This window comes from Jaculus jaculus, chromosome 5 (assembly GCF_020740685.1).
Source record: "Jaculus jaculus isolate mJacJac1 chromosome 5, mJacJac1.mat.Y.cur, whole genome shotgun sequence".
Taxonomy (NCBI): Eukaryota; Metazoa; Chordata; class Mammalia; order Rodentia; family Dipodidae; genus Jaculus; species Jaculus jaculus.
Window position 1 is genome coordinate 9,215,078 of NC_059106.1, and position 263,153 is coordinate 9,478,230.

Below are 263,153 nucleotides of genomic sequence, written 5' to 3' on the forward strand. Positions count from 1 at the left end.
TGACACTGAGCTCAGTTCTGTCCCACGAACATAGAGATCAAGTGCTTCCCATAGAGGGGGACTCGCTGTCCCTTCCATGAAGCACCATCTTTCGTACCTGGGCTGAAAGGTCTCCCTGGAGATATCTCCAGGATTTCCATCAGTGTCTCCATCCACCAACACTCCTCGACCCTCTGCACCACCTCGCTTCAATACGACCATGATCATCACCGGAAACGATTGCTAATGCCAGTAGGAAGCCTTGGTTATGGCCCTTGGCTATGAGACAGATTTTCTTACTCAGCAATAGAGTTGCACCCCAAAAGCTGCTCATTTGCCACAGTTCAATAGAGCACACCAAAATGCCATCCTTGTTGAGTAGTTATAAGGGACCCTCTCTGGAGAACTTGGCCATTAAATTCAGATAGAGTAGAGTTGTACAAGTGTGTCTTCCTTCCTCTCTCTTTTGTTTTTTGCTTTATTTAGAGGGAGAGACACACACACACAGAATTGCTGTGTCAGGGCCCCAGCTACTGCAATCAAAGCCCAGATGCTTGCACTACCTAGTGGGCATGTGAAACCTTGCATTTGCCCTCACCTTTGTGCGACTGGCTAATGAGGGATCTGGAGAGTGAAATCTGGGTCCTTAGGCTTTGCAGGAAAGCGCCTAACCACTAAGCCATCTTTCCAGCCCCAAAAGAGAAAACGAGAATGGGCACACCAGGGCCTCTAGCCATTGCAAATGAACTCCAGATGCATGCGCCATCATGTGCATCTGGCTTATATGGGACCTGGAGAATCGAACCTGGGTCCTTAGGCTATGCAGGCATGCGCCTTAACCACTAATCCATCTCTCTAGCCCCCTTCCTCCTTCTTTTCTTCCTCCATCTCTTGCTACGTCCACGGCGACCTCGCCTGTGTAGCAAGCAGAAATGCTTCTGCACTGGAAGAGAGCTGAGGACAGAGGGCCAGCACTCCTCGGAGGGATGCCCCCGGTGACCCCTTGGCAGTCAGTTACTGTAAAGGTTCCTGCTGCCCATGAAGTCACGACGACCTAATTGCTGGCGCCAATGCTGTTTCTTTCCTGCTTTCTTCTAGCTGTTTGTCTAAGAACAGCTAATTCAACACTTATTAGTAATCATGCACGCAATCAGAGTACAAGAAACAATCTAAGTATTGAATGTGCCCCTCCTATGATTAGGGCAATGGAGAGAATGTATAACTCTACTAGGAATAAAAAATTAACTCTAGAACAGTTTTTAGATGGTGTAAAGTAAAAACAGCTTATGATGTTTGAGAACGATACTGAGCCTGAGAATATGAAAGTAGAAATGTTGATCGGTAGTGTTCATAAGAAACATGACAGTTCTGCAGAAAAGGAGTTACAAAACTTAGACATTCCCACCAGGAAACTTCCTGGAGGATATGTTCAGTACTTGATCAAGGGCAGATGGTGGACTCCTAGAGCTGGAATCTACTTAGTTCCACTCCCCTATGAGGGAGGATATGATGAATTCGGTAATAGATGGGTGAATGATGAAGTAAAAAGGAGGCTATGGCATTCTCTTCCATTTATGAAATGCTTAGCAAGGACATGTAAGCCTTGGTGTTTATACAGTCCTTGGGGTATAAGAAATAAGTAACCTGTTATTCACCTTACACCTAGTTTCTGTTTGTATAATGTTGTGGTCAATGATACAAGACGCCCTTCTTAAAAAATGGGTACAGTTCCTGCCTGATCAACATTACATGTATGCTTACAATAGAACAATACTCAAGATTGTTTAGATTAATGATTTCTGAGATCACTTGTTGGCTTGCTAAGTTTCTCTGTTCAATCTGTATAAAATCTTCATGAAACCTTCAGTAAATTGCAGCAGCATATTCAACTTGAGTGTGTCTGTCTGTCATTTCCTCGCCGAATCCCGAGTTCTCCCTGAGCCTTCGCCCTTGTTCTCCCTCGGTCCTGATCTCCCCGAGAGTCAGTCCGCGGCAATCTCTTCCGTCCTTTCTTCTTTCCTTCATTCTCTTCTTCTTTTACAGGGTCTCTGGCCCAGGATACATAGCCAAGCATGACCTTGAACTTGACAGATCCTCCTGTCTCCAACCCTCAAGCATTGAGACCATAGGTGTGTGCAACCACTCCTGGTTTGTGCAGGGCTAGGGATTGGCCCAGGCTTGGTGTATACTGGGCAGACTCTCCACCAACGGAGCTACATTCCCAGCCCTGTTTCTTCAAATCAGTTTGATGGGACTCCTTGAGAGCGCTGTGAGGGCTAAGCTCACCTCAGCCAGCTGTCAAGCACTTCCTTGTGTCTCCTCTGTGCCTAGAGACCCTATTATAGGTCAAAGACTCCTTCTGCCAGCCACTCAAGGACCACCACCCTGGTTCCAAGAAGAGAGGCCAGATCAGACAATGCCTGAGATGCCCAGAAGTCACTAGATCCTACAAGATTCTGGTGGAGGGTTTGCTGTGATAAGAAACCGTCCGAGGGTGAGGTCTGGAGGCGAGATGCAGCTACTGTCCTCAGAACTCACCTGCCTGAGGGGCATGCAGGGCCAGACTGGAGTCCCTGCTCTTATAAGGACACAGCTTTGTCCTTGGGTCCGTATGGCTGCTTTGGCTGTGAGGCAAACTGTCTGTGACACAGACGGTGCCCCCCACAGAGCCCAGTGCCCTTGGCAGATGAAGTTGCCAAGCCCTGTTGTAAGTCAGGATAGGGCTGCGCATGTGAGAGGGGTGGTCGCTGGCAATGTCACCATGTCTCACCAAGCTCACTCCAGCCCCGAAGCCTGCCACCATTCTGTCCTCGGAGGCCACAGCTCCAGACCTCACAGCCATCTCCTGAACCAGTGTGGCTTCTTGCTCCCTTCTCCATGAAACTGCCCTTCCTGTCTCTCTGAGGCTCCCCAACGGGTCAAGCAGGGGCACTTATGCTCGCAGAGCTGCCTCTGGCTCTCCAAGGCCCTGAGCAGGGTGAGGGTTCGCCCTGTGTTTGCCATGCGGGCGGGCCCCATCTTGCCTCAAGGGAGGCACCAGCAAGCAGGCGGTGGCCAGGACCTCTGGGTTACACCTCGCTGACCAGCCCACATAGCTTACCTCTTCCCTTCCTCTCCCACCACAACCCGTCCTGGTCTGACAAGGAACAGCCATGCCTTACCTGCACAGAGCCCTGGGGCCCCAGCCGCACCCGGTCCCCAGGGATGCTCGGACCGTCCACTCCTCAGGCCATAGCTTTGAGCAGCTGAGGCAAAACTGCCTGCAGAGAGGCACCCTGTTTGAGGACACAGACTTCCCTGCCTGCAACACTTCCCTGTTCTACAGCGAGAGGCCTCACGTCCCCTTTGTGTGGAAACGGCCAGGGGTGAGTGATGTGAGGATGGGGACACAGGGTGCTTCAGTGGCCCTCAAGAGGGCAGTGAGAGAGCTCTGGAGAGCAGTGAAGGGAGAGCCAGTTGCATACAAGCCCACTGTGGCACACTTTCCTGTCACTCTACCGTAGGAGGCTCTATAGTATAGCTGCAGAGGTAGCTGGGACACCCTCAGGCTCTCTCTTGCCTCCATCTTCCTGCGCCCCATTGAGGCTGGGCAGTAATGGAGAGAGGGTCTTGTCTACAGGCTGTGAGCAGATCAGAGCTTTAGCCTAGAGACAAATCCCTAGTGATAAGTTGCATCAGAACCCAAGGGCAGGGGCTGGAGAGATGGCTTAGCAGTTAAGGTGTTTGCCTGCAAAAGCCAAAGGACCTTGGTTTGATTCCCCAGGGCCCATGTAAGCCAGATGCACAAGGGGTCACATGCATCTGGAGCTCATTTGCAGTGGCTGGGGCCCTGGTGTACCCATTCTCTCTCTCTCTGTCTCTCTCTCGCTCTCTCAAATAAATAAATTAAATGGAAAATTTTTAGAAACAGCCCAAGAGGGGCTGGAGAGATGGCTTAGCGGTAAGCGCTTGCCTGTGAAGCCTAAGGACCCCGGTTTGAGACTTGACTCCCCAGGTCCCACATTAGCCAGATGCACAAGGGGGCGCACGCATCTGGAGTTCCTTTGCAGTGGCTGGAGGCCCTGGCGCGCCCATTCTCTGTTTCTCTGTTTCTTTCTCTGTCTGTTGCTCCCAAATAAATAAATAAAAATAAAAAATATATTTTTAAAAAAAGAACCCAAGAGCAAACCAGCCAGCATGGCAGGGTACTTGAGATCTGTGTGTGACCTGATGAGGTTGGCTGGCTTCTGGCCCACAGCCAAGGAGTGGCTGTGCACATGGATGTTTGAGCAAGTCCTCATTAAGTGTGTGGTGGCTCTTCCAGAGCCACGCGCCACACTCCCAAGGGGGACCAGGCTGGTGCCACCCCACCCCCAACAGGCTGCAGGCGGTGTCCTCAGGAGGTCCCAGCTTGTACCTGGAACACAAGGTCAATATTTGCAGCGCCTGGTTAGTCAGGGTCCTCCCTTGATCTGGAGCCTTGGGGCTCCACCCTCTGGGTGGGAACCCACTTAGGAGTAGCTCTCACAGGGACAGGTGGTGTGTGTGCAAGGAGTGGCCGTGCACAGGGTGGGGGTGGGGGCAAGGAAAGCCCTCAGTCTCCTCACCTGGGAATGACTGAGGCAGATCTCAGCGCCCAGCACACAGGCACATTCAGTAAATGACACTTTGTCACTGTTGCTACCAGCATCTTCGTCATCTGTAGTTTTGAATCTCACCTGACAAGTAGCAGAGGGCTCACTGTTGCCTGTCATTGAAGTGATGTAACAAATCTCTTCAGATCATTTATGTCATTTATGAAGCAGTGAGGTCCTTACTGCTGTTTCCTATCCTGGACACTGTACAGTTCATGAGTGTGTGGACACACACATGTGTATGCATTAGATTGTGCATGTGCACATACACACAGAGATATCTGCATGTCTGTGTGGGCACGTATACACATATATGTGGGTATTCACATGTGTGAATGTGTGGGTCTATGCGCATATGTGTGTTTGTGAGTGTTGTGCATACACGGGTTGCTTTTTTAAATTTTTTTTTTCCACATTTCTTTTTTTTTTTTTTTAATTTAATTTATTAGTTTTCTTTTCAGTAAATACAGGCAGTTTGGTACCATTATTTAGGCTCATCTGTGATCTACCCCCTCCCATTAGACCCTCCTTATTATTGAAAATGGGTCGTGCATTGTGGAGTTAGCCCCCAGTTATTAGTATGATAAATGTCTCTGAAAATCATAACCCAACATGTAACTCTGACATTCTTTCCGCCCCCTCTTCCGCAAGATTTCCCTGAGCCATGTTGGGTTCATTTTTGGTCTGCTTCAGTGCTGAGGTGTTGGGGGCCTCTGAGGCTCTGGCTCTCTGATTTGGTAGGAGTTGATTTTTCTCTGCATTGATCTCCTTCCCCTTTGTGCTGGTATCCAGTTCACAGGAAAACATCACCCTTGCTTATTTCGCCAGTTGTCCTTAGTTTCAGTTGGGCCCCTTCTGAGGTATGTTGGGGCAGCTCTCTTCTTAGGATCTGCATCTATCTGGAAAAGAGAAGCAGATTCTCCAACGGAGAGTAAGTTAGCACCCAGAAAATTGAGATAACACTTACTTTTTTGATAGACAGTTTGATAGGTGTAGGCCCTCTTATACCCCGTGATTGATGGTAGCTTGATATTGTAGAGTGGGCTTGTGTTTGGGTATGGTTCTGACTTGTTTCCCAGCTCCAGCTAAGGGTCTAGTACCACTGAGTGGATCAGTTAGCCAAATCAAGAGCAATTGATTCCTCACCATGGCTGTGTACCACTATTGCACTTGTGTGGGTATCACATCCGGTTAATTGTTGCTACTTAGGTTAAACAATGTGTTGCTTGGACAGATCTTGGTCACTTCCCCCAGTCGCCTATGTAGTGCCTTCTGGCACTAGACACGCTGACTGTCTGGGGACTGACTCTCTCCTGGCTTCCAGCCATGTCATTCCATTTTACGTGTCAGCTGCATATGGAGTCTTCAGCAATAGGGTCTTACCACTGGCCTTTGGTGGGTCATCAATTACTCTGACAGAAGTCTGTCATTGTTTTGGGAAACCTTGTAGGTTTCTCTGATCAAAAGCTCATTGTGGATTGTAGGCCCAAGCTGGAAGTGGGGGTTACAGGTCAGTGTCCACTAAGAAATTGAGGAAAAAGATAACTAATATACAAGAGTTAGAGAGGAGAGAGATAGAGGGGAGAGGGGGAGAGGGAGGGAAGGAAGATGTAGGAGATTTAGGTCAGTCTTGATCCTACCCTCTCCAGTGTCTTGTGGTTCAGGTGTTTCCTGTAAGGGACTATTGAAGGTTCAGTCATTTGGTCTGTCTTTTAGGAAGTAGAATTTTATGGTACCATTGCCGTTTGGGTCCGGATTACTATTTTCCACCCTTTGATTCCCTCCCCGCCCACCCATCCATCTTATTGTCTAGTCCATGAGGTACTTGCTGGGTATGTAAGGCATCTTGGGCAAATTCAGGTTAGGTGTTGCAGATGAGTGAGACTATGTGTCGATTTTTTTTCTGTGATTGGGTAAGTTCGCTGAGAATGATCTGTTCCAGGTTCAACCATTTTTCCTCAAATTTCTTTATGTCGTTTTTTCTTACTGCTGTATAGAATTCCATTGTGTAGATATACCACATCTTTGTTATTCATTCTTCTAATGATGGACATCTGGGTTGATTCCAGCTTTTAGCTATTACGAATTGAGCTGCTACAAACATGGTTGAGCAAATCTCTCTGGCTTTTGGTTTGAAGGTTTTAGGGTACATGCCCAGTAATGGTATAACTGGGTCTGTTGGTATTTCTATAGTCAGCTTTTTCAGGAGTCTCCATATTGCTTTCCAAAGTGGTTGTACCATCCTGCATTCCCACCAACAGTGAATGAGTGTCCCTGCTTCTCCGCATCCTCGCCAGCATTTATTTTCATTTGACCTTTTGATGTTGGCTATCCTTATTGGGGTAAGGTGGAATCTCATAGTTGTTTTAATTTGCATTTCTCTGATGATTAGGGATGATGAACATTTTCTTAGGTGTGTGTTTGCCATTTGTATCTCTTCCTCTGTGAATTGCCTGTTTAACTCTGTGCCCCATTTTGTGAGTGGGGTATTTGTCTTCTTATTGTTTAGACTTTTGAGTTCTTTGTAAATTCTAGAGATAAGGCCTCTATCAGTTGGATAACCTACAAATATTTTCTCCCACTCTGTGGGTATTCTATTGGCTTTGTTTATTATATGCTTATCTGTAAAGAAACTCTTCAGCTTCATATGATCCCAATGGTTGAGTGACTGTTTAAGAACTTGAGCCACTGGGGTTTTATTCAGGAAGTCTTTTTCCATTCCTATATCATGGAAAGTACTTCCTAAATTTTCTTCCAGTAGTTTTCGAGTTTCTGGTCTTATGTTGAGGTCTTTGATCCATTTGGATTTGAGTGTTGTGCATGGTGAAATGTGTGGATCAAGTTTTAGTTTCCTGCATGTGGTTATCCAGTTTGTCCAGCACCATTTGTTGAAGATGCTATCTTTTTTCCAGTCTATATTGTTTGGGCCTTTGTCGAATATCAAGTAGCTATAGTTGCTTGGCCCAAAATCCGGGTCCTCAAGTCTATTCCATTGGTCTATACTCCTGTTTTTATGCCAGTACCATGCTGTTTTTATTACTATGGCTTTGTAGTATAACTTTATATCGGGTATGGTGATGCCACCAGAGGTATTTCTTTTGCTGAGGATATGTTTGGATATGCGAGGCCTTCTGCCTTTCCATATGAAATTTGAGATCATTTTTTCTATGTCTGTGAAGAACATTGTAGGGATTTTAATTGGAATTGCGTTAAATCTATATATTGCCTTTGGTAGGATTGTCATCTTCACAATGTTAATTCTGCCTATCCAGGAGCATGGGAGGTCTTTCCATCATTTCAAGTCCTCCTCAATTTCTTTTTTGAGAGATTTTATATTTTCGTTGTATAGATCTTTTACTTCCTTGGTTAACGTTATTCCAAGGTATTTTATTTTATTTTTTGCTATTGAAAATGGGACTATGTCCTTTATTTCTTTTTCTGTGTCTTTGTCATTTGCATATAGAAATGCTTCCGATTTTTGTGCGTTGATTTTGTATCCTGCTACTTTGCTATAGGAGTTAATCACCTTCAGGAGTTTTGGGATGGAGTCTCTCGGGTCTCTTACATATACAATCATGTCATCAGCGAATAGAGCTAACTTAACTTCTTCCTTTCCAAATTGTATCCCTTTTATTTCCTTCTCCTGCCTTATTGCTTGGGCTAGGACTTCCAGAACTATATTGAAAAGCAGAGGTGAGAGAGGACATCCCTGTCTTGTTCCTGATCTCAATGGGAATTCCTCCAGTCTCTCTCCATTAAGAATTATTTGGGCCTTTGGAGCTTTGTATATTGCCTTTATTATATTAAGATGTGAACCGGCCATGCCGATTCTCTCCAATGTTTTGATCATGAAGTGATGTTGTATCTTGTCAAAGGCCTTCTCTGCATCTATTGAAATGATCATGTGATTTTTATGTTTAAGCTTGTTTATGTGGTGTATTACATTGACAGATTTTCGTATGTTGAACCACCCTTGTGTTCCTGGGATAAATCCCACTTGGTCAAGGTGGATAATGCTTTTGATGTGTTGTTGGATTCGGTTTGCGAGAATTTTGTTGAGGATCTTTGCGTCTATGTTCATTAGGGAAATAGGCCAATAGTTTTCTTTTCTTGTGGCGTCTCTGCCTGGTTTTGGGATTAGGGTGATACTAGCTTCATAGAAGGAGTTGGGTAGTTTTCCCTGTTCTTCAATTGTGTGGCACAGTTTTAGGAAGATTGGTTTGAGTTCTTCCATGAAGGTTTGATAAAATTCGGCTGGGAATCCATCTGGTCCTGGACTCTTCTTTTTTGGGAGGTTTTTTATTACTTTTTCAATCTCCATGAGCATGATGGGTTCATTGAGGTGGTTGATCTGCTCTGAGTTTAGCTTTGGTAGATGATATGCATCCAGGAATTTATCCATCTCCTCCACATTTTCCAGTTTTGTGGAGTAGAGGTTTTTGAAATAAGTCCTGATGATTCTGCCGATTTCACTGATGTCTGTTGTAATCTCTCCTTTTTCATTTTGAATTTTGTTAATTTGGAGTCGCTCCTTTTTTTGCTTGATTAAATTGGCCAGAGGTTTGTCAATCTTGTTTATTTTTTCAAAGAACCAGCTCTTTGTTTTGTCAATTGCCTTAATTGTTTCCTTGGTTTCCAATTCATTAATTTCTGCTCTGATTTTAATTATTTCCTTCCTTCTGGAGCTCTTTGGGTTGGATTTTTCTTGTTTTTCCAATGCCTTTAGGTGGATGGTTAAGCTATTGATTTGGGATTTTTCTGTCTTTTTTATGAAGGCATTGAGTGCTATGAATTTTCCCCTGAGGACTGCCTTCATTGTGTCCCACAAGTTTTGGTATGATGTGTTCTCATTGTCATTCAATTCCAGGAATTTTGCAATTTCATTTTTTATTTCATCCACTATCCATTTATTGTTTAAGAGTGTGCTATTCAGTTTCCAGTTGCCGTTGGGGCTCTTGTTGGTTTTTTTCTTGTTGATTTCTAGGAATATAGCATTATGATCTGATATCATGCAGGGAATTATGTCGATTTTCCTAAATATGTGGAGGCTATCTATGTGACCCAGTATATGGTCTATTTTAGAGAATGTTCCATGGGCTGCTGAGAAGAATGTGTAGTCTGTGGATTTGGGGTGGAAAGTTCTGTAGATGTCTGTTAGGTCTAAGTGCTCTATGGTTTTGTTGAGCTCTCTTACTTCCCTGTTGAGCTTCTGTTTGGATGATCTGTCTATTACTGATAATGGTGTGTTAAAGTCCCCAGCTATGATGGTGTTGGTGGTTATTTCTGTTTTATTGTCAAGTAGGTTTTGTTTTATGAACTGCGGTGCCCCTGTGTTTGGTGCATACAGATTTATGATTGTAATATCCTCTTGATGGATTGTTCCCTTTACAAGTAGGAAGTAGCCTTCTTTGTCTTTTTTGATTGTTTTTGGTTTGAAGTCAACTTTATCTGATATTAATATAGCTACACCTGCTTGTTTCTTATTCCCATTTGCTTGGAATATTGTTTTCCACCCTTTCACCCTGAGGAGGTTTCTGTCTTTAGTGGTAAGGTGGGTTTCTTGAAGGCAGCAGATTGAGGGGTCTAATTTTTTGATCCACCCTGTTAGCCTGTGTCTCTTGATGGGTGAATTAAGGCCATTAATGTTTAGGGTGATGACTGTGAGATTTGATTTGATCCCTGTCATTTTGTGGTGGTAGAGGTGTGTTGGCATTTCCATGGAATTTTTTTTTTTTTTTGTATCTACTCTGGGTTTGATTGCTGTGATCTTCTTCTTGTAGGCATTTGTGTTTGGTTATTTGTTTCTTCTCTGTGGAGAATTTCCTGGAGTACTTTCTGTAGGTTTGGTTTTGTGTTCATATAATTGTAAAGCTGAGTTTTATCATGGAAAGTTTTCCTTTCACCATCTATTATAAGGGAGACTTTTGCTGGGTAGAGTAGTTTAGGTTGAAAGCCATAGTTTCTTAGCGTTTGGAGAGTATCATTCCAGGCCCTTCTAGCTTTCAGGGTTTCCATTGAGAAGTCTGAAGTAATTCTGATGGGGTTTCCTTTGAAAGTGGTGTGCTGTTTTTCCCTAGCTGCTTTTAGGATTTTTTCCTTGGTGTCAATGTTTAGAGTCTTAATGATAATATGCCTTGGGGAGTTTCTCCTTTGGTCTAGTCGGTTAGGAGTTCTGTTTGCTTCTTGAATCTTGATGGGCCTTTCTTTTAAGAGACGGGGGAAGTTTTCTTCAATTATTTTGTTAAATAAGTTCTCCATGCCTTTGGTCTGAAATTCTTCTCCTTCTGGTATTCCAATGATTCTGATATTAGGACGTTTAAGTGTATCCCACAATTCTCTCATGTTCTGTTCACAGGAACTTTTGAACTTACTGAAATTTTTGGACTCTCGAACTGTTTCTTCCATCCTGTCTTCCAGATCAGAATTTCTATCTTCCACTTCGCTGACTCTATTCTTGAGAGCCTCTAGTGAGTTTTGGACTTGTTCAATTAAGTTTGCATTTTCTACTACTTTCCTATGTATCACTTCCATCGCTTTGTCCAGCTCCCTTTTTGTCTCATTTTCTGATTTTCTTGCTGATTCTTGGAAATCATCCTTGCATTTCTTTATGTTTTCATTTAGTGTGGCCAGCTGATTTTTAAGGTCCTCTTTTTTTTCATTCTCCCTCAACTCTCTTAGCTCTCTTTGAATTCCTTCCAGTGTCTTATCATATTGCTCTAGCTTAGTGATGGTAGCATCCATACGATTATCTATCCTTTGTAGCTTTCCTGTCAGATCTAGCAGTAGTTTGGTCAGGGTTGCATTGTTCATTGCTTCCACTTGATGTTCTGATCCTAAACACTCTTCTATGTTTTGGTTTGTTGTGATCCTTGTTGGACTGGGTGATCTGTCTGGATTTTCTTCCATTTTATTTTTCGTGTTATTTCTTTTGCACTGTGGTCTACCCATGTCAGTGTATGGGCGGGTAGGTGGGTGGAGCAGCCTGGGATCTAGCTTAATGCAAATCCAAGGCAGCCTGGGGCAGTTGTAAGCAGCCTGGGTTTTTGCTCACTCTTGCCAAAGCTGCCTACCTATAGCCTGACAGGGGCACCAAAGTTGCCTGAATTCTCACCCAGTAATGCACCTAAGCTGCCTGCCTTTGAGCTTGTAAAGGGACTGAGGTAGCAAGCCTTGAAGGTGCCTAGATTCTGGCTGGGTACACTGGGATCTATAAACAGTCTGTGCTCTTCCGCCTCAGGGGAGTGGGGGATGGGTGGCAATGTACAGGTAGGGGATGCCACCTGCGCTGGCGCTAGTGACTCAGTGTGGACTTATGTGGCTCTTGCTGTGGGACTGGGCCCACTGCACGTGCAATTGTGGTGCAGAGGCAGATGATGTGGGTACGGAATCAGGACACAGCAGAAACTGACCGGTGGCAAGTGATGTGAGAACAGCAGGGCGTGAGGGGAGGGGGGGCAGCTAGGAGCGTGGGGCGCTGTGGGATACCGTGGGGTGCTCTGGACTCGCAGGGGGGAGGGGGCGGATCGCGTGGGGGAGGGGGGTGAGGGGGTCCAGGGGGTCGCGGGTAGCGCAGGGGGCGTGGAGCACGCTGAGGTAAGATGGAGTGCTGGTTGCTGTGGGACGCTGGGGGACAGTCTGGATGCGCGGCGGGGGTGGGGTGCACGGGGGGGGGCTCGAGGAGCGCGGGGGTGGGGCGCGGGGAGTCTCGGGGCACGCGGGGGGATCGGGGCACACCTGGGCGCCCGGGGCGCGGGGCGCTTGGGGCGTGCCTGCTGTGTGTGGATAGAGAGCACGGAACGCGCGGGGGGTGGGGCGCGCGGGAGGGTGGGGCGCGCGTGGTGTGGTCTCGAGGCACGCGGGGGTGGGGCGCAGGGGTCTTGGGCGCGTGGGGGCGCGGGGCAGGCCTGGGTGCCCGGGGCGCGGGAAGCCTTGGTTCGCTTGGGCCGCGTCTGCCGTGTGTGGATAGGGAGCGTGGGGCGCGCTGGGGGGGAAGGGCGTGCTGGGGGGGTGCGGGGGGTGCGGCGGGTGTGGGGCACGGGGGTTGTGGGGTGCGCTGGGCCGCCGGGGCGCGTGGGGCTTGGTGTGCACCGGGCGCCGGGCCGCTGGGCGTGGGGCCGCGCCCGATGCAGTTATTCGCGGCGGGCGGGGTGGCGGGGCGTGGGTCGCGGGGGTGTGTGCTTCCCTCTTTTACCCCGATCTGTGCCCTCCCTCTTCAGAAAGTTCCTAATTTCCCTTGAATACTTGCCTTTTTTTCCCTCGTTGTTTGTAGTGCAGCTAGGCGGTCGCCATCTTGACCGGCAAGCTTTTCCACTAAATTTTTTTTTTGTTATTTTTGTTTATTTATTTGAGAGAGACAGAAAGGGACAGAAAAAGGCAGAGAGAGAGAGAGAGAGAGAGAGAGAGAGAGAGAGAGAATGGGCGTGCCAGGGCCTCCAGCCACTGCAAACAAACTCCAGATGCGTGCGCCCCCTTGTGCATCTGGTTAACATGGGTCCTGGGGAATCGAGCCTTGAACCGGGTCCTTAGGCTTCACAGGCAAGCGCTTAACGGCTAAGCCATCTCTCCAGCCCACGGGTTGCTTTTTATGTGTCTCTGTGAATGTTTGTATGTGTGCACAGATGTGTATTTGTGTGTATGTGTGCATGTGTACTTCTGTATAAATGTTTCTATATGTGTGTGGTGCACATAGGTGGCTCTGTGTACATACATGCGTAGGTTCAGTGAGCCACTCACCAAGACTCTGGGATATTCCCAGCCATCTCCTCTCAGTGTGTGATTCCTCTTCCACAGCCTCCTGTAGGAAGGTTACCTTATTTCTCTGGGAGTTGCTTATGCCTTATCCCAACCCAAAGAGGTGCTCAACCTGCCTCTAAGACAATAGCTGAGCACAGGCCAACAAAGCTTTGTCTCAAATATTCTACTGTGACAGCCACCACCTCCTGCCTTGCTTGCCTCACTCTGAAGCCCAGGCTCCCGTCTATACTCAGTCCTGTTTCTACAGAGCTTATAGGCACTCTGGAAGAAAGACCACTGGGTAACTTTGGGTCATGGCCCTCAGCCCTGGAAGCTATTCACCCAGAGCCGCTCAACACTGGGGAAGCATTGATCCATAGTCCAGGGTCCTGATGCATGACCCCTCCATAGTGCTTGCCTCATGCCCCTTGCAAAGGTGCCCCTCCACACTGGCCTTCCCAGCTGGGGCTGAACCATCCTTGCATTCCTTACATTCCATCTCCTGGTGTTCTGTGTTCTGGTCTGTTAGGGACTTTGTTCTAGACCAAGCCTGCCTTCACCTGCATGTGAGCAAGATTGACCCTCTGTCTGCATTTAGTTCCTAGAAAAATCCATCTGCTTCCTAGCAAGAGACCCCTGAATGCTGAAAAATGAAAGTGTTTGGTGGTGCAGGGCCATTTGTTCACTTTGTGGTGAGGAAACCAAGGCCCCAAAGTAGCGACCTTCATGTTGGGGACCTGTGTACATCCTGTCTGTACCTTGCTGGGCGTGGGAGAGTCAGGGGGCTCAGTGCATGGCTGACAGTCACTTCATGGCCAGGCTTGGTGTGAGTGTGGCATAGGATACTGTTGGGGCCTAGCTGTGTCCTGGAGTAGGATGCGGATGGACCAGGTGGAGCCTGGGCAGGTCAGAGCATGTTGCCTAGCAGCCTTTCCCCTCCTCATCCTGGCACTCAGTGAGGAATCATCAGAGGCATGAGAGAGCCCTTCTCTCTAACATGGGGTGTCTTGCTCTGCTCCCTTACATGACGACTATGCTGTGGACCTTGGCCTGACAATGATTATTCCTCCAGGAAATCGTGGAAAATCCGGAATTCATTCTTGGAGGAGCCACCAGGACTGACATCTGCCAAGGGGAGCTAGGTAAGTGGAGACGGGGTGGGGCTGCCAAGGCCCACAGGACACTCTGTGTGCCAGCACAGCAAGAACAGCACAGACCACCCCACCCCCAGAGTCAGGGCACAGGGCTGAGGACAAGGCCATCACCCCATCTGTTCCTTACCCAGCCTGCAACTGCCCTCCATGACCCCCCTCGCCCTGCTCCTGCTTCCCTGGGGACAATGTGTCTGGGCCCTGGATCAGTCTGGGGGTTCCTGGAGAGTGGGGGCTCGCTTCCAAGTAGCTCTGACTCAGTGGCTCCTGACCCTATGGCCCACTGACCCCTGCACTGAGAACCTGTCCACCTGCCAGGTACCCCCCCTAAGGACGCCCCTCAGTTCCTCTTCCCACCTTCCCAGTGTTGTAGTTGAGGAAACTGAGGGAAAAAAAGAACTAAGCAATGGTTTAATGTCATGAGTGACAGGCAGAGTTCAAGGTCGGTGGTCTAGCTATAGAGACCCTGCTCCTAAACAACACACCACACTGCCCCTCTGTCTCCCCCTGTGAGGGACCCAGGTGTACCCCACAGTAGTTCAACCAGTCCTGTACTTCAGGACTTAGTACAAAACTTATTGCTTTGGTAAAAAGAGAGAAAGAAACTGGGTGTGGTGGCAGATACCTTTAATCCCAGCACTCTGGAGGCTAATGTAGGAAGATCACCAAGTGTTCAAGGCTAGCCTGTGCTACAGAGTAAATTTCAGGTCAGCCTGGGCTATTATGAGACAGACAGACAGACAGATAGACAGACAGACAGACAGAGACCCTTCTTGAAATGTACCAGTAGAATTAGCTGAAGAAAGAAACATGGGCAGCTTGTGTAGGCCTGACCTCGGAGCCCAGGTGCCACATTGTCTCCTGGGCAGAGAAAGGCATCCGGAATGTCACAATGAGAACCGGGGCTGCCCTCACGCTGAGTCGCCAGGCCAGCGAGCTGCCCAGACTGAAAACATCACTGAGAGGAGACAGAGAGAGAATAGTCAGATAATAAGGGGTGAAGGGATGATGGATGGATAGATGGGAAAAGATGATGGGTAGATGGATGATGAATAGGCAGATAGTAGGTGAGTGATAGACTTAGGGTTATCTGAGCCATCCCCTCCCTTTCTGTCTATCTATCGTTCATCTCAACTCTATCTAGATGGTAGATGTAGACAGAGTTACACAGCATAGATATAACTTAGACTTATCAAAAGTTGTATCCAGAGCTGGGCGTGGTGGCGCATGCCTTTAATCCCAGTACATCGGAGGCAGAGGTAGGAGGATCACCATGAGTTCGAGGCCACCCTGAGACTACATAGTGAATTCCAGGTCAGTATGGGCTACAGTGAGACCCTACCTCGAAAAACAATGACAAAAAAATTGCATCCAGATGGCCTTCCTTTCCTGAACTCAGACTCGGGGTGGGGGGGAACCCCACTGCCACTGCAGCCCCCCCACCCCCTTCTTGGCCCCTTTCCAGCCCTGCATTGCACTGGCCCTTTGTTTTCAGCTCGGATTTCCCCCTGCCATGAACATGTGTTGGAATTGCAACCTTATATTGACTTTGGGGGATGGCTGGTCCTATGTATTATTTTGTCACGTTTTTATCATACCCAAATGTACATGGCCAATGTATAAGTAAGGACAAAATGAAGAAAATGTTGACACCTCACAATAGGACCTGCTGATACGCAACAGACTGACCTTCAGAGGTCACCTCTTCAGGTCCAGCCATCAAGGCCCAACAGGGACAGCATCAATTTGTTCTGTTGTTGAGTGACAGGATCTGCAGCCACTGCAATCGAACTCCAGACATGAGCACCACCTTGTGTCCATGCGTGACCTTGCGCATGCATCACCTTGTGTCTGGCTTATGTGGGATCTGGGGAGTTGAACATGGGTCCTTAGGTTTTTCAGGCAAGTGCCTTAATTACTAAACCATCTCTCCATTCTAAGACCCTGTCTTAAAAAGAGGAGAAAGGGCTGGAGAGATCGCTCAGCGGTTAAAGGCTCTTGCTTGCGAAGTCTGAAGGCCTGGGTTTGATTCACCAGTTCCCACGTAAAGCCAAATATACAAAATGGTGCATGTGTCTGGAGTTTGTTTGCAGCGACAAGAGGCCCTGGTGTTCCTTTTTATCCCCTCCCCCATCTGCTTGCTAATAAATAAATAAAAAAATATTTTTTGGGGGGGTTCTGGTTTTTCGAGGTAGGGTCTCACTCTGGTACTGGCTGACGTGGAATTAACTCTGTCATCTCAGGGTGGCCTTGAACTCATGGCGATCCTCCTACCTCTGCCTCCCGAGTGCTGGGATTAAAGGCATGTGCCACCACACCTGGCAAATAAAATATTTTTTAAGGGAAGTATGTTAGAAAGGGTGGGGAGGAAGGAAGATGAAAGAAAAGAAGAGAGGGAGGGGAAAAGGAGAAAGAAAGAGGGAGGGAGGGAAAAAGAAAGTCAGGAAAGAAGGAAGGAAGGAAAGAAGGAGGGAAGGAAGGAAAGGGCTGCCACAGAACTCACTCACTTTTAGCTGACCCAAGCCTAGGCTAGAAGAGGCAGTGGCTGGGGAATGTGCTAGGCACCACTGTTCCCTTCCTGAGGTCCTGCTCCAGTCAGTGTAGCAGGGCTGGCTCACGTGATCCCATCACGACCCATGTGGATATACACACATCCACAGCCTTGATCCCCTGACGGGGAGAAGGCATGATGGAACTGGTGTCTCAAGCTCAAGTTGGGAAATCCTGCAACAGCCCCCAGGATAGGGCAGAGAGGATGGAGATACTTGTCGAGACAGAAAAGATGTGGCCAGTCTGGAGCCCCTCACACCCCTCTCACACGGCCTTTTCCTGGTATCTGAGGGTCCGTGATGAAAAGCGCTTCGTGTTTGCTCTTCATTTGGCAGGGGACTGCTGGCTGCTGGCAGCCATCGCCTCCCTCACGCTCAATGAGAAAGCTCTGGCCAGGGTGGTCCCCCAGAACCAAGGCTTCGGCCCCGGCTATGCGGGGATATTCCACTTCCAGGTAAGAGGAGACTCTGCACCAGGGCCCCATGAGATGCCATGGGCGCCTTTGTGCTGTCATAGCCCTGGAAGATGTATAATGGTGTGAGTGAGCACGGTGCCAAGCCACACAGATAGCACTCTTGTCCTGGGTGGACACCCAGGCACAGGGCAGAAGAGGCCTGATGCGGACGGTCCTCGGAGGCCACGTGTCAAGGGCTTCTTGTTTGGAGTCTCCTGACTTTGGCAAAAATGGCCTGAAATGAGTATTCCTCTTGGGGCCAGATATCAGAGTGCTCTGTGTACTGAGGAAGTGCAATTGTTGGAGAGACCCTGAGAAAATTTAAAATATGAAACAGAAGTGCTGAGAGAGATGTCTCATTGGTCAAGGTGCTTGCCTGCAAAACCTACTGACCCAGGTTTGATTCCCCATACCCACATAAAGCCAGATGCACAAGAGGGCACACGTGTCTGAAGTTCATTTGCAGTGGCTGGAGGCCCTGGCACGCCCATTCTCTCTCTCTCTCTCCTTCCCTCCCTTTCTCTCAAATAAATATATTTTTTTTATTTTTGTTTTTGTTTTTCAAGATAGGGTCTCACTCTAGCCCAGGCTGACCTGGAATTCACTATGGAGTCTCAGGGTGGCCTTGAACTCATGACAATCCTCCTACCTCTGCCTCCCAAGTGCTGGGATTAAAGGCATGTGCCACCACGCCCGATTCTCAAATAAATAATTTTTAAAAAAGAAAAAGAAAACAAATATAGACACCAGCAAGAGCCCATGTGGTCAATGGCTGGGCTGAGGGGCAAAGCTTGTCCTGGGGTCTGTTTCCAGGCCTCTCACATCCCCCACCCACCTCTCCTCCACCCAAGTAAACACACACTTGCACACATGCAGTATGCAAGTGAGCACAATGCACATGCATGCACATGCTCACACACATGTGCATTCATCTACACTTGAATGCATAATACTCTAACATGTGTGCACAGATACATGTATGCATCTCTACTGACATGTCCACCCTCATATGTAGCCACACATGTATGCACTCATGTATACATACACATTCACATGTGAACACACCCCCCCACAGGCACACAGACATGTACTCACCCATACATACACACACATGTGCACGTGCATGCACTCATACACACATGAGCATATCCCCACATAGGTGAACATACATGTGCTCAACCATCCATACACACACGTGTGCATAGGCATGCATTCACATGCACACACTTATACATTCATATGCTCACATGTGCACACACCCAAACCCATGTAGTTGCCACCCTCTCTTCACACCTCGCCCACAGGAAAACCAAGCCGATGCATTAATCTTGTGGCTCCACTTACAGGTGTGAGAACTAAAGCTGAGGAACTTGGGACACAGTGAGATGCTAAAACTGGGAAGAGAGTGTGAAGTCTGGGCTGAGTACCAACTGACCCACGTCCGCACCCAGTGTCCCCTCCCCACCTAAGCTGACTTCTTGGGCAGAAGACGCATGGGCTCAGAGCCCAGGAAAGCCCATGTGTGACTGCTCCCCCAACTCCATTTCCATGGTGACAGCGAATCTTGGAGCTGATGTCTGTGGTGGGTGAGGGCCCAACACATGGCTGAGTGGACAATGCCAGGAAGCTCCACTACGGCACCCAGGCAGCCCAACAATGGTACCTAGGTGGCCCATGATGGCACCCAGGTAGCCTTGCCATGGTACCCAGGAGGGGTTTTCCTTAGGAGGACAGTTTGCTCAGAGGGAAAAGCAACAGGGAGCATGTTTGCTAACAGGCCCACCCCTCTGTGTGACTCATTACCCATCTTCCCTGTCACACCCTGGGCTCTAGTTCTGGCAGCACAGTGAATGGCTCGATGTGGTGATCGATGACCGCCTGCCCACCTTCAGGGACCGTCTGGTCTTCCTCCACTCAGCCGACCACAATGAGTTCTGGAGCGCCTTGCTGGAGAAAGCCTATGCCAAGTGAGTGTGGGTCCCCCCCTCTTTGTCTGGATCCTGGCCTCGATCCCCTCACACAGCTGTCAGGGGGGCATGGTGGCCACCTTCCAGGTACCAACTCAATAGGCTTGGTTGTGGAGATGAGCCACCAGCTCCATTTTCCTGCTGTGACCTCAGCATGCCCAGCCTGGCGTATGGCGGCTACATGTCTCCTTTGTCTTCATGACAAAGATCTGTCTCTGGGAAGGAGGGGAGCTGGAAGGAGACATCCTGGATTTGTCTCCATCAGTCACTCCTGCATACACCTAGCAGACATGAGCATGGCGAACTAAGAGGGTGGAGAGATCTCAGAAATCCCCCACAGGGCACTCCTTTCCTGTCCCTTTTTTCCATTGGTTGTTTTTGTTTGTTTGTGTGTGTGCATATATATATATATATATATATATATATATATATATATATATATATATATATATATATATATATATTGAGGTAGGGTTTCGCTCTAGCCCAGGCTGACCTGGAATCCGCTATGTAGTCTCAGGGTGGCCCTGAACTCAGCAATCCTCCTCCCTCTGCCTCCCGAGTGCTGGGATTAAAGGCGTGCTTCCCACTGCTTCTTTCCTTTTCTTTTCAAAATTATTGTTTGATGTATACAACATAAAATGGACCATTTTAACCATTCTGAGTGCACATTTATGTGGCACTAATACATTCACATGTCATGGAACAATCACGGCACCTATCTTCAGTACTGCTCAACTTGGGGCTGGAGAGATGGCTTAGCGGTTAAGGCGTTTGCCTGCAAAGCCAAAGGATACCGGTTCAATTCTCCAGGACCCATGTAAGCCAGATGCACAAGGGGCACATGCATCTGGAGTTTGTTTGCAGTGACTGGAGGCCCTACCATACCCATTCTTTCTGTTTTTGTCTCTGTCTCTAAAATAAATAAATAAAAATTAAAGTTTTAGAAAAAAAATCGAACTGCTCAACTTGCAAACCTGAAACTCCATTCCCATCAGACATTGGCGCCCCTTTCCCTCCACAACCCCTCTCTCTATAGCCTCTCAAGGCACCATCCACACACAGTGACTTCTGGGGGAGATGTGACTTTCCAGTGGAGAATCTGCCCATCACAAGCCTCCACCAGTGACCATTGTCACCATCAAAAATGGCAAATCGACCTGGGAGTGGTGGCGCACACCTTTAATCCCAGCACTGGGGAGGCAGAGGTAGGAGGATCGCTGTGAGTTCAAGGCCACCCTGAGACTACAGAGTGAATTCCAGGTCAGCTTGGGCTAGAGTGAGACCCTACCTTGCAAAACCAAAAAAAAAAAAAAAAAAAAGGCGTGTTATATCAGGAGCATGTTCCCTGGACACCCTGTGATGAGAAAGGTATTTTGCCTCTTGTGGTCTCCTCCCCAAACCTACAACCCGATTCATGCACGAGAACAGCTTTGGACGGCAATGGAGGGCATGCACTGCACACCTGTCCTAAGAGCTGTCCTGGTCACCAAAGAGATGGAAAGAGAACATTTATCACAACTGGGAGGAGCCTAAGGCAACGCATGCTATGGGGCCTGGAGGGGGCCTGGAGCAGACAGGACTTAGTGGTTAAGGCACTTGCCTGTGAAGTCTAAGGATCCAGGTTCGATGCCCCCGGATCCATGGAAGCCAGATGTACAAGATGGCAAATGCATCTGAAGTTTGTTTGCAGTGGCTAGAGGCCTCAGCATGCCCATTCTCTCTCTCTCTCTCTCTTTCTCAAATAAATAAAGAAATAAAATAAAAATTCAAGTAGGAGGGACTGGAGAGATGGCTTATCAATTAAGACACTTGCCTGCAAAGTCTAACAACCTGTGTTCAATTCCCGGAACCCTTGTAAAGCCAGATGCACCAAGTGGCACATGCATCTGGAGTTTATTTGCAGTAGCTAGAGGCCCTGGCACACCCATTCTCTTTCTTTCTTTCCCTCTCTCTCTCCCACCCCTTGCAAATAAATAAATGAATTTTTAAAAATTCAAATTCAGCCAGGCATGGTGGTGCACACCTTTAATCCCAGCACTTGGGAGGCAGAGGTAGGAGGATTGCTGAGTTCGAGGCCACCTTGAGACTCCATAGTGAATTCCAGGTCAGCCTGGGACAGAGTGAGACCCTACCTCGAAAAACAAAAAAATAAAAATTCAAATTCAAGTAGAGCCAGGCATGGTGGCACACACCTGTAATTCAAACATTTGGGACACTGAGGCAGAGGGGTCACTGTGAATTCAAGGCCATCCTGGGCTACAGGGGGGAGAGGAAGAGAAATAAGGAGGATGAGGGAGAAGAAAAGAAAAATTTCAAGCTGAAAAACATATAGAAAATGGATGCGAGAGAAGGAGGTGTCTGAGAAGGGTGGCGGGAGCATCCAGGCCTCAGTCGCTTAGCTTGTCAGAACCCAGCACCCCGCTGCCGCCGTCCACCGCCCCCCTTCCCCTCAGAGCCCGGGCTGCTGCTCTCTAGACTGAGAAGCCCTGTGCTGCTTCTGTCCCTCGAACCCCCCAGAGCCCCACTTTTCTGTTGCTACAGGCTGAATGGGAGCTACGAGGCTTTGAAGGGGGGCAGTGCCATCGAGGCCATGGAGGACTTCACTGGAGGTGTGGCCGAGAACTTCCAAACCAGAGATGTCCCAGAGGACTTCTATGAGATCCTGGGGAAGGCCTTAAGGCGCGGCTCCCTGCTGGGCTGTTCCATAGATGTAAGTGGCTGCTCAGCCCCCTCCAAGCTACAGAGGGCTGGGGTCCTTGCTGGGGGCCCTGGCTAGACACTAGAAGAGGCATGAGCAAGTGGGGTTTATTTATTTTTTTGCCTATGTATGTGTGTGTGTGCATGGTGTAACATGTGCGTATGTGTGTTTGCATGTGTATGGGTGCTCATGTGTGTTCACAAGTGAGTGTGTGTGTGTGTGTATACATGTGGAGGTCGGAGGTCAACATTGGGTGTCCTCCTCAGTAGCGCTCTACCTTACTTTTTAAAATATTTTGTTTATTTATTTGAGGGAGAGAGAGAGAATAGGCACGCCAGGGCCTCTAGCCACTGCAAGCCAACTCCAGACTCATGCACCCCCTTGTGCATCTGGCTTACGTGGGTCCTGGAGAATTGAACTGGGATCCTTTGGCTTTACAGGCAAATGCCTTAACCACTAAGCCATCTCTCCAGCCCTCTACCTTATTTTTTTTTAATATATTTTATTTATTTATTTATTTGAGAGAGAGAGAGAGAATGGGAGCGCCAGGGCCTCCAGCCACTGCAAACAAATTCCAGACACATGCCCCTCCTTGCGCATCTGGCTTACATGGGTCCTGAAGAGTCGAACTGGGATCCTTCGGCTTTGCAGGCAAACGCCTTAACCACTAAGCCATTTCTCCAACCCTCTACCTTATTTTTTGAGACACAGTCTCACACTGAACCTTGTGCTCACCCATCTGGTTAGTCTAGCTGGCCAGCAAGCCCCAGGGATCCTTCTGTCTCCACCTCCCCAGCACACAGTTTCACGCCTAGCTTTTTACATGGGTGCTGGGGATCCGAACTCGGGTCCTCAAAGCTGTATGGCAAGCACTCTTCCCACTGAGCCATCTCTCACCCAAGTTTTAGTTCAAGACTTTTGGGATTGCAATGGTCAGACGCACCTGCTGCCAGACAGAACAGTCCCAAGAAGCCTAGAGGCCGCTTGTTGGTCCCTTTCACCACGTCCCACAATCCCTCCTCAGCCCCATTCCGGCCAGAGACCCAGCTGCCATCACCACCACGGTTTGCACACACATCTGCACACCAACAAGGGGAGGCCTACTTGATTTCGCTGATGCAGAACCTGCTGATCGCTTCCTGAAACTTGCCCTTGTCACCGTCTATACCATAAAACATACTATCACGAGGCTGGAGAGATGGTCAGATGGTCAGTGGTTAAGGCGCTTGCCCGCAAAGTCAAAGGACCCAGGTTTGATTCCCCAGGACCCATGTAAACCAGATGCACAATGCGGTGCATGCATGTGTCTGGTGTTCACTTGCAGCGGCTGAAGGCCTGACATGCCCATTCTCTCTCTCTCTCTCTCTCTCTCTCACACACACACACATGAAATAAATAAAATCTTTAAAAACTATCATGTCAGTAGATAGAAGTCTATCAGCGTTCTCCTAATTTCTTTGACATATGAACACACACATACAGGTATAATTTTATCTCATCTAATTTTTGAAATCTATTCAAGTTTTCCCTCTCTCTCTCTCTCTCTCTCTCTCTCTCTCTCTCTCTGTGTGTGTGTTTGTTTTTCGAGGTAGGGTCTCACTCTAGCTCAGGCTGATCTGGAATTCACTGTGTAGCCTCAGGGTGGCCTCGAACTCACAGTGATCCTCCTACCTCTGCCTCCTGAGTGCTGGGATTAAAGGTGTGCACCACCACACCAGCTAGGTTTTCTTCTTGAATTAACCTTGGGGATCTATTTTTTGTGACTGAAATATTCCCCACCCCTGCAGGTTCATGTTTGCACCCAAGCCACACGTCACTGTGGCAGGGGCCTCTCGGCATCTTTCCTGTGTGTGTGACTGGGTCTGCCTCATAATGAGGGTGGTAGAATTCTGTTCAAGGGCAAAAAAGTGAACTCACTGCTGGAAATGGGGGTCCCCGCTTTGGGAAGAGGCTGGTTTTTCTGTGTGTCTGATAAGTATCTGGGGGGGGAAGTCCTGAATCCCTAGTTTCTATGATCCATACAAATACATGTTGGGTAGCAGAGGGAAGGGGCAGATCTGGAGGGGAAGGGTTGGACAAGAAGCCTGACTCTACTTTTCTCTACTCTAGATCCAAAATGCTGCCGAGTCTGAAGCCCGGACGCCTTCGGGTCTTATTAAAGGTCATGCCTACACCGTGACAGGGCTCAGCCAGGTAGGGACAAGGCTCCTCTGTGGACACAGGTTCCAGGACAACACTGGTCCTTAGATACTTAGTGCGCTGAAGTTTAAGCCTCCTTTCAGACAGTTTAGAAGTCACTGCAGCTGAAGCAGTTAGGCTAGGGTGGGGACAGCAAAACAGAGTTGGTGGCGGCGCCCATGCTCCAAGCTCCCCTAGCAAGAAGAGACCTGGTCTTCCTGAACTATCTATGTATGTGAGAGACAGAGGGAGAGAGTTGGCACACCAGGGCCTCCAGCCACCACAATTGAACTCCAGATGCGTGTGCCACCTTGTGCGCATGGGCGACCTATACTTGCGTCACCTTGTGCATCTGGCTTTCGTGGGATCTGGAAAGTTGAACATGGGTCTTTAGGCTCCGCCTTAACTGCTAAGCCAGCTCTCCAGCCCTATATTGTTTTTAAATTCTACTCTTCCTTAATTCCATAGTAGCCATGAATAGCCAGGGTTTCACAGAGAAACAGAGCCACTAGAGAAATAGCTACATACACACCTATCTTTATAGTCATTCTACATATATATATGTGTATGTATACATAATATATATTCATTATATAAATGTATATCTATATATTCATTTCATAAACACACGTTTGCTCATTATACACACATGAGTATTCATTATGCATGTACATATGCACACTCATTTATATATACTGTGTACATTCATTTTATATGTCTGCATTTATATATTCACTTCATATACATATATGTATACTCATCATATATATTTATTATATATACATATATACTCTATAAATACACACATCTATTTATTATATACATACACATACCCATATGTACATTAATTACATACATATACATTCATGTATATTCACTATGTTATGTACTTCATTATGTATACATGTACATATGCATATTTATTTACATAAATTCATATGCATATGCATATATTAATTATGTATGTATATATACATGCATATTACATATGTTCATTGTATAACATATAAATAAGATTTATTACAAAGAATTGGATGATAACAATTATGAAGACCATTGAAGTCGCCAGTGAGCCACCTGCATCCTAGAGACATAGGAACACCTCTGGCCTCGTTGCAGGTCAAGTCTGAGGGAAGGTCTGTGGCCAAGAAAGCTAGTGACTTAAGTGCCAGAGCAAGAGACCCATGTCCCAGGCCAAACAGGCTTCCTTTGGTTATAGTGCTCGGGTGTTCAGCAGAAGGGACAAGACCCCCACACTGGGGGGCAAGCTCCTTTGTCGTCCGCCAGTTCAAATTTAATCTCACACACAAATGTCCTCAGAGACACAGCCAGAAAGACCTTGAAATAAAGATCTGGCTAGCCCATGGCCCGGTCAAGTTGACACATCAAATTGTCCTCCCCGAGTCCCATCCCCTGCAGCTGTGGTCCAGTGTGGGACTGGTTTCATGCCACCCAGACCCACACAGCATTTCGGGTCAGCTCGGAGCACAGGTCCTCAAGGGGACATGGAGAAGAAAGAAAATAACAGGTTAGGTAGGAAGATAAGAAGGCACTACTCAGCCCCAGGGCCTGCCTTGCCCCAGTGCCCCTGCAGAGGACACAGGCCCCTCTGGCCTCCTCTCATCACCATTTGTTTTGAGAGGCATATCTGAGATGTTCAAGAAGCAGAGAGTGTGGCAGGGGGGCCTTCAATCTCCCCACCACAGCCCAGATGGGAGATGAAGCTAGACACTAGGGTTCTTTAGAACTTCGGCCACTGGCATTGGTTTCTGCATCCTTCCTGTCAAACATGCTGGGTTGTCTGCTCACCTGAGTAGTTTTTTCTTCTCCTTTCTTTTTTCAAGGTAGGGTCTCACTCTAGCCCAGGATCACCTAGAATATACCATGTAGTCTCAAGGTGGCCTCAAACTCATGGCGATCCTCCTACTTCTGCCTCCCAAGTACTGGGATTAAAGGTGTGTGCCACCACACCTAGTAACATGTGGGTTTTAAGTGAGATATTCCAACCGTTCCCAGAACAGTGATCTCCCATCATCCTGACCCATTTGCTTCTGCTTTCACTCTCTGTCTCCCTCCAAGGAGCTTGCCAATCCCTGAACATGAGATTTATTGTAAGGAATTGGCTTGTACGCTTACGGAACTGTGAGCTCCTACATGCTAAACGGACATTACTTGAACTGTTTTCACATGCCAATGCAACTTAGGAGGTTGGGGAGCTGATTTTGTTGGTAAAGTACTTAAGGACTTTAAGCATGAGGACCTGAGTTTAGATCCCCAGCACACATGTAAATGGAGAATGGGTGAGGGGCCTCACCAGCAATCCCAGTACTGGGGACAGGAGCTCCCTGAAGAAAGCTGGATAGCTAGGCTATCCGAACAAGTGATGCTTGGGTCCAAGCTGGATACCCTGTCTCAATGAATAAGGCAGGCCAGACGTGCGGGTGCACGCCTTTAATCTCAGCACTCAGGAGGTTCAGGTAGAGGATCACTGGGAGTCAGGGCCACCCTGAGACTACACACTGAATTCCAGGTCAGCCTGGGCTAGAGTGAAACTCTACCTCGAAAAACCAAAGAACAAATAAATAAGATGGAAAGTGACTGAGGAAGGAACCCAATGACAATTCCTGGCTTCCATATTGTGCACACACATTGCATGCACATACGCGCACACCTACACAGACATGTACCCACACACAAGAATCAATGGGTTAGCTGCAGCTGTCGTCCATAATTTCAGCACTTGGGAAGCGGAGGCAGAAGAATTGGGAGACTAAGGCCAGCCTGGGCTACACAGTCAGGGAGACTAAGGCCAGACTGGGCTACACTGCAAAGACAAGGTGACTAAGGCCAGCCTGGGCTACATTGCAAGGACAAGGTGACTAAGGCTATCCCGGGCTACACTGCAAGGACAAGGTGACTAAGGCCAGCCTGGGCTATACTGCAAGGTCAAGGTGAGCCTCAGCTACACAGAGAGATCCTATTTCTAAGAAAATGATTCCCCACCAGGCCGGGTGGTGCCAGTCTGTAATCCCAATATTCTGGAGGCTGGGGTAAGAGGGTGGCAAATCTGAAGTGAGGACATAGCCAGGCCTCAGCCCAGAAAAGCAAGGGTGGTGGGCCCGGAGTTCCTGCCCATCTCCAGTGAGTCTTAGACAAGAGCTTTGACGAAGCCAGATCTGTGTGGAGGTGCACTCCCTGCTGTGCGCATGGCCAAAGCCAATCTCCAGCTCTACCTTCACGTTCCCTGGACGCTTTTCTCTCCCAGGTAAACTCCAGAGGCCGGAAAATCGAGCTCATTCGCGTCCGGAACCCTTGGGGCCAAGTGGAGTGGAATGGGCCATGGAGCGACAGGTCAGCCTTCTCTGTGGCTGGCTCCGGGCATGGCTCCCGGGAGGTGACCTCACACCCAGGCTGACCTGCGTGTCTATTGCAGCTCTCCAGAGTGGCACTCCGTGAGCCAAGAGGAGCAGACGCGCCTGGGGCACACAGCTCTCGATGACGGGGAGTTCTGGTACTGTGTCCTCTGTGCTCTGTGCCGAGGGGTACCCTGCCCTCCCCGGTGCCTCCTTCCTTCCCTCTGCTGCCTTCTCTTCTCTCCTTCCCTCCTTCTTTCCATCCTGCTTTTCCCCCCTTCCCTTTGCTCTTTCCTTCCTTTCTTTTTCTTCTCCCTTCCCACCTTCTTTTCTTTCTCCCTCTCTCCTCATTTCCCCTCCCTCCTGTCCTTCCCCTCCCCGAAGGATTCCCGGGGATACCCCATACCCACCTGTCAACAGCAGGGTCCAGGGCACACACGGCTAGCACCACCACAGTCACTCCCCAGCTTGCCATCCTCCATTCTCTCGCAGGATGGCCTTCGAGGACTTCAAGACCCATTTTGATAAGGTGGAGATCTGCAACCTCACCCCCGATGCCCTGGAGGAGGACGCCCTCCACAGGTGGGAGGTGACCGTGCACCAAGGCAGCTGGGTTCGCGGCTCCACGGCTGGCGGCTGTCGCAACTTCCTGGGTAGGAGGTCTTCCTGTCCCCCTCTGTGCTGTCCCCACGGCCATTCCCATTCCGTCTGGGGACATGGAAGGGCTGTCTCACATGTGGAGCTGGCAGAGAGTGGCAGGGAGCGTGGCAGCTGAGGCTGGGTCTGAAGCTAGGAGGAGGCACTCAGAGAAATCCCGCTTAAATGTCAAGAACAGAATCTGCACCCAATCAGCAGTACGGAGGATCTACTGTCCCGGGCCCTGAGCAGCTTGGGGGAAAGTTATCAGCCCAGACTCAGGAAAATAGTGCATGTGTGTGTGCATGCATGCATATTCATATGTGCGTGGGCACATGGGGGAGGTGTGTTCATGTGTGTACCTGCACCAGTAGAGGCCAGAGATCAACCATTCTCACCTTGTTTGTTTTTTTTTTTCTTTTCTCAGTAGGGTCTCACTCTAGTCCAGGCTGACCTGGAATTCACTACATAGTCTCAGGATGGCCTTGAATTTACAGCGATCCTCCTACCTCTGCCTCCCGAGTGCTGGGATTAAAGGCGTGCACCACCATGCCCCGCCCTTACCTTATTATTTGAGACAGACTCTCTCATTGCACGAAGAGCTCATGGATTTGGCCAGACTAGCCAGCCAGTGAACCCCAAGGATCCCCTATTCTGTCCTCCCTTGGGCTGGGATTATAAAACCCCATCACCATGCCCTGTATTTGCCTGGGTACTAGAGACTTAAACTCAGTTCCTTATGCTTGAGTGGGAAGCTCTTTACACAGTGAGCCACTTCTTTAGCCTTTGGGATATTTTGTTTGGTTGATTTTGGTTTTCTGAGGTAGGATCTTGCTCTAGCACAGGCTGGCCTCGGACTCACAGCAATCCTCTTACCTCTCTCTGCCTTTTGAATGATGGGATTAAAAATGTGGGACGCGTTGGGCTGGAGAGATGGCTTAGCGGTTAAACGCTTGCCTGTGAAGCCTAAGGACCCCGGTTCGAGGCTCGGTTCCCCAGGTCCCACGTTAGCCAGATGCACAAGGGGGCGCACGCGTCTGGAGTTCGTTTGCAGAGGCTGGAGGCCCTGGCGCGCCCATTCTCTCTCTCTCCCTCTATCTGTCTTTCTCTCTATGTCTGTCGCTCTCAAATAAATAAAAAAAATGAACAAAAAAATTAAAAAAAATAAAATTAAATTAAAAAAAAATGTGGGACGCCATTAGGAAGGGAAAATAATCTCCCCCTTTTTAATGGCAGACACCTTCTGGACCAACCCCCAGATCAAGCTGTCCCTGACGGAGAGGGATGAGGGCCAGGAAGGCTGCACCTTCCTCGCAGCCTTGATGCAGAAGGACCGCCGGAAGCTCAGGAGGTTTGGTGCCAACATGCTGACCATTGGCTATGCAATTTACCAGGTAGGCCCAGAGCTCTCATCGTCCTTCCCCAGGCTCTGAGACCCCTGGTGCTTCCGGGGCCCATGTCCAGAACCAACAGCCAGTCTCCAATCCGAATCTAAAGAGCCAGGGTGGCGGCGTCCCTGGAGAGCCCGTGCTTTCCCTTGCAGTGCCCAGACGGGGATGGTCACCTGAACAGAGACTTCTTCAGGTATCATGCCTCCCTGGCTAGAAGCAAGACGTTCATCAACCTGAGAGAAGTCTCCGGGCGCTTCCAGCTACCCCCGGGGGACTACATCCTGATTCCCAGCACCTTTGAGCCCCACCAGGAGGCTGACTTCTGTCTGAGGATCTTCTCAGAGAAGAAAGCCATCACCCGGTGAGGAGCAGGGGCAGGGGCAGAGCCTCCCTCCTTGGTGTGCTATGTTCACGGGAGCCACCAGTGTGTGGCAGAGCCAGGACGCCATCCCCCTCTTCCCATCACCTGCCGGAGAAACAAGGTGCCCGTGAGAGCACCTGCATTTCCCGTAGCTCTGTGTACACGTGAAAACTCACGGCGTCCCACTCCCTGAACCTGTAGTGCTCAGCCTTCCTTTTCTCAGACTGTATTACCAAGAAGCTTCTAGAATGGGAGGCTCATATAGAGATGTCAGACTTATTTATGCACGTGATGTCAGGGTAGCTATTGGAAGTCTCCAGAAGAGCATGTTCTTTCTGCTTCAATTTACACAAACACTGCTGAGTCCAAACCGTTTCACATTGTCACCTCCTGATCCCAGGCATCCTTGTTGCACTTTTTTAAAAAAAATTTTTTTTTCAGGGAGGGTGAGGAAGAGCAAGGGAGAGACAGAGAGAGAATTGGCACACCAGGCCTCAGCCACTGCAATCAAACTCCAGATGCTTGTGTCACCTAGTGGGCATGTGTGACCTTGCACTTGCCTTACCTTTGTGCGTCTGGCTTATGTGGAACCTGGAGAGGCTTTGCAGGCAAACATCTTAACTGCTGAGCATCTCTCCAGCCCTGTGCTGTTGGTTTTTGTTTTTATCAGCTCCTGATAGGGCTAATATTTCCCACCACTGTCATTCATGACTAGTAGCTGTGTGGCAGGGAGGAAATGGTTCAAGACATAAAAACCTACTCTTGTCCCCTGGGAAGATAATCTAGAGGTGGCAGAGATAGATACCCTGTGTGATTCTGTACTTCAGCCAAATGAAGCCCAAGAAGGGACTAACAGGACCAGGGAGACACCTTACATGGCAGAGTGCTTGCCTCACAAGCATGAGGACCTGAGTTCAGATCCCCTGCACCCCTACAAAGCAGCGTATGGTGGTGCGCTCCTGTAATCCCAGCACCAGGAAGGTGATAAGGCAGGTGACTCTCTGGAGCTCTCTGACCTGCCATTCTAGCCTACTTAGTTAGCTCCTGGCCAGTGAGAGACCTTGTCTCAAAAGAGAGGTGGATAGCATTTTTGAGGATATCTGAGGTTGTCTTCTGACCTACACACACACACACACACACACAACCTCTCACACACACACACACACACACACACACACACACACACAACCTCACATACACACAAGCACAAGAAGGTCCCAATGTTCAGAGTTAACAAGAGAGAGCTGGGGGTGCCCCACTCAGGTTTTCCTTCCGCATGGTGAGGGAGAACTGGTAGCAATGAGAAGCCCCCAGTCCAATGACTCTACAGAAGCTGAATATCGCAGGCTGAGGACAAAAGGCTGCTTCTTTCTCTTGGCCATATAGAAGCAGTGAGGTCTTTTTCCTCTGTCTTCTCTCAGATACTGATGCAAGTTAAGGATGGGTTTACTAAGCTCTGTTCCCACAATGCATCCATATGAGGTCCACACAGGCTGCCACGTCCTCCAGGGGTTCATAACAATAAGAGAAAGCCAGCCAGCATCAGTCTTAAGTTTCCTGTTTTCTCTCCCATTAAAAGGTTGGGGTCAGAGTTCTTGGCGTTTTCAGGCGACTTGACCAAGCAAAATGATTCCAGAGTAGAGCCTTAAAGGACACCCATGTGCCCGCCATGAAACGGGACCCCTGTCAGCTCTGAGCTCTCCCTGGTGACCATACTGTATAAGCTCTGTGGCCTTGATGTGGCTCTTGAGGAGGTTCCTAATTATCGGCCAGGGTTTCAGAGGGGATCATGTCATCTGTGTCCAGGGCCTTTGAACTCTTGATCCTCCTGCCTTGGCCTCCTGAGTAGCTGGATTATAGGCTTGAGCTATGAGAACAGGCTTGTTTCCTGATTGTTGAGGCAGAGTCTTGCTATGTGGCCCAGGGTAGCCTCAAACAGAAAATCCTCCTGCCTCAGCCACCAGAGTACTGGGGGCGCAGGTGCCCACCATCCTCGGCTCAACGGTGGCTTCCTGGCTCCGCTTGGCTGACTCTGTCTGAAGATCCTCCACCCCGTTATGTTCGCGTCTCCACGGGCTGAGCAGCTGGTCTCCTCGGGAGACGCGGGGTTTGTGGGTGGTCAGCGCACAGCAGAACTGCTCTCTCACAGGTTCCTGGGGGCCTTACTGTTCCAGCCATCCCCTTGAGAGCCCTTGAGAGAGCGTGTCAGGGGCACAGGGAACACTGCTGGCTCCAACGTCTTTCTCTTTCACACGCTAGGGGCTGGCAAGCTGTCCTCCAGTGAGGGCTGCCTCTCTCTTGCTGGAACAATGAGCAAGGCTGGGGGTGGCGGGAGGTCATGAGTCTGTGCAGGGAGTCTGCCAGCTCCGTGACATGTACATATCAGCAAACATCAACCAAGAGGTTTCTGCACCAACAGTCCAACCTGCCCGCAGCTTCAGCACCGCAGGCTGCAAATCCACCACTGAGGGGGGTCTGCCTTCTGTCTCTGCAGGGACCTGGATGAGAAGGTAGACATCAGCCTTCCTGAGGTGAGTCCTCTGACATGGCTAGGGAGGACAAAGTTCAGATGAAGGTTCTAGAACCCTTACTTCTAACTAGAGTGCCACTTTGAAAAAAAAAAATCAAGTTCGGGCTTAGTGGTTAAGAGTACTTCCTGTGCAAACCAAGGACCTGAGAGACCACTCAAGTTTGATCCCTAGGACTGCGCACGCACACACACACACACACACACACACACACACACACACACACACACACACAGCTGCAATCCCATTTCCTTGGGGAGCAGAGACCAGAGAGTCACTAGGGCTCACAGGTAAAACCACAAGCTCCAGGATCAGCAAGAGACCGTGGCTCAGGTAAGAACAAGTCCAAAGGGAGCTTCCCACCCCTGCCTGCAAGCACGGGGGCACGGCAGGAGTGCACACACGCGCCCACACCACACCCACATACGAAATGAACCAAGTTGAGGGCCTGGCTGCTTGTTCTCAGGCAGGTAACTGTGGCCGAGGCCAAGCCCGGAGGCCGAGTGCGGTGCCTTCCAGGGCCTCGCAGGCCTTCAAGATGGGCAGAGATGAGGCGGATGTTTGAGAGAAAGCTCTGTTGGAAGCTTCCCCAGGCTCCCTTCTCCACCTGAGAAGTACTTGCTGCTAGTGAGGGGGATGGAGTATCTTTAAAGTTATTTTATTTAAGAAAGTAATCGTGGGCTGGAGAGATGGCTTAGCGGTTAAGCGCTTGCCTGTGAAGACTAAGGACCCCGGTTCGAGGCTCAATTCCCCAGGACCCATGTTAGCCAGGTGCACAAGGGGGCGCACGCATCTGGAGTTCGTTTGCAGTAGCTGGAAGCCCTGGTGTGCCCATTCTTTCTCTCTCTCTTTCTCTCTCTCTGTCTCTGTCACTCTCAAATAAATAAAAATGAACAAAAAATATTTTAAAAAAGAAAGTAGTCGTGGTGGGATACACTTGTAATTCTAGCATTCAAGAGGCTGAGGCAGGAGGAGTACCAGCCTGGGCTACATACCAAGTGCCAGGCCAACCAGGGCTACATAGTAAGACCCAATCTCAAAATAAGAGAAAAAGCCAGGCATGGTGGCACACGTCTTTAATCCCAGCACTCAGGAGGCAGAGGTAGAAGGATCACTGAGTTCGAGGCTACCCTGAGACTACATAGTGAATTCCAGGTCAGCCTGGACTAGAATGAGACCTTACCTCGGGAAAAAAAAAAAAAAAAAGGGAGGGGAGTAGAAAAGAAAGGAAGGAAAATTTAAAAAATGAGTGAGACAATACTCTACGCTGTGAGGTGGGTTGTGGACCTTTAAAGTGTGTGTGCCCCTTTATAAATGTACGCCATGCATAGGACACGAGAGTAGAAGGAGACCATTGGGAAGAGGAGGGGGCAAGAGAGGCTAATGAGATCTAAGTATGGCCAAAGGACATGATATACGTGAATAAGAATGCCACCGTGAAGTTCATCACTATGTACAACGAATGTGTTAAATTTAAAAAGCAAAAGTACTTGAAGATTCACCCAGTCCTGTAGAGGCAGCAGAGACCTGCTTTGGGAGGGCGCCTGCTGCCCTGCACTGCCCCCTAGGGGTTCAGATTATAAATGGTCCAAACCCCACAGGAAAACCAAACAAAAACCACTTAATCGTGAACTGAAGTCCTTACAAACTCATGGCCCTGGGAGCCCTCGTGGGTGACCCTCCATCAAGACAAGATGTTGAGCCCGGCATGGTGGCGCACGCCTTTAATCCCAGCACTCAGGAGGCAGAGGTAGGAGGATTGCCGTGTGTTCAAGGCCACCCTGAGACTACATAAAGTGAATTCCAGGTCAGCCTGGAAAAAACAAAAGTTAAAATAATAATAAAAAGAGAGATGTGGGGTCCAGGGGTAAGGACAAGCTGTGCCAGCTGTGGCCTTCTTAGCCCCTCATGAGGACACAGCTCCTGCTCTGACCAACCATAAGGTTCATGTCCGCAAGCGGAAGCCAAGTTGCGCATCTACCTTTGCAGAACTGAGGACAGGACAGCTGGGCCCCAGACAGTCCTTGTTGCTTTAACCCCTGTGGGAAAGTCCCCTGATGACGTGTCCTTTCCTTCTTTCCTTTTGTGTTGCTGGGGATCGAACGTAGAGCCTCACACATGCTAGACAAGCGCTCTACCACTGAACTAACTCCTCAGCCCTGTTTTTGATTTTTTTATTTTTTTTATTTTTTGAGGTAAGGTTTCATTGTAGCCCAGGCTGACCTGGAATTCACTATGTAGTCTCAGGGTGGCGTTGAACTCACGGTGCTCCTCCTGTCTCTGCCTCCCATGCTGGGATTAAAGGTGTGCGCCACCACAACTGGCTTACTCTTGATCTTAAGATAGATTTTTACTGTATAGCTTAGGCTGACCTCAAACTTGTAACTCTCCAGCCCCTGCCTCTTGAGTAGCTGGGCGATAAGCAGACCAGCAGACCTAGTGCGTATCCCATTTACTTATTTATTTATTTATTTTAATTTTAAAGAGAGAGAGAGAGAGACAGAGAAAGAAAATTGGTGCTCCAGACGCTTGTGTCACCTAGTAGGCTTGTGCAACCTTAGGCTTGTCTCCCCTTTGTGCATCTGGCTAATGTGGGATCTGGAGAGAGATCAAACATGGGCCCTTGGTCTTTGCAGGCAAGCACCTTAACCACGAAGCCATCACTTCAGCCCTGTATTCCTATTTTTGCTCATGCTAATTTGTAAACCCATCTACTCTGCATAGCTCAGCAGGGTGACTGCTTCTCATAGAGGAGATGCAGCCAGTACATGAGCCACTATGGAAGCCAGCTCGCTCTTCAGACCGTGTGTAGATGTCTAGTCTCTGGATACCTGGGAGGCATGGTGCGCCGTGAGTCTGCCTGGCAAAGTCCTAGGCTCGTCTGCAGAGCCTCCCTGAGGCCTCACAGGCTGCAGCGTCTGTAACCGCATTTGGAAGTTACGCCTGCCCCATCGGTGGCTGAGCAAGAGAGGTCCCAGTTTGTCTGGCTTTTGGCTTTGGGGACAGCATTGTGTCCAGTCTAGGGACTCTTGTTTTCCACTGTGGGAGAGCCAATACCAGATTGCTTTCTTGAGGATCTTTGTCCACGCAAGCTTCTTTGGTTCCTTTAGCCCCAGAAGCCCACTCCTCAGGAACAGGAGACAGAAGAGGAGCGCCAGTTCCGGGCATTGTTCCAGAGAATTGCCGGTGAGGTAGGATGCAGCCACCTTGCCCACCCCCACCCCCACCGTGCCCCCTCTACTGTTAGGGATAAGGATCTGGAGTTGCTCCCCAGCAGAGAACTGTGGTCATGAGGGACTGTCAGCAGCACCCTTCCATTGCCTGGGGGGTTTGTTGAAAGGGAGGCCAGCTCTGGTCAAATGCTGGAGGCCAGCTTGTCTCTCTGTTGATGGGCATCAATGCTCAGAGGAGCTCAGAACTGGCCCCAGAGCCTCTTGTGGCAGGTCAGAAATCCTAAAGGAGCAATGACTTTGAACTCTGCACCAAAAGTGCAGCTATTAAAAATGTCTATTGCCAGACATGGTGGCGCACGCCTTTAATCCCAGCACTCAGGAGGCAGAGGTAGGAGGATCCTCATGAGTTCCAGGCCACCCTGTGACTACATAGTGAATTCCAGGTCAGCCTGGGCTACAGTGAGACCCTACCTCGAGAAAACAACAACAACAACAAAAGTCTATAATCTCTCTCTCTCTCTTCCTCTAATTAACTAATTAATTAAGTCTGGGGAGATGGTTCAGCAATTAAAGGTGCTTGCTTGCAAGCCTGCTGGCCCAAATTCAACTCCCTAGTGCCCACGTAAAGCCATATGCTCAAAGTGGCACATGCATCTGGAGTTTGTTTTCAGTGGCAAAATAGTGTGCTTTTATTCTCTCTCTCTCTCTTTTTCTCTTTCCTTCTATCTCCTAACAAATATGTAAATAAATTCCCCTGTGGTCCCTGCTGCTTGGGAAGGTACCATGACATCAAAACTCGGAGCTGGGCTGGAGAGATGGCTTAGCAGTTAAGGCACTTGTCTGCAAAGCCAAAGGACCCAGATTCGATTCCCCAGTACCCACATAAGCCAGATGCACAATGTGGCACATGTGTCTGGAGTTCATTGCAGCTGGAGGCCCTGGAGTGCCTATTCTCCTTCTCTCCACCCCCCTCATAGATGAAAATAAAATATTTGTAATTAAAAAATTTTTTTAGATTTTGTTTTTTTGTCACTTACTCTGAGAATACACCCAAAGTCAGCAGCAACCTGAGAGAATAGCATGTGAAGTCAGAAAATTTATGTGGTTCAAAGAATTCTCATAAAATCTGAATTCTGCTTCAAAATATTTCAACATGATTTTTAAAAGATTTTTATTTATTTATTTATTTGAGCCAGAGAGAGAGAGAGAGAGAGCGCACATCAGGGGCTTTAGCCACTGCAAACAAACTCCAGACACATGCACCACCTTGTGTGTCTGGTTTATGTGGGTCTAGGGGAATTGAACTGAGGTCCTTTGTCTTTGCAGACAAACACCTTAACCACTAAGCCATCTCTCCAGCCCAAAAGGTGACTTTTAAAGGAATATGTTAGGCTGGAGGGATGGCTTAACACTTAAGGTATTTGTCTGCAAAGCCAAAGGATCCAGGTTTGATTCCCCAGGACCCATGTTAGCCAGATGCACAAGGGGGCACACACGTCTGGAGTTTGTTTGCAGTGGCTGGAGCCCTGGCATGCCCATTTTTTCTCTCTCTCCCCCTCTCTTTATCCTTCTTTCTCTCTGTCAAATAAATAAATGAAAATAATTTTTTTTTTTTTTTTTGCTTTTTTTGAGGTAGGGTCTCACTCTGGCCCAGGCTGACCTGGAATTCACTATGGAGTCAGAGTGGCCTCGAACTCACGGCGATCCTCCTACCTCTGCCTCCCGAGTGCTGGGATTAAAGGCGCCACCACACCCGGCAAAAGATTTTTTTTTTTTTTTTTTTGAGGCAAGCCCAACAGACTGGCCTTTTTTTAAAAAAAAATTAAAAATTTATTTGAGAGAGAAAAAAGAGAAGCAGATAGAAAGAATTGACATGCACAGGGCCTTTGGCTGCTGCAAATGAACTCCAGATGCATGTGCCACCTTGTACCTCTAGCTACGTGGGACCTGGAGAATCGAACCTGGGTCCTTAGGTTTTGCAGGCATACACCTTAACAGCTAAACCATCCCTCCAGCCCCAACATGATTTTTTTAATTTATAGCCCTATATGTCGCATCTTATATTTGCTGAGGATTGAAAGTCACTGAGTTATATCAAAACAGAAAATTAGGACTCTATTTTCTCTATGATATCTCTGACATTATTGCTGTTATCTATTTCATTTATACAATGCAGCTGTCTGCATATTTAAATAATTTTTAAAAGATGACTAATTTCTAGCAGATATATAGAAACCAAATGCAAATGGAGAAGTCTGAAGCATTGGTTTATCTATATTTTTCCTTTATATAGTATTAAGCTTATTTTAAAATTTGATTTAGGGAATTACCATGGGATTTTTTTTATAATCATGGAAAATGCTAATAAAAAATTTTTTTAATTTGAGTTAATTATTTTATTTCAGAGAGATATATTTATATGAGTGTATGTATATATATGCATATATATATATATATACGCACACATATATATATATATAGAGAGAGAGAGAGAGAGAAAATGGATATGCTAGAGTCTTTAGTCACTGCAAATAAACTCCAGACCCATGTGCCACTATGTGCATCTGGCTTACATGGTCACTGAGGAATCGAACTTGGTTCCTTAGACTTCTCAGGCAAGCACCTTAACTACTAAGCTATCTTCACAGCCTTAAATTTCCTTTTTTATTGTTGTTGGTCTTTTTTATTTGTTTGCTTGCTTTTTTAAAATTTATTTGTTTGAGAGCAACAGACAGAAAAAGAAGCAGAGAGAGAGAGAGAGAGAGAGAGAATGGGCGTGCCAGGGCCACCAGCCACTGCAAACTAATTCCAGAAATGTGCACCCCCTTGTGCAGCTGGCTAACGTGGGTCCTGGGGAATCAAGCCTCGAACCGGGGTCCTTAGACTTCACAGGCAAGCGCTTAACCACTAAGCCATCTCTCCAGTCCCCTGTTTGCTTACTTTTGTATTGACAGCTTCTATACTTACAGACAATAAACTATGATAATTCCCTCCCCTCCTCCACCCTCCACACTCAAAAAAATAATTTAAAAAAAAAGCTCAAAGCCAGGCATGGCAGTGCACACCTTTAATCCCCGCAACTGGGAGGCTGAGGCAGGAGGATTTCCATGAGATCAAGGGCAGTCTGAGTTACAGAGGGAGACTCTGTCTCAAAACGAAAACAATAAATCAGACCTCCAGGCTCCCTAGCCTCTAGGTTCTTCTGTAGCTGTGGGTAAGACCTGAGACATGTCTCTGGGAGGCTTCTGCCATGGTACACGGGAGGTAGAGGGCCACTTACATTGGTGCTTCTGAGGTTCACCAGTTCAGTGGTGTTTTCGATATTTTTATTTATTTGCAAGCAGAGAGCCAGAGAGAAAGAGAGAGAGGGTGCACCAGGGCCTCCAACAGCTGCAAACAAACTCCAGCGGCATGCGCCACTTTATGCATCTGGCTTTACGTGGGTACTGGGGAATCAAACTTGGGTCCTTAGGCTTTGCAGGCAACTGCCTTGATTGCTAAGCCATCTCTCCAGCCCTCTAGTGGTTTTTATTATGTAATTATTTATTTATTTAAGAGAGAAAGAGGCAGAAAGAGAGACAGAGAATGGGCATGCCAGGGCCTCTAGCCACTGCAAATGAACTCCAGCCACCTTGTGCATCTGACTTACGTCAGTACTGGGAAATCGAACCTGGGTCCTTAAACTTTTCAAGCAAGCACCTTAACCACTAAGCCATCTCTCCAGCCCCCCGGTGGTTTTTTAAGTAGTGATCTATTTTCTGGCTTGGATAACATCTGGAGTGAACCCCAAAATGTGAAGTGGTTCCTTCTTTCCAGGGGCAGGGAGGGCTTGGGGATAGTCACCTGGTCTGCAAACACCCTCGGGTACTTTGAAGATTCTCAGAGAGCTTTGGGAAGCATTCCTGACCCTCTCCTGGTTGGCGTCTCTCCAGAAGGCTGAGCCTCCTCGGAGAAGCTAGTGGGTTGTCACAGAGATGGGTGTAGGTAGTAGCACAGGGTCCCCAGGGCCCCTCTGTTCTGGGAGCCAAGGCCAGCGGAGAACTGACAAGGGCCCTAAAGAATGCTGTGTCACTCTGCAGGACATGGAGGTGACCGCAGAGGAACTTGAACACATTTTAAATGCTGTGCTGCAAAAGAGTAAGTGCCACGCCCTCCGGGGACCCAGGGAGCCCATGGGAGGGGACGAATGACGCACGCACATTTCTTGGACCTGAAACTCCTCCAGACTCTCTGTTCTTTGCTTTCAGACCTGCTTTCCAGGGCTAGTTTGTACACAGACTTTAGAAATTCCTTTTCTTGTCTACTTGCTGATTGCAAAACTGAAGCAAGCTTATGATCCAATGTCCTACAAACTGGGAAAAAAAAAAATCCTAGTGACAAAGATGAAAATGATCAGACTTCATCACCCCTGTTGCAGTCCGGTTCGCATTGCTGTTAGAAATCACCCAACCAAGAGCAGTTTCTGGGAAAAAGAGATTTATTTTGGCTTACAGGCTCGAGGGGAAGCTCCACAATGGCAGGGGAAAACGATGGCATGAGCAGAGGGTGGACATCACTCCCTGGCCAACATTAGGTGGACCACAGCAACAGGAGGGCGTGCCCAAACACTGGCATGGGGAAACTGGCTATAAAGCCCATAAGCCCGCCCCCAACAATACACTCCCTCCAGGAGGCATTAATTCCCAAATATCCATCAGCTGGGGAGCTAGCATTCACAACACCTAAGTTTATGGGGGACACCTGAATCAAACCACCACAACCCCTAAATAACTACTGTTACTATATGTGTGCCTTGTCTGTGTCAAATACCTGTGTGTGTGTGTGTGTGTGTGTGTGTGTGTGAAACCCATTTCAGAGCATTCGTATCACTGTTTTTTGGTTGTTGTTTTTTTTTTTTTTTTTGGTTATTCAAGGTAGGGTCTCTGGCCCAGGCTGACCAGGACTTCACTATGTAGTCTCAGGGTGGCCTTGAGCTCATAACAATCCTCCTACGTCTACCTCCCAATGAGACATGGGTCCTGGGGAGTTGAACCTGGGTCCTTTGGCTTTGCAGGCAAACACCTTAACCACTAAGCCATCCATCCCACCAGCCCCTTTGTATCACTTTTAAAACCCTTTAGCCGTCACTCCCTGTTTCTACTATTCTCCCCCAGACCCTGGCAGCCACTCCTGTACTTCATGTTTCTGTAATTGATTTCATAGGAAAGGAATCACACACCACGCAGTGTTTTCTCCCTGTCCTCTTCTCTTAGCAGCGATTTTGCTGGCTCAGGGTCCTGCTAAGAAGCCCAGGCTGGCCTCCAATTCACAACCCTTTGCCTCAGCCTTCTGCGTGCTGGGGTTACAGGTTTGTGCAGCCATGCCCCGCTCCTTGATGATCTTGCATCCTGCCTTAAATTTAACTTTTATGAGCGGGTCATTAAAACACACTTCAAGAGGGCTGGGGAGGTGGCTCAGCTGGCAGGTGGGGGCCCTGCATACTCCCTTGCTGCTCAGCTGAGTATCTGAGTTCTGATCCCCAGCTCCCACATAAAAAGCTGGGAGCGATGATGGGCTTCTGTAATTCCAATGAACATATGGTGAGAAGGGAGGTGGAGACAGAAGGATTTTCCAGAAGCTCAAGCCTAATCAGTGAACAATTAGAAACCCTGCCTCAAAAAGCGTAGAAAGGGGCTGGAAAGATGGCTCAGCAGTTAAGGCGCTTTGCCTTAACCACCTAACAACCTGGATTTGATTCCCCAGCATCCACATGAAGCCAGATGCACAAGGTGGTGCATGCACCTGGAGGTCATTCACAATGGCTAGAGGCCCTGGCATGCCCATTCTCTTCCTCTTTTCTCCCTCTCCCTTTCTCCCTCCCTCTCTTTACAAATAAATAAATATTTTTTAAAAGGTAGAGGTGAGGACTGACCCAAAAGTTGTCCTCCGACCCCCCTGTGACACACATATGCCCATACTCATATACAGGAACAGGCACACACAGAAACATAGATGCATGCCAAATAAATAAATAAAATATAAAATTACATTTCGAAAACATTCCTGAGTGACATATTATGTGCTGTATTTCTCCACTGGCTTTTACATCATTTCTTCTTGTGGGGGGTTACATGCATGCACCTATGTGCTCACTGTTTGCCGAGGTCAGAGGACAGCCCTAAAGTACCATTTGTTGAGACAAGCTTCTTCTTGGCCTGGAGTTCACCAATTAGGCCCAACTGGCTGCATAGACCCTCTGCCTCCATCTCCCCTGGCCCACGCTGGGATTCACCAGTATGCCTGCATATTTCTTCTTTTGTTTACATCTGGGGATCAAACTCAGGTCCTCACGCTATTTCCCCAGTCTCATTTATATCATTTCTAAATATTTGCAATTACAAGTAACCTGATAACACGCTTTCTTTATAAAATATTTATTTATTTGAGAGAGAAAGAGGCAGAGGGAATGAGGATGCCAGGGCCTCTAGCCACTGCAAATAAACTACAGATGCATGCACCACCTTGTGCATCTGGCTTCATGTGGATGCTGGGGAATCAAATCCAGGTTGTTAGGTGGTTAAGGCAAAGCGCCTTAACTGGAGTCGGCTTACATGGGTACTGGGGAATTGAACCTGGGTCCTTAGGCTTTGTAGCCAAGCACACCTTAATGGCTAAGCTATTTCTCCAATCCTAATAGCACGCAATTTTCTTTCTTTCTTTCTTTTTTTTTTTTTTTTTTTTTTTTTTGGTTTTTCGAGGTAGGGTCTCACTCTAGCCCAGGCTGACCTGGAATTCACTATGGAGTCTCGGGGTGGCCTCGAACTCATGGCAATCCTCCTACCTCTGCCTCCCGAGTGCTGGGATTAAAGGCGTGTGCCACCATGCCCAGCTGTTGCACGCAAATTTCTGTGTAATTCTTTTCTCAGGATTCTTAGAGCTAAGGTAAATGTGTAGAAGGATGCTCCCATCACTTGGGCTTTTCTCACATGTGACAAGTTTTCCCTACGGACTATTTCTGTTCTCAGCATCCTAAGACAGTGCCCACATCCCTTCCCTGGTGACCTCAGATCTGTCCACACCCCTGAGCTCTGGGCGGAAGGGGATATAGCTTTGCCTCGTGGGGGTGCTGACCACACAGCTTTCTGTGTGGTTGCAGAGATGGCGCTGAAGTTCAAGAGGCTGAGCCTGCTTTCCTGCAGGAACATCGTCTCTCTGATGGACGTATCCTTCCCGGAGCCCAAGGTCCAAGCAGCGGTTTCCTGCAGCGCATGCTTTCCACAGGCAGGCCCCTTAGGAGATACTCCAGAACTGAGGGCCCCTGGTTCTGGAGTCGGGTCAGCATCAAGAGGCAGGGGACCCCTCACTGGAGGGAGAGATTCTGGAATGATCTGGCGGTCTTCTGAGCTTTGAACTCCCTGAAAGAAAAGAAACAGTGGCGTCCACTTTCATGTTTTACAAACCTTCAGCCTTTCACGCCCATCTCCTCCTGCCATTTCTCTTCTTCAGAGGTTTGTGTTTTGGTCATTAAAGCCACCTCCCCAAGGCCCCAAGCCTGTGAGTCAGGCCACCAGGTCAGCCACCGCTTTCCTTACGGTCCCACAAGAAGCCTGGGCTCACAGGTCCCACACAGCTCCCTTAACTGGCACGACCAGACCAGTGGCAACGGAAAACTGGATTTTGATGAGTTCCGGGTGTTCTGGGAGAAGCTGAAGCAGTGGATGGTGTGTGAAACGACGTAGGCCCTGGGGCCCAGAGCAGGGTGGGGAGGAGGCCGAGGACCCAGGCGAGACTGCGGCTGGCAGGGAAGGAAGGGAAGAGGGCCCTGGCGCCCGTAGAGCCTGCAGTTCAAGGCCTGGATCCGACCTCAGCGCTGCAGTCTAGAAGACGGCCTATGGGCTGGGGAAGTAGCTCGCTTGCCCAGCATGCACAGAGCTCTGGATTCAATCCCCAGCACTGCATAAACCAGAATACACCTATAAGCCCAACACTTGGGAGGTGGAGGCAGGAGGATCAGAAGTTCAAGGTCCGCTTGGGCTACATAAGACCCTATCTCAAAATTTAAAAAAAAGGGCCGGGCCTGACTTGCCAATGTAGGGTCCCCCGGTGGCTGTTAGTGGTCACTGCCACCCACACCCCCCCCCACTCTGGGAGCTGACTTCTCAGTGCATTTCTTCTGCCTGCAGAACCTTTTCCTCCAGTTCGATGTGGACAAGTCGGGCACCATGTCTTCCTATGAGCTTCGGACCACACTGAGCGCGGCAGGTAAAGAAAGGCCTGGACGCGGGGCCGTCTGTGGCCCGTCAGTCATGCTGCTGCTGATGGTCACTCACCGCGTGGCGCTGGCAGGTGGGGGGCCCTGGCAAATCTTCTGCCACCGCTTGGGAGGTGGTCCCCTAAGCTAAGCGGACACTTCTTAAGGCCACAGACCTGAGTGTCGTGTCATGCCAGGCCTTCCTTGGTCCCCAAGCCTCACTTCCTTAGCCCAGGATTCTTGTGTTAAAAACATCTGTGAAAAGGGAAAAGGGGCTTTAAGATGTAGCCTCTGGGGGCTAAGGATGTAGCTCAGTTGGTAGAGCGCTTGTCGCGTATGCAGGAAGCCCTGGGTTCAAAGTCCAGCCCCGCCCAAACTGGGCATGGTGGTGCGCACCTGGTCTCCCAGGCAGGAGACTCAAAAGTCCAATGTCGTCCTCAATTATGTAGTGAGTTCAAGGTTACATAGAATGATCGGGGCTGTCCCACCCTAGCCCCTCAACCTCTGGCAATATATTCCTGCCAGCAGAGCAAGAGTGACTATATTGGTAGCCCTCTAACTTGTGCCTTGGGATGGCAGTGATTACAGAGGAAATAGAGCATGCCCCGCCTAGGGTTTGGGGAGCCAGCGTGTCCTCCTGTGGCCCCATCTTTGGCTTTGTCAGGAGGAGACTGTGTCTCATCCAGATGATTCCATTTATACCATGCCCCACTTCACAAAGGATAGGCTCCTGGTGGTGTATTCTTGTCGCTGAGGCTTGGTGACCTGCATTCCCAGCCACAGCCTTCAGTGCCCTGCACAGCCTGAGCCCAGCCCAGGCAGCAGTTGGTCCAGGGGTCCCCTCCCGGGGAACCAAGCATCCAGAACATTCCCAGCTTTGTGGTCTGATAAGGACATGGAATGTTACAAGCCAGACCTACTTTCTCTGGTCCTTTGTGAGAAAGCAGAACATTAGATGTTAGAAATGGAGGGAGTTGCCCGGTTTTCTTTCTTTCTTTCTTTCTTTTTTTTTTTTTGTTTGTTTTTTTTAAAGGTAGGGTCTCACTCTGACCTGGAACTCACTATGTAGTCTCAGGGTGGCCTCAGGCAATCCCCCTACCTCTGCCTCCTGAGTGCTGGGATTAAAGGTGTGCGCCACCATGCCCGGCTTTAGCCTGGTTTTCTTAGGGACTGAAGACCATGTCCAGAGCAGGAGGGATGGAGCAGGGGACCAGGGGACACAACCAATCTCAATTTGGTATGGGAGAGCGGCTGCCCTCTCTCGCCCCTACAGTCCCTTGGAGACAAACGTAGAGTCCAGGGGCTGAGGAAATGGCTTAGCAGTTAAGGCATGTGCCTGTGAAGCCTAAGGACCCCAGTTCAATTTCCTAGGACCCATGTAAGCCAGCTGCACAATGGGCACCTGCATCTAGAGTTCGTTTGTGTTTTGGGATGGCAGTGATTACAGAGGAAATAGAACATGCCCCGTCTGGAGCCCTGGTGTGCCTATTCTCCCTCTCTCTCTCTCTCTCTCTCTCTCTCTCTCTTTCCCCATCTTCCTCTCAAATAAATAAGTTAAATAAAATATTTTTTAAAAACGTAGAGTCCAGGCAGGGCCCTAGCCAGTTCCAGCACAGTAGCTCCGCAGACTTTGCTCTGAGCCTGACTGGCCTCTGCCTGTGGGAAGAAAGAGGCAAAAGACCCCAGATTCCCTTCCGAAAGCTCCTGTGAACACGCGAATGGAGCGCATGCTCTCAGCCAGTAAGAGCGTGGACTGGGAGCCCAAGCACTGAAAGCCAGACCGAGAAGGACCTTCACCCAAAACCTTTATTTGATGAGAGAAGAAACTGAAGCCCAAAGAAGAGAAGCCACACGCCTGTGGCCAGAGAAAACAACAGGGTGCCCCTGGCCTGACACTGTTGTGTGGCACTGCCCTCCAGGGTGATGCAAGGGGCGAGCTCCGTCCAGCTCCCCTCACTGTGGATGGCAGCACTTCTGGGAGACATCTCTAGGACTCTTGGTTTAAAATGTGAGAAACACCCACTGACTCCAAATGCCAGCCCTGCCCGCCATCCCCCAGGCCCCTGCAGGTGGAAGTGAGCTCAGATGGACCTGAAGGAAACCCCACGGAGCTCATAGCACCCAGGACTTAAAACCTAGGTGTGATACTGGCATCAAAACCATCACTGTGGGGCTGGAGAGATGGCTTAGTGGTTAAGCACTTGCCTGTGAAGCCTAAGGACCCCGATTCGAGGCTCGATTCCCCAGGACCCACGTTAGCCAGATGCACAAGGGGACGCACACATCTGGAGTTAGTTTGCAGCGGCTGACGCTCCCATTCTCCCTCTCTCTCTCTCTCTCTCTCTCTCTGCCTCTTTCTCGGTCTGTTGCTCTTAAATAAATAAATAAAAATAAACAAAAATTTTTAAAAAACAGCACTGTGACATGGTGGCACATGTTTTTAATCCCAGCACTCAGGAGGCAGAGGTAGGAGGATTGCTATAAGTTCAAGGCCACCCTGAGACCACCCAGGTAAAACCCTATCTAGAAAACAAAACAAAATAAAAAAACGGGCCCTGTGAACCCACTAAGCCTAGATGCCTTATACCCAAACGGCTCCCCTGGGAGCTTACATCACCCTACACAGCACATCCTCATCAAGTCCCCGAGGACGGGGGTCACAAGCTTGGTGCGACAACCACTCACTGCTGTGACCTAGAAGCCCAGAGCTGTGCGTTTGCTGAGGGCTGCTGTCTCTGCGCAGGCTTCCAGCTGAGCGGCCACCTCCTGCAGCTCCTCGTGCTCAGGTACGCGGACGAGAGCTTCCAGCTGGACTTCGAGGACTACCTCAACTGCCTGGTGCGGCTGGAGAACGCGAGCCGTGAGTGGCCTTGGGCCCCCTGAGTGTCTCCAATCCCTCCCCATGAGTATATAAGAAACAAGCTGGCGGACCTTGGGGATAGCTCAGTTGGTAAAGTGCTTGATTGCACAGGCATGAGGACCTAAGTACTATTCCCAGAGCCCACGGGAAAAAATACCAGGAATTCTTATAATACCAATGCTGGGGAGGTAGAGACAAGTGGATTCCTGAGGCCCACTGGGCAGCCCTCTAGCCTTCTTGAGATCCACACCAGTGAGAAAGCCTGTCTCAAAAAAAATAAAATAAAAAAAAAAATAGCCAGGCATGGTGGCGCATGCCTTTAATCCCAGCCTGGACCAGTGAGACCCTACCTCGTAAAAAAAAAAAAAAAAATAGTGGGGAAGATGGTGTCTGGGAAGAACACCCAAGGCTGTCCTCTGGCCTCCACCTGCCTGTGTACACATGCACACATACCAGAGTACACAACACACACGGAAACCCCTTTCACTCAGGGATCTTTACGTTAGATCGGCTGGGTACTTCTGAAACCATCAAGATTTGGCCCAGCGTTATTTCAACTTCTTTTTTTTGGTGGGAGGGTTTCGAGGTAGGGTCTCACTCTAGCCCAGGCTGACCTGGAATTCACTATGTAGTCTCAGGGTGGCCTTGAACTCACAGAAAGAAATCCTCCTTCCGCTGCCTCCCAAGGGCTAGGATTAAAGACATGAGCCACCACCCCCAGATTTATGAGGGGAACTTTTAAAAGTTGTTGGGATAGAGAGGTGTGGGTATAGATAAGAGGTTGAGCACTTGCTTGCTTGCATGAGACCCGTGGTTCTAGCAACATCAAGAGTGACAGAGAGAGTTGTGAGGACCAGGTCTCAGGTAGGACAGTAAAGTTAGAATCCCAAGGGTGGTACACAGTGCCAGGGTTTATAGACTCTCCAGGAACTTCTAGCACTTGACAGCTCATGATTCTTCTATGAACAAATCTTGAGGCTCTATTCTTCCCTGCAGTGGATAGACTTGGTTTTAGCACAATCGCCTTGCTGTTTGTCCTTCTAGCAAAATTCTCTACTAATTCTTATCATTATTGGTTGCCTAGTCCCCGCTGAAATGTTCAGGTTGGTGACAGTACACTGTCATTGCTTGATTCCCTGAGCATCCACACAGGCCCCACGGCTGCATTCGGTTGTGGTGGCTTCCATCGCCTCTGCTCTGGGACAGTCCCCTGCTCCCTTCTTAAAGAAAAAAAATTTTTTTTACTTTAGTTTTATTTATTTATTTGAGAGAGATAGAGGAAAAAAAGAGGCAGAGAGAGAGGGAGAAAGAGAGTGGGTGTGCCAGGGCCTCCAGCCACTGCAAACTCCAGATGCATGTGCCCCCTTGTGCATCTGGCTTGCACGGGTCCTGGGAAATTGAACCGAGGTCCTTTGGCTTTACAGGCAAATGCCTTAACTGTCAAGCCGTCTCTCCAAGCCCCCTGCCCCCTTCTTTACTCAGATTGGCCGAATCTCCTCTAGAGGGGAAGACTGCAGCCCGGAGAAGATGGTGCCCTTCTCGGACCACACAATGTGGTAGACAGCAGCTGGCTGGCCCGGCTCTCCTTCCCACACCTCACATCTCCTGCGTGTGGCAGCGCCCACAGTCCTTCCCTGAAGGACATGTGTAGAGAGAGAGAAAAAAAAAAAAAACAGCTGAAAGATCCATGCTGTACATATTGTGGGATCTGTAACTCTCCTAAAAGGTTAAAACAGAAATGCTATAGATCTGGGAGCTGGCCAGCCAGACTCTGGCGGCTCTTCTAAGGCGGCTACTTTAAGGCAGGAATTGGAGCCTCTTTGGTGGCAGAGGCCCGCCTGCTGCGCAGGGACGCTGACCCCCACCAGAGGGAGTAGCTCCCCACAGTCTTTTTTTTATTGACAACTTCCATAATTGTAAACAATATCCCATGGTACCCCCACAGTCTTCACCCAGGCTCTGGGGACTCCTTAAGTCTGCTAAGGAGACGGTTTCCTCCCTTCACGGTGCCTTGCTGTCTCTCCCAGCAGGGGTGTTCCAGGCTCTCCGTGTGAAGAACAAGGACTTCATCCATCTCAATATAAACGAGGTACAGCCACCCGACCTCCTGCTCAGGGTCCCAGCCAGGCCTGGCAGAGGGCGCATGCTCCACCGTCGTTGCTGGGTGGGCCACACCCAAGGGCTCATGCCCGCAGCAGCGATCCCAGCAGGGCCGCAGCTCATGTTTCCGAGGCGCTGTTCACTTGGCAGTTGATGCCATCCGCAATAGTCTTACCAGTTGAGCGCCAGGAGTGGTCCCATTTTGCTGAGTTGGAAACTGAGGAATTGATCAGTGAATCGCCCTGAAGGATGTGCGCGAGCAAGCCAAGCCTGCGTCACCTTGTCTCCTGCCTGCCGTTGAGCTTTTCCTGCCTCTGCCTTCCAGTGTGTGACCCATCGTCTCCTTGCCCTGGACTGTCTGTGGCTCCCGTGGTGCCATGTGTATACACACACACACACACACACACACACATGCACGCACACACACACACCCCTCCAAACTGAGAAGAGTGCTAAGCAAGGTGGCACAAGCCTATAATGTCAGCACATGGGAGGCTGATGTAGGAAGTTCTAGAGTTCCAGGCCAACCTGGGCTCCATCTAGAAAAACCATGTCACAAAAGAAAGGACAGAAGGAAAGCAGGGAGCAAGGGAGGGAGGGAGGGAGGGAGGGAAGGAGGAAAAAGAAGGGAAAGGAAAGAAGCAGGAAACTGAACTTACACCTTTTACATGTAGGACACACTTAGTAACTGTAACTCTGGCTGCGTGAAATGCCTCAGGATCCCAGAGAAAGGTGCCTGCCCTCAGGACGCTCCCTCAGGAAGCAGGAGGGACCAGAGGCCCATCTGGGTTTCCGACTTCTTGCAAGGCTTTCCTCACTTTGACATGGGGAGAGAAAGTGTGAGGGACAGAGGGAAGGACGGTGCCTTTGACCAAAGTCTCTAGAGAAACAGAAGTGTGAAGGAAGCGGCCATCACCGTGGGTTCAGGGTACCCCAGCCACCCGCAGCATCCTTCAGTATGGGGTGGAAAGGTGACCCTGCCCTGCCGCCAGCTTCACTCCGCAGGGCCAGCGAAACCTTCCACATCTAGCTTTACCCTTGCTGTCCATCAGCCCCACCAGGGAGATTGAAAATCCAGATGTCCCAGCTGGGTCCACATCAATAAAATATGAATCTCTAGAGGCAGGACCCCAGCACACGTCTAAAATTCCTCCAGTGAGCCCAGATGTAACCACATGGGAGCTCAAGTCTCTTTCTCCCTGTGGGGACAATGGGAGCTGCTGCAGGCTGAGCTACCTAGCCATCTCTCTCAGCTACAAGAGCCAGGGTTCTGCTCATGCACGCCTGGGGAGAAGGGCAGGGAAAGGAGGGAGAGACCTTCCTACGCGATCACATTCTGAAGCTGCCTGATGGGAAGGAGAGGACGAGTTCGGACACGTAGGGAACCCATGCTGCTTCCTGCTGGCTCACTTGTAAATAGCCTGAACCTGTTTCCCCCTTCTGCAGCCCCACCACAGCAGAGCCACTTTTCCCCCCAGGGTGTTTGGGGGCCGAGGGGGCCATCTCCTTCAACAGGGAGTGTCATAGTTAACTTTCTGTTGCCAGGACAAAACACCTGACCAAGAGCAGTTACTGGGAGAAAGTGTGTATTTTGGCTTACAGTCTCCAAGGCAAGCTTTATCACAGCAGGGAGAGGATGGCAGAGGAGGGCCATCCCTTCTGCCATAGCAGCTGCCAGAAAGCACCAAGAGGGTGAAGCCAGCTCTGGCAATGGAGAGCTGGGTTTAACACTCATAAGTCTGCCCCCAGCCACACAGCTCCTCCAGCAAGGCTCCACTTCCCAAACCGCCACCAGCTGGGGACCTAGCATTCAAAACACACGAGTCTATGGGGGATGTCCATGCAAACCACCACAGGGAGAAAACATAGTTTCCTTCTCTAAAGGCTTCAGAGCTTTGGCCCTTTGGAGGTCTTGAAGTGCTGAGAATTCATTTAGTTGGTTTTTTTTGTTTGTTTGTTTTAATGGTTTCATGTTGAGGCAGAGTCCAAATTTGCCTGCAAAATGATCAGACAGCAGAGCTGAGGAGATAAGTAAGTTGATAAAGTGCTTGCCATGTAAGCACGAGCACCTGAGTTTGATTTCTTGGAAAAAATATCAGGTGTAGGGCTGGAGAGATGGCATAGTGGTTAAGGCGCTTGCCTGTGAAGCCCAAGGACCCATGTTCAACTCTCCAGATCCCATGTAAACCAGATGCACAAAGGTGAGGCAAGCGCAAGGTTGCACCTTCCCATGAGGTGGCAAAAGCATCTGGGGTTTGATTTCTGTGGCTGAGGCCCTGGTGCACCAATTCTGTCTCCCTCCCTCCCTCTCTCCCTCTCTCCCTCTCTCCCTCCCTCCCTCTCTCCCTCTCTCCCTCCCTCCCTCTCTCCCTCTCTCCCTCTCTCCCTCCCTCCCTCTCTCCCTCTCTCCCTCCCTCCCTCTCTCCCTCCCTCCCTCTCTCCCTCTCTCCCTCTCTCCCTCTCTCCCTCTCTCCCTCTCTCCCTCCCTCCCTTTCTCCCTCTCTCCCTCTCTCCCTCTCTCCCTCCCTCCCTCTCTCCCCCCGCACCTGTAAAAAAAATACCAGGTATAGTGGTGTGTGCCTGTAGTCCCAACACTGGAAAGGTAGAGACAGGTAGGTTTCTGGAACTTGCTGGCCAGCTTGGCCAGCCTAATTGGATAGTCCCAGGCCAATGAGTGGACCTGTCTCAAAGGAGGTGCATGGTGTTCCTGAGGTTGACACCCAAGGTTGTCCTCTAGCCTCCACATGCATGTACACGCACACACATGTGCACATACATGCACACATACATATACAGTGCCATGCATACACACACGCAGTTAGAAATCAGACAGCACAGCTCCCGTGACATAAGCAAACTGGAGTCACACCTGTAGCTGCGTGGAAGGCGCCTAGCAGGACAAACCATCATCTCTTTCTCTTCATTTCTAGTTTATCAGCCTGACCATGAACATCTGAGGCTGCCTTGGCGGGGCGCCACCATCCGGCTGAGTCTCAGCTGTGGGACATTGGACCTCAAAGCTTCTGTTGCTGGAGCACGGTCAAGCCCACAGCTCTCTCCTTGCTTTGTGTTGTCCTCTTCCCCATCTGGATCTGCAAGAACCAAGTGATTCTTGAGTACTTCGTTATCAAATTTCTGCCTCACGAGGACCAAAGGCCCCACCCGCACCTGTGCCCAGGACTGGGCTAAACACCCCTCCTTCCGCTGTCCCCTCCACCTATTAAACGCTCCATGTTCCAGTACCCTGAGTCCTGGCTTCCATGTGCTTCAGCCATCAGGGTGCCCTCATGGTTCCAGCCCACTCATATACTTATTTATTTTTGCGGTTTTTCAAGGTAGGGTCTCACTCTAGCCCAGGCTGACCTGGAATCCACTATGTAGTCTCAGGGTGGTCTCAAACTCACGGTGATCCTCCTACCTCTGCCTCCCGATTGCTGGGACTAAAGTGTGCACCACCACGCCCGATTCCATCCTATTCAAACAGCCAAAATGTCTGTTATGCTTCGTGTGTGCGTGTTCACATGTGTGTGCATGTATGTGCATGTGTGTGCTTATGGAGGCCAGACGATAACCTCAGTTGTCCTTCCTCAGATATGCTGCCCACCTCTTTTTTTAATTTTGCTTAAAACCCATTGATTTATTTTATTTTATTTGAGAGAGAGAGGGTTGGAGAGAGGGCATAACAGTTAAGGCATTTGCCCATGAAGCCTAAGGACCCAGGTTCAATTCCCTAGGACCCACGTAAGGCACATGCACAAGGTGGCACATACATCCAGTTTGTCTGCAGCGGCTGAAGGCCCTGGTATGCCCATTCTCTCTCTCTCTCTCTAAAATAAATACATAAAATATAAAAAACTTAAAAATATCTTTTAAAAAGAGAGAGAGAGAACAGACATGCCAGGACCTTCAGTAGCTGCAATCAAACTCCAGACACATGTGCCACCCTGTGCATCTGGCTTACATGGGTCCTTTGACTTTGCAGGCAAGCACCTTAACCACTATGCCATCTCTCCAGACTTCCACCTCTTATTTTTATTTTAATTTTTAAATTTTTTAAATTTATTTGACAGAGAACAAGAAGGAGAGAGAGAAAGAGAATGGGCATGCCAGAGCCTGCAGCTGCAAACACATGTGCCACCTTGTGCATCTGACTTACATGGGTCCTGGGGAAATGAACTGAGGTCCTTTGGCTTAACCGCCAGCCAGCCCTCCAGCCCAGACCACTCTTTTTATGGCAGGGTTTCTCACTGGCCTGGAGCTCACAGATAACATTAGACTGGCTGGCTGGGAAGCCCCAGGGATTCTCCTGTCTTTGTCTCTCAACCCTGGGATTATATTCAATCCCACCTCTCCCAGCATTTTAGGTGGATTCTGGGAATTAAGCTCAGGTCCTCAAGGTTTCAAGGCAAACACTTTACCAACTAAGCTACCTCCCCAGCTCATAAGACTAGTTTTCAAAAACTGGATTTGAGACCAGGAAACATGTGAACCTGCCGCCACCTGACCCATTCAAGCAGACACTCAGGAAGTGCTCAGCTCCTGTGCAGCAAATCGGCCCTCCCGACCCTGAGGTTCCGGGTGCTATGCAGCACCCTGGAAATTACTCTGGAAGTAGTACGGGTGATGCATAGCATTGCGTTTTGTTTTATTTTATTTTATTTTCCATTTTTTAGTGTTTCAGAGGTAGGGTCTCACACTAGCACAGGCAGACTTGGAATTCACTACATAGTCTCAGACTGGCCTTGAACACGTAGTGATCCTCCTAACTCTGCCTCTCAAATGCTGGGATTAAAGGCGTGGGCCACCATGCCTGGCTTTGTTTTTATTTTTTCAACATTTTTTTCAGGAGTTTAAAAATTTTTATTTATTTGAGAGAGAGGCAGATATAGATAGCAAAAGAGAGAGAATAGGTATGCCAGGGCCTCTGACCCTCTGCAAACAGACTCCAGACACATGGGCCCCCTTGTACATCTGGCTTACGTGGGTTCTGGGAAGTAGAACCTGGGTCTGCTGGCTTTGCAGGCAGGCGCCTTAACCACAAAGCCGTCTCTCCAGCCCTAAATATTTTATTTTTATTTATTTGAGAGACAGGAAGATGGGGAGGGAGAGAGAATGGGCATGCCAGAGCCTCTAGACACTACCAACTCCAGACACATATGCCACCTTACGCATCTGACTTACATGGGTACTAGGCAATTGAACGTGGGTCCTCAGGCTTCACAGGCAAGTGCCTTAACTGCTAAGCCATCTCTCCAGGCCTTTATTTATTTATTTAGGTTTTTAGAGGTAGGGTCTCACTCTAGCTCAGTCTGACCTGGAATTTACTATGTAGTCTCAGGCTGGCCTTGAACTCAAAACAAGTGCCTTTAACTACTGAGCCATTTCCCCAGCCTGGGACTTCAGACTTAAAAATAAAAAAATCCTGATAGGAGATGAATGGCCCACCAAGATAATAAGTGCTTTCCAAAAGGCATCTTTTCAAGGACAATATTGAAGCCAGAGGTTCCATTCCTAGAGACATCTTAAGCAAGGGTGGCGTGGACGTAATTAGTCTGTGCTTAGGTAGGGCCAAAATGCTGTGCACTCATGAGTCAGTAGCACTTCTTTTACTCACTCATAAATCCGCCTTACAACTTTGTTTACTAAAAACATTTCCTTAACTTTTAGTCTTGTTACAAATTACACTTTTTGGGAAAAGACAAGGCAAAGGGCAAGTGGCTTCTTAACAACTTCTAGAGACATGGCTTGAAATCCACCAAACCCTCTGTGCACTCAGCACCCTGTGACTGTCCCTGAGAAGGCAACCCTGGGACGCCTTTCTGTCAAACTTGACTCCTCTGGAAGTTCATTTCACCGCTGATACCACGAATCCTGGCAATGCCCAGGCAGCCTGGGCAGAGGTCTCTGAGAAGGGAACTCGCTGGGCTGCATGGAGGGGGGCAGAGTGGAGCTCCGTCTCTGTCTCCATCACAGGTGACAAAATTTCTTGAAGGACAATTGACATTAATATGCAACCACACAGCATAACTCTTCAAGAAAATGTAACATAAAGGGCAGTTGGGGTGGAATTCCCTGGTCCCTCCAGCCCTATTGTGAGGCCAGAGACAGCCCACATGTCCCAACATCTCTTTCTCAGGGAGATCCAGAGGCCTGATCCCCATTGCAGCCCTGTGGTCCAGCCCAGAGGCAGTAGAAATCTGTCCCTACAGGCCCTTGGACCCAATCCCCTGGCTCCTTCCTCTAGAGAGCCACAGAACCAGCTCCTATTATCTGAATTTTGGAGTTAGCTGCAGTCCCCACCCCCACCCTTTCCAGAACAGCTTGGTCCACTGAAGGGCCAGGACTCCAGAAAGACAGAGCATATGACCTGGTTGGCAAGGGTACCAAGGGTGCTGGTGCCATCCCAATCCAGGGCCCTGGATCCTTAGTGGAGACAAAGCACCATTCTACTGGGAGCCAAGATCGCCTGCCAAGTACCAACGAGGGCTGCTCCCACCACAGCTGTGAATCAGTAGGAGGCTGTGTTGGCTGCCAGTGACGTGGCCTGGGCACTTTCCCAGCCCCTGGGGCCTTTCTGAAGGGAAGAAAAGTCACAAAGAGAGGAAAGCCCAAAAGACTTGCTGAGTTACCTGAATAGCAATGTGGCCTTCCTGAGTTCAAAGCCCGCGTTCGTTGTCTGCCTGTGGGCATGGTGGGCAGGGGGGCATCTTTATTTCTTCTACCAGAAAGCGAATGGTCAAGCAGGCACTCACTGAGCCTGTATCCGAGATGGTATAATGGGCGTGGGTTTGGTTTTAAAGCCTGGAGCCATGTCCCAGTGTAGAACTCTCATGCCCTATGTCACCCAGAAGTCTGCCACGATCTTCCCAGTCTAGAGGCATGAGGACTTAGCCAGGGGAGGCTCTCTCTGGTCTAACTGAGCCATGGAGACACTGGGAGGAGGGGCCAGAGGGGTGCTATGGCTGGCTGTGTGGAGGACCAACTCTGGGCCACACAGAGTCCTCTGAACTCCCCATTACAACCAAGGTTGGGTGCCACCATCTTTGAAACTTGCCAAAACCCACCCGCTCTACAGACTTATCCTGCTCTCTTGTCCCTGGTTCTTTAAGCAAGGCCTCAGGTAGCTGAGGCTTGTCTAATTTGTGATATATCTGAAGATAATCTTGAACTCTTTTTCTAAAAATTATTTATTTATTTATTTATTTGGGAGAAAGAGAGAGAATGGGCATGCCAGGGCCACCAGCCACTGCAAACGAAGTCCAGATACATGCGCCCCTTGTGCATCTGGCTAACGTGCGTCCTGGAGAATTGAACCAGGATCCTTTGGCTTTGGAGGCAAACGCCTTAACCACTAAGCCATCTCTCCAGCCCCCATAATCGTGAACCCTTGATGTTCTTGCCTTACCCCTGCCTAGTGCTTGGGAGCATAGGTGTGTGCCACCAGACTTTATTACTATTATTATTAGTGTTTGTATGTTTGGGGTGTGTGTTGTGTGCATATATGTATTTGGTTTTTTAAAAATATTTTATTTATTGATTTATTTGAGAGATAGAGAGAGACAGAGGAAGAGATGGAGAGAAAGGGAGGATGGATACACCAGGGCCTCCAGCCACTGCAAACAAACTCTAGACACATGCACCTCCTTGTGCATCTGCCTTACATGGGTCCTGGGGAATCAAACCAGGGTCCTTAGGCTTCACAGGAAAATGCCTTAACTGCCAAGCCATTTCCCCAACCCCATATGTGTATTTATAAGTGTGTGGGTGTCTATTTGTGTATGAACATCTGTGCACATGCATGTAGAGGTCAGAGGTCAACACAGGGTGTCTTCTTAAATAGCTCTCCTCTTTATTCCTTGAGACAGGGTCTCCCATTAACCTGGAGCTCATTGAATCAGCCAGGCTAGCTAAGCAGTTAGTCCCAAGGATCTTCCTGTTTGTGCCTCCCCAGGGCTGAGATTACAGACATGCACCATACCATTCCAGGCCTTTATATGGGTACTGAGGATTCAAACTCAGCTCCTCCTGCTTGGGTAGCAAGCACTTTACTGACTGGGCCATCTCCCCAGCTCCCAGTCTTCTTCTTTAAAAATTTATTTATTGGGCTGGAGAGATGGTTTAGCTGTTAAGGCATTTGCCTGCAAAGCCAAAGGATTCCAGTCTGATTCTCCAGGACCCATGTAAGCCAGATGCACAAGGAGGCACATGTGTCAAGTTCGTTTGCAGGGGCTGGAGGCCCTGGCATCCCCATTCCCTCTCTCTCTCTCTCTCTCCCTATCCCTCTTTCACTCTCTCTCTCAAATAAATAAATAAAATATTAAAAATTATTTATTTGCAAAAGAGAGAGAAAGAAGTTGGGCATGCCAGGGCCTCTTACCACTCTACATTGAAATTGCAGATGCATGTACCACCTTGTGCACCTGGCTCTACATGGGTACTGGGGAATCTAACTCAGGCTTACAGACTTTGAAATCAGTGTCTTTCCTGATGAGCCCTCTCCTCAGCTTTCAGTCTTTTTTTTTTCTCTATGTTTCACTATATAGTTTCTTTTTTTTTCAATCTTTTTTTAAAAATATTTTATTTTATTTTTACCTTTTTGGTTTTTTTTTAATATTTTTTGTTCATTTTTTATTTACTTATTTGAGAGCAACAGACAACAGAGAGAAAGATAGATAGAGGGAGAGAGAGAGAATGGGCGCGCCAGGGCTTCCAGCCTCTGCAAACGAACTCCAGACGCGTGCGCCCCCTTGTGCATCTGGCTAACGTGGGACCTGGGGAACCGAGCCTCAAACCGGGGTCCTTAGGCTTCACAGGCAAGCGCTTAACCGCTAAGCCATCTCTCCAGCCCTTTTTTCAATCTTTTATTGACAACTTTCATACATATAGACACATATGCCATGATCACAACCCCCTTCCACAGCCCTCCCTTTTCCCTCCTCCTCTTCCCTTCACTGAATCCCTTCTTTCTAGCCTCTCTCTCTTTGTTTTTTTGTTTTGTTTTGTTTTGTTTTTCTGAGGTAGGGTCTTGCTGTAGCCCAGGCTGACCTGGAATACACTATGGAGTCTCAGGGTGGCCTCGAACTCACACCACCACACCCAGTTTGAGTTAGTTTCTTTTAAAAAACTTTAACGCACAAAAGTCTCTGTATTTGCACAGAGACAGGGGGAAGGAGAGAGAGAGAGAGAATGGGCACCCCAGGGCCTTCTTGATGCTGCAAGTAAAATCCAGATGCATGTACTGTTTTGCATGTCTGGCTTTATGTGGGTACTGGGGAACAGAGCCTGTGCCAGTGGGCTTTGCAAGCAAACAACTTTAACTGATGAACCATGTCTTCAGCCCTGGATTTGTTTCAGACAATTGATTTTTCCCTCATTGTGGACTCTCTTTCCTGCTTTGTTTGCATGATTAGACATTTCTATTGATTATGAATTTAGCTTGGTTGCTAAATATTTTGGTAATCCTATAAATAATCTAGTGTTCAGGAGCTCAGGTTACATAAAATCAGTTTGATTACTATGAGGCTTGCTTAGGTGGGACCACAATAGTGTGCGGGTGTGGGCGTGTACACACGTGGCGGGGTGGGAGGTGTGCAGACGTGTGTGTGTGCATAGAGAGGCCAGGGGTCAACGGCAGAGGTCTTCCTCGATCACTCTCCACCTGACTTTGAGGCAGGAGCTCTCAATGAAATGGAAGTTCATCAATTCAGCTAGATGAGCTAGCTAGTAAGCCCCAGGGATCCGCCTGCCGCTGCCTCCCAGCACCGGGGTCCCAGGCACACAGCACTCTGCTCAGCTCAAAATCTCTTCAGGCAACATAGCGTTCCGAGTTTTCTGGGATTTGGATCTGATCGTCCTCAGGGAGTATTACTGAGCCTAACACAGTTTGCTCTCTGGTCACCCCAAATTCATGCCTGTCCCCCACACAAGGAAGATTATTGCCCATGAAGCCACACTTCCTGCTGTAGCACAAAGAATGGGCACATCAGGGGCTGGAGAGATGGCTTAGTGGTTAAGTCACTTGCCTGCAAAGCCAAAGGACCTCAGTTCACTTCCCCAGTACCCACGTAAGCCAGATGCACAAGGTGGCGCATGTGTCTGGAGTTCATTTGTGGTGGCTGGAGGCCCTGCTGTGCCCATTCTCTCTCTTTCTCTCAGTCTGCTTCTTTCCCTCTCTCAAATAAATAAATCAATTAATTAAAATAAAATAAAGTTGGTGCCAAAATCTTTTTTTTAAAAAAAAGAATAGGCACATCAAACACACTCTGTCTGGCTAGAGAGATGGCTTAGCCATTAAGGCACTTGCCTGCAAAGCCAAAGGACCTCAGTTCAATTCCCTAGGACCCATGTAAGCCAGATGCACAAGGTGGCACATGTGTCTGGAGTTTGTTTACAGTGGCTAGAGACCTGGCACACCTATTCTCTCTCTCTTTTTCTATCTGCCTCTCTCTCTCTCAGATAAATAAATAAATAAATAAAATGAAAAGCAAAAAAGGAAAGGTGAATCTGGCTGCAGTCACCTCTCCTGCCCTCGGAAGCAATGGGATCAATGCACAAAGGGCTATAGCCAAATGGTGTGCAGACGGCGAGCTGTGCTCAGCACTGGGCAAATGCCCAGAAGACCACTCAGAATGTGGCACCTTTCAGAGCTGCATGAGTCTCACACTGCCAGGGCTGGGAAAGCCACACGCCCACGGTGAGGGAGAAGCATTCAGTGGTGCTCGCAGGAGCTGCACGTGGACAGAAGGACAGACAGGATGGACCGAGCCCCCTCCCTCCCCGGCCTCTCAATCTCCTTCCAGCCGTGATTGGTGAGCCTCACGCGGAGTAACTTGCAAAGCAGGAATGGGGTTTGCAGGGAGCACGTGGGGCGTGTGGAGCGGCGCCATCGGGCCTGAGACCCTGGTCATGTCCTCACCATCCAAACTTAGCAGAAACTGCTTTGTCAGTTTGGTAGAAACCCTCCACCCCTGGTGCCTGGTCCCTCCACATGCCAGATCAAATCCCGCATCCTGCAGCACCCCTCCACCATGACATTTTCCACCCCAGCCCACCTCCGGCAAGAGCTTTACTGGCTTAGCTGAGCCAGAACAACCCCCTTCTGATACTTCTCAGTAACTTTCCAGTTACTGACCAGCCACCCCCGCTCTACTCCTTGGCTAGAAATTCTCATTACCCCTGCCTTGCTGTGCCCAGAGTGGAGCCTAATCCCTCTCCCCAGAACAAAGCTCCCTGGCCATGGTTCCTACAACTACAGTCATGGGCCTGAATAAAGCCTGCCAGACTGTCCTAAAAGTTGTTGAGAGCTGGGCGTGGTGGCACACGCCTTTAATCCCAGTGCTCAGGAGGCAGAAGTAGGAGGATCACCGTGGATCCGAGGCCAGCCTAAGACTATAGAGTGAATTCCAGGTCAACCTGAGCTAGAGTGAGACCCTACCTCAAAAAACCAAAACCAAACCAACAAAAAAAGCTATCGGACAATAATAACAAAAAAATAAATAAATAAAATTTGAAAAGCTATTGTAACTCTCTCATTGTTTCTTTTTGCACGTGTTATGTGGTATGTACGTGTGTGTTCACATTCATGTGTGTGTGGGCACAGGTGTGTGTGGGGGGGTGCATGTTCATGTGTACAGAGGCCAGAGACTAATGTTTGGCGTCTTCCTCAATCACTCTCCATCTGACTTGTTAGACAGGATTTCTTGTGGAATGTGCAGCTCACCAGCTGGGCTATATTAGTGTCGAGCTTTCTTCTCGTTGCTGGGACAAAACACCTGACCCAAAGCAGCTGATGGGAGGAGAGGGTGTACGTTGGCTCACAGTCTTAGGGGAAACTTCATGGTGGCAGGGAAAGCATGGCATGAGCAGAGACAGGACGTCACCTCTGCCACAGCAGGTGGAAAAACAGCAGCGGGAGAGTGAGCTGAGCTCTAGACAGGGGGAGCTGTCTGTAACACCCCTAAGCTTCACCCCGAGGAACACATCTTCTCCAGCAAGGCTCCACCTCCCAGGCTGTCAATAGGTGGGGACCAAGCTTTCCAAACACACGAGTTTATGGGGAACATCTGGCTCAAACCATCACAGCTGGCTAGCCGGAAAGCCCACCTCCCACTCCTCAGCGCTCAGGCTCCAGGCGTGCCTGCCATGCCTTCCATCTCCTCAGCCCCATGAGCAACTTTTCCTCAACATTGCCCCACTTCAGCTCGGCCCGTGCCATGCACATACTTGAACCCTGGTGTCACCAGTGCCAGACTCTCCTGGGAGGGAGGCACAGAGCTGTCCCCACATGGCCTCCCTCCAAGACCTCGCCCTCACTTATAAAGTTGTTGTTTTGTTTTTCCCCAAAACTCAGACTTTCCCTAAACGCAACCAAGCACAGACCGTGTGTTTTATTACATGCTGCTGAGAGCAGTGTGTAGACTTGCTTGGAGCGCAAGGAGGAATCGGAATGGCCCACGGCATCCCCAGCATGAGGTCAGTCAGAAGGAAGCAAGGACAGCACGTGTCCATTAAGTAATAGAAAATGAAGCGTGCACTTTGAGGATAAGCCTCCATGTTGTAGGAAAAGCACTGGAGCAGGGGTGGAAGGGGCCCTGCTTCCGCCTTCATCTCTGCCACATGGAGGCTCCACGTCTCTTCACCAGGGATGTGGAGTTAGCACAACCTCTTGGAGGAGGAGAGGACGGAGCATTTGTCTCTTGGTCCGTCTTGCTCCCCCTGCTCAGATCTGAAATATCCAAACACTGCCCATAGCTGTGCTGGTGAGCAGGTCACCCCGGCAAAAACTGATCAGTAGCTGGGCATGGTGGTGCATGCCTTTAATCCCAGCACAGAGGTAGGAGGATCACCATAAGTTCGAGGCCATCCTGAGACTACATAGTGAATTCTAGGTCAGCCTGAGCTAGAGTGAGACCCTACCTTGAAAAAGAAAACAAACAAACAAACAAATAAAAAAGCAGATTGGTGTCTCACTTCCTCACTCCATGAATCCAGAACATCTCATGCTGTTCTTGAGAGAGGGTGGGGACGACACCAGACTGATGACCACTCCACACTGATCACCACTCCACACTGATCACCACTCACCGCTTGAAACCAAAGCATGTGAGCTGAGAGATGTGATACAGAATTGGGTTGATTCAAAGGCCTGCGTCCTGGGAAGGTGGAAAGGTTATGGACCCATGACTCTGTCTGGGGAGGATTTGGGGGTGCAAATGGCTTTTATAGGAGGCAAAATGAGGCACACGGAGACTATGAGCAGGAAAGCTGTGTGCTCAGCAAGGTCTTGGTCACTCGGCGCACATCGTCCACCCCTGTTGGTTGGTACCTTGAAGCCCACCATGATGTTCTGGGATTAGTTCCTGAATTTTTAAAAATCAGAAACATTACTTTTTTTTTTCAGTTTTTTTTTTTTTTTAGTTTTTTAGTCTCACTCTAGCCATTTCTGGCATGAAATTCACTATGTAATCTCAGGGTGGCCTTGAACTCATGGTGATCCTCCTGTCTCTGCCTCCCAACTGCTGGGATTAAAGGCATGTGCCACCACGCCCAGCTCAGACACTTTATTTTGCTATAAATTATACCTCACAGCAATTTATAAGCTTTTCATTAACTGATACACAGATCTAAAGAAGAGGGGGTGTTGCAAAGGTCACCAGATGTTCAGGGTTCTATAACTCTGAAATTAAAAAAAAAAAGTATTTGGAACTGGGCATGGTGGTGCATGCCTTTAATCTCAGCACTAAGGAGGTAGAGGTAGGAGGATCGCTGTGAGTTCAAGTCTAGCCTGGGGCTACAGAGTGAATTCCAGGTCAGTCTGGGCTGGTGAGACCCTATGTGTGGGAGTGAGGAATGAAAGTTGATTAAGCACTTAACCTTTCGCCATTTAGGTAGAAGCAGTCTTTATAATTTAGGGTGCCTGACAAAAGGGAGGAGACAGCTGGCAAGGGTACACACTGGTAGAAGAGCAGAGCCTAGGGAAATGGAAGCAAGTCTGCTCTGACAAGCTCCCCCAGAGTGGCCTTGTTTCAGAAAAGCCACAGAGGGGGTGTTTGCTTGTGTCTCCAGCACCTTCTGAGCTGCTCTCAGCTGAGGGAGAAAGGAGACCACAGTGGGAGCCTGGATAAGAACGGCTGACCCATGACCACTGGCCACCGAGCGAAACCAGCACCGAGGAGATGGGTAAAGAGGACAGTGTGAGGTTCTGAGGTCATTATGGGACACTAGTGCAAAAACTTCAGACAGGTCGTGAGGTTCAAACGGTGATCTGAATGCCATTCTGGTAAGCCGTCTGTGCTAAGCTTTCATAAGAGAATGAGTGTGAAGTGGACGCACTTCAGGGACATGGAGTCCCAGCTTCAGCTCCCTAAAGGAGTTTCATTAAGACTCCAGACTACCATCATAGACATGTCACTCATATTCTCGCTGACTAGGATTAATCTCTGCAAACATTTTCCTTCCTTCTTTAGCATGCTTTCTTCCTCCTTTATCTTTATTTTCTTAATATTTTATTTGATTTTTATTATTTGAGAGAGATGCCGAGAGAGACAGATAGAGAGAGAATGGGCACACCAGAAACTCCAGCCACTGCAAACAAACTCCAGACACATGTGCCAGCTTGTGCATCTGGCTTAGGTGGGTCCTGGGGAATCGAACCTAGGACCTTTGGCTTCATAGGCATGTGCCTTAGCTGCTGAGCCATCTCCTAACCCTCTTCTTTCTTTCTTTTTTTTTTTTTAAATTATTTATTTATTTATTTGAGAGCGACAGACACAGAGAGAAAGATAGATAGAGGGAGAGAGAGAGAGAATGGGCGCGCCAGGGCTTCCAGCCTCTGCAAACGAACTCCAGACGTGTGCGCCCCCTTGTGCATCTGGCTAACGTGGGACCTGGGGAACCGAGCCTCGAACCGGGGTCCTTAGGCTTCACAGGCAAGCGCTTAACCACTAAGCCATCTCTCCAGCCCATCTTCTTTCTTTTTTTGATAGAGGTAGGGATCAAATCCAACATCTGATGCATACCAGGCAAGTACTACTGCTGAGTTATATCCTTAGCCCTTGTTTTACTTTCCATTTTGATACTGGGTCACACTAAGTTACCCACGATGGCCTTTAATTCACTCTATAGCTCAAGCTGGCCTCGAACGTGCAATCCTTCTGCTTCAGCTTCCTGAGTAGCTAGGGTGGCCCGTCTGAGCCACCAGGCTCAGCAGAATGAAAACATGAAATGAGGGCAGGGTGGGGAGAGCTCAGTCAGTCAAATGCTGGCCTCACAAGTATGAAGACCAGCCTGAATTCAATTGCCAGAACCCACTTAAATAAGGCCAGCATGGTGGCACACACTTGTAACCCCGGTGCTGGGGAGGCAGATGGGCAGGCCTGCCCCGGGTATCCCACAAAAGAAATGGAGGGATCCTTGCCTGGTGATGTAGCCTAGCTCGATACTTGAGAAGCTTAGACAGGAGGATCATGAGTTCAAGACTCGACTGGGCTAAAGAGTGAGTTCAAGGTTAGCCTGGGCAAGCAGTAAGCGTTCTGTTCATGGAGGTGGTTGTCCATGAGCCCAATATGGGAAGGTGAATTTCCTGGCCTTGAACTGTCTCTCCCTGGGTGTCTTCCCTAAACAGAAGACAAGGTTTTGTGGGGAAAGCCAACAAACCCATCTGTGAGTACACGGGAGCCAGACAACGTCACAGACGATGAAAAACCATAGGTGTCACTTTTCTCACCCAGCAAAAGGCCCAAGGGCTCTGGCAACAACCACTGCTTGGTGGTGCCAAACCTGGGCCGGGTCCATCCAGAAACAGGATGCTAGAAATCCTGCGCCAGCCGGCTCTCTGCCCAGGAAATGCCTGCAGCCAAAGTGATGGTTCTAACAGAGCCAGGCCATCTGGTCCTGTGACTCAGAGAGAACCCAGCGCTTCTCCGAGACACGTGGGAGGCAGCGGATCCTCTGGGGCCTGGTTCCCTCCTCGATGGACTGCAGGCCAGGCAGCATGGAGACCCAGTTCTGCCCCCCCGCAATGTCAGAAGCCCACATAGAGACTGACAGGCCTGCAGCTTGATGGGGCTTGTGGTGGCCAGACTCCAAGTATCACTCACAGGATGGGCGCCTCCGAGAACTGGGTTCCGTCCTCTGGGAATAACTGACAGACAAGCACGCTCACACGCCTTTGAAGAGCTCAGCCTCTCTGGCCCCCTGGGGACTGCATGGGAGCCCGTCCCTGTCCCCTGAGCTGCAGGGAAACTTGCTGCACTGTCTGCTGGCCAGGGCTGTGCTTCGGTCCCCTGATCTTCTTGCCTTAGTGCGCCGCCACCATTGGCCTAACACCTTCACAGCCTTCTGGGCCTGGCGACGCTGCCATGGAGGATGGGCACGGCTGTGTCTGTGCCACACCGGTCCCCACCCACCCTAACAGACTGGCTGGGCCTGTGTTCCTCACACCCTCCTCACACTCATCATGACACGGTGGCCTGAGACCCTGGAACATAACTCAGGACCAGCCAAGGCCTGACTCCAGGGCCAAGCCCCTACGGCCTCTGCCTCAGTGCTAGGTGTGGAGGGGGCATAGCATGTCGTGCTTGGGATCAAAGTCACGTCTCAGCCACACCACAGGGTGCCAAGGAAGTCACAAAGTAGACAGGGGAGCCTTTTCTAGCCTGAACTGCAGCAGCAGACCTAGGTCACCAGGCCAGCTGAATTCACCGGGGACCAGAGTAGAAATGGCATTTTTCATGCTGGGGATGTTTCTCAGTTGAGAGGTTGCTTGCCTAACATGCAGGAAACCTAGGTTTCACCCCCAGCACTGCATAAAACTGAGGATGGTGGTACCTGCCTGTAATTGCACACCTCGGAGGAAGAGGCAGGATGAGCAAAAGCTCTAGGTCATTCTCAGCTACTTAGAGATTTCAAGACCAGATCCAGAGCCTGCATTTTAAAAAAGGGGGATTTTTCTCCCTATTGACTCCAACCACAATGCACCCCTGGTTCCTAAAGCCTTTTTAAAAAATTTCTGTATGGAGCTGGAGAGAATGCTTAGTGGTTAAGGCACTTGCCTGCAAAGTCAAAGGACCCAGGTTTGATTCCCTAGGACCCACGTAAGCCAGATGCACAAGGGGGCGCATGCATCCAGAGGTCTTTTGCAATGGCTGGAGGCCTGGTGAGTCCATCCTCTCTTTCCCAAATAAATAAATAAATAAATAAATAAATAAATAAATAAATAAATAAATAATTGTAGAAACTTTGTGTACGTATGTTGTATGCATGTGTATATATGTGTGTTGATGTATGGACAGGTGCACACTCAACGTGCTCCTGCCTGTGGAGGCCAGAGATCCATATTACATGCCTTCCTCAATCACTCCTCATCTCATTCTTTGAGACAGGGCCCCTCATCGATCGGGGGCTAATGGGGGCACGGTCCCCAGGAGCTCACATTCCCATGGACAAGCAGGCCAGGGGGGTTTTCACCACAGCTAGCACGCATTGTAATACAATGTGATCGTCATGACACTAAAGCAGAGATCATTGCCCACGTCTGGTTTCATTTAAGTTGAGTCCAGAAAATTCAAGAATAGTTACATGAGTCACCCTTCATGTTTGGGGACAGAAAGCAGTTTGCTGAGAGAACACTCAAGCTACTGGTGGCAGGGATTGGGAAGGGGTCTGACAAACGTTGACACTGTCATGTTCTAGACACCTGTCTGTGTTTCTGACTTGCACTTGCTGAGAAAGGCAGGGTTTTGTGCAGTAATACCACCAGCCACTCCCAAGCGCCCACCGTGGAAGTCACGGGCTTCGGGACTCGGACTCCAGGCCGCTTCAACACCAGGTCACTCAAGGTGATGTGTGCGTGAGTCCTGCCATGCTGCAGGGCCACTGCCCCACCAGACTGCAGGAGGAGCCCGGGGACCAAGAGCTGAGTGACATTCGGAAGCCTAGGGAACACGAGGTGAGTGACATCCCAGTTGATTTACCAGGAAACACCTCAGGGGTCGATCACTTTTGAGTAATTTCTCACTTGCGCCCTCGACAAGGACAGGAGACTTCAGTGGGTGGTGAGATTCCGGGAAGCAGGGTGTATGCGGGACAGTGAGTTCTCCTGAGTGGCCAGAGTCCTTGGGGAACCTGGGCCATAGACAGCCTGGGGAAGAAGAGGGAGAGATGATCCTGGACAAAGACTTATTGAGTCCATCAATCACAGAACACTCGATTGGCCCAGGCTGAGGGGCACAAGATGCCAGGGAGTGGCTCCTGCAGAGACTGACTGTTTGGCCTGGCTCCTGGTCACACTGGAGCCTTGCTGTCTGACAAGTATGTGACAAGCAAGAGAGCCGAGCCCCCAGGCAGAGCAGAACTGGGGTGCCAAGGCCATAACACAAAGACCAGAGTCCTTTAGGGCCTACACCAGCAGTCGAAACCAGCCAGGGCTCATCCGCACTGACCACCCACTCCTCTGCTCTGGTGCTGTAAGGCACCCAACATTCGAGAGGAGAAGCGTCAGGCTGGAGGGACGTGAACGTGGCACCGGACACCTCTATGTAGGGTCAGCCCCTGAGTAGTCAGAGGAGCAGAAGTGAAGGGCAGGTGGGCACATTGGTGCCAAGGCTTGCGAGCTCAGCTGTAAGGATCAGGTTGCCTCGTCCACCTGCACAGCGAGTCCCCAGTGAGGGGCTGTTGTCAGCACTGCACATGGTTACCTGCTTCCTGGATGGCTCCACGGCGCTGGGCAGCAGCACACACAACTGTCCATCACTCTCCAGCAAGGCCAAGTGGTCCTCTGTGGGTCCCTGGATCCTCCGGGCCGCTGTCCACCAAAGGCATCCAGGCAACCATGGAGATCAGGGTCTTGAGAGGCCATGAGCATGAGGAAAAAACCCCTTTCGGGAGGCAGTCTCAGTGAACAGCTCGTGTATTTGTCAGAGAAATGGGTGCATAAACAGTAGAGAGCGGGAAGAGGGTCCTAAGGGGATTGGTGAGTTCACAGGTTGCTGGCCGATGCCTAGGGATGGTCATTCCAGCACGTAGGGAGAGCATCAGAGTCAGGTGATCTACGTAGTGGCAGGAAGAGGGTCACGGGGGAGGGGCTGTGTGAAGGCTGATAAGGAGTTTCCTAGGCAACTGGCCAAAGGTCACAGGGCTATGGGCAAAGGCTAAGTTCAGGTGTGCTGGGCTTGGAGGAGTGGCCTCCTGTACCCCGGGCGAAGGCGGGTCCTTAGCCATGCCAGGCAGCTCAGCCCCGTCTCCTGAAGGCTCCAGCCTGTGCCTTGCAGTGCCCGACAGTCCTCCAGCACTGACCCGGACATGAGCTGGACCAGCAGCAGGTGTGAGAAAGGGAAGCCATCTTGCCCAGGATTAGGACCCCTGACTCTTCCCCCAAGACAGAGAATGGATCCGTTCCTTACAACTGAAAAGATACCCATACGTTTGTTAGCGAAGTCACCCCACTCTTCCACGTCCTTGGTCTCTGAAGACGCCCTGGGTCTGACAGAAGTTCTGCCCACCCTGCCTCAGCGTGCCCTTGGCCTGTACTTCCCGCATCATCCTCTTCCCTCAAATGCTGCTCTTGGCCTGGCCTAGCGCCGTGCAGGTGATGCCTTCGGATGGAATAGCCCATCTCTGTGCGCTTTCCTTCCTGGCTACAAAGTGCTGAATGTACCCAAATGTATTTGATTTTATTATATATATATATATATAATATTACATAATATATATTATATTATATATGATATATATTATTATTATTTTATTTTATTAAAGTCCCTTCCCGCTTAGAAACCCTCCCCCATTTTTATTTATTTATTTTGTTTTTTCTTTCTCTTTTTGTTTTGTCTTTTTCTTTCTTTTTTTCTGAGGTTGGGTTTTGCTGACCTGGAATTCACTATGTAATTTCAGGGTGACCTCAAACTCATGGTGATCCTCTTACGTCTGCCTCCCAAGTGCTGGGATTAAAGGCGTGAGCCACTCACTGGGATCCTCCTGCCTCAGTCTCCTGAGTGCTGAAATTAAAGGCATGGGCCACTGTTGCAGTCCAGTTCGCCTTGCTGGTAGAAATCACCCAACCAAGAGCAGTTTCTGGGAAAAAGAGACTTATTTTGGCTTACAGGCTTGAGGGGAAGCTCCACGATGGCAGGGGAAAACGATGGCATGAGCAGAGGGTGGACATCACCCCCTGGCCAACATAAGGTGGACCACAGCAACAGGAGGGTGTGCCCAACACTGGCATGGGGAAACTGGCTATAAAGCCCACAAACCCGCCCCCAACAATACACTCCCTCCAGGAGGCATTAATTCCCAAATCTCCATCAGCTGGGAACCTAGCATTCAGAACACCTGAGTTTATGGGGGACACCTGAATCAAACCTCCACAGCCACCATGTCCACCTCTCCCCTGTTTTTAATGTGCTAGTATCAAGCACTAAATTACCATTAAAGTTGCCAGGCTATAGCTTGGTGTGGTGGTGCACACCTTTAATCCCAGCACTTGGGAGGCAGAGGGAGGAGGATCACTGTGAGTTCAAGACCACCCTGAGACTACATAGTGAATTCTAGGTCAGCCTGAGCTAGAGTGAGACCCTACCTCAAAAAAAGGCAAATGCTTCCAGACCTTGCAGCCTGGAACCTAGTCTGTCAGTCTGTCTCCTCCCATAGGCACAGTTATAATAATCCAGCACTTACAGCCCATGAAAGACTAAGCTCTGTGGATCAGGAGGCCAGCAAGCAGTGACCGCTGACACCGCCACTCCAAGGCAGCAAAGTCCCCACGGGGGTCAAGAATTCACGGCCAGTCTCCACCCCAGAGCAAGTTGAAGGTTGAGTGGCCACTCTTGGTGTTTTCAGTAAGCTTTTTAAAAAAGAATTTTGTTTCCAAGCAGTAACTGCAATGTTTGCTGAAATTATTAAACTGGCTATTAACATGTTTTAAAATTAAACTAATATGAGGGAAAAAAATAAAAAGGATTCACGGGCAGCCCATCAACCTGACGACATTCAAACCCACTGTGTAGTCAAGGGTGACTCCTGATCCTCCTCCCTTGGCTTCCCTAGCGCTGGGGCGGCAGGCACCACCATGCTCTGCTCAAAAAGTGCAAACTTAAGTTCCCAGAAAAAAGGCACATCCATGTTGAATGCTAGAACTTCATTATTGTGGGGAGAAGGCAGGTTCCGCAGAATTACCTCGGGCTGTCTTTAGTCCCCTTGATAGCCACTCATTGCCCACTGCTGTGTCTGATCTAGCATCCTTTCAATTTTCAGGTAGAACCTTTGGAATGTAGTAACTTAGACCACCAGCATCCTCCAACTCAGAAGCTAAGAATGTCATCAAATAGCATCTGAGCTGGGCATGATGGCACACGCCTTGAATCCCAGCACTCGGGAGGCAGAGGTAGGAGGATCACCATGAGTTTGAAGCCACCCTGAGACTATATGGTGAATTCCAGGTCAGCCTGAGCTAGAGTGAGACCCTACCTCGAAACCACCCCCCCAAAAAGCATCTGAGACCTGTGTTCAAAATTTCTCCACTCTGCTGTAACCCAGCTTCCTGATGTTCTCACCAGTGTATTTGGTAAATTCACTGATTTATGACCTCTCTTTTGTTCTATGACTTTAAATGTTTATATAACTGTTCCGCATTGGAATGTGTCATTCAGGGTAACCTAAATCTGACCAGGCTCAGAATGAGCCATCTTAGTCCACTTGAGGTGAGAGTTGTTTGTGTCAAGTTGAATTGGTATGAAAAAATTGACTTCTAACATTTCTCCATCTCTACTTGAAAATGTATCACCATGGTTCAACCAACAGAATGGGATTGATCAGCCAGACTGGACTTTGAATTTCTTCCACCACAAAACAATGAGTCACTCTAGACTGGACGTAGCAGGAGAGCATTGAGGGACTCAGCACTTGCTGTCACCAACAATCTCATGTTTGGGGGATGTCTCACTGTAGTCCCATGTCTCTAAGGGCTATATGATCCCTTTGATAAGGGACAGGAGAGACAGATAGGGGCACTTTTATATTCTGTATCATAAAGACACACTTGTACTGCATAACAGAAAGGAATCTGCATGGGCTCATAGGTATAGTCCTAGTTAATAGTTAATAGCTCAGCACGGACAGGAGCTATTTGTTTATTTGTTCCCAGTTAACACCTAGCCCAAATGACAATGCAGAAGGACTGGAAGGCAGACCCTGCTGCGAGGGGAGAGCCGAGGGAAATGTTCAGAAGATAGCAAGGAGAGACACCAACACCATGAACCTCACAGACAGGCTGGCTGCCTCCACAGAGGAGTATGAACAAGCTTTAGGATAACTGCCTTTATTTCTACTCGCTTCCATGGGATGGAAGATTTTAGGGTGCTAACTCGCTGTCTTCTCAGCTCCATGAATAAAGAGCGGCTTAAAGGTTCAATTCCTAACTCTGTTCACTGGCCTTTGTGGTGGTAGGCAGTCTGCCTCTTCTACTGGATTTGTATCTCTAGAACAGTCACGCGTTGGCTGGGCAGGCGCACCAGGGTTCTTACCTTCACTAGTTGGAGAAGGGGTTGTGTGGTGGGCTTTGAACTGACTCCAGGCCAGCTTCCAGCCTGGCCTCTTTTTATGCAAGAGAATGAGAGCAAGAAAGAGAGAGAGAGAGAGAATTGGCACACCAGGGCCTTCAGCCACTGCAATTGAACTCCAGACGCATGCACCACCTTGTGCACATGTGCACGCTCGCGTCACTTTGTGCGTCTGGCTTACATGGGACCTGGAGAGTCGAACATGGATCCTTAAACTGCACAGGCAAGCGCTTTGACCACTAAGCCATCTCTCCAGCCCCAACCTGCATTCTTCATTACTGTATGTAGCTATTTCCTCCAGGCATGGCATGACTTCACCGTCGTAAAACAAGGCTGCTATGGTGCCTACAGAAAACCTTGGCCTGCAGTCCATGCAAGGGAATGAGCAAAACAGACCAGCAGTAGCCAGGGCTATGGTGATGGTGATGGGGCTATTCACAGTTTCATAGAAGGAACGGGGAGGACCACTAGACTCACCTGAGACTCCAGACGCCACTCCCTGGTTTGGTGGGGGGTCCTAGAGTACATGGGAGAGGCAAGGCTGGTTGGGGTGGGGACTCTAGCAATGCAGCCTTCCTGAGTTGTCTCTGCTAGGTGGGACTTGACAATGGTATAGATGCTTGTAGATCACTCATGCTCCTGCAAGTAACCCCAGTCGACTCTCTGAGTCACCACCAAGCTAGACATGGATGGAGTCCCTTCTTATGTCTCTCAGCACCCTGCTGGGGTGGACAGACATGTTCTTGAGTCTCCCTGGGAACAGTCATGCCACATCACACTAAACCCCACCGCCCTGACTGGCTTCTTAAACCCAACAGAAGGCAAAGCAGGCACCTTGCTTCTTAAAAGAGCTTTATTAAAGGCTAGTAGTATAAAATATGACCAAGTTACACATTGTCAGTAAGAATTCATCATTTTTGAAAATAGGTATCAAAGAAAGAGGCATTAAGAACGGAAGGCTACCCCTGACACTGGCACAAGGGGTGAACCTGGCTGGGCACCGGGCTGGGGGGAGGGCAGGATGTAGGGTGTAGTCACCAAGAGCAAGACAAGGAGCCTGGAGCTGCCTCCCAGGTGCTGAGCCTGGGGTGTGGTGGGCTCCCAAATCACACTCAGGCTTCGCCGCCGAGGAGTGTGTGCATTTTCCAAAATGATCAGAAACTTCTGGCTTCAGAAACTCCACCGTGACGCAGATCCCCAAGTCAGCCTGGAGCGTAGTTTCTTCTCCTTGTTCACGGACGTGCGTTCCTTGGGAGAAGGCTGAGTGTGGACTCTTCCTGAGAGTGAAGGTGACCCCAGCTCTGGTGGGACCCTCCAGGTCTCCCCATCAGGGACGCCTCCCCTGCTGTGGGAAGAGTGCTGTGGGGGGCCCCAGGGTTCGGCCCCTCTCTGACCTCTCACTCCCCATGGAGGGGATGTGGAGGTTGTGAGGAAGAGGGGAAGAATGAGAACTGCTGCCCTGAGCAGCCGGGTCACCCTGGCCAAATGCCATGAGGCAACCCTCTCCTCCAGGCTACACCAATACCACAGAGCACAAACTCACAAGAAAGAAAAGTTGTTACAAGGGCTTGAAATCAGCTCGGGGCGGCCAGGTGGCAGTTGTGCTGGATTCCTGTGTCAGAGCTGTTAGCCCTGGGGGGAGGTACCAGCTCGATTATGCCCACCAAGATTTCTAACACCCTTTCCCACCCTTGCCAAAAACAATGTTTTTCACTTACAAATACCAACTGCTCTAAAATGGTACAGAAAGACCTGCTATGTGTCAACATGTGGGAACTAGAGGAACAGGCCATGCCCAAGCCCCAAGGGAGGAGCCAGGGAAGGGTTAGGATATAAATTAATTGGTAGACAAAACTCCACTGTTGGCTAACTTATACCTTTGGCATATGTTTTCCTGGGGTAGGAGTGGGAGACTTGTCATGTGCTTTACCTTGGGGTCAAATAGAATATTCCAGAAGCAACTTCAGAAAGTTCTATAACACAAGCATTAAGGAGACGTTGTGGTACTGAAGCGGGTGCTCACAGAGGGCTCCTGGGGGTTAAGGCTTCAGGTGAGGATTACACAGGAACAATGGCTCTGCTTGGCACCTCCTGAGGCGCATAGGATCCAAGGGCCATGGGCAGGGCAGCGGTGAGAACAGCCATCCCTGGTGAGGTGCACTCTTCTAGGCACCTGCTTCCAGGGCAACTGCTGCAGTGAACCCCTGGGGCCGTGAGGGGATGCTGCTGGTGCCCTCAGGACAGCCTCTTGCACTTGGGAAATCAGGGCCAGCCAGGAGAGGTTCTTCATGATGGAGGTTGACCACTTCTTGGAGCGAAGGGTGGCCAATGCTGGAGGTTTCCAACACAGTGAATCAGAAAAGCCCTGTTCTCCAGCAACACGGCCACCACCTTGACTCCTGTAGGGGCCAGTACTGAGACACAGAGAAGGTCAGATAAAAACAAGGCTTCCAAAGGGAAACTCGTATAAAAGCAAGAGAGGTGGAAGCGCCGGGCTGCTAAGTCTACATATAAAATACTGAGAACTTGATACAAAAGTTTGAAACATGCAACTGTTTTTAAACAATGATCAATACTTTGAGTAGGTATCTGATGCCCGCCACCTGCCAACTGTCGGTTCCCTGGAAGTGACATCATGGCAGGTGTGGCTTCAGCAAGACAGCCTCCAGTGTCGGGGCGAGTGCTTCTTAAGGGCAGGTGTCCTATAGTTCCTGGCAGCAGCTGACGATGTCATGACTGAGGAGGCTGCCAGCGGTCAGTCACCTGTCCCGGGAGCCCCAGAATGGAGGGGGCGGGGCGGGAGTACAGAGGAAAGAGAATTGCCGTTCAGACTTTAGGACTTAGTGAGAACACATCCTTTGAGGGGAAACTGGGTGGGTCTGGGAACAGATGTGTTGAATTCTTTTTTTTTTGGTTTTTGGAGGTACAGTCTCACTCTAGCCCAGGCTGACCTGGAATTCACTATGGAGTCTCAGGGTGGCCTCGAACTCACAGAGATCCTCCTACCTCTGCCTCCCGAGTGCTGGGATTAAAGGCGTGCACCACCACGCCTGGCAAGATGTATTGAATTCTTAATAGTCCTTATAAACTCCAAGTGTAAAACTTCTGTTATCAAATCTTTGAAAATACCATATAGATCTGATTTTACCAAAAAGAAAAAGAAAAAAAAAAAAAAAAAAAGGAAACACCCTTGCAGTATTTCCCAGTTCCGAAGGACTAAGAGAAAAGTAGAGAGCGCAGGAAACTTCACCAGGTGGCGTAACCTACTCATTCTGTTGGCATGTCGTGGCGGAGAACGTGTGGAGCTTCTGGCTGCATCTCTCTGCAATGCAGTTTACCAGTTGTCCAGAAAATCAAACCCTGTCTTCAAGACGACATTACTTGAGCTGACCTGGAGAAGGACAATGGTGCTCAAGTGAGACGTGAGTCTTTCTCAGCTGTGCACAAATCTAAAAACAACACCTCATTTAAAATGACCCAAATAAATATAGTCAGCTTCCATCTCAGGGGGCCCTGACCTCAATTTACCTCAGCAGTGAGGACCAGAAAACTGCGCAAAATTCAATGCAAACCACACTCTGTTGCATCCAGCAGCAGCGCCTCAGGCCCTAGGCACGTCTGTGCGCAGCTTGCAGATGTGCAGCAGAGCAAAGGGAAGTGACAGGAATCTTTCTGATTCTGCATGATATGACCAAGTGAGGGAACAGGTAGGAAACCTTCTTTTTAAAAAAAAAAAATTTTGTATTTATTTGAGAAAGGGAGAGAAAGAGGCAGATACAGAGAGAAAGAAAGAATGGGTGTGCTAGGGCCTCCAACCACTGCAAACGAACTCCAGATGCATATGCCACCTTGTACATCTAGCTTTACATGGGTACTGGGGAATCAAACCTAGGTCCTTTGGCTTTGCTGTAAAGTGCCTTAGCCACTAAGCCATGACTCCAGACCCCCCCCCCCTTTCTTTTGTTTGAAATAGGGTCTCACTATGAAGTATAGGCTGGCTTCAAACTCTCAGCAATCCTCCCTCCTTGAGATCAGGAATTCTAGGCACCCATCACCATGCCCAGCTTTAAAAATGTTCTTTCTTTGTTTCCTTCTTTTTTGAGACAAGATCTCACTGTGTAACCCAGGCCAGCCTAAAACTCACTCGCAGGCCACGTTGGCACCCCACGTGCAAGGATTAACAGGCACGCCGGTAGCACTCAACTAACTCTAGGGTAATAAGGACGATCTACACACGAGCCACCAGGCCCAGTTTTGAAAAGTTTTTTTTTTTTAATATATTTTTTTAAAATATATTTTATGTATTTGAGAAAGAGAGAGAATGGGCGCACCAGCGCCTCTAGCCACTGCAAACGAACTCCAGATGCATGTGCCACCTTGTGCATCTGGCTTACGTGGGTCCTGGAGAACCGAACCAGGATCCTTTGGCTTTGCAGGCCCTTTCTCCCTCTTTCTCTCTCAAATAAATAAATAAAACATATTAAAAGAAAAAAAAAAGACACCCCTGTCCTGTAGCCTAACAGAAGCGGGTCCAAGTCTGCCCCGGTCTTCCCTGGCAGAGTGACCACCAACTCTGCTCTCCACACAGCATCAAGCAGGGCCTGGTGAGCTGAGGCAGGCAGCGGCTCGGTGGCTTACGTGAGCGTGAGCTCTACCTGAGGTAACAGGGAGGGAGCCAGGTCACCAGACAGGAGGCAGGCCCTGCACTCCTCTGCCAGCTTCCACTCGGTCTCTCAAGCATGAGGAACCCCATTCTGCGCTTTGGTCCCTGACAGACTCACTTTAAAAAACATGTTTTATTTATTTATTTATTTGAGAGAGAGAGAGAGAGAGGAAGAGGAAGAGAAAAAGAGTATGGGCACACCAGGGCCTCCAGCTGCTGCAAACGAACTCCAGACATACGCGCTCCCTTGTGCATCTGGCTTACATGGGTCCTGGGGAATCGAACTGGGATCCTTAGGCTTCACTGGTAAACACCTTAACAGCTAAGCCATTTTCCCAGGCCCCGAACTCACTTTCTTGCCTTCCTGCTTGCTATCCCCTGCCACCTTCCGCTGCCCGTACACACACACACACACACACACACACACACACACACACACACGCACGCACGTTCCTGCTTTTCTTTTTGTGTTTGTTCTTTGAGGCAGGATCTCTCCATGTAGCCCAGGCTGGCCTGGAATTTGCCATCTAACTACCTCAGCCTAGGCTTTCTCCTCCTGAAGGGGAGACCCTCGTGTGTTCGGTTTTAATGTGTCTTTCCCTAACGGTGGCCTCGGAGACAGCTGCCCTTATCAATGGGGAGGAAACAGGGGGAAGGCAGAAGATGAGACTCAGAAAATAGGAAGGGTCCCAAAGGACAGGCCCCTAAAAGGCCCTGAAGATAGGGTAAGGGGGAAGCAGAGACAAGGGTGTGGGGCTGAGGGAAGGTTCTAAAAGACTGGCTCTCCTTCTTTGGAAGGACAGTAGACAAGACTAACTGCTTAGGCAGGTGTATAAGACCAGGAACCCCTTCCAGAGACACGAGAGCCACTAGGAAGTGACCATGAACCAACAACCAAATGCAAAAGTGAACAAGGGATGGAACAGAGACACTTCTCAAAAGAAGATGTGGGGGGCTGGAGAGATGGCTTGGTGGTTAAGCGCTTGCCTGTGAAGCCTAAGGACCCCGGTTCGAGGCTCGGTTCCCTAGGTCCCATGTTAGCCAGATGCACAAGGGGGCGCACGCGTCTGGAGTTCGTTTGCAGAGGCTGGAAGCCCTGGCGTGCCCATTCTCTCTCTCTCCCTCTATCTGTCTTTCTCTCTGTGTCTGTCGCTCTCAAATAAATAAATTAAAAAATTAAAAAAAAAAAAAGAAGATGTGGGGCTGGAGAGATGGCTTAGTGGTTAAGGTGCTTGCCTGCAAACTCAAAGAACCAGGTTTGATTCCCAGGACCCACGTAAGCCAGATGCATAAGGTGGTGCATACATCTGGAGTTTGTGATGGCTGGAAGTTCTGGCATACACATTCTCTCTATCTGCCCCTCTCTCTTTCTCTCTCTCTCTCAAATAAATATAAAAATAAGTAATTTTTATTTATTTATTTCTTTTTTTTTGGTTTTTCAAGGTAGGGTTTTGATCTAGCCCAGGCTGACCTGGAATTCACTATGGAGTCTCAGGGTGGCCTCAAACTCACGGCGATCCTCCTACCTCTGCCTCCCGAGTGCTGGGATTAAAGGCATGTGCCACCACGCCCAGCTAAAAAAATTTTAAAAAAAAACTTTTTTTTGTTGTTTATTTTTATTTATTTATTTGAGAGCAACAGACAGAGAGAGAAAGAGGCAGAGAGAGAGAGAAAGAATGGGCGCTCCAGGGTTTCCAGCCACTGCAAACGAACTCCAGGTGCATGCGCCCTCTTGTGCATCTGGCTAACATGGGTCCTGGGGAATCCAGCCTCGAACCGGGGTTCTTAGGCTTCACATGCAAGCGCTTAACCACTAAACCATCTCTTCAGCCCTAAAAAAATATTGTTAAGAAGAAGATATGAGGTGGCCAAGGAGCTGGTGGAAAGACATTTGCTATCACTAAGGATCAGAGCAATGCAATCAAACCACGAGATAGAGTATAGCCAGCACTGGTCAGGAAGCAGGACATTTGAACCCGGTTCACAGCCTGTGAGAAGGTAAAACAAGGTAGCCACTGTGGAAGACAGCATGGCAGTTTCTGAAAAAAAGTCAAAACAAACGACCCAGCAGCTCTATGCCAGGGAGTCCACCCAGAAGAACTGAAGGCAGCCTCTCAGAGGTCTGCATACCCAAAATCCAGCACAACAATGCCAGGGTGGAAGCCAGGACCCACTGAGGAATCGGTGGAGTAGCAAACTGAGGCATATCCAGGCCACTGGCTATGATTCAGGTTTAAAAGGGACTTCTGGGCTGGAGAGATGGCTTAGCAGTTAAGAGCTTGCCTGTGAAGCCTAAGGATCCCAGTTCAAGGCTCGATCCCCCAGGACCCACGTAAGCCAGATGCACAAGGTGGTGCATGCATCTGGTGTTCATTTGCAGTGGCTGGAGGCGCTGATGCGCCCATTCTCTCTCTTTGCCTCTTTCTCTCTGTCTGTTGCTCTCAAATAAATAAATAAAAATAAGCAAAAGAAAATTTAAAAGGGACTTTTAGCAGCTAATATGCTTGCCTGTGAAGCCTGAGGACACATGTTCGACTCTCCAGATCCCACATAAACCAGATGCAGAAAGGTGAGGCAAGTACAAGGTGGCACATGCCCACTAAGTGGCACAAGCGTCTGGAATTTGATTGTAGTGGCTGAGGCCCTGGCATGCCAATTCTCTCATCTCTCTCTAACATTAAATAAAAGGGGGGGACTTCTGACTTATGCTGCAACACAGATGATCTTTGGGGACAATTATGGTAAATGCAATGAGCCAGTCACAAAGGAACACTGATTATGAGATGCCACCATCGTGTGGTCAAATCACAGACAGAAAACGGAAGGTGGCCCCAGGGCAGAGGAGGGTGTGAGTCAGTGTGAGATGCTGCTGTTTCTAAAGCCAGTCCTCCTTCCAAAGACAGCGGCAGGCCTGCTTTTAGTTTTGTGTCACCCCTTTAACACTCCTGCTTAGTCACAAACTTTCTATCTTCCCTTTGCTATCTTAACTTCCTAAAAGAACCAGCCTCACACTGAGGACAATGCTTACCGCTCCCACTGGGCACCTAGAGTGTTCAAAAGCCACAGGCCTCTCGTCCTCTACATGACTCAACCATCTTCCTGGAGGATCCAATCTTTTTTCTGCTTCTCCTCCATCCCCCGGAAGAACTCCTTTCTCTGACCCTCTCTCTGGACACCTAACCCTGTCCTGCTAGAAAGTAGAGGCCATGGGCTGGAAAGATGGCTTAGCGGTTAAGGGAACTGGGGAAAGCCAAAGGACCCCAGTTCGATTCCCCAGGACCCACATAAGCCAGATACACAAAGGGGTGCATGTATCTGGAGTTCATTTGCAGTGGCTGGAGACCTGGAGACCCTGGTATGCCCATTCTCTCTCTCTCTGTGTCTCTCCCTCTCTTTCTCTGTCTCAATAAATAAATAAGCTATACTGCAGAATTATATTTGAAAAAAAAACAAAAACAGGAAAGAAAGAAAGAAAGAAAGCAGAGGCCAATATCTCCCAGGAGCAAAACTCCTAGCTAGTGCTCTGGGGCCATGCCTGGAGCTGTTTCCCCACATTGTTTGGGACATGCATGGCTTCCTTTCTTATTGACACATCATAGCCTAACTTCGCAGGCCTCCCAGATAGAGCAGGATGTCCCGTCCTCCCAAACACACCACCTTCTCCCATTAGGTTCCCCTGTGAACCTTCCTCCCCTGCCCTACGTGGGGGACAGCAAGGGCCACATAACCAGCAAACAAGTCGAGACATCATGCTGGAGGCAGGGCTGCTAACGGCCCTGCATCCTCGGAGAAGAATGCAGGCAAAGACTGAAGGAGGGAGGGGAACCAGTGGCTGTCCCATTCCATGGGGTTTCCTCTGAAATAATGTCATAACCCCCCCCCAGCCCCGACCCCTGTCTGAGGTGCCCTGGCCTTGGCCACGCACCTGTGAGAGTGTGGGCTCTGAGAAGAGACTGTCCTCCTCGTCATCCTGCTGCACACTGAGAGATGATGGCTTCCCTGGGGACTCAGAAGGGGTGGCCTTGGGCAGCGAGCTGGCAGGGGCCAGGGCAGGCTGGGGCCTCTGGGGCTCCACACTCACACTGGGGAGGGCTCGCTGCTCTGGAAGGGCGGCCTTGGCCTCCCTGTCCTTCAGGGAGGGCTCCTGTCGGTAGCAAGGTGGTAAGACTTTCTCCCCCTTCTCCATGGACTTGATCTGGCTGGGCGTCAGGGACTGGAACTCAGCCTCAGGCCCCTCTCGAGAGCGCTCTGCGTTGATCTTCCAGAAGGATGCCTCCTCCTCTTTCCGGACAGGACCCAGGGCGTCCAGGCTGGAAGACCTGCTGCCCTGGGAGGGCTTGAGGGCCTGGGGGCCCTGGGGAGCCTTGGCTAGTGGTCTGGACTCGCTGGCCGTGGTGGCCGTGCTGGGCTCTTGGATGGACAAGGAGGAGATGCTGAACTCCATCTGACTCTGTGGGGGGGGGGGGGACAGGGCAGAAGGGAAAAACAAATCAACTGTCAGCGCCCACTGTAACAGGTGACCAGGTCACACGCACACTCTCCCCGCATATGCACACGGACACAAGTTGATGTCTGTTTGCTGGAACTTTCTGCTGGTCCTGAGTGGCTGTTTTCGGGGTAGCCCCTGCACCCCTGAAACCCACCAGAAGCTATGAGGCCAAGCTCTGTCACACTCATGCCATGAGCAGCTCGGAGACTAGCCGCACCAGGGATGAGGGCTCCCACTTGTCAATCAGGGGGTTTTCCTGTGCCCAGCATGGGCCTAGCCCTGCCCGGGTCACTGCCTGCAGGTGGGGCCCTCCCTCGTGGGCAGGAAGGGTGGGAGGACTCCGCAGGGGTCAGAGCCCAGACTCCCATAGCAAACACCCAGAGGACGCACGTGGCCATGCCCAGCAAAACGTGTGCCCGTATCACAGTGCACAGACTGCTTTCCTGACCCACCTCTTCCCTCCCCACCATGATGGATCTCTAAAAATGTGGCCGCTGAACTGTTCTGACCAAGAAATCTTGCAAGAAAGCAGAGCCAGAAATAAGCACATCTTCCCAGCTGCAGAACAGGCCAGCCCTTGATCCTAATCGTGTCCAAGTCCTGAAATTTTTCTCTTCCTCGCCACTTCCTCTCCCTCATTCCACAAGCTTTTTTTTTTTTTTTAAATTTTGGGTTATTAATTTATTTATTTATTTTTAGTTTTCCAAGATAGGGTCTCACTCTAGTCCAGGCTGACCTGGAATTCACTATGTAGTCTCAGGGTGGCCTCAAACTCATGGTGGTCTACATACCTCTGCCTCCCGAGTGCTGGGATTAAAGGCATGCACCACCACACCCAGTTCCCCCCCCTTTTTTTTGTATTTATTTATTTATTTAACTGAGAAAGAGAGAGGTAGATGGAGTATGGGCACACCAGGGCCTCCAGACACATCTGCCACCTTGTGCATCTGGCTTACATGGCTACTGAGGAATTGAACCTGGGTCCTCAGGCTTCACAGGCAAGCACCTTAACTGCTCCCTCCATTCACCTTCTTATAAAAATAAAATGACCTGGGCTAGAGGGCTGGCTTAGAGGTTAAGGCATTTGCCTGCAAAGCCAAAGGACCCAGGTTCGATTCCGCAGGACCCACGTAAGCCAGATACACAAGGGGCACATGCGTCTGGAGTTTGTTTGCAGTGGCTGGAGGCCCTGGCACGCCCATTCTCTCTCTCTCTTTCTCTGTCAAATAAATAAATAAACATTAAAAAAAAATAAAATGACCTTCTAGAAAACTGGAAAAAAAGAAAAACTAAGAAGCAAACTCCAGATGCAAGTGCTACTCTATGCAATTGGCTTTTATGTGGGTACTGGGGAGCTGAATCAGGGTTGTTAGGCTTTGCAGGCAAGCGCCTTAACCACAGAGCCATCTCTCCAGCTCCATGCTCCCCTCACTTTTTTTTTTTTTTTTTGAGGCAGTATGTCTCACTTGACTGAAACTCAGCCTCAGGCTAGAATGGCTGACAGTGAGCCCAGGGATCCTCCTGCCTCTGCCTCAGTTGCCCCAGAGCCGAGATGACAAGAGTGAGCCATCACACCAGGCACCTTTACCTGGTTTCTGGAGATGGACCCCGGTCCTCACGCTTGCGAGGCAAGCACTTACCCACTGAGGCACCTCCCCAGCCCTACAATCACCTTTTTGTTTGTTTGAGGTGGGGTCACTGTGTCCTCTCCGGGTGGCCTTGAACTCACAGGGATCCTCCTACCTCTGCCTCCAGAGTGCTGGGATTAAAGGTGTGCGCCACCGCGCCCAGTTTACAAACACTATTTTTAATGCCTGCAAAGGCATCATTGAGCAGATGTCCCACCACCTACTTTTCCTTTCTTTTTTTTTTTTTTTTTTTAAATTTTATTTATTTGAGAGCGTCAGACACAGAGAGAAAGACAGATAGAGGGAGAGAGAGAGAGAATGGGCGTGCCAGGGCTTCCAGCCTCTGCAAACGAACTCCAGACGCATGCGCCCCCTTGTGCATCTGGCTAACGTGGGACCTGGGGAACCGAGCCTCGAACCGGGGTCCTTAGGCTTCACAGGCAAGCGCTTAACCGCTAAGCCATCTCTCCAGCCCTACTTTTCCTTTCTTAAGCATTTCATTCCTGCTGTCCTTTGTTGCTGCAATTGGGGTCACCAGGATGAAGAGCTGAGATTACACACATGTGCTACCACGGGGGTTTCAAAGATCACTTCTGAGTGAAGCATTCTGAATGCTTTGCATATTTCCGATTCCACGGCAGCAAGGGGGAGGGGTGCTGGGCCAAAAATAGCCCGGAAGTAGCTCCAGACTCACAGATGGGGCTGACTTTGATCTGGAAATTGTAGTGTAAGGAAGGCACTTAAACCTACACGCTGTCACACCCAGGTTTTTTTTTAGGACCCACCATTTCTCTGGCAGGATCTTTGCTTAGAAGTCTGTAGGGTATGAGGCTGGCCATCCTGACATGTGGCAGCCAGATGCCAGGGACGCCAGACATGGGATCCTAAACCAGACGCTGCTGGAGTGACAGCTGTTCCAGTCCCCGTATGCATAACTGGGCGTCTCTGGACAGCCCCTAGAGGAAGGTGACGTGGAGGTAGAGGGAATATGTACCAGGAGTAGCTACCTGCTTCTGGGATGAATATGGGAAAATAAGAGCCTAATGGAGGAAGAAGGAGCCAGACATGGAGGCTCAGTCCTATGGCATTCAGGAGGCTGGGACAGATCTGCAGTGAGTTAGAGAACAGCCTGGGCTACATAAGTAGTACCAAGCCAGCCATACAGCAAGACCCTGTCTCAGGCCAACCTCTCAAGCTCACAGCGAACCTCTTACCTCAACTTCCCAAGTGCTGGGATTAAAGGCGTGCAGCACCACGCCCAGCAAAACCCTGTCTTTAAAGCAAAAGCTGGAGGAAGACAATGAGGGACTTTTTTTTCCCCTGGCGATAGTAGGATTAACCCACAAGCACTCTACCCCTGAGCTATATACCCCCGACCCTGCCAGTCTCATTTCACAAGACGACTTCTTCATTTGCCTTGACCAAGAGGTCTCCACCTCCCTCCCCACCCCACAGAAGTACAGGCGGGACGCTGCCATGAGCGTCATTTCTCCTTCTGCCAGGATTTTCAAGCATAACTTTACGGACTCAGAGGGGAGGAGGGGAAGGGCTTTTATCCCTTGTCTAGCCCTAGGTCAGATCAGCAGAAAACTCCAGGACCTAACACATAACAGGAGCTTGGGGGCTGAAGGGATGGCTTAACACTTAAGGTATTTTCCTGCAAAGCCAAAGGGCCCAGGTTTGATCCCCCATGACCCACATAAGCCAGATGCACAAAGTGTCGCATGCATCTGGAGTTCATTGTAGTGGCTGAGGGCCCTGGTGCATCCATTCTCTTTCTCTCTCTTTTTTTTCACAGCTCAGGTTCCAAGGTGCCAGCCCTGGGCACCAGCAGCGGGCACACTAGCACAGCCTCAACAGCTCTACTCTTCCAGGCTTAGATGCTACCCATGGCCCTCACTAAGGACAATGACCACCATACCTCCAGGGCCCAGGGCAAGGCAAGAGAGGGACCAGAGCCTGTGGGAGCTGGCAGGGACCCTGTGGCTCCCACACACCATGATCCTGGAGGCAGACCTCAGAACGCACACATTCGGGAAGAACTGCCAAGTGGCTTCAGTAGGCGGAGCATATACTAGGAGCCAAGCACCCCAGAAACCTTCAGATGCTGTGTCACCCGCTTTTCCCCGAGGCACAACGAGGGGGGTGGGTTCCCCACCTCTTTTCAGTAAGGAAGGGCTGGGAGTCTGCAGAGACGGAAAAGCACTCACGAGCATGGGGACCTGAGGTTAACCCCCAGAACATGCTGGGCACGGCGGTACACACTTGTAACCCCAGCAACGGGGAGACGGGGTCACAGGATTCCCAGCACTCACTGGCCAGTAGTCTAGCCTAGTTGGTGAGCTCCAGGCCAGTGAGAGACCTGGTCTCAAAATAAGATGGACACACACAAAAATAAATAAATAAGACAGATAGAGTTCCTAAAGGAGATGCCCAAGGTTGTCCTCTAGCCTCCACATACACACATACATGAACATGTACATATATGAGCATAAATAAATAAATAAATGAAAAAATGACCAGCACGGCAGGTCCATGCCACTATTCTGAAAGGCACACTGATGTTGGAGGCCACACCATGCCACCTCTATTTAGGGGATGGAGAGGGGAGGTGGGAAGCCAAGGGAAACCTTTCTCCGGTATGGAAGGGGTCATGCAGACCTCTCCTCACACCCAGGCCTGCAGGATGACAGTTCATGGAAGACGACAGAAGCCAATGGGACAATGGCTGCCGATCCATCATCCTGTCACTGGCAGAAAGTCACAGTTAGAGCTCAACCCAGTGCCTTCTGTGACCCTGGACATAGAGACACACAGACCCACCTGTCCTCCATGACCCAGGGCTCCTGGACCCTGAGGTCAGCATAGGGGACCCGGCCAGTCAGTGGGGCTCGGTGGCAGTCAGCCCACGTGGGGACCAGATCTAAACTGGCCATGTCCGTTCTAAAAACAGCAAGACCACAACAGGGCCCAGGATCTATTTTTATGCCCCACTCACTGGAGAGGAATGTGTGAGATTCGGCAAAGCAGGGGGGTGCATGCTGCCAGAATGGCCTGCTTAGCTTGGCAGCCGCCAGCAAATGCAAACTGTCAAGACAGAGGCTGCACAGGCTTTGGTCAGTTACTGAAGCAAATCCCAATCAATTTGCCAAATGCTGAGCATATATTCTTCCCTCCTCCCCTCCAAAGAGGGAAGGGAAGAAGGGAGGAGACCTGAGAAACTCTCAGGGGCACACAAACATAGGAGGCTGGTGTTGCTTGTCCAGCGTGCATGAAGTCCGGGTCTGACACTCAGCACACAGAAGCCAGGCATGGTTGTGCATGCCTGAGATCCCAGCACTCAGAGGGGTACAAGCAGGACCATCAGGAGTTCAAGGTCATCCTTGGATATACAGTGAGTCAGAGTCTAGCCAGTGATACATGAGACCCTATCTCAAAAAAACAAAACAAACAAATAAAAAAACAACCGGACATGGTATTGCACGCCTTTAAAATGAGCACTTGAGAGGCTGAGGTAGGAGGATCGCTGTGAGTTTGAGCCCAGCCTGTGACTACACAGTGAATTTCAGGTCAGCCTGGGCCAGAGCAATAGAGCAAGACCCTACTTTGAAAACCCAAAACTTAAAAAAAAAAATTAAAAAGACGGGCTGGAGACATGACTTCTGGTTAAGGTGCATGCCTGTGAAGCCTAAGGACCCAGGTTCGATTCTCCAGGTCCCACATAAGCCAGATGCACATAGTGACACATGCATCTGGAGTTCGTCTGCAGTGGCCAGAGGCCCTGGCGCGCCCATTCTCACTTTCTCTCTCCCCCTCTCTGCCTCAAATAAATAAATAAATAGGTAAGTAATAGAATCTAAAAAAAAATTAAAAGACAAAATTAGCAAGGTGGCAGTTGGACAGGGACATGATCTGGATGGCTGCATACACACGCCTTCACTGTCCTCATATCCCAAGGTGCTGTGCAGACTAAGAGCTGATTTTCACACACCTCATGGTCACCACGCAAAACTCTGCAGGCAGGACCCCTGGCATGAAGATGGCAGCTAAACTGGAAACATGTGTCCATGAGTGTGACTCCGAGGCAATGAAAGCCCTATAGCCAGGTATTATCTTCAAAGACCCAGGCGGGTTAGGGGGAAGGGGGGTGTGGCCACACTCCGAGGGATTAAGGATTAAGATGTAAACAGCCCTGCCTCCCAGGATAACAAGGAGACAGTGCTGGGTTGGGAGCACAGCTTAGATGGAGCAATTTCTCGTTCGCACCCCTTTCCTCCTGTCTCAGTTTCCTCCTTGGCAGAAAGGGCTGACAGGAGAATCAAGGCTGCGGTGGTTTGAACAAGGTGTCCCTCACAAACTTGCGTTTTCAATGCTTGGGCCCAAGCTGGCGGCAGTTTGGGAGGTGGAGCCTTGGTGGAGGAGGTGCGCTGCTTGGGGCAGGCTTTGGGGTGTGCTTTCCCCCTTTCCAGAGCCGGGCTCACTCTTGGTACTTTCCCGTAGCTGCTGAGGCGAGCAGGGACGCCTGGCCTCCTCTCTCCTGTTATTTCCCTGCCAAGATGAGGCTTCTGGAAATTGTTAGCCAAGATAAACCCTTTTCTTCCATCAGCTGCTTTTAGCTGGGTGTTTTGTCCCAGCAGCAAGATGGTAACCACAACGAGGGCTATGCAGGGGTTCTGCACAGATCCCTGCGGGGCAAGCCCCCTGCCCACGCCCCTTGGCTGTGGCTGTAAGAGGACCACCAGCCACTGGATTTAGATAGCAGCTGGAGAGCACAGATCTTCGCTGAGGGACCGAGTGGGGCTGGAACAAAGGCACTGTGCAGAGGCAGTGCTGATGGAGGAATGACAACGTGGATCGGAGGGTTGCGGTGGACAGACACTGGGCCAGGGCGGCGGGGCTGAGGGTCTACGAACTGGAAGAAGCTGGAAGCATCTGAGTAGGGGCCAGAGGGCTCAGCTCCGGGTCTCCGGAAGGGTGTTAGGCCAGACCAGACAGAAGGAGGGAGGGAGAGAGATAACTGGGCAGAGAGGGAAACTCAGTGAGGAAGACTCAGGAGCCCCCCTGGTCCCCGAGCTGCACAGCAACGGGGAGGGGTGCAGCTTATGGGACTGTGCTCCCCAGAAACCGGGGTGGGCAGTGCAGAGGAAGTCGTGCAAAGCCACAGCCTGGAACAAAGGAATGACCCTCCCACCCTCCAAAGGGCAGCAAAACTTAAAAGAGCCACAGGCAGCTGGAGTGCTGGCTCTCCAGCACAGTGGGTCTGTGACCACCCGGAACCGCAGACACAGAAGCAGAGGCCCAGAGGGGCGAACCCTCCACTCTGAGGCAGGTCACAGCGCAGGAGATGTGAGGCGGTGCGTGTGCATGTGTGCGCGCGCATGCGTGCGAGCGTGTGTGTGTGTGTGTGTGTGTGTGTGTGTGTGTGTGTGTGTGTGCTCGCTAACAAGGCTGCTTTCTCTGCCACAGGAAGATCCTGACCACACCCCTACTCTGAATGACGCCCATGGACCAAAGTCAACGACCTGAGCCCCCTCCTCACCCAGATACCTCACTACCCCAAATGGGCAGCGGAACATCAGTAAAGACAGGCAGGCACACAGCTTAAGGGGAAGCACTCTCCCCCATGGCCTCAACCCAGGCAGCCTGAGAACTACCACAGGACCCTCTCCATCCTGCGCCTCACCACCTCCACCCCAGACACTCAGAGTGCTGGCGTTCTCTCCTAGAAACACCAGGAGCATGAAAGAGAACCGTGGCGCCCCCACCCTCTGCACGCCTGCCCAGCTGGGGGACGAGTGGAAAAGATGGCAACCCTGCCCACCCCTGCTAGAGGGCCCACTGTTGGGCCGGAGGTTAATGTCGGAGAGGCTGTGTCTAACAAGATGGAAAATTCTGGGTATGTTAATTAGCTTGATCTAATCATTTCACAATGTATGCAAAGAGCAAAACAGCTAGTGCTCCACGAATTCACGCAATTTTGTAATAAAAGGAGAGTTCTGGAGACGGATGGTAATGTTGGCACAACATGAATGTCACTGCGCCACACACCTGAGAGTGGCTAATGGCTGGGGACCGATGCAGTTCAGTGGCGAAGCGTGTGCTCAGCATGCATGAAGCTTCTGGGTTTCATGCCCAGCACCTCCCAAACTAAGCTAAAAGCTGGGTGTGGTGGCACACGCATTTGATCACTCGGAAGGCAGAGGTAGGAGGATCACTATGAGTTCAAGGCCACCCTGAGACTACATAGTGAATTCCAGGTCAGCCAGGGCTAGAGTGAAACCCTATCTCATAAAAACAAACAAACAAAGAACAAATAAAGCTAAGAAAATAAATTTTATGTTGTGTACATTTTATCACAAGTAATAAAAAGTTCGTGGGCTGAGGAGATGGTTCAGTTGGTAAAGTGCTTATTGTATAAGCAAGAGGATCCCTGGACCTTGCTGCTAGCTCACCTAACTGAAGCTATAAATTCTAGGTTCAGTGAGAGACCCTGTCTTAAAAAGTAAGGACCAGCACTCGGAAGGCAGAGGTCGGAGAATCACTGAGAGTTCAAGGCCACCCTGAGATTACATAGTGAATTCCAGGTCAGTCTGGACTAGAGTGTGACTGTATCTCGAAAAACCAAAACAAAAAAATAATAATAGTAATAATAATAATAATGTGGAGGGCTAGAGAGATGGCTCAGCAGTTAAGCGCTTTCCTGCAAAACCTAACAACACAGACTGGATTCCCCAGTACCCACGTAAAGCGAGATGCACAAAGTGGCAAATGCATCTGGAGTTGGTTTGTAGTGGCAAGAGGCCCTGGCACACTCTTTCCCTGTCTCTCTTTCTCTCTCTCTCTCTCTCTTTTTTTTTTTTTGTTGTTGTTTTTTAAGGTAAGGTCTCACTCTAGCTCAGGCTGACCTGGAATTCACTATGTAGTCTCAGGGTGGCCTTGAACTCATGGTGATCATCCTACCTGACTCCCAAGGGCTAGGATTAAAGGTGTATGTTACCACGCCCGGCCCTGTCTCTTTCTTAAATAAATAAACGGAAATATTTTTTAAAATGAGCTCATAGTATCTAAGCCCAGTACTTGAGAGGCTGTGGTGGAAGGATCATTGGGAGTTAGAGCACAGCCTGGGCTATGCAGTGAGTTTCAGGTCAGCCTAGGCTATATAGAAACCCCATCTCAAGAAAAGAAAACAAGGGGGGGGCTGGAGAGATGGTTTAGCAGTTAAGGCATTTGCCTGCAAAGCCAAAGGATCCTGGCTCAATTCTCCAGGACCCATATGAGCTAGATGCACAAGGAGGCACATGCATCTGGAGTTCGTTTGCAGTGGCTAGAGGCCCTGGCGTGCCCATTCTCTCTCTCTCTCTCTCTCAGATAAATAAAATATATTGAATTTAAAAGAAGTGAAGATCAATGGATGACGGAATAAATGTAGGAAGAAATGAGAGACTTAACAACGGAGTGAAGGACAGCTCTAAGTGCCTAATCCAGCATGAAACATGGCTAGCAACAGCGTACCTGCTCCCACAAGGGCGGCTTCTCCCCGCACACCTGGGCTCAGCAATGATCAGGCCAGCAGAACCACGCAGGCGCAATGCTGGGCTTTTTCCAGTGTATGCAGAAGCCCAGACTAGCTCGCCGACAGCCAGCACCCTGGGGAACGTGATCACACAAGGATCTCCGGCTGTGCTCGGCAGCAGGGAGCAATCCCAGTAGGGCCGCCAAGCACAGCGCAGCTGAGCCCAGCCCAGGCTGCTAACCCACGGACTCACAGGCTGACCAATGCTGCCCCGGGCCACTAACCCAGGGGGACGCATAGGGGAGGTCGACATCTAGGGACAGCAGGGACAGACAGGGGTCCGATCCAGTACCCTACACTTGGAGACCAGGACCCTGTTCTCACTAAAGCCACCTCCTGCGTGTGCTCTCCATCAAGGTTCCTGGTGACCTTTCAGTACTAAGCAGAGCACGGCCCGTTCCTGGGGGCAGAGGTTGTCAGGGACCCTCGGGACTCCCTCAGTGCTCCCCCTACCCTGACCCCCTCTTCCCACAGGTCCCCTGGGTGTCAGTGTTGGCTGGGCACATGGGGAAAGTTCTAGAATTAGAACATCCTGGCCTTTCGCCTCCTCCGTGAGAGCCATCTTGCTGCTTGCTCGGGGCAGCAGGGAAGATGAGGCAATGCCCTGAAGCCAGACCTAAAGTTCTCAGCTGCTCTGCAATGGCAGAGTGACAGGGAGATACGGTAGCCATTTCCTCCCAACTGAAACATCCCCTCCTGGAGGGAAGCTCCTTAAACCCCAGGAAGTGAGCTGGGCGTGGTGACGCCTTTAGTCCCAGCACTTGGGAGGCAGAGGGAGGAGGGATCACCATGAGTTCGAGGCCACTCTGTGACTACAGAGTGAATTCCAGGTCAGCCTTAGCAAGAGTGAGACCCTACCTCAAAAGACCAAAGGAAAAAAAAAAAAAAAAAAGCCGGGCGTGGTGGCATAGGCGCACACCTTTAATCCCAGCACTCAGGAGGCAGAGGTAGGAGGATCGCCATGAGTTCAAGGCCATCCTGAGAATACAGAGTGAATTCCAGGTCAGCCTAGACTAGAGTGAGACCCTACCTCGAAAATCCAAAAACAAACAAACAAACAAACAACAACAACAAAAAAAACAACCAGGAAGTAAATCAAACTTCCAAGGCTCAGGAAATGAAACTTCATATGTTTCAGAAAGATTCACAAGGCTATATAAGCAGTAACAATTACTGGGACAGGAGACTCTGACCAGCTGAGCTGTCTGCAAGTCCCGCAGGGAGTTCCAAGGATGCAGCTTTCACGAGCTGTCACCCACGCTGGGGTGGGCTTTTCAGCAAGGCAGCTGCCTCGGAGTCATCCACACGGTCTGTAAGCAAACGCACTGGCTCACTAAGCTAGCCTCAGGGTGGAATCAGTTCTTTGATTTGTCATTGGTACCCTGCCTGGAGAAAACAGACATTTGTTCATGTCTCCTTGGGAAAAGTCACTCATCAGTGGTCCAAGCTGGTTCCGTCAGCCCCATGCCCATCCATATCCAAGGCTCTAACGCTGCCTCGCAGGGCACCTCCCATCACGGTGCTGAGTCCTGGCAGGCAAAAGTACAAGAAGACAGAGGTCCCCCAAGAGGGTTGCCCCAGCCATGCCAGGGACCTCGTGGGCCTCAGGGACATTATGGGCCCTGGTTGACAGGACCCATAATAACTTTGACTTTCACCACCAAACCTCATAGGTTAAACTTCCCACAGTCCCCTCCTGTCCCACCGACATAGGCTATCTTCTGCAACCCAGCAGAAGTGGGGACCACACACACGGCCTTTTGCACCCACTAAATGCTGAAAGAAAATATACAAGGACTTGATTATTTTTCAAACGGGACAACTATGTCAACATTTAACTCAACTTACCCTTGTTTCCCAGGAGAACGGGGCAGAGTGTTCATCTTGCCAAGTTATGTCCTGAAATAAAAAATTCAAGAATAAGTCTGAGAATGAAACTCGGGCAATCCAAATCAGGTCTCCACGCAGGGCCACAAGGGAGCCACATGTAAGGAAGATTCCAGTTCTGCACAAGCTTGGCCCAGACAGCACTGATCCCTTCCCCTCACCTCTCAGCAGAGGCTTCTAGCTGCCCCCCACCCCGCCCCACGCCACGACTGCCCAACAGGCTCCTCTCGGCGAATGCCAGGGGGCCCCCAGCAGACCCAACCCAAACCAGAAGGTTGGGGAAATGAAGGGACCTGGCGGTCGCAGCGAGGCTCAAGTGGATAAAGCATGTGCTCGTGGGGCAAGGACGTGGCCTTGCTGAGCGAGTGTCCTCACCTGTGCGAGGGGCCTCGAACTACCCAGGAGGCTTGTTGTGAGGGTGAAGCCCGGTAACTGAAGGACAGGATGCCGTCCTTGCCAACACACGTCACCTCCCTGCTCCCGCTAACATCACTTCCAACTCAGCAGGCTCACAGTGGCCAGAAGAGCCTCGTCAGAGCAACGGTTGGGCTCTGAGCCTGGGGTCATCTCTGCAGACCTCAACAAGGGGCTTCATATGGGCTGGAGAGATGGCCTAGCAGTTAAGGCGCATGCCTGCAAAGCCTAAGGACCCAAATTTGATTCTCCAGGTCCCACATAAGCCAAATGCACATGGTGGCGCATGTGTCTGTCTGAAGTTTGTTTGCAGTGGCTAGAGGCCCTGGTGCACCCATACTCTCTCTGTCTCTCTCTCCCTCTCTATGTCTCTAACAAATAAATAAATAAATCTTTAAGAAAAAAAAAAGAAAGGGCTTCATTAGGAAACTGTCTCTTGCCACCCCCACCCCACCCCCCAACACACACAACTCCAGCAGGGTCCCTGTGCTTGGCTACTATGGGGACCACAGATTCTGGACCAAAAATTTGAATATACTGGGTGACACAGGCTGAAACTAGCATAAAATGTTTTGAGTAATATTGATATTATTATAGCCATATCTTATCCTTCCCACCCCCCATGCAAACAACTTTGGATGATTCATGCTCTTCTATGCAATACCTAGTAAATTCTGTCTTTTCAGCTGGCCAACCTGGCTCAGGAGCCAGCGGCTCCTTCTTCAGTCACTGACAGAGCTCACCCAGCCCCAGCCTGGCACTACAGATGGCAGACGCCCTGGGAAAGTGCCTTACAAACACATTAACTGCCCAGCCCACGAGCCAGCCTTTCTGGGCTTGACGCCTGCTGAGGACCGAGTGGAGGTAGACTCGGTGGCTCTAGGAAGCTGGTGGGTGCAGGAGAGAACCAAGCCGCCACAGGTGGCCAACCATGCATCTTATTCTTCCTCCGTCCCCAACACTTCAGAGCTGACTCCACACCCCAGACACTGCCCAAGCCAGGCCCTGGTGGACTCCACACTCCCAAGGCTCCTGCATATGGGAAGCAGAACCCCAACTCTTCCCTGCTTTGGGCCCCAAGAATACAGCCACTGTTTACAAGTACATTATCCCTTGCACTAGGGGACCACTTAAGGGACGTCCCTCTATGGCTCCCGGGAACAGGAGCTAAGTACAGCAGGAAGGGCTGTTAGAAAGCCAGGCCTTGGGCCTTTAAATGCAGTGGGTGAGCAGGAGACTCAAGGACGGCACACACGCACGGGGAAGCCCACTCACACGAACAAGGTGATGGTGGACGCCAAAATCATAGGCATTTGGAGAACCACAGGGCATGTAGGCTGTGCAGCTACTGTGTAAGGGCACCGTGAGAGGCCCCATCAATATGTGCCAACAGTCAGGGATGCTGTGCCGCGGTAATGCATACCCAGCAGCATTTGGTAATGACCTTGGCTTCAGAACTGGTTTGCACTGCTTTCTGTTCCTCAAGGCTGGCAGACAAAACTTAAAAAAAAAAAAAGCCAGGAGGAACAGGGTCACTGCTTTCCCCTCTGGAATTTCAGCTAAATCCAAGTTACTTCCAATGTTCAAATCCTGCTCCAAAAATGGCCATGGCTGTCTGGAGGAATGCGAGTTAATGAGCCCGGGAGACAGCTGCGGCTGGGGCCTGTTCTGGTCTGCGTGCCTGACAGGAAGGGGCGGCGAGCTACGTGACCCCAAAGTCTCTGAAATTCCAGGTTCTTGGTTACCCTGTGCATTCCTCTTAGAATTGATGAAGGAAAGGTTTTGCTTTCAGATGGGGAGCAGAGGCTGATGGAACAAAGTGTCATGTATTCTTAATGTGACCCATGAGAGAGGTGACATGGATTAACTGCCCTTGGCTTTTACGCCAAAGTCACCAACCCCATCTGTCACAATAGACAGAGGAAGGACGTTCCCACAGAGTGGGTAGCAGTGGGAGCTGGACCCACCTACGATGTCACCTGACCTATCGTCTAAACATCAATTATGAGAGTCCCTTTGAATCTGCAAAGACATATGAGAAGGCTTTGAGCTGAGAGGTGACCTGAGCAAGGTTCCACGAAGCAGAGGGTGGACCCAGGGCTCGATGGTCACCACTGATACTTGCTGGAATTCCATGGCAGTCACAGTTAGAGAGGTCACACTGAGATTTATCCTGAACTTGGTGTCAACAGTTTTTTGTTCGTTCCATCAAGAAACTAAGTCAAGAGGCAGATTCCTTGAATTTTTGCAATTCTGAACACATAAAAAAATAATGATGCTCTTTTTAAAAATATTTATTGTTCATTTTTATTTATTTATTTGAGAGCGACAGAGAAAGAGGCAGAGAGAGAGACAGAGACAGAATGGGCGCGCCAGGGCCTCCAGCCACTGCAAACGAATTCCAGACGCGCGCGCCCCCTTGTGCATCTGGCTAACATGGGTCCTGGGGAATCGAGCCTCGAACCGGGGTCCTTAGGCTTCACAGGCAAGCGCTTAACCGCTAAGCCATCTCTCCGGCCCAATAATGACGCCCTTAACAAAGAGAAATCTGCTAAACAAAAATATGATGGGAGCTGTGACACCAGCTATAACGGCCGCCCCTTCAGCAACAGCATGTGACGGAGCAGGAGGAGGCTCCCAAGCTGCCAAGCACAAATGGCACCAGAATCTCAAAGTGGCAGTGCCCACCTCCACATACAGACACACACACAGAGACAGCTACACAGACACACGCGCACACACACATACTAGCACACAACACACACACACACTCGAATACACACACAGGCACTCATGTGCACAGGTACACTCACACAGAGACACGCTCAGGCATGCACTCAGACACTCTTATTTCAGCACATGTTCACATAGACACGGATTCACAAGCATATACACACACAAACACATTCATACATACATAGGCACACACAATATTTATCCCACGAAGCCAGGAAGCAACCAAAATGTGACTGAGTGCGGTCCAGTGACACCACCGCTCACGTCCCCTCTGGGGCTGGGGACGTAGCTCACTTGGTAGAATGCTTGCCTGGCATGCACAAAGCCTTCGGTTTCATCTCATGCACTGCATAAACCGGGTGGCACGTGCCTGTGATCCCAGAATTAGGAGGGCATTCCCCACGAAGAGTTTGAGGCTAGTGTGGGTTTCATGAACACTGTCTCAAAAGAAAAAAAAAAAAAAAAAAGATGGGGTTGGGAAGATAGCTTGGCAGTTAAAGGCACTTGCTTGCAAAGCCCGCTGGCTTATGTTGGCCCATATGTTTGATTCCCCAGTACCCATGTAAAGCCAGATGCAAAACGTGGCACATGCATCTGGAGTTCATTTACAGCAGCAAGAGTCCCTGGCATGTTCATGCTCTGTGCCCCCCCCCACCAGCTCTCTCATAGTAAATAAATAGAAATATATTTTTTAAAGCATAAACTAAGATTGTGGCTCACACACACCCTCAGCCCAGCACCTTGGAGGAGGCAAGAGGATCAGAAGTTCAAGAATATCTTCAGCTCCATAGCCAGTTTGAAGCCATCCTGGGATACACATGACAGAAATGGCTAAAATGGTAAATTTTGTGTTATGTATGTTGCAGCGCAATAAAAAAGACAGGAAAAGCCATGGAGGGACCACCAATGTGAGTTACTAACGACGAGGCTGACCCGCAGGCCCTGAGATCCCAACTCCTTGGAAAAGGCCACACCATGGAGCCAGCAGAAAGATCAAGGTGATGTGGCAGCGTGCACAAAAGCCCTCAAACACCGCCTGGGCTCCCGACAGCCTCGCCCTGCAGGCCTCAGACTCAAGTTGCTCTCTGGAGCAAGTTTTCCTGGCCAGGTCTTGCCCCATCCCCACACCCAGGCAGGGCAACTCACAGCTTGGTATCAGAATAAAACCCAGGGCAAATGAGTAGCCTCCTAGCATTGCAAGGGCTCCTTTGTTCTTGGTGGCGTTTGAATGCCACACACTCTCAACTGCAAAGTACGTTTAATAACAATGTTTCTAAATTGCAGTCTCTACTTCCTGCCAACAGTACACACCTACCCCACAGAGGCAGAATCCAGTTATAGTTTGCTAACTATCCCCTACTGCTAGGAGTGCCCAGTTTCCAAAAGTTGGAACCCCAGCTATTAAAATCCCAGGAAGAGGGTCAATTTTCTTTAAAAATATATAGGTAGATGATAGATAGATAGATAGATAGACAGACAGATAGTTGATAGCCAGATGTGGTGGTGCACACCTTTAATCCCAGCACTTGGGAGGGAGGCAGAAGTAGGAGGATCGCCACGAGTTTGAGGACACACTAAGACTACATAGTGAATTCCAGGCCAGCCTGGGCTAGAGAGACCCTACCTTGAAAAAACAAAGACAGAGACAGAGAGAGGGAGGGAGAGAAGGGGGGCGCCAAGGCCTCTTCCTGCTGCAAACGACGTCGAGATGCACTCACTGCTCTATTCATCTGGTTTTACATGGGCACTGGGGACCTGAACCCCAGCTTAAGGCATCTCTCAACTCTAATAGGGTCGGTTTTCTTGGCAACTCAGTAGTGTCTGGAGTCATAAGATGCCCACTGAGGCTGTGAATTGTCACTGTGCTCCAGTGAAAGGGGATAGAAATGCCCCCTCCACCCATGATGACACTCATCTGTGTGGTAATGCCAAGTAACCTAGGCTTCTTTTTTTATTTTTATTTTTTGGGTTTTTGAGGTAGGGTCTCACTCTAGCTGAGGCTAACCTGGAATTCACTGTGTAGTCTCAGGGTGGCCTTGTACCCACAGCAATCCACCGACCTCTGCCTCCCGAGGGCTGGGATTAAAGGCGTGCGCCACCACGCCCGGCTTAGCGTAGGCTTCTTGGCACATCCAGATGTGCACAGCACTACTGTGAGCTGTCTGCACTCACCGACGCCAAAGCCCGTCCTATGACGCAACATACATACAGCACCCGGGTCAATGAACTGACTAGGCTCACCCACAGCTCCCTGGTGTGCGAAGATCAAGTGGAAAACCATGTCTAGCGAGGGCTGAAGGAGCAGGCCTGTCACTCCAGCTACTAGGGAGACTGAGGCAGGAGGGTCGTAAGTTCAAGACCTGCCTAGGCTGCAGACATTGAGCTCAAGGTCAACTTGGAAGCCTGGCATGCCCATTCTCTCTCTCAAATAAATAAATAAAATATTTTTCTAAATATGTCTTAAAAAAAAATCAACAGCACCAGGCGTGGTGGCGCACGCCTTTAATCGCAGCACTCAGGAGGCAGAGGTAGGGGCATCGCTGAGAGTTCAAGGCCACCCTGAGACTACGTAGTAAATTCCAGGTCAGCCTGGGCTTCAGTGAGACCCTACCTCAAAAAAAAAAAAAAAAAAAAAAAAAAAGAAAAGAAAAGAATCAACTGCTTGTTCATAGCAGCTATACAATACTTACAGAACCAGGTCTGAAAACTACTTACCTCTACTGAGATAAGGGTCCCATAGCTGGAAGGACATACCCTCAGTGCCAAGGACATAAAAAAATCCCAATGCCTTGCCTGGTGGCACCATCCAGTGCAATTGGAAACTCTGCTACCCGGGCCTCTGCAGACCCAGAAGCACAGCCTAGGGCAACTCTCCACAGCGAAGGAACAGAACGGAAGGAGGGAGCTCAAAGGCACATTGGGGAGCAGTGATACACCGCATGCAGGGCCACATGAAGGCTGGAAAGACAACCTTAGGTGTTTGTACACCTCCAGTGCCATCTATCTATCTTTTTTTTTTCTTTGGTTTTGCGCGGTAGGGTCTTGCTTTAGCCCAGGCTGACCAAGAAATCACTATGTAGTCTCAGGGTGGCCTTGAACTCGTGGCGATCCTCCTACCTGTGCCTCCCCAGTGCTGGGATTAATCCACCACTCACAGGTCATATGTTTTTTTATGAGAGAAAGAATTGGTGCACCAGGGCCTCCAGCCACAGCAATCTCGTGCTACCTTGTGCACATGTGTGACCTTGTGTGCTTGCGTCAGCTTGTGTGTCTGGCTTAGGTGGGACCTGGAAAGTGGAACATGGATCCTTAGGCTTCATAGGCAAGCACCTTAACCGCTGAACCATCTCTCCAATCCTCACTTTTTTTTTTTTTTTTTGGTTTTCTATGGAGTCTCAGGGTGGCCTCGAACTCATGGCAATCCTCCTACCTCTGCCTCCCAAGTGCTGGGATTAAAGGCATGCGCCATCATGCCCTGCTCTCATTATTATTATTTTTTTTTAATATAGTGTCTCTCATTGGCCTGGAGCTCACCAATTAGTGTGACTGGATGGCCAGTAAGTTCCAAGGATCCATATGTCTCTGCCACCCCCTGGGGTTACAGGTGCACACTACTAAGCTGGACACTTTCTTTTTAAACTTTTTTTTGTTTATTTTTATTTATTTATTTATTTGAGAGTGACAGAGAGAGAAAGAGGCAGAGAGAGAATGGGCGCGCCAGGGCCTCCAGCCACTGCAAACAAATTCCAGATGCGTGCGCCCCCTTGTGCATCTGGCTAATGTGAAACCTGGGGAACCGAGCCTCGATCCGAGGTCCTTAGGCTTCACAGGCAAGCGCTTAACCGCTAAGCCATCTCTCCAGCCCATGCTGGACACTTCTTAATGTGGGTTACTGAACTCAGGTCGTCTTGAGGCAAGCACTTTGCTAACTGAGCTATCTCCTCCGCCCCTTTGTTACTTCCTTATTTTACATACACCACATTTTTCTGGTCTTAGGAGAACCTCTTGTGTAAGGTGTGAGTGATTCCTGTCAGTCAAAGGAGGGCTGCCAAGCCTGCCAACGAGCTTCCTGCCCTCCATGCATGGCACAAACTAGTCATTTCAGCCATGCAAAACCAGTTTCCAGGCTGGCACTAGGTCACCTCCCATGGAAGCCAGCAGGGAGGTGTCTGGATGCGGAGGCCACGTCTGCAGCCTCAGCGGCGGGCAGCAGGCCAGGTGCTATCAGGGCAGGGAGCTATCAATCTCCCAGGGGAAGCGGAGGGACGGGCCCGAGGCCTCCCCTTGCAGCCTGCGCAATAGCATCTGGCCGCTTCTCAGCACTGGCTTGACAGCCAAGCACAGCGTGCCGGGAGAGGGATAAAAAAAGCCACATTTGCCTGGTTTCTAAAACATAGGAGGATATGCCAGGCAGGAGAGCATGGGGATTCCTACATGCCACCTTACTTAAAATCAAGTCCAAAGATGCTGAGACATCCACCTTCAAATTTCCTCCTCCGGTCAAAAGTCCAGCTGAGCTGCTGAAAAGAGAGTGCGTCCCAGGTCCCACGTCTGGAAGCCAAGCAGCCACCAAACTCAAACTCAAGTCAAACAAGAAGAATTCTGGGACTGGAGAGATGTCTCAGTGGTTAAAGGCAGTTGCTTGAAAAGCCTGATGGCCCAGGTTTGATTTCCCAGTAACCAAGTAAAGCCAGATAAACAAAATGGTGCATGCATCTGAAGTTTGTCTGCAGTGGCAAGAAGCCCTGGAACACACCTTCTCATTCTCTCTCTCTCCCCTCCCTAGTATGTCAATTTAAAAAAAAAAAGGAATTCTAAGCCAGGTATGTGGTGCACATCTTTAATCCCAGCACTTGGGAGGCAGAGGTAGGAGGATCTCTGTGAGTTCGAAGCCAGCCTGGGACTACAGGGTGAATTCCTGGCCCAGTGTGAGACCCTACTTCGAAAAGCCATTAAAAATAAATAAAATAAAAAATAAAAATAATAAAAGCCCATGGCAGAGCAGCAGGTATCCGGGAGTCTAAGAGGGTTCAAGCTGGTCTCAGCTAAAGAGGTTCAAGCTAGAGGAATAAGCGCAGTGGCGGGAAGAGGCGAGCGGGAGGCAACCGGGCAGCTCAACTGCAGACAGGGCCAGAGCTGCCTGGGCCGGGGTCTTAAGACGCCACAGTCTACAACTCATATGATCCAGTCAGGGAGCTGAGGGCTAGGCGATGGGCACCAGCGCTGATGTCTGGCTCCACCTAGCCACGAGAGGTGGCAGAAGGCAACCAGGCCAGTACCAACGAGAGGCACCAGCTATACCAGCTTCCCAGCACCTGCGTAAGGCCCCTGCTGGAGCCAAGAACACAACCCAGGACGTGGCACCCGGAACTCACCAATGTACTCAGATCCTGCAGGGGTAATGTTCCTGACCATTCAGGGCTGTGGTTTTATTTTGTTTTTCTAATAAGAGGAAATAGCAAAAGTAGCCAGGGTATCCTTTCTCAAGCAAAAAAACTAACCAGGGATGACCCAAAAGGCACCATAGTGCTGAGAAGACGTGACGGAGGCGTGTTCAGCACTGAAACATCACCATCACACCTTCCAAGGCTCAGGGTCCATCGCGGAAGAGGTGGCGGAAAGGATGTAAGAGCTGAAGGAAGGGTAGGACTGCTTACAATGCAATCGTCCAGACAGAAACTGGCCTTGATATCCATGACCTCCAAGTGCCTAGCAATACCTTCACAAGACCCTCCTAATAGGAGGGAAAGATGATGACATTAGAATAAAAGACAGACTAGTGGAGAGAGGAAGGGGATATGATGGAGAGTGGATTTTTTTTTATTTTTTTTTTATTTTATTATTTATTTGAGATCGACAGACACAGAGAGAAAGACAGATAGAGGGAGAGAATGGGCGCGCCAGGGCCTCCAGCCTCTGCAAACGAACTCCAGATGCGTGCGCCCCCTTGTGCATCTGGCTAACGTGGGACCTGGGGAACCGAGCCTCGAACCGGGGTCCTTAGGCTTCACAGGAAAGCGCTTAACCGCTAAGCCATCTCTCCAGCCGGGAGAGTGGATTTGTGAAGGGGAAAGTGGGGGAGGGAATTATCATGGTTTATTGTCTGTAATTATGGAAGTTATCAATAAAAAATAAGCCTTTATCTGTTAAATAAATAAATGCTAAAAAAAAAAAAAAACTCTTCCCACGGATGGCAATGTAGGTCAGTGGACAGATCCCTCGCCCAGCAAGCATCAACTGACAAGCTGGAGCACAGTGACCCACACCCACAACCCCGGCACCGGGACGAGGGAGAAGCAGTTCAGCTTCACACCGGATGAGGAACTAGAATAAAAACTTGGCCACATCTCTCCTGGACAGTGACTCTGGCTCCAGTGTGGCCTGGCTTTTTGATGATGTGCAGGGCCAGTGAGAGTCCCTCCCCAGCATTTCTAAGTTACTTGTAAGTGTTTGTAAGTAACAGGGTTGCTGCTTCTCAGATTTATCCATCAGTGACTCTTCCAGGGAGAAACTGCTTTTTCATCACCCTAATCCAAACACTGAACACGCGTCTTTGTGGAGAAGCAGATTCTCCCAATGAAATGTTTCAGCTCCAGGAATATATTTTAAGACCTATATTTTCATCTCCTACCACACCCTTGTTTTTCCTGGCAAAACCTTCAGTGCTTAAAGTCCAGGGCTGAATTTCCCTTTAATTCCATCAGAATAAGGCCATGGTAGGCAGCTCATGCTGCGTCCTCACTTCCCTTCCCCTGACCTTCAAGTGGGCTTGTGACCACCACCATTCTGTAGCAAGGAGCATGTGTGCATATCCAGCCTGAAGATCCGATTCAAATCTCATTCTTCCAAGGAATTCTTTCCACTACGCACAACTTCCTCAGACACTCTTCCCCAGCCCCTCCTCTTGGCCACCTAGGAAACCACCCCAGCGGGGGGGGGGGGGGGGGGGGGGGGGGGAGTGGACGTGCCTCTCAAACTCCGCCGCTCCTCCTGACTGTGCCGCAAGGCAAAGTTGGATCTGAAAGGCCCAAGAACCGCACAGAACAGACTTTAATGTACAAAGGTTTCCCAGAAGCCTTTCCAAGGAGATTGGGGGGGGGTGGTGGTAAGAACAGCTCTGCCCTGGAGGTCTTTGTGTCTTAAACCACCCCCCCTCCCAGGTCCTGGGTCGGCTCTTGCAGCTTCTGTTTCTTCCCCAGCATGTAACACCTGTGTGTAGGTTCAGACAAGGGCTCGCCACCCTGTCATTCTCAAACAGCAGGGCACAATACCCTCCTGGGACACATCCCTGGGTGGCAAGTGCCTGGCACTCCCACTTGGACCACTGAAGAAGTCATTTAATAAATCACACCACCACATTCTGGCCTTTGAGTGTCTTGGGAGCAGGCGGAGTGGGCATCCATCACGTTTCACACAGGGGAAACTGAGGCTGTAAGTCATTAAACCCAATGCCACAACTACTGGTAAGGGGCAGAACGGACCAGCGTCCCGGTGGGCCCGCGCCCCACCCGGGATGCGAGGAGGTGTCCGTACCGGGCCCCCATCCCGGGGTTTTGGAACTCCCCCTCGCCCACTTCGCCCACGCAAGGCCCGTCCCGCCGCACCCACCTCGTCGCCGAAGCGCACCAGCTTCTGGCCCGTGGGCCCGCGCAGGCCGGGGAAGCGCGCGCCGCCGGGGTCCCCCGCGTCCCCCGCGCGCCCCGCGCTGCCGGCCGGCGGCCCGAGCAGGCAGCGGTCGATGATCTCGTCCTGCTGCGCGGGCGGTAACCGCGCCCACTCGGGCCCGTACTTCTCGCGGATCTTCTCCTTGTCCTGCATGATCTTCCTGGCCATGGGGCTCAGCGACGAGAAGTAGGTGAAGCGCTTTCGCTCCCGGTCGTCCAGCGGCCGGTTCCCGCTCATGACCACCGAGCGCGAGGCCGCGATCGCCGCCGCCATCGACGCCATGCCCGGCCGCCCGCCCCGGCCCCGAGCGCCGCCTCCCGGCCGCTGGCGCCCCGCCCCGGGACCCGCTCCCACCCGGACGCCTGCGCCCCGCCCTCCGCCCCGCCTCCGCCGCCACCCAGAGCTGAGCCGGCCTCCTCCAGACCCGGGGACCGGTCCCGGAGCACAGCCCGGAGTCCAGGCTGCGCGTGTCTCGCCTCCACTCAGCCAGCGCCCCCGGGTCCCTCCCCGGAGCCCCTCTTACGCCCCGATCCCTCCCCAGAGCCCCTCCTGCGCTCCCGATCCCTCCCCGGAGCCCCTCCTGCGCCCCGATCCCTCTCCAGAGCCCCTCCTGCGCACCCCAGTCCCTCCCCAAAGCCCCGCCCCCCGGAGGGCCGACTCTCCCTGCCCTTTCCCTGTGACCCCTCGCTGCCCTTGCAGTGCGGGCACTTTTCGAGGCTCCGTCTGGTCACTGGTGGGGCTGGCGGGTCCACATTCACGCCCGGCTGTCCAGGAGAGGCCTGTTTGGCTAACTCCCGGAGTGGACCGCCATGGTGCCACGTGGTCATTGCTGACAAAGGAAACTTACTCCTCCACGTGCCCAGCATAGCTAGCGTTTGGTCCAGCTATTCAGCTCTCCGGCCCATTTTCTAGTTTGCGCTCTCCCTCAGCGGTCCGGTCCTGTCCAGTCTCGGGTACAGACTCATCGGTACCCTCCTAGGAAGCGGGGCGGGGAGGGCTGCCCAGGAAAGCTGAACTCCTGTACCACAGTCTTAAAAAAACCTGCTAACCCGGGCATCATGGTCACTTACGTTTGTAATCCTGACACTGTAATCCCGACACCTGGAGGTTTAGGCAGGAGGATCTCAGCCAACCTAGGCTCCACAGTGAGCCTCTTTGCCACGCCCTCTCAAAGAAAAAGAAAAGGTCCTGGTGAAAGTGATGGAGACACCAGGAACCCTACAGTGATAGGAATTAAGAATTAGTCCCCATGGGCTGGAGAGATGGCTAAAGACCCCGGTTCGAGGCTCGATTCCCCAGTTCGTTTGCAGTGGCTGGAGACCCTGGCGCCCCCATTCTCTCAATCTATCTGCCTTTCTCTCTGTGTCTGTTGCTCTCAATTAAATAAATTTTTAAAAATGAACAGAAAAAAAAGGAAAGAATTAGCCCCCATTTTGTAGGTAATTAGGTCAAGTAACAGGCCTCAAAAGAATATCCACAGCTGGGAATGGTGGAGCACGCCTTTAGTCCCAGCACTCGGGAGGCAGAGGTAGGAGGATCGCTGTGAGTTTGAAGCCAGCCTAAACTACATAGTGAATTCCAGGTCAGCCTGGCCTAAGGGAGACCCTACCTCATAAAAACAAAAAAAGAAAAAAAGAATATCACTCATGACAAGTCCAAGGGACTGACTGAATTCCAAAAAGCCCTGACTCACTAAGAAATGGACTGAACCACCCCCCCCACCCCTCCACCCCTCAGCCTCCCCACCCCCTTACCCCCCTCCCACCCCAGCTCCTTTTTTCATCAAGTGCCTCCATATCTGTTCAAAGTAACCAGTCCAGTCCCGGGAAACTGAACCCTTTTTGGCCCCTGTGAGGATACAGGAACCCCTGGTCCTGGTCACTAGGTGGGTTACCGGCGGTCCCCCTCAACTTTCTGCTTTGCTTTCTTTCTTTCTTTTAATTTTGGTTTTTCGAGGTAGGGTTTCACTCTAGTCTAGGCTGACCTGGAGCTCACTCTGTATTCTCAGAGTGGCCTTGAATTTACGGCGATCCTCCTACCTCTGCCTCCCAAGTGCTGGGATTAAAGGCGTGTGCCACCATGCCCAGCTTTGCTTCGCTTTCTAGGAATAAAGCTTTGCTTCACCAGCCAGTCTGCTTTGTCTGTGCCTGTCCGCTCCTTCCTGCGGGTTGTAAGAGGGGGACTCACTGGCTCTGGGAGGTCCACCCAACCAACGCTGTGAAAACCCTGCTGCGTGGGACAGAGACCTTTCCCCTGGAGGGCAGCTCCTAAGTGCCCCATCTCCCCTGTGATGCCTTCCCTGGGCAGCAAGCCCCCTGGGTGCTAATTAGACATCGCTCCCTTTCCTAAATGGGGATCAGAGAAGTCAGTGAGGGGGGTCAGTGTACTGGACCTATATTGCATCAACCTAAGTGGGGAATAAACTTCCAAAAATGGTAAGGCTGATTCTGTCTGGAATGTCAGAAATCACAAGAACTCTGCGCGGCTAGCTGTTTGCAAACAAACTGAAGAGCGTGGAAAGGTTCCACAGAGAGGCATAGGAGACCCTTCCCTACAGAAGTCTGAAGGGGAGCAGGCTTGTCACTTTTGAAGCATCTTTCTCTGCAAACCACAAAATTAAAATTATCCAGGGCCATTCACCCACCCACCCCATCACCTAGTTGACACCTGGTTGATTTTCATGGGACTGTAGCAAGTCCCGGGGAAGGACTATTTCCACTGCTGCTGGACAGAGCTACCCCATCAGCTACTAGGGTCTTTGTCCTAAGCAGCACTTGGCTAATTCTGTCTGAGATTCTGAGGAGAAACACAGAAATAACGAAACACAGAAATAGCCTTGATCTAAATGTGACCTGGCCCTACCAACCTCCCTCCCAGAGTCCTGGGAATGTTTTTGGAATGTCATGAATGTGGCAGGCTTTGTCATAGAAGACCCCGCCATCAAGATGTCACGGGGCAGGAGGGACTGCAGAAACAGCTCTGCTGGGAGAGTGCTTGCCCAGCGCGAAGCCCCAGGCTTGATCCTCAGCAAAGCAGAAACCAGATGCTGGGATTCACGTCTGTAGTCTCAGCACTGAAGATGGAGGTTGGGGGTCAGAAGTTCAATTTAGGCAAGCCAGGGCTACATGCAGCCCTGCAGAAAGAAGGAGGGAAGGAAGGAAAAAGAGAGAGAGAGAGAGAAAGAGGGAGGGAAGGAGGGAGAAAGGGAGAAAGGAAGAAAGGGAAGGAAGAAAAAAAGGGAGAGAGATGGAGGGAGGAAGGGAGAAAGGAAGAAAGAAAGGAAGAAAGAAAGAAAGGGAGGAAGGAAAAGAGGGATGGAAGGAGAGAGGGAAGGAAGGAAGGGAGAAGGAAAGAAAAAGAAAGCTGGGCATGATGGCGCACGCCTTTAATCCCAGCACTCAGGAGGCAGAGGTAGGAGGATCACTGTGAGTTCAAGGCCACCTGAGAGTACATAGTGAATTCCAGGTCAGCCTAGACTACAGTGAGACCCTATTTAAAAAAAAAAAAAGAGAGAAAGAAAATAAATAAATATGGGACTGGAGAAACAGTTGCACTGCTGAAGGTGCTTGCTTGCAAAGCCTGATGGCCTGGGTTTGATTCCCCAGTACCCACGTAAAGCCAGATGCACAAAATGGCACATGTATCTGGACTTCCTTTGCAGCAGGAGGCCTTGGCTTACTAATATTTATTCACTTACCTCCCTCTCTCAAATATTTTTTAATATTTTATTTTTATTTATTTATTAGAGAGAGAGAGAGAGAGAGAGAGAATGGGTGTGCCAGGGCTTCCAGCCATTGCAAATGAACTCTAGATGTATGCGCCACCTTGTGCATTTGGCTTACCTGGGTCCTGGGGAATCGAACTGAGGTCCTTTGGCTTCACAGGCAAGCCCCTTAACCACTAAGCCATCTCTCCAGCACTCTCAAATATTTTTTAAAAATGTTATCAGCATCTGCAATTGTACCATTCAGGAGGCTGTGGCAGGAGAACTGCCACAAATGTGAGAGCAGCCTGGGTTGAAGGCTTATACAGTAAGTTGCGGACAGCCCTAGGCTACAAATGTAAGATCTGTCTCGAAAAAAAAAAAAAAATCCAAGTGTAGGCAGAAGAAAAAGAAAGATAAAAGGATGTTATAGCTAATATTGGAGCGTGGCTGAAGAGGTTGTTCAGTGGTTAGTGCACCCTTGCTGGGGTGGGGGTGGTGTTGAGATTGCCAGAGTTCAAATCTCCAGATACTACATAAACAGGCATGGTAATGCACATTTTAACTCCAGTCTGTTAGTGAAGCAGAGACCTGCAAGCTCCGGGGCCAGTAAGACTCCAGCGGAAGAGCGATGGAGCAGGACACCCTGTGTCCCTCAGGCCACTACAGGCCAGCGCCCCATACCTTACTGTAGGCACCCATATGGAGGGGGCACCGCTACGCACCACACCACATTACAACACTGAAGCAATGGGAAAAGCAAAGCCATTCAATAGCAGCTTGACTCCTTTAGCATTTATGAAGCTTCTTTTTTATATATTTTTAAAAAATTTTTGTTTATTTATTTGAGAGAGAAAAAGAGGGCAAGAGAGAGAGAATGGACACACCAGGGCCTTCAGCCATTGCAAACAAACTCCACACACATGTGCTCCTTTGTGCATCTGGCTAATGTGGGTCCTGGGGAGTCGAACCTGGGTCCTTTGGCTTTGCAGACAAGTGCCTTACATGCTAAGCCATCTCTCCAACCCATATGAAGCTTTTTTTTTTTTTTTTTTTTGAAGTAGGGTCTCACTCTAGCTCAGGCTGACCTAGAATTCACTACGTAGTCTCAAGGTGGCCTCGAACTCATGGCAATCCTCCTACCTCTGCCTCCTGAGTGCTGGGATTAAAGGCGTGCACTACCACGCCCGGCCTGAAGTTTGTTTTTTTTTTTTTTTTTTTTAATGCAGCCACAAGCCTGGGAGTTTACTTCTTGTTACTGTCAGTATTCCCTATTCATGTGAATGCAAGGAAGGCCCAGCACATTGACCTGAATGTCCAGGTTTCTCTCCACTAATCCTAATAACAAGGGTGATTGGCATGTTTGCTTTGAAGCTACAGGAAGGGTTCTTTGGCAATGTGCTGTTGGCCTCATGCTGATTCCAAAGCAAATATTGCTTCCTTATAATAATAATAAGTGTTTTGTATCAAATATACTGTCAGAGAATTTTTAAAATATTTTATTTATTATTATTTATTTGCAAGCAGAGTGATGAATAGAGAGAAAGAAGGAGAGAGAAAGCCAGCATGGGCATGCCAGGGCCTCTAATCACTGCAAATGAACTCCAAATGCATGCAACACTTTGTGCATCTTGCTTTATGTGGGTCTTGGGCAATCTAACCCACGTCCTTAGGCTTTGCAGGCAAGTGCCACTCATTAGTGGTATATACAAACCTTTACGATTATTTGGCTCCTAATATAATTACTTGTGTGCCTTTCTTCAGTTCTTTGAGTAAGAAAACATTATGTAGCCTAGGCTGGCCTCAAACTGGTGATCCTTTTCTCTCTTTTTTTGGAGGAAGGGTCTTGCTTTAGCCCAGGCTGACCTGGAATTCACTATGTAGTCTCAGGGTGGTCTCAAACTAACGGCGATCCTCCTACCTCTGCCTCCCAAGTGTTGGGGTTAAAGGTGTGTGCCGCCATACCTGGCACAAACGGGTGATACTCAGCCTCCCAAATGCTGGGATAATAGTCATGGGCTACCATGCCTTCCTTTGAGACACAGGGACATGTCATGTAGCTTAAGGTGGCTCAGAACTGATGATCCTTCGGCCCCAGCCTTCCAAGTTCTGGGACTACACACATGTCCCACCACCCTTAACTCCCCAAGTGTATCGTCACATAGACCTTGGCCATCAAAGAACTTTTTCTTTTTCGAGGTAGGGTCTCGCTCTGAGCCTGACCTGGAATTCACCATGTAGTCTCAGGGTGGCCTTGAACTCACAGAGCCTCCCAAGTGCTGGTATTATAGGCATGTGTCACACTCCCGGCTCTTCAAAGAACTTTCTGACTTCTCTCTCCTCGCAGCTTGGTTGGAGGAAGCTAGGAGGACTAGAGGTATAGACAACGGTTAACATGTGGCAGCAGACACGACATGTTTACATCCCAGAGCGCCATGCTTCCCATGATTGATTGCTCACGACAGAATCTCATTGTATAAACCAAGGTCTGGAGCCACCCAGGAATCTCTCTCATCGGGTAGATCGCCAGTAGTGACTCAAAACTTATGTCCTCAGCAAGGCCCTGACGCTGCCGGCCCTCTGGTCCAGGGCTACTCTTTGAAAACCACTGTCTTGAATGCCCAGTCACCTAATCCAAACCTCCAGCAGTTGGGGAGCACACGCAAGACACCTAAGAATAGAGCATTTGTGTCCATGTTCTGGGTGCCCTCCACTGACCTGGGGATACTGTATGTCCACACGAGAAAGCACACTCAGCTGTTATCATCGCATTTAAGTGGTGGTTGAATCCAGTCTCTGCTTTGAACCACAAAATTGTATCAGGGACACTATTGGTATCAGGTGACCTCATGGCCCAGGAGCTGGAGCTGAACTGACTGGGAAGAACAGAGCACGTTCTCTCAGCTGTCACCACCGCTCACCTCTGCCGTGGAGATTAAGCTGTCCTACCACTTAAGGCCAATGAGGGAGCTGGCATGCCAGTGGCATCTCCTACTTTCCTTATGGCTGGGAAGATCCCTCTAGAGAGCCAGACCACACAGGCCATGGGCATTTTCAGTTTCCTTTTTTTTTTTTTAATTTAATTTATTTTTTTTTTTTTTAATTTGAGAGTGACAGACACAGAAAGACAGATAAAGGGAGAGAGAGAGAATGGGCGCGCCAGGGCTTCCAGCCTCTGCAAACGAACTCCAGACGTGTGCGCCCCCTTGTGCATCTGGCTAACGTGGGACCTGGGGAACCAAGCCTCGAACCGGGGTCCTTAGGCTTCACAGGCAAGCGCTTAACCGCTAAGCCATCTCTCCAGCCCATTTCCTTTTTTTATTTTTAAGTAACTTTTTATTAACAACCTCCATACATATACACAATGTGCTATGATCATAATCCCCTCTCATCACTCTCCCTTTTCCCTCTCCCAAATCCCCCCTCCACTGAATTCCTTCTTTCCAACTAGTCTCTCTTCCATTTTAATGTCATTATTCCCCCTCTTATTATGCAGACCTTTTGTTGTTTTTATTTTTCTTTCAAGGTAGGGTCTCACTCTAGCCCAGGCTGACCTGGAACTCACTATGTAGTCTCAGAGTGGCCTTGAACTCACAGCAATCCTACCTCTGCCTCCCAAGTGCTGGGATTAAGGCGTGCACCACCATGCCCGGCCCTATTATGCAGATCTTGTGGAGATAGTGTTGGCCATTGTGAAGTCATGAGTGCTATGACCACTCTGTGTCTAGAAGATGGTATTGCAAAACACTCCTCCCCTTCTTTTGGTCCTTCCTTCCTTCCTTCCTTCCTTCCTTCCTTCCTTCCTTCCTTCCTTCCTTCTTCTCTCCCTCCCTCCCTCCCCTTTTTTGTTAGAACAAAATAAAACTTGTTAGAAGCAAAATAAAATTTCAGTTTATTGCTGGACATTGTTTCATACATATATCAAACAAGCCAAAAAAAGCCAGGCCTGGTGGTGCATACCTTTAATCTTAGCAGAGGCAGAGGTAGGAGGATTGCCATGAGTTTGAGGCCATGCTGAGACTACATAGTGAATTCCAGATCAGCCTGGGCTAGAGTGAGACCCTACCTCAAAAAAAACAAACAATCAAAAAGCCCAAACCATAAATAGACAGCAATTTCATAGACAACAAAAGAAAAAGAAACCTTTTGCCTTTGGCCTTTTAAACTATCTCATACAGATCCACTACTTCTTTTTTTTATTTACTCCAGAGGATGAACTTTATTCTAAAGGTCATAGAGTTTCACAATCAGTTTACAACAGTATCATTTTCTTCATTTCACAAACATACTGTAGGGTGAGATAGAACTTTAAGTTTTGTGTTGCTACTAACACATTTCACAGACCCACTACTTACAGCGCAGCTACGTACACAAAAAGAGTTAACTACTGGAAAGCTCAGAATAAGATTATTTTTTGTTGTTGGTTTTGCTTTTTTTTTTTTACAAGGCATTTTTTTTCTCCTTTGAAATTATAAGTAACATGGTCACACCACAAGTAAAGTCAGAAGAAAGACAGAGAACCCTGGGAAGGCCAGTCTGGTCATCCATTATCATTAAAAATGGCTGACCCCTAACAATATGTACAAAAATATAAAATGGAAACAAAAATACAAATTTTCCTTTTTAAAAACATATTTTATTTATTTATTTGAGAGAGAGAGAGAGAGAGAATGGGCACACCAGGGCCTGCAGCCACTGCGAACGAACTCCAGATGCATGCGCCTCCTTGTTCATCTGGCTTACGAGGATCCTGGAGAATCAAATGAAGATCCTTTGACTTTGCAGGCAAACGTCTTAACCTCTAAACCATCTTTCCAGCCTCTCTCCTCGAGGGTGACCATGTTTAGATTATGAGAGGGAAGTGCAGGGTGCAGAGGTCACTGTGGCCTGTTTTCAGTAACTTTTCCTTTTTCGCTAAATATTCATCCTCAACAGTCTTCTTGGTATGGACATCATCATCTACAAGCCTCAGCCTCATCTTCATCTCCATCCTCTTCCTCACCATCACCTTCCTCCTCCTCCCCACCGTCAACATCATCCACCTTATGGCAGCTTCCTGCTCCCCGGTTGCTTTCCTCATTAGCATTTGCAGGGGCTTTGCTTCCATTCTCTGCTTCCTGCACAACTTCCTTCTTTTCCTTCACACCTGTGGCGGTGGTCTTGGAGCTGGTGTCCACAGCCGACATGGTGGGCGATGCATCCGGTGAAAGGGAAAGTGGGAGTCCAGCGGCCTAACGTGGCTGCAGCGAAGGCGACTGTGGCAAGCAGATGGATGACTTGGGTACAAGGCGAAGACGGCTTTCTCGACTAGCCTATGGGCTGGCTCCTACATCCTTTCTGCCACCTCTTTGCCAGTGGTTCCTGAGCCTCAGAGCGTGTGACAGAGATGCCTTACTTAGTGCTCAACACTCCACTGTCACTTCTTGTCACTGTGATGGGTTTTGAGTCTCCCCAGTGGTCATTGCCATGTGAAAAGAGAAGCTTCTCTAACCAAACGTGAGAGCAGCACTAATACATGGGCATAAACTGAAGTATTTAGAGGGCACTTTGATGGGCATAATATACCCATTTAGCCAGACAACAGTAGCAGTTTTCCCCCTAGGGCTTATACTTTCCCCAGTCACAGATGTTGGACTAGGCTGTCAGTACTAGGCATGAATTCCCTCCCATGGAGCAGGCCTCACATTTAACCCTCATAACAGACATGTCACCATTGCACCAGTTGGCACATTTGGCTTGGCCGGCCAGCCATGAGGTTTGCCAGGCCCACTGCTGGTTAAGACTGTTGATGACTTTTCTCCCCCAACAGGCTGCATAGCTCTTTCCAGCATCCTAACAGCTAGTCAACAGGGAACAGGCTTCCAGCTCAGCTCCAGCGTGATTTCTCAGTGTTCTGCAGCCCAAGCACGTGGTGTCTTACACAACAGGGTCTTACAGTCTCGTGCTTGGTGGGCAACCAAGTATGTTGGCAATAACCTGTAATGTTTTGGGGACGTTAAGGGACCCCCGACCCACAACTCCCTGGAAGAAATCACATTCCTGGCACTGAAAGAAAGAAAACCTTGCCACCCAAACGGAGGAGCCATTTCAAAGGATGTACTCCCATGGTGAAGCCATCTCCTGGGAAGGCCTGTCCACGCTGGATTCCTCAGAGTCGACATGGCCCGTCTGTAGGGGATGTGGCTCTTGGTGGAGGAGTGTCAAGTGTTTAACACCGCGTACTCAAACTAACAAGAGGAAGACACAGCTACCCGCTTGTAAGGACTTAATGAATAGAACTTGCCTTTGTTCTGGCGGGGGCGGTGATGGTTCATGCTGCTACCAGTGGTGTATGTGGGCGCAGGACTAAGGACATGCGTCATTTTCTTTCAGAGTCTGAGGCCTGGGTAATTTTCTTGGCTAATGTAGGACAGAGCTGTCCTGTGAAACTGCAGACATCCAAGCCAGCTCACAAGGAGGTGGACCTGTGGCTATGGACTCGGGCTACAGAGGACTTCTGGAGACTCGTGTCACCACCACTGATCCCTCAGTGGTTACCTGGAAATGAGGACAAGGACCACGTCTCTGGGGTCCAGTTCCCAGGACAGCATGTCCAAAAGCCCCCCATGGACAGGGTGGCTCAAATGTGCTGTCCTGCAGTGAGCACTGACTCACTCTAAATCATCATGGCCCAGGTTCTCACCAGAAGGTCAAAACAGAAACTAGATACTTGCCAGGCCCAGGGGTGCATGCCTTCAATCCCAGCACTCGGGAGGCAGAGGTAGGAGATCGCTGTGAGTTCGAGGCCACCCTGAGACTACATAGTGAATTCCAGGTCAGCCTGGACCACAGCGAGATCCTACCTCAAAACAAACAAACAAAAAAAAAACTACTTAAGTGGGGGAGTAGCTCAGCGAATGCTGCTTGCCTCATATGTGCAAGCCCAACCCCATTCCTGGTTGCAGGAGCAGTGGAGAAACAGGGAATAGCCTACCCACCCGGAACACTTCTCGACTTGAGCAGTAAACTGCAGGGAACCTGGGTCCCACACTTGTGTGGAGCCGTATGTACAACCCACTCCAAGCAATCAGTTTCCTCCTCCCTTAGCAACCATTATTTGTGATTAGTACCTATTCAAATATGTCCTGAGATCTAGGATTGGAATAGTAAGAGACCATTCAGCCTGAACTGGTGTTGAGTGCATGTACAGTAAGGCAAACTGTGCCTTCGAAGTGAGCTTTTAAGGAGAAACCATTATTTACCATTTTGTGCCTATGTATAACTGGGCTGCATGATTAAACTCAGATGCATCATAGGAAGGAACATGCACAGTAGAAAACATGTTATGTAACCCAAATCTGTCAACTAAACCAGAGAAACACTCAAACTGTGCCCCTAGCTACTGTCTACCCTCCCCTAAAATTCTTATAGAGTCTCAGAACCACCTCCTGTCCTTGAGTTCTCTCCCCGTGAGTGGCCACTGTCTCTTTGGCAGTGTATTCAACCCTTTACTATCACTTTGCTCTTAATAAAGTTTTTCGCTACATAACTGCTTGTATGTGGCTTTCTCTAGTTCTTTAAGATGCCAATACCCTGGAAACACACAGAAAGGGGGAGAGAAAGGAAAACAGAAGAGATATGACTGACTCCCAGATGATGGAGTTGTAGAGCAAAAACAAAAACAAACCCCCCAAAAGAGCCGGGCATGGTGGTACACACCTTTAAATCCCAGCACTTGGGAGGCAGAGGTAGGAGGATCTCTGAGAGTTCAAGGCCACCCTCTGTGACTACATAGTGAATTTCAGGTAAGCCTGGGATACAGTGAGACCCTACCTCAAAAAAACAAAACAAACAAACAAACAAAAAACCCAGTGACGACAGCAAGAAAAGGAAAAGTGAACATGATTTGAAACTGCAACACTTTAATGAACCTTCTCACTCCCATCATTCACCATGTCTGATAAAAAGACAAGCAACCTTTTTAAAGTTCTTATAAGCAAAACTAGCTCACAAAATCAAAACATACATAATCCAGTGCCAAAAAACTGTGATTTATACAAATCACCTTGGTTTATTATTCTTTTTCCAATGACGAAAAGAAAGACATGGTTGAGTCACTCGGAGTTGGGACATCGGCAAATACTGTCTGCGTCGTTCAGTCAGTGCTCCTGGCTGTGAGCCATGGTGCCACGGATACCTGTGAGCACCCCATGTGTGAGGTCCACCAGGCGACCCCACAAAGGGTACACAGGAAGAAGTCTGGGGGTGCCTGCGCCTCTGAAGGGTACAGACATTCCCGCTTGTTCTTGGCTTTGTAATCATAATCATTAATTTTTGGCTTTTTGAAGCAAACGTTTTTGCTTGAAGGGAGGCGCCATACAACTTTATACACGGAAGCCAACAGGTTACTGCTGGTACATAGACTTCCCTTCCAGTCAAGTAGCTTTTCCCCAAAAACCAATTTTCATGATTTCCATTACAGTTCAGAAAAAGTAAAGGAAACGATTTCAAGTATTCAATCCCTATCAAAAATTGGTATCAAAAGTAATAAAGGACCTAATTCCTTAATAATTCCATGTTTTAAAAAATAACTTAAGGAGCAAGAGGCCTGGCCCTTCACACATACAAATCTGGCAGCGTAACTAGAGTTTCTTGAGACACCGTGGGCTCGAGTCCGTGTTGAGCACCTCGATCATGGACCTTAGTGTCGGGAACGTCTCTGATACGGAGGGCAGGGTCTTGTATGAAGGGGAGATGCTGGAAGAGAAGCACAGGGGAGGTGTGACTATGACGGTCACCTTACAAGAACGGGCCCCAGTGTGTATTACATTCAGCCCTGTGATGAACTTCCCAGCATCTCCTGAGTCATCCTGAGGGACATCAGATAGGCAGAGTGGCAGACGGACACTTCCACAACCGAGGCCACATGCCCTGAGCTGCTCAGAGGCTCAGCCAGGGCTTTGGGGCAGGAAATAGTGCTCTGATGTACACAGGACCAAGAGCCACATGTTCTGCTGCAGTGTGCTGGCCTGGACTCCAGAGATACGGCCTGGAGGCCCAGCTGTCACTTCTCTAGGCTCTGCCTCACTCATCTGCAACAGCAGGGAACAGAACCCTCAGTTCAGAGGTGCCATGATCACCGAGAGGCAGCACATAGTCAGTTTCACTGGGAACTGACTGGACATGGGGGCTATATGGTTCTTTCCTCCTGGGGCGATGGCTCCGTAGGTAAGGTACTGCCATGCAATCATGACAGCTTGGGTTTCATCTCCAGCACTCTGATAAAAGCCGTGTGGGGGCTCATGTCTGTAATCCCAGCACTGGGAAGTAGAAACAGGAGGAACATCAGGGCTCACTGGCTGACTTGTCTATGTAATATGTAAGCTCTAGTTCAATGTGAGAGCCCAGTGTCAAAAAATGAGGCGGATGCCTGGAGAGATGGCTTAGCGGTTTAGGCACTTGCCTGTGAAGCCTCTCTAGGTCCCACGTAAGACGTAAGCCAGACCACAAGGTGATGTAAGCACGCAAGGTCGCACATGCGCACAAAGTGGTGCTTGCCTCTGGAGTTTGAGTACAGTGGCTGCAGGCCCTAGTGGACCAATTCTGTCTCTCACTGGTGGTTTGATTCAGGTGTCGCTCATAAATTTATGTGCTCTGATGCTAGGTTCCCAGCTCACAGAGATTTGGGAATTAATGCCTCCTGGAGGGAGTGTATTGTTGGGGGCAGGCTTATGGGTGTTACAGCCAGTTTCCCCATGCCAGTGTTTGGCACACTTTCTTGTTGCTATGGTCCACCTTATATAGGCCAGGAGGTGATGTCCACCCTCTGCTCATGCCATTGTTTTCCCCTGCCATTGTAGAGCCTCCCCTCGGGTCTGTAAGCCAAAATAAGCCTCTTTTTTTTCCCCACAAGCTGCTCTTGGTCAGGTGATTTCTACCAGCAATAAGAACCTGACTGCAACATTTTCTCACTCTTTATTTCTATCATAAAAAAACATGGTGGACTGAAGAGCTGGCTTAGTGGTTAAGGTGCTTGTCAGAGAAGCCCAAGGACACAGGTTCAATTCTCCAGATCCCACATAAGGCAGATGCACATGGTGGCACATACATCTGGAGTTCCTTTGCAGCAGCTAGAGGTTCTGTTATGCCCATTCTCTCTATCACTCTCCCTCTAATAAATAAATAAAAATAAAATATTTTTTAAAAAGACAGAGAACAACTAAGGAACACGTGACATTAGCCTTACATCTATGAGCCCTCATATGAACACGCACATACAAAGCATGCATGCCAGCTGTATGTATAAAATAGAACTGGAGAGAGTCATTATAAAATTATGTAAGGAATGAAGGCAGGCTCTTTGACCTCATGATATTATCAGAACAGGCAAAAACTAGTAATTCCCCCCCACCCCCAAAGCCTATAGGGACAAGCTAAGCAATGTTGAACAACACTCATACTTCAGTTTTTAATACTTGATATTTTTATTTATTTTACAGAGAAACAGGGAGGGAAGGAGGGAGAGAATGGGTGCACCAGAGCCTTCAGCTGCTGCAAATGAACTACACACACGTGTGCCCTCTGGTACATCTGGCTAATATGAATCCTGGGGAATCAAACCTGGGTTCTTTGGCCTTGTGGGCAAATGCCTTAACTGCTAAGCCATCCCTTCAGCCCCCTCACACTTCAGTTTTAAACAGAGCCCAAACTACCCAGCCGGCAACAAAGTGACTCTGGTTAGGCAAGGAGGAAGGTGTGGAAACAAGAAGGATCAGGAGGAAAGGGAGACAGTGGGGCATGTCATATCTATGGCTTGAGCTTTATTTTTCCTTTTTTTAAAAAAATTATTTTATTTATTTATTTGAAAGTGACAGACAGAGAGGGAAAGAGGCATATATGTATATAGAGAGAATGGGCGCGCCAGGGCCTCCAGCCACTGCAAAGGAACTCCAGATGCGTGTGCCCCCTTGTGCATCTGGCTAACGTGGGTCTTGGGGAATTGAACCTCGAACCGGGGTCCTTAGGCTGCACAGTCAAGCACTTAACCGCTAAGCCATCTCTCCAGCCCTGGCTTGAGCTTTTCTGCAGACAAGGGCTATGAGGGTCAAGTGTGTTTGCCTCTAGCCAACAGTGGGTCACAGACGCCCTGCCTAGGCTACAATGAAGTTCCATTTGGTGTGCCTCCCAAAGTGCAAGTAGTGGGGGCTACACAGGTTCACAGGAAATGAGCTCTGCCCAGCGGCTCACGGATCCTGGGCTGAGGCTGCGATAATGGACCGGGATGGGAGTATCTGGCTACATAAACAAGACATTTGTAAGTTCTCTTTCTGTGTTTCTCCTAGCACTCATTTTATCCGTAACTCACCATTAAAGGCTCTTCAACCAACAAAGTGATTTTTCCTTAAAACAGACTGAGCACTGTCTGATGAACTGAGCCCAGCACCCCCCCGTGGACGAGGCTGGCACCCACTCCATCTGCACTTACCTTTTCAAGTTCATCCAGCTTTTCGCTATTTTGCTAAAGGCCTCTGAGCCAGGGGCTGTCATGGCTTCAAAGTCAACGAGCTGAGAAAGGAGATTGGGGATGTGATTAACAGGGAGGAGGAAGGGGGGTGTGGGCAAAACCACGCACAGCCATACCCCCTCCGCCAACCCAGCGCACCTTCCCTTTGGGGATCTTCCCAGCCACTTCTTTGCCACTGGCCATCAGCGCCCCCACAATGACAGAGTAGGCGATGACACTGTGAACAGAATGGTGTTTAGTCACTCCCGGTCCACATACAACTTCCATGCTAAACCTCACTATAGGTTTCCCATGATTCCTTTTTTAAAAACATAGGTTTGGGCTGGAGAGATGGCTTAGCGGTTAAGCGCTTGCCTGTGAAGCCTAAGGACCCTGGTTTGAGGCTCGGTTCCCCAAGTCCCACATTAGCCAGATGCACAAGGGGGCGCATGCGTCTGGAGTTCATTTGCAGAGGCTGGAAGCCCTGGCGCGCCCATTCCCTCTCTCTCCCTCTATCTGTCTTTCTGTGTCTGTCGCTCTCAAATAAATAAATAAATAATTAAAAAAATTTAAAAACATAGGCTAACTTTCTGCAAAGCCCATGATCTTTTTTTCTCCTTCTAAAATATATATATATATATTTTAAATTTATTTGCAAGGAGGGATAGAGAGAGAGAGAGAGAGAAAATAAATGGGCACCAGGGCTTCTAGCTGCTGCAAATGAACCCCAGATGCATGAGCCACTTTGTGCACCTGGCTTTATGTGGGTCCCGGGAATCAAACGTTTTGTTAGGTTTTGTACACAAGCCTCTTACCACTGAGCCATCTCTCCAGCCCACATTTTTGTTTTGTTTTGAGGTAGGGTCACTCTAGCCCAGGCTGACCTAAAACTGTAGCTCAGGAAGGCCTTGAACTCAGTGATCCTCCTACCTCTGCTTCTTGAGTGCTGAGATTAAAGGCATGTGCCACCATACCTGGCATGGATTTTCCATCATGAAAACGCAAACCTCATGTAAGAATTCTTTTAACTGGGGACAGAGATGGCTCAGCAGCTAAGGTTTTGCCTGCAAAGCCTAAGGACCCAGGTTCAATTCCCTAGGACCCACATAAAGCCATATGCACAAGGCGGTGCTTGTGTCTGGAGTTTGTTTGCAGTGGCTGGAGGCCCTGACACACCCATTCTCTCTCTCTGCCTCTTTCTCATACTCTTTATAAATGAAAAAAATTTTAAAAATAATTCCTTTACATAAAACACTAAATGTTTCATTACACATAAGAATACTTTTTCAGATTTAGAGGGTTTATTAGACTGAAAGAAAAGGGAAAAATTATGGAGAGCTCCTCCCATGTGGAAGGCAGGAGGAGGTACAGACGGACCCCATGTGGGATTAAGGGTCCTCCCATCTCAGCCAAGGAGGAGAGGTGAGGGGGCTTTACCAGATCAGGAAACTGGAAGTTCAAGAGAGATGAAAAGCCAAAAATACACTTGCTTGAAGGATTTTTTTTTTTTTTTTTGAGGTAGGGTCCCACTCTAGCCCAGGCTGACCTGAAACTCAATTGGTTGTCCCAGGCTGGCCTCAAACTCACAGAGATCCTTCTTTCTCTGCCTCTGGAGTACTGAGATTAAAGGTGTGTGCCATTATGCCTGGTTTTACACAGAAGAATTCTGTTTGGCTTGTTTTAAAAATATTTTCTAGGGCTGGAGAGATGGCTTAGCAGTTAAACGCTTGCCTGGGAAGCCTAAGGGCGCCGGTTCGAGGCTCCATTCCCCAGAACCCACGTTAGCCAGATGCACAAGGGGGCGCACATATCTGGAGTTTGTTTGCAGTGGCTGGAGGCCCTGGCGTGCCCATTCTCTCTCTCTCTCTCTATCTGCCTCTTTTTCTCTCTGTTGCTCTCAAATAAACAAATAAAAATAAAAATAATTTAAAAAAATAAATAAAAATATTTTCTACTTTACTACTTAACAGGTTTATATGTTAGGGGCTAGATGTCAGAGTCTTTCTGAGGAAAAAATGTATGTTTATTCATGTTCTTTCTTCATTTTTCCTATTTTTCTGAAATAATATGCTTAAAAATGTGCCCATTTATGCTTCAACACTTCTACAAAGTTTAGCCTTAAAATGTATGTATATAACGAAGATTGTACTTAAAAAATACATTAATCACATTTTTTAGGCACTAAGAACAGAATACAGCTGTACTCACGACGGGGGTCGGGCCGGGAGGAGCGAGCTGCCAGAGCTCACAGGCAGCGGCCGGTGGCCACCACAGGGCTCGGGGGCTTTGTCTGCTTAGGTGGGACTCCTGGGTGGCATGTGCCGCCTAGGAACTCCAGACCAAGGATGGGGCAGCCAGGACAGGGGCTGAGGAGAGGCTCTGGGAACAGCCAGCCTCTCGCTCTTGGTGACCGGCTGGTACAGAGCGTGGGGGCGGCAGGCTGCAGGACCTGCCGTGGAAGCCGCAGTGGACCCCCTCCTCCCGCAGCCTGACACACTCCGGACATGTCCTGTTCTCACACTCGCACAGCAGAGAGAATCCACCAGAACATAACAACAATTGAGGAGGCACTTATGACCCACAGTGCAAAACTTTCAGTCAAAGACTATCTAAGGGGGAAAAAAAGGACTGGGAGAAGGGGACAGGAGTCGGCTAGTCAATACCAAAGCTACAGAGGCCGAGGCAAGGCACACTGTGACCCTCGCTGAGTAAATCCCTCTCCTGTTGAATTTCATTAAGACTCTTAAGTTTCTTTGGAGATGTGGCTGGTTGGGAAGTGATATTTCTATGTGTGGATTTTAAGGGGAAAAAATAGGGGAATCTTAGCCAGGCATGGTGGCGCATGCCCTTAATCCAGCACTACAGACAGAGGTAGGAAGATCTCTGTGAGTTCAGGGCCAGCCTGGGCTAGAATGAGACCGTACCTTGGAAGGAAAAAAAAAAAAAGTAGGAGGCTTCTTATGATTTTGTTGTACACTCTTGAGCCTGTATCTGTAACAGGAAGCATAAGCAGTAAGAACACATTATTCAATTAAAACAATCTTATACACTTACCTAGATCCTCGAGAGAGGGGCATTAAGTTATAAAAGTAATAAACTAAGGATAAGATTAAGTTGCAGACAGCATCCGCCTCCTAGGGAAAAGGACAGAGGTTCATGAACATATATCCCAGGTCACGAGCCAACTCTGTTAGGTGGCAAAACACATGCCATTTATGTTAGGAAAGGACCAGTCCACACTGAGAGCCCACCCGCACACACTGCTCTCTGGCACTGTGCTCTAGTACAAGGGAATCGACACCCGTTGGCTTAAAGAGTAATGTTTCCCCAGCTGAGGTTAAACCACAACTTTTTGATACCCAGATCTACCTCCTACACTGTAACCTGCAGTACCAAAATATACTTAAAAGTTGAGATTTCAGCCAGCGTGGTAGCGCACACCTTTAATCTCAGCACTAGGGAGGCTGAGGGAGGAGAAGCCCTGTGAGTTCGAGGCCACCCTGAGACTACATAGTGAATTCCAGGTCAGCCTGGGCTAGAGTGAGACCCTACCTCAAAAAAACCAAAAACAAACAAAAAAACCTGAGATTTTAAGAAGCACAAAGCAAGCAATACCTACGTGTTTACTCATATGCTTCTTTAGCCTAAAAAGCTCTGACAAACTGCCTCTGTCCCTTCCCACTGAGATCGAGGCCAATGTGCCACAAGCGAGAACAGGCTAAAAGGCTGGGGAGAAGGCTCAGCAGTTAAGACACATGCCTGCAAAGCCTAAGGACCCAGGTTCGATTCTCCAGGTCTCATGTAAACCAGAGGTGCATGGTGGCGCATGCATCTAAAGTTTGTTTGCAGTGGCTAGAGGCCCTGGCATGCCCATTCTCACTCTCTCTTTCTCTCTAATAAATAAATAAATAAAAATAATTCTTTTTTAAAAAAGCATGAAAGAATAGACTAAATATCCATGAATGAATGAATGAATGGTAGAAAGAGAGGAAAAATGGGGATACAGAAACCTACCCCAAACTCAGACGAGAGAATCAATACTTTTCCTTTTGCCGTCAGGTCTTTATAAAGTGCGTCTATTTCAGCATGATACAACTGGGTCCTGTCCTCTGTGGTTTGAGTTTCCACAGAAAACAGGACATTGCCAACTCTGAAAACACAAGCAGGAGAATCAAAGCATGCATCACAGTCTAAAGAGCCAAAAAAAGGAAACCAGACAGGGGCGGAGCAGGAGCTAAACACACCTCCCAAGACTCCTCTCTTCCCGGCCACAGCCAGGCATACTCCCTGGCCCCGCCACCCCAGGTAGGGTCCTCGCTCTAATTCAGGCTGACCTAGAGAACTCACTTTGTAGTTCCAGGCTGGTCTTGAACTCAGTGATCCTCCTACCTCCTGCCTCCCGAGTGCTGGAATTAAAGGCATGTACCACCATGCCTGGCTTCAGGCATTTTTTTTTCTTCCCCAAGGTAGGGTCTCACTCTAGCCCAGGCTGACCTGGAATTCACTATGTAGTCTCAGGGTGGCCTTGAATTCACAGCAATCCTTCTACCTCAGCCTCCCTAGTACTGGGGTTAAAGATGTGTGCCACCATGCCTGGCTCAGACATGTTTTTGCTTACTGTTTTTACATATATGTACTTTTATTTATTTATTTGAGAGAGAAAGAGAGAGAGATCGACAGAGAGAATGGGCATGCCAGGGCCTCCAGCCATTGCAAATGAATTCCAGATGCATGTGTCACCGTGTGCATCTGGCCTACATGAGTCCTGGGGAATCAAACCGAACTCCTTGGCTTTGCAAACAAGTGCCTTAACCGCTAAGCCATCTCCCCAGCCCCTTGGGCATGTTTTTAATAGCATAGTTACTAGGAAAGTTATTCCAACTCCATATACCTGAGCATCACTTACCAGTCACTCCAAGACTAACGTGGCCCAGGCTGGCCTCAGACTTGCTATATAGCTGAGAAGACCTTGAACTTATAATCTTTCTGTCTCCATTTCCTGAGAACTGGGGTATGAATAAAACTAGCCAATAAAAAGCTTATAATTTGAAGAGTGTATTTGTGGGGGAAAATGGGGGAGGGGAGGGAATTATGGTTTATTGTCTATAATTATGAGTCTGGAGTTCATTTACAGTGGTTAGAGGCCCTGGTGTGCCCATTCTCTCTCTCCTTCTCTGCTTCTTTCTCTCTCTTTCACAAATGAGTAAGGAATTTTTTTTTTAATAGAAAGCAATCTCAGCACAGTGAGCCTCAACCTGCACAGCTTTCCCGCATCTTTCCCTACTGGTCAAAGCCCTCGGAAGGCCTCTGAGCAGCTGAGTGTGGTGCTCTGAAGCCCACCAGCCTCTACACTTGGCAGCCGGGAGCCGTTCAGTGCAGCATGGGCCACAGAACAGATATGGTGCCCAGACACATGTGAGTGCACACCAGGCCCCGGGGTTCCATTTCCGGGCACACCAAGCACAGCCTCCCACTGCTGGCAGCCCCGCACGGTGCCTCAGCGCACATACTTGTCTCCCGTGATGGTGATGGTGAACCCGTCGTACTCCTTCCCTTGATCTTTGAGGCTGGGGACTTTGGTGTTCACGGTGAACCCGTCCTTTGTTTTGGTATTAAACTGCTATTGAGGGAAAAAGAAAACCCATATTAGCATTCTTTAAACTATCAAGAACCCCCCAAAACAGCTTGTGGTGCTGATCAGTTCTGGATGTTTCTGAAGGCACCTGATTCAAGAGCTCTGCACTGCGTCCTGTAGGCAGAGATTGAAGATACTTCTCCTATCCTCAGACCCTGCAGAGCAAGAGACTCCGGCTGCAAACTTAAGCCAGCCAGCCAGGCTCCAGACCCCTGCAGCTGCTCCCGAGCCCTTCCTCCTTCCCCCTGAGTGGGCAGCAACCATGGCTGTGAACAGAGCAGCTGTTGCCAATATCCTGGCACCCAAAAAAGCAGGTTATGTTCCTGTGAGCACTGCTCAAGAGGCGCCTGCCTTTCCTAAGAGGTTCTCAGAGTTCCCACTCGCCAGCTGGGGAATTTCCTCCACGCACTTCAAAGAACGTGGCAAAGCTGCGGAATTCCTCCACTGGGCAGTATGCCTCCCAGGAATGCATCTTCAGATGCCTTATAGCACCCAAAACGAGAGCTAGTAGGTCCTGGTCATTACTCTAGAAAGGTGCCTCCCAAATTCAGCTACTTAATGTTACCTACAAAGTCTACGTATGGTAGAGTTGTCTTAGGACAGATGGACCGGGGTAGGGCAGGCAACAATACAAGCCTCCCTCAGGTCCTGGGGAAGAGACCGTCTCCAGCAGCAGGCCACAACGGTGTCTGCTGGAGGCCTGGAGCAGGGTGCAGCTTTCTTACAGGAATGGCTCTCAGAAGACAAGTGCTGACACTTACTGCATGTTGATTCTCACTGAAGGGTCACCACAGACAGGAAGACCAAGTATGGACTTGTACTCACAAAGATGAGGCCAGCCAGAGCAACAGGGCCTGGACGTGGCAGAGCACAAGGCAGACCCGGCTCCTTGTCTCTAGCCCACACCACTGGCTGATGGCTACTGTCCAAGCCCAAGGGGGTCCATTTCAACTCTAGTTTCCAGTTTCTTCTGTGGTGCACTCTGATCCTTCCGTGACGCCACCGCCCTCTGAGGGCACTACGGAGATTCGTGGGAGACTGGTTATCATAGATGGGGTGGAGAAACCAAGACCGTCTCACAGTGTGGGAGACAGTCGCAAAATGTCCCGACATCCCATGGGGCTTGCACTAAGATGAGGAATGCATTCAGGACTCAGCAAGGACCACTGCCCTTCGCCTTGAGCATGTGCAACCCCGCACACCTCCTCCTCTGCTCCTATCAGTCTCCAGTGGCATGTCCTGTGGCGCAGTGAACAACCCTCACAGAAAGCTGGGGGGGGGGTCAACAGGACTCCCCAATACATTCTCACATCTCAGAATCACGGTCTTAAGCTCTCCGATTTCTGAGAAGAGCCGCCTTGAGTCTTGCCCAGGCTGAGGACCAGAGTGTGCCCAGAAGCCCAGTCCAGCTGCATGTATTTTTTAGTCTCTACGGTTTCTGGATTAACTGCTTCCTCACTCATCAGTTCTGGTTGAGTCTGATTTTATCATTTCATTTTAATATTACTCAGAATGGGTTTATGTAAGTGATTTCAGATACTATATTTATAAAAATGCACAGCACAACACTAATAAACGTGTATTTAATAATTACGAATGCTTTCTAAAAGTGTAGTTGTTTTCATCCCATTTAAAAGGCCTCCTGTGCAGGGCGTGGTGGTGCACGCCTTTAGTCCTAGCACTTGGGAGGCAGAGGTAGGTGTACTGCCATTAGTTCAAGGCCAACCTGAGACCATATAGTGAATTCCAGGTCAGACTGAGTGAGACCCTACCTCAATAAACCAATAATAATAATAAAAATTAAAAATTAAAAGTCCCCCATAATAAGGCTGTAGAGAAGCTTACCTTCATGATTGGAAGCAGGTCTTCCACTTTGTGCACCTTTTCCAGAGCTTCTCGGACTTCCAATAATCCTTTTGGATTATTAGCTCTTGAAGAGAGAGGAAGGACAAGAGAAAGGACAACTGAGATAATGCAGAAAGGTGATAAAGAGATCATATTTACACTTCACTTTAAACAAAGTGCCTTGGGCTGGAGAGGTTGCTTAGTGGTTAAAACACTTAGCCAAAGGACCCAGGTTCAACTCCCTAGAACACATGTAAGCCGCAGAGTGGTGCATGTGTCTGGAGTTCATTTGCAGGGGCTAGAGGCCCTGGCAGACCCATTCATTCTCTCTCATAAATAAATAAATAAATAAATATGTAAAATGCCTTTACGGACAAGCTACTTAATACAGCTTCAGTAGCATGACCCACATCCATATAGTCAGCCAACCTGGGTCAACAGCTCATGTGCACACTGGAGTCTGCACTGAGTACGTACAGTCCAGACCACCTTGTCCTCGTCCCCTAGGCAAGACAGCGTGACAGCCACTTACACAGCTTTTGCCTTGTATTAGGCGTTACAGGGAATCTAGAGGATCGAAAACATTATGCCGTCTATGGAAGGGACCTGAGCACTCAGGGAGAGCAGGCGGGTGGTGAGTGACCAGGTAGAGAAAAAAGTGAGGAGGAAATACCTTGTAAACATGTGATATAACTTGTTTGGTCGGCCAGTGGCTTAGAGCTCACATTCCATAAAAACAACACATATACCCTTTATGGCATCAAGCCTTCACAATGAAGAGAAAATCAAAGACATACCCGTGATAGACAAGAATTCTGTCTTTAATAAAATGAAGTATTTTCTCAAAATATTCCAGGTATCTCATGTTAATCACCTGGCCCCTGTGTGGGAAAAATGATAAAATTAGCCATCATCCTGGTCCTGCTGAACCCACCTGTGGGTCAGCACCTCCACATGGGCCCGGGCTTCCCACACAGCCCCAGCCACACCAGACACCCCATGTGGTGGCTGCTTCCTGGCCTGCCTTCTTCACGAGGCTGGGCTTTAGCCAGGGAGCCCGAGCTTCTTGCGCCACGCCTCCTCCCTGTCACCCTCACTTGGTGCAAACATTATACCAGGCTCAGCAACAGCCGCTGACTGCATCTGCTATAAATGTCACAGATTATTCTGACAACAGTAACAGGGGAAAAGAAATGTCTTTTCTAGAAATTAAAAAGGTAAGCATACAAATGACATTTCATTAGAATCTACATTTATATGTCAAAGTTATACAGAGTAACATTTTTTGGTTTCAGTTTCTAGAACTAGAATTAGATATGAAAGTACATTTGCAGATTTTTTGTTTGTTTTGTTTTGTTTTTCAAGGTAGGGTCTCGCTCTAGCCCAGGCTGACCTAGAATTCACTATGTAGTCTCTGGGTGATCTCAAATTCAGTGATCCTCCTACCTCTGCTTCCCAAGTGCTGGGTTAATTAAAGGTGTATATCACCACACCCAGCCATTTGTAGATTTTTTTTTTTTTTTTTTTGAGGCATGGTGTCACTGTAGCCCAGGTTGACCTTGAACATACTCTGTAGTCCCAGGCTGGCCTCTCACTTAGCGAATCCTCCTACTTCTGCCTCCCAAGTGATGGTATTAAAGGTGTGCATTATCACACCCTACAGTTTTATTTTGTTTGTTTTGTTTTGTGTATCACTCTAGCCCAGGCTGACCTGGAATTCACTCTGTAGTCTCAGGGTGGCCTTGAACTCATGATAATTGTCCCACCTTTGCCTCCTAAGTGCTGGGATTAAAGGTGGCTCATTTGTAGGTTTTATCTAAAGTTACATTCACTAAGTGACAGGCTAATGCCACTGGTCTTCCTGAAGCTGGCTTTTCAGCAGTGTTCATGTTTATTCCGAGAGTGGCTAAGCGCAGGAAAGGCGGGGAAAGGGGAGCACGCCCAGGTGCGAGCCTGCAGGGTTCTCCGTGCACTGACTCACCACCAGGAAGCAACCTTAGCTTAGTGACCAGCCGGTATCCCTGCTCCAAGCTCTGTGATTACTGAGGGTGGGGTTGGAGTGGAGTCCCTGCCGCAACAGACCACCAGGATATTATGGGAAAGGCAGCATTTTCCACCCTCTTACTTCCTGAGCTGCTGAGGCTCTTGACAGCTGACAGCCCGGCATCTGCACTGCAGAAGGCATGTGGTATGCGCTGCACTTCTATCTGCAGCTGGGCCACAGGAAGGGATGCAGGGGGACCCCATGGATGCAGAGTGCCCTGGGTGTGTTCTCCATCAAGCCCACCAGGAAACAACCACAGTTTCTATGAGACTACACACCTATGCACACGAGCGATGCATGAAAGAGTCCCACCTGATTAAGTTGATATGGTTGTTAAAACCTCTGCTGAGACTTCGTGCCGGCATCTGATCCAGCCACAGCACAGGCTGGTCTGGGTCGGCGATCCTGTGAGACAGAGCCTGTGAAAGCTGAGACACTGCCCAGCCCACACACGTGCAAAGCAATCACAATAAACCAAGGACAAGTCTGCAAAAGTGAGGGTAACTGCCTGCTGGCTCTGCCTTCTCAAGAGCGCAGCGAGGCTGCGAATCCAAATGCAGCAAACTGCCTCACCAGGGTGGAGGCAGGAAAGGCTTACTGGCTGTGATGGTCTTACTGACTGTGATAGTCTTATTGGCTGTGATGGTCTTACTGGCTTAATGGTCAGTCTTACTGGCTGTGATGGTTGGTCTATCAACCTGGAAGTACTTAGTCGACCTGGACAACTCATCTCTGCATATGCCCACAAGGATAATTCCAGAAGGATTAACAGATGAAGACCCACCCTGAATGTAGGTACTATCAGCCCATGGGCGGGGTCTTGGACTAAAATAATGAGAAAGTGAAAGCCAGGCATGGTGGCACACGCCTCTAATCCCAGCACTTGGGAGGCAGAGGTAGGAGGGTTTCTGTACGTCTGAGGCCAGCCTGGGACTAGAGAGTGAGTTCCAGGTCAGCCTGCGACCTGCCTGGGGAAAAGAAAGAGAAGGATGCTGAGCTGAGCTCCAACACTCTGCCTTCCGCCCCAGGCTCCGGCTGCCATCGTGGACGGGACCTTCAAACCATGAGCACAATAAAGTCAAGTCTTCCATGCCGCAGCAATATCGGGCAGAGTGATGAGAAAAGTAACTAACACACTAGCAGAGCACATGGGTATGAAAGAGCCCAGAGGGGCTCGCACTCCGTAGGTAAGGAACACTCCTAAGGAGACCAAGTCTTCTGAAATACTGAGCTTATCTAGGACTCAGAAATCCAACAACATTCAACACAAGCTGAGTGTGTTCCAAAGAGTCAAGACGCCAGCAAGTTCTGGCAAGAATAAAACAAAACCCCCAACCCCAATGTCTAGGGCCTAAGTTAGTACACGAAATAGGGTCCCCAAAGCTGTTGGCGTGAAGATACAGTGTCTGACAAGGATGAGACCTGCAGCTACGTTTCACTCAGCACTGGTCACCTTCTCCACTTCACGGCGATGTCAAACATGTCCCTCCACTGCATCGGCCGTGTCTTTCCGTTCATGCGAACCTTCGAGTTGGTCCACGTGCGCTGCACTGCCTGCATGACCTCCAGCGCTGCTAAGCCCATGGCTAGGGGAGAGAAACACCAAGAACAGCTTGCCAGAACACTTCAGAGTGGACACTCCTCCCTGCTTTCCAAGCCTCAGTGACCTCAGTCATCACAGAAAGACCCAGAAGCAGGGCTGGTAAACTGTCTGCCCTGCAAGCACATGGACCTAAGTTTGATCTCCAGCAGCCATGTAAGAAAGCACTGTGTGTGTGTGTGCCTGCAATCCTGACACTGAGGAGACACGTACCGGAGGATCCCCAAGGCCTACTGACCAGCCAGTCTAGTCTACGTGGAGAGCTCGGGGCTAGTGAGGGGACCTGTGGACAGTGGCTGAAGAACACCACCACGGCTGTTCTCTGGCTTCCCCCTCAAAGTGCGTATCCCACACAAATGTAAACCTGCACACAAACACGTATGCTCGTGCAAACATACTACAGACCTCCGAAATAAAGTATTAATGCAAATATACATTTCCAAAATAAAACATTAATAAGAAGGCTAGGAACATGGCTCAACAGTTAAAGGTACTTGCTTGCAAAGTCTGTTGGCCTGAGTTTGACACCCCAGTACCCACATAAAATCAGGTGCACAAAGTAGCACATACAGCTGGAGTTCATTTGCAGTGGCAAGAGGCCCTGGTGCACCCATTCTTTCCCTCTTGTCTCACAAATAAACAAATATTTAAAAATTATTAGTAAGCCAGGCATAGTGGTACACACCTTTAATCCCAGCACTAGGGAGGCAGAGGTAGGAAGATCACCATGAGTTCAAGGCCACACTGAGACTACATAATGAATTCCATGTCATCCTGGGCTAGAGTGAGACCCTACCTTGAAAAAAATACATTTATAATAATAAAGAACCCGACTGATTGAGAGGGGGAATGGATATGATAGAGTGGAGTTTCAAAGGGGAAAGTGGGGGGAGGGAGGGAATTACCATGGAATATTGTTTATAATTACGGAAATTGTCAATAAAAAATATTTAAAAACGATGGGCTAGAGAGGTGGCTTAGCGGTTAAGTGCTTGCCTGTGAAGCCTAAGGACCCTGGTTCGAGGCTTGGTTCCCCAGATCCCACGTTAGCCAGATGCACAAGGGAGCGCACATGTCTGGAGTTCATTTGCAATGGCTGGAAGCCCTGGCGCACCCATTCTCTCTCTCTCCCTCTATGTGTCTTTCTCTCTGTGTCGTAGCTCTCAAATAAATAAATAAATAATGAACAAAAAATATTTAAAAAAATATTTAAAAACAAAGAAGCCAAAATGATGATGGTCCTCTTAAAATCAAGGTCAGTGGGCTGGAAAGATGGCTTAGTGGTTAAGGCATTTGCCTGTAAGGCCAAAGGACCCAGGTTTTATTCCTCAGGACCCACGTAAACCAGATGCACAAGGTGGTATATGTTTCTGGAGTGCATCTGCAGAAGCGGAAGGCCCTGGTATGCCCATGCTCTCTCTCTCAAATAAACAAAAAAATTAGGGCTGGAGAGATGGCTCAGTGGTTCAGACACTTGCCTATGAAGCCTAAGGACCTAGGTTTGGTTCCCCAGGACCCACATTAAGCCAGATGCACAGGGTGGCACACATGTCTGGAGTTTGTTTGCCGTGGCTAGAGGCCCAGGTGCAACCATTTTCTCTCTCTCTCAAATAAATAAACAAGCAAAAAAAAAATATATATATCAAGGATAAGTTGTCATCTTCCAACTCTGTCTCCTACTGAGTCAAGTGGAGGCTAGAGTCCTCCTTCCTCACATGAGAAGGGTCAGGTGCCTGATCTTGAGACCTGTGTTCCACGTCCATGTGAGAGCAACAGCCACAAGTCAAGGCTGGAAGAAACATCTGTATGCATGTGTGTGTGATATGCACGTGTTTATATGGGTACAGCAATGTTAGGTGTGTGTGCGTGTGAGTGTGTGATATGCACGTGTTTATATGGGTACAGCAATGTTAGGTGCGTGTGCGCGTGAGTGATATGCACGTGTTTATACGAGTACAGCAATGTTAGGTATGTGTACCTGTGTGATATGCACGTGTTTATATGGGTATAGCAATGTTAAGTATGTGTGCGTGTGGAAGTCAGAGGCTGACAGCAGGTTGTGGCCCTGGACCGCTCCCCACTTTCCCAAGCAGGGTCTCCCCCCACCTGAGCCTGGGGCTTGCTCATTCACAGTCTCACTGGCCACCTTGCGCCAGGAATCCTGTCTCCGCTTCTCAAGCATAGGGGTTACAGTCAGCTTCCTCATCAACCTGGCATTTAAGTGGGTGCTGGGGATCTGAACCTGGTCTTAGGCTTGTGCAGCACATGCTTTATCTAGCGAGAAAGCTCCTGGCTTTGCAAGAAGCACCCTTCCATAGTCACTGTGAGCACGTCTACGGATTGTGCTCCGGCCACAGGCAGTCGAGTAAGCAAGATGATTTCTTTTTCTTTTTCTTTTTCAAGGTAGGGTATCACTCTAGCCCAGGCTGACCTAGGATTCATTATAGAGTGTCAGGGTGGCCTCAAACTCACAGCGATCCTCCTACCTCTGCCTCCAAATTACTGGGATTAAAGGCGTGGGCCACCACGCCTGGCAAGCATGATGATTTTTTGAAGGACAACATGACATAGCAGCTGTAGTCCTGTGCGGAAAGATTCCATTTCTAGCTAGTCTCCAGAATACCTCTGTGTATCCGCTTGTTGGGCAGGAAGCCGGGCGTCTCGTACTGCATCAGGGACCCCAGGCGGTCAGCTGCACAAATCAGCTCCTGGACTTGAGGCTTATAACTGTCCACATTCTGATGAAGCACGTCTCTGCAAGACAGGTTGTGTACATGGGAAAGGCTTCAACAACAGATGCTTGCAGTCTTGTTCCATGTGCAAAAGGCTCGAGTCCCCACAAGAACACCAATCAAGACATCATGACACGCAGTCCTGCGCTGGAGCCTGGCATCCTGCTACCACCCTTGTTAGAGCATGCTGCTGGTAAGCAGTGCAGAGCACAGTGCGCAGGCCTGTCTACTAGCGCTGCTCTGGAAACGTCTCCAGATACACATCTGTGTCTCCTGCCCCCATCAGCAAGCACCCAAACTCCAGCCTTTTGCTCCACTCAGACTGCATTATAGCAGCCATACCTGAAAAGTGCCTATGTACCGACTGCTGTTTACCTGCCAACTGTTTGATGTTCTTATATTAAAGACCACAATTCTAAATTGCAGACGGCTTTGGGGTCATGACCATCCTCAGCATGAGAGTGAGAGACTGAGCGTATACACAGTCCACCAGTGCAAAGACCACCATGCCGAGCCAGCAGGGAAAAGGGCATGGGCGAGGACAAGACGACCCCAGGAACAAGCTGCCGAGGGTCCTCTCCCAGCAGATTCCTGCAGGAGGCACCCGATCCCCCAGCAGTGAGCTGTGACAGCATGTGCATGTTATGAGCCAGGGAGGTGAATTACAGTGCACCCAAGGGTCTTATTGGGCTGGTCACACCCTGCGTGGCAAACAGAGTGTCCCACACCTGGGAGAGCAGGCACTCTGCCTGGCACCTGTTCTGGTGAGATCCTGGGATGCCCCCAACGTGGGTCATGTGAACCCCTTAAGAGGTTCAGTACACAGCTTGGCTCTGGCTCATGCTTGCACTACTCCACTGCGGGGGGTGTTGGATACACTTCCCTGCACAATTATCTTCAGGAAAGTTCACCATTCCCCTCTTTATTTTTAGAGAATAGAAAGGCTACACTTTAGCATTTTTTAAAAATTTTATTTATTTATTTATTTGAGAGCGACAGACAGAAAGACAGATAGAGGGAGAGAGAGAATGGGCACGCCAGGGCCTCCAGCCATTGCAAACGAACTCCAGACGCGTGTGTGTCCCCTTGTGCATCTGGCTAATGTGGGTCCTGGGGAACCGAGCCTCGAACCGGGGTCCTTAGGCTTCACAGGCAAGCGCTTAACCGCTAAGCCATCTCTCCAGCCCTAGCATTTTTTTTTCAATGTGAAGGCACTACAGACTTCCCAAATGAATTTCTACACTGGATTTAAATGCTTTATAGTAACTCAGAATTTAAGCATGTTACTTTTGCCATGCGACAGCAGTAGTTATGTGACAGTGTGATTCTAAACTTCTTCAAGAGAGAAAGAGGCGGCGGGGTGGGGGGGGGGGAATGGGTACACCACGGCCTCTCTAATCACGGCACACAGACTCTACACACATGAGCCACCTTGTGCACCAGGCTTTATGTGGGTACTGAGAAATCACACCTTGGTCCCTTGGCTATGCAAGCGAGTGCCTTAACCACGAAGCCATCTTCTCTCTATCTTTTTGTGACAGGTCTCATATAGTCCAAGCTGGCCTCAAAAGTCACTATATAGCCAAGATGACCTTGAACTCCTTGTTCTCTTGCCTCTACCTTCTAAGTGCTGGGATTACAGGTGTATATGACCACCATGCTCAGCTAAACTTTCAGAGTTTAGTAATTTTAATTTGCTTATTTTGAGAGAGAGAAAGACAGAGAGAACGGCCACACCAGGGTCTCTATCCACTGCAAACTCCAGACTAATGTGCCACCTTGAGCATCTGTCTTATGTGGGTACTGGGGAACCAAACCTGGGTCCTTAGGCTTCACAGGCAACCATCCTAACTGCTAAACCATCTCTCCAGCCCAAGTTTAATAATTTGTTTTAAAAGTACCACATAACCAGGCACGGTGGCACATGCCTTTAATCTCAGAACTCAGGAGGCAGAAGTAGGAGGATCGCTGTGAGTTTGAGGCCACCCTGAGACTACACAGTGAATTCCAGGTCAACCTGGGGTAGAGTGAGACCCCACCTTGGAAAAAAAAAAAAAAAAACTAAACTAAAAAACATAATAAAAGTAGCAAGAGGGTCTGGAAAGATGGCTTAGTGGTTAAGGCACTTGCCTACAAAGCCTAAGGACCTAGGTTTCACTCCCCAGAAGCCATGTAAGCCAGATGCACGTAGTAGCTTATACATCTGAAGTTTATTTGCAATGTATACAGGCCCTAGCATGCTCACATTCTCTCTCTTAAATAAAAAATAAAATAAAAAATAACACAGAGGAGCCAGGCATGGTGGAGCACGTCTTTAATTCCAGCACTTGGGAGGAAGAAGCAAGAGGATTGCCATGAGTTCGAAGCCAGCCTGGGGCTACATAGTGAGTTAAGGGTCAGTCTGGGCTACATTGAGATCTTACCTCAAAAAATTAAAATAAAATTCAAGCAAACAAAAGCAACACAGGGGCTTGGGAAGTGGCTCAGAGGGTAAAGTGTTGATCGTGTAAGCATGAGGACCCCAAAGCCAAATAAAATGCTGGGTATGGAGGCACATGCCTGTAATCCCAGTCATGGGACTCAGGCAGTCTAATTGAGTCAGTGAACTCTAGGTTCAGCAAGAGAGTCTGTCTCAAGGAGTAATGTCAGGAGCAACTGAGGAAAATACCCCGTGTTGGCCTTTGACCTCCACATGTGCCCACACATGTACAAACATGCATATACACATGTACACACACCATTCAAACACACACATATACATGCAAAAAAGTAGAAAAGATTTTCTTAAAAAGCATTATGGTCAGAGCCCACGCTTATGGACAGGTTGTCTGTACACGTGTGAAGGCTGACCAAAGCAAGGGCTGAGGGCCAGGCTAGCAGAAAAGGAAACCTACCGGACAGTGTCAACGTGACTTTAAATATTCTTTATTTTTATTTATTTATTTACTGGAAAGAAAGAGGGAGGGAGGGAGAGAATGGGCTCACCAGGGCTGTAGCCACTGCAAACAAACTCCAGACGCATGCACCACCATGTACATCTGGCTTATGAGGGCACTGGGGGATCGAACCTGGGTCCACAGGTTTTGCAGGCAAGTGCCTTAACTGCTAAGCCATCTCTCCAGCCCTCAACATAACTTTATACACCATAAGAAATAGCTGCAGACATGCAAAATCCAAAAGGAAATAAAACAGCAAAATGGCAGAAGGCCCTTTTGTGATCAAGAAACACCAGCCTGACCATCGTCACCCTGACACATGGAGGCTGAGGAAGGGGCTCGTGGGGGAGGCCAGCCTGTGCGAAGAGGCACTTACCTGATGTGGGGCTGCAGGCCGGGCTGCTCCTCATAGCCATCGATGAGGAAAGGTAGGTTCTTGGCCCAGTGATCCTTGAAGCTGCCTGGCAGATCTGCATCAACGTTATACTCCGTCAGAGGGGTATCGAGGTGTGCATGGAGATATCGTGAGTACTCTGTGGACAGAAAGAGAGCTGCTCAACTCAGATACTGCTGAAGAAACTGTTACAGTGACCCACCACATGGAAACTTCATACCACACTGTTCTGTAACTGGAAGATTTCCATGAGGGCTGGGGAGTTGACTCTGGTTAAGGTGCTTGCCTGCAAAGCTTAACAATCCAGGTTCAATTCCTTGGTACCCATAGAAAGCCAGATGTTTAAGGTGGTCCATGCATCTGGAGTTTGGGCTGGAGGCCCTGGTGCACCCATTCTCATTATCTCTCTCTCCTTACAAATAAATTTGAAAAAAAAAAAAAGACTTCTATGAGACTGGGGAAATGACTCAGTGGCTAACGGCACTTGCCACACAAGTGTACCAACCAGAATTCAGGATCCCCAGCATCCACCTAAAGTTGGAAGCAAAAGTGGTGTGAAGGTGTCTGTAATCCTAATGTGTCACTGCGGGCCAGCCAGCCTGGCCTTGCCTGTGGCAAACAACGAGAGACAACCTACCCCCCGCCACATACACACCTCAAGCAAGGCGGAAGGAGAAGACCAACGGCTTGGGGTTGCACTCTGACCTCCACACACAAGCCATGGCACATGCTCCAAGGCACATGCATGCCTACACACACATACACACTCACACATTCTCTCTCACACACACACACCATACAGGATAATAGTAACCTGTCCCCATATCGAAGTGCAAAGGTCAGTCTCTTTGGTTTAAGTGTCTCTCTCTTTGGCGTGTATGTAGAGTACATGATGTGATGTCTGTGTGGCACATGTATGTCTGTGCAGATGCACTTGTGCACATGTAAACATCGGTGTCCTTTATTGCTCACGAGCATGTTCCCGTGAGGTGGAGTCTATTATCCTCCTGGAGCTGTGGAGTTTGGGTCAGCAAGCCGCGTGGTTCTTCAGCACCTGTCGCTGCAGCCTGGGGTTAGGACGTGCGGCCGTGCCCTGCGCTCTACGCGGGTGCTGGGGAACCAAACTCGGGCAGCCTCAGACCTCTCCAGCCCTCACGCTTGCACAACAAGTGCTCTTGACCTGCTGAGCAGTATCGCAGGGCCACTTTGGTTAGACTTTAACCACCTTCCCATGAATACCACCAGAGATCTAGTTTTTCTCAATTTAGAGCCCGGGACTCTGTCAGATGAGACAGACTTCATGGTGTGCAATTTCTCTAGTTGCTGTGTATTTCCACAGAAGTGGAACAGGAAGAAGTAAGACATGGTGGACCTGCCCTTCAGGGTGTATTTTCCAGAGCCAGCCCTGCTAAGCCAGGGAGAGGGTGAAGGGCAGAGGTGGCCTCTCCTCACTACTTGTACTTAATGAAGGCTTACTTCATTAATTTGAATTCACATATGTTTGACTCAATTATTAAATATTTGGGTACATTTGGAACAATATTGTATATAAATATATTTTTTGTTGTTTGTTTTTCGAGGTAGGGTCTCAATCCAGCCCAAGTGGACCTGGAATTCATTATGTAGTCTCAGGATGGCCTCAAACTTACAGTGATCTTCCCACCTCTGTCTCCTATGTGCGGGGATCAAGGACATGTGCCACCATGTCCTGCTTGCTTTTTAAAAATTATTATTATTTTTATTTATTTATTTGAGAGAAGCAAATAGAACGAATGCTCCTGGGCCTCTGCAAACTCTACATGCATGCACCACTTTGTGCATCTGGATTATGTGGGTACTGGGAAATTGAACCTGGATCCTCAGGCTTCACAGACAAGTGCCTTAACCACTAAGCCATCGCCCCAGCCCTTACTTTTTTTTTTTTTTTTTTTTTTTGAGGCAGGGACTTGCTCTAGCCCAGGCTGGCCTCAAATTCAGCAATCCTCCTACCTCTGTCTCCCAAGTGCTGGGATTTAACATATGTGCCACCACACCCGGCTCTTAAGCTTTTTTTAAAAAATGTTTTTACGTATTCATTTATTTGACAGAAAAAGAGAGAGAGAGTGAGAGAACGGGTGTGCCAGGGCCTCTAGCCACTGCAAATGAACTCCAGACGCATGTGCTCCCTTGTGCATCTGGCTAACGTGGGTCCTGGGGAATCGAACCTGGGTCCTTTGGCTTTGCAGGCAAACAATGCCTTAACCACTAAGCCATCCCTCCAGCCCTCTTTTAAACTTTTAAAAATTTTATTAACTGCAAAGAGAGAGAACATGGGTGCACCAGGGCCTCCGGCCACCACAAATGAACTCCAGATGCATGTGCAGCTTTGTGCATCTGGCTTTATTTGGAAACTGGGGAACTGGGCTTACAGACACAACAAAAATGTCTTCACAGGGCTAGTGAGATGGCTCAGTGGGTAAAGGCACTTGCTTACAAAGCCTGATGGTCTGGGTTCAATTCCCCAAACATAAAGCCAGACACACAAAGTGGTGTATGAGTGTGGAGTTCACTTGCGATGGCAAGATGCTCTGGCACACCAATACTCCTCTCTCTCTCACACACACACACAAATAAATTTAAAATTAATTTCTTAAATGAATGGGGAAAAAGTATACATGTGTGTATATATACACAAATGTAAGTAGAGGAAAAAGTAAGTATGAATAATAAAAAGAGAATTGAAATATTTGCCTTCTTCCTCACCCAACTATTTTCTTTGACAAGGGGGCCTGACATCAAAGTCCGAGTGTCCTGACCTGTTCTGCTTACCTCGGAGATACTTCACCTTCAGGTACTCTGGGCTGGCCTTCTGGCCTGGGAGAGGGTCATTTAACATGACTTTCGTCTGGGCTTTAATCCCTTCATAAAACTGCCCCATTGCCACGTGGCTCAGCCCCTTCATGTACTGGCATGCTTCATTGTGCGGCTCCAGCTGCAGGCAGCGCTAGGGTCAGGACAGAGGCGTAGGTCAGTGCATGGCCTCACCCTCTAACAAGATGGTCAGTTTTCCCTTCAGGATGACTCAGACCACAGAATGTGCTCCAGAGTTCATCTAGAGACCAGAACAGCAGTTCACCTTTCTTTACGTGGCATGTAGACAGTATCGGCGGCCTCACCACGCGCCCCCTGCTGGTGGAGGCTTACCTTGAAGTTCTTGAGGGCCTCCTGCAGGCTGCCGTGGTGGTACAGCATCATCCCCCGGAGCTGCAGGGTCTGCACGTGGTTCTGGTTGAGCAGCAGGGCCTTCTGGAAGCTCTCAGTGGCTGCCTCGAAATTACCCAGTTCTCTAGGGATTGAGACACACTGATGAGCCACGCAGACATTACAGCAGACACAGGGTATCGTACGGGACCACTTCACGGCCTCCATGTAGCTGCCCCCTCACCACTTTCAAAGCTAAAACCACATGGCTTGCAGATCTCTCTGGAGAAAACTAACTTACTGATTTCTAAAAGCAAATGCTTATTCGAACCTCTCTTCCGGTTTATAATGAGCACTGACCTCTATAATGTAGATTCTGTCTCAGGATAAAAACACACTTCCCTTAGGAAGAAAAGCACACGGACTTAACCCACATGTAGCTCTGCCATTGAGTCATACTCACTGGCTTACGAGTGATTCACAGTCACTGAACTTACTTCAGTTAATACCTAGGAAATCGCTACTTAATTAAAGAAAGTAAACTTTACCATCTTCCACAATGGTAATGGTTGTTCCTGCCAGTTTTCTTTACAGTGCCTCCTTACTTACATTTCTATCTCTTTACAAGATACTTTCCAATCTATTTCACTGTGCATTCTAACAATTCCATGGGACTGGAGGGATAAATATCACCCATTAAAAGTCAAACAAATCCAAGTGTAGTTTCTCAAGCTATCCCATCATACAAATAAGCTCCCCAAATGAGGTGCAGACTTTTGTAAGCTCTTTGTTCTGAACCAGCTACAGCATGTTTATGGGCAAAACACAAGACGCTCAGGAAGCTGGCATACCACTGCTTGCTGAGTGGCTGTTTTATTGGACACTGCCTGGTTTGGGTATGCATGCGCACATGTGTGTGTAAGGGTGAGTGTGTATGGGCATGCATGTGCATGTAGAGGGCAAAGGACAACCTGGTGTCATTCCTCAGGTATACGGCCCACCTCCCCACCACAGGGCTCTCTCCCTGACCTAAAACTATTCAGTTAAGCTGGAGAGGCTAGCCAGCCAGCTCCCAAGAATTATCTTGTCTCTGATTCCCCAGGGCTGGAATTGCAGGTTCATCACCACTTATGTGGGTTCTGGGGATCAAACTCTGGTCCTCATGCTTGTGAAGCAAACACTTTACTGAGGTGTCATCTCTCAAGCCCTATCGCATGGAGCCAGGGAGCCAGTCAGAGCTTCCCACAACGGGTCTTTACACCCAATAACATCTCCGCCGTTCACCTTAGGGCTCTCCAAACAGACCCCATCCCATGATGGACATGCACCACGCAATGGCAGACGGCGGCAGCACCTTCCATGCAGCACTGTCCAGTGCCAGAGTCAACACCCTGACCTGGAAGGACCGACAACCTCAGACCACTGGGATGCCCTGACCTGGAAGGACCGACAACCTCAGACCACGGGGACGCCCTGACCTGGAAGGACCGACAACCTCAGACCACGGGGACGCCCTGACCTGGAAGGACAGACAACCTCAGACCACGGGGACGCCCTGACCTGGAAGGACTGGCTCCCCAGACCACTGGTTCTAAAAGACGTAATGTACAATGGCTGTTGGCACAGCCGCCGTCACTGTTTGGAAGATAGGACAACTCCCTCACAACATAAGCGTGACTATCCCTTCTGAATGATAGCCCCCTCCCCCCACCCCACTCAGGTCACTTACCTATAGGCCTGTCCCAGGCTTTTATACGCATCAATGAAGTCAACTTTCTGCTTCAGAGCTTCCTTGAAGGCTTCAATGGCTTCCTGTGAAAAGTATACAGGAAATGAATCCACTTGCTGACTCTCAAATTAAGTTTCACTTACATCACTAAAGAATTTCAAAATAGGCTATGCCTGTCTCTGGAAAGTCTTTTAAGTAGGACAAAAGAGAGAGACAGACAATGCAGTAAACTGTCGGGAGTGTGTGATCCCAGCAGAAAATGCACGCCTAGAAAAACCAACAGCCTCATGCCTCTTCTAACTCATTAGGACTCTGGAAGCTAATGACACTGCCTTGATATGAACATCACTTTCTTGGTCCAAAAAGGCACAATAGACCCAAAGAAACCCAACAGCTATGTGAGAGGATTCAGAATGACTACAACTTGCTGCATTTGAAAACTGAGTCAACAAGAGACAAATAAAAAATAAAAATAAAAATAGTAAAAAGCCCGCGTACAAATGCAGCAAAAAAGGCTCCTGGGTCGGCCATCGAAGGGTCCCTTGATTGACAAGGAGGAAGCAGTGAGACAAAAGGGTGAGGTGTTGGGTGCAGCTTGGCACATAACTGAGGATGGGGTGCTGCAGGGCCCCTGCAGAGGAGCTGCACACTTCCATCTGTGAGAACTGTTACTGAACTATTCTGGTCAAGGTTAAAAAACCTATAACCCCCCCCCCGCACCTGTACTGTTACTATAATAAAAAATTACAAAGACACTTCACCCTTCTCCCATTTACTCAAGTTAACAGCTACAAACTGTTGTGATTACTGTAACTTGAAGGTCAAGTCTTGGCTTTAGGTAATGTCATATCTGATTAAATGCTGGTAGGAAAGAGCTAGGAAGGTGTCACATGCCTTGCACATGGTAGGCACTCAATAAATATTTGAGGATTTGTAGGATCAAAATAGTTTATCAACAGCACAACCCCAAGTATTAAAAAGCTACTCATGCCTGCACCTGGATTCAAGGGTGAGGGATAGCCAGGGAGAGGGGATGGCTTCGAACTCTTCAAAGATAATAGTGGGGACGATGGCCTCCTACTGCGTACTGGTAGTCACCAGGTCAAGAATGGACACACTTTGGCATTGAAGAAACACTAAATGCTGCTCTGGATATGGCTTCCTGCTGTGGCCCGGCCTTGCTTTTAGGACTGCTATGACACTCTCTGTCCAACAAACATGTATTGAGCGCCTGCTATGTGCCAGCGACAGTGTGAGGTTCAGGGGATGCAAAACGAGCAAGTCATTATCTCTGACTCTGGAAACATCTGGTTAGAAGGCAGTTATGTAACGGGGTTCTTAGCATAAAAGTTAAGAGGCTATAGCAGAGATAGGAGTTAAGTCTCTGGGAACAAAGAAAAGGAAGCCACGTGAGACGAGGCTTCCGGAGGAAGGAAAAGCCGTGGGCAGGGGAGCGTCTTACAGAGCCGTGCATGGCTTGAGGGCGGAAGTGGTGGGGAGCCAGAGTGTGGGGCACGTGGTGAGAGTGGGGAGAGGCAAGAACAAAGCCCAGGCGGCTTGCCCTGGAGGCTGGGGCTTCGAAGATGGCTCTGGAGATTGGGCGGTGACTAGAGCAGGATGGGCAAAAGGAAGGAAGGCGGGAAGACGGGACCCAGATCGAAGTCTATGGCACCTGAGCAAGAGGTAATGAAAGCTCAAGTTGAGCGTATCTGAGAGAAAGAAGGGGCAGAACAGGACAAATTTTTAAAGGCAAAAAGAGGTGGATTCTGGTGGCAGTGGGGCGGGGGAGGAACCAGGTGGCAGGGGAGGGGGTTCTGGGATGGAGAGCCTGGGAGAGGGCACCACAGGGAGTACAGGAAGATAGCTGGAGGGGCCAGGGCATGTTAAGCCTGCAGTGTCTGTGGACATCTGGGGGAGATGCCCAGTGGGCATCTGCTGCCCACTCCACTTACAGCATGCGTGGACGCCATAGTTCTTCAAAGTCTGATCTCTTCAGCTTTTAAGAGTCTTTGGTTTCAGGGTTCCTGTCTAAGCACTGCTCAGCTCTCTATCTCACTCTGCCAAAGAGGGACACAGTAGAATCAAGATGTGAAGCCATTGGGAACAAGAAACTAGCTCACATGAGGCAACCTCATAGTATATGAACTTCTTGGGAATGCATCTGCTCAGTAGATGTGACCGGCGCTGCTCTCTGTCACCACCACCCTCTACAGTCCCTGGGTGGCCACTGCTCCCCTGCCTCCCACATCAGACAGCTGGAGGGGAAGGGTGAAAGAGCTTAAAATGTCCTTGTGAGCACAGGTAGGATAGCTGAAACGCAACACAGAAGTTTTTGTTGTTGTTTCCCTAGGAAAACCCAAAGTGCCTGACATATCCACCCGTCAGATAGTTGTGAAGTGTTGTGACGTAGTAACACTGCCTAGCTGGGTGTGCTGGTACAAGTGTGAAACGCCAGCACGAGAGGGTAAGGCAGAAGGATCACAAGTTAGTGATCCGCCTGGGCTACACAGTCAGACCTTGTCTCAAAGTTAAGTAAATAAATAAATAAATTTAAAACATTGTCCATATCCTGCCATCAAGCATAGTTATCAAGTAAGAATCAACTACCTCGTTACTTTGTAAACTGCTACTGGCCTGAAGAGGTGCCCGCAGGGTGCGCGGGCTGCTCGAGCTCACTTTGTTTCTATGGTCGACAAGAGGAAGGCTGCATTAGCTGTGCCCGTCACGTGGGCCTCATTCCCAACTACCTCAGAGATGGCTGGGGTGGGAGGCAGACGACAAGCATGCAGAGAGAACCCTGTTATCTTGCGGATGTTGCCCTCAGGAGCGCGGTGGGAGGAGAGGGCCTGGCAACTTGGGAAGGCTCATTCACGAAGGGACTTCTAATGCACAGAAAATCAAAGCCCTGTTCTAGGTTCTCATCAGGAGACTGGGAACAAACTGAGCTGAGTCTACTCCACCTCCGTTGCAGGCCTTCTCCAAAGACTCATTTCGAATGAAAGCACAGACCCTGCCCCTGTGCCCAAACTCAGCTGCACAGTGACAGTGAGAACAGGTTTCCTTTTGAAATGCCTGCACCTCTTCACGGGACTGAGCGGCACTTTTCACGTCAGGCTCTGTTCTTCTTCCCTGGGCACACACTGTCGTGCTGCTTGTGACATGGGGAACAGAGGCCCTCTCAGAAAGGGTGGGTGAAGTCTGCTGAGCCACTGCACCCTGTGGGCTCCTCTCCACTAAAGTGCTAATCTGTGTGAAGGGAGGCCAAACAGAACTGCCAAGATTCCTTTTTGTTTTTTGGTTTTGTGAGGTAGGGTCTCACTCTAGATCAGGCTGACCTGGAATTAACCATGTAGTCTCAGGGTGGCCTCAAACTCTTGGTGATCCTCCTACGTCTGCCTCCCAAGTGCTGGGATTAAAGGTGTTCACCACCACACCCGGCCCTGCCAAGATTCTTTGTCATCCAGTTTTTATTGGTATGAGAGTTTTGATTTTTTTATTTTTATTTTTTTCATTTTTCAAGGTAGGGTCTTGCTCCTGGAATTCACTGTGTAGTCTCAGGGTGGCCTTGAACTCACGGCAATTCTCCTGAGGGTTTTGATTTTTTATTATCTATCTAGATTAAATTTTCACTGAAGACAATTTGCAATAATACTTGACTACTATTCATGTGGGACTCTGCTCAATTCCCAGAGACCCTGTGAGGGCTCTCACTTTATGCATGTGAAAGGAGAAGCTGAAAAGAGTTCGGGTACCTTGTCCAGCAGGCAGTTAGCAAGGTTCAGAGTAAGAGCTCACAGCGCCTCCCAAGACATGCTCAGTGCTCCGCCCAACACCCTCATGGCTGTCGCCTCTTCAGCTGCGTGACAGGCCCTGTCTTTGGCATTGAAGCCTTCAGGAAGCCTCGCCCAGGGAAATCTGCCACCCTCCAGAAACACAGCCAGTCAGCCTGGGTGCTGTGGGGATGGCTCCAGAATCCTCACAGACACCAACACCGGCAGGGGCTCTGGTCCCCCTCAGGTAGGACGGGTCACTCCCCACTCTGAGCTGCTAAGGCTCTTTAGAGCTTGGGTCAAGGCCACCTCTGCACAGGCAGGTGTCACCCCCAGCAGGACAGTGTGTTTCCTGGCTGTGTGGCTGGCTATGCTCCGTTCTTAGGCCAGCCTATCTTTCGTCGACTGCCTTGGACTATCCTGTACTGAGGGCCAACAGCAGCCAGGCCTTGTGTCAGTGCAGCCCAGTGCAGATGTCACCTCCACAAGCTCTGGTTGCTGACACAAGCCTGCTGCATAGGAGGGTCCCCCCAGCGACACATGACCGTGAACCGGAGGGCCCGGTGCGACGCGAGTGTCCTGTCAGTTGTCAGCCTTCTGGCTTCCATAGAAGCCCGCACCCCCACACCCTCTGGTCCTCAAGCCAGTTATGCTGGTCACAGCATCAGGCTCAGGTGTCTCCTTCCTACCCTGTGGACCTCTAGTAGCTCAGCTGCTGCCTGGTCTCCTTAGCCCCGGCTGGGGAAGCTGCCACGTCTTTCAGGCAGCCTGGCGTCCTGCTCACCTGAGACACGGGGTCAGAACCAACTTCCTAAACCACAGGTTTGGTCCGAATGATGGGTTCTCCCCAGTCCCAACACTCAGCTCCTCTGGGCCACACACTGAAGTCAGAGGCTCAGGAGGAAGGGCTGGCTGTCCCCAGGCACCACGGCCTCCCAGGACACTGGCCACTTCCCTCGTCAGAGCCCCTCTCCCAGGCTCCTCTCCTCCTGAGGGCCTTTCCTCCCCGCCTCCCCCAGCTCTCTAACTGTAACTCTGTAAGGAAGGCCGCCTCTCCTTACTGATGTTTAGTCCCTTCCCTTTTTATACCTAGCAAACCTCAGGGTCCCCTAATCATTTCAGGCTACTTTCTCAAAGAGACGGCTCAGGCTCCGGAGCTGTCACTCTACGACATGCCCAACTGGATCTCGCTGGAGCCCGCCCTCCCCAGCAAAGCGAGCAGAGCACTGCGCGCGCACGGGGCACGGCAGCTTCACCTTCAGAAGTCCTCTGTGAAAGAAAGTTAGGCCTTTGTACAGCATGGCTGCCGGCTGGTTTCTGTTCAGCTCTAAGGACTGCTGAAAGTCCTCATGCGCTGTCGCGTAGTCCTACGAGAAGGAGGGAAAGATAAGATGGTGCTCGTTAGAAACAGACGCTTCCTGCTGTTGACAGGTAGAGCGAAAAATAAATCCCCGCTGCTCTTGCTCCCTTTGGGGCGCCTGTGCGGGTGTTCAGGTGTGTGTGCGTGTGTACAGGTCAGAGGACAACTCTGAATGACATTCCTCAGTGCCACCTGCTTTTCTTTGCAACAGTCTCATTAGCCTGGAGTTTACCAAGTAGGCTAGATTGGCTGGCCAGCAAGCCCACTAACTGCCAGTCTTTGCCTGGTCCAGCTGCCACAAACACAGCTTAAAAAAAAAAAAATAAAGAGGGTTCTAGGGATCAAACTGTGGTCCTCACACTTACAAGACAAGGAACTTAATTTACTGACTAAGCTATCTCCTCAGCTCTATTCTTGCCTCTGAAGGAAACATTTTATGGCTGTTCATGTTAACTGAAGGCTTATACTACTTGGGGGGGGTAGCTGGCTTTTTTTTTTTTTTTTTTTTTTTTGAGGTAGGGTCTCACTCTGGTCTAGGCTGACCCGGAATTAACTACGTAGTCTCAGGGTGGCCTCAAACTCATGGTGATCCTCCTACCTCTGCCTCCCGAGTGCTGGTATTAAAGGTGTGTGCCACTATGCCCAGCTGTAGCTGGCTTTTTAAAAAAATATTTTATTTATTTATTCATTTGAGGGGGGGGGCGATAGAAAGAGAACGGGTGCGTCAGGGCCTTTAGCTACTAGAAACAAACTCCAGACGCATGTGCCCCCTTGTGCATCTGGCTTACATGGGTCTTGGGGAATCGAACTGGGGTCCTTAAGCTTCACGAGCAAATGCCTTAACCACTAAGCCATTTCACCAGCCCGTAGCTGGCTTTTTTTACTTTAGACTCCCTGTCTCCACTACCGAAAGAATGCCATGTCAAGTACTGCTGGATGAGCGTGTGCTAAGAGAACCCTCAACTGGACATCTCTGCGGTAACCAGGCTGCGTGATCAGCCTCACCAAGTTTTGCTGAAACTCTTTGCATTCCTTTTTTCACCAGCAAAGTGTTATTAAAGTACCACAAGCTTACAGATCCCTGGAGCAATCCTAGAACTGCTGTGATGCCAACAGACCCTGGCTATGCTTGGGTCACCTTCACAGACAGCCACAGTCTGGAAGCCACACTGGTTCAGGTTGTGGTTTGGGGACTGAGAGAAACAGACAAGCTCCGGGTATAACTCTAAAATGAAATGTAAGCAATAAACCAAATTACATCTGTTTTCTTTTATGATGGTCCAGAATTAGATGCTACTGATGGCTCAAACAAGAAAAGAAGACTTTTGGGCTGGAGAGACGTCTTAGCAGTTAGGAAAATCTGACTTTGGCTCTTGATATCCTCTACTGGGTTTAATCTCAGGTAAAGAAAACGCTTTCACAATTACTTTGTAGCACAGACTTTATCAGGCAGACCAAGCCCAAGTGCAGCGAAGGGTCTTTTGGAGATAAGGGAGTGAGGTGGGTGTCATCTTGACAGGGAAGACAAAGCCAGTCACCTCAGATATGAAGTGCAGGGTCCCCCGGTGCCGGTACAGCCTCGCTGAGGGCTGAAGCTGAAGAGCTTTAGTGAGATCATTCACGGCTTCATTAATTCGTCCCAGAGGGGACAGAATCTAGAAATCCAAAACATGGAATGAGGCAGAGTCCCCACACCCAGCCTGCTGCACTGCAGTGCTTTTGACGTCCTGCTCCCTTCCGCCACGCACCACTCACAGAACTCGAAACAGGCTGCAAAGCCACGGTCCGGGCAGGGGTGGAGGGACTCGAGGGCTAAGCCAACGGCTGCTTGTCTTAAGCTGCTTACACAACTGCCTTACCACCGGCTCTGCTCTGGGCCTACCAGATGCAGCACTTCGTAAATGATGATGCTTTCTCCTTATCCTACATTTGTCCTCCACGTCAAAGTTTGGCATATGCACAGAAAGATGTCAATATTTGTCTGAAAGACAACTTGGAACCACTTGAGCAGAAAGATAGGTCACCGGCAAGGTCAGTGTCCACTGTGGCCTTTAAGTCTCCCCCGTGAGCGCAGGAGCTGAGTGACACTTCCTATGATCGCAGGTGCCTTGTCAGCCCCAGCTCATCAGCCACGTGTGGTGTCACAGGAGACGAGATGTTCGCAGGCCTGCTTGGAAAGCTCTTGAGGGCCCGTAGTCACTGCATTCAGGCAGTGTGACAACACAGATCACAGCTCAGAGGAAAACCCTAATGGTGTTTGCACTGACGCAATCAAGCCCCAACAGCTTATCCCAAGCAATCATCCTTCCAACAAGGTTGCTATCCAGCATATTCTTGTAGCACAGGCCTCTTTCACACTATGTTACTAACTGGGCAGCTGCTTTAGGAGCTGAGCCCAGGCATGGGACAGCGGTCAGGCAGGCCCAGCCCAGTCATTAGCAGCTCCAAGAGAAGAAAGAGACAGCTGTGTGGTCCAGAGCATCACACAAAGGAGGTAGGAGAAACACCCTCCCTGCTCCATTAGCCCCAAGGTACACAGTGGATTCATTACACATTGGGACAGTTATCAATGGGCACAGTGAAGAGTGCTGAGCAAAGGTTAAATTATCTTCATCACACAGAGTGTTTCAGGAAGCATGAACGTGAAATGTCTTACAAAGTAACTTCTGAGGGGGACAAAGGATTGCTATAATGTAGCTGTGACGCAGTGCTGTTACTGCCTGACAGTGTAATGAAAACAAAGTATTGCTAAGCCGGGCATGGTGGTACACACCTTTAATACCGGAATTCACGAGGCAGAGGTAGGTGGATGGTTGTGAGTTTGAGGCCACCCTGAGAATATATAGTGAATTCCAGGTCAGCCTGGGCTACAGTGAGACCCTACCTTGAAAAAACAAAACAAAACAACAACAAAACGTATCTTTAAGATAATTAAAAATTATGTTTTAATCACCAATATCATCTTTGGATAAACATTTAGCTTTTTATTATACAAGCAAAACTTATAAATTTTTGAGCCTTTCCTAAGTAAGCATAACTGAATTTATGACTTATAAGAACTATTTCAAGCACCCCTAGAGTCCCTTTGGGAGGCACCAGCAGAGTGGCCAGCAGTTATTACACAAAAGCCTTCCACCAAGGCGAAAAGACTATGGTCATCTAAACTGAGGGCTTGGCTCAAAATGGACAGGTGAGGAATTATGCCACCAACTGACAAAGATTTTATTAAAAACAAATCCCTAACAAACCACTTTAAGAGCTTAAACTAATAAGACACTATAACTTGGTAGGGGAAAAACAACAAAAATACAGTCTTTATTTTTTTAGAGGTAGGGTCTCATTCTAGCCCAGGCTGACCTGGACTTCATTATACAGGCCCAGGCTGGCCTCAAACTCATGGTGATCTTCATACCTCTGCCTCCAGGGTGCTGAGATTAAAGGCTCCAGTCTTTAGTTTTTGTTTATTTTTTTAAATTTATTTATTTACTTAAGAGAGACAGAGAGAGAAAGAGGCAGAGAGAATATGGGTACACCACAGCCTCCAGCTACTGCAAACTCCAGATGCATGCGCCCCCTTGTGCATCTGGCTTATATGGGTCCTGGGGAATCAAACCTGGGTCCTTTGGCTTTGCAGGCAAATGCCTTAACCGCTAAGCCACCTCTCCAGGCCCCCAGTCTTTAGTTCCTAAATTGCACATGTATGGGGGGGCATTCCAAGTACTGGTGCCACTGCAAACAAATGCACATGCAGCTTTACGTGGTGGCTAGGAAATTGAAACCAGGCCAGTAGGCTTTGCAAGCAAGCACCTTTAACTGCTGAGCCCAGAAATACAGCCTTTAAATGACTAAGCACTCAGTGCTCCTTTACTTGCCAGTTTTTCTAAGACAGAAACTTTTCTTGAGCTCAACAATGAACTCACATCGCATAAGCGCCTGCAAGATCAGCTGCACTCATGTCGACCACACTAATGCACGTGAGTCCTACACAGCCCAGCACTGTTTTAGGGACAGGCCAGTGTAAAACACTCCCCAAGTTTCATCACCCCATAGCCTGGACACTGGCCCTACCACTTCCACAGAGGATGCCTCCAGGAGTCTATTTAGCAGGTCCCATAGGTGCCACCCTCCATGCCTCTCTGCCTCTACCTAAGTCACAGTCCCTTTAGATCTGTATCCTCCTTACCTGCTCAACGTTTCATTTCACGAGAACTGTGCGTGAGTACATGCAGGTGAACCCCCCCCACACACACACTCCAGTTTGACCAAATGACCACAGAAAGTTTTTTGTTAGAGCATGTCATCTAGCCAGGTGTTGTGGGGCATGTCAGTAATCCCAGCACTAGGGAGACAGAGGTAGAAGGATCACCATGAGTTTGAGGCCACCCTAAGAGTGTAGTGAATTCCAGGTCAGCCTGGGCTAGAAAAACCAAAAGCATGTCATCTATACAGGCCTTATAGGTGTGGTATCTTTGTAATGAAGATTCATCCAAGTACACCCCACAGCCACACATTTCAGTACTAAATGTCACCCAGTGTGCGTGTTCACGCGCGTGGGGGCACCTGTGCAGCGGCACGCGCGCCGGTGTGTGCGTGAGTGGGGAGGCGAGGCCCTGACACTGACTGTCCTCTTGTCTCCAGAGACAGGGCTTCTCACGTGAACCCAGAGCCTGCCGACTCAGCTCGCCCAGTTACCAACCTGCCCTGGGGGTCTCGCCTCCCTCCCAAGCGCTGGGACTGCTGGAGGGTGACTGTGCCAGCAGCTTCTATGTGGGTCCCAAGGGTCTGCTCAGGTCCCCACACTTGCACAGCAAGTACTTTACTGACTGAGCCATCTCTCCAGCCCGAGAAGTACTTTTCCATGTTAGTGCAGGAGCACCACTCAGTTCATTGTTCTCTAGTAATTGCAACCATGCTTATAGGCCTTAGGTAACTATGTAAGAAAACAGACATAAAGAAATATTAAAAGTTACAATAAAAAATAGGGGAAAATTCTGAATTTCAACGAATTCAATAACAACAGAGGGAGAAAGAAAACCGCACTCACTTGGGCTCGCTGCTCAAATACCTCTGGGTGGTCAGGTTCCAAGGAAATTACTCGGCTCAGTTCAAACAGAGCAAGCTCAGCATTCTTAATGTCCTTGAAAAGGTATTAGCTTAGTATGAGACACACTGCTACTTGGAACCTACAGCAAACATCTTCTGTAACACTAACAACTCAGTCATGATACGGCCAACTGCTGGGAAACAGCATGAAGCTCATCCCTGTAAGCGCCCTGCTCGGCCCATTCCGGGAGTCGTGACAGGGCCCGGCTCAGCTCACTTATCCTGCCCTTCCGTGCCTGGCACACTGGACCCCGCTGCCTATGAGGAGTTCTCAGGGGGCAGGAGCTTATCTAAATGTAACTTACCCAAACCCCAGATAAGCACATGGACACCAGTCTAGGGAATGATGCCCATCAGTGCCTGCTGATAGGAACAGGCCATGTGTCAATCAAAACCATGAACCTAGAGCCTACCTTGGGACCAATCTAGCTAAGACCCACTAAGCATGTACATGCTACTTCTACATTAACAAGTACATGCACAACTTTCCACTAACGACCAAGTAAATCACAGGTTGAGATGCAAAATGTAAACAGATGGAGACTAGGACGTTGTGCTGATCACAAGCTATCCTCAGCCCTCCACATTCCATCGGAGAGGAGTACAAACATCATAAAAAATGTTCCCAGCAAGCCAGCAACAGTTTAGCATAACATTTTAAACTTTGATAAATTTTAATAGAAATACTTGATAAAAATGTTTTTTATTTATTTATTTTATTATTTTTTTTTTTTGGTTTTTCGAGGTAGGGTCTCACTCTTGTCCAGGCTGACCTGGAATTCACTATGGAGTCTCAGGGTGGCCTTGAACTCACGGCAATCCTCCTACCTCTGCCTCCCGAGTGCTGGGATTAAAGGCGTGCGCCACCACGCCCGGCTGATAAAAATGGTTTTAACATCAAAGTTTACAACGGCACCATTTCACATACTTTTGTACAGAATTATAGGGCAATGTGCGTACGGTGCTCTATACATGAGTTAAAGGTATCTCGTGATTTACCACACCCTCTCAGGAAAGAACTACGGTGGCTTTTTAATGTACAGAGTGCTTACTGTAACTCCTCCCCTCTTCTTCAGGGAAACAAGGGGAATAATTTGAGTCCATCCACAAATATCATACACACCCATCTGCAAAACACCTATCTGCAAAAACAGCCTATAAGAATAAACTTTACACTGAAAACTGCTGGAACGATAGCAAAAGGAATTCAAGTTCTAGGTCCCCAGATGCCATCGAGGCCAAGTCTCTGCTTGTACAGGAAATGTGTCCAGGACCACAGAGCAGTCTGGAACTTTTCTGTAGCAAGTTCTTTATACTGACTTTGAAAGACCAGGGAGAGAGCCTGGCCACCAAGCATCTACGTCTCAGCAGAAGACACAACCACCATGGGCTAGCCATGGACCGTGGGGTGGGTGCCCATCCCCTTCCTCATCTGTGTCCCAAGCAGAGCTCATGAACAGCAGTAAGCAGCTCGGCGAAGGCCGGGTGGCGTCAGGGCACGTGGGCAGGCGGCAAGCGGCGCTAGCACATACTCACATGTGATCCCTTCTTTCCATAGGCCAGCCCTCGGCCATAAACTGCACTAACCAGATCAGGCTCCTCCTAGTCAGACCAAAACAGAAACACGTCAAAAACTAGAAACAAACAAAGCAAGAATAAGTTTCTGGGGCTGAAGAGAGGGCTCAGTGGTTAAGGTGCTTGCCTGAGAAGCCTAAAGACCCAGGTTCAGTTCCCCACTGCCCTAAAAGCACATGCATCTAGAGTTCATTTGTAGCAGCTGGCATGCCCATTTTTTCCTCTCTCTCTCTCAAACAAATAAATAAAATACTTTTAAAAAAAGAGAGAGAGAATCCGTTTCTGCTGGGTGTGGTGGTGCATGCCTTTAATCCCAGTACTTGGGAGGCAGGAGGAGGAGGAGGACTGCCATGAGTTGGAGGCCAGCCTAAGATTACACAGTGAATTCCAGGTCAGCCTGGGCCAGCCAGGGTGAGATCCTACCTCGAAAAACAAAACAAAACGAAAAAAAACAATCAGTTTCTGCTTCAAGCACATTGACCACAAGTGACAGCTCTACTTCACGGTAGGACCACTCCTCGTCAATCTGCAAAGCAGCCCAAACGTGTTGTCATGGAGTTCACCAGGACGAGACACGAACCCCAAATGAGGCAGAAGGAAGGGACCCCACCCTGCCGCATGCTCTATGGAGGAACTCCACATTGCTTCCTCCAGTTTTACTCCAAATGGACTCCTTTCCACCACGCCGATCAGCTCATCAGTAACGGCATCTTACAGAGAACCTGGGGACTTGGGGTGATGGGGTGAGCAGGGGGCTGGCCAACGCTTCTTTGGGTTTGTTGCTGTGCCCACCCAGGGTAATCTGAGGAGGCAGGACCCTCCTCCACCCCAACACCACAGGAGGAGCTGAGACCACAGAGGGGGAACACATGCTCCATAGACTGCTCAAGGTCAACCCAACTCCTTTCCCTAAATGATCAGAATCGAAAACCAGTCGCTTCAGCTCCTCTGTCCCTCCTGCTCCTTACAATCCAGACAGCACATGCATACCTACCAGCAGAGCGTCTGCTGTTTCAGCCAAGCCCAGGCACAAAGCATGAACACGCTTCCTGGCACATGTATGCAACACTTGTGTCTACACTAACCTCTGTCACTTTCACCTTATTTCTGAATCCTAAGCACCAACTTGAAGAATCAGCAGAACTGCCCTGGGCTGGGCCCTGAATCGAATCCCCTGCTCCGCTTCAAACCCGAGACCGGGATCTGCCTGCGCTGCAGAGAAAGGACACCTCTGCAGCGACGATGAATAAGTGGGGATAAGGAAGGGACTAGGGAGGTATCGGTTGGTAGCATGCTTGCGTAGCATGCTTGAAGCCTGGGAGTCCATCTCCAACACCACATAAACCAGGCACAGCAGCCGCGTGTGGTGGCGCACACCTTTAATCCCAGCACTCAGGAGGCAGAGGTAGGAGTATCGCCATGAGTTCGAGGCCACCGAGACTACATAGTGAACTCCAGGTCAGCCTGGCAAGAGTGAGACGCTACCTCAAAACACAAAACAAAACAAAGCAAGCATGGTGGTTGCATGCCTATAATCTCAGCACTGGGAGGTGGAGGCAGGAGGAACAGAAGTTCAAGGTTAGCTTCCACTATATAATGAGTCTGAGGCCAGCTTGGACTACATGAGACCTTGTCTCAAATAAGTAAAGCCACATATTTAATTTTTTAATAGGCTTCTTAAACAGAACAAGGATCTTTGACCCCCAGCAGCAAGCTGGCCCATGATTGGCCAAGGTCCAGACAGCAGTGTGGCTTACTTGGCATGTGAAACAAAAATCCTCAGAACCAAGCCGGGCGTGGTGGTGCACGCCTTTAATCCCAGACCTTGGGAGGCAGAGGTAAGAGGATCGCTGTAAGTTCGAGGCCACCCTGAGACTCCATAGTGAATTCCAGGTCAGCCTGAGCTAGAGTGAGACCCTACCTTGAAAAACAAACAAACAAGCTCATCAGAACCAACCAATAACCCCAGGTTGCCAGCTTCTCCCAGAACCTCAAGGAGGCAGGGACAGCCTAGAGAACTGTTGTGAATCTGAAACTAGCCTGAACTACACGGCAAGATCCTGTCTATAACCAACAAAAGCAAAGAGCCAGCAAAGACAAGGTCCGCATTGCAAGCTCTTAAAGTAATACGTTCCCTATAGTAGAAAAGCTCAGGAAAGAAAAAGCACCCTGGAATCCTGTCCCCATAGCCACTGAAACAGGGGCACAAATGTGGACAGAGCAGCGGCTGGCCAGGCAGGGCCAGGACAGTGCACAAGGCAAGTCCAGGGACCACGTTCCCGGTGAGAACCAAGCCTCAGCTTGGATTTGCATGACTCAGAACCTATAACCAAGCAGCCTGTGGTGGTTTGATTCAGGTGTCCCTATCAACTTAAGTGTGCTGGATGTTAGGTTCCCCAGCTGATGATAATTGGAAAGTAAAGCCTCCTGGAGGTGGTGTATTGTTCAGGGTGGGCTTTATGGGTGTTATAGCCAGTTTCCCCATGTCAGTGTTTGGCACACTCTCCTGTTGCTATGGTCCACCTTATGTGGGCTAGGGGGTGATGTCCACCCTCTGCTCATGCCATCGTTGGGCTTCCCCACCCCCCAAGCGTGTAAGCCAAAATAAACCTCTTTTTTTCCCAGAAGCTGCTCTAGGTTGGGTGATTTCTACCAGCAACATGAACCTGACAGCAACATAGCTTTTCTGCAGAGAAAAGTTCACTCCAGGCAACCACGACGTGAGTCAGCAAATGGCACTAACAGTTACTCCATGTGAGGGATGGCCTCCCTACGTGTGTGGCCAAGGCTGGCTCTGTGGGCACCACCTCATACCCCAACACATCCCCTTACACATCCCTCACCACGTTTTGGATTCAAATTGGACTCAAACCGAAGCCTCGCTCCCCCACAGGATTCCTGTAATTGCCTCCCCATTGTCCCAATCCTTCTGCCTGGGCCCCAGAACACAGAGCATGTTTGGAACCCTGAGGCCTGGGTGCACCACTCCCCAACACAACATGAACACAGTAAGATCCAAATGTCTTACTCCAAACCAGTAACAGAAATGCACGTCAGTATGCAACCCAGCGTGTGCAAACACCCACAGAGTACAAAACATACACAGAGGTGCACACAGACACACATCACGTGTGCATTATACACAGGATCGGAAAGAATTTCCCTGAGTCATCCCCAGCCTTGCTATTGACACACAGTATAATCTGGGATTTCCCAGCATAACAGGTTCCACTTTTCAAAAGCACTGGTCTCCAGTGAACTTCATTCACTGAAGGACACCAGTAATGAGGACATCAGGCACAGTCCTGTAGGAACTGCGGACCACCTCTGGCTTCACTGCTCATCTTGTCCCCTTCCCTTCCCCATTCACATTTCGTGCTGACCCTCCCACAGTGGGCGTGTGGAGTGTGGACTTAGTACTAAATGGGACAGGCATTCACTGAGCTCTGCCACAGACGCCTCCCAGGAAACAGCTCAGGGGAACCTCCAGCTAGTATGGGGGAGGAGGTAGGCACTTTTTGAGCAAGAATAAACTTTAAACCTTTGAAGAACAGCCACTGAAAAGGTGACAGCACTGGGCTGGAGAGATGGCTCAGTGGTTAAGGCACTTGCCTGTAAAACCTAATGCCCTGGGTTTGATGCCCTAGTATTTACATAAAGCCATGTGCCAGATACACAAACTGATGCTTGTGTCTGGAGTTCATTTGCAGTGGGTGGAGGCCCTGAAGTGCCCACTTCTCTCTCTTCTCTCTCGCTGATTGCAACTAATACATAAAAAGTAAAAAATAAAAGCTGATAGCACTCGAAGTATCTGAACACTGGTGAAATATGTGGACACTGAGGACTTCATGGCTCGTCACCAGGTTTTAGGCTTTGTCCGCATACAGCCGCGGCTCAGGCCTCCTCCGACCCCGCTCGCGCTCTCATCACCCCCGAGCATGGAATGGGCCCTCTGAGCGGCTACGCAACGCCTGAGTCTGCACTGTTCAATTTGCTCTCTTAGGAGATGTTTTCTAACGGCATAGAATGATGGATGGTGGCTGATATATTTGGAAGTCTGGTGTTAAATATTCCTAAATTTCAGTAACACACAAGAACTCCAGACACATGTGTCACTTTGTGCATCTGGCATCTGGCCCCGGGGAATTGAGCCCAGGCTGTCAGATTTTGCAAGTAAGTGCCTTTAACCACTGAGCTATTTCTCTAGCCCATTTTTTGGTTTTTAGATATTAACCAGACAAAACTTTTATTTATGGAATGTGGCTATAAATTTTTTTTCAAACAAAAATGCTATAAAAACAAGTATCAATTTTAAACTACTTCTGTGTATATCAATATAGTCATATTTACAATGTATAGGATTTTTGGAATTTTAAGTGACTTAAGTGAAAACTAGTATCTAGCCTTCTAACTTTATTAGTTTTAGCAACTGCAAAGTCATGTGAGCCAGCCACTGTGAGAGTGTGTGTCCACTAAGATGAAATAAAGTCAATTATGACACCCTCACGTTATTACGGATAAAGTGATTCTTTATGCACAAAGCTGGCTTTTTGACTAAAACTGGCAATTCCCCATGTCCGGAGATGAGTCACAAAATCAGCACATATGCAATTTGTTGCATGTTCAATTCTGCCTCGATGGCGTGACATTTACATGGAGCATGTTTGTTACATGTTATGCTCAAGAATGTGTTCAATCTGCCTGCCAGTGAAAAAGCAAGAGGCAAAATTCCTTTATGAATCCAGGTCCACCACGATCAGATTGGGATCAGATGGGCTGTCACTCAGTACGATAGCCAGGTCTAGGGACAGGGGACAGGTCTGGTATGCCAGAGTGCTGTGCTGCGCAGCCACGCGGGAGCGAGGCCAGAGCACTGAGGCGGCGTCCATGAACTCAAAGCTGTAAAATCTGCAGCTTCGGCTCCATGTGGGGCTCAGGCTGGCATCTCAGGACCGAGGAGGCAGTAAGAAGTCTTAAGTTCAAGGTCAGTGTGGGCTACCCAGTAAGATCCTATGTGGTGGCACACACTTGTCACCCTAGCACTTGGGAGGCTGAGGCAGGACTGAGTGCAAGGCCAGCCTGGGTTACATAGTGAGACCCTGTCTCAAATAAATTTTAAAAACAAACAAAAGCTGGGTGTGGTGGTGTATACCTTTAATCCTAGCATTTGGGAGGCAGAGGCAGGAGGATCACCTTGAGTTGGAGGCCACCCTGAGACTACAGAGTAAATTCCAGGTCAGCCTGGGCTACAGTCAGACCCTACCTGGCGGGGGGGTGGGGGAACCCAATAACAAAAACTACAGTAGTGAGACCCACGACACACAAAGAGCTCCGTTTCCTTCATAGAAGCGTGGTGATGAACAGGCAAAGGAGCAGTGAGAAGGAGGCAGGCCCACGGACGATCTCAGAGATCTGCACCCCATGCCGCAGCCTGGAGTACAGGCCATGCATGTGTGGTCGCTCCGAGGAAGGCCTGAGTTCCCCACGAAGTGATCTCATCACTCCACTCCACCCTTGTCCACTCTGAGCTGAATGGGATTCTGCTGCTCTGGCCTCGTCAAGGATTAATGAGCTCAAGAAAATCCCAAACCTGGGTGACGATGGTTATCACACTGTGATTAACTAAGGATCCTCACTGGCTGAAAAACACCACCTCAGCACATCCGGGAGGTCCCATGAGCAGCACGCAAAGCAAACTGGCGAAAGCGGTTCCCTAGCGGTGCTCAGCTCAGTTATAAACTGAAGAGAGAAGAGGCTGAGCAACAGGCGTGCGGGCTTGAGGAACGACGCATCCCAGTTCCGAAGCGCGTGGTGCGAAGAGCGGTCACTGGGATAAAAGCACTTCCACTGCAGCCAGGAATTCGCCCCACACATGGGAAGGGAGAGTGCTTCGGCTTAAAGAGTGCAGTTAACGCAAAGCTTAGAGAGCCCAATTACATAACTGGTGGGAAGGGAGTCTTGGCCAAGTGGAAAAGCAGCGGTGGCTATATCTGCCATCACCTACTCCTCAGGGTCAAGATGGGACCAGCCTCAGGGCACTGGAGGAATCCAATGGAAAACTCTACTGGGAACTGGGCACATAGATTCCAAACACAACACTTAATACAAAATGCTTATAAAAGTTTTGCACAGAAAAAAAGATTTGTTTTAATTTACAAATTTTGGAGAAAAGTAGCATTTGCTATTGAATCTTTTAGATAAACAGTTCTCAGCATAATCACAGACTGTGAAGAAAAGGAACAAATCATTACCTAGCTCTGGGGAGAGAGGGGCTGCCTTGTCCACTTAGGTGTGGATGAAAGCGTGATGGGTGGCCCCATGTGAAGAAGGCTGAGTGTGGCACCACAGAAACTCACCAGGAAAGCAACAGAGGGGACAGACTCTCCTGCTGACACACTCAACTCATCACAAAGGTCCTTCCTTCTGCACTTGACCTGACCAGTAACCCAGACATTCTTGGGGGGAAAAATCTCTACATGGAAAGCAAGTGCCCTATCCCACACTTATGAGAGCTCAGCATCAACTTCCAATGGATGATTGTCTTTTTTTTTTGCACAAAGAGTAATTCTGAACGGAGTTTCTCAATGTAATGGCAAGAAAAATATGTTCTATGGCTATAAATGAACAACATTATAGAACTACTGAAATGATAAGATTACAACTAAATAGTGACAAACAGGTAGAGTATTAAGTGAGACATACAGAATATGTAACACATATATTTAGGTTATAAGACAAAAATGCATTCTTCAAATGGCAGTATTTGAGCCAGGCATGGTGGCACATGCCTTTAATCCCAGCACTCGGGAGGCAGAGGTAGGAGGATCGCTGTGAGTTCAAGGCCACCCTGAGACTCCATAGTGAATTCCAGGTCAGTCTGAGATAGAGTGAAACCCTACCTCGATCCCCCCCCACAAAAGGGAAATAATTTAAAAATATGTTAGATTGGCAGAATTAGAAGTTTTTGATTTAAATGCTGTGCAATAATAATGTTCTCAAAAGGTTAGAAGCACTCACACACCTGCAGGCTGCTGGTGCCATAAGTAACTGACAGCTGTTCTTACAAACAGCCCCGCATTCACTGTGTGAAGTATGTCTTACCGCGAGTAACACTGTAGCACTAAAGAGACAGATTACCTTAAAGTCTTTTTATAATCTACCTTTTTGTTTCAAATTCCACTGACAAATAGTGTTCACTCATGCAGCAGCTGATTTAAGGACCTCAAAGTAATAACCAAAATATCTTTTCAATTTGCTGAGAACAAATAGAGGATGATCAACATAATCCAATTTTTTAAAAAGGAAAACAGGTGCAGAGCTAAAATTTCAAAATTAATATTTTAAAATCAAGTCTAGCTGCTGCACTGTAAGCTACCTGCTGGCTCCTGCTGGGAACACAGCTGATGAGTTTACTAGGGTGGGATTTGAGCAGGAAGACCTCAGTCTCCACTGTGCATCAGTACTGGGTCCTGGGTCCTTTACAGTATTTTTCATGTGAACAAAACAAAACAACTGTTTTGGAGGTTGTTACTTTTACCCCTTGTAAGTCAGGAAAAGGATGTGGCAGCATGATGCAGACGGGTATGGGCGGGAGAGGCTGACTCAGTCCAGGCCCTCCTCACTACACAGCACTGCCAGACACACAGACAGTGACAAATGGTTAGACCACAGCCAACACGGCGCGTGACAAAAAGCCACGCCCACCTTCCAGTGGCAGGTTTCCTTTGCAACACACACAGTACAGCTACATGAGTCCTCTCTCTGCCTGGAACTTGCAATCCCCCTGCCTCAGTCTCCTAAGCAGAGAGTCCAAGCATGTGCCAGGTGTGGCTCCTGTTTCCTCTTAACTAGACTTGCACCTAGCCATCAGCAGACAAAGGCTGAGCTGGCCTGAAGTCCTGCAGTTCCTGCCGAGGGGAGCAGATCTGCAAGGAGGACCCTAGACAGCCTGTAAGTCCTGGCCTGGGAGCAGCCGTAGCTTCAAGAGTCCCAGTGGCCACCTGTCACGGAGGTTCCTGTCCTAGAGGTGTGCGGCAGAGGACAGTGACCTGAACTCCATCTTTTCAGTCTTGCAGGAATACCACCTCTGCCAACCAACTGTGGTCAGAGTGAGCCAGTGAGCCGCTGCTCAGCCCCGTGGCTTTTCGTCCTCCTCTAGAGCGAAGCAGCCCTGCAGGGCCCGACGCCACAGAGGCTGGCCGGTGCGGCTCCCTCCGCGCCCTGCACCCCCGTCAGCGCTCACAGCCGCCCTGCGCTATGTCTGCGCTATGTGGCTCCGCGCTTGTCACGACAGCACACTTGCAATCACAGAATTGAGAGAAATAGTACCTGGAGCATTGTCGAAAAATGTCTTATTGCTTCATCATAGAGACCGCTGCCGACCAGCACATATGCGATAGCTGTGAGACAAAACAGAGAATGTCAGAGCCAGCTGTGGTGGCGCACACCTTTAATCCCGGCACTCAGGAGGCGGAGGTAGGAAGACTGCTGTGAGTTCAAAGTCCAGCCTGGAACTACACAGTGAGTTTGGGGTCAGCCTGAGACTAGAGTAAGACCCTGCCTTGAGTAAGACCCTGCCTTGGAAAAAAATAAAAATAAAAACAACCTGGCTGGGGATGGTGGTACACATCTTTAATCCCAATACTCAGGAGGCTGAGGTAGGAGGATCACTGTGAGTTTGAGGCCAGCTTGAGAATATACAGTGAATTCTAGGTCAGCCTGGTCTGCAGTGTCTGAGACCCTACCTCAACAACAACAATGGAAATAGCTAGGTATGGCGGTGCGCTTCAGTAATCCCTGTACTTGGAAAGAGGAGGTACAAGGATCAAGGCCAGTGTGGGCTACATGAGACCTTGTCTCATAAAATCAAGAGGAAAAAAAAATGAACGTAACATTTTTGGCTCGCTCTTCAACATAAAATAATGGGTATTTTATCTTGGTTTCTCTGAAAAGCTCAAGTATGGTCAAACTTGGGTTGAGACTGCTAACAGGGTACCATTCAGACAGCAAGGCTCCACGTGACCAGAGACACCCCGGGGTGGGACAGCGGTGGTCACAGCAGAATCAGCAAGAGCTCAGCCATGGCACGAGGCTCCCCCGACGTGCCCAGCACAGTCCTGGGCCTCAGGAGTGTCAAGTCCTTACTTCCTAACTAGTTGGAAGGAGGCCATGTGATTTGTACAGGTGCAGGTAGTTAAATGGCCATCAGGACACCAGCTCCCTCCAAAGCCCATGTGCACCTACCTGCCCCAGCCACCGTACCCAGTCTGCTTTCTGAACGGGAGAAGATGAGGATCTCTGGGCAGCCAAGACCTGACTCCCTCTGCCAGACCTCAGTGCTTTTCTTAGCTCTCTCAATCTTGCCGAACAAGCCAGTGGAAAATATTCTTAGATTCCCATTCAGACAGATTTTTAAAATTTCCTATTTTCCCATAATCAGTATGAGTGAGTGAGCTTCCCAATGTAATGGAACTTCAGGGGAAATTCTGTGATTTGGAACTTGATTAAACATCCACAGTGCAGCTATTTAACTCCACTGACATAAGTACAAAGCATGGCTCCCAACTCTTACCATATAAACCCAAGTTTAGAAAAGTTTCCAATCCACACGTCACACAGATAGATATTGTGGGAATACACAGACATGAAAGAAAAACTAGATGAGTTTTAACTCTTAGCAGGAATCTATGAACCAAAATCTCTCCATCTCCAAGACAGAGAACTTTTTTTTTCAAAAATATTTTATGTAAGTCAGGCATAGTGGCACATGCCTTTATTATCAGCACCCGGGAGACAGAGGTAGGAGGATCGCCGTGAGTTCAAGGTCATCCTGAGACTACAGAGTGAATTACAGGTCAGACCTGAGCTACAGTGAAACCCTACCTCAACAACAAAAAAATAAAATAAAAAACAAAAATAAAAATTATGTATGAGAGAGAGAGAGACTGAGAAGCAGAGTATGAGCGTGCCAGAACCTCCCACCACTGCAAATGAATTCCATACCCATGTGCCACTTTGTGCATCTGACTTTACATGCGTAATGGAGAACTGAACCCAGACCAGCAGGCTTTGCAAGTAAGTGCATGCCTTTAACCAATAAACTATCTCTCCATCCCCAATAGAGGACATTTTTTCAAGAAGTATTCCTGTCACACAGAAAGTGCCGGTCTAGCTTAGGCCCAGTGCTACCCAATGCTATCAAACACTGGGGTGCAATGCCTGTTTAAAGCCACACCATGAGACTGGAGAGATAGCTCAGGAGTTAAGGCTTGCTTGCAAAGCCAAAGAACTCCAGTTCCATTCCCCAGGACCCACATAAGCCATATGCACAAGGTGGTACATGCATCTGGAAGTTCCTTTGCAATGGTTGAAGGCCCTGGCGCACCCATTCTCTCTCTATCTGCTTCTTTCTTTCGAATTAAAAAATTAAAAAAAAAAAAAAATTATGCCAGGTGTGGTGGGGCATGCCTTTAATCCTAGCACTGGGGAGGCAGAGGTAGGAAGATCACTGAATTCAAGGCCACCCTGAGACTACACAGTGAATTCCAGGTCAGCCTGAGCTAGAATGAGCCCCTACCTCGAAAAACCAATAAGTAAATAAATAAATAAACACTACCATGTATGAGCCAACTGAGAGTTGATAGCAGTCTTGAACGGACTCCACCTCTCCAGCCCAACGCTGAGATCCAGTAACCATGGACCAGCCTTGTGAGTGACATAAATGCAGACCAAGGTATTTCATCACACGGAAAACTGAAGTGTCCTGAGACAATCACTTGCTTTCACTTCTCTACTGCCCACACTGATGATGGCACATAGGTCATTGTCACTATCCATTCGTTTCCACAGAAACCAAGGCTGGGGCAGAGCTTACTGTCCATTCCACCACAGCCTTTCCAAAAATCCTGCAGTGCTGGGCGTGATGGCCCACACCTTTAAACCCAGCACTTGGAAGGCAGAGGCAGGAGGATTGCTATGAGCTTGAGACCAGCCTGGAACTATACAGTGAGTTCCAGGCCAGCTCCCCTTCACCATGAGCACCCTGGTTTCCAAGAGGAAGCACCTCGTCACTAGGCAGGCATTAGTCCTGCAGCTGCTTTGAGCCCCATTTGCCCAGGCTAGAATGAGACATTGCTTCAAAACAAACAGACAAGGAGTGTACCACACATAACCTCAGGGGAGCCAAAGGCCAGCATGACACTGACAAGTGGAAAGGCTGGCCTCTGTGCCGCTCTCTCTCCCACTGACTTCCTGTTCCGTGTCTCACCATGAACTCTGGGCAAATGTTATAGGAATGTTCTTGACGAAGTCTTACCTAGCTCCTCATTAGTGCTGTCATTGTCAGTGGCAAATGGGAATCTCTTTTGTTCTGCAATAGACTTGGCCTGGCTCTGAAAAAGAAGAACCAAACATCTATTTCAATGTATGATGACAATGGAAGCCTTGTATTAAAAACCTGTATTTTGGGCTGCAGAGATGGCTTAGCAGTTAAGGTGCTTGCCTGAAAAGCCAAAGGACCCAGGTTCAATTCCCCAGGACCCATGTAAGCCAGATGCACAAGAGGACACATGCATCTAGAGTTCATTTGCAGCAGCCAAACACCCTGGCCCATCCATTCTCTCTTTCTCTCTTTCAAATACATAAATAAAAATAAAAAGCAATTTTTTTAAAATCCTGTATTTTGGGCTGGAGGGATGAATTAGCAGTTAAGGCACTAGCCTGCAAAGCTACTGGATCCAGGTTCTATTCCCCAGGTCCCACAAGCCAGATACACAAGGTAGCACTGGCTTCTAGAGTTTGTTTGCAGTAGCTGAAGGCCCTGGTGTGCCCATTTCTCCCTATCTGCATCTTTCTCCCTGTCTCTCAAATAATTAAAACAAGTAAACAAATATTTTACAAAACAAACCTGTATTTTAGCCAGGCCCAGTGCTCCCACCTATCACCCCAACACTCTAGAGGCTGAGGCAGGAAGCCCTCCATGAGTTCAAAGTCAGCTTAGTCTGCAAAGGAAGTTCAGAAAAGTCTGGGCTACAGAGGGTGAGACTCTGTCTTGAAAGACAAAATAGGGGAGCTGCAGAGATGGCTTAGTGGTTAAGGTGCCTGCCTACAAAGCCAAAGGACCCAGGTTATATTGCCCAAGACCCACATAAGCCAGATGCACAAGGTGGTGCATGCATCTGGAATTCATTTGCAAGAGTTGAAGACCCTAGTGTACTCATTCTCTCTCTTTTAAACAAATAAAAATAAAAAGAATTGCAGGGCGTGGTGGCGCGTGCCTTTAATCCCAGCACTCGGGAGGCAGAGGTAGGAGGATTGCTGTGAATTCCAGGCCACCCTGAGACTACATAGTGAATTCAAGGTCAGCCTGAGCTAGAGTGAGACCCTACCTTGAAAAACCAAAAAAGGAAAGAAAAAGAATTAAAATAAAGAAAGAAAGAAAAGGAAAACTGGGGACAGAGGCCAGAGGCACTCAGGTTAGGCCTGTGATGGAAACATCCAAATGCTACGAGCTTTCACAGTCACATTTCATGCTGTCATATGGGCAACACTTTTTATTTGTTTTTTTTTTTTTGTGTGTGTGTGTTTTAAATATTTTTTGTTCATTTTTTATTTATTTATTTGAGAGCGACAGACACAGAGAGAAAGACAGATAGAGGGAGAGAGAATGGGCGCGCCAGGGCTTCCAGCCACTGCAAACGAACTCCAGACGTGTGCGCCCCCTTGTGCATCTGGCTAACGTGGGACCTGGGGAACCAAGCCTCGAACCAGGGTCCTTAGGCTTCACAGGCAAGCACTTAACCGCTAAGCCATCTCTCCAGCTCGTGTGTGTGTTTTTGAAGTAGGATCTCGCTGTGGCCCAGGCTGACCTGAAATTCACTATGTAGTCTCAGGCTGGCCTTGAACTCATAGCAATCCTCCTACCTCTGCCTCCAGAGCGATAGGATTAAAGGTGTGCACCACCATGCCCAGCCCTGGGCCAAACTTTGATCACCGAGTGGAACTGGCAGTGGGAGTGACCATAGGAGGGAATCTGTCAATGTTCGGAAGAGACAGACAGGACAAAGATGCATACCAGAATCTTCTCGGTGTTGAGAGAAAGCAGGGAGTCGCAGGGTGGTGAGCCTTTGGGTTCACAGTCAGATTCATGGAAGTTCAAAAATGATGACTCTGAAAAGGAAACATTCCCTGTTATCCACCTCATCTCAATGAGCATTTTTAGGTGCTTAGCTCTAGGTTGAAATGTTAAGATCCCACAAAACCAAAATAAGGACAAGTGTAAGCAATCCTAAAAGAGACATCCTTTCTTCTGCCCTTATTGCCATAGAACATTTCAGTTTACAGCTGTCCTACGCATCTACTAACGCCAGTTCCACCACCTGTCCTGGACCAGAGCACAGTTTCCCAACAGTGAGGTGGGGGTCAGCAGGTGAGTGGTGACCTCTTTGAAGCAACAGGATAGAACACACCCCACTTAATGTCTCACAAGCCGGTGCAAGCCAAGGGCTGGGGCACAAGTCCAGTTAGATGCCTCTTCTGTGGCAGCAACTGTCTTAGGTTACAGAGAGAGAGAGAGGGGGGGGGGGGGGGGAGGGAGGGAGGGAGGGAGGGAGGGAGGGAGGGAGGACGCGCGAACCCAAGCCAGGAGACCTAACACTGGAAGACTGCACTGAGGCTTCAGAGTATAGAAACAAGTCCTACAACTCAATGGGGGAAAGGACAACCAATGTAAAAATGAGCAGCAAATAACTAAAATAATAATAATAATAATTTATTTGAGAGCAACAGACAAAGAGAGATAAGAGGCAGATGGATAAAGAATGGGTGTGCCACGGCCTCCAGCCACTGCAAACGAACTCCAGATGCATGTGCCATTTTATGCATCTGGATTACATGGGTCCTGAGGCTTCACAAGCAAGTACTTAACCACTAAGCCATCTCTCCAGCCCCAATAAAAACATTTTTAAAAAATTTTAAATGGCTGAAGAGATGGCTCAGTGTTAAGACACTTGCCTGCAAAGCCAAATGACCTGGGTTCAATTCCCCAGTACCCACGTAAAGCCAGATGCACAAAGTTGCACATGCATCTGGAGTTCATCTGCAGTGGCTGGAAGCCCTAGAATGCCCATTTTCTATCTGCTTCTCTTTTTTCTATCTGCATACAAATAAATGAATTTAAAAAGAATTTTTTTCTTTTGGTTTTCAAGGTAGGGTCTCACTCTAGCTCAGACTGACCTGGACTTCACTATGTAGTCTCAGGGTGGTATTGAACTCTCAGCAATCCTCCTACCTCTGCCTCCCAATTGCTGGGATTAAAGGCATGCGTCACCACGCCCAATGAATAAAAATATTTTTTAAATGGGTAAAAGGTCTCGAACAGGTAATTTTCCAAAGACAGAAAAATGGCCACTGAGTGAAAGAAGTGATCCTCAGCATCATCATCATTAAAAAAAAGAACTAGCCAGATGTGGTGGTGCACACTTTTAAGCCCAGGATAACTGCTGTGAGTTTGAGGCCACTCTGGGACTACAGAGTTTCTGGTTAGCCTGGGCTAGAATGAGACCCTGCGGGGAGAGGGGGAACTATGCCATTGAAATGTTCCTCATCTTAACCTTAATGCTTCAGTTATTATACTGATTTACAGATTTCATTATACTTTTTTCAAGGCAGGGTCTCACTCTAAGCTCAGGTTGATCACAAACTCACTCTGTAGTCCAGACTGGCCTCAACCTATGACAACCCTACCTCAGCCTGTAAAAGGCATGCACCACCACACCCCAGGTATACTTCCTTTTTCTTAAGTTATCATAATGATTTGAATATTTCATATTTCCTTTTTCTAAGGCCAAATAGTTGTTTCTCTAACTTGTGTAGGTGCATTAAATATTAGTCTACATTTTATCTACTTTCAGAACTAGGTCTTATATTTCATTCTACTTTTTCCTTCACTTCAACTTTGCTGGTTTGGGGGCAAGGTCATAGTAGTTCAGTGCTTAGGCCACCAGGTGACAGACTCAGACCAAATACCACACTGACTGTATAATGCTGGGCATGCCCTTAGTACCCCAGCCCTGGTGCCCCATTCTTAAGATGGAAAGGACCACTATTGTGAGGAGCTGAGGCCACACAGCCCAGCTCATGAGAAGTGATGGCTACATTCAACACAGGCTGAGCATCTCTTACCTGAAATATCAGGGAACAGAAGAACTTCTGACTGGGGATTTATTTTCCAATTCTACAATACTTGCATAATGAAATATTTTAAGGAGAGAGCCAAAGTCTAAACATGAAATTCACTTCTTTCACTTCTTTTACATACACATACATGTATTTCAGTGTTTTAAATGATTTTGGGCAGGAAACAAAGTTTCAAGATGTGGAATTTTCCACTTGTGGCATCATGCAGGTACTCAAAAAGATCAGGATTCGGGTCATTCTGAATGTTTGGATTAAGACATATAGGCTGAAACCTTTCTTTTCTGTTAATACTTCACAAGCATGATTTCTTCTGGTACTTAATCCTTGGAGGTAGGTAAGATATACACTATACCCAGGGTATATGAGAAAGAAGTTCAAAGTTCACTAATGTAGGGTTTTGGTGGTGGTGGTGTTGCTATTACTGATACATATACATATATATGTATGTATGTATGTATGTGTATACATATATATATACATACATATATATACATATGTATGTATGTGTATACATATATGTGTGTATATATACATACATATATATATGTATATATACATACATATATATGTATATATACACATATATATGTATATACACACACACTTTTTTTTTTTTTGAGACAGGGTCTCATGTAGCCCAGACTTGCTTGGAACTCATCATGTAGCCCAGGCTGGTCCTGAACTCTTGATCTTCCTGCTTCAGCCTCCTGGGTACTGGGATTACAGACATGGGCTACCAAGCCCATGTGTTTTAGGTCACAAAACAAAGCCACAGCAAAGCCACTATAAAATAACTTGAAAAGAGAAGCTCTCAACTGAGAATATGCAGTAACCATGCAATTAGCACAAGACACATTACAATAAGGGTCTGAAAGCCACCTGGGCCGGGCGTGGCAGCGCACGCCTTTAATCCCAGCACTCAGGAGGCAGAGGTAGGAGGATCACTGTGAGTTCAAGGCCAGCCTGGAACTACAGAGTGAGTTCTAAGTCAGCTGGGTTAAAGTAAGATGCTACCTAGAAAAGAACAAACAAACAAACAAACAAAAGCCATCTGGAAGGAAAAGAATGTTTAACAAAACTTGAATATGACTTGATGAACATGGCTCTGCTCCACCATCTCCTGTGCTCTGTAATCTGCTCCTATGTGTTAATGTTGGAGTGTAGATTAATACATTGATCACAGAGGCCTGGCAGGGACCTCAGCTGTACAGCTAAGATACATCAGATACGTTTAAAAGCTAAAAACTCGGCTGGGGAGAATGGCTTAGCAGTTAAAGGGTTTGCCTGCAAAGACTAAAGACATAGGTTCAATTCTCCAGTACTCACGAAAGCCAGTTGCACATGGTGGCACATATGTCTGAAGTTCATTTGCAATGGCTAAAGGCCCTGACACACCCATTCTCTTTTCCTCTCCTTCTCACTCATAAATAAATAAACATAAAAAATATTTTTTAAAAAAGCTAACAAAGGCAATATGATAGAGAATGGAATTTCAAGGGGGAAAGTGGGGGGGAGGGAGGGAATTAACATGGGATTTTTTTTATAATCATGCAAAATACTAATAAATTTTTTTTTTAAAGTTCAAAAAAAAAAAGCTAACAAATCATGGAGCTGGAGAGATGGCTTAGATGGTTAAGGTGTTTGCCAGCAAAGCCAAAGGGCCCCAAGTTCAATTCCCCAGTACCCACATAAAGCCAGATGCACAAGGTGGCGAATGCATTTAGTTTGTTTGCAGTGGCTGGGAACTCTGGCATGCCCATTCTCTACCTGCCTCTCTCTCTCAAAAATTAATTAATCAGTTAATTAAAGATAAAAGCTAAAAATTCAGCCTGGGCTACAGTGAGACCCTACCTCAAAACCGAAGGAGGAGGAAGAGGAGAAGAAGAAAAAGGGAGGAGGAAGAGGAGGGAGCTAAATTCATTCCCATAATCCCACTGTTTCCCATAATCCCATTCAGCGTTGGACATCAATTTGACTAGGATGGTGGCTGCAGCTCCAGGTGACTTGGGAACAGAGTCCCTCAGGCCACCCCACAACAGACAGGGCAAAGTGGCAAGACTAGCCAAGTAGCCTTTATGTGCAGGAGGCCCTGGGAGGACAACAGGTCCAGAGAGAGTCCTGCGTGCCCAGAAAAGGAGCCCAGCACATTTTCAGCCTCAGTCCACTGCCCTGTGCCGGTCATGACTCAGAGATGACGCCAGACAGGATGTCACCCAAATGAGACAGCGTTCAGCTTATAACAAAGCTTCACCACCTAACTCCCAACTTAAGACAGCTGTCTGATCACGTAATACGTATGTTTATGAAAATCTTTTTTTTCTTTGTAATGGGGTGCCAAGAGCCTCCAGCCACTGCAAACAAACTCCAGATACACATGCCATTGTGCATCTGGCTTTATATGGGTACTGGGGAATCGAAGCCGGGTCTTTAGGTTTTGCAAGCAAGTACCTTAACCTCTGAGCCATCTCTCTAGTTCTCTGAAAATCTTAAATAGAGCTTATTGGGTTTCTCTGATTACACAAGAGGCATGTGTGAAAATCTCCTGAGCCTTGAGCTTTTACACACAGTGACTCTTGCATTTTCTGCAATATGGTGTATTTTGATTATAAAAAAAAAAAAGAGTAACAGGGGCTGGAGAGATGGTTTAGTGGTTAAAGTTACTTGCTTGCAAAGCCTGATGGCCCAGAGTTCAATTTCCCAATATGCACATAAAAACCAGATGCACAAAATGCCCGTGTATCTTTTAATAATTAAAAAATATTTATTTATTTGAGAGAGTAAAAGAGGCAGATACACAGAAAGAGGGAGGAAGGGAGGGAGACAGGGAGGGAGGGAGAGAGAGAGAGAGAGAGAGAGAGAGGGAGGGAGGGAGGGAGGGAGGGAGGGAGGGAGGGAGGGAGGGAGGGAGGGAGAGAATGGGCATGCCAGGGCCTCCAGCCACTGCAAATGAACTTCAGACACATGCGCCCCCCGCCTTGTGCATCTGGCTTATGTGGGTCCTGGGGAATCAAACTGAGGTCCTTTGGCTTTGAAGGCAAACTCCTTAACCACTAAGCCATCTCTCCAGCCCCCTGCTTCAGTTTTTAATACAGCAGAGATAAGGAACTCTGTTTTACCATTGCACATTAAGCTTAATAGGAAAAATCTCAGAGAATTCTTAAAATACATTGCCACAGCTAACTTGACTAACCATTTTCTAGTAAGTTTTCTGGAACATAAGATTTTATGGGCTGACATGCAGTGGTTGTAATTTTTTTAATTAGTTATATAAGCTTTATTATACCACATTGGTTTCTATAACTATGAACATCATGTGATGTTGGTTTTTTATATTTTCTTTTTCTTTTTTTTGTTTAAATTTTTAAAAAATTTTTATTAACATTTTCCATGATTATAAAAAAAATATCCCATGGTAGTTCCCTCCCTCCCCCCCCCACTTTCCCCTTTGAAATTCCATTCTCCATCATATTACCTCCCCATCTCAATCATTGTACTTACATATATATAATATCAACCTATTAAGTACCCTCCTCCCTTCCTTTCTCTTCCCTTTATATCTCCTTTTTACCTTACTGGTCTCTGCTACTAAGTAGTTTCCTTCTCACAAAGAAGCCCAATCATCTGTAGCTAGGATCCACATATGAGAGAGAACATGTGGCACTTGGCTTTCTGGGCCTGGGTTACCTCACTTAGTATAATCCTTTCCAGATCCATCCATTTTTATGCAAATTTCGTAACTTCATTTTTCTTTACCACTGAGTAGAACTCCATTGTATAAATGTGCCACATCTTCAGTATCCACTCATCAGTTGAGGGACATCTAGGCTGGTTCCATTTCCCAGCTATTATAAATTGAGCAGCAATAAACAAGGTTGAGCACGTACTTCTAAGGAAATGAGATGATTCCTTCGGATATATGCCTAGGAGTGCTATAGCTGGGTCATATGGTAGATCAAAAACATGGAACACTTCCCGAATTTGCATGTCATCCTTGCACAGGGGCCATGCTAATCTTCTCTGTGTTGTTCCAATTTTAGTATATGTGCTGCCGAAGCGAGCACTGCCCATGTAACTTGAGTTCATTTGTGGCAGCAAGAGGCCCTGGGGCTCTCACTTCCTCTCTCTTTCTCTCTCTGCTTGCAAATAAATGAAATAAAATACAAACACACACACACAACAGAAGGAAAACTTATAATTTCCTCAACCATGCTCCTCTCCAGTGATGGGTTAACAGGCAGCCATCATACCTATTCAGCATTTACGTGGTTCTGGGGATCCAACTTTTGGTGCTCATATCTAACACTTCTGCAGCAAGCCCTCTTATGCACTGAGCCATCTCCCAGTGTGAAAGGTAACAGAACTCTTCATGACATCGGGCATACATGGGCAGCCAATGCGTCACAATACCACAGCTAGTCTCTCAGGTCTCGACTGCCACTTCTGACGAACCCAGGGGTTGCCTTCTGAGAGATGCTGTTCTCAAGGCTATACTTCAATGGCCAGGACCTTTCCCAGTCCCCACACGTACAGCAGGCGGAGCCTTTGCCCAGGCAAACTGATGCAGGTCAGCCCAGAAGTGACATCTGGAGGCAGCATGCCTCCAAACCAGGTGCTGCCGCACACAGTCTGGGAGGCACCTGCACATGGCCCTGAAGGTTCGCACTGCTGTGTCCCCAGAGCAGACTTCACGCTCGACTTCCTCCGAGAACAAAGAAAGGAAGAGACTCATTTCAGACTTCCTCCTATTGACTGTCTGCTGCATCTGAGCGCAGTGAGCCAAATCAATTTCCAGTATTCCCGTGCCCCGCTCCTCCAGGACAGGAGCCCTGCCGGCAACGCAGGAGTCACTGACCACCAGAACAGAGCTGCGTTCATAGCTGCTTATTCTTGTGTCAGGAACAGGCACTAAATGCTTTCTCCACAACGAGCTATTAGAAAATAAAATAACCCCAATTCTGGGGGGCTGGAGAGATGGCTCAGCAGTTAAAGGCACTTGCTTGCAAAGCCTAACAACCCAGGATAGATTCCCCAGTACCCATGTAGAGTCAAATGCACAAAGCGGCACATGTCTGGAGTTCCATTTGCAGCAACAGGAGGCCCTGGCATCCCATTCCCTCTCTCAAATAAATACTTTTAAAAAAAAATAACAATTCCATCCATTCTGGGGTCATTCATTCCAACAAACTAAACTGCTTAAGGCGGTAAATTAATCAGTCAAATCAAATGTAATCTTAAACATGGACTGTGTTAACTGTCTACCAAGAGGCCATTGAGGTTGGGAAGAGGACAGGTTGGGAAGAGGACAGAGGTTTTAAGGGAGGAAGACAGCAGACATGTAAGTAAAGGGGCTGGATACTGAGGGTAGAAAGGTCCAAGTAGGGCCAAAGGAGGGAGCAGAGAAGAGAGGGGGACTAAAAGGATAAAACAGGAAACGGATAAATAGTCACCAGTAGATGGAGACGCCATGCGAGAACTGCACTGAGGACATGAAGTACGAAAGGTTGTCACCTAGACACAGTCAACTCGGCCCACTGCTGAAAACTCCCACAAGGGCTGGAAATGCCACTCAGTGAGCAGAGGAAGTACTTGCCTGGCGTACACACAGCACCCTGGATTTGAACCCCCACATAAGCCTGCCTGGAATCCCAGCACTTGGGAGTCTGAGGCAGGAGTTCAAAGTCATCCTTAGCTATACAGGGAGTTGGAAACCAGTTTAGGCTGTATGAGACTCAGCCTAAAAAACAAACAGCAAAAGAAACCTCACACACATTTTTGAATGACTATATATGTGTATGTTTGAACTGTTAAGATACATTTTCAGTTGTATCTAAGGGACATCCAGATGTCTTGAGCTCCAGTGAACACTGTCTGTGCGAGATGCAGCTCGGTTCTGCAGGACCCGCAGAAGAACCAAGTCCTCAAGCAGCTGGCAGAGTGCTACGCACTCTAGAGACTGTGGCCGCTCCACAATGTCTGGGCAGCACACAGCAGCTTTCCCGAGGCCATGAGGGCCACTTCTAGCTACTGGTCAACATCTTAGGGTCAGTGAAACGTCCTTGTACACAGGTCAAACCTGAAATCCTAGATGCTATTGAGAAATACAACTTTCAACAAGCCAAGTTTATTCAAACACTGCTGAGGGTATTACTCCTAATCAGCCCCAAATCTGGGCTCTGCTCCTCGGAGGGTAACCTTGCTTAACTTTTATTGACCTCAGTTTCCTCTGGGTAAAATGGAAACACTGCCTAGTTCAAGGTCAATCAAAGGCAAAAATGTTTTCAATCCTGTAATTGGAAAAATGAGGGAGAGGATGCCTTCTTCACAATTACCACTTAAAAAGTAGGGCCACAGTAATAAATTTTACTTTTAGTTAAAAAATATGAGCCAGCTATGGTGAATCACATCTGTAATCTTAGCACTCAGGAAGCTGAGGCAGGAGGACTGCTATGAGTTCAAGGCCAGAATGAAACTATCTCAAAGAAAAAAAAGGATCATACTGTATATTTTTTAAGGGTAAGATTATTTTGTCCCCCCACAGGAAAGCAGACCAGCTCATAAGCTTGTGGGAATGATTTTCAATGAAGACAAAAATGTAAAATTGGCCAGGCATGGTGGTACACACCTTTAATCCCAGCACTTGGGAGGCACAGGTAGGAGGATCACCACGAGTTCAAGGTTACCCTGAGACTACATAGTGAATTCCAGGTCAGCCTGGGCTAGAGTGAAATCCTGCCTGGGGTTGGGGGGGCAGGGAGGCAGAGGATTGCTGTGAGTTCAAGGGCATCCTGAGACTACATAGTGAATTCCAGGTTAGCCTGGGCTAAACCAAGACCCTACTTCAAAACAAACAAACAAAAAAAGTAAAATCGCTGGGCGTGGTGTCTCATGCCTTTTAACCCAGCACTTTAGAGGTAGAGGTAGGAGGATCACTGTGAGTTGAAGGCCAGCCTGAGACTACAGAGCAAGTTCCAGGTCGGCCTGGCTAGAGTGAGACCCTACCTCAAAACAACAACAACAAAAAAGTAAAAACATGCCAGCTGGAAAGTCACATGGGTTAAAGCATGTACAATTCAGTCTGAGACATCTGGGCTGCTTGTCCCCTCAGCAGCGAGTCTGAGGGTTAGGCTGCTCCTTGGGACCAGGAGTCTACTTGATAGCAGTGCACCCAGCTGGGCCTGCATTGACAGGTGACACCTTCAGGATCTCACCAGCACTTGTTGGTACCTGCCACTGCAGGGGCTTTGCAGTAAGGGAACGTACCTTCTACTTGACTGCTAGACCCAAACAGATATCACCCAGCCACCTGTGCCTGGCAGCGACTCTGAGAAGCAATTATGCTGTTGTGTTTGCCCTAAAACACAGGGGCTGGCTTGATGTGGACAGGCAGACAAGTGACCACGTAGGATCAAAGGTGGCCTCATGGTCAGGTGTGTGTGACTCTGAAGACTTGATCCATGTCCAGCCTTTTGACATTGTGACAAGACGTTGTCATCTACAAATGTTTGGGCTGTATTAAAAAAAAAAAGACAGACATACACACACACATATACATACATACATATATGGTATATTGTATTTATTTATTTGAGAGCGAGAAAGAGAGAGAGATTGAGAGACAATAGGCACGCCAGGGCCTCCAGCCACTGCAAACAAACTCCAGGTGCATGCGCCTCCTTGTGCATCTGGCTTACGTGGGTCCTGGGGAATCTAACAGGGATTCTTTGGCTTTGCAGGCAAAAGCCTTAACTGCTAAGCCATCTCTCCTGGGCTGTATTTTTATAGCTATCGTGGGGCACATGCAGCCCATGGGCTCCAGGTTGGATACACTTGTTCTAGACCACTGTATTGATACGATCGGGGCTCTGGATACAAACTACCAGCTGCCAACCAGACACGATGTCACATGCCTTTAATTTCAGCACTCAGGAGGCTGAGGCAGGAGAATAGATGTGAGTCTGAGGCCAGACTGGGCTACAGAGTGAGTTCCAGGTCAGCCTACAGTAGGGAGTACCTCAAACAACAACAACAACAAAACCAAACCATCAGCTGCCCCACAGGCTACGTACACCATGCTTATGTGTCGACTCTGAATTTGTCCCTCCAGCCTAGGACAGAGGCAGGCTTCACAGGTCCTAGTTTTGACACAATTGTCCAGAGAGAGGAGAAAGGGTGAGAGGTGTTTTCTACCAGCAACCACATGAAGGTTAGGATAAAAACTAACAGAACATGGCTGGAAGGATGGCTTAGTGTGGTTAAGGTGTTTGCCTGCAAAGCCTGAGGACCCTGGTTAGATTCCCCAGGGCCCATGTAAGCCAGATGCACAAGAGGGTATATGCACCTGGAGTTTGTTTGCAGTAGCTGGATACCCTGGTGTGCCTATTGTCTCTCTCTCTCTCTACATGGATAAATAAAATTAAATTAAATTAAATTAAAAACAGAATAGAGAGATTGCTCAGCAGTTAAAGGCACTTGCTTTCAAAGCCTAAAGGTCCAGGTTTGATTCCCCAGTACCCATATAAAGCCAGATGCACAAAGTGGCACATATGTCTAGAATTTGTTTCACCCATTCTGAGTCATTTTCCTTCCTCCCTTCCTCCCTATCTTTATCTCTCCCTACTTACAAATAAATAAAATTCTTTTTTAAAAAAAGGAAATAGTGTCTCTGGCTTATAATCACAGCGTTTGGGAGGCTGAGGCAAAGAGATCTCAGTGTGCTCCAAGCCAGGCTGGGATACAAAATGAGACGTTATATCAAGAATAAAACAAAGGTGAGGCCAGTCACAGTGGTGCATGCCTTTAATCCCAGCATTTGGGAGGCAGAGGTAGGAGGATCGCTGTGAGTTCCAGGCCATCCTGGGCTAGATTGAGACTCTACTTTGAATTTAAAAAGGGGGCAAGGAGAAAGAAAAACCAAAATAAATAAATAAAACAAGGGCAGGGGAGATGGCTCTGTGGTTAAGGATGCTTGCTTGCAAAGCCTGTTGGTCCAGATCCAATTCCCCAGTAACCTCGTAAAGCCCAAAGCCAAATACACAAAGTGGTGCATGTGTCTGGAGTTTATTTGCAGCATCATTCATTCTCATTCATTTGCTCTCTTTCTCTAAAATAATTAATAAATAATATATAAATATAGCAAAAACGGCAGCAAGCTAACCAAGATCCACTTTATATAGCTGAGGGCTTAGGGAGATGACAGTTTCCCCACACCTCAGTATCCTCATTTGAAATAAGGAGCTGCTATCCATTGGGGTGGCTAACTGCTTTTCTGATAGACTAATCTACAAAGCCAATTCAGCAGGGGAAAAATAGCAAAACTCATGTTGAGATAAACAGTCTCTCATTTACATAGACAATTTCAGAGAGGTAACTCAGTTGGCTAGAGTCACAGGAGTGACACTGGTAATGACCACGGTTTTTTACTAAGCAATGCTGGCCATGTTAGTTACAATGTTTATCAGCAAAGGCCTACCACAAGACAAGTCACATCTCTTTTAGTGAATGAGACTTCCTCCAGAAAGCCAGAGTGTACCTCATCTCCACTAAAATAAATAAATAAAATTAAAAAATCAAGTACTGGGCCCTGGCCTGTTGATGCAAGCTTTTAACTCCAACACTAGTGAGGCAGAGGTAGGAGGATTGCTGTGTGTTCAAGGCCACCCTGAGACTACCTAGTGAATTCCAACTTTGGGGTAGAGCAAGACCCTACCTCAAAAAAACAAAAAATAAATCAGGTACTGTTTGTAACAGCATACAGCGTTCGAAAGAACAGCGGAGTCTTAAAAGCTAGCTCCGAGTCTGGGTGAAGCAGATCCTTCCCAAGGCAAGTCGTAAGAGAATCCACCCACAGGAGGGGCCAGAGGAGAGCGAAGGGTAAAAAGACCCACGGCAGAACTCGGAACAGAAAGCATGCGTGTACTGTGCCCCGAGGAGTCGGTGATCACGCCACAGGCCCGGCTTCAATGAATGAGCCTGCGCGGCTGGAGGGCACACACGATCCAGGCCTGAGGGCCTCCCCGATCCCAGGGACACCTGACGCACACAGGCTCGGTCCTGATGTTACCCCATGGATGCAAGTGGCTTGCTCGGTCTTCTCCCACGGCTGGCCTCCTTGAGGACGGGGCTGAACAGAAGATACCCACCCGGGCAGGCACCCCCGATCAGGGGTCCGCGTCCTCGCCGCCTGCCTTCGCCCGACCCCTCCCTCTCTCCCCCGCCGCCCCGGAGCGTCCACGTCGGGCACTGGACGGCCGCAGTGGGGAGGGCGGCCGGGTGTCCACTCACCGCACTCGGCTGGGTACTGGTCCGCCCAGTCGCCGGACTGCGGGCAGCCGCCGCCCGCCGGGGCCTCGTGCGATTGTCGGTGCTGCAGCTCCTGCTTGAGCAGGGACAGCGGCGAGTAGTGCTCGGTGGCCCGCGCGCACACCAGCGCGCCCAGCAACAACAGCAGCAGCAGCGGCGGCGGCGGCCGCAGCGCCCAGGCTACAGCGCCGCCCAGGCAGCCGCAGCCGCAGCCGGCAGGTGCCATCTTCCCGCACGGCGCACGCGCGGCCGCGCTCGGGCCTGCGGTGGGCAGGTGGGCGTGGCGCGCGACAGACTGCCCGCCGGGAGTTGTAGTCCGCATCCCGTCAGCCTCGGGCCCGCACCTAGCATGTGGACTACAAGTCCCAGCAACCCCATGAAGAGCCCCGTCCGGGCCGGACCTGGCGGCTTCCGCCAGAGACCGGAAGTGAGGGCCCAACAGGGGCTATGGGAACGGGTGGGCGCAGCGGGAGGCGGTCTGGCAAGGGCGCCCTGGGCGCCGAGGGGGCGGCGTCGGCCCCCTGCCTGTACCGCTGCATTGAGTGCAACCGGGAGGCCCAGGAGCTGTATCGGGACTACAGCCACGGCGTGTTCAAGATAACCATCTGCGTGAGCCGAGGCGGGGAGGTGGCGCCGCGGGCGGGCCTGGGGCACGCTGTGGCCCGCCAGTCTGTTGGTGGGCGGCGGGGACAGCGTCACCGACCTGCGAACACGTGGGGCGACGAGAGGTTCCTGAAGGGATGGCGAGGGTGTCCGCCCGCAAGGACATTGGCTGGGCCACTGATGCCCTAAGACGTGCGGCCGCCGAGAGTGTCGCTCCCTGGAGGAGTGGGCAGAAGGATCGCGGGTTCGAGGCCAGCCTGGGCTACGTAGGCCTTCGCTCAGACGATGCATGTGATTTCTGAGGGAAGTGGAAACGGGAAGCATGTCCGAGTGTATATTGAGCCTGAGAAGCTGGAAGCCGTGTTTGACGTCCGTGTGGTGTAGAGGAGCACTGTGCCTTTGAATGGATCAGTTTCTCCAAAATAAGGAAGTGGTTGCTAAAAGTAAACCTAGTTCCCAGTGAGGTGCTTCCCTGTACTCGTTTCCGGGGCCGGAGTGGCCGTTCCTTCCTTTCTTCCTTTCAGAGTAGAGGCAGGAGGAAGAGAAAGAGGAGGGTCAAGCAGGTCTCCCGGGAGGAGAGAGAGCCCGAGGCGTTAGTGAGCCCCGTGGGTCCAGGTGCTCCGGAGGGAGCATGCACTGAGCTTACAAGAGCTCCTTATTTTGATGTCACCCTGTGACAGTCCATTGTGTAACACTAAGACTAGGTATGGTGGCATGATTGTCTCACCCTTCTAAAGTCTGCAAAGCTAGAGAATAGTGGCCCTAGTTGACTTTGGCATCTTAGAAGTGTCTGGTCTAAGGCCAGGCATGGTGGCACAAGCCTTTAATCCCAGCGCTCAGGAGGCAGAGCTAGAAGGATTGAACGCCACTAGTTCGAGGTTGCAGAGTGAATTCCAGACCAGCCTGGGCAAGAGCAAGACCCTACCTGGAACCCCTCCCCCCCCAAAAAAAAAAAGAAAAGAAAGAAAGAAAGTGCCTGGTGCATGCAGTGGCTGAGGAAAGGGAGCTCTGGTTGTGATGTAACATTCGTTCTTCAGCCATCTGCCAAACAAAGGAATGCAGAAGGACCAAGGGCTACCGTCTCTCCCGGTTCTAGCTTTCAGAGCTTATCCATGTCCTCAGTCTTACATTCAGAGCACTGTCTGAGGGAGGGTTTGGAGAGTTTTTGAAGGACAGAAAGGGGGGACCTTGGACTTCGACTTCTATGTCAGGCTTGAAGTCCATGCATGATGGGAGATTGGGTGGCCACATCAGTGGACAGGAAGAGGAGGCTGGGAAAGGGTGTTTATCCTGAACACAGGATTTCTGAGAGGGTCTTCTCACCCTTTACTCAGGCAAAGAACTGCTGTGCCTCCATTTTTTGGGGGGAGATTGAAGTTTGAGGGAGTGGCACCCCTCTCTTTACAGATTCACTTGGTGACTGGGAAAAGAGCCCTGTTTCTTGTAATGACATGAAGTGGAAAAACTTCCAATTAGAAGTGAATCCAGCTTTTCATTATCTTGAAGTGTGTGGTTAATAGTCTTCTGTACACTTGACTTTTCTTGTAGCCTTTTCTATAGCCAAAAGGCCATCCTAGGGCTGGAGGAATGGCTTAGTAGTTAAGATACTTGCCTGTGAAGATTAAGGACATAGGTTTGATTCTCCAGGTCCCACATAAGCCAGGTGCACATGGTGGCACATGCATCTGGAACTTTTTTGCAGTGGCTAGAGGCCCTGGCATGCCCATTCTCACCCTCCCCTCCGTCTCTAATAAATAAGTAAATAAAAATAAAATCTTTTTTTTTTTAAAAAAAAAAAGGTGTGCACCACCACACCCAGCTATTATTTTTCAAGAGGCCATTCCTAAGCCGGGCGTGGTGGCGCACGCCTTTAATCCCAGCACTCGGGAGGCAGAGGTAGGAGGATTGCCATGAGTTCAAGGCCACCCTGAGATGACAGAGTTAATTTCCAGGTCATCCTGGACCAGAGTGAGACCCTACCTCGAAAAAAAAAAAAAAAAGAGGCCATTCCTAGTATGTTTGTATACTTGCTACTCCTACTTCTGTGTGGTCCTGTCAACACTTCACAGTAACCACTTTGAATTGTAGCCACTCAGTTTTTGTAATAAATGGTAACATCAGTGCAGTCTTGAAAGATTCTGTTGAAGACTGTTCAAATGGGATTTGGTTGCATTGTAATCCTGTGTCTAGACATCTGAGCTCTAAATGGGTGACCATAAGGTGTTGGGTTGTTTTGGAAGCCAAGGGGTACCTTGATTGTGTGAACTGGAACCAGCCTGCACAACCCAGGTCCTTGCACTTTCCACTGTCTGGTAGCAGAGACACGGCTTCCTTCCATGTTCTCATTGGACAAAACCCCAAGCTTCCCCTGGTGTGTGCCACCGTAGCATTACTGGCATTGTGCCCAGCTCTTTCCTAACCTGTGGCTCTCAGAAGTTCAAAGGGCAAAGAGCTCTGCTAAACACTTCACAACTGAAGGATGGGTACCAGCTCATCAGTGAAAGTGCACCAGGGAGTTTTAAAAGAGTTCACGGAAATCGAAAATAGACTTGAAAGTAGCTTGGGTACTCTTCTGTTTAGAATGGGGCTTTAAGTCAAATATCTCTTTAGTTTTCCAGTGTGTTTTTACCCCCTGAGGCAGAGTCTCACTATAGCCCAGGTTGTCCCCCTGAAACTCACTCTGCAGGCCAGGCTGGTCTTGAACTCACAGTGATTCTTCTACGTCGTTTTGTTGTTGCTGTTGTTTGAGACAGGGTCTCCCTATATAGCCCAAGCTGGATCTTTCTGCCTCCACCGCTCACTCCTGTCTTGAGATATAGATGTGTGCCACACCTAGCTTTCTTTTTAGATTCTTGAATATGAACATAAAATACTACTGTGTGGGGGTCGATGCTTATATTTAGTCACTTGTGAACCACTTCCTGCATAGATGAACATTGCTGATCTGAGTAGAACTTTGCTTAGGTGTAGAGCCTTGTTGCTATACAAGTCTAAGACAGACTTGTTTTGAAGTCAGTTAAGATTTCAGAATGTACAGATTTGCTTGTGCTAATGTTATCTTGTGTTATTTCAGAAATCCTGCCAAAAACCTGTAGACAAATACATCGAATATGATCCTGTAATCATCTTGATTAATGCCATTTTGTGCAAAGCCCAAGCCTACCGGCATATTCTTTTCAACACTAACATAAATGTAAGTTGTGGTGATTTTTAACTTTTTTTTTTTTTTTTTTTTACGAGGTAGGGTCTCACTCTAACCCAGGCTGACCTGGAGTTCACTACGTAGTCTGAGGGTGGCCTTGAACTCATGGCGATCCTCCCACCTCTGCCTCCCAAGTGCTGGGATTAGAGGCGTGCGCCACCATGCCCAGCAATTTTAAAATATTTTAACATTACTTGAAACTCGTGTGCGCACGCACACACACGTCATCTACATGAAACAACACTGCAGCTCCAACGTGCCTGCTGTACCGCACAGCCGAGTGCTTCTTACCTGACCAGATGGCGCTGTCTTTGACTATCAGATCCATGGAAAACTCTGCATGTTTTGTTTGCTTTGTGAAGCATACCTGAGGTGGTGGCAGCTGCAAGATTCAAGCCAGAACACAGCACCAGATGACCTGATTCGCTATGCCAAAGAGTGGGATTTCTATAGGATGTTTGTGATTGCTTCTTTCGGTAAGCAGACTTCCTGCTTTCCATTCTTGGCTAACTGGCACCTAAGTATTTTGATGAAAACAGACATGCTGTGATTCATGGTAAAAGGAGCTAGTTAACACAGGACTGGAGAGTACTTTTTTTTTTTTAATAATTAACAACTTCCACAATTGTAGACAATATCCCATGGTAATACCCTCCCTTCCCCCACTACCCCTTTGAAACTCCACTTTCTATCATATGCCCTCCCCCTCTCTTTTATTTTGATGTTATCATCTTTTCTTCCTCTTATGATGGTCTTGTGTTAGGTAGTGTCGGGTACTGTGAGGTCATGGATGTCCATGCCATTTTGTGTCTGGAGGAGCACGTTGTAAGGAGTCCTACACTTCCTTTGGCTCTTACATTCTTTCCGTCACCTCTTCCGCAATGGACCCTGAGCCTTGGAAGGTGTGCTAGACATATTGCAGTGCTGAGCACTCTTCTGTCACTTCTTCTCAGCACTGTGATGCTTTCGGAGTCGTCCCAAGGTCATTGCCATCTGAAAAGAGAAGATTCTCTACCAAAAGTGAGAGTAGCATTAATATATGGGTATAAACAGTAAGAGAAGTGCTTACTGGGCAGTTTGATGAGCATAATATATACATTTAGCCAGACACCAGCAGACATTACATCCCTAAGGCTCATGACTACCCCTGCTATAGGTTTTCATTATCAGGATATATTCCCTCCCATGAAGCAGGCCTCCAGTCCAATTAGGGGGCAGTTGGTTTCCCCCATAACAGATGTGCCACTATTGCACCGCTGGCTCATTTGGCCTGCCTGACCAAATATAAGGCTTGCAGTGTCCACTGTTGGGTATCTTCACTGGTGATTTCTCTCTCTCCCATTGAGCTGCATGCAGCATGGCTTTTTCCAGCTTTCTGTCAGCTGATCTACATGGAGGAGGTTTTCAGCTCAGCTCCAGCAGGGTTTCTCAGTGACATTGCAGCACAATTATGTGGAGTCTTCAGCAATAGGGTCTTACCATCTATTCCTGGGTGGAAACCAAGGGCCTTGGCAATGGCCTGGCCCAAGAACTCACTGGAAGGTATCCTATCATGAGACTACTTTTTTTTTTATTTAAGACTGACAGAGAAAGAGGCAGAGAGAAAGAGAGAATGGGGGTGTCAGGGCTTCTAGCCACTGCAAAGGAACTCCAGATGCATGCACCCCTTGTGCATCTGGCTAACATGGGTCCTGGGGATTCAAGTCTCGAACCAGGTCCTTAGGCTTCACAGGCAAGCGCTTAACCACTAAGCCATCTCTCCAGCCTGTGACTACATTTTTTAAAGATTTTTATTATTTATTTGAGAGAGAGAAAGAGGCAGATACAGAGAGAGAATGGGTGCACCAGCTGCTGTAAATGAACTCCACACGCATGCGCCACCTTGTGCATCTGGCTTACTTGGGTCCTGGGAAATTGAACCTGGGTCCTTTGGCTTTGCATGCAAGCACCTTAACTGCTAAGCCATCTCTCCAGCCCTGGAGACTACATTTTCAGCTTTGCCACTAACTTGCTGGATTAGTTTGTCCAAATTACCTGCTTGCCCTTTTGCCTAATAAATGGTAGGGACATAGCTGTATTTACCAGGTTAGGAAGTTTCATAGAACATTTTGAAGCATAATGTTGATAAGCTTCCATTTTTAAGCAATGATTATTCAGCTTGACTATTAGGTCAAGCCCATCATTATTAAAAATATTGATTGCAACCAAAAAAAGAAAAGAAAAAGAGGGCTGGAGAGGTAGTTTAGCTGTTAAGCGCTTGCCTGTGAAGCCTAAGGACCCTGGGTCAAGGCTCGATTCCTCAGGACCCATGTTAGCCAGATGCACAAAGGGGCCCATGCATCCGGAGTTCATTTGCAGTGGCTGGTGGCCCTGGCGTGCCCATTCTCTCTCTGCCTCTTTCTCTCTGTATGTCAGTCTCAAATAAATAAAAATAAACAAACAAACAAAAAAGAACCAGCTGTGGTGGCACACACCTTTAATCCCAGCACTCGGGAGGCAGAGGTGATAGGACACCATGAATTCAAGGACACCCTGAGACTACATAGTGAATTCCAGGTCAGTCTGAGCTAGAGTGAGGCCCTACCTCGAAAAGCAAAAACAAAACAAAAAAATAGTTTTAATAAAGCGGTTCCCCGGCGCAGTGTGTAGTGACGTGGGTGTACGTATTTAGTGTTGTTTGCTGCCTATAGGACTGCACACAGCACACAAGCTACTCCCCAGACTTACTTGTTGTTGGGAAAGTGCCTTTCTCCAGAATTCACATTAAAGTCTAAATTGCACTGAATAACTTCTGTGGCAATGATTAGTTTTCATACTTCTCTGCTTCTGAGGCATTTGACTTCAGCCAGGTGTGATGGCACACCTGAAATCCCATCTACTCAGGAGCTGTGGCAGGATTACTTAAACACAGAAAGTTGAGGCCAGCTTCAACAACACTCCATCTCAAAAAAATAAGTGAACAAAAATAAAAATAATAGTCGGGCATGATGGCACACGCCTTTAATCCCAGCACTCGGGAGGCAGAGGTAGGAAGATCCCCATGAGTTTGAGGCTACCCTGAGAATACAGAGTGAATTCCAGGTCAGCCTGAGCTGGAGTGAGACCCTACCTCGAAAAACCAAAGAAATCCTGGGCTAGAAGTGTAGCTCCATTGGTAGAGTGCTTACCTGACAATCACATGGCCCTGGGTTCTATCCCTAGCACACAAACCCGGTATTATGTTGCACACCTATAATCCCAGCTCTCAAGAAATGGAGGCAAGAGAATCGGAAGTTCAAGGTCATCCTCAGGACAGGCTGTCTCCAACAAACAACAAACATTGTGATGGTTTATATTGACTGTCAACTTGACAGGACCTAAAGTCACATGTGAAGACCTTCTGTAAATGTGGGCAGGGTTCCGAACCATATAAGACGGAGATAGCTGGCAGAGCAGTAGTGTTCGGTGCTCGGCTCTGCTCCCCCACTTTTGAGCCAAATGTGGCCCGCTGCTGCTGCCGTGCCCCCCCCTGCCGTGATGGGCGTAAGCTGGAATAAACCCTTCCCTCTTAAGCAGGCCTTTGTCCCAGCAATGCGAAAGTAGCTGATAAAATAATAAATGAGGGCTGGAGAGATGGCTTAGCGGTTAAGCGCTTGCCTGTGAAGCCTAAGGACCCCGGTTCGAGGCTCGGTTCCCCAGGTCCCACGTTAGCCAGATGCACAAGGGGGCACACGCATCTGGAGTTCGTTTGCAGAGGCTGGAAGCCCTGGCATGCCCATTCTCTCTCTCTCCCTCTATCTGTCTTTCTGTGTCTGTCGCTCTCAAATAAATAAATAAAAAATTTAAAAAATAATAATAATAAATGAGTAGATGCTTCAGGCAATCATGGAACATAATTTAGTGATATTCTGCAGTATATTTCCATGTCACATTCTGGACCCCTCTTTTGTCGTATCTGCCCTTGTCACTCCCTGCCAGAACTCCCAAGCATCCATGTCTCCCATAGACCTTTCCCCTGACCACTGGACAGCTAGTAAGCCTGCTGTCACAGCCATGGGAGCTCCTCTGCCAGTCGCCGAGACTGAAAGCCTTGGAGTCACACCTGGAGCTCACAATCAGGACCTCAGGAATTGCCCTCATTCCACCTTCAAAATCCTGCTCCTGCACTCTCACTGCTCCCCTCTGCCTCCACACCTGTGACTTGGTACAGGCTGGAGTAACATGGCGACCTCCTCTGTCCAAGCCCTGTTTTCAGAGATTGTTCTCCAAACAGAACTTTCTGATAATGTCCTAATCAGTCCAAATCCCTGGGTGGCTCCTCTGCAAGAAAGCAGATTTCTGTTTGCCTCAGATTAACAACTTGAGTCTTTGCAATGGGACTAGGGCCTGACCTTCCTGGGTATTGTCCATCTTACTTCAGCTGCTGCCCCTCCGGCCCTCTCCAGGTCAGCCTCTGTGGTTAACTTGTCCAGGCACGCCTTTGAGATCCAGCTGAGAACCTTTGAACTGGCTCTTCCCTTTGCTGCTGGACTGCTTGTTCTTGATGCCCCTTGTTTGGCTTTCTCATGTCCCTCAGGTCTTGGCTTAAACGTCAGTCTTCTCAATGAAACTTGTTCCAGTCAACCCTGCCACCTCTGCCCCAACACTCCTGGTCTCCACTCCATCCTGGTGACTTGCTACTCTCAAGTCTCTTACCATCTCCCCTAGCACAGGTGTTACCTGTCTTCCCTACGTAATGTAAACTCAATGCGGACTTGGCTTTTTGTTTCAGTTACCCATGTAGCCTGAGCACTTGGGAAAGTGCCTCATCTGTAGTAGCTGCTCAGTAGGCCATTATTTAGGTGACTGAGTGACTACTTACAGATATGCATGTGTTCCAACCTGAGCAGCCCCCATCAGCTAGAGTCCAGTTACTCATTCACTGTCCACTATTAGTTTATGTACTAGATATTGGGGATGTAGCCAAGAAACTGCATGGAAGTTCTCTGCCCTTTGGGAGCCAGAGTCAGGACTAGGTTAGGATTTCTTTGCTCAGTTTTATAACTTCAGCAACCATGATTCCCATTCCAGCAGTAATTTGAGATAGGATTTGGACTTTGCTAAAACTTAAAACCCTTTAATGGGATATTCTCTATTATGGTCAGTTAAATAATATTTGAAATGTACAAGATATATTAGCATTTACATCTTATAGAACATTAATAACAGAAATACTTTTTAGCATGTCACTTACCCAGAGAGCTACAGTATAATTTAATTTCAGACTTTAAAGCAAAGCCTCACTGAGCATGATGGTACACACCTGTAATCTGAGCACCCTAGAGGTCAAAGCCAGCCTGGGCAACATAGCAAGACGCCACAGAAACAAGAAACAAAACTTGTTAAATTCTATTTCTTTTTTTTTAGTTTTTGAGGTAGGGTTTCACTCTAGCTCAGGCTGACCTGGAATTCACTACGTAGTCTCAAGGTGGCCTCGAACTCACAGTGATTCTCCTACCTCTGCCTCCCAAGTGCTGGGATTAAAGGCGTGTGCCACCATGCACAGTTTATATTGCTTAAATCATGCCAGCTAGATTTGATATGGAAGTCTGTGAGAGAGAGAGAGAAAATTTGCTATTATGGAGGTATTTCTTAGGAAATCAGCTGGTGTTCTATTTGAGAGTTAGGGTTTACATATATGGAATAAGGCTTAGATGTGGAGACATGTCAGTATTTTTATTTCTCATTTGCTCCATAGAACAAGCCGCCTTTTTACTTGGCATTTTCACTTTCCTATGGGTAGAGCAACCGATGACAGCAAGAAAAAAGCCCAGCTTCCTCCTGCTGCTGAAAGCTTTGCTGTTGTCGAGCTATGGGAAACTCCTGCTGATCCCAGCTGTCATCTGGGAGCATGACTACACGCCTCTGTGCCTCAGGCTCATTAAAGTGTTTGTCCTCACGTCAAATGTCCAGGCAATCCGAGGTGAGTGTGCGCTTCCATTCACTTGCAACCTCTAGTCCATATGAAAGTTTTAGGGATTTAGAGCTCTTTGCTGCACTTTGATGAGTTTTGAGTCTTAGCAGTGGTCACCACCATCTACAAAAAGAAGCTTCGAGCTGGGCATGGTGGCACACGTCTTTAATTCCAGAACTCGGGAGGCAGAGGTAGGAGGATTGCCATGAGTTCAAGGCCACCCTCAGATGACAGAGTTAATTCCAGGTCAGCCTGGACCAGAGTGAGACCCTACCTCGAAAAACCAAAAAAAAAAAAAAAAAGAAGCTTCTCTGACCAAAAGTGAGAGCAGCTCTGATCTTGAACATAAACATAAATAATTACAGGGGGCTGCAGAGATGGCTCAGCACTTAAGGCGTATGCCTCAAAACCCAGTGGCCCAGGTTCGATTCCCCAGTAGCTATGTAAAGCCAGATGCACGAAGTGGTACATGTGTCTGCAGCTTCTTTGCAGTAGCAGGAGGCCCTGGCACACCTGTTTGCTTCCCCCCACGCCCCGCCCTCTCTCTTTCTCTCTCTCTCTGCTTTTAAATAAATAAATTAATATTTAAAGGGTGATTTGATGGGCACAACATATCCATTTATCAAATAGTAGTAGTAGCTTCCCTGTAGGGCCTGCTGTGTTTTCAGCCAGAGTTTTGACTAGGTGTTTAGCATTAGGCAGGAATTCCCTCCCATGGAGGGGGCCTCAAATCCAGTCAGAAGTACAAGCCAGGTTTGGTGACACACACCTTTAATCCCAGCACCTGGGAGGATCACCATGAGTTCAAGGCTATCCTGAGACTACATAGTGAATTCCAGGTCAGCCTGAGCTAGCATGAGATCCTACCTCAAAAACAAAACAACACAAAAAATAAGAAGTACAGTGCATTACCTCCATAACAGATGCCACTGTTACTCTAGTGGGCACATCTTGGCTGGCTGGCCAGCCGGCCAACTATGAAAGTACTGTTTTGGCCTGGCATGATGGCACATGCCTTTAATCCCAGAACTTGGGAGGCAGAAGTAGGAGGATCACTGTGAGTTCAAGGCCACCCTGAGACTACATAGTGAATTCCAGGTCAGCCCGGTCTAGAGAGAGACCCTACCTTGAAAAACCAAAATAAAAAAGTGCCATTTTGAATGGACCTGCTGCCTGATGCCTGTTATCATACTGCTTCTCCTGCAGCTGTGACACCACCACACTGCAGATAGCCTGTCCTGTTACTGTCTTCACAACCTTAGAGGTGGTATTTTTTTTTAATTATTTTATTTGCAAGCAGAGAGAAGAGATAAAGATAATGGGCATGCCAAGGCCTCTTGCCACTGCAAAAGAAAACAAAAACTCCAGGTACATGTGCCATTGTGCATCTGGCTCTATGTGGGTACTGAAGAATCAAACCCTGATCCTTAGGCTTTGCAGGCAAGGGCCTTTCCCAATGAACCATCTCTCTAACCCAAATATATTAAAAAAAGAAGAAGAAGAAATTAAAGGGCTGGAGAGATGACTTAGCAGTTAAGGTGTTTGCCTGCAAAGCCAAAGGATCCCAGTTCAATTCCCACATAAGCCAGATGCACAAGGTGGCACATGTATCTGGAGTTTGTTCTCTCTCTCTCTGCCTCTCTCTCTCAAATAAATAAATTAAAAATTTAAAAAATAAAAAAGCACACAGGCTGTGGTTCAGGAGGAGAAAATGCATTTCAGGCATGACCAACCCAATGGCCATAGGCTACATGCATCCTAGGATAGCTTTGAATGATGTCAGCACAATTGTAGACAATGTCATGTCATAATGTCAATAGAGACTAAAAAGAACAGGGGCCAGTAACCTGCAAACAGCAGCTTCATGTGGGAGCTCCAGCACTGACTCAGGGTGTGGTGATAGACAGGCTCTGAGGGCTCTTGGCTCCCTTTGTTTTCTAGTAACTCTGAACACCAACCGCAAGCTCTCCCTGCTGGCAGTGCTCAGCGGCTTGCTGCTGGAGAGTACCATGGTCTACCTCTTCCAGAGGATGGAGTGGGATGTGAGCAGTGACTGTGCCATCTACAAGTCTCAGAACTTTTGAAGGTACTGGAAACGTCTAGAGTGAACAAGTGACCACTTGCATCAGATAGGGCACTTACAATAGACCAAAGAAATGACGCCAGCAAAGCTGTAGTTTGGTGAATCAGTGAGTTTAGTTGGGGTTACTTCCAAGAGCGTGGGCAAGTTACGGGCCACTAAACCGCTGAAGCGAAGTCCGTCCCTCGTAGTGGTTAACTACGTGTCCATTCGTGGGATGTGGCTAGACCCGGTCTTGCGTGTCACACTGCTGAGAGTCGAGAAGAGCAGAAGCCATGCATGAGCAGAAGACAGTGTTCCATAGCAGTCCCACATCCAGACACAGATCTCAGCTAGGTGGCACTGTGACTGAGGGGCGTCTCACTGCCCTGGGTCTTCTTCCTCAAAGACTGAAGGGCTGGTTCCTCGGTTCTTCAGCTCCACATCTGTAGTGATTGCTTCCAGGACCCTGTCCTCACCCTCTATCAGATCCTCTCCAGCCACTCTGCTTCCTCCCCCTCCTTCTACCCCGCTTACCTCTGTCCCTGACCTTTGGGTTCCCCCCGCTTCTGACTGCTGCTCTGTCCTAACCACACCGGGCCTGGAGGCAGCTTCTGGGTTCTGGTTCTGTCAGGCTCTGCTGATGCCCACGCCTTGTACCCTCCTGCCGCCCAGCCTTCTGTATCCACACGGCTCAAGCGTCTTGAGCTGCCCACCTCTGCAGTGTGCGGACTTGGCAGGACTCTGGTGACCTCTAGGGTCCTTCCATGTAAGAGACTGAAAGAATCAGAACGTCCCCTACCCGCAGCTCTGTGCCCCGCCTGGCCCCCTCTGCTGAGTCCAGCAGCTGCCCTTTGTGGGTGCTCCTCAGAGTGGAACTTCTGCCTGTCCGTCTTCCCTCTGTTCTGTCCAGCTTCTGCTGGGCACAGTTCCCTCTGGGGCTGTTCTTACATGAGAGGCCCTTGCCCTGCACTTGAGGCTGCAGGACCCAGGGTGAGGAAAGCAGAGATGCAGGAGGAAGGGGCTGGGTTTGAACCGAGGTCAGGGAAGGGAGGCCACACACTAGTTCACTCCTATCTCGTTCAGTTTCCACGGTTCACACAGCTCTCAGTGCCCCAGCTGTCCTGCTTCCTGCCACCCTTCAAGCCAGTCCAGCCTCTTCGTTCCCCCTTTCCCTTCTTCAGAGGCGCTGCTGTGCCACCTGTTGACCCCCCTGTATGCAGGTGGCTCGTTCCCTCAGCTTTTACAAACAGCAGCTCTTTCTTCCGAAACACTGAGCTGTGTCCTTTCTTCCCTGCCTCTCTGCGTTAAGTGTGCTTCCTCCCCGTCTCCTGAGCTCGCGGAAGCCGCTGTAGCTGCTCTGCATGGGCCTCAGCCTCACTGAGCTTCTGAAACACCTGGTGGCTTTCTGTGAGACTCTTCTACCCTCCTGCTCCCCTTGTAGGGCTGCTGGGCCCGGTCCCTTGCCCCCCATAACCAGGACAGGCCTAAAGTAGTCCCCGCCTGACAGCATGCCCTCACCTCTTCGCCTGGACTGTGGCTCAGCCTCCTGGACAGCCTTCCCTGCACTCGCCCCTCCCTCCCACAGCAGGCCTTCTCCCTGTCCTGAGGAGGGACGCCTATCCACACCTAAACCCTGGTGCCTGCTCCCATGCCACACCCACACCACCTAGTCTCAGGGTGACGTTCGTCCCCACTGTCACACGTGCTTCTGTGTGTCTAGCTGTCTGCTGTGTTTGTAGTCGGGAAAACAAGCTCCCACAGTCTTAGAACTGACTTCAGAGGTTGTGGCCTGCTTTGTAATCTCATGCTTTGTGTCTCCTCAGGGCCAGCCTTGGAAGCATTTCCCCTGTACTGACTGGTCAGCAGAGTGGACCCTTCTGATTCATTCTCTACTGTCCACAGCTTTATTCTTTACTCACTGAGATAAGACCAGCTGCATCAAAAGAGGACATGATGGAAGCCAGGTTCTTCAGTTCTAATGAGTGAAGTGATGCTTAGACTGGGAACATTTCTGAAGAAAGAGGCCCTGCCTTCCCACACCCAGCAATCCCAGGAAGCTCTGAATCACTGACACACGTGTGTTTGCACACACATATGTGCACAGGCTTGGGGGTGGCTGCAGGCTTTGGGTGTGTTCCACAGGAAGATCTGTGCATAATCCCAGGACAGGGTAGACACTGTAGTTCATGAGGAATGAAAGATCCAGGTTTGGAGGCTGAAGAGATGGCTCAGGGTTAAAGGCACTTTCTGACCTGGTTTGATTCCTCGTATCCACATAAAGCCAGATGCACAAAGTGATATATGCATCCAGAGTTCATTTGCAGCAGCAGGAGGCCCTAGTTTGTTATGTCTGAAGTAAATATTAAAGAAACAAGGTTTGATCCCTTTGGTGTATTTGTATCTTTTATATTTAAATATTATATTATCATCTTAAATAATATTCTGGGTTCTTCCAGCAATAGAAACAAAAAAGCCTTTCAGAATAAACCAAGTTTTTGTAAATTTTGAGATGAGTCATCTCCTTTTTTAGGTTAGCTGATCCTAGCCAGGCATGGTGGTACACACCTTTAATCCCAGCACTCAGGAGGCAGAGATGCGAGTTTGAGACCAGCCTGGGCCAGAGTGAGACCCTATTTTGAAAAAATAAGTCTCATGTCTTTATGAAAGTGCACGTATACTCCAGCTCCCCTGGGAAATTGGCCTCACAACCATAACTGCAGTATACCTTGAGATGCTGGAAAAATGGCTCAGTGTTTAAAGACATTTGCTTACAATATAGCTGGGGCCAGGCATGATGAGGCACACTTGTAATCCCAGCATTGAGGAGACTGAGATATAAAGTGGGGAATAGCTGGGTGTGGTGGCGCATGCCTTTAATCCCAGCACTCAGGAGACAGAGGTAGGAGGATCACTGAGTCTGAGGCCACCCTGAGACTATGTAGTGAATTCCAGGTCAGCCTGGGCTAGATGGAGACCCAACCTCGAAAAACAAACAAACAAAAAAAAACAGCAATAAATTGGGAGCATGTTCTGAAGGGAAAACTGTTTAGCTCAAGACAGTATTCCTGGATTCTGACGCCTCAAGAACCTCGTCCCCTAAGCTGGATCTGTCCTACTTCTAGTTGTTAATATTTGTATGTGCTGTTGACGGGACAGGCGCTGGGTTAAGGGTTTTGCAATTTAGATTTATTTAATCCCACATGACTAGAAGAAGCCTGTCCACTAAGGGTGATCCCAGGAGCCCCTCAGCAAATGTTCTCAGAGTGTGTTCAGAGTGAGAACAGCACTGGGTTTGTGGGTCAGGTGGTGACAGGCCTCAGTGACCAGGTCGTAAGCTGTAGGAGAGAATTTGGAGGTGATCAGGAGTCTACCAGACATACCTGGGCAGTTCGGAGCAACATAGGCATTGCTGCATGTGACGAAGGCAGACTGCCCTCAAGCTGATTCCTGCGTTCAAGCAAAGGTCGGTGGCAGAGCTCTGCTCCCTGGAGGCTTCCCGGGAAAATGCACTGTCACTTCTCATCTGCCGTGTTCACCACTGGTAGCAGCTGGGTGGGCTCCACCTCACTCATCCAGAACAATTCCATTTCCTGGTCATTAATCACCTTTGTAAAGACCCTTTCTTCACCTAAACTCAGTTCCCAGTTCCCTGAACTCCACCTTTGGACTAGATATCATTAGGGAGCCTTTTTTTTTTTTACCCCCCACCCCACCCAGAGGTAGGGTCTCACTGTAGCCCAGGCTGACCTGGAATTCACTATGTAGCCTTAGGCTGGCCTTGAACTCATAGTGATCCTCCCAACTCCACCTCTTGAGTTCTAGGATTAAAGGCATGTCACCATACCCAGCAGGGGAGCCATCTTTGGCCTGAAACCTACTATCCCTGCCCACCCATAAAGACATCAACACCCCCTCGCAAATGGAAGCTGGGCTCTCCCATGAGCAGAACCTCCTCTAACACAGGAAGGTGGGTATCAAGGTAACACAAGGAACTCTGAAAGGAGCCTCATGGCCATGAACCTGATAAGCAGTGAGCCCTGTCCTGGTCAGGTGTGTAAGGTCATCAGTTTGCCCGAGGGCAGAAGTTGATGTCAGCTGTAAGACCTCCTTGCAGCCTTTTAAGGCACCTAACTAGGAATGGTGGTGCAGGTTTGTAATCCCAGCACTCAGGAGGCTGAAGCAGCATCATTGAACCCAGCCTAGATTACATAGTTCCTGGTAAACCTGGGCTACAAAATGACACCCTGCCTCAAAGAAAGACAAATTAATTGTGGTGGTTTGAATTAGGTGTCCCTTGTAAACTCATTTTTTTTTTTTTTGAATGCCTGGTTCCTAGCTGATGGCAATTTGAGAAGTGGAACCTCTTAGGGATGTCATAGCCAGCTCCCTTTGCTAGAGTTGGATTCCCTTCGTTTCCACCTGCATGGCGCACGTGCTACCCGGCCTCTGCTCATGCCATCACGGAGCTTCCCCCCGAGACTGTAAGCTAAAATGAAAACTTCACTCCCAGGCTGGAGAGATGGCCTAGTGGTTAAGCACTTGCCTGTGAAGCCTAAAGACCCCGGTTCGAGGCTCGATTCCCCAGGACCCACGTAAGCCAGATGCTCAAGGGGGCACACGCATCTGGAGTTCGTTTGCAGTGGCTGGAAGCCCTGGCACGCCCATTCCCTTTTTATTTGTCTCTTTCTCTCCCTCTCTCTCTGTCACTCTCAAATAAAGAAATAAAAACGACAAAAAAATATTAAAAAAAACACTTCACTCCCATCAACCACTTTTGGTTGGGTGCTTTGTCCCAGTAACAAGAAGGCAGCTACAACACAAATAAAAATAAAGATTGTGGTGGCACATGCCTTTTATCCCAGCACTTGGGAGGCAGAGGTAGGAGGATCACTGAGTTTGAGGCCACCATGAGACTACATAGTTAATTCCCCTACCTCAAAAAAAAAAACAACACAATAAAAACAAATAAATAAAGATTGTGGTGGCACGTGCCTTTAATCCCAGCACTTGAGAGGTAGAGGTAAGAGGATCACTGTGAGTTTGAGGCCAGAGTGAATACACAGAGAATTCAGGTTCATCTGGGCCAGAGTGAGACTCTACCTTGAAAATAATAATGATAATAATAATAAAACATAAAGATTACACTCTTAACTGTAGCTCCCTGAGGTCAGGGACACATGGCAGGTGAACATCTGCTCTGGAGTGCTCTTTGGGCTTTGCTTGAAATAAGGCCAGAGCCCATCTCATGGATCCTGCAAACAAATGAGCCCTTTTTGTCCCTCACTTAGGCCGAGTGTCCACTTGACAAAACCTGGCTTTATTTTATCTGCCTGCCTTTTGTTCTGACGTGTGAACCACTGTTTTTAAATTGCATTTTACTGGGTATGAGTTTATTAAGAGAGAAAGAGAATGAATATGGGCACACCAAGGTCTCTAGCCACTGCAAATGAACTCCAGACACAAGCACCACCTTAGGCATCTGGCTTACATGGGTACTAAGAAATCGAGCCTGGGTCCTTAGGCTTCGTGGGCAAGCGCCTTAACTGCTAAACCATCTCTCCAGCCCTGGGTATGAGGTGGCTTTTAGTTGTTGTTTTGTTGGTATTTCGAGGTAGGGTCTCACTCTAGCCCAGGCTGACCTGGAATTCACTATGTAATCTCAGGGTGGCCTCGCACTCTTAGCGATCCCCCTACCTCTGCCTCCCAAATGCTGGGACTAGGTGTGCACCACCACGCCCAGTATGGGTATGAGTCTTTATAAAGCAGCTATGAGTAATTTGGGGCACAAAGGTGGCTCTGCAACACACCAGACTATCTGAAATACAGGGGTGCACAGTTGAGCAAGCCACACTAATACACCACACCTCCCATCTGCAAACAAGCTTGGGCTGGCTAGGAGCCATCAAGCCCTAGAGCCACAGGTATCACTAAGTTGAGATTTTAGGGGTCAGAATGTGGTAAGGGCCAACAGCTGACCTCAGGTTCAACTCATTGTTATCAGGGCCAGTCTCAAAAAAACCAGGCACTGCACACAACTAGACTTCCTGCTTTCAATTCATTGTCCCTGCTTCAGTCACAGATTGAAGGCAGAACCCTGGTATCCTTCCCTGTGATTACTGCCAACAGAATTGCTGAACAGGGATGTCCTTCTGTTTCTCACCCAGTGCTCTGGGCAGTTTGTGAAAGGTCAACTGTACTTCACTTCTCTGACCTGAAGGGGGCGCCAGTGAGCAATTAGCACACTAAAATGGGAGCAAGGAGCCTGGAGTATTTGGAGACAGAATGTGGTGGGATCTTGCTGTAAATGTGGCCTACCGTGGCTGAATCGATTGCTCAAGCTTAACAGAGAAATAAAACTAGTTTCAAATTCACTTAATGGCCAAAAACCCTAATTTTTTTCAGGTTGTAAAAACTGATGATTCTGAATTCAGACCAAAGTAACACATGGCAAGAGTTGGAGCGACGGCTCAGCAGTTAAGGCGCTGGCCAGATGCACAGAATGGTGCAGGCTCTGTACTTCGTTTGCAGCACTGACAGGCACTGATGCACCCATGCTCTCCTCTGCTTGCAAATAAACACACACACATATATATATATGGCATGGCAACAGACAATTGAGCATCTTATCCTACAACGTGTGAGGTTCTTATATTTTAATAAATATATTAAGGCTTTAGGTAACCACTGTTTGGAGGGGTGGGGCATACAAATTTACATTCGGTCTTTAAGAATAAACAGTATCTTACAGTGAGTGAAGCAAATACTGGTTTGTCACAATTTGTTTTGTTTTGTTTTGTTTATTCCACCTATACCTGATGTAAAGTTTGGTGGGTTACAAGGAAGAAAATGCCCAGTGTGACAGAAGCATTTTCTCCCTTAGTAGTAGAAAGCTCTCGAGTTACCTAGAGAGCCAGTGAGCCTCTTAGAAAAAATAATAATAAAGCTGAGCAGAGAGGCTGAGCCATTAAATGGCAAGAAAAGCCGCTGACTACCTGGAGGAGAGCGCACGCGTGTGCGTAAGAGAGAGAGAAATGGTGGTTCCTATATGTCACATGCCAGGGGCAGGAATCCCCAAACCAAAGGGTATCAATGACCTGCCACCTGCAGGGAAGGAGCCAAGCATCACCTTACCCCAAACCGTCCTCACAGAGTGTCCAGGGTGTTCTGAAACACCTCTAGGTCACCCACACAGACCCTGCAGCCATCTAAGCCAACTGCCCATGTGTCGTCGAACTCCCCACCCACAAATTACAAACTGGTGGCGTCTGTCCCCACACAGCCGCCTGTGGACTGTCTGCAAAGGAAGGGCTCAGCACTTTCTTGCAAGAAGTCAAAGGGCTCCTTTGAGGCCCTAGATGGACTTGAGAATCCAGTCGCTCCCAGAGAGAGGAGTGACAGGAAGCGATGCGTTCCGAGAAGGACCTCGGCCCTGGCCTTCGTGGAGGCAGCGCTGCCCCTGGAACTCCTCCTCCTCTTCCTCATCGAAGAAGCCATTCTCTAATGCGTAGGTGCAGTCCGGGCTGGAGGCCGCCTGGCATGCACCCTTGTACTCCTGAATGGACTCGTAGAGGCTGTACAGCTGGCAGAGCAAGGACATGTCCAGCTGTCGGAGGCCAACCTTGAGGGAAGAAAGGGGAAATATAAAAACAGGAGTCAGTTGTCAATAAAATTGGAAAAATATAATAAAAAGAGGAAAAAGTAAGGCTAGGCATGGTGTGGCACATGCCTTTAGTCCCAGTGTTTGGGAGACTGACGAAGGATCACCTTGAGTTCAAGGTCAGCCTGGGGCTACAGTAAGTTCCAGGTCAGTCTAGGATAGTGACAGCCCGCTTCAAAACATAACAAAGTCAGGCTGGAGAAATGGCTTAGCAGTTAAGCACTTGCTTGTGAAGCCAAAGGACCCTGGTTCGAGGCTCGATTCCCCAGGACACACATTAGCCAGATGCACAAGGGGGCGCATGTATCTGGAGTTCATTTGCAGTGGCTGGAAGTCCTGGCACACCCATTCTCTCCCTCTCTCTCTCTGTCTCCCTCTCTCTCTCTTTGTCTGTAGCTCCCAAATAAATAAATAAAAAATATTTTTTTAAAAAAAACATAACAAAGTGGCTGGAGTGGTTAAAGGCACCTGCTTGCCAAACCTGCCAGCCCTAGTTCGATTCCCCAATACCCACATAAAGCCAGAGTACAAAGCAGCACATCTGTAGGGAGTTTGCTTGCAGTGAAAAGAGGCCCTGGTGTACCAATTCAGTCTCTCCTCTCAAATAAACTATTATTTTAATTTTTATTTTTTTGGTTGTTGGAGGTAGGGTCTCACTCTAGCCCAAGCTCACCTGGAATTCACTATGTAGTCTCAGGATGGCCTCAAACTCACAGCTATCCTCCTACCTCTGCCTTCCAAGTGCTGGGAATAAAGGTGTGTGCCACCACGCCCAGATTTTTTACCTTCACTTTTTTTGTTTGCTTGTTTTTCGAGGTAGGCTCTTGCTCTAGCCCAAGCTGGCCTGGAACTCACAGTGATCCTCTTACCTCAGCAACCCCCCCATGCTGGGATTAAAGGTGTACACCACTGCTCTTGGCTCAAATAAATTAATTTTTAACAAAAGGCCAGGCATAGTGGCACACGCCCTTAATCCCAGTGTTTGGGAGGCTGAGGAAGGAGGACCACCATGAGTTCAAGGGCAGCCTGGAACTACAGAGTGAATTCCAGGTCAGCCTGGGCTAGAGTGAGACCCTACCTTAAAAATAGCCAAAAAAAAAAAAAAAAAAAAAGCCAGGAATGGTGGTGCACGCCTTTAATCCCAGCACTCGGGAGGCAGAGGTAGGAGAATCTCATTGAGTTTGAGGCCACTCTGAGACTACATAGTGAATTCCAGGTCAGCTTGAGCTAGAGTGAGACCCTACCTCGAAAAACAAACAAAAAACCCCAGAAACTAACTGCTCTCTAATTGGACTGGAGGCCTGCTCCACAGGAGGAAATACATGGCTGATACTGAAAACTTATAAGGGGGGGGGGGGTCATGAGCCCTAGAGGTGTTACACCTGCTGGTGTTTGACTAAATGCAAAAATTATGCTCCCCCAGTAAGCACTTCTCTTAATGTTCACGCCCATACAGTAATGCTACTCTCACTTTTGGTTAGAGAAGCTTCTCTTTTCAAATGATGGTGACTTCTGGGATGACTCAGAAGGTACCATAAGGCTGAGAAGAAGTGACAGAGTAGTGTTCAGCACTGAAATATTCTATCACATCTTCCAAGGCTTAGGGTCCACTGCAGAAGAGGTGGCAGAAAGAATGTAAGAGCCAAAGGAAGGGCAGGACTCCTTACAATGTGCTCTTCCAGACACAAAATGGCCTGGCTATCTATGACCTCGCAGTGCCTGACACTACCTACATAAGACCATAATAATAGGAAGAGATGATGACATCAAAATAAAAAGAGACTGATTGAGAGGGGGAGGGAATATGATGGAGAGTAGAGTTGTGAAGAGGAAAGTGTGGGGGGAATTATCATGGTTTATTGTCTATAATTATGGAAGTTGTCAATAATAAAAGTAATTAAAAAATAGCCAGGCATTGTACTGAGACCCAACCTCAAAATTTCCCCCACCCTCCCAAAAAAAGTTAAACCAGGAGTCTGTGCCAAAGAGAAGCTAAGGCATGGTAAAAGCATTCACCTTGGGTGCCAGGCATGGCGGCACACACACCTTTAATCCCAGCACTTGGGAGGCAGAGGTAGGAGGATCGCCATAAATTCGAGGCCACCCTGAGCCTACATAGTGAATTCCAAGTCAGCCTGGGCTGGACTGAGACCCTACCTTGAAAAACAAACAACAACAACAACAAAAAAAAAAACATTCACCTTGGAATAAGGATGGGCACTCAATTGGAGGTGACTTAATATTTTTATTTTTTAAATATTTTTAAAGGGGGGGGTCTGAAGCCGGGCATGGTGGTGCACACCTTTAATCCCAGCACTTGGGAGGCAGATGTAGGAGGATCACCATGAGTCCAAAGCCACCCAGAGACTACATAGCGAATTCCAGGTCAGTCTGCACTAAGAGTGAGACCCTACCTCCAAAAACCAAATAAATTAATAGAGAGATGTTAAAATGAGGGGGCTGGAGAGATGGCTTAGCAGTTAAGGCACTTGCCTGTGAAGACTAAGGACCCATGTTTGACTATCCAGACCCCACATAAGCCAGATGTACAAGGTGGCACACATGTCTGAAGTTCAATTTAGTGGCCCTGGCGTGCCAATTCTTCAGCCCTCTCATTAAAAAGGGGGGGGGGGACTGGGGAGATATCTCAATGGTTAAAGGTACTTACTTGTAAATGCAAAGCCTGCTGACCCAGGTTCAATCCCCACTACCCACATAGCCAGATACAAAGTGGTATATGTCTGGAATTTATCTACAGCGACAAAAAGGCCCTGGCACACCCATTCTTAATCACTCACTCTCATAAACAAATAAAATATAGTTTTATTTGTGGAAGTACAGGGCTGGTTCTTTTAGCTTTGCTCCCACACAAGTATGTCAGTGTCTCTTCTAAATCTTTTGGCATGGCCTTCTAGGATCTGTCTTCCATGTGTCTAACTGTTCCAGCCTTTTCCTAGATACCAATTTTCCCTAAATCTCATAATTCAAAATTTCTGTCTAAATAAACTGACTAATTCATAATTTATCCTTATTGGTCTATTTTTCTCAAAATAAACAAGAGGGCTGGAGAGATGACTCAGCAGTTAAGGCACTTGCCTGCAAAGCCAGAGGACCTTGGTTCTATTCCCCAGTACCCACATAAGCCAGATACACATGGTGGCACATGCATCTGGAGTTGTTTGCAGTGGCTGGAAGCCCTGGCATGCCCATTCTCTGTCTCTCTCTGTGACTCTGCCTTTTTCCCTCTCTCAAATAAATAAATAAAAATAAAATATTTTTTACAAATAGACAAGAGAGGGACTGGAGAGATGGTTTAGCAGTTAAGGTGTTGGCCTGCAATCCCCAGCACCCATGTAAAGCCAGATGCACATGGTGGCAAATGCATCTGGAGTTCATTTGTAGTGGCTGGCGGCTCTTGCATGCCATTCTGCCTCTCTTCTTTCTATCTGTCTCTGCTAGCAAATAAATAAATAGACAAGAGCCCAAAAGTTGGGGTTCTCAGGCCTGGGGGCACCCCTCCTGAACCCTCAAATCCTGCATCATAAGAACAACTTCACAGCTGTTCTTTCCAAGTACGTTGGAGTGTAACGTCTGCACATCAGGAGGAAGTTCTGATAGTGCTGGGGCTCAAACCCAGGACTCACATGTGCAAGGTACACAGTGTACCCCCAAGCCACACCCCCAATCCTCGGGCATCCTGTTGTAAACACTGCCCAGGTAACATAGATGCCCAAGCCCAGGGCAGAGATAAAGAACAGTGGGGAGTGGCTGGAGAGATGGCTCAGTGGTTAAGGTGCTTGCTTACAAAGCCTAACAACCCAGGTTCGATTCCCCAGTACCCACATAAAGCCAGATGCACAAAGTGGCACACGCATCTGAAGTTCATCTGCAGCAGTTGGAGGCCCTGGTGCGCCTATTCTCTCTGTATCTTTTTTTTTTTTTTTTTTTCGAGATAGGGTCTCACTCTAGCCCAGGCTGACCTGGAATTCACTATGGAGTCTCAGGGTGGCCTCGAACTCACGGCAATCCTCCTACCTCTGCCTCCCGAGTGCTGGGATTAAAGGCGAGCGCCACCATGCCCAGCTCTCTGTATCTCTTTCCTCTATCGCTGCTTGAAAATAAATAAACAAAAATATTTTAAGAAAAAAGAACAAGATAGAAATTGGCTAGACAGGGGCTGCAGAGATGACTCAGTGGCCAAAGGCACTTGCTTGCAAAGCCTGATAGCCAGGTTTGATCCTCCAGTACTCACAGAAAGCCAGAAGCACAAAGTGGCACATGCGTTTCGAGTTCCTTTGTAGTGGCAAGAGGCCCAGATGTACCCAGACCCACTCTGTTTGCCTCTCTCTCAGATAAATAAAAATATTTAAAAAAAAAATAATAGCTAGGCAATTGAGGGTAACAGGGCCTCAAAAGTGAACAGGTTTTTTTTTTTTTTAACTCTCATGGCTAAAAGTGGGAAATGCCCATGAGCCTGTAAGGGGGTGCAGCAGCCAGGTTCGTGTTGCTGGCAGAAATCACCAGACCAAGAGCACCTTGTGGGGGGAAAAAAAGGTTTATCTTGGTTTACAGACTCACGGGGAAGCTCCACGGTGGCAGGGGGAAATGATGGCATAAGCAGAGGGTGGCCAACACCTCCTGGCCAACATAAGGTGGACAATAACAACAGGAGAGTGTGCCAAACACTGGCAAGAGGAAACTGGCTATAACACCCATAAGCCTGCCCCCAACAATACACCGCCTCCAGGAGGTATTAATTCCCAAATCTCCATCAGCTGGGAACCTAGCATTCAGAACACCTGAGTTTATGGGGGACACCTATATCAAACCACCACAGAGGGCATCCAGATCTTTCTTATCTTTTTTCCCTAAAGGAGTTCCCTTTACCTAGAAACCAGAGGTAAGGCGGTGTGACTAACACTGCAAGGCACCAAGACACCTGGCATGGGAACTGGATGGACCAGCTCACCCCCCTCCCGACCTAGTATGTCTTATTTCTGTAAGTAGCCCCAATGAGAGTCACCAGGAGGATCGCCTGAGAGGGAGCCTCCAGCCACACAGGAGCTCTGCCTGTTGTGCTTCTCCTGAACTCTATAATCAAGTCTTCCTAAACTTCATCCTCTGTGGCCTCTGGATTTCATTCTTCAAATTAATAAAACACAAGAGCCACGCGTGGGGGTCCACGCCTTTAATCCCAGCACTCAGGAAGCAGAGATGGGAGAATCACCATGAGTTCAAGGCCACCCTGAGACTACATAGTGAATTACAGGTTAGCCGGGACCAGAGAGAGACCCTAGCTCGGAAAAAAATAATTATAATAATAAGACAAGAGCCTGGAGGGCACTGATTCAGTGGGAAGGTTTGTGTGACTGAGACAAGAGCCACGCGTGGTGGTCCACGCCTTTAATCCCAGCACTCAGGAAGCAGAGATGGGAGAATCACCATGAGTTCAAGGCCACCCTGAGACTACATAGTGAATTACAGGTTAGCCGGGACCAGAGAGAGACCCTAGCTCGGAAAAAAATAATTATAATAATAAGACAAGAGCCTGGAGGGCACTGATTCAGTGGGAAGGTTTGTGTGACTGAGAACACCTGGCACCCTCACTCCTGAGTTTAACACCCAACCAAGAGCAAGAAAGGCCCCATTACTCTCAAAGAGACCCCAATGTCAAATATCGCCAACATTTAACACAAGAATCTTCCTGTCTCTCCTGAGCCCTTTGTATTTACTCTCTGGTAAACACATTTCAGGCTAGACAAGCAGAAAAGAACTGAAAAAGATGGGCTCTGGCTGAAGAGATGGCTTAGTGGTTAAAGTACTTGCCTGCAAAGCCTAAGGAGCCAGGTTTGATTCCCCAGGACCCATGTAAGCCAAATGCACAAGGGGCGCATGCATCTGGAGTTCGTTTGTAATGGCTGGAGGACCTAGTGTGGCCATTCTCTCTCTCTCTGCCTATTTCTCTCTTTCAAATAAATAAACAGCCGGGCAGGGTGTTGTATGCCTTTAATCCCAGCACTCAGGAGGCAGAGGTAAGAGGATCACTGTGAGTTCAAGGCCACCCTGAGACTACATAGTGAATTTCAGGTCAGCATGGGCTACAGCGAGACCCTACCTTGAAAAACAAACAAACCAAAAACAAACAAATAAACAAATCAAATAAATAAAATATATTTTAAAAGACAAAAAAAAAAAAAAGGCTCTGCTTTGAGGCTAGGTGAAGAATCAGCTGTCATCATCATTTTCTTCCTGCTAGGCCGGGTGCAGACTCCCTGCCCCCAGACTGAAAGAGATCAGGGTAAGAGTGCAGGGAAACACAGCCCCCTTCCATTTACCTACCATAGGAAGACAACAGCTGGCTACCTGTGCAGCTGCCCCTCGCATGGCCACGCAGGATGAAAACCAGCCAGCAAAACCACGAAGGGTGAAGTGTAGCTTAGATGCCAGCAAGGCGGGATCTGCGATGTTCTACCTCAGATTTGTGGAGGGAGACCCTGCAATACCATGCCTTCTCACTCAGGTGTGTCTTTGTATAAAGTCAAAATCATAATCTCCCAGGTATCCATCCTGCATTCTGCACGCAAATAGACTTATAAATAATAATAATAGAAAGGTCAACTGGTTAAGCCAGGCGTGGTGGTGCATGCCTGTCATCCCAGCCCGTGGGCTGAAGCAGGAGGAGTTCAAGGCCAACCTGGGCTACGTAACAACAGCCTCGAACAAATCAACACAGCCGTGTCACCTGGGAGTTCAACTCCTCAGTCCGGCCGCAGTTCCACTAAAATTGCCTGAGCCATCGCGGACTGGCCCTGTCCTGTCTCTACGCTTGCTCCCATTTCCCAAGACCCCGCTACAGACCTGAGCACGTGGGCTGTGGCCCAGGAAACCAAAACACACGGTCTCTTCTGGGACCCAAGACAAGGAACATTAATAAAGTCCCATGCTCTCAGACTCATTCCTATATTAGCTTAAAATGTCACAGAGGCTGGAGAGATGGCTCAGCAGTTGAGGCACTTACTTGCAATGCCTAACAACCTGAGCTCGATTCCCCAGTACCCATGTAAAGCCAGATGCATAAAATGGCACATGCATCAGGAGTTCAACTGCAGTGGCTGAAAGACATGCCCATTCTCTCTCTCCTTATAAATCAATAAATTTACAAAAAAATCACTGAGCAGGGCTCATATGAAACCTGGGTCTACTTCTGTTCAGTGGAGTGGGGAACCCAGGACTTGACTTCTGCATCAGGTGAGGGACGTAGAGACAACCTAGGAGCTCTGAGTAAATGGTGCTGTCTGCCGTCCGGAGTCACCAAGCGTCTGCCCAGAGTGACACAGGAACCTGGGGTAGATGGCTCTGAAGCCCTGCTGGGTGGGTTTTTCATATGAAGACTTCTGGGCCACCCAAAGATGGGCTGGCAGGTGGCAGGAAGCACCACCCCACAGGGGTGACTCAGAACTGCCTTGTCATTGGGTGGAACACTGGCCTAGAAACAATGATCTGACCCACCTAAGAGTATAGCAAGATCCTGACACACCTATTACACAACTGAACACGTGCCACAGATTTCACAGGACCTAAACACAGAGACGCATGCCCACACCCAACCCCGCCCCAACTCACACATCACCTGCTCTAGGCACCAGACTAACTTCCTCCCACAGGGGCAGAGGTGGGGTCCTGACTTTCAGGTCAGGACCTCAGGTCCTCAGCATGTCTAACTTGATCACTTCATTACAGGTTAGAAAGAACCCCTCCCCTAAAGTGTTCACAGATGTTCAGAGTCTTCTGTGGCCCCCAAACCCAGCAGAGTCCCCATCCTGTCTGAGTATACTCCTGGACCAGAGCCTGTTGTTAAGCTTCCCCAGTGAAAGGAAGCAGTTTCCGAAGTGGCCATTAGGAACTTCAGGGTAGCCCTTCATTAGCTGTCACCTGCTGCCACCAAACCTAAGGACCAAGACAAACTGAAGACAAGCCTCTTAGTCCAGAATGCCCCACCTGCCCCCTCTACCTGTTGATCAAGGCCTTCTGTCCACCTGGCTGTAGCAGCTCCCCAACTTGGCTCAGGCTTCCTCCTTTTCCCTTACCTTCTGTCCTGACTTCTGGCATCTATGTCTCCCCAAGTTGACATGCCTCCTGTGACGGTGTTATATATATCTGTGCCTAGTGGCTCCTCTTACCTTGTCAGAAGGGGTAGAGGGGACATTGCTCCCTGTTGCTGCTGGCAACAGCCTAAGGAGTTCCTTTAGTATTTTTGGGACCTCTACTCAGGGTCTGGCTTCAACACCGAAAAGAATTTCAGGGTAAGGAGCTGGACGGATGGCTTAGTGGTTAAGGCATTTGCCTGCAAACCCAAAGACCTAGGTTTGATTCCCCAGGACCCACGTTAGCCAGATGCACAAGGGGGCGCTCGCATCTGGAGTTCGTTTGCAGTGGCTGGAGACCCTGGTGCTCCTATTCTCTCTCTCAAATAAATAAATTAAATATATTTTAAGAAAGAAGAAGGAAGGGAGGGAGGGAGGGAGGGAGGAAAGAACAAAGAGAGGCAGAAGACTCACCAGCAAGCCAGTAACACTCCCCTCCTATTCCAGCAGGGGACCTGTGGCTCACGTGTAGTTTCTGAAGTACAAATGTCTTTCATCACCCATGGCTGGGTTCAGAAGTGACAATGGCTTTCCTCTGAAAACTTCTGGCTCATTTTCACAGCCTTCTCAGACTCTGCACTTTCCAGGCTCTTACTGCACACTTGCAAGACGGTGAGAGGGACAGGCCTCCCCTGCGGTCATCCCTCTTCCCCGCTTCCCCTCTTGCCCGCTTCCACCTGCTGCCCCCCTCCCCCTCCCCCCCCCCCCCCCCCCCCCCCCCCCCCGCTCTGCTCTGCCGGGGCGCCCCGGACCCTGCGGGGACCAGGAGGTCGCTCAGGAGCACAGTTCCTAACGGCCACTTCGGAAACTGCTTCCTTTCACTGAGGAAGCTTAACAACAGGCTCTGGTCCAGGAGTATACTCAGACAGGATGGGGACTCTGCTGGGTTTGGGGGCCACAGAAGACTCTGAACATCTGTGAATACTTTAGGGGGAGGGGTTCTTTCTAACCTGTAAAATCACGCAAGGGAAGCAGCAATAACATAGGGCTGGGCTTAGGGACCAGAGAAGCCTCTTTTCTTTCTCTCTCTCTCCTTTCCTTTTCTTTTCTTTCCTTTTTTTTTTTTTTTTTTTTTTGAGGTAGGGTCTCACTCTAGCCCAGGCTGACCTGGAATTCACTATGTAGTCTCAGAGTGGCCTCGAACTCACAGCAATCCTCCTACCTCTGCCTCCCGAGTGCCGGGATTAAAGGTGTGTGCCACCACGCCCAGCTTTTTTCTTTCCTTTCTTTCTGAGACAGTCTCATGTGTTCCAAACTTGTCTCAAATTCTCACTATGTAAATGACGATGACTTTGAACTCCTGATATTCCTGTCTCAGCCTTCCAAGTGCTTGGGTTAGAGATGCTCAGCACCATGCCTGGCTCTGAAGAGCCTTTAAAAGGAAATGTTTGGGCTGGAGAGATGGCTTAGTGGTTAAGGTGCTTGCCTGCAAAGGACCCAGGTTCAATTCCCCAGGACCCACATAAGCCTGATGCACAAGGTGTCACATGTGTCTTGAGGTCTGGAGTTTGTTTGCAGTGGCTACAGGCCCTGGTGCAACAGGGACTTAGCAGTTAAGGCGTTTGCCTGCAAAGCCAAAGGACCTCGGTTCAATTCCCCAGGACCCACATAAGCCAGAAGCACAAGGGAACACATGTGTCTGGAGTTTGTTTGCAGGGGCTGGAGGCCCTGGCACGCCCATTGTCTCTCTCCCTTAAATAAATAAATTAAAATTAAAAATTAAACTGGGTATGGTGGTACATGCAGAAGGCATGAGATAGGCAGAGGTAGGATCACTGTGAGTTCAAGGCCAGCCTGGAACTACATAGTGAATTCCAGGTCAGCTGAGACCTTACCTCAAAAAACAACAAGCCAGGCATGGTGGCACACGCCTTTAATCCCAGCACTCAGCACTAGGGAGGCAGAAGTAGGAGAATCGCCATGAGTTCGAGGCTACCCTGAGACCACATAGTGAATTCCAGGTCAGCCTGAACCAAAGTGAGACCCTACCTCGAAAAACCAAAAAAAAAAAAGATTAAAAAAAATAAACAAACAAACAAACAAAAAAACACATAACACCACCACCACAACAAAATTGAAATAAAAAAAGAAAATATAAACTGGGCATAGTGGTGCACACTTTTAATCCCAGCACTCAGGAGGCAGTAGTAGGAGGATCACTATTAGTTCAAGGCCACCCTGAGACTACATACTGAATCATATATATATATATATGGCACTGTGTGTGTGTGTGTGTGTTTGAGACATTGTCTATCTGTGTATTCCCGGCTGGCCTCAAATTTTCACTCTTCCTGCCTCAGCTCAAGTGCTGGGATCCAAGGTGTGTACCACCATACCAGGTGAAAGCATAGAAATATCTCAAAATATTAGCAGTGATCATCTCTGAGCAGTGACTCTTAATTGTTTTGCTTTGATATGCTATCTATTTCTTTTTAAAGCCTGGCCAGGCATGGTGGTGGTGCATGCCTTTAATCCCAGCACTTGGGAGGCAGAGATAGGAGGATTACCATGAGTTTGTGGCCACCCTAAGACTGCAGAGTAAATTCTAGGTCAGCCTGAGCTAGAGGTCTGAGACCCTACCTCAAAAAAAAAAGGGGGGGGGGAGGCAGGGCTGGGCATGGTGGCGCACGCCTTTAATCCCAGCACTTGGGAGGCAGAGGTAGGAGTATCGCCATGAGTTCGAGGCCACCCTGAGATTACATAGTGAATTCCAGGTCAGCCTGGACTACAGCAAGATTCTACCTCAAAAAACCAAACAATATACATGACAAGATTTTACAACCAAGAATAGTCAGTTAATTTACATTCAAGAGGAATGTTAGAAAAACAAACAATAATAATAATAATGGGGAAGCTTTAATAATGTTTTACTTCTATTTTTTATCATCTTCCTGGGCCCTTTAGGAATTTCTGTAGCTTTCAGGATTCTGCTGAAAAAACGGCTGCCACTGTACCTGTCCTCCCAGAGTCCCCCCAGGACTGCACGCTCCTCCTGGTGACGCTGCTCCGGCTGCACCAACACTTCCCACAGCATGGCACCATCCTCCACTCACCTCTTGCTCAGACAGCTGGCGGGTCACAGCTTTGCTTTCTGCTGCCTTCCTAGCGCTCTCTCCCCGTGTGGATGTGGGGGCCTCCCACTGCAACCTTCCAGAAGAAGAGCCCGCCCTCCTGGGAGCCGCCCTCTTTCAGTGCTCACGCAGGACTTTCCGCCTCAGGCATGTGTCACATTCTGCAGTGACATTTGTTAAGTCCAGGACACGCATTAAACCTCAGGCCTTCACAGTAAACAGACGGACACAGACATTCAGCAGATGGCTCTGCAAGGGACTCCTGTTCTTCTTCAGCTGCTTCCTGAGAGCCCACCGTCCCCCAGGTCTTGTGACATTTCTGGAAAGATCGTCAGGGCCTGTAGCCATACCCTACACACCACCCTCGATCATGTGGCCGGAGCCCGCCACAGGTGCTGCTCCTAAGCCTAACCCGGGAGCTCCCAGGAGCCTCTCCCGACCGCCTCCTCCCGCACTGTACACGCACAGGAATGACGGCCGCCCCCTCGGCAGCTGGCTTTTACGGGGTTCTGGGAGTCTGAACTCTGGTACTCATGCTTGCACGCGGGCGTGTTATCTGCTGAGCCACCTCCCGCGGGCTTTATCACTGCCATCAGGCAGACTGACGGCCACCCTTCTGTTTCCCAGAGAAAGCTTCAGAGGCGTCCAAGGCTTAATTATACGTGCTTCAGTCACAGCGGGAGGACGTGCCTGGAAAGTACTCTGGGCACGAAAAGCAGAGCCTGTAGATAAAGCACAGCTCCGCACCAAGGAGCAGGAGAGGAACTCAGACACCCCAAGGTGGGTCTCTATTTCAACCAGACACAGTGTTCAAGTTCAGGCTAACACCCGGCAGGGATTTATCTAAATTAATCCCAGCACTCGGGAGGCAGAGGTAGGAGGATCGCTGTGAGTTCAAGACCACCCGGGGACTACACAGTGAATTCCAGGTCAGACTGAGCTAGAGTAAGACCCTACCTTGAAAATGCAAAACAAAACAAAATAAAAATGTAGTTCACCACCTGTGCCATACTTGGGTTAGTTAGTTAGTTATTTTACTTGAGAGAGACAAAGAGGGAGGGAGACAGAGAGCAGAGAGGGAAGGAGAGAATTGGGTGGGTTATGGCCTCTAGCCACTGCAAACGAAGTCTGGACACATGTGCCACCTTGTGCATCAGGCTTCATGTGAGTACTGGGTAATGGAACCCAGGCCCTTAGATTTTGCAGGCAAGTTCATTAACCACTGAGCCAGCTCTCCAGCCCAGGTTAATGTTTGTTGTTTTTTTTTTTAAGTATATATTTTTATGTGTCTATTTGTAAGCAAAGAGAAAGAATGAGTATGGGTACACCAGGACCTCGAACTGCAGATGCACTTACCACTTTGTGCCTCTGGATTTATGTGTGTATCGGGGAATTGAACTAGGACTGACAGGCTTTGCAAGCAAGTGCCTTTAACTGCTGAGTTATGTCCTCAGTCTTGGATTGCTGTTCTTTTTGTTGTTGTTGTTGTTGTTGAGGTAGGGTCTCACTCTATCTAGCCCAGGCCGACCTGGAATTCACTATGTAGTCTCAAAGTGGTCTCAAATGCATGGTGATCCTCCTGCCTCTGCCTCTGGAGTGCTGGCATTAAAGGTGTGTGCAACGCCCAGGCTTTTTTTTTTTTTTTTTCCTTCAGGCAAAGTCTCACTCAATCCAGTCTAACCTGGAACTCACTCTGTAGCCCTAGCTAACTTCAGACTTAGGTGGACCTGTAAGAAGCTTAGGAAATCCTTTCAGGAAGATTTACATATTGCTTCCCATACCAGCCGCAGAAAGGGAAGATTGTATCTGACTCATTAGAAAGTGTTAAACCTGGGCTAGAGAGATGGCTTAGCGGTCCAGGACAGGCGCATGGCTGTGAAGCCTAAGCCGCCTCCCCCCCTTATCATTTGCAGTGGCTGGAGGACCCCGCGGGCCCATTCTCACTCTCTATTTGTCTGTCTGTAATAAAAAATAAAAATAAAATCTAAAAAAGAAAAGAAAAGAAAGAGGGCTAGAGAGATGGCTTAGCAGTTAAGCGCTTGTCTGTGAAGCCTAAGGACCCCGGTTGGAGGCTCGATTCCCAGGACCCAGGTAAAGCCAGATGCACAAGGGGGCGCAGGCATCTGGAGTTCGTTTGCAGTGGCTGGAGGCCCTGGCGCACCCATTCTCTCTCTCTCTCTCTAACTGCCTCTTTCTCTCTCTCTCTGTCACTCTCAAATAAATAAATAAAAAATAAACAAAAATTTTTTAAAGAAAGTTAAACCTGCCAGGCGTCGTGGTCTTTAATCCCAGCACTGGGGAGGCAGAGGTAGGTGGATCGCTGTGAGTTCGAGGCTACACAGTAAATTCCAGGTTAGCCTGGGCGAGAGCGAGACCCTACCTCGGAAAAACCAAAAAATAAAAAAATAGTAGGCATACACTGAATTTTTCTAAACAGTATGTCAAATCGGGTCAAACACGATTATTCAAAGGATCCAAATATCTAACGTTCTTGGGCAAATTTATCCTTAGGGGGAAATACAGCTTTGTTATATTAGATTTCCTTAATTAAGTATTTACCTGGCCTAGAGGAGGGCAATGAGGACACGGTCAAGACGAGAGGGCGGAGGCTCAGGACCTCCCTGGTGGGCTATGTTGGCACCGCGGGCTGGGCCGGGGCAAGGCTCGCAGCGGCACCAGTCTGCCCGGGCGTCACTCTAAATGGCACGTCCCGGTGCACTAACACCTACTGCACTTTCCAAGACTGAGGAAAAACTAAACCCTATTGTTTGGGACCAGACAAAACTCCAGTCCGACTTCAGCGGACAGAACGCGGCTTCCGCGCCCCGGGGCCGCCCGCGTAATCGGATTCCCAGGGCGCCGCGGGGGCGGGGCGGGGCCGGGCGGTCCGTCTGCGGTCCCCTCGGGGCTCCGCCTGGGGGACGGACAGTCCATCTGCTGTCCCTGCGGGGGCTCGGCCTGCAGCGGGGACGGGACGGACAGTCCATCAGCCGTCCACCCGGGGCTCCGCTTGGAACCAGGACGGACAGTCCATCTGTGGTTCCCCCTGGGCTCCGCCTGGAGCCAGGAAGGGACGGACAGTCCACGTGCGGTCCCCTCGGGGCTCCCCCTGGAGCCGGGAGGGGACGGACAGTCCATCCGCGGTCCCCTCGGGGCTCGGCCACGACGAGCCCCGGAGTCTCAGGCCGCCCTCTAAACGGGGTTCTCTAGTCGTGGGGAGCCCGAGAGGGACGGGCGGGCGGCCGACGCCCCTGCCGCGCGGTCCTCCTTACCATCTCGCGGCGCAGCAGCGCCAGCGCGGCGTCCAGGCTGGGGGGCTTGGCCCGCGCCCCGCCGCCCGCGCCGCCGCGGCTCAGCTCGTCCTGGATGCGCCACTTCCGCGCGTACAGCCGCTGCAGGTGCCGCCAGCCGCCCGCCGCGCCGCCCGCCGCCGAGTGCAGCAGCCCGCTCAGGCTCTTGGGCAGCGGCGGCAGCCCGTCCACGCGCAGCCCGCGGCTCGCGCCCGCCGCCCCGGCCCCGCTCATCGCGCCGCGGCCCGGACACGCCCGCGCCGCCCCGACCGGGTCCCTGCGCGGCGCCCCGCGGGAGCCCGCCCACCTCCCCGCCCATAGGGCCCGGGGCCCCGCCCCTGCGACCGCCACCTCCGGCCCCCGCGACCCCGCCTAGCCGCCCGGCCCGCCTCCGCCCAGCTCACCTCAAGGCCAAATCCCAGTCCCGGAGTGGGTCCCTTTCCCTCTGCACCAGAGCCCCAGTCCGTCCCTCTGCACCCCACGTCCCTCCCCTCAGTGCCTCACCTCCAGCTGGACACCACTGCTAGGTCCAGCGCTACCCATGAGTCGCACCTCCAACTGGGCCCTTAGCCTCTGCACCCCGCCGCCAGCCCTAGTTCCACTCGACAAGTCCTGCCCCCCTTTCTGCGCCCCAGCCCCAGCAGCCTTCCCCCCACCTCCAGGCCAACTCTTGCTGCCCCTGTCTGCCCACGACCCAGGCTAGACACCTCCCTCCCCCAAGCTGATAACATCTACAGAAGGGGCCCAGACCCAGCTGGGATTGAAGGCAGGCCATTGGGAGAGGAAGCCTAAAGGACTGGCCTCTCCTAAACTTGGTCTTGCTGGCCTCGCTGGTGGATATCAGAATCCTCCCCCCACAACCTCAGCAGCCAGGAAGAGCACCGGGCCCAGTTTGAGAAGTTCCAGAAACAACCAATATGTGTTTTAGCCTGGCCACGAACACATGAGTGATTCCAAATGGAAATGTCAGGGAATTGGGAGAAGAAAAAAAAACATCAAATCTAGGAAAACTCAACTCCAGTAAAAATAGCAGAAAGAGAGGGAAAGAGAGAATTGGCACACCAGGGTCTCCAGTCATTGCAAAAATAAATAAATAAATAAATAAATTAATTAATTAATTAATTTTAAAAAACATTTGAAAGTTTCCTCTAAGCTTTGGGGGTATTCTCCCCTTTATTCCACCATGTACAGAGTGCACCACAAAAGCATCCTGGGAGACTGTTTCAAGGACAGGGAGACAGACAGCCAGGAGAAACCCCAGATCAGGCAGTAAGATTTGAGAGCACCCAGAATTTCCCACAACCCCACCCTGTGCCTTACCTCAATTACAGCCAACATTCAACCACTTCCCCAGACGTCAGGCATTCCTCCATTCCCCTGCCAAGCAAAGGTGTCTTCAGCGTGGAGCTGTGATTGCCTGTGTGGGAGGCAGGGAGAAGAATGGAAGGTATTTGGACTTCACACCCTGGCCTGAATTCTTCTCACGCCCTTACAGCCTCACCAGCAAGATCTACAAGACATCACCAAGTATAGTAGGTGATGACACGATTTACGAAGTCATTTCGAAGCATCTGGGCACCAAAGTCATCTTTGTTTTTTGGGTTTTTTTTTTTTTGTTTTTTGTTTTCGTTTTTTTGAGATAGGGTCTTGCTCTAGCCCAGGCTGACCTGGAATTCACTATGTAGTCTCAGGGTGGCCTTGAACTCACGGTGATCCTCCTACCTCAGCCTCCCAAATGCTGGCATTAAAGGTGTGTGCCACCATGCCCAGGTAACAAAAGATTTTGACACTATGGAATGGCTAGAGACATGGCTCAGCGGTTAAAGGCATTTGCTTGCAAAGCTTGGCTTCCCAGGTTCAATTCCCCAGTACCCACATAAAGCCAGATACACAAAGTAGAATTTATTTGCAGGACCCCAACACACCCATTCTCTCTCACTCTCAAGTAAATGACTTTGCAAGCAAGTGCTTTTAACCATTGAGCCATCTCCCCAGTCCCTTATTTATTTACATTTACTAAGTTTGCAGTGGTGAAGATCACAGACCACTCGTTCCTGCTGGACAAGCACTCCGCCACTGAGCCACACCCTTGGGCAGCACCTGCTTCTACAGCTCATGTTATCAAGGGAAAGAACTTCTGAGCCTGTGTGGATGATGTGATCAGCTTTCATCTGCTGAAAAGCTGTCTCAGTCTGTTTGAACTGCTCAAACGAAATACCTTAGGTTTGGTTATTTATTTACAACAGTTGCGAGACTTGCAATTTCAAGATTGAGCCGTCTGCAGATTTGGTGTCTGTGAGGGCCTGTGCCTCACAGACTGTCACACAGAGGCCTTCTATGTGTCCTGGCATGGCAGAAGGGGCAGCCCCTGGACACTCTTTCATAAGGACACTAATTCCATTCATGAGGCTCCACCCTCCTGACTTAGTCACTTCTCAGCCGTCAATCTATGATGCCCAAGTACGAAAGAAAGGCCTGGTCACAAACTGCTCCTAAGGCCATCACGGTGGCTCTTAACCTCCCACTGAATGGCTGGCACACACCTCCAAAATGTCCCTTCGTCGGGTCACACAACCTTAAGCCGGAGAGTCACTGTGTGCTGAGACACAGCCTTTGCCTACTTACTCTCCTCTGCACAGTTTGTCAGTATTTGTTCCTGAGTGTGGGACAGATTCCAGATTCTTTTTCTTTTCTTCTCAGATTCATTTTTTGCATGTGTATGTGTGTATGGCGTATGGGTTCAAGTGTATATGTGTTTGTGTGTGGATCCATGTGTGTGACCTGTGCGTGTGTGTGTATGAGTGTGTGTGAGAAGGCCAGAGGTCAATGTTGGCGCTATCCTCAGCCTTTCCCCACCCCCCAAGATAGTCTCACTCTAGCCCAGGCTGACCACGAACAGGCAGGCCTCAAACTCACAGTGATCCTCCTACCTCTGTCTCCCAAATTCTGGGATTAAAGCCATGTGCCACCATGCCTGGCAGTACTTTATTTATATTTATTTTTAAAAATTTATTCATTGGGCTGGAGAGATGGCTTAGCGGTTAAGCGCTTGCCTGTGAAGCCTAAGGACCCCGGTTCGAGGCTCGGTTCCCCAGGTCCCACGTTAGCCAGATGCACAAGGGGGTGCACGCGTCTGGAGTTCGTTTGCCGTGGCTGGAAGCCCTGGCGCGCCCATTCTCTCTTTCTCCCTCTGTCTTTCTCTCTGTGTCTGTCGCTCTCAACTAAATAAAAATTTTTAAAAAATTAAAAAAAAATAAAAATTTATTCATTTATTTCATCAGATTTGTCAATTTGTTTGTTTGTTTTTTGTTTTTCCGAGTTATGGTCTCACTCTGGTCCAGGCTGATCCGGAATTCACTATGTAGTCTCAGGGTGGTCTTGAACTCATGGCGATCCTCCTACCTCTGTCTCCTGAATGTTGGGATTAAAGGTGGAATTTGGTTTTAAACTTCCAAAGGAGGTGCAGGAAGGAGGAAGCTTCCCAGTGGCACTTAGAACTTATCACATTACACATCAGGATGGGGAGTTCAACACCACCCTCAGGCTACATAGTGAATTCTGGGTCAGCCTGGGTTAGAGTGAAACTATCTCGAAAAACCAAGAACAACAACAACAAGAAAACTATCTTTGTCTTTACTTATATTCAATCAAATGAATAAATATCCTTATGAGCCACAATTAAGCTGATAGATTTATTTTTATTTTTTTCAAGGAGAGAGAGACAGACAGAGAGAATGGGCACTCCAGGACTTCCAACCATTGCAAATGAACTCCAGATACATGCACCTCTTTGTGCATCTGGCTTTATGTGGGTACTGGGGAATCAAACCAGAGTTCGTAGGTTTTCCAGGCAAGCACCTTAACCATTAAGCCATCTCTTCAAGCCCTTTTTTTGGGGGGGGGTTCACTCTAGTCCAGGCTGACCTGGAATTCACATTGCAACTCTTAGGGTGGCCTCGAACTCATGGTGAACCTGGGTCCTTTGTCTTTGCAGGCAAGCACCTTAACCACTAAGCCATCCTTTCAGCCCATATTCTCCTTTTTTATCCTGAAGAATGAGCTGAGAGGATGACAAGTGGCCACCGACAATGTCATACAGTTAACCAAGTCACCCAGTTGACAAGGGATCAGCCTCTCAATGCCCCCTTCCCATCAGCAGTTGGTGCTTCCAAAAATACTTTGTTTTAGTCACTTTGCAGGGACTGAAGGTCTCGTTTTCATACTGGGCATTGTTCACTGTTTCAGTGAACATCAAGCCATGGGGACAAAACTTGAATAAAAAGTGTTGGGGAAAAAAAAATGTTGGGAGATGAAGCTTGCTGTGCCTGCCCACAGGGGATTTGTACACAAAGGGAACCAGGCTGTAAACAGATCAGAGAGACTAGCAGATTTAATTCAGACCTGCTCATCAACGTCCCACACTGCAGAGTGAAGGGAACTTCTCTATTTAATGCCACAGATTAGCCACACTGGTCTCTGCCATCAATCCCATCAGGCAAAGAGCCAAATGACCCAGCAAATAGGTCACCAATCTTCCTAATTCTTCTCATATAATGTTTGGCAATGAAGTTTAATAAGCAAGTGGGAAAAAATGAGCACATTCACTCCAGGCAAATTTACTATAAATTGAAAGTGTCTTTTTTTTTTTTTTTTTTTTTTTTGAGGTAGGGTCTCACTCTAAGCCAGGCTGACCTGGACTTCTCAGGGTGGCCTTGTACTCATGGTGATCCTCCTGCCTCTGCCTCCCGAGTGCTGGTCCACTGCTCCTGGCAGAAAGCGTCTTTTATGGTGTCAGTTGTAATTACACACATGTGGTCCTAGCACTCTGGAAGCCGAGGCAGGAGGATCACAAGTTTGAGGCCAGCTTTGGCAACACAGTGATGCGAGTGTTAGTCATGTCTGGATGCGTTATTTCTCAGGTTCTTGGTGTCTCATTTGAAAGATTTAGTTCAGTGTGGCTCATATCTATAATCCCAGAATTTGAGAGACCCTGGTAGAAGGATCGCTGTGCATTAAAAGCCAGACTGGGCTACAAAGTGAGTTCCTGGTTAGGCTGAGCTAAAGTGAGACCTTGACTCAAAACAAACAAAAGAAAAGCAGGGCTGGAGAAGTTGCTTAGTGGTTAAGGAGCTTGCCTGAAAAACCTAATGACTGGGGTTTGATTCCCTAGTACCCACATAAAGCCAGATGCACACAGTGGTACATGCATTTAGAGTTCATTTGCAGTGGCTGGAAGCCCTGGCATGTCTATTCTCCCTGTTTCTCTCTGCCTGGAAATAAATTTTAAGTAATTTTTTTTTTTAAAGAAGGGGATGGAGAAATGGCTTAGTGGTTAAGGCGCTTGCCTGCAAAACCTAAGGACTCATGTTCGACTCTAGATCCCACATAACCCAGATGCACAAGGTGATGTAAGTGCAAAAGATCATATATGTGCACAAGGTGCCGCACATGTCTGGAGTTCAACTTCAGGGGCTGGATGCCATGGCATGTCAATTTTTCTCTCTCTCTCATAAAAACAAAAAAAGAAAGAAAGAAAAAGAAAAAGTAAACTCAGCCAGGCGTGGTATATGCCTTTAGTCCCAGCATCCAGAAGGCTGAAGTAGGAAGATCACCTTCAGTTTGAGGCCAGCCTGGAGCCAGAGTGAGTCCTGTCTGGTGGGGGTGGGGAGAGAGAGAGAGAGAGAGAGAGAGAGAGAGAGAGAGAAAGGGAGAGATAGAAGAAGGATAAAGCCTGAGGACCCAAGTTCAATTCCTCAGTACCCATGTAAAGCCAGATGCACAAAGTGGTACATACATCTGGAGTCTGTTTACAGTGGCTGGAAGCCCTTGTGCACCCATTCTCTCTATCTCTTTCTGCTTGCAAATAAATAAATAAAAATGTTTAAAATTAAAAAGAAAGAAAGAAAGAAAGCTGGGCATGATGGCACATGCCTTTAATCCCAGCACTTGGGAGGGTGAGGTAGAAGATCACCACAAGTTCAAGGCCACCCTGAGACTACATAGTGAATTCCTGGTCAGCCTGGACTAGAGTGAGACCCTACCTCAAAAACAAAAAAAAAAAAAAAAGAGAGAGGGGGGATGCACTTGAGTCACATAAGCCAGATGCACAAGATGGTGCATGCCTCTGGAGTTCATTTGCAGTGGCTAGAGGCCCTGGCACGCCCATTCTCTATCTATCTGCCTCTTTCTCTGTTGTTCTCAAATAAATAAATAAAAATAAACAAAAAAGAAAGAAAGAAAGGGCTGGAAAGGCATTTGCCTGCAAAGCCTGAGGATCTGGGTTCAACTCTCTAGCACCCATGTGAAGCCAGATGCACAAAGTGGCGCATGTATCTGCAGTTTGTCACAACTAGGGGCCTGGCATGCCCATTCTCTTCTCTCTCTCCCTCTCTCTCTCTCTCTTCCTTTCTCTTTTCTATCTGTCTCTGCGTGGATATAACTTCCTTCCTGCCCCACCCAACCTCCTTTCTCCCTCCATTCTCTTGAGTGCCACAGGGTTAGAAGAACAGCAGATCAGGAAGAGCAAGATTCTGATCTCTGTCCTTGTCACCCTGTCTGTGGGTTGTGCCAGACAGTCACTCTCACACACACTGCCTTCCGCGCCGCTTCTGATGTCCTTGCAGCCTGGCTTGCTGCCTGGCCTACGTTCTGATTTTGTGGGGCCTCAGGGGAAGTGCTCCCTGCTGGGTGTCTGGCCACCAGAACCATGGGCCAGCTCAGTATTTGGGTCCCGTCAGACAGTGGCAGGCCTGTCCTAGACGCTAAGCAATCTTGCAGACTGTTGTTCCTGGGGACAGTGTCCCTGGAAGCTGTTTGTTCATTGTCCCCCGTCTCATCTCCCCTTCAGAATGGAGTAATGACGGAAGCGCTTGTGAGGATTGGCCAACTCATTTAGGTATCTATCAGCAGGAGACACCCAGCAGGACTTGGAGCAGGGGGTGACAGTGATGAGGGTGCCTAGATAACCAGCAGGGTGTTTTTTTACACTTCATACCATTTCCTCTAGGCATCTGCTTAGTTTCACCCTTGGGTGACACCTCTGGAATAAGTCTCCCAAGGCAGAGACTGTGGCAAACATTCATTGGTGGGGGAAATTGTCCAACTTTGCCCTGCAACTCTGTCTGGTATTTTCAGAGATAAGATGAAAGCTGGGCCTGATCACATAGGTCCTCAAGAGACTAAGGCAGAAGGATCTTAAGTTCAAGGCTAGCCTGGACTACATATTTCCAGGGTAGCCTGGGACACCTAACTTAGTGAAACCCTGTCTCAAAATATAAAGTAAGAAATAGAGGGACTGGAGAAATGGCTTAGCTGTTAAGGTATTTGCCTGTTAAGGCAAAGCCAAAGGACCCAGGTTTGATTCCCAGATGGTACATGTGTCTGGGGTTCATTTGCAATGGCTACAGGCCCTGGTGTACCCATTGTCTCTCTCTCTCAAATAAATAAATATTAGAAAAGAGAGAGGGCTGGGGCTGTGGTGTGTTGTAGACAGCTCCACATTGCTACGGTGAACATGCAAATAAATAAACATATTTTTAAAATACCTGGCTCTATGGGAACATACTTCAAACCACAGCACTGATCTTAGGTCCCATTTGCGAACAGAAAGAAAGACAGAGTGGAAGAGAGGATGAATATGCTGTGTGTAGCCTGAGCCCATCGAAGTCCTTACCAGAGCATGCACTGCGCTGATACCAGCAACAGTCTAGGGCTAGAGATGACTCAGCAGTTAAGCGCACTTCCTGCACAAGCCTGAGAGGGCCTGCGACCACCAGACCTTGATTCGAATCTCCAGATCCCATATAAACAGCCCCATGGGGGAGCGGAGGCCCAAGAAGCCTAAGAATTATTGGAGCTCCACAAGCTCCAGAATCAGTAAAGAGACTGGCTCAAAATGAGACTGGGGGCTAGAGACATGGCTTAGCAATTAAGGCACTTGCAAAGCCTAAGGACCCAGGTTCAATTCCCCAGAGCCTAGATAAGACAGATGCACATGGTGGTGCATGCATCTGGAGTTTGTTTGCATTGGCTAGAGGCCCTGGTGCACCTATTCTCTCTCTTTCTCTAATGAATAACTATTTTATTTTTATTTATTTATTTGAGAGACAGAGAGAGAGATACAGAAATAGACGGGTAGACAATGGGCACGCCAGAGCCTCCAGAACTCCAGATGTGTGCGCCCCCATGTGCATCTGGCTTACGTGGGTCCTGGGGAGTTGAACCTGGGTCCTTTGGCTTTGCAGGCAAGCGTCTTAACCTCTAAGCTATCTCTCCAGCCCAAAAATAAATATTTTTTTTAAAAAAGAAAAATAAACAAGATTGGTTGTCTAGAGTTTATTTGCAGTGGCGGAGGCCCTGGCATACCCATTCCCTCTTTCTATCTGCCTCTTTCTCTCTCTGTCTGTTGCTCTCAAATAAATAAAGGAAAAAAAATTAAATATGTTATTTATTTATTTATTTGAGAGAGAGAAACAGAGGAAGAAGCAGAGAGAGAGAGAATGGGCATGCCAGGGCTCCAGCCACTGCAGACAAACTCCAGACGCATGCACCACCCCCTTGTGCATCTGGCTTATGTGGGTCCTGGGGAATCCCAGCCCTTAGGCTTCATAGGCAAATGCCTTAACGGCTAAGCCATTTCTCCAGCCCCTCTCTTCTTTTAAAAAATATTTTAATATTTATTTATTTATTTGTGAGCAAGAGAGAAAGAGGCAGAGAGGAAGAGAGAAAGAGAGAATGGGCACACCGGGGCATCCAGCCACTGCAAATGAACTCCAAATGCACGTGCCCCCTTGTATATCTGACTTACATGGATCCTGGGGAATCAAACCTGGGCTCTTTGGCTTTGTAGGCAAGCACCTTAACTGCTAACCCATCTCTCTAGACCAAGACTTCTCTCTTCTACCTGTGGCGACCTCACCTCCCTCCTCCTAGTTCTAGGTCACAAAGCCACTATCTCTTTCCCTCCATTTGTCTGGGAATTTCTCAGGAGTAGAATCACATACTTAGTGTCCTTTTGCATTTGACTTCTTTCACTTAACTTTATTTTTTTTTGGGGGGGAGTTTCAAGGTAGGGTTTGGCTTTAGCCCAGACTAACCTGGAATTCACTATGTAGTCTCAGTTTAAAAAATGAGTGGGAAAAAATGAGTACATTCACTCCAGGCAATTTTACTATAAATTGACAATGTCTTTTTTTTTTTTTTTTTTTTTTTTTTTTGAGATAGGGTCTCACTCTAGCCCAGGCTGACCTGGACTTAACTATGCAGTCTCAGGTGGCCTTGAACTCACAGTGATCCTCCTACTTCTCTGCCTCCTGAGTGCTTTAAAGGCATTAAAGGATTAAAGGCGTGCGCCACCATGACTGGTTAGTTTTACTTCTTTTTATTGTTGTTAATTTTCTCTTATTTTATTTATTTATTTATTTATTTATTTATTTATTTATTTATTTATTATTTTTTATTAACAACTTTCGTGATTGTAAACAATATTCCATGGTAATGCCCTCCCTCCCCCCCGCCACTTTCCCCTTTGAAACTTTATTCTCCATCATATCCCCTCCCCCTCTCAATCAGTCTCTCTTTTACTTTGATGTCATGATCTTTTCCTCCTCTTATGATGATCTTGTGTAGGTAGTGCCAGGCACTGTGAGGTCATGGATATTCAGGCCATTTTGTGTCTGGAGGAGCATGTTGTAAGGAGTCCTACCCTTCCTTTGGCTCTTACATTCCTTCCACCACCTCTTCCACAATAGACCCTGAGCCTTGGAAGGTGTGATAGAGATATTTCAGTGCTGAGCACTCCTGTCACTTCTTCTCAGCACCATGATGCCTTCTGAGTCATCCCAAGGTCACTGCCATCTGGAAAGAGAAGCTTCTCTACTAAAAGTGAGAGTATCATTACTGTATGGGTGTGAACATTAAGAGAAGTAGCTTTTTTTTTTTGACCCAAGATTCTCCTGCCTCTCACCCTCCTGAGTGCTGGGATTACAGGCACAAGCCACCAAGAATTTTGGGGTTCCTTGCCAATACACCAGTATGCCAATGAACCCACAAATTTAGGGTACCTCAGATTCTCATCTTATGAATTTAAAATCCATAGAGAAAAGGGTAAACTTTAGAGAGCCTTTATTAGATTAAGATAAGAAATGAGCCAGGCGTGGTGGCACATGCCTTTAATCCCAGTACTCAGGAGGCAGAGGTAGGAGGATCGCTGTGAGTTCAAGGCCAGCCTGAGACTACATAGTAAATTCCAGATCAGCCTGGGCTAGAGTGAGGCCCTACCTTGAAAAACAAAAAGAAAAAGAAAATAAGGCACAGAGTTCCTGCCATGCAGAGGGCAGGAGGGTGTAGAGATGGGTCATGGGAGACTTCAGGACTCAAGAGAAAGTTCCCTCACCTCATTCACAACCTTTTCCTTTCTTTCTTTTTTTTTTTTTTTTTAATTTTGGTTTTTTAATTTATTTTTGGTTTTTCAAGTTAGGGTCTCACTCTAGGCCAGGCTGACTAGGAATTCACTATGGAGTCTCAGGGTGGCCTTGGCAATCTTCCTGAGTGCTGGGATTAAAGGGATGTGCCACCACACCGAGCTTCTTTTCTTTTCTTTTTTTTCATATTTTTTAAAAATTTTTATTAGCATTTTCCATGATTATAAAAAAAATCCCATGTTAATCCCCCCCCACACTTTCTCCTTTGAAATTCCATTCCCCATCATATTACCTCCCCATCACAATCATTTCTTTTTAAAAATGTTTTATTTATTTATTTGAGTGAGAGAGCGAGAGAATGGGCCACCTGGGACTTTAGCTACTGCAAACGAACTCCAGATGCATGCGCCACCTTGTGCATCTGATTTACATGGGTCCTGGGGAATCAAACCCTAGTCTTTAGGTTTTGCCGGCAAACTCCTTAACCACTAAGCCATCTCTCCAGCCCTATTTTTTATTTTTTATTTATTTTTATTTTTATTTTTTTGGTTTTTCAAGGTAGGGTCTCACTCTAGCCCAGGCTGACCTGGAATTCACTATGGGGTCTCAGGGTGGCCTCGAACTCACGGCGATCCTCCTACCTCTGCCTCCCGAGTGCTGGGATTAAAGGCGTGCACCACCATGCCCAGCCATTTTTTATTTTTTGCTAGAAAGAGTCAGAGGTGAGTCAGTTTTCCACCAAAATGAATGCTTTATTGCGAATCTGGTCAAATGGCTCCTCTTAAGGAATAACATACACCCAGTATTCATGGAGCTCAGCAAAATAGAAATCAGAGCCGGACCTGATGGCAAAGACCTGCAATCCCAGCTACTTGGGAGGCTAAGGCAGAAGATAACAAATTCAAGTCCAACCTGGGCTACAGAGCCAGCACAAGGCTAGCCTATGCAACCTAGTGAGAACACATCTCAGAATGAAAATTAAAGGTATACAGAAGCTAGAGACGTGGCTCAGTGATGAAGGTCTTCCTACTGTTTGTGAGACCCCAAGTTCTATCTCCCATATTACAAGAAGAGAGAAAGAGAGAGGAGAAAACAAACAAACAAGAACAAGAAAGAACAATTAGTCATTATTATGAGGCACATAAATGCTAAGTGTGGTTTATTTTATTTATTTATTTATTTAGTTTATTTATTTATTTGAGAGTGACGGAGAGAGAGAAAGAAGCTGAGAGAGAGAGAGAATGGGCGCGCCAGGGCCTCCAGCCCCTGCAAATGAACTCCAGACGCATGCGCCCCCTTGTGCATCTGGTTAATGTGGGTCCTGGGGAAATCGAGCCTTGAACCAGGGCTTCACAGGCAAGCACTTAACCACTAAGCTATCTCTCCAGCCCCTAAATGTGGTTTATTATCATTTATTCACTCAACCTGGATTGAATGTGTGGAACATATAATGCTTGGTGCTAGGTATAAAAGTAGGTATAGCAGGGCTGGAGAGATGGCTTAGTGGTTAAGGCGTTTGCCTGCAAAGCCAAAGGACCCCGGTTCGATTCCCCAGGACCCTCATAAGCCAGCTGCACAAGGGGGTGCATGGTCTGGAGTTTGTTTGCAGTGAGTGGCTGGAGGCCCTGGCGTGCCCATTCTCTCTCTCTCTGTCCCTTTGCCTCTTTCTGTCTTTCCCTCTCTCAAATACAGATAGATAGGTAGGTAGGTAGATAGATAGATAGATAGATAGATAGATAGATAGATAGATAGATGATAGATAGATAGATAGATAGATAGATAGATGATAGATAGATAGATAGATAGATAGATAGATAGATAGATAGATAGATAGATAGATGGATTAGGTACAGTAAGACAGGGGAGATATAAGTAAAAAAACGAAAGCCTGGAAGGGAGGGAGGGAGGGAGAACCTAGGGGGCCAGCCTTGGGGGGACACAGGGAGGAAAGGAGGGCAGGTAGAAGGGCATCTTCTAGGTGAAGGTGCAGGAGCAGGGGAGGACTGGCCCAGGCTCCTCATGGAGTCAGCACGGCCGCCTGAGGAAGGCTGTGAGCGATGGAGCCAAGGTGACAGGCTGCTCCACTATCCTGCCACAGAACTGGAGGGTCACGCAGTAGCCAGAGCAACCTGCTCTCCTGTGCTCTATCCCAGACCCTGGTCTGAGATTGGCACTATGCTACCCTAGTGATAAGATCCTCAAGTACCCTAAAAAGTCACACCTGTGTGGAAGATTCTGAAAACTGAGAGACTGATTAGAACTTCTATAGGCCAAAAGATATCTTGGGCTATCTTTTATTAAGCGGTGTGTGTGTGTGTGTGTGTGTGTGTGTGTGTGTGTGTGTGTGTTCAGGCATGCCATGGCTTCTTGTTACTGTAAACACCAGACACGGCATCACATTTTGGGTCCATCTTATGTGGGTGGCTTGGGGATTGAACCCTGGCCAGCAGGCTTTGCAAGCAAGTACCTTTCGCCACTGAGCCATCTTCCCAGCCCCATCTTAGGCGATCGTTGGTCCCCTTAATAACCATTTATCACTGACCTCTTGGTCTGATCTAACATCCTTTTAAGTATTTTGTTTTCATTTTTATTTACTTCAGAGAGAAAGGTAGGAGACTGGGCATACCGGGGCCTCCTGTTGCTACAAATAAACTGTGGATGCATGTGCCACTTTGTATATCTGGATTTCTGTGAGCACTGGGGAATAGAACCCAGGCCATCCACCTTTGTGTCAAGCACCTTCAACTGCCGAGCCACATCTCCAGCCCCTAGCATCCTTTGACTATTAGGTAGAACTGTTTAAATGCATATGCGTGTACATATTCACCTATGTACAGGCCAGAGGACAGCTTCAGGTGTTCTTCCTCAGGCACCATCCACCTGTGAGACAGGCTCTCTCATTGCTGTGGAACTCACCAAGCAGGGATTCTCCTGCCTCTACCGCCTTAATCTTGAGATTCTAGGCACACACCACCAAGCTCAGTCTTTTAAAAAATTTTATTTATTTATTTATTTAATTGAGAGAGAGAGGAAGAGGCAGAGAGATAGAGACACACAGAGAGAAAGAGAGAGAGAGAATGGGTGTGCCAGGGCATCCAGCCACTGCAAACAAATTCCAGATACAGCGCCACCTTGTGCATCTGGTTTATGTAGGTACTGGGGAATCGAACCTGAGTCCTTAGGCCTTGCAGGCAAGTGCCTTAACCGCTAAGCCATCTCTACAGCCCCATACTCAGTTTTTTTGTGGGTTGTGGGGTCAAACTCAGGGTCTCATGCTGTCAAGGCAAGCACTTTACCCATTGACCTGTATCTTAGTCCAGGCAAGATCTCTTTAAATATATTACCATAGGGCTGGATGTGGTGGCACATGCCTTTAATCCTAGCACTTGGGAGGCAGAGGTAGAAGGATTGCTGTGAGTTCAAGACTACCTTGAGACTGCATCTTGGGCTAGAGGGAGACCCTACCCCAAAAACCCAAAAATAAAAGATGAAATAAACATTAACTTAGCAGCTCACTGGCTTCCACCAATCCCAAAGCTAAGAACATCATCAGACAACCTCGGAACTCTGTAGCCGAGGACTTCCTAGTTTGCTGTCCCCTGCCTGCCTGTGGCCCCCACTGTGTTGGTAAACGCCTGGTGTTGCAGTCAGGTTTGCATTGCTGGTAGAAATCACCCAACCAAAAACAGCTTGTGGGGAAAAAAGGTTTATTTTGGCCTATAGACTCAAGGGGAAGCTCCATGATGTCAGAGGGAAAATGATGGCATGAGCAGAGGGTGGACATCACCCCCTGGCTAACATAAGATGCACCCTAGCTAGCAACAGCAGAGCATGCTAAACACTGACAAAGGGAAACTGGCTATAACACCCAAAACCTGCCCCCAATAACACACCACCTCCAGGAGGCGTTAATTCCCAAATCTCCATCAGCTGGGAACCTCTGCCTCCTGAGTGCTGGGATTGAAGGCGCGCGCCACCACACCCGGCAATTCAGGAGTTTACTAAAGCATGTGCTTTAGGTCTCCAGCCTTCTGGATGGAGAAGGTGTCATTGTGGATGCATCCTGGGGTCCAGTCTTCAGGTGTTAGTGGGGGCATATCTGAATTCCAGGCTCAGTTGTGCAGGGAGCAGCCTGAGTCCTGAAGGGTTTTGGAGGGTGCTTTTTTGTGGTAGGTGGTGGCTGCTTTCTCTCTCTACATGGATCTTTGTGAAGCAACCCAGCTTCTTCTGCCATTATGGAACTTCTCTTGGATAGTGTGGGGGTTTGATTCAGGTGTCCCCCATCAACTCAGGTGTTCTGAATGCTAGGTTCCCAGCTGGTGGAGATTTGGGAGTTAACGCCTCCTGGAGGCAGTGTGTTGTTGGGGGCGGGCTTATAGGTGTTATAGCCAGTGTCCCCTTGCCAGTGTTTGGCACATTCTCCTGTTGCTGTTGCCCACCTTATGTTGGCCAGGGGGTGATGTCCATCCTCTACTCAGGCCATCATTTTCCTCTGCCATTTTGGAATTTCCATGATTATAAAAAAATCCCGTGTTAATTCCCTCCCCACCGCCACTTTCTCCTTTGAAATTCCATTCTCCATCATATTACCTCCTGATTTTTTTTTTTTTTTGCTATGCCAATGCCATCTTTTTCAGTAGGAGTATTTATTCTGTGCCATTATGGGTTTTTTAGGGATTTTTTGTTTGGTATTATGGTTCAGTTAAAAGATCTAGGACTATGGGAATGTTTGATCATCATTAGGATTGATGAAACTATGAGGACTTTTAAAATTGTACTGAATGTATTGCATTTTACATCATAGATGGTTATCAGCTTATTGGGAGAAGGGAGGAATGTGATGGTTTGATTCAGGTGTTCCTAATAAACTCAGGTGTTCTCAATGCTAGGCTCCCAGCTGATGGAGACTTGGGAATCAATGTCTCCTGGAGGCGGTGTATTGTTGGGGGTGCTCTTATGGGTATTATAGTCAATTTCTCCTTGCCAAGTGTTTGACACACTCTCCTGTTGCTGTTGTCCACCTGATGTTGGTGAGGAGGTGATGTCCACCCTCTGCTCATGCCATCATTTTCCCTTGCTATCATGGAGCTTCCTCTCGAGTCTGTAAGCCAAAATAAACTTTCTCCCCCCTTCCCACAAGCTGCTCTTGGTTGGGTGTTTTCTGCCAGCAACGCAATCCTGACTGCAACAGATCTGTAAGCTTCAGTAAATCTCATTCCTCCTATAAACTGTGCCTGGTTTGGAAGTTCATCACAGCATCGTGAAGATGTTGACTACCGGTGCATTAAACAAGAAACTCTGCCATTGGTGTTGTGGTATACACCTGGTAATCCCAGAATGTCAGAGGCAGAAGCAAGAGGATTGTGAATTTGAGGTCAACCTGGGGGCTACATACATAACAAGACCATGCCTAAAAGAAAAAAGGAAAGAAAAAAAGGAAGGAAGACAGAAAGACAGAGACAGAAGGAGTGAGCGGGGGAAGGAGGAGAGGGGGAGATAAAGAGATTGCTTCACACATTGGGGATGTGGCTGAAATGGTAGAGTGTTTGTCTGGGTTTGATCTCCAGGACTAAACTGGGCATTATAGGGCATCTCAACACTTAGGAGGTGGAGGCAAGAGAATCATAAATTCAAGTCATCCTCAATTACATAGAGCGTTTGAACCCTGGAATACATTAGACCTTATCTTAAAATAAAAAGAAAGAAAGAATTCTTTTTTTTTTTTTTTTTTTTGAGGTAGGGTCTCACTCTAGCCCAGGCTGACCTGGAATTCACTATGGAGTCTCAGGGTGGCCTTGAACTCAAGGCAATCCTCCTACCTCTGCCTCTTGAGTGCTGGGATTAAAGGCGTGCACCACCACGCCCGGCTGAATTCTTATGCCCTAATGAATTTTCGGAACACTAACTTATGCAACCTTCACATAAGGCCTTTGTTCTTTGTGAACCTGAGTAGAAGAACTGTCTCATCAGGAAGGGGAAGAAATGAGCATCCCTGACAAGGGAGGGTGTGCTACTCCAAGACAGACATCCATTCTGCCCCAGAAGTGACAACATCTGAGCCCAGATCCCATTAAATGGCCTTCCCCAGGCTTTCCATCTGCAGGTTCCTTAAGTGCTTAGGGGATCAGTTCATTCTTTATTCATTACTTCTGTGAATTAATTTATGAAGTCACACACGGTCATGAAATAATCATCAGACGAGAAAGTGCATCAACCGATTTCCATCACGGTGCTTGGGATGGTGCTTCCCGCTGAACAGACCGAAGGGCCATTAGCTTTGCGCTTTGCAGAACCTCTCCAGTGGGTTTTGTTTTCAACCTCTAAAGATACTTGACGGAACTTGGAATCATCATGCAAACACACTTTGGGTGGATGGGGGGGGGGTGCTTCCAGAGAGGTTTAACCAAGTAGGGAAGAGCTACCCTGAACATGGGCTGCACATCCCCACAGGCTGGGGTCCCAGGCTGAACTCACATGAGAAGAGCTGAGGACAAAGCTCATCTCTCTGCTTTCTCACTGTGGTGCAGCGTAACCAGCCGCCTAATGTTCCACCACTGCTAAGATAGTCTGGATACCTTGAAACTGTGAGCCAAAATCGGCCCTTCGGTCTTAAGTTGTTCTTGTCAGCCATATGGTTACAGCAATAAGAGAAATAATGCAGGGCAGGAGAGGTGGCTCAGTGGTTAAGGTGCTTGCCTGCAAAGCCAAATGACCTAAGTTCACTTCTCCATTACCATCATAAAGCCAGATGCACAAAGTGGTGCATACATCTGGAGTTTGTTTACAATAGCTAGAAGCCCTGACATGCCCATTTTCTCTCTCTTTACTTGCAAATAAATAAATAAATAAATATATATATATATATATATATATGTACATATATATATATATATATTTGTTTTTGTTTTTCAAGGTAGGGTCTCACTCTAGCTCAGACTGACCTGTAATTCACTAAGTAGTCTCAGGGTGGCTTCAAACTCAAGGCAATTCTCCTACCAACTGCTGGGATAAAAGGCATACACCACCACATCTGGCTAATAATATTTTTAACAATTTTTTTAAGAGAGCACAAGCAAGATAGAGAGAGAGAGAGGGAGAGAGAATTGGTGTGCCAGGGCCTCAGCCACTGAAATTGAACTCTAGATGCTGTGCCACCTAGTGGACATGTGCACCCTTGTGTTTGCCTCGCCTTTATGCATCTGGCTTACATGGGATCTGGAGAGTCGAACATGGGTCTTTTGCAGGTAAGTGCCTTAAATGCTAATACATTTCTCCAGCCCTTTAAACAAATTCTGAAAACAGATTTTATTGGTTTTTGTGTGTGAGGTTTTTCGAGGTAGGGTCTCACTCTAGCCCAGGCTGACCTGGAGTTCACTATGTAGGCGCATGCCTTTAATCTCAGCACTCGGGATGCAGAGGTAGGAGGATTGCCGTGAGTTCGAGGCCACGCTGAGACTACATAGTGAACTCCAGGTCAGCCTGGGCTAGAGTGAGACCCTACCTCAAAAAAATCAAAATAATAATATAATAATAATACATAAAAAAGAGAAGTAATATGGATACTGTTAAGAGGGTGGGCATGAGCCCAAGCTGTCCTGTTTCACAGTCCAGTGGAGTCAGCTTAGAAATGGTTGCCTTCCATCCTAGTGATACAGTGAATACATTGTTTTGGGTCCAAGAGATAGGAACAGCTGCTTTGCTTCTAAAAACCAAAAAAAAAAAAAAAAAAAAAAGAAGGAAGGAAGGATGCGGGCGGCAATTGCAGTCTATGCACTGTGAACATAAGATCAGCTGCGTTGGCAGTGCACCTCACCTGCTGGCATCTTCCTGAGCGGAAGCGTGGTGGCCCGGCCCCTCAGCCTGCGTGTGCTGAACCCTAGCAGCGTGGGGGAGCAGGAACCGCGGGGCGGGGGAGGGGGCCAGGTGGTGCGCCAGCGGCGGGAGCTCCGCCCCTTCCTGCACTCCAGCCCGGTTTGGGAGAGAAATGCAGCTTCTCTCAGCAGTGTCTGCTGAAAGAGGACTCTGTTTTTCTCCCCACGGGTGCCATCAAGGCCCTTTCAGAAGCAAGCAGGAAGGAACTGCGGGCTCTTCTCCCTCTGAACGTTTCCTACAGGGAATCTAGTGCGCTGGGGTTGAAAAAACCACATACAGATGTCCTTGTCTGGGGACTCTGCGGGTTTTTTTTCTCTTCTGTATAGTTCATCGTTTTGAACTAATTTTCTTTTCCTTTTTCTTTTTTCTATCTCCTCCCTCCCTCTCTCTTCTTCCTTTCTTTCCAAGAAGTGTGTGTATTTAGGGATGTGTGAACATGTGATCAGAGGACGATGTCAGGGTATCTATCCTCACCTTCCACCTTGTTTGAAACTGGGTTCTTTTTGTTTGTTTTTTTGAGTCAGGGTCTCACCCTAGCTCAGGCTGACCTGGAATTCACTGTGTAGTCTCAGGGTGGCCTTGAACTCATTCCAATCCTCCTACCTCTGCCTCCTGAGTGCTGGGATTAAAGGTGTGTGCTGTTACACCCAGATTCTTCTTTGTTTTTTTGAGGCAAGCCCAACAAACTCCTGTTTTTTTCTATGTTAGTGTGAAAGAGAGAGAAAAAAAAATTTGGCATCCCAGTGTCTCCAGCCACTGCAATCGAACTCCAGACACGTGTGCCCCCTTGTGCACATGTGTGACCTTGTGTGCTTGTGTCAGTGTGTGTCTGGCTTATGTGGGACCTGGAGAGTCAAATATGAGTACTTAGGTTTCTCAGGCAAGTGCCTTAACCACTAAGCAATCTCTCCAGCCCTCATTTTTTTTTTTTTTTTTTTTGCCCTCATTCTTTTTAAAAACTATTTTCATTCATTTGGGGGGAGGGAGAGAAAGGCAGAGAGAGAGAGAATGGGTGTGCCAGGGCCTCCAGCCATTGCAAATGAACTTGATACATGGGTGCCCTTGTGCATCTGGCTACATGGATACTGGGAAATCGAACCTGAGTTCCTGGGCTTTGCAGGCAGGTACCTTAACCACTAAGCCATCTCTCCAGCCCAGGAACCTGGGTCATTCTTGTTGCCACCTTGTGTCTGGCTTTACCCGGGTTCTGGGGATCTGAAGTCGTCTTCAGGCTTCGGCAGCAAGCGCTTTCAGCCTCTGAGCCGTCTGCCCACCCCATCAGGACTCCCTCAACATCCCATCACAGACACATGTAAGTCACTGCGTTGACAGCTTTCCCGATGCACCGGGTATGAAGTCTCCTCTCTCCAGAGGTGGGGTTGCCTGTGCGGTTGCGACAGGGCTGAGGAGGGACCTCAGCACATTGCCCTTGGCTTACCCAAGGGTGCCAGAATCTCATATCCACGGACTGCCGAGGAGCATGGTAGCTGGAAGGGTGGCTTGTCAAATAAGGGTCACTTGTCAAGAATTCCCTTTCTTTGGCTCTGGCGTAAGGACACTTCTGTCCCTTTTCTTCCCCCCTCCGTCTTTGATGCAGGGTCTTAGGTAGTCCAGGCTGGCCTCAAAGTCACTGAGTAGCCAGTGATGGCCTTGAAGATCTCATTCTCCTGCTGCATTCATGCTTGGAGTGCAGGCATGACCACCACATTCGGTTGCTGCATCAAGCTGGAGGTCAAGGCCAGGGCTCTGCGCCTGACAGGCAGGTCCCCCCAGCACAGCCAGCACCCCAGCACAGCCAGCTCCACTGCTCTCTTCTGATCTGGGCCACCACCCTCATAGAAGTCCTGAGGCCAAATCCTTCTGTTTGGGGCTCAGGTCAGTGGGTCTTTTCCAGTCTTTCCTGGATTCTCAGGGGCTCAGATAATCTCTCCTAGAACCAGGAAAACGGACAGTTGGGGATAAAATGTTCCCGAATTGCTTCCTCTAAGCTCTTGGAGGAATGGGTGTGCAAAGGTGAAACCCGTCTCAAAGGCAAGTCCCACAGGACATGGGGAGGAACCTGGGAGGGAAGGAAGTGGGCCAGCTATTGTGTGGAGAACAAAGACACAGTTGGGCTTGCTGTGGGCGCTGCTGGACAGCCAGCTGCACCCTGGGGGGCTGCACGTATTCAGGGACCCATGGGAAAGCAGCCGTGACCACCACACCCATCTTGGTTTGGTCTGTGTCTAGACAGCCACTGATGAAAGATGAAATCTTAATCCCGGCTACATGGAAATAAGTCTCACCCTGAGAGGGGTCGGGGGATCTGATAGGTACTTCTCAGGGTGACTGGGCCCAGAAAGTCAAAGACAGAAATGTCCTTACATCTACCCTTGCAATCTCTACCTTACTAGAGATCAGAGAAGGATCTCTCCTCTCCTTAACTTTTTTTTTTTTTTTGGTTTTTCAAGTAGGGTTTCACTCTTGAATTCACTATGTAGTCTCAGGGTAGCCTCAAACTCACAGCGATATTCCTATCTCTGCCTCCTGAGTGCTGGGATTAAAGGCATGTGCCACCATGCCTGGCTCCTCTCCTCATCTCTTGACTAAAGGAATTTCCTAGATCTGTTTTTCCATAAACAACTTGAGCCCTTCCATGGGAGGAAGTTCCCCTTTCCTAGAATTTAAATCTGAACCTGGCATTGTGGTTGGTTAAGCTCAGCCCCCAAACCTGGGGTCCCAGCTGGCCTCTTGGTGAGGCACCCCCCTGAGTCCGCATGAGTCAGCTCACTGCGCCTCAACTGAGTCTGCGGGTGAGGCCCACCACAATGCGGTTATAAGTAGATCCTTGCCAGGTGGGCAAGCCTTTGTTGGTTGTTCATCTCTCCTGAACCTCCCGGTCCTGTGAAGCCTCCCGGACTCCTCCTCCTCCTACACGGGCTTTCTACCCCTCCTGTCCCCCACGAGTCAGGAGAGCTCTGCACTTTCTTCTCTTTCTAAATCCCTTTTCATGGTTCGGCCCGAACTCACAACCCCTATGGGCTCCCAGGCCCCGAGGTGCATCCATTCCCCCTTCCTTGGTCCCATGCTCTCTCTTACCCCTCCTGACTTCTGAATAAATTTAATAACTATCCTTCTCAGTCTTGTTTTTATTTTTATATTTTTGTTTTTTGAGGTAGGGTCTCACTCTAGCCCAGGCTGACCTGAAATTCACTATGGAGTCTCAGGGTGGCCTCGAACTCATGGCAATCCTCCTACCTCTGCCTCCTGAGTGCTGGGATTAAAGGCATGTGCCACCACGCCCGGGTTGTTTTTATTTTAATATTTGGTAAAATGGACACATGTTGCGCTCCTCCCGCCAGCAGGAAGAACGACAACAACAGGATTCTTCTCAAGCACACTTTATTGGGAGCTCCTAGCTGATAGAGAGAAGGACCCCGACCCTACGGAGCGCCAAGCTTATATACTTGTGGTCATGTAGATGTGAAGCGTTGTCTGATTGGCTTGAGTCTCATCAGACGACTTTGCATCACCCAATCGGGATAGGTGAGCAGCCATGTTAGGATAACGTCATATGCTCATGTGCAAACGATTAGGATGCAAAAGCAGTAAACAAGCTGATGCAGCAAAGCCTGACGAAGCCAGCACAGCTCCCAACAGACACAAACTCAGGGTTTGGAGTTTAAGAACCTTTCTTGAACCCCCCAAACCTTGTTACAGTTGGTGAAGCTCAGCTCCAGACCTTGGCATCATGGCTGGCCTCTTCCCGAGCCAGTCTGAGGCTCACCTGAGCCTGAGGGTAAAGCCCACCACAATAAGGTTGTAAGGAGATCCTTATCAGGTGGGCAAGCCCTCTTTTTTGGCTTGGCACCTCTCTTGAATTTCCAGGTCCCTTCTCCTGTAAGCCCACCTCATCTCTGCTTTGCTGGGCTGAGATGGGCGGATGAGACCTCCTTACTCCTACCTCGACCCCTCTGCCCGTGGGCTCCCTACCCCCTCCTGCCTTCCACATGGCAGAAACTCTCTGTACTTTCTTTTCCTTTTCTCTGAATAAATGTTATAATAATTATCCTTCTCAATCTTGCTTTATTTTATTTTATAATAATAATAATAATTTGTTGTTGTTTTTCAAGGTAAGTCTCATGCTAGCCCAGGCTGTTCTGGAATTCATTATGTAATCTCAGGCTGGTCTTGAACTCACTATGTAGTCTCAAGCTGGCCTCAAACTCACAATGCTCCTTCCACCTCTGCATCCCAAGTGCTGGGATTAAAGGTATGCGCCACCATGCCCGGCCTTCAGTCTTGTTTCATTACAAGTCTTTGGTAAAAACTGACATGAAATCAGGGTTTGGAGGTCAAGGACCTTTCCTGAACCCCCCAAACACCATTATAACCCCACCTTCTATACATACGTAAGAGCACCTTAGATCCAATGGGTGAATTCCGCAGACCTTCAAATGACCCTGAGGAGCCAAAGAGCTGGGTAAAGTGCTCTCTCAGACTTCCTGCCAGCTCGCCCTTTCACTGTCAGTCACCTCAGTGAAACCATGGAGGCCAACATGGAGAAACCGCGTCACCTGCACACCTAGGGACAGAGGGCAGCCATGGGAAGACCTGGGAGGGAGGGTACCCGACCATGTCACATGTCCATTCCCAGGTAAGCAAGGAGGCTTTAGCCTAATTCCACCACCTGGCCAGAAGCTGGACACTTGGTAGGACAGTATGCATGCCATCAAGATCACACCAAATGAGAGAGAATGTTACCTGTAGGCTCAGAAGACCCACCTTTGGTGTACGACTTAAAACTGGTTGGACACGAGATGGCCACTACAGTGACCATACAAACCTCTAATTTCATTATAGAACCCTTTGAGCCTGGGCAGCAGAATGCAGCCAGCCCTTATGCCAGTATCCCAGTTCCAACAAAGTCCTCTGTCTTCTCTTCCCCTTAGAAAGTTTATAATCCAAGCCTTGAAGTTCAATACTGTCTGCACTTAGTATTTTCAAACTCTCATCAGAATAGTCTATAAAACTTGGCCTACCTCTCCAGAAGGCATCTTCAGTTGTAAGCACCAAGTCCACGTTCATTCCTCTGAAACAAAAGTTCCAAAAGACCAACATCCACATGGTCAGGTTCATGTCACAACACTCTTGGTACCAACTTTTGTAGCAGACAGCTTCAGGTTCATTGAGATAAACTTCCCAGACCAGGCACAGTTATGGAGGAAGAGATTTATTGAAGCTTACAGATGCAGGGGAAGTTCCATAATGGCAGAAGAAATTGGTCTACCTTCACAACCCACCACCACACTTTAAGATCCGCCCAGTGACACTGCCTTTATCCAGGTGGCTGCAGATGTAAACTACAAACTAATAGAACACTGAATATATTGGGGGCCATCTATTCAAACGACCACAGTCAATCTTGGGTAGAGTGAGACCCTACATCAAAAAATCAAACAAACAAAAATAGAGCTTGTGTCTGATGGAGACTGATCTTACAGCGCCTCCTTCTGACCCCAGCCTAGCGCACTACTGAGGCGGGGTGGCCCAAGTGGGCGGGCTCTGGGTTATGCTCTCCAAATCTACAAACCAATAGCATCCTCAGGCTTGGCAAGCAAGCACCTTAACCACTAAGCCATCTCTCCAGCTACCTCCCCTCCCAACCCCACAAAAAAACCTATTTACATGTGTCTGTGTATGTGCATACCAGGATCTCTTGTCACTGCAAATGAAGCTCATCTGGATTTATGTGAATGAATTGGACTCAGACTGGCAGCCTTTGTAAGCAAGCACCTTTAACAGCTGAGCCATCTCCCCAGCTCCCCATTGGACTTCAGAGGAGCCAAATGGAGGGCATCAGTTAGGCTTCAGGGTGATGGGCTTGGTCTTTCACCGCCAGGGGGCTGGTAGGGGCCCAGTAAGTTTTGACAGCTTCAGAAAGACCCAAGCTGTGCAGACTCCTCCTCAGAGCTGATGTCACCTTTACCTGTGCTCTGGGGTCTACTCCCTGTGGCTTAGAGTTCAAAGAGGAGGAGGTTTGGTGATTCATTGGGTCCTTGAGTTTCCACTTCCTCCTGCCAAGGTGTTAAACGGACTTCTTAGGGGCCTGGGATTCAGTGTCTGCTGCCAGACAGCCTGGCCAAGGTCACCATGAGCTGACCCAGCAGAGCTCTAGGCTGCCCCATAGCTCCATGACTGCTTCCATAGAACAGCCACCAGTTAGTCTTTTTTGGTTTTGTTTTGTTTTTCGAGGTAGGGTCTCACTCTAGCCCAAGCTGACCTGGAATTCACTCTGTAGTCTCAGGGTGGCCTCGAACTCACGGTGATCCTCCTACCTCTGTCTTCTAAGTGCTGGGATTAAAGGCATGCACCACCATGCCCGGCACCATCCACCTTTTTGAGACAAGGTCTCTCAGCCTGGAGCTCTTTTTTAGGGTTAGGATGGCTGACCAGTTAGTGCCAGGGATCTGCCTGTCCCCACATCCTCAATGCTGGGATGTTTAGTAGGTTCCGGGATCAAACTCAGGTCCTCATGCTTGCAGAGCATACCTTTACTGACTGAGCTGTCTCTACAAGCCTCTCAGGAAAGGCTTGTTAGTTAAGGTTATTTGGCCAAAAACTGCAGAAACCAGCTCAAACCAATAAGCAGGAGAGGGCTGACTGGAGTGTGCCCAGAGACCAGTTTTCTGTTTTCACTCACTCACTAATGGTTGTCCTATAACCCAATTCAGTTTCTACACTAGCTGAGCCAGGAAGACTCAGAGCTCAAAGTCAGACTACTCACTCCCATCTGCACACCCAGGCCTACCTACTTCTGATCAAAGACCCTGTATTAGTTACTTTTCTCATTGCTGTAACAAAATATGCAACAAAAGCAACTAAGGGAAGGAGGGTTTACCATGGCTCACAGTTTTGAGGGTACAGTCCATCATGGCAGGGCAGGCAGGGCAGTAGAAGTGTGAGGTGGCTGGTCACATGGCATCCACAGTCAGGAAGCAGAGAGAGATGAATGCTGGTGATCAGCTCATTTTCTCCTGTTTCTTCCCTTCCTCTCTCCATCCTCCCCCCTTTCCCTTCCTTTTTCCTTTCTTCTTTCCCTCCCTCCCTTCCTTGCTTTTTTCTTTCTTTTCCAGCACTGAGAACTTAACTCAGGGTCACATGTTTGCTCTCTTCCACTGAGCTAAATCCCTAACTCCAGTTTCTCCTTTTTGATCTGAGACTGTCCCATGGAATGGTGCTGCCCACATTTAAGGTGTGTCTGACCGCCTGAGTTAACTCAATGTAGGAGTTTCCTCAAAGACCAGAAGTCCAGAAGTGGGTATCCCAAGTGGTTCCCAGTCCCACCAAGTTGACAAACTAGTCATCACAAATCCACCAGACAGTGGTAGGCAGGACCACACTTCACCAGGATCACTTAGCTATGCAGACCTCTGTCCCTTTATTTAAACCTCAATCTCGGCCCAGCCTTGTTGGTGCTTGCCTTTAATCCCAGCACTCAGGAGTCAGAGGTAGGAGGATCTCCGTGGGTTCAAGGCCACCCCGAGACTACATAGTGAATTCCAGGTCAGCCTGGGCTAGAGCGAGACCCTACCTAAAAAATAAACCAAAAAACTAAATCTCATGTGTCATGGCTTCAAATACAGACTTGAAGGCAGGAGGGGGTGTCACTGAACCTCTGTTTCTTTTCTAAATATGGCCACATTGAATAGATCTTTTTCTGCTTTTCATTATTGATTTGGCTCTTTTATTTTATCTAAATTTAAAAAATTTGCTTGCAAGGGGGGCGGGCAGAAGAGAATGGGCACACTAGGGCCCCTGCCACTGCAAACCAACTCCAGACACATGAACCACTTTGTGTATCTGGCTCTACTTGGGTATTGGGGAATCAAACCCAGGCCTTTGCAAGCAAGCTAGGTTTTGCAAGCAAGCACATTTAACTGCTGAGCCATATTTAACTGCTGAGCCATATCTCCAGTCTGATATGTCTCTCTCTCTCTCTCTCTCTCTCTCTCTGTGTGTGTGTGTGTGTGTGTGTCAGGGTCTCACTCTAGTGCAGGCTGACCTAGAACCCCCTTGTAACTCCAGGGTGGCCTCAAACTCAGTGCTCCTCCTACCTCTCCTCCTGAGTGCTGGGATTAAAGGCCTGTGCCACCACGCCCTGCTGATTTCCTTCTTCTGATTGGCTTATTGAGGATGGACGGCCAAGCCTGGCATACTGGGGTTGCCAGAAGAGACCTGTGCAAGAGCCAGTCTCTTACACGATTCCTGGTTCCATCAAGTGGACACTAACCATCACGGCCTCCACGTGAACCCTGACAGGCAGGCTGGCTCTGGGTCCTGGGTCCAGATGGAGAAGAAACTCCTTGATTTTCCTCCTGTGGGTGGGCTGGTCTGTGTGTTGGGGGTCTGTGAGGTCAGCAGCCTGGAGCTCCGGAGCAGGTGCTCATCGGCGCCGCCTGCTGGAGTCTCAGAAGCTGTGCTCACAGCCAGGGTCCCCTGACTCCCAGCCAAGGCTGGTCTTGGACTGCACGAGAGGGGCCCTCAGTGCCCACGTGTCCCCGGTCTTTTTGGGGTCGTGAGTTCCTGCAGGAATGGATGAAGCCAGACCTGGAAGATGTCATGGAGACAGCAGGGAAAAGGAGGTATAAGGCTGAGCAGGAATCTTCTTGAATTGAATCTTGTCTTCCTCCCTAGCGCTCTGAGAACCAGCAAGTTATTTCATTGCTCTTGTTTTCACACCGTTAACTGCCTTGTTGTCCCCATCTGTGAAGCAGGATGAGGATGCTTTGTGCACAGTTCTCCAAATTACCACGGTGACATCCAAGAATGACGTAGAGACAGACAGCAGCCTCTAATGCTCAACAAGTGTAGCTGCCAAAATGAAAGGCAGCATGAAAAAATCAGTTTATCTCTGCAACATGCTTCTTGAAGGAGCATGGAGCTGAGGTGGAAGTCTGGAAGAGAACTTGCCTAGCATGGAAGGAGGCCCTGGGTTCCCCAAAGAGGCAGTATAAGGCCCCAATGTGGGGATTTAGAGCTGAGGATTTCCACAGAGCTGCAAATGAAGTGCTTGGTTATCAGGTCACGTTTATAAAGGCACTTGGGCTGGAGGGATGGCTTAGAAGTTAAGGCATTTGCCTGTGAAGTCAAAGGACCCAGGTTTGATTCCTCAGGACCCACATAAGCCAGATACACAAGGTGGCGCCCACATCTGAAGTTTATTTCCAGTGGCTAGGGGCCCTGGCGTGCCCATTCTCTCTCCTCTCCCCCCTTCCTATCTTTCTGTCAAATAACTAAAATAAAATTTAAAAAGATAATAGATGAAATAAAGAGATGATGGCTTAGTCAGTTTATTACTTGCTGCTCAAGCATGTACACCTGTCACCCCAAGACAGGGGCACCCCTGGGGCTTGCAGACTAGCCAAATAGGTGAGCTCCGGGTTTAGTGACTATCTCAGAAGATGCAGTAGAGGGCCGGATGCCCGGTGAGCCCATTCTCTCTCTCCCCTTCTCTGCCTCTCTCTCTCAAATAATTAATTTAAAAACAAATGCAAAAGCAAATACAGTGGAGAACAATTAAGGAAGGCACCAGATATCTGCTCTCCAAATGCTGGGATTAAAGGCGTGCAGCGCCACACCAGGCTCTCTCCACTCTGTGCTCCCCTTCCCCTCCCCGGCAGGTCCTTGCACATGGAGCTGCCATCCAGGTCCCCAGGTTCCCCAGACTGCCCCTCCTCGGGGCGGTGACTCTTCTGTTGCCTGGGTCCTAGTCTCCCATTTAGACAGAAGTTCCCATGATGGGCCACGCACAGAGGATGTGACCTCTCATTGTACTGCCTCGATCCATCCAGATGGTCTGTGGCATTTTGATGGATGTTCAGGCAGGAAGCGACCTTTTAAAACAGTTTCCTTTAGAAAGGCAGTGTGAAAAATCTGGCAGTGTGTGTGTGTGTGTGTATACTATGCATATTCTGAATGACTTTTCAAATATATGATTTATTTTTACTGGATTGAATATTCTGGAGTCTCCAAAGGTGTGTTAATCAGTTATTTTTGTTACTGAGACAAAATATCTGAGAAAACCCCCCTAAGGGAGAAAAGATTCATTTTTTAAATTTAAATTTAAATTTTTTTAAAAATTATTTATTTATTTATTTGAGAGCGACAGACACAGAGAGAAAGACAGATAGAGGGAGAGAGAGAGAATGGGCGCGCCAGGGCTTCCAGCCTCTGCAAACGAACTCCAGACGCGTGCGCCCCCTTGTGCATCTGGCTAACGTGGGACCTGGGGAACCGAGCCTCGAACCGGGGTCCTTAGGCATCACAGGCAAGCGCTTAACTGCTAAGCCATCTCTCCAGCCCAAATTTAAATTTTTTAATGACTTTAAAAATTATTTATTTATTTGCAAGCAGAGAGAGAGACAGACAGACAGACAGACAGAGAATGGGCACTCCAGGGCCTCCAGCCACTGCAAATGAACTCCAGTTGCATGGTCCCAGGGAATCGAACCTGGGTCCTTTAGCTTTGCAGGCAAATGCTTTAACTGTTAAACCATCTCTCCAGCCCCTTTTTATTTTTAATTTTAAAAATTAATTATTTATTTTTGTATATTTTTTATAAGAGAGAGAATTGGCATGCCAGGGCCTCCAGCCACTGCAGTTGAACTCCAAGTGCATGCACCACCTTGTGTGCATGTGTGACCTGTGTGCTTTCATCATCTTGTGCATCTGGCTGAGGTGTGACCGACCTGGAAAATTGAACATGGTCCTTAGATTTCACAGGCAAGCACCTTAACCACTAAGCCATCTCTCCAGCACTGTTGACTTATTTTTGAGAGAGAGAGAGAGAGAGACAGAGAATGATCACGACAGGGCTTCCAGCCACTGCAAATGAACTCCAGGCACATGTGCCCTTTGTGCATCTGGCTTATGTAGGCCCTGTGGAATCGAACCTGGGTCCGTAAGCTTCACAGGCAAGTGCATTAACCACTAGGCAATCTCTTCAGTCCGAAAGATTCATTTCTGCTCATTCTTTCAGTCCATGGTGAGCTGGCTCCCTTTGCTTTGGGTCTGAGGTCAGGGTGAGTATCACAGAGACAGAAAGGAAGGTTCAGGGACAAGACGTGCCCTTGAAAGTCAAACGTGCAGGGCTGTGTGTCTTCTAGCTTGGCCCTGCCTCTGAATAGCTGCTGGTGGGTTCATTAGCTGAGGAAGTTAGCGTATATGCACATGTACACACCACGCACATAAATTAATAAATAAAATGAAAGCACTCAAATGTGTTGTCGCATAGAATAATGTCTGTTAGTTAGCACCTATATCTCTCAAAAGCCCAGTGGTCAATAATCAAAACCTTAACCCACGAGCCTCCGGGGGATATTGGTAGATGCAGACCATAACAGGATGTAACAAATTCCACAGCCACAGATGCCCGGCAGAAGGAAGATCCAGCCCTTTCTACAGCAAAGCACACGACAGTCACTCATATCTGTGCTTTTAAATTTTTTATTTTTTATTTGAGATGGGGGGGTGTGAGGAGAAAGAGAGAGAGAGAATGGGTGTGCCAGGGCCTCTAGCCACTGCAAACTAACTCCATAGAACTCCATATGCATGTGCCACCTTGTGTATCTGGCTTATGTAGGCCTTCGAGAATCGAACCTGGGTCCCTCGGTTTTGCGGGCAAGCACCTTAACCACTAAGCCATTTCTCCAGCCCATATCTGTACTTTTACCAATGTCTTCTTTCGAACAGGAGATTGTAGGAAATTTCCATGGTGCCTAAGTGTGCTTCCAACTCCAATAGTGTGTGTGCTAGCCTCACCCTCAGGCAAGTTCAAGTGCAGCCCCACCTTCAGGACACGAGACAAGTCAAGGAGCATTCTCAGTGATGACTTCCTACCTTTTCCATCTCTGGATGCTTCTCCTTCTAAGGAGCACATTGGCTTATTAAGCTGTGACCTGTGAGCTTATGGCTGCAGTTTTAACAACTCGAAGGGGAGGGATAGGATTATCTCTCCTGACTTGATCTTGGGGTTCTGACTCCATAACCTTCCATTCATTACTATTCATTACTTTTCTTCTTACTGTAATCGAATACCTGACAAGAAGCAACTTAAAGGAGGAAGCGTTCACTTTGGCTCAGGTTAGATTGTTACAGTCCATTATGGTGGGGAAGGCACGGCAAGAGGAGTGGCTCTTGTCTGTGGCTGCAGAAGTATGAGGCTCTTTGCTCTCCTCTGGGTGGGTCAGGAAGCAGAGAGAGACAAGTGCTGGTGCTCAGGTAGGTTCCTCTTTTTTCCCTTTTTATTCAGTCAGGAACCCAGAAAGGCCTACCCCATTCTCATAGCAAATTGCCCTGAAACCCGACTTCCTTCCTCAGTTGGAAGTGGGGTGTCCCCTCAGTTAACTGGCATCTGGAAAATTAGATAAACTCTAGAACAGCTCGCCGCACACCCTTGCTGCTCTAATAGCTACTATTTAAAGCAAGGCCAGACAGGAAGAATTTTAGAACCAACTCCAGTTCAGCCAGTATGACTCTTTGGGTGTCTTAGTTTGAGTTCCCCAAAGGCAGACCCTGAGACAAGAACCTGGGGACAAGTGGCTCACATGAGAGGGGTCACAGAGTATAATGAAGTCATGGGCATACGAAGGAGAAAAGACTGTGAAGGATCTGATGGGTTTTCCTGGGGACTGAAGGTTCAGTCCCACTAGAGGCCACCAGAGGGGAAGTGTGAGAGATACCTCAGATGTCTCCATCTGAAGGACAAGGAGAAAGTGTCCAATGTCACCTACTGTGGTTGAAATTGGTCCCTGTATGCCCTATGTCTTTGGTGGGCTGGACAAGCTTCCATAGCAGGGCTGGAAGCCTTAAGGAGAGAAGGGAAGGAAGGAGTCCCAAAGTGAAAGCCAGCAGCCTTCTTGGACTGCCTACCAAAGCTACTAGAAGCACAGAGGGTAGGCTAGGACATCACCAGTATCTGCTCCAGGTCCCAGAAGAGCATTAGAAAATGATAGAATTGCACCTAAGTGCAGGACAGCCCCCTCCACCCCCAACAACTCTGCATGCATCTCCTTCATGGGTGTGCTCCACCCACAGGCTGTAGGGTCTTAACACCCGCTGTGAATCCTGAGGGCTGGTAGCACATGATCCAATGCAGTGCAGAGGGCTGTGGAGATGGAGGAGCCTACAACCTTCTGGTGATTGAGCTATCTAAATGAAATGCAAAATCACATGGAACATGGTGACCAAGGCTGTGATTTCAGCACTTGGGAAGTGAATGACTGAGGCAGGAGGATAGCAACTTCAAGGCAGAGCTTGTCTCAAAAACACAATGCATCCAAGCATGGTGGGGAATGCCTTTAATCCTAGTATTGATTTTGGAAGCATGAAAAATGCACAGAAGCACATCATAAAGTGCACATGGTTCCAGGAGCCACTGCTGAGACATGGCATATGAAGCAGGGCATGAGGTCCCTGATTGTAAGGCCATTGTAAGATGGACATTGGTCTGCAGTGGAGACTCAAAGATGTATTGGATATACCAGGACTGTGCAAGGATCTACCAAGAAGTGTAGCTAGCTTGGGTGGAAGTTTTCTCCGGCTACTCAACCAAGCTGGAGGGATAGAAATTGGAAATCCAGAGACTGTCTGTCACTGATTATGGATGTCAGACTTGAACTATGATATTTGTTTACTTGTTGGTTATTGATTTTGCATTGTTCTAGTTTCTCCTTTTTATGTCTTATAGCACTGGAAATGTTTACTCTGTGCCATTATATGTTGGAAGTATATAACTTGTTTTGATTTTTTTTTTTCTTTTTTGGTTTTTCAAGGTAGGGTCTTACTCTGGTCCAGGCCTGACCTGGATTTAACTATGTACTCTCAGGGTGGCCTCAAACTCATGGCAATCCTTCTACCTCTGCCTCCCAAGTTCTGGGATTAAAGGTGTGCACAACCACACCCAGCCGCCCTTGTTTTGATTTTATAGGATTCACAGTTGAGAGACAGTCTTGAATCTCACACGAGAATTGGGACTTTGGAACAATCTTAAAGTTGGTAAAGATGGGGGGGAGGGAATTACCATAGGATATTTTTTTTTAAATCATGGAAAATGTTAATAAAAATTAAAAAAAAAAATTTTAAAGTTGGTAAAGATGATGGGGACCTTTGAAGTTGGACTGAATACAGTTTGCAGTATGAGATAGTCATGAATCTATTGGGGGCCAGGGCTTGAAATAAACCCCTTCTTCCCATAGAACTGTGTTTGGTTGGATGTTCATCCAGCACACTGCTTATCTACATGATAATCAAACACCAGGTAGCTTTACATCTATTACTTCATTTAACTTCTCCAGTCACCTGCAAGATAGGAAATATCCTTCCCACCTGAAAAGTAAAACAAGAAAATCTCAAAAAAGCAAGAAGATGTTGATAGGAGGCCACGACATGGAGCTCCTTGAGTGTCCCTGCAGGCACTGGATAGCTTGTCTAGACTGGGGCCTTTCCATTGTCCTGGGAGCAGTCCAGTCCTCAACCAAAGGGTGGACAAGAGGCTCTGTCACATGAGTTTGTGGCACTGGATACAGGGTGCAGTTAGGTCCAGAGACAAGCCAGAAAGGGTCTTATCCCTGCCTGCTAGGGCTAGTGGAGAGTGTAGACGCACTCCATCCTGGGTTTGGAAGGCGAGTTCTATCCTGGTATATGGAGGGAGGGAGGGAGAGAAAGCATCCCAACAGAGGTGAGCAGAGAGGGACGCGAAAGAAAGGGATGCCTGAAGATGACCACAGCCCATGTCCTGCCCTGCCATCCAGCTGATAGTGGTTCCATCTCTCCCCGGGCACTCCATATAAATCTTCTTCTATGTGCTAGTCAGATCCTCTCCCTCTAGAGCTAATTCACCAGCAGACTCAGGGAACAATTTCTTGCTATAGCTTGAATGTTTTTTGCCTTTTTGTTTTGTTTTGTTTTGTTTTGTTTTGTTTTTCGAGGTAGGGTCTCACACTAGCCCAGGCTGACCTGGAATTCACTATGGAGTTTTGGGATGGCCTTGCACTCACGGTGATCCTCCTACCTCTGCCTCCCAAGTGCTGGGATTAAAGGCGGGTGCCACCATGCCCAGCTTGAATGTTTTTTTAAACATATTTTATTTTTATTTATTTATTTGAGAGAGGGAAAGAGGGAGGGAGGGAGAGAGGAGAGAGAATGGGCATGCTAGGGCTTCCAGCCACTGCAAATGAACTCCAGATGTGTGTGCCCCCTTGTGCATCTGGTTTATGTGGGTTCTGGGGAATCAAACTGAGGTACTTTGGCTTTGCAGCCAGATGCCTTAACCACTAAGCCATATCTCTAGCCCCAGCTTGAATATTTTTAAGTGTTTAACAATATATCTATTTATTCATTCATTCATTCAAATTCATTTATTTATTTATTTTGTGGTTTTTTTTTTTTCAAAGTGGGGTCTTCCTTTAGCCTATGCTAACTTGGAACTTACTGTGTGGTCTAAGTCTCACCTCACTGTGATCCTCCTACTTCTGCCTCCCAAATGCTGGGATTAAAGGTCTGCACCACCATGCCCAGCTCTTACTTAATTTATTTATTTTGCTTTTTTCTGAAGTAAGGTCTCACTCTAGCTCAGGCTGACCTGGAATTCACTATGTAGTTTCAGGGTGGCCCCAAACTCACAGCAATCCTCCTACCTCTGCCTCCCGAGTGCTGGCATCAAAGGTGTGTGCCACTACACCCGGCTTTATTTATTTATTTTTTAAATGTTTATTTTTATTTATTTATTAGAGAGAGAGGGAGAGAATGGATGTACCAGGGTTTCCAGCCACTGCAAACCAACTCCAGATGCATGCACTACCATGTGCATCTGGCTTATGTGGAACCTGAAGAATCAAACCTGGGTCCTTAGGCTTCACAGGCATGTGCATTAACCGCTAAGCCATCTCTCCAGCCCAATTTATTTATTTATTTTTAATTTTTTTAATTTTCACAATTTTTATTAACATTTTCCATAATTATAAAAAATATCCCATGGCAATACCTCCCCCCGCTGCACTTTCCCTTTTGAAATTCCATTCTTCATCATATCCAATTTATTTATTTTTAAGAAATTTATTTTTATTTATTTATTTGGAGAGTGAGAGAAAAATGCAGAGGGGCAGACAGAGAGAGAAAGAGAGAGAGAGAGAGAATGGGCACGCCAGGGCCCCCAGCTGCAGCAAATGAACTTCAGATGCTTGTGCCCCCTTATGCATCTGGCTTACATGGGTCCTGGGGAATCAAACCTGAGTCCTTCGTCTTTTCAGGCAAGCTCCTTAACCACTAAGCAATCCCAGCAGCCCTCATTTTTTTTTTTCAGAAATTTTTTTTTATTGATCTGAGCAAGAGAAAGAGGTAGACAGAGAAAATGGGTGCGCCAGGGCCTCTTGCCACTTTGTGATTTTGGCTTTACATGGGTACTGGAGAATTGAACCCATGTCGTTAGACTTTGTAGGCAAGTGCCTTAACTGCTGAGCCATTTCTCCAGTCTCATTCAGTCTTTTTTTGGTTTTCCAAGGTGGGGTCTCACTCTAGCCCAGGCTGACTTGGAATTCACTATGTAGTCTCAGGATGGCCTCAAACTCATGGTGTTCCTCCTACCTCTGCATCCCAAGTGCTGGGATTTAAGGTGTGTGCCACCATGCCCAGTTTTTATTTCTTTTAAAATATTTTTGTTTTATTTATTTGTGAGCAGAGGCAGAGAGAGAATGGGCACATCAGAGCCTTTCGCCACTGCAAAAGAATTCTAGACACATGAACCACTTTGTACATCTGGCTTTTTTTTTTTTTTTTTTTTTTTTTTTTTTTTTTTGCATCTGGCTTTTTACATGGGTTCTGGGTAACTGAACAGGTTTCTGCAAACAAGTGCCTTTAATCACTGAGTCATCTTCCCAGCCCTGTTTATTTTGAAGCAGTGTCTCACTCTAGCCTAAGCTGACCTGGAACTCTGTAGACCCAGGCTGTCTTTAAGATTATAGCAGTCCTCCTACCTCTGCCTCTGGAGTGCTGGGATTAAAGGCATGTGCCACCATGCCCGGCTCAGTATGCTGCTTTTAATATTTTTTCTTTTTTTATTATTTTATATTTTTATTTATTCGAGAGGGAGACAGAGAAGAAGAAAGAGGAGGAGGAAAAGAAGAATGAGAAGAAGAGAGAGAATGGGCACATCAGGGTCTCCAAACATTGCAAATGAATTCCAGATGCATGTGCCACTTTGTGCATCTGGCTTTATATGGGTACTGGAGAATCGAACCTGGCTTTTAGGCTTTGCAGGCAAGCACCTTAACCGCTGAGCTATCTCTCTGGCCCAATTTTCTTCTTCTTCTTCTTCTTTTTTTTTTTTTGGCTTTTCGAGGTAGGGTCTCACTCTGGCCCAGACTGACCTGGAATTCACTATGTAGTCTCAGGGTGGCCTTGAACTCTCAGCGATTCTCCTACCTCTGCCTCCCAAGTGCTGGGATTAAAGGCATACGCCACCACGCCCGGCCCCGATTTTCTTCTTGAAGGTGTGGTCTAAGATGATTTCTGTGAAACTTAGTGAGGTTGTTGACAATGAGCTCTGTAAGGCACAGCTCCAGCATGACCAGATCACCCAGCCCTTCATGTCAAGTCAGGAGGCTCCAGACAGTGGTTCACATGAACTGTATTTGGCATAAATTATACATTGTGCATTGTACACAGCAGTCCGTTTACTTTTCATCTTTGTATACCAAATAGATGTCTTCATGTGCAGAAAAGGGGAGTGGCCTCACAATATCAGTAAAACGGATTTTGTGATAGCCAACTTCCTGAGCGCGAGATGAAAGGCACCCCGACCTCCCGTGTGACCTCGAAGTGCTGCCATTTGTCCCCCTGTCAGAAAGGCTCTTGTCTCAGCTATAAATAGAACACAGCTGCTGACAGCAGCTGTTTGATGAGGTCACTCCAGAGTGTCTGGGGCCCTTCTCTTTGAGGCTTTGCCATTTTCCCTCTGTGATGGCGGGACAGCGTGACGGAATCACACGAGACTTCTCAGAGCCACCCCCATTGCTCTGCTTTCCAGGCCTATCTGCTGTCTGTCTGTCTCAGCCTCTGTCCTTCTCTCTGGGTGACTGTCTCTCTATTCCTCTCACCGTCTTCTTTTTGTGGTACTGGAGATTGAAGCCAGGGTCTTGTGCATGCGAGACAAGTGCTCTATCACTTAGCCATTGTCTGTCTCCATCTCTCTGCCTCAGTGCCTGTCTTTGTTTCTTCTCTGTCTTCTTTCTCCCTTCCTTCCTTCCTTCCTTCCTTCCTTCCTTCCTTCCTTCCTTCCTTCCTTTCTTTCTTTCTTCCTTCCTTTTTCAAGGTAGGGTTTCACTCTAGCCCAGGCTGACCTGAAATTCACTGAATTGTCTCAGTATGGCCTTGAACTCACTGTGATCCTCCTACCTCTGCATCCTGAGTGCTGTGATTAAGGGTGTGTGCCACCACACCCAGCTGTATCTTTTCCTCTGGCTTTATCTCACTGTGTCCTTTCTTCCTCCCTCCCTCCCTTCCTTCCTTCTCCCTTCCTTTTTGTGGTACTGGGGATTAATCCCAGGGCCTATGCATCTAGATAAGTGCTCTGCCCCTGAACCACACTCAGCTGACTCTATGTCTTTCTATTTATCTGTTTCTCTCTTCCTGTATCTCTGCATTTTTCCATCCCCATGTATTTCTGGCTTGCTCCCTTCCTCCTTCCCTCCCTCCTTCCTTCCCTCCCTCCTCTTTCTTCTTCCTGTCCCTATTGTCATTTGTACACTTGGCCCTCACAACCTCTGGCTTTGTGGTGGCCCTGAGGGCTCTGTCATATGTTAGATCTGAGATAGGACATGGCCTCCTCTCACTGTCCCATCTAGGTTTGGATGTCCCACCTGGAGCTCAATTCACACCACCTTTTCTTCCTGAATAGTGTGTCAGAAAGTGGTGGGGACTTGCAAGAGGGTGGAAGTCACATGAGACAGTGCAGGAGAGCAGCTGGCCAGGAGGAGTTTGCCTCCTGCCTCCCAGCTCCACATTCCAAGGAATCAACCAAGCAAGAAAAGACCCGTGGCAGCCAGTGTCCCTCAGCAGATGTGACTCTCAAGGTTCTGAGAAAGGCGTTTTGCCTCCAGTTCCCCTTCTCCTGCTCCCACGGCAGGGCCTGGTGCTCTGGGACAGAAGCCCTCTGGCCAGCGGTGGCACCAGGGGTGACTGTGGATGGAAGGCCTTCATCCTCCCCTCCCTCATCAGCCTCTGATATGCAGGCCAACATCCTTCCAGGTCTTCAGGTGATCTTAACTAGTTTTCAGAAAGCACGGTGCCCTGGACCTGTGCTCTGGCTTTGGTTGGGGCTCCATGCATGGTGGCCCACAGGGACCCCTTTAGCCCAAGCTCCACCTGGAGGAGGCTGCTGTGATCACCACTCACAGCACAGCTGGAAGCCTGAGTGAGTGCTTGGTGGAAGCTGGGCCTGCTGCAGGGTGTTTCTGCCTGGCTTTCCAGCTCTGTATTGCCAGCAGCCTCAGTGCCCAGACTGGGAGCCACTGAGGGTCAGCCAGAACAGCCTTGGCATCTCCAGTGCCTGGCTTAGGATGGGCATGCACTGAGTGTTGTGTGCAAATTTGCTGAGTTTAATTTAAGCATTATGTCATGGGAAATAAGCAAATGATAGATTGAACTACCCTTTGGGAGGCAGAGTCGTGGTCATTTGTCCCTTCATTCATCCAATCAACCCTTCATTTACTTAATAAGCATATATTAAGGGCCAATCAAGCCTCTGCCCTATGTCAGGGCTGAAAAGATGAGTGACAGGCAGGCTCTGTTCCTTTTTCACTCATAGCCAAGCAGGGACGGCAAACTAAGATTATATTGCACTGTGATAACCACACTGCTAAAAGTACCTATATCACACCAGGCATGGTGGTGCCTGCCTGTAATCTTAGCACTCAGGAAGTGAAGGCAAGAAGATGTGGAGTTCAAGACCAACCATGGCTACACAGTGAGTTTGAGAACAGCCTGAACTTCAAGAGATCTTGTTTCAAAAACAAACCATGGGGATGGGGGTGGATAGCTCAGCATGTACAAGCACTTGCTATGCAAGCATGCGTATTTGAGTTCAATATTCAGGCTCCAGGGAAAAAGCAAGGGTGGACACACACACACACACACACACACACTACCCCAGTGTTGAAGGGATGGAGACAGGAGAATCTCTGGTCTTGCTAGTCAGCCAGTCTGACTATAAAAACAGAAGTTCCAGGTTCCGTAAAAGATTACCTAAAAAAAAAGGAGGGGGGGATGGAGAGATGGCTTAGCAGTTAAGGCACTGGCCTGCAAAGCCTAAGGATCCATGTTCAGCTCTCCAGATCCCATGTTAGGCAGATACACAAAGGTGAGGCAAGTGCAAGGTCTCACAAGACCACTAGGTGGCGTAAGTGTCTGGCGTTGGATTGCAATGGCTGAGGCCCTGGCAAGCCAATTCTCTCTCTCTCCCTCTGTCTCTCCCTCTCACTGTCTCTAAAATAAATTTTAAAATTTTTTTAAAAAGCAGAAGAATAGTAAAGACAGCAACATTCTCCTCTGGTCTCCACATGTGTGTGCATGTACATGTGTGCATTTCTCTGCATGTACACAGATGGCATTTTTTTTTTTTTTTTTTGCATGAGGTCATCTGGTTTTCCCGGAACCATTTTTTTTTTTCTTTTTTTTGAGGTAGGGTCTCACTCTAGTCCAGGCTGACCTGGAATTCACTATATAATCTCAGGCTGGCTTCAAACTCACAGTGATCCTCCTGCCTCTGCCTCCCCAGTAGAATCTTCAGGCTTTTCTGTAATAAAGGGGTCTTGTTTGTCAGCAGAGAGAGACTTACTCCTGCCTCTCCTCAAACACAGAGTAAGTAGCAGGCTGCCAACACCAACACTCACTTCAGCACTGAAATATGGTCTGCCCTCGCTTTGCTTAACTAGCCCCGAGTGCAGGACCTCTTGCCACTGCGAGTGAATTTTACATGCATGCACTACTTTGTGCCTCTGGCTTTATGTGGATAATGGGCCATTCGGCTTTGCAAACAAGCACCTATAACCACTGAGCCACTTCCCTAGCCTTAATATTTTTATTTATTTATTTGTGAATGAGAGTGAGAGCAAGAGTGTGTGTGCATGAAAGTGAGAGAGAGAGAGAGAGAGAGAGAGAGAGAGATAGGGAGGGAGGGGAGGTTATGAGCTTGCTAGGGCCTCCTACCACTGCAGGTGAACTCCAGACACATGCATCTGGCTTTACATGGGCACTAGAGCATCAAATCCTGGCCTACAAGCTTTGCAAGCACGTGCCTTTAGCTGCTGAGCCATCTACCCAGCCCAAGAAGTTTTTCTGGTGTCATTAAGTGGATTTCACTCCACCAGTTGCCATCATACTGTGGGATGGGACTGTGTGACTGGCCAGTCAAGTGTTCTCTGGGTCTTTTCCAGATAAACTTCCTTTCTGCATCTTCCCCCTCCCCTGGGAGTGGGGCAGCTCATCTCCATTCTCTTGAGTTTTCCTCTATGGCGCTGTGTTGTCTATGTGGCGGGCCAGGCTCCTGTCCCCGTCACCCTCACACACAGGCATCTGCTGAAATAGTGGCTTTTCATTCTGGCTTCTGATCATATGATTCCTGTGGATTCTAGCTGAAAGGCCACTTTTGGCTTGCCAACTTTCTGGGCTGTGTCTGAGCCACACAAGAGAACATTCTGGGGTGCATGTCGAGAGTGAGTGACCCAGCTGAGAGCCGGGGCCTGTCTGCCTGCCTGGACTCTGTGTGTGGCATTTCGGCTTTGTGCCCTTTGAGTCCATCTAGGTCCCCATGAATCATGTGGCTCCACAGACTCCACCCAAGCAGAGAATCTGGGTGTTCCAGGGCCTCCTGCTATTGCAAATGAACTCCAGATGCATGCACCCCTTTTGTGCATCTGGCTTTGTGTGGGTGCTAGGGAATCAAACTCCAGTTGTTAGGTTTTAAAGGCAGGTGCCTTGACTGCCCTGTAATGACATTTTACGGGAAAAACACGGTTGGAGAGAGAGCTTAGCAGTTGATGTGCTTGCCAGCAAAGCCAAAGGACCCAGGTTCGATTCCCCAGGACCCACATAAAGCTAGATGTACAAGGTGGTGCATGTGTCTAGAGTTTGTCTGCAGTGGCTAGAGGCCTCGGTGTGCCCATTTGCTATGTGCCTCCCTCTTTCTCAAAATAAGCAAATAAAATGTTTTTAAAAAACATTGTCACTGCAGGCCAGGGAGGAATCTCAGTGGCTATAGCTGCAAAAGTGTGACAATCCGAGTTCAAGTCCCAGCACCCGAGTGAAGCGGGGGGACTTGTGCCACCACAATGCTCTTGTGGTGAGACAGAATGTTCCAGAAGTGAGCTAGCCTGGGGTACACAGCAGGGCACGCGACACCCTGACTCAAAAATGGTGTAAGGCAAGACCTGCCACTCCAGGACGTAGTCTGACCTCCACACAAGTGCCGTGCCAGGTACACACTTGCACTCATACACCCTCCATATCATGCACGTGAAGATAAGAGTCAAAAAATGAATGCTAGGGGGCTGGAGAGATGGCTTAGCGGTTAAGCGCTTGCCTGTGAAGCCTAAGGACCCCGGTTCGAGGCTCGGTTCCCCAGGTCCCACGTTAGCCAGATGCACAAGGGGGCGCACGCGTCTGGAGTTCGTTTGCAGAGGCTGGAAGCCCTGGCGTGCCCATTCTTTCTCTCTCCCTCTATCTGTCTTTCTCTCTGTGTCTGTCGCTCTCAAATAAATAAATAAAATAAATAAAAATTTGAAAAAAAAAATTTTTTAAAAAATGAATGCTAGGGGGCTGGAGAAGTGGCTTAGTGGATAAGGCACTTGCCTATAAAGCCAAAGAACTTCAGTTCAATTCCCCAGTACCCACGTAAGCCAGATGCACAAGATGGCACATGCATCTTGTTGCAGTCCGGTTCGCATTGCTGGTAGAAATCACCCAACCAAGAACAGCTTCTGGGAAAAAGAGATTTATTTTGGTTTACAGGCTTGAGGGGAAGCTCCACAATGGCAGGGGAAAATGATGGCATGAGCAGAGGGTGGACATCACCCTCTGGCTAACATAAGGTGGACACAGCAACAGGAGGGTGTGCCAAACACTGGCATGGGGAAACTGGCTATAAAGCCCATAAGCCCGCCCCCAACAATACACTCCCTCCAGGAGGCATTAATTCCCAAATATCCATCAGCTGGGAACCTAGCATTCAGAACACCTAAGTTTATGGGGGACACCTGAATCAAACCACCACACATCTGGAGTTTGTTTGCAGTGGCTGGAAGCCCTGGTGTGCCTGTTCACTTTCTCTTTCTCTCCCTCCCTCCCTCCCTCTTTCCCTCTCTTAAATAAATAAATAAAAAGATTGCCGATATATTTATATGCCAGGTTATCTGAAAATTATTTTTTCCCTATTTCATTATCTTTGCCATCAATTTGAAGACCACATTTGATAATTAGAAGATTTGCTTTTTTTCTGGTTCTACTATACAAACTGTTACTTGGTAATGGGTGCTGAGTTTATTTTTTTTTATTTTTTGTTCATTTTTATTTATTTATTTGAGAGTGATAGAGAGAGAAAGAGGGAGAGAGAGAGAGAGAGAGAGAGAGAGAGAATGGGGATGCCAGGGCCTCCGGCCACTGCAAACAAAATCCAGATGCCTGTGCCCCTTGTGCATCTGGCTAACGTGGGACCTGGAGAATCAAGCCTCGAACCAGGGTCCTTAGGCTTCACATGCAAGCGCTTAACTGCTAAGCCATCTCTCCAGCCCTGAGTTTATTTTTTAAATAGTTTTATTTCTTTATTTGCACATGCGTGTGTATGGACACACCAGGGCCTCTTGCCGATGCAAATTAATACCCACATACTTGGGAATTGAACCTGGGCTGACAGGCTCTGTAAGCAAGTGCCTTTAGCCACTGAGCAGTCTTCCCAGCCCCCAGTTTAAGTTGAAGGATCTGAAGATGAAGATAACTTGTTAGAAAATTTTAAATTATCAAAAAAAATTACCAAGATTGATTTGTTCGTTTTTCAAGATAGGGTCTTGCTCTAGCCCAGGCTGACCTGGAATGCACTATGTAGTCTCAGGCTGGCCTCGAACTCACAGCAATTCTTTCTCTACCTCAAAGTGCTAGGATTAAAGGCATGAGCCACCACACCTGGCTGTTTATGGTGTTTGGAGGAAGGGTTCCACTCTGGCTCAGGCTGACCTGGAATTCAGGGAAAGCAGAGGTTGCTGCCCTTCTCCCTCACCTGTGCGCTGCTTTTCTCTGAACCCAAAGCTGCCATTTTTCACAAGCATCAGCGACTCTCCAGTCTCCGTTCTCCACAGAACTGGGGTGACACATGTGGGTGACCATGCCCAGCTGTTTACATGGGTGCTGGGAAAGGTAACTCAGTCCCTCTCAGGCCCTCAGACTTGCACAGTAAGTGCTCTTACTTGCTGAGCTATCTCCCCAGACCCTATTATCCCTATTTATAGCCAAGTCTCTGGGACTCTCAGCATCCTGCCAAAACTTCCCCGGCCTGTTAACCCTATGGTCTGACTTCCAACCGGGGTGGTCCAGCTCCCAAGCCCACGGTCCCCATCTCCATGCTGGCTCCGGACACTGGGCATTGTCGGATTATTATTATTATTATTATTATTATTATTATTATTATTATTATTATTGAGGTAGGGTTTCACTCTAGCCCAGGGAATTCACTATGTAGTCTCAGGGTGGCCTTGAACTCACAGCGATCCTCATACCTCTGCCTCCCGAGTGATGGGATTAAAGGCGTGCGCCACCACGCCCAGTTTGCATTGTCGCATTCTTTTTTTTTTTTTAATTTTTTATTTATTTATTTGAGAGCGACAGACACAGAGAGAAGGACAGAGAGAGGGAGAGAGAGAGAGAATGGGAGCGCCAGGGCTTCCAGCCTCTGCAAACGAACTCCAGACGCGTGCGCCCCCTTGTGCATCTGGCTAACGTGGGACCTGGGGAACCGAGCCTCGAACCGGGGTCCTTAGGCTTCACAGGCAAGCGCTTAACCGCTAAGCCATCTCTCCAGCCCCATTATCGCATTCTTAACACAGCCAGGGGCTCCTCAGGCAGAAGGCAGTCACACGTGGCCCATGATGGGAACCCAGCACCTCTATTGCAGTCTGTCATGTGAGGAGACTTGCCTGGCATCTCACAAAGGCATGAAGCTGGCTGGTGGATTGGAGGCGTTCTTCTCCTACGGGGAGTTGGCTGAACATAATGGGTCATTTCATTCCTATCTGCTAACAAGTAACTTGCTACTTCCTAGTGCTACATCCTGGAGCTCACGAACGGCAGGCTTTGCTCTTTTTTCTTTCTTTCTTCCTTCCTTCCTTCCTTCCTTCCTTCCTTCCTTCCTTCCTTCCTTCCTTCCTTCCCTTCCCTTCCTTCCTTCCTTCCTTCCTTCCTTCCTTCCTTCCTTCCTTCCTTCTTTCTTTCTTTCTTTCTTTCTTTCTTTCTTTCTTTCCTTCTTTCCTTCCTTCTTTCTTTTTGGTTTTGTTTGTTTTTTTCAAGGTTGGGTCTTACTCTAGCCCAGGCTGACCTGGAATTCTCTAGTCTCAGGGTGGCCTCACACTCACAGTGATCCTCCTGCCCCTGCTGGGATTAAAGGCATGTGCCACCACAGCCTCAGCTTGCTCTTTTTTTTTTTTTAATTGATTCTGGAGAGAGACGAGCCACACCTGCCACCTCTGAGGGACCCACAGCCCTCACTGTTTGCCTTTGCCATTGTTGATGGGCCAGTTCACGTGGTCAGCAGAGGCCAGGAAGGCCTCGATCTTGGGCCATGCGTGGAGACAGGCACTCCCAAACACATCCTCCCCCCACCCACTGATTTCCCGTTAGAGAGGACACTGAGCGGAGTCAAGGGCGTGTTGCAGCCAGGCGCCTGCGGTGGTCAGCCAGAGGAAGTCAGGCCCAGGGCCCAGGGCCCAGGGGAGCAGGTGGCTCATTAGAATGGGGATAGGCGGGGGGGGGGGGGGGGGGGGGGCAGCGCAAAGGCAGGCAGGTCCTCGTGGCAGAAAGCAGCGTGCGAAGGAACAAGGCAAAGCCAGGGACAGCGGAGGTCAGACCCTGTGGAGACTGAGCAGAAGCAGGCCAGCATCCAGACCAAGGTGCTGAACCATTAAATGAGCTAGGGCTCTCCTTCACCTCCGAACGGGCAGGCGGCCCACCCATTTATCCCACTGATGGTGACATCCTACTCAGACAGGAGAAGGGAAGAAGAAGAGGTGGGAGGGAGGAAGTTAGAGAGCCAGGGAGTGAAACCAAGAAAGAGAGGGAGGGCTGGAGAGGTGGCCAAGGCATCTGCTTGGGAAGCCCAAGGACCCAAGTTTGATTCCCCAGTACCCACATAAAGCCGGATGCTCAAGGTGGCACATGAGTCTGGAGTTTGTTTGCAGTGGCTGGAAGCCCTGGTGTGCCCATTCTCTCTCTCCCTCTCTCTCTCTCTCTCTCTCTCTCTCTCTCTCTCTCTCTCTCTCTCCCCCACTCACTCACTCTTTCTCTCTCTGTGGCTCTCAAATAAACAACAAAAAAATTTAAAAAAATAAACTTAGAACCTCAGGAGTACTAAAATCACATTAAATTTAAAAAATGGAGAGAGAGAGAGAGATCAGAGTAGAGGTAAGGCCCCCTCTTTTCTCTGACTGTACTACAGCCAGATGGCCCTGAAGCTTGTGGTAATCCTGTTTTAGCCACCCAAATGCTGAGATTATAGGCACGTACCGCCACGCCTGGCTGTCTTCTGTCCCCCACCCCCCACCCCGCAGAATACAACTGCTCCTTAACCTCAGAATAAAGTCACCTTTCTGCTTTCCAGTTCTTCCTTCAGGAAGAAAGCATCCTGATGGGCTAACTGCCAGTCTCTGCCCGGTCCAGCGATGGGATTACGAGAGTGAGCTGCCACAAACACAGCTAAAACAAAAAAAAAGAAAAGAAAAGAAGAGAAAAAAGAGGGTTCTAGGGATTAAATTGTGGTCCTCATGCTTACAAGACAAGCAACTTAATTTACTGACTGAGCTATCTCCTCAGCTCCATTCTTGCCTCTGAAGGAAACATTTCATGGCTGTTCATGTTAACTGAGGGCCTATACTACTTGGGGGGTTGCTGGCCTTTTGTTTGTTTGTTTTGTTTTTCGAGGTAGGGTCTCACTCTGGTCCAGGCTGACCTGGAATTCATCATGTAGTCTCAGGGTGGCCTCAAACTCACAGCGATCCTCCTACCTCTGCCTCCTGAGTGCTGGGATTAGGTGTGTGCCACCAAGCCCTGCTCAAATATATTTTTAAAAATTTTATTTTATAAATATAAATATTTGAGAGAGGGAAAGAGGGAGGGGGAGAGAGAGAATAGGCATGCCAAGGCTTCCAGCCATTGCAAACGAATTCCAGATGCATGTGCCACGTTGTGCATCTGGCTTATGTGGGTCCTGGGGAATTGAACCAAGGTCCTTTGGCTTTGCAGACAAGTGCCTTAACTGCTAAGCCATCTCTCCAGCCCTAAAATCATTTTTCTTTTATATAAAGAAGATGCACTGGGGAAAGAGAAAGAAGCAGACAAACAGTGAGTATAGGTGTGCCAGGGTCTCCTGACACTGTAAATGAACTCCAGATGCATGTGCCATTTTGTACATCTGACTTTATGTGGTGTAGTAGTTAGGATAAATGTCCCCCAATAGATTCAGGAGTTTTACACAAGCTCCTAGCTTGGTGTTACTGTGGGTGAACCCTAGGGTCCAGCCCTAAGGGGTGGGGGCGGATCTGAATTCAGTCTAAAGAGAAGCAGAGTGTTTGAGCTCCACCTGGGCTCCTGAAGTGAGCGGGCTTGTGCTGCTGCTGGTGGCTTCTCTCTGTGCATGGACCTGTGGAGGGGGCCAGCTTCTTCGGCCATTGGGGAACTTCCCCTGAATCTGTAAGCTTCCAGTAAATGCCATTCCTCCCATAAACTGTGCCTGGTTTAGAAGTTCATCCCAGTGACGTGAAGCTGACTGCAACAGGTCAGTACTGAGGAATTGACCCAGGCCATCTGGCTTTGCAAGCAAGTGCCTTTAAACGGCTGAGCCATCTCTCTGGCCCTGGAGTTACTCTCTCTGAGCTACAGATAAACAATGGTGAACCACTGGTTCCTGAACTAAAGTTTTCTAATTTCTCTGAATCCACCTCCTACCAAATAGTAGCAACAGAAAATGAACTAGAAGAACTGGGGACTGGGAAGCTGGCTCAGGGAGTAGAGCGCTTTCCGCAAGCGTGAAGACCTGGGATCGCCCAAGTCTGATTCCTCAGCACACCATGTCTGGGTGTGGCCACACGTACCTGTCACCTCCCTCCTGGGGAGAGCAGAGGCGGGAGGATCTCTGGGGCTTGCAAAAATTGCATCACTGCATTCAGAATGAAACTCCATCTCAAGGAAGTACCTGGATGAGCCCTAGAGAACTGGCATCCAGCGTCTCCTCTGGCCCATCTTCACGCACATGTGCACACACATACACACGCACACACACCACACTTCATATACCACACATGCCAGAAGCAGAAAGAAAGACACAATTAAGGCTGGGAAGACAGCTTGGTGGGTAAAATGCTTGCTGCGGAAGCATGAGGACCTGAGTTTGATTCTCCACACCCATGCACAATACCAGGTGTGGTGTGTGGCCCTATCATCATGGCTCTGGGGAGGTGGAGAGAGGAGGATTCCTGGGAATTGCTGGCTGCATAAGTTACTGTCTTGTTGCTGAGACAAAATACAGAATCAGCAGCTTGTGAATGAAAAGGGATTTTTTTTTTAAGGTGCATACCACCCCACCCAGCTTCATTATTCCCCCGCCCCTTGATTTAGAGTTTCACTCTGGCCCAGGCTGACCTGGAACTCACTATGTAGTATCAGGGTGGCCCCAAACTCATGCCATCTTCCTACCTCTGCCTCCTGAATGGTGGGATTAAAGCTGTGCACCACCACCCCTGGCTTTTCTTCCTTTATAATTACTGTATTTATTTGAGAGAAAGAGGCAGAGAGAGAGAGAGACAGACAGAGAGAGAATGGGTGTGCCAAGACCTCCAGCTGCTGGAAACAAACCAAACACATGCGCCATTTTGTGCATCTGGCTTACATGGATCCTGGGGAATTGGACTTGGTTCCTTTGGCTTTTTAGGCAAGTGCCTTAGTGGCTAAACCATAGCTCCAGTGCTTCTAGAACTTTTTAGAGTTGAGACCACAACATTCACTTTTAGCTACTTCAACTTGGACTTGAAAGGGTTCTAAAGGCAATGCAGACTGCTTTATTTCTAACTTGCTATGTGAGCTAGAGTGAATTATTTAACTGTCTGTGCTATTTTGGGAGAGGAGGTAACATGAGTTTGTCTCTGGGGGGTTGCTGGGACACTGAGGAGTCAAAACCATGTTATCTGAAGTGACTCATGGCACAGTCTAGTTCTCTCTGCCTCGAAAGTGGCGCTCATGGGATGTTAATTACTAATGCACTTTCCACGATCAATTAACCTAGAAATGTCCCAGATAAAGGGGCGGGGATAGAAGTGCAGATAATTGTAGCATTCTCGGTCTCAGCAACATTAACATGTAAAACTAGGCACATATAAGCATTGGGTAGAGTGGTGGTCAATATTGACAGGAACTAGACTCACCCAGGAGACAAACCTCTGGGCATGTCTGTGAGAGAGTTTGTAGATCAGGTTGATTATGGTGGGAAAGGCCATCTTATCTATGGACAGCATCGATCTGTGGGATGAGGCCCTGGACCTGATGAAAAGCAAGCTCAGCACCAGTATTTACTGCTCTCTGCGTCCTGACCGGGGACCGAATGTGACCAGCTGCTTCACACTCCAGCCACCTTGGCTTCCCACTGTGTTGGAGCAGACCCTCAAGTTCTGAGCAAGACCAGCCCTTCCTTCTTTAAGTTGCTTTTGTCAGGTGTTTGTCACAACAACCAGGAGAAACCAGGAACTGACATGTAGTGATGCCATTTCTCAGGGTGGGGAGGAATTTCGTGATGTGGAATGCTGACGATGCAAGTGTTATTACTTACCTTACCATGTGCAGCCGCGACTTTTGTCAAACACTGATAGTGACTTGGAAAACTTGATATGTTATCTGATGCTGGGGTAAATCTCTCTATAAAAGCAATTATTATTATTGATTGTTATGAGTATGTTGCAGTATAAGATGAGGTCATGTGCTGTGGCCCAGGCTGGCCTGGAACTTACCATGCTCCTCAAACTCATGACAACAGTCCTGCTTTAGCCTCTTAAGTGCTGAAATTAAAAGGCTGATTTACCATGCCTGGATTGAAAGTGATTTTTAAAAATATTTTATTTATTTATTTGAAAGACAGAGAGAAAAAGAGAGAGTGAGGGAGAGAATGGGCACACCAGGGCCTCTAGCCACTGCAAACAAACTCCAGATGCATGTGCCTTTTTTTTTTTTTTTTTGAGGTAGGGTTTAACTCTAGCTCAGGCTGACCTGGAATTTACTATGTAGTCTCAAGGTGGCCTTGAACTCATGACGATCCTCATACCTCTGCCTCTCAAATGCTGGGATTAAAGGTGTGTGCCACCACCCTGACTCATGTGCCACCCCTTTTGTATCCAGCTTTATGTGTGTAATGGGGAATAGAGCCTGAGTCCTTTGGATGCCAGCAAGCACCTTAACCACTGAGCCATTTCTCTAGCCCCCAAAGTAATTTTTTCCCCTTCTTTCCGTTTTTCCTTCTTTTCTTTCCTTTTTTTTTTTTTTCGAGGTGGTCCTTGCTGTAGTCCAGGCTGACCTGGAATTCACTATGTAGTCTTAGGGTGGCCCTGAACTCACAGTGATCCTCCTACCTTTGCCTCTCCCAAGTGCTAGGATTAAAGGTGTGTGCCACCATGTCCAGCTCCCAAAAGTAAATCACACACACACACACACACACACACACACACACACATATGGTTTATTTGCAAGGAGAGAGAGATGGTGGGGAGAGAATGGTCCCTCCAGGGCCTTGAAAAGTAAATTTAAAAAAATTTTACTTATTTATTTATTTGAGAGAGAGAATAAGGCAGATATAGAAAGAATGAACACACCAGGGCCTCTAGCCACTGCAAACAAACTCCATATGCATGCACCTCCTTGTGCATCTGGCTTATGTGGGTACTGGGGAATCGAACCTGAGTCCTTAGGCTTTGCAAGCAAATGCCTTAACTGCTAAGCCATCTTTCCAGCCCAAAAATAAAAAAATTAAAAGTGGGATAAAACACTCTTAGCAACAATTAATACACAGAGATTCTAAAATCAGAACAAAAATTGAAGTTCAATGAGTTATAGCCTTAAAATTCCTTAACGTGGAAAATTGATGTTCAGAGAAATAAAGCAACTTCTCTGGATACATGCATACACATGGCTCAGAAGACAGTTGTGGCAGATGGGATTTTTTTTTTCAGCAGATGACAGTGACAATTGTGAGAGATCATGTGTGAGAAGCACACACGGCAGTGGCAGGAAGCCAGGCCTCCAGGTGGGCAGAGCTTAGGTGGTAGTCTAGTACACAGCTGAGCCAAACTCAGCGGTGGGGACCATGTTCATGGGGGAGATGCGGAATTTCAGGAGTGTCTTCCTTGTGGAAACACTCACGATCAGCTTTGTGTGTTTACTTTTTTTTTTAAATTTTATTTATTTATTTGAGAGTGACAGACACAGAGAGAAAGACAGATAGAGGGAGAGAGAGAGAATGGGCGCGCCAGGGCTTCCAGCCTCTGCAAACGAACTCCAGACGCGTGCGCCCCCTTGTGCATCTGGCTAACATGGGACCTGGGGAACCGAGCCTCGAACCGGGGTCCTTAGGCTTCACAGGCAAGCACTTAACCGCTAAGCCATCTCTCCAGCCCTACTTTTTTTTTTTTAATTGCATGCTCCCCTACGTGGTATGCGTGCGTATGTGTGTTCATACGTGTGTCTGGGTGCCTGTGCACACATGCACGTGAGGGCCAGAGGCAGATGCCAGCTTTCTTCCTTGCTTACTCTCCACCTGTGTTCTTTGTGACAGGGGGTGTTGCACAAGTAAGTTTGGTGGACTAGCTAGCCAGTGCGATGCAGGGGTCCCCTGTTCCACATTCCCAGTGTCTCCAGGGACCACAGACAAGTGGCATGGTGCTCAGCATTTTGTGTGGGTCCTGAGGATCTGAACTCATGTTTGCACGGCAAGTACTTTACCCCCTGAGCCATCTCCCCAGCCGTGTTTGTGTGCTTTAAAAAGTGTGTGTGTGTGTGTGTGTGTGTGTGTGTGTGTGTGTAAAGCCAGCCGTGGTGGCGCACGCCTTTAATCCCAGCAGTCGGGAGGCAGAGGTAGGAGGATTGCCATGAGTTTGAGGCCACCCTGAGACTCCATAGTGAATTCCAGGTCAGCCTGAGCTAGAGAGAGACCCTACCTCAAAAAAAAAAAAAATTTTTTTTTTGCAGTGGGGGGGAGAGAGAATAAGAAAAGACACATGCATTAGAACCTAGTGCCACTACAAATGACCTCCAGACCATGAGCCACCGTGTGCATCTGGCTTTACATGGGTACTAGGGAATCAAATCCAGGCCATCAGGCTTGGCAAGCACATGCTCTAACTGCTGAGCCCTCTCTCCAGCCATTTGCTTTTTTTTTTCTTTTGGTATTTCGAGGTAGGGTCTCACTCTGGCCCAGGCTGACCTGGAATTTACTATATAGTCTCAGGGTGGCCTCAAACTCATGGCGGTCCTCCTACCTCTGCCTCCTTGTTTGCTTTTGGAGGCAGGTTCTCATTGTGTAGCCCAGGCTGGCCTTGGAACGGAAGCTCCTGATTCAACCTTGGAAATGTAGTGCATGATACTACACTCGGCTGGAAGTGCTGTGGGGAGACAGACACACACCTCTCCATAAGGTCACCTGTCAGAACCCAAACAGGCTGTGTCTGTGTCTGACAAGGACAAGGTACTTGCTTACAACAGAACCAGGAGAGGTCAGAACTTCCCAGTGCCATCACTAGGGGGCGGAGATGAGCTAAGGCAAACATTGACCTGCTGGGCATTAGGTTACCCGGTCTGCATCCCTCTCCAGGGCTCATCAAAGTATCACAGGCAGGACCAGCTCACTGTGCCTTCACCTAGAGAAGGTCAGATTAGAACAGGGTCGTTACTATCCCCCAGCCCCCACCTGGGGACCCTGCTTCCTGGTGAGCAGCAAGGCCTCTTAGCCCCTGTGAGCCTTGGGGCCAAAGGGCAGCAAGCAGCTCTGTCCCTCTAAAATGAAAATATGCAGAAAGTAGGACACAGCACCTGTGTTTACAACCATCACGTTTGGGTCTCACACATAAGTATCATTATAATCCAGACAAGGAAAGCAGAAGCAAGCTACTGGGGCCATGTTTGTTCCTCTGTAGTCCTGGATGAGGATCTGGGCTCGCCAGGGCTTCTGCCTCCTCGGCTTTCCTTCCTTGCTTCCCAGACTTGCTCTCTAAGCAGTGGCTAAGCAGTGGCTAGGCTCAGGCAAGTGCCTAGGCTTAGCGCCAGCAATAGTCTGTGGTCTTTGTTTGGAGGGAGCAGGGAGGCTCCATGGGTACCAAGTAATTTTTTTGTTATTGTTGTTTGTAATTTTTTTTTTGTTATTGTTGTTTTCTGGTTTTATTTTATTTTGTTACAGAAGTAGCGTCTCACACTAGCCCAGGGTGACCTG

General features: G+C 48.6%; 5 protein-coding genes and 1 non-coding gene across 16 annotated transcripts; 2 read left to right on the top strand and 4 right to left on the bottom strand.

The window, feature by feature from the left end:
- Positions 1 to 3,131: 3,131 nt before the first annotated feature.
- Capn9 (calpain 9) lies at positions 3,132 to 52,180 on the top strand. Its single transcript, XM_045150873.1, has 20 exons — positions 3,132 to 3,344; positions 14,398 to 14,467; positions 17,362 to 17,480; positions 19,314 to 19,447; positions 21,992 to 22,160; positions 24,258 to 24,341; positions 27,592 to 27,677; positions 27,760 to 27,837; positions 28,172 to 28,332; positions 29,552 to 29,709; positions 29,859 to 30,067; positions 32,562 to 32,598; positions 35,706 to 35,786; positions 39,848 to 39,905; positions 42,904 to 42,968; positions 43,400 to 43,468; positions 43,931 to 44,009; positions 46,742 to 46,858; positions 48,889 to 48,947; positions 51,889 to 52,180. The coding sequence occupies exons 1-20, from the start codon at positions 3,132 to 3,134 to the stop codon at positions 51,913 to 51,915; spliced, it is 2,073 nt and encodes a 690-aa protein (XP_045006808.1). The 3' UTR covers positions 51,916 to 52,180.
- A 20,166-nt stretch (positions 52,181 to 72,346) lies between these two features.
- Positions 72,347 to 103,656, bottom strand: C5H1orf198 (chromosome 5 C1orf198 homolog). 2 transcript variants are annotated; one of them, XM_045150557.1, is made up of 4 exons: positions 103,637 to 103,656; positions 91,713 to 91,763; positions 80,100 to 80,624; positions 72,347 to 74,902 (listed from the first exon to the last, which is right to left on the bottom strand). In XM_045150557.1, exons 3-4 carry the CDS (start codon positions 80,616 to 80,618, stop codon positions 74,846 to 74,848), a joined length of 576 nt encoding a protein of 191 aa, XP_045006492.1. In that variant the 5' UTR covers positions 80,619 to 80,624; positions 91,713 to 91,763; positions 103,637 to 103,656; the 3' UTR covers positions 72,347 to 74,845. The 2 variants fall into 2 exon arrangements, with proteins under 2 accessions (XP_045006492.1, XP_004659747.2); XM_004659690.2 differs by lacking the exon at positions 103,637 to 103,656 and adding an exon at positions 102,510 to 102,857.
- Positions 103,657 to 114,153: 10,497 nt separating this feature from the next.
- Positions 114,154 to 177,374, bottom strand: Ttc13 (tetratricopeptide repeat domain 13). 6 transcript variants are annotated; one of them, XM_045149994.1, is made up of 23 exons: positions 177,131 to 177,374; positions 164,727 to 164,821; positions 162,969 to 163,044; positions 159,983 to 160,053; positions 151,616 to 151,681; positions 150,021 to 150,113; positions 146,515 to 146,631; positions 144,873 to 144,983; positions 139,847 to 139,929; positions 138,121 to 138,262; positions 137,746 to 137,920; positions 134,920 to 135,076; positions 131,499 to 131,629; positions 128,729 to 128,861; positions 127,588 to 127,680; positions 126,029 to 126,112; positions 125,232 to 125,316; positions 123,262 to 123,368; positions 121,766 to 121,901; positions 120,806 to 120,885; positions 117,911 to 117,989; positions 117,734 to 117,813; positions 114,154 to 115,005 (listed from the first exon to the last, which is right to left on the bottom strand). In XM_045149994.1, the coding sequence occupies exons 1-23, from the start codon at positions 177,372 to 177,374 to the stop codon at positions 114,891 to 114,893; spliced, it is 2,553 nt and encodes an 850-aa protein (XP_045005929.1). In that variant the 3' UTR covers positions 114,154 to 114,890. The 6 variants fall into 6 exon arrangements, with proteins under 6 accessions (XP_045005929.1, XP_045005928.1, XP_045005930.1 ...); XM_045149993.1 differs by having other exon boundaries at positions 123,262 to 123,371; XM_045149995.1 differs by lacking the exons at positions 150,021 to 150,113; positions 151,616 to 151,681.
- Positions 170,804 to 170,910, bottom strand: LOC123461079. Its single transcript, XR_006637397.1, has one exon. It is a non-coding gene; the product is annotated as a U6 spliceosomal RNA (small nuclear RNA).
- Positions 177,375 to 177,581: 207 nt separating the features above from the next.
- On the top strand, positions 177,582 to 191,453 carry Arv1 (ARV1 homolog, fatty acid homeostasis modulator). 5 transcript variants are annotated; one of them, XM_004659694.2, is made up of 6 exons: positions 177,582 to 177,757; positions 180,825 to 180,944; positions 181,276 to 181,429; positions 186,670 to 186,894; positions 188,827 to 188,971; positions 190,771 to 191,453. In XM_004659694.2, the coding sequence occupies exons 1-5, from the start codon at positions 177,596 to 177,598 to the stop codon at positions 188,967 to 188,969; spliced, it is 804 nt and encodes a 267-aa protein (XP_004659751.2). In that variant the 5' UTR covers positions 177,582 to 177,595; the 3' UTR covers positions 188,970 to 188,971; positions 190,771 to 191,453. The 5 variants fall into 5 exon arrangements, with proteins under 5 accessions (XP_004659751.2, XP_045007020.1, XP_045007021.1 ...); XM_045151085.1 differs by having other exon boundaries at positions 186,715 to 186,894; XM_045151084.1 differs by lacking the exon at positions 177,582 to 177,757 and adding an exon at positions 177,845 to 178,017.
- Positions 191,454 to 195,585: 4,132 nt separating this feature from the next.
- On the bottom strand, positions 195,586 to 211,343 carry Fam89a (family with sequence similarity 89 member A). Its single transcript, XM_045150553.1, has 2 exons — positions 211,092 to 211,343; positions 195,586 to 196,565 (listed from the first exon to the last, which is right to left on the bottom strand). The coding sequence occupies exons 1-2, from the start codon at positions 211,341 to 211,343 to the stop codon at positions 196,299 to 196,301; spliced, it is 519 nt and encodes a 172-aa protein (XP_045006488.1). The 3' UTR covers positions 195,586 to 196,298.
- Between the last annotated feature and the right edge of the window lie 51,810 nt (positions 211,344 to 263,153).

Excerpts from the sequence above, each read along its gene's own strand:
- Capn9 (XM_045150873.1), top strand. The coding sequence starts at position 3,132 with ATGCCTTACCTGCACAGAGCCCTGGGGCCCCAGCCGCACCCGGTCCCC. Across the intron at positions 28,333-29,551 it reads CGGCTGTCGCAACTTCCTGG|ACACCTTCTGGACCAACCCC; the intron begins GTAGGAGGTCTT and ends TTTTAATGGCAG. Across the intron at positions 48,948-51,888 it reads TCCATCTCAATATAAACGAG|TTTATCAGCCTGACCATGAA; the intron begins GTACAGCCACCC and ends CTTCATTTCTAG.
- C5H1orf198 (XM_004659690.2), bottom strand. The coding sequence starts at position 102,848 with ATGGCGTCGATGGCGGCGGCGATCGCGGCCTCGCGCTCGGTGGTCATG. Across the intron at positions 91,764-102,509 it reads TGGTGCGCTTCGGCGACGAG|GACATAACTTGGCAAGATGA; the intron begins GTGGGTGCGGCG and ends TTTTTATTTCAG. Across the intron at positions 74,903-80,099 it reads CAGAGCCCACACTCTCACAG|GTCAGCTCAAGTAATGTCGT; the intron begins GTGCGTGGCCAA and ends GTCCTTCTCCAG.
- Ttc13 (XM_045149993.1), bottom strand. The coding sequence starts at position 177,374 with ATGGCACCTGCCGGCTGCGGCTGCGGCTGCCTGGGCGGCGCTGTAGCC. Across the intron at positions 139,930-144,872 it reads TTCACAGAGGACTTCTGAAG|GAAGCCATTGAAGCCTTCAA; the intron begins GTGAAGCTGCCG and ends TACTTTTCACAG. Across the intron at positions 121,902-123,261 it reads ATCACCATCACGGGAGACAA|AGTTGGCAATGTCCTGTTTT; the intron begins GTATGTGCGCTG and ends TTGTGTTTTCAG.
- Arv1 (XM_004659694.2), top strand. The coding sequence starts at position 177,596 with ATGGGAACGGGTGGGCGCAGCGGGAGGCGGTCTGGCAAGGGCGCCCTG. Across the intron at positions 177,758-180,824 it reads TGTTCAAGATAACCATCTGC|AAATCCTGCCAAAAACCTGT; the intron begins GTGAGCCGAGGC and ends GTGTTATTTCAG. Across the intron at positions 186,895-188,826 it reads AAATGTCCAGGCAATCCGAG|TAACTCTGAACACCAACCGC; the intron begins GTGAGTGTGCGC and ends TTTGTTTTCTAG.
- Fam89a (XM_045150553.1), bottom strand. The coding sequence starts at position 211,343 with ATGAGCGGGGCCGGGGCGGCGGGCGCGAGCCGCGGGCTGCGCGTGGAC. Across the intron at positions 196,566-211,091 it reads CGCTGCTGCGCCGCGAGATG|GTTGGCCTCCGACAGCTGGA; the intron begins GTAAGGAGGACC and ends TCTTCCCTCAAG.